Raw genomic sequence first — 282618 nt, 5'->3', positions numbered from 1 at the left:
ACAAAGGTGTTGAGTTGATGCCAAAGAAAAGGAAAAGACTCAGCATTGCTTCAGAAGTCAGCTGAGATAAAAATTCCCAAATGAAATATTTATATGCTTGGTTATAGTATACCACTTACTAAAGTCGTTAAAATGCCTTTCTGTTGTATGTCTAAGTTGGCTTTGGTGCACAGGGAAAGGTACCTATGGGCAGCTTTACACAGTACATGTCCTTTATGGACATCACCAAATTTAATAGTTTTCACTTAGGATAGCATGAAACAGCACAATTATCTATAAGAAATTATGTTGCATAATAACTATAAATTCTATCTGTAGTAAAAATATTACAGTCCACATACCTCTAAGAATGACAAAATTAACAAATGCTGTTAAACCTTAAGAGACTCTCCAGTTTTCTTATTACTTAATTATTTGCTACTGGAAATGAGTAGTACTTAAGTGTCTGGTGGTTACTGATCCAAAAATGTTGTAATATGTTTGGAAGGTGTAGGTGACTTTTTAAACTCTTGAAGATTCATGTAGTCACCTAAAATAAAACACTAGAGGTCAGAGCCAGCACAATATAAAGTCAGAATATTACCACCCAGTGAAGTATAGGACATTCAAAGCTCTTTCAGACCAAAACCATCTTCCCTAGTCATTCACTAATTGAGGGTAGATTTTCCACCATTAAAGTCCTCCCTGTGGATTAAGACATTGGAGTCCTTAAGAAGGCAGCAAGGTACCTACGGGCAATTTAACAAAAATTAATTTACCATTGTAACTTATAAAGATAGCTTTAAAAATCTGGGAATATAAATTTGGGAATGCAAATGGGAATAAGCAGTCAAGGGATCTGCAAACCGCACAACTTTTATGTTCTTTTTGGCATATAATTAGTGACCATCACAAAAGATTGAGGTGTATTAAGGCTACTCCCCCTGACATTAGTGCCATATTAAAATATATTAAAATATAAGCTTTTAGACCAAATTCAGCCTCACATTTAGGTACTCATTTAATAAGCACTTAGTAATAAGGAGGCACTAAACATTTTGTATAAATTGCTTTGTATTCTCTACGAAGTCCCAACTTTGTTCTTTGTAGGTGCTGAGACCCCCCACTCCACATGAAAAGAAATGACAATATTCCAGAAACAGCACTCATATTGTAATAGAAAGACTTGCCCACCAGATATCCTCCAAACCAATGACTAGACACAGAACAAAGGGTCAAGTAACTAGTTTCTTATATCCTGTTCATGCAAAATTATAGCCATATATCAAATGTAGCCATGTACATATGTTGAATACCACTAATTTCACCAAGAAGAGCCTATTTCTAACATTAATTTAGCTGATTAACAAACCACTAATTTTGCTATTGAAAATCCATATCTGACATTTGGGATGCTAATTAACAAATGTCTGGTATGTTTCAAGGACATGGGTACAGAAGCACTAGTAGTTATCTCTGAGGTGGCCTTTCTGACGTGTATTTGCCACCCACCCTTAGACCCTGAATTCTTGATTAAGTATCCAGATTCTACATGTAACTTCGACCAACCAATGCACACATTTATAGCACTGTGTCTTTGCTGAAGTTTCAAAAAGTGAATCATGAAACAGGGAAAGTATGCATTCCCTATCCAGTACAATTTAGTATACTAGCAAATGGAATTAGCGTTTGGATTCCTGGTGGTAACAGGGTAAGAGAAAGCCGGGAGTTGAAAGGAGATACCAGAAGAACTAGAGGATATTAAGAACACATAGGGATATTGTAACAATTTTACATTTGAATGGCCCCATCTCAAGAAGTTATATATTTACTTCTAAAAAAGGCATGGATATTTTAAATGCTTTTAGCTTAAAGTTAACATGTGTTCTTAATACTCTGTAATACTTGTATTTGCTTTCATAAGTAACTTGAATCCTATATCACGTAAGGTCTAGATTTACTCCTTCATGTTTCCCACTGACCTTCTCTATCCCACACCCCTGCCATTTTCTTGACTCTGGATCACTCATTTTGAAATATTAGTAGGCAGGTTGTTATTACCTGACTTATGATCTTGCAAACAGCAGAGACAGCTGATATTTTGATACTCCTGACAGTCTTGTTTTACAAAATTGCTAGTCAAAATAGTAGACTCGATATATTTGGAAGGTTCAGGTGATTTTTCAATCTATTATAAATTCATGCAGTATGAAGTGGAATTCATTTCAGTATCAATTTCCCTTCCATAATTTTAGTAATTCTTTTCATTCTTGAATAAAACACCAATGGTTTTTAAAAATTGAAATTTAAAATATTAAGGCATGGAAAGTGGAAGAAATCAAGTTATAATTATTCTGGGTAATGGAGCAATTTTAAAAACATTCTGAAGCTTTAAGAGAGGGAATAGATGTACTTCAGTGATGTAATTCCTGTTCCATGGATTTGTATATAAAGATTTTCAGTGACTTGGCTTCTTTGAAATAGTTTAGCCAGTAGGAAAAAGACTACAGAGTTGTGAATTGGACCTTTTGATTATACTCATCCATAAAAAGATAGCATATTGTGTGTTTAGATAAATGCTAAAATACAGCCAGCTTTAACAGATATTTTTAATGAATTGACCACTAAACCAGATAAGACATAAAATCAATCTTTATTTGAGACCTTAATTAGGCAATGAACACTGCAATTTTGGATTCAGATTCAGGAAACAGTTATAGAAAACCTATTATGTCTTCAGTATTTTTGTGGTTTTATCTGAAAGCAATACTGATAAGTCAGATGCATTTAGAAGGGCTTCCAATATCCTTAACTATGAAGACATGCTTAAGCCAGATTATAAAATGCTTAGTATAGTTTAATATTTAAATTAACTAGTTAATAATTTTAATATAAAACTCCACAAAGCTATATAATTTGCCATTCATATCACAAATTGCGGGATATATTTAAAACAATAGAAAATTGTCTAATAATTCATCATGAGGCAAGATGAGCCCATCATGTTTAAAGGCTTTTGATTAATATATTCTTCTTTTCATATGTCAGGTTATCTAACTATATGTATAATCTTATTTGGAAATGATATCAAAACTCCACAGCTGAGGCCTTTCCTGAAGAGAAGACCCAGACCAAATGGCCCTTCTGATAATGGCCTTTCTGGTTAACCCCTGTTCTGTGCTCTGGCCTCTTAGTAAAAGGATCTGTATTCCAGGCTGGAAGTTGGAGTTTCTCCTTTGCCGTTTTATTTGCTGGTCACTTTTGCTTTCAATAATTCCCTGACTCTTTTCTACCAACTTTTGGATGTGTAACATACCTACAGAAGAGTGAACATATCCTAAATGTATCATTTGAAAGACTTTTACAAATCAGATACATCTGTTTAAACAGCAATCCTACCAAGAAATGGAAAATTACATCAGCATCAACCCCGTAACTTTCATTGAAACTCCTTTCTTTGATTACTTCCCCCAAAAGGGTAATCACTGTCTTATTTTCCTATTTTTCCCCCTTCTCTTTAATTAAGTGGAGTCTTAAAGAATGTGCTTTTTTGTTGTCTGGATTCTTCTGGTACATCTATATTGCTGTAGACAGTTACAGGTCATTTATTATTATTGATCAGTTATATAGTCTTGTATGAAATACCACAGTTTATTTTTTCTGCCTTTAATGGACTTTTGGATATTTTCCGATTTTTGGATTTTACAAATAAAAATCCTCTGAACATGTCTTTCAGGTTTTATGTCATTTTTTACTTATTTGTAGGAGTCCTTTATTTATTTAATGAATCTGTTATCGGTAAGTATATTGTGAAAATCTTTTCTTCCTCTGGTTGCCTTTTTACTTTCTTCATGGTTTCTCTTGATTAAAAAAAAATCTAGATTTAATATACTGTTAATTTTTTCTTTAGGATCTTTTGTAATCTTTTAAAGAAATCTTTTCCTATACCAACTAAAATCAAGAAGATATTCTCCTATGTTTCCTTTTAAAAGTTTTATTGTTTTACCTTTCCCCTTTAGATCTGCAATACCTGTGAAATTGACTTTGTGCATGGCATAAAGTAGGGGTCAAATTACATTTTTGTCCATATAGAAATTTAGTTTATGCAACATCATTTATTAAAAAGACCATCTTTTGGGTGCCTGAATGGCTCAGTTAGTTAAGCATCTGCCTTTGGGTCAGGTCATGATCTCAGGGTCCTAGGATTGAAACCTGCCAAGCAGGGAGCCTGCTTCTCCCTCTCCCTCTGCCCTTCTCCCTGCTTATGTTCTCTCTCAACCTCTCTCAAATAAATAAATAAATAAATAAATAAATAAATAAATAAAATCTTAAGGAAAAAAAAGACCATCCTTTTTCCATTATACTGTAGTGTTCTCTCAGTTGTAAATCAGCTGACTATATATGTTTGGGTCTATTTCTGAAAACCCTTCATTCTGTTCCATTGGTCAGTTTGTCTATCTTTGTACCAATAACATGTTCTCCTAGTAACTAAACTTCTATGAACGATCTTGATATATGGTAGTATAAGTACTGCAGCTTCATTCTACTTTTTCAGATGGTGTTGGCTGTACTTGGCCTGCATTTTCATATGATTTTTAAAAAAACCATCTTAGTTTTCACATACATACAAAAGAAAAGGTAAATAAGAAAAAAATATTTTGGGATTTTTATTGTGAGGCATTAGGATGATTCTATGGATTTTTTATTCTTTATTTTGCTTTCATTTTCAAGGATATTTTCACTGGATATAGAATTTGGGGTTGATAGGGTTTTCTTGGTAAGCGCTTACATGCATCATGTTCCACTCTTTCCTAGCTTCATAGTATCTGAGAAATGAGCTATTAAATAGATTGTTATTATTCTTGTATATGTAAAGTCATTTTTTTCTTGATCCTCACAGATTGCTCTTTGTCTTTGGTTTTCAACTGCAAAACTATTGTAACTGAAAATTTCTGTCTTTCATCAGATTTGGAAATTGGGGGCCATTACATCTTTAATTGAAAAAAAAGGTGTTTTTTCTGCTACACTCTCATTCTCATGTTTGTTTTGGACTATGGTGTATATAGAAATAAGTACTATCATCTAACAGGTCCCTGAGGCTTTGTTCATTTTTTCTCCTTATTTTCATAATAGGTTATTTTTTTTGATCTATCTTTAAGTTCATTTGCTTTTTTGCTTGTCATCGCCATTCTGCTGAGTCTACCCACTGATTATTTTTTAGCTTATGTTATATATTTTTTTGGTTCTAAAATTTCTATTTGTTTTTTCTTTTATCATTTTTATTCTTCTGCTGAGATTTCATGTCTTTTTATTCAATTGTGAACATATTTTATTTTACTTCACTGAAGTTAATTAAAATAGCCACTTAAAAGCTCTTAACTTCTAGTGCTAACACTTGGGACATCTTTGGGCTGCTCTTAGTTGATTTTCTTCTCTATTGCAGTATGTTCCATTTATCTGGTTTTTCATGTCAGGCAATTTTAAATTATACCCTAGAAATGATAAATGTTAACTTGTTGAGATTCTGGATTTTGCTATTTTTCTCTGTTGTGTGTTATTTCTTTTGTTTTATTTTATTTATTTATTTTTTAAATATTACATTTTTAAAAAATTTTTATTTATTTATGATAGTCACAGAGAGAGAGAGAGAGAGAAAGAGAGGCAGAGACACAGGCAGAGGGAGAAGCAGGCTCCATGCACTGGGAGTCCGACGTGGGATTCGATCCCGGGTCCCCAAGATCGCGCCCTGGACCAAAGGCAGGCACCAAACAGCTGCGCCACCCAGGGATCCCCCTCTTTTGCTTTAGCCAGCAGTTATTTTATTGGAATTTTTGTAGATAAAATTATTTTACAGCTTAACTGGGACAGCTCTATGTTTATCTTTGGGACATTTGGAAGTCTCACCTAATCTTGGCCAAGAAAATCAGTCAGCTAACTAATGATTTATAATATGTTGTTTTAAGTTCAAAACTCCACTGGAGGCACCCGAGATTGGCTTGTTTGTGGATGAATTATACCTGGCATGACCAGTTAAACTTTTGGGCTTGGCTCTTATACCTAGAAGAACATTAAAGGGCTCACTGAAAATTTTTGGGCAGGTCTCCTAAAACCAAAACTTATGAGAGAAGTCTTGGCAATTCAATCCCAAAGTGAAACACATACTCATTTTGTGAGATGACAGTCTGGGGAGCTGTGCCTGGAGGTTTCAGACATCCTTAGTGCTTTTTGGGTGGGGGTTGGATTTTTTTGTTTTATTTTGTTTTTTGCTTCCCGCCCCCTCCCTTCTTTGTGCCATATCCTTTGCGTTCAATAAATGTCTTACATGAGGGTTCTCTGTGGATTCTTGTAAATCCTTTCAGTTATCTAATCTATTGTAATCCATCCAAAATTGCACTGCTAACTGTTCTTGGGTGGCAGCATTCAATTACTATTGGCCAAGATCCTTCCAACTATTCCACACATGTGTGATTAGATGTCAAAGATATGGGCAGGATGAATTTGAGCAACCCTTTCTGATTCTTTTCCTTCCAAAATTTACCTACTCTCTTTAATGGTCAGTTTTCTGAGCTTCAGTTTTATAGTTCACCAGGCCATTTTCCATCACAGCCCCAGTGCTTCCAGCATCATCTGTACTTGGCCTCCAGCTGAAAGTTGCAAAAAATGGGAACTCATTTCATGGGACTCCATTTTTCTAGACAAGTACATAGTTGATCTTATTCTGTTTACTTTCCAGTGCTATAAGTAGTTGCTATTTGTATTAAGTCCAGATTTTATGGTTGTTTTCTGGGAAGGATTCAGGCTGGTTTGATCTTACTTTATCATTATTGGAAGTGGAACTGCTCTTATGAGATTTTTAAACTATTGCCTTTAATAAAAAAAAAAGTTGTTTTAAGATGGAAAAAAAAGTGCTACATTTAATTTGTTTGATGTACAAATTTTACTGCAAACCTTTGAGCAAATGGAATGTTTAGAATCAGAGCATAAAAGGAGAGGCTGTCTTATCTATGCTAAGAATAATTATGAATCCATTTTGTCAGAAAAAATATTTTTACCAAAAAATAAAAGTTTCATCAGTTGTCTGCTAATTCTAAGTGTTCTAATGATGTGTTTGATTTACTACAGTTAGCATTATTGGATAATGACTCATAGATGCCAGTAATATCTAGGGGAAAAAAGCTTGTTATATATAATACATGAATATAATCCCTTCTTCTTTCTCACTATGTTAATATACAATTTCATCTTAATCCAGTGAGGTGGGTATTATATACCTATTTAATAGATGATCAAACAGATGTTCTGAGAAATTAAGTAACCTGTCCAAAGTCACTGTGCTAAATAATAAGGCCTGTTTTTTTTTTTATTTCTACGTCTGAGCTCTTAGTTATATATAACACATGATTACCTACTGTGAGTCAATTTGTATTTATAAGGATGTGTGTGTGTGTGTGTGTGTGTGTGTGCGTCTAAGTATGCTTTTAGTATATTCTTAGTAAGTGATATTCCTGGCAGAGGGAAAAAGAGCATTACTGAAGGAAAGTACACAAATGCTAACTTTATAAATTTCTTGTGCATAATGGTATTACATTTATCAGCAAATGAATATGGTTTTTATGAGGCATATAAACAAGTCTATATTAAACCATAATTATTCAGTTTTCTTTAGTATATTTAAAATAATTATGTCCTACAGTTAATATCTCTGGAAGCACAAATATATTTCATAATATTGTAGGAAGATCTATAAGGCTGATTGGCAAACTGTGATCCGTGGGCCAAATCCTGCTCACCATTTATTTTTGCAAGTAAAATTTTATGTCGTTATTTTATTGGAATATAATCATGATTATGTTTGTACTTATGGTCTATGCCTTCTTTTGAGCTATAATGGTGGAAGTGAGTAGTTGTAGTCAATACACTATGACCCCCAAACCTAAAATATTCACTCTCTGACTTTTTTTAAAAAAAAATTATTTATTTATTCATGAGAGACACAGAGAGAGACAGAGACTAAGGCAGATGGAGAAGCAGGCTCCCTGTGGGGAGTCTGATGAAGAACTTGATCCTAGAACCCCGGGGTCACGACCTGAGCCTAAGGCAGATGCTCAACCACTGAGTCACCCAAGGTGCCCCCACTCTCTGACTCTTAACAGAGACAATTTGCCAACCTCTATTCTTAAAGTATCCTTGGCGTTCTCTAATTTTTCTTTCTCTCTCATCTTCCACCTTCCCATTTTATTCATAAGGTATTTGAGATCCAAAGAGGCCTAGTAAACAAATTAGCTGTATATCTAGGACTAGAACTCAGGTCTCTTATTTCCCAATTTGGAACTTTGAATTAAGTCTTTCCCTCTTTGTTTTTTTTTTTTTTTTTTTTTTTTTGGTTCATGTTTATAGAAAGACATGGTTCTCTGATCTCTGAGTGGATTTTATTCCGGCCTTTCTCTAAATTATTTCCCACATGATGAATTAGGTCTATAAGCTAGGGAGGTATTTCCTTCAGGTTCACAAACACAGAATAAAATCAAAGAACAACCTGTTTTAAAGGGCTATATTTTCACACAAACAGTACATGATTTGGCAGACTAATATTTAGAAGACCAATGTCAGTGGGTAGAAACAGTTTGTTCACTTTATAACCTGCTTTTCTTAATTTACCTAACCTTCATATTTGCTGAAATTTTCAGATGTGTAATTGACCTGTCTAAAGGCAGTTGCTGGTTATCATGCTAATTTCTGAAGCCTTAAGACAGATAGCAAAATATTTCAGAAAGTTAACAATCATAGACTTAAGAAGAAAAATACTGCTATTACAGGTGTCATTCTAATGTAGTATGTGCATGCATTTGCCCTTTTGGTTTCCAAAGTGTAAAGTCTTACTCTTAACATTGATTACTTCTAAAAAACCAGATGAAGATTTGGACAGAAGACTTCCAGCCCACAAGTTTATTTGTGTATATATGCTAAACCCTCCATCTTTAAGCACAGATCATGATAATGGGACAGCAGATGCTACTGCACAATGAAAAGCATTTTTATCATTAAAATCTTATAAACATTATTCACAAAGGCTTTTACTTATATCATTGGAACCCCTCTAACTTTAAATAGGTTCTAGAATAGTGGTGCAACATTTGTAGAATATGATATTTAGGTGGTAAACTTTATTAAATGCAAATGATTGGCATCCACTAGAGCTATAGTGACTCTGAACCTTTGGGTGGGAGAAGTTAGGGATGTATGTTTTTAAAGATTTTATTTTATTTGTTTATTCATGAGAGACACACAGAGGGAAGCAGAGACATAGGCAGAGGGAGAAGCAGGATCTCCCCAGGGAGCCTAATGCAGGACTTGATCCCAGGACCCTGGGATCACGACCTGAGCCAAAGGCATCCCATGGGATGTATGTTTTTAAAAAGATCAGGGGATCCCTGGGTGGCTCAGCGGTTTGGCGCCTGCCTTTGGCCCAGGGCACGATCCTGGAGTCCCGCATCAGGCTCCCGGCATGGAGCCTGCTTCTCCCTCCTCCTGAGTCTCTGCCTCTCTCTCTCTCTCTCTCTCTCATAAATAAATAAATAAATAAATAAATAAATAAATAAATAAATAAATAATATATATATATTTTTTTAAAGATCTGCATATGACTCTGAAGCACAGCAAAGTCCCTCTGGTAATGAGGAAACTGTTTTTATCTGATAATCTAGGAAACTGGGGTCTAATCCTGGATTTCCTGTTAAATTATAATGTGGCCTTGGACAAGTCACTTAAGTAGCAAACAAATAAACAGGGAGGAAGAACTCCTTTTGAGAGTTCTTGCCTTTCTTGTAGTTGTTCAGTTTTCTCGTCTGTGAGATCAGGATTCATCTTGGAATTCTTATAAGAATTAAGATGATGCAGATCAAGTATTTAATGTAGTGCCTGGCACATAATAAGAGCTCAGTAAAAGTTAATTCATTAGACTTATTATGATCATTATTAGTACTGATATCAAAATGACTTAGAACTATGATTTAGTATAACAGACATACTATTTGGCCCCTACAAAACCAAGGAAGAGCTGGCCCTGTTGACTTGCTCATTTATTCATCCATTTATCACAACAAATAATCATTGTGGCCTTCCAGGGTACAGGCACTGCACTACTCACTACCCTGCATGCACTGAGGATATGATGTTAAATATTATGGAGTCTCTGATGTCAAGAGATTTATATCCTAGTGGAAGATACAGACCAAAAGACCAACTCAATATTCCTATATTTTTCCATTTGAAGTACAATCATTTCACTGAAAAAATAAAATGACAATACTGTGGGGCATCTCTAGGATTCTGTTCTTTCCTAATGAAACACACAGTGCATTGCTCATGCTTAAATACTCAACAAGTGAGAGAGATAATGGCTCTTTTCAACAATTTGCAGTGTCATTTTGGCATTATCATAGAATTTATATCTGCCTTGTTAAAAGACATTAGTCAAGAAACAAGCTGCTGCTTTTATTAAAAAAAAAAAAGGCCTAAACACTTGGTAAAAAGCTATTCCATCCACTTCCAGAAAGACAATAATAATTTCCATTAAATAGCTTCATCTCTCTTGTTGAGTAGTGTGGTATATGCATATTAAACAAGTCTGCATTTTTGAAGAATTTGTTGCTATGAGAGTAGTTTAGATAAAATGAGCTAAAAGCATTCAGTCAAGCTCCCCTCGGTCTGAAGGCACTCACTGTCTTTGACATCTAGAAGAGGTTTTATAATCTTTGTTTGCTATAATTTTAAAGACTTAATAAAATTGGTAGTAATAGCCTTTTCATCATTTAAACTGTATTCCCTTGCGTATTCCATTATTGCTTCTGATAAATTCCTTATAAGAGTTGGAGAATTGGGAAAGAGGATAGGAAATGTTTAGATGATCATGAACATATACAATACCAAAGTTTACTTTATTAGAAATAACACTAAGAATATTGAAAAAGAGCCAGTAAAGAGATGCTATGCTTATTGTTCTATAAACTAAAACTTGTGTGTGTGTGTGTGTGTTTAAGAGTTTGTTTATTTATAAGAAACACACAGAGAGAGACAAGAGACATAGGTGGAGGGAGAAGCAGGTTCCCTGCTGGGATCCCAATGTGGGACTCGATCCCAGGACCCCAGGATCATGCCCTGAGCCAAAGGCAGACACTCAACCGCTGAGCCAGCAGCACCAACTCAACCAGGGACCCAGGGATCCCTAAAACTTATGTTTTCTACTAGGTAAGTTAAGTGAGACTGTAGATTGAACATGCTTGCTTTTCCTATCTGATCTTTCTTCCTCAAGTTTGAATTAGAGAAATTTCCCTAGGGGGGAAAAATAGATCCTACACACATAAAAGTGAAGCAATAGATTAAAAAATATATTTGTAACACACATAGAAATAAAAGTTAGAAAAACCTAGAAAAAGACTAATTTGGATTGCATAAAACAACATCTACAGGAGTAATAGATACATAGGTAAAATTATTAACTGAGAAGTCAAAATGGTTAATACATTAAAAAAATTACCACCACTAGTATTTTAAGAAATATAGATTAAAATAAAATAGTATTTTCTCTATAGAATTAGTAAAGATAAAAAAAGAATTAGTAAAGATTATAAAATAGCAATATGAAACACTGATAACAGGGTGTAATGACACCACTATTCAATGCTACCATGTGCATAACTTAACAATTTTTAAAAAGTAATTTAGGGGCATCTTGGTGGCTCTGTCGGTTGAGCAACTGACTCTTGATTTTGGCTTAGGTCATGATCTCAGGGTCATGAGATGGAAGCTCTGCACTGGGCTCTGTGCTCAGCACCGAGTCTGTGCTGAGCGGGGAGTCGGCTTGAGGTTCTTTCCTTCTGCCCCTCCCCCAACTCTAACGCACACTACCTCTGTCTCTCCCTCTCTTTCAAATAAAAAAAGCTTTTAAAAAAGGTAATTTAGCGATAAAACATCAGTCTTACGCATGTTATGCTTTTGTATTAGTCTGGTCTTTGAAGATTGCAAGCTATAGAAACCCCCACATGATACTTCCTTAGGTCAACAGGGAAATCACATCCTAGTTTCAGGATGGAATCTGCTACTGAAATTATGTTATTAGGAATCTCTAATCTCTTAAAACTAATTTCTGGCTTCTCTCTTTCCTCTGAGTTTCATACCAAGGCAAGCTCTCTCCAGTGGTTAATAGAAAATTGGGCTTATATCACACCTGGTTAGCAATCCCTAATGAAAGGGAATGACGAAGAAGTTTGGAAGGACCTCAAACACGTGGAGGTTAAGGACCATCCTGCTAAAAGATAAAAGGGTCAACCAGGAAATTAAGGAAGAATTAAAAAGATTCATGGAAACTAATGAGAATGAAGATACAACTGTTCAAAATCTTTGGGATGCAGCAAAAGCAGTCCTGAGGGGGAAATACATCGCAATACAAGCATCCATTCAAAAACTGGAAAGAACTCAAATACAAAAGCTAACCTTACACATAAAGGAGCTAGAGAAGAAGCAGCAAATCGACCCGACGCCCAGCAGAAGAAGAGAGTTAATTAAAATTCGAGCAGAACTCAACGAAATTGAGACCAGAAGAACTGTGGAACAGATCAATAGAACCAGGAGTTGGTTCTTTGAAAGAATTAATAAGATAGATAAACCATTAGCCAACCTTATTAAAAAGAAGAGAGAGAAGACTCAAATTAATAAAATCATGAATGAGAAAGGAGAGATCACTACCAACACCAAGGAAATACAAACGATTTTAAAAACATATTATGAACAGCTCTACGCCAATAAATTAGGCAATCTAGAAGAAATGGACACATTCCTGGAAAGCCACAAACTACCAAAACTGGAGCAGGAAGAAATAGAAAACCTGAACAGGCCAATAACCAGGGAGGAAATTGAAGAAGTCATCAAAAACCTCCCAAGACACAAGAGTCCAGGGCCAGATGGCTTCCCAGGGGAATTCTATCAAACGTTTAAAGAAGAAATCATACCTATTCTACTAAAGCTGTTTGGAAAGATAGAAAGAGATGGAGTACTTCCAAATTCATTCTATGAGGCCAGCATCACCTTAATTCCAAAACCAGACAAAGACCCCACCAAAAAGGAGAATTACAGACCAATATCCCTGATGAACATGGATGCAAAAATTCTCAACAAGATACTAGCCAATAGGATCCAACAACACATTAAGAAAATTATTCACCATGACCAAGTAGGATTTATCCCCGGGATGCAAGGCTGGTTCAACACTCGTAAAACAATCAATGTGATTCATCATATCAGCAAGAGAAAAACCAAGAACCATATGATCCTCTCATTAGATGCAGAGAAGCATTTGACAAAATACAGCATCCATTCCTGATCAAAACTCTTCAGAGTGTAGGGATAGAGGGAACTTTCCTCGATATCTTAAAAGCCATCTACAAAAAGCCCACAGCAAATATCATTCTCAATGGGGAAGCACTGGGAGCCTTTCCCCTAAGATCAGGAACCAGACAGGGATGTCCACTCTCACCACTGCTATTCAACATAGTATTGGAAGTCCTAGCCTCAGCAATCAGACAACAAAAAGACATTAAAGGCATTCAAATTGGCAAAGAAGAAGTCAAACTCTCCCTCTTCGCCGATGACATGATACTCTACATAGAAAACCCAAAAGCCTCCACCCCAAGATTGCTAGAACTCATACAGCAATTTGGTAGCGTGGCAGGATACAAAATCAATGCCCAGAAATCAATGGCATTCCTATACACTAACAATGAGACTGAAGAAAGAGAAATTAAGGAGTCAATCCCATTTACAATTGCACCCAAAAGCATAAGATACCTAGGAATAAACCTAACCAAAGAGGTAAAGGATCTATACCCTAAAAACTATAGAACACTTCTGAAAGAAATTGAGGAAGACACAAAGAGATGGAAAAATATTCCATGCTCATGGATTGGCAGAATTAATATTGTGAAAATGTCAATGCTACCCAGGGCAATTTACACGTTCAATGCAATCCCTATCAAAATACCATGGACTTTCTTCAGAGACTTAGAACAAATTATTTTAAGATTTGTGTGGAATCAGAAAAGACCCCGAATAGCCAGGGGAATTTTAAAAAAGAAAACCATAGCTGGGGGCATCACAATGCCAGATTTCAGGTTGTACTACAAAGCTGTGGTCATCAAGACAGTGTGCTACTGGCACAAAAACAGACACATAGACCAATGGAACAGAATAGAGAACCCAGAAATGGACCCTGAACTTTATGGTCAACTAATATTCGACAAAGGAGGAAAGACGATCCACTGGAAGAAAGACAGTCTCTTCAATAAATGGTGCTGGGAAAATTGGTCATCCACATGCAGAAGAATGAAACTAGACCACTCTCTTGCACCATACACAAAGATAAACTCAAAATGGATGAAAGATTTAAATGTGAGACAAGACTCCATCAAAATCCTAGAGGAGAACACAGGCAACACCCTTTTTGAACTTGGCCACAGTAACTTCTTGCAAGATACATCCACGAAAACAAAAGAAACAAAAGCAAAAATGAACTATTGGGACTTCATCAAGATAAGAAGCTTTTGCACAGCAAAGGATACAGTCAACAAAACTCAAAGACAACCTACAGAATGGGAGAAGATATTTGCAAATAACATATCAGATAAAGGGCTAGTTTCCAAAATCTATAAAGAACTTATTAAACTCAACACCAAAGAAACAAACAATCCAATCATGAAATGGGCAAAAGACATGAAGAGAAATCTCACAGAGGAAAACATAGACATGGCCAACATGCACATGAGAAAATGCTCTGCATCACTTGCCATCAGGGAAATACAAATCAAAACCACAATGAGATACCACCTCACACCAGTGAGAATGGGGAAAATTAATAAGGCAGGAAACAACAAATGTTGGAGAGGATGCGGAGAAAAGGGAACCCTCTTACACTGTTGGTGGGAATGTGAACTGGTGCAGCCACTCTGGAAAACTGTGTGGAGGTTCCTCAAAGAATTAAAAATAGACCTGCCCTACGACCCAGCAATTGCACTGTTAGGGATTTACCCCGAAGATTCAGATGCAATGAAACGCCGGGGCACCTGCACCCCGATGTTTCTAGCAGCCATGTCCACAATAGCCAAACTGTGGAAGGAGCCTCGGTGCCCATCGAAAGATGAATGGATAAAGAAGATGTGGTTTATGTATACAATGGAATATTACTCAGCCATTAGAAACGACAAATACCCACCATTTGCTTCAACGTGGATGGAACTGGAGGGTATTATGCTGAGTGAAGTAAGTCAATCGGAGGACAAACAGTGTATGTTCTCACTCATTTGGGGAATATGAATAATAGTGAAGGGGAATATAAGGGAGGGGAGAAGAAATGTGTGGGAGATATCAGAAAGGGACACAGAACATAAAGACTTCTAACTCTGGGAAATGAACTAGGGGTGGTGGAAGGGGAGGAGGGCGGGGGGTGGGGGTGAATGGGTGACGGGCACGGAGCGGGACACTTGACGGGATGAGCACTGGGTGTTATTCTGTATGTTGGTAAATTGAACACCAATAAAAATTAATTTATAATAAAAAAAAAAAAGAAAGGGAATGACTTTTCCACAGTCAATCCTGGAAGAACCCAAGACTGAGTCTCCCTTGTCTGACTTGGGCCTCGCTGCTGAGCCTGTCACTGCAGCCAGGGGAGTACTTGCCCTAATTCCCAGGCTTGGGTCCTGCACACCACCTTTGGAGCTAGAAATGGAGTTGGCTTTAACCCAAACCTCTTTGGATACAGTTATTCTCCAAGGGGAAGGACTGTCACCAAAAGGAGAGGAAATTAAGGCCAGTCAGGAAAAATAAATAGTTACTCCAGTACAGTTTCACCCTTTAATAACACTCCTGTGAATCAATGCTGAGAAATAGTAGATGTAGATTTACATTTATTGAAGCTTTAGTTATAAAGCTTTAGCAAAAACAGAAAACAACAACAACAAAAAAACCTTGAGCAATCCTGTTGCCCAACAAGAGAGGATTGGTAAATTAAGAAATACAAAATGTTTTAGAGAGTCATTAAAATTATATTTTCAAATGATTTTTAGTGCTTATGGGGAAATGACTTTTTATAATAAAAAGCCATAAAGGCAGAATATAAGATAAAACATACAGTACAATTCCACTTTGTAAAAAGTGCACAGGGAAAAAACTTTGGAAAACCTATTAAATAATAATGAGCTAAAAAAACTGTTGGAATTAACTTATTCATAAAACAAATATTTTTGAAATGCATATTTTATGGCAGGAATTTTTATTCTGAATATTATTGCCTGTATAATTTTCATATTTTTACATATGTTACAATAAGCAACTGAGAGGTACACCGCATGTAAACTGAAATTCTAATACCCCTACTGAAATTCTTATGATGTTCCAAACATCATTGTATGGTGCTCTCAGGTACACTGTCTCATTCAATGTGTCTCTTATGAAATCAGTTGTCAGTTCTATTTGCTCCATGTGAGTATTGTTCTTCTGCAGAAGCCATAAATAAAATTTGTTGATTGACAGAGTGATTCATTTGTTCATTCATCCAACCACCTATGAATTGTTGGCGGGATTAAAAAATAACCCCTAAAGGAATTTCCTAAAATTGAGTAGGTAAGAAAGCTTTTAAATTATCATGGGTCAGTGAACAGGTTTTCTCCATGATTACAATATGTTAATTATACTTCGCTTTAAATAAATGAAGAGCTAAATGAACGTCAGCAATTCTCTCAAAGCCATTGTATGTGAAGAGGTTATGCTCATATACAGTAGCATTCAACTGCAATCATAAAAATAATTTATGTAAATGGTCATTCTGAACAATTTTGGAATTACTGTATCTTATTGTGGATGTTTAAAAATATTACTGGCGTTAAATATACTATAGGTACTTTACATATATTCAGAGTTCATTTATTTTCCGCACATTCATTTATGAATAAGTTTTATTCATTCTGCTGGCTTAGGTGGAATAAACAGTTACAACGTTTTCTGGCCAAGGGATTTTCTGGCAAGAATTTGTGGCTGCCATCCCCTGAAACTTCAGCTCATGAGAGAACATTACTGGGGGAGGTCATGCCTCCAAGACTCAGAGGTGATTGCTGTGGCCAACTTTCATGAGAAAAAAAAAATGTAAGGCAGTTGTTTCCAAAGAAAATTCTCCTAAAAAAAAAAAAAGAAAGAAAATTCTCCTAGGAGAGAATGCAGAATGGCCTTCAAAGTCAGCTGGAGGCAGTAATCTTGACTGTATAAGGCTGACTGGGACAGTATGTAAGGGTACCAGGTGATGGTAAAGAGATTCAACAGCCACAAGAGAAGTTTTCTCTCATTTTTACTCTAACTCTATCCTTTTTTTAAAATTAGTATTTACTATTTTATTTATTATTAACTTGGAATATTTATTTTATATTTATTGGAATAATTACTTTAGAGTTAATACATATTTTTATCATATGTCACTCCTAGGCATGTCCCAAAGGAAATATAAACAAAATATGCTGATTAAAATATTATTAAAAACTCATATTTAGTGTCCAACTCTTTTTTTTAAGATTTTATTTATTTATCTGAGAGAGAGAGAAGTCAAGATAGTGACAGAGATAGTAAGAGAGAGCAGGAACAAGGAGGAAGGGAGAAGCAGGCTCCCTAATGAGCAGAAAGCCTGATGCGGGACTTGGTCCCAGGACTCCAGGATCATGACCTGAGCCAAAGGCAGGTGCTTAACCTAGAAAGCGACCCAGGTGTCCCAAGAGTCCAACTCTTTTGAGGGATTCAGAGTCACTGATACCCAGTTTTTCCTTACAATATCACTCTGTGCCATTAGAATATTTGTGAATTAGCATATTTAACTTTTAATTGTGAAGTATAACATATCTAGAAGAGATTATAACATTTATCAGTATAGTTCAACAATTAAAAAATGACTTCCTATGTCAAAGGAATGAGTATCCAAGAAGTTTAGCATGCACTCTCTCTTACTCCTTTAGAGTAACTATATTCTGTTTTGATGATAAACATTTACTTGCTTTTCTTACAGCTTTTACCAACTGCATTTGCATCTGCAGCTCCTACCCCTACCCATCCCCACCTCGCCCCCAACCTTTCTGAATTAGATCTCAAGTACCTGGATGTCTCCTTGAGTGATATAGAGGGAGGAGGAGCAGTTAGTGGTAGATGGTCCCAGTGAAGTCAAACCCATCCAGAGCTGCTGGGGTGGGGGTGAGGGGGTTATGGTTCCTTCTAGATCACTGGTTTATGTGATGGGCTCTTCCTAGACTTGAGATCAAGAGCTAGTCAGTCCATTCAATCTCCTGGTTAGGAGTCAGAATGGTTTATAAAGGGTCACAAAGCAGGCAGATTTGTGCTGCAAAGTCGTGGGGTAGTTTTTGAACAAGTCAGAAGAGAGGCATTGTGCACTTCTTACTTTGGACACTTAATGTAAAGCCAAGAAAGTGACAGAAGGCTCCTTGCCTAAACCCAGAGCTTAGTGTGTCCAGATAACATAATAGTCATATCTGCCATTTATTGAATGCCAAATACCATTCTTCATAATTTAAACACAACAGTTCGCTCCCCACTAAACTCCATAGGATAGGTACTATTAAACAGATGAAGGAACTTTTATTTTATTTTTATTTTAGCATATGAAGGAACTAAGGCTTCAAAAATTTACTTGTACAAGATCACACAGTTAGTAAATATCTGAGCTCAAATTCATGTTTAGACTCTCCTGAGTGGGTCCTAAAATGCTGAAGGAACATAGATAAACTACACTTGATAGTGGTAGGTTTTCATTTCCATCTTCAGGAAAAGCGTGTAATTTTCATACTGTAACTGAATAAATAAAATCCCTTTCAAGATGACCTCATGTATTTTCCAAAATCTCTATTATGGTTCCAAGATATGTTTGATTTTGGAGGTTAGGTGGATAGGGGATTGATAATCTGTTGAATACTGTACTCTAGTTCCCATTAACCACCATCCTTCTGTTGCAGAATAGGGAACTCAGTCCTTGAGGCTGCGTTTGCTATGTTTCCCACTAGAGGGAGGGATCAGACCATGGAGAGCAGCAGCAAGTCAGCTAAGGACCACCTTGGCCACTTCATTGTTGCTGCTACTCATCGGCAGCTAGAAGTAGAATGAGCATGAAATTGGAGAGGCATTTGTTAATAAGAACAGATGTATTCTTGTTATCTGGAGGAGATGATTTCACAAGCCCAGTAAAGAGAAGAGTCAATTTGTGGAGTCTCAAAGTGAGAAAGGCTAACATGCTTAGTATTCTAGATTTGAGGATCCCCAGTACTACTCTAGACACCAGTAGCACTCTTCCCCCCAAACTGTGACAATCAAAAATGTCTCCAGAAACTGTCAAATGTCCCCAGGGACAAAACAGCACCTGATTGAGAACCACTATCTTAGAGATCCAAAATGTCCTGAAGACTTGAGGCCAAAAGGATAATAAAAGATCCTCCCTTCCTGGTGAGTGAGGAATCTGGGGCTCTTCTTCGTCAATTCAAGATTATGAATAGAAAGAATAAGGCTAGTCCTAGTTCATAGAAGAAGTATGGACAAAGGACAACATATCACAATGTCAGGGAAAGTGGCTAAGAAAGCAAGAAACAGTTTGCGATTTTTCAATTATAGGAGGAAAAGGGTAAGAACTGACACTAAAGGAATGAACTAGAGATGATGTTAGGCGAGAAGGAATTATCAAGCTTAAGAAACAAAACCTTCCACAAGAGGAGACCTCTTATGAGATATCTGCATGGGCGGGGAAGAGTTGTTAAATTCTTAGGCCCAGTTCTAATACGTGTCTTCAAAGCCTCCTCTTTGAATATTTTCTTTCTCGCTTACTGGTACTTTCATCCCGTATTCAATCATGCCAGAAACTTTGGAGTTATCCTTTGATTTAAATATGAATTTTCCCATCTATGAGAGACATCCATGACCCCTAAGACCTAGGTTACATCGAGGGTTGTAGTGAACACTCTCCACATATCCCATCAGGCTGACAACTTCTTATTTCAGACGTGGTGACCACAAACAACCCAAAAGACATTTAATGAAAAGGAAAAATCAAATTCATCACATACAACTTACAGAGCACATGAATTCAATGTGCCATGTGTTCTGTAATGCCATAGAGAGGCTCTTACACTGCCAAGACCTATGTTTTTGACAAAAGTAATATCCATGGTTCCTGGGTCTTGACACTAACAGGTTACTGATTGGTGGTTCTGGTAGGTTCAGGTCTACCCTCTGGTACATGTAGCTCAGTCAAATCTATCCATTCACTTCTTCAGAGGTCTTTTGCATGAAGGATGGTATATGGATCCATCCTACCTCAGGATGCACTCTTCTGTTGAAAAGTGTGGTGTCTTACACTAAACTAATAAAAACCATTAGACTTACATTCAAGGGCATCTGACTTGAACACAGATGCACTGTTTGCTGGAGTGGGTCATTTTAAACAGGACTCAAGAAATGTTATTAATTGAGTATATGAAGAAACAAATGAATAAATGCATGGCTCCGCTCACAACTCAGAATATTCTACTATTTAAACTTTTCCTCAAACATGGAAATACTTCTACTTTTTTGGTATTTGCTTCTGCTCTGGGAAGCAAAGGGATTTTAATCAGAGAATGGTGTTGGTACCTGCTTAGATTCATTTTATTAGCTGAAGCACCCATCCTACCACGGGCTCTGAGTATTGACTACTAACAACTCAAAGCTTCCCTTTTCTCTTTCCAGAGACTTGCCTTAGGTCAAGCAGTAGCCAGGAACCACTTCATCCATCTTGGAGCTTATGCCCTCCCAACCTTGGCCAATGACAAAGGAATCCAAAGGTCAACCCTCTTGCCACCAGGTGAGTCCAATTTGTGGTGTAATTCACGTTCCAGAGCTTCTCCGTGGGATCAGACTGAAACTGTTGTTCAACATCTCTGCTGAGCTTCATTTTCCCCTGCCTTATTCTTCTGCTGTCACTTTGCTTCTCCTGAGGACACTCCCCCAATAAATCATTTGAATAGGAATTTCCCCTTCTGGCTCTCCTTCTATGGACCCTGAGCTAAAGCATTCAGGTATGGTATACCAAGACCACATGCCAACATTGGTGTCTTTCCCAAACTTTTCAGAAAAAAAATGGAATGGCACAGCATCCTATTCCACATATAATTCTCCAGTTGTTTGAAGTCACCACCCTCATCTTACTTTAAACTTTCATTTAAACTCAGTGTTGTTAGTGCAAGTCCTTAGGTGAAAGTACTGTAATGGTGAGATCTCAGGATTGGTATTTGTAGAATGGTAGACTATTACAAGCTGAAAAAGAAATCAAGTAGCTTAAGTTCTTATTTAACAAATGGGTTCATTGCAGCCCAAAGACCTGATTTTCTTAAGGTGATGCAGTCAATGAGTAGCAAAGCTGGGACAGAATCAGATTTCCAATCTCCCATTTTAGTACTTTCACCAAACATCTCTTCTTGTTAGTCACTGTGCTTACATGAGGGAATCTTATAAGTTGGGTGCTATGCAGGCAAATTGGAAAAAATGGTGTAAGCTCTCAATATCCTTGAAATATTATTTTAAATAAATATTAAGAACAATATGACTGTAGGATAATTACTACATAGTTTTTTTTAAGAATTTCTTTATTTATTCACGAGAGACACACAGAGAGAGGCAGAGACATAGGCAGAGGGAGAAGCAGGCTCCATGCAAAGAGCCCAATGGAGGACTCGATCCCAGGACTCTGGGATGACACCCTGAGCCAAAGGCAGATGCTCAATTACTGAGCCATCCAGGTGTCCCACTACATACATATTTATACTTTTAATCTTCTATAAATATTTACTGAATTTTCTTGCTAGGGCTAAATAAGTTAGTAAGACAGATTTCATCTTCAAGAAGTTTTGTAGGGGAGACTGTCAAATGAACATGGGGGTTACACTAGTGTTACAAGCAAGCTGTGGAGCCAGAGAGGCAGTAATTAATCTCATCTAGCAGAAGAAAGGAAAGGCCTTCCAGAGGAGATAATATTTGAGATGGTTTGTGAAGCGTGAAGAGAACTTTGCTAGGTAAAGAAGAGAAGGGGGCATATAGATAAAAACAATGGAATCTGCAACAGCACAGATAGGAAAGTTTGGGCCATGGAAAGCCTTCCTATGCGGCTGAAGTAGGTACTTCTTGGGACGAGAGGCTAAGAGTTTGGCTGCGTGCGTGGAATTACTGTGAAGAGTCTGGGATGCCACACATAATGTTTTATCTCCTAATTATAATGCCTCTCCACTCCTTCCCCAAATTTTCACCTCCATAAATTTTTTTATTTTTCTTTAGTTCTCATGGGGTATGGCACCATGATGAATGCTTCCTGGTATGCCCTTATATTAAATTAGAGAAGGGAAGAGGAGAGGAAGTCTGCAGCTTTCATCTTCATCTTTTTTCTTGGGCATTAATGAAGAGAAATAAGATATACAATTGGGAGATAAAACGGTAGCTTCAGCAGAAAGATTAAACTGTCAATCCCTTAACTAATCAAGAAAAGAAACTAACATACTGAGCATCTAGGACGACTACTAAATTTGTTAAGCACTTTAGAATTGCCTAATTTAATTCCAACAAATTACTGCATCAGATCTATAGCTGTAATTATCTCAAGTATAAAGATAAGAAACCTCAGGCATAGGCTTAGTCACATGGCCAAGGTCACAAACTACCTTGAGTGGAAATGCTCTGCCTGGATAGTTTCATCTGTGTCACAGGCTTCCTGGGGGTGCACGCGAGTGGTTGGAAGTACAGCATCTGAGTGCCAGCCCCTGGAATCCTGAGAGTTCCTTTTGTAAAAGAAATCATTGAGAAGTTAAAAGAGGAAAAAGAGGAAGGCAAGACAGAAAGACGAATAGAGCTAGGAAAGGGAGAAAGAAAAAGGAACAATGAAGATATGCTTTAAAAACATTGGGTTGATTATACTTCTCTACCAAGATATTAAATATACAACTGCATCACATTTTTCAATATATAGTGAGGAAAAAATCAAAGGGAAACATTTGGTAGTTTAAAACATTTTGGTAGTTTAAAGATATACATATATGTGTATACCTATTTTGATATTTGTTTTACATAGTTTTAAATTATGAACTAAAGCTCAACAAAAATAAGATCTTGAAAGGAATGATCATAACCTTTGGTAATGACGTAAGTGCCTTTTAAAAATTCACCATCTGGGCAGCCCTGGTGGCTCAGCAGTTTAGCGCCGCCTGCAACCCATGGCAGGATCCTGGAGATCTAGGATCAAGTCCCACATCGGGCTCCCTGCATGGAGCCTGCTTCTCCCTCTGCCTGTGTCTCTGCCTCTTTCTGTGTCTCTCATGAATAAATAAATAAAAATCTTTAAAGAAAAATTCACCATATAAAATGCTTTAAAGATATTCCCCCTAAAATATCATTTACATTTCAGATCTATTAAAATCCTTTATTTTTCTTAAAAAAATATATTGAGTTATTTTGAAATGCTCTCATCCATATGTATAATAATGATAAATAATTTATTTCTTAAAACATTAGTTTTTTCCCTGTGGATTAGCATTGCTAAGTTCAACTTGGCTCTGGAATGCAATAGGAAATATTAGATTTCAGACACTCAGAGGAAATTTTCTGCCCATGCATGGTGGATAAACACACATTATACTATTTACATATATTGTATTTCTTCTCTCTCCCACTTGGGAAAACAAAGCCTATAAATTGTATTTATATTGTTAGCAATAGAGTCTTTGTTTAGTGAACCTTATAGAGCATCAGGTGTTTTTCTCCTTGGGTCCTTAAACTGAAATTTAATTGTCCCATGTCACATCTGTTCACATCAATCACATTACATTATTTTCTTTACAATGTGTTCTTCGAGGTAGTATGATTGATGTGACTAAATGTGATGGATCAAAAAGGTCTGTTAGGCACTACAAAAAAATTTCAAAATCTTAAGCCTGCAGGCCAAGGAATCTCACTCTATGCATAATTTGGTATAGAGTCAAATTTGGAAGGCAATACAGTTCATCAGATTAAGAATTTTTGACAGTGATTCTTGACAAACTACTTTTTGATGATAAAGAAAAGTATGAATAATTTGCTAGGGCAGAGTCAAGGTTAGGGAGTCATTACCTTGCTGTAAATCACATAAATTCAGGAATGAATCCATGTGGAAAAGGATTTGCAGTTAGAAGCCTCTGTTTTGAATCCCAGCTCCTCGTGTTCCAGCTATGGGACCTTGGAGAAATCACTTAATTCTCTGAACCACAGTTTCTCATCTGTATCATCTGTCACAGAGAGTATTGTGAGAATAACAGGAAAGAATGTATCTAACAGAAGGCTATAAGTTATTCAGTATCATCTCAAAGACCGCCCAGTTTTGTTCAGGGCTGCATTGAGTAGGAATCAAATTATTTTAAAACACAGAAAGAGTAACAATTAAAGTAATTAGGTCTTTGATGCCCAGAAGCACCTCTGAAGAGGTGGAAGGAGAAGGGAATGCCTTATGGTCAGAATTCTCATATGTCTAATAACTACTTTTCTGTTTTGACCACCCATACATTGAGGCAGTTGTCAAAAGTCTGAGGGATCATTCTTGGTGGAAATATTCTGTCAGCTGATATATTCTCCACTTACATTTTCACCAGAGTTGTACTGTCATCATAAACCTTAAGCTAATAAACTGTGTCCTATTAATACAATTCTTCCAAGTGGGACTGTGGCTTGGAGTTTTCTTTCCTACATTCCATTCTTGCCAGAGACATCTGATCAGAATCTGTCAGTGACTGTGGGTTCCTCCTTGACTTGCTTTCACAGGTGGCCTGCTATAAAATAATCTTTTAGCTATCTGTAACTGTAATGTTTTATTATTTTTTTAAAAGATTATTTTATTTATTTATTTATTTATTTGAGAGTATGGGGAGGGCAGGAGAGAGGCAGAGTGAGATGAAGAAGCAGACTCCCCGCTGAGCAGAGAGCCTGATGTGGGGCTCGATCTCAGGACCCCAGGACCAAGACTTGAGCTGAAGGAATCACTTAATGGACTGAACCACCCAGGAGCTCCATGTAACTGTAATTTTTTAAAGTAAATGATATTTGTAATAAATGTCAGACACATGGACCTGAAAAAAATCCACATGTTGGAATTGTCAAAACTTTTATTTGGGTTGACTATCTTTCCAGTAGCTTCCTGAAAGGATGAATGAGTTAAATTCTTTCTTGGCCAGGTATAAAAGTTTACCTTCCTACTTGAATAGGCATAGAATTGCATATGAGAACGGATTTTCCTTTAAAATGTAAAGAAATTGCTCCATTATTGATGTTTAGAAGTCTGAATCTATTCTTACTTTTTGTGCTTTGTATGTGAACATGTTTTATTCTTAAGAAGCTGTTAGGATCACTTGATAGGATGAGCACCAAGTGTTATAGTATATGTTGGCAAATTGAATTTAAATTTTAAAAAATTAAAAAAAAAAAAGAAGAAGAAGCTGTTAGGATCTTTTCTTTTCTCCAGCACTGTGGAATTTCAAGGGATGTACTTTGGTGTGGTGCCCTCATCGATTCCATTGGCCAGTGTATGAGCCTTTTTAATCTAGAAACTCTTCAGTTCTGGGGGATTTTTCTTGAATTATTTTTTATTTCTTCCTTTCTGCTTCTTTTTTCAGTTTTCTAAACTCCCTGTTTTCAGATACTGGATTCTCTGGATTAGACTTCTATTTTTTTTAAATATTTTCTTCATCAATTAATTTTTTTTGTTGTACCTTATAAGAATGGCTTCAATATTATTTTTCAGTTCTGATGAGATTTTTTAAAAAATTAACTCTTATATTTCTAATTCCCAGAGCTCTTTTTGCTGTCTGAATATTTGTTTAAAATGGAATCCTGTCATGTTTTGTGTCTGCAATATAATCTCCCAAAGGAGATTTATGATAGTATTTGGAGGAAGTTTTTTTCTCTCCGTTTGCTATAAACTGTTTTTTTTTTTCCCCTGTTTGTTTTAGGCCTTTCCTATCGGAAGCATTTCCTATTAGAGGTGTTTCCCAGATCCTTGATCAGGCAAATAAGTGCAGGAGATTAGAAAGCTGACTGGAAACTACATGAACTCTGGAGGCTTATGAACTCTGGAGGCCTATAAACGTTGAGAGATTTGTTGTAGGCATTTGACCTAAATAATTGTGGGAGGAGCTAAAGAAGTAGACTATAAGAGGATCTTGGCAGTGAAGGACTGGAAAATCAATGAAGTCATTAGGAAGTTCTATTTACGTCACTAAGAAACATAAATAAGTGGGAATTTGTAGGGGAATCTAGGAAACCAGGCATGTCTAGCCATCAGAATGGGACTACAGACAAGAGCTCAAGAAGAACCCGTGGGAAACTAATATCTCTGGACTGTTTCTGTAGGTTTGTTGCCAGGTGTCTGGTAGTAAGCCTGGGAATGCTGTTTGTTACCAGGACCTACAGTTGGGAAGAAGTGCTTAGACATGGGGTTAAGTAGAGTGGGAGACAAGATGGACCCTGTAGAGGATGTTTTCAGGCAATAGGCTTGAGCAATGGAAACTTGAGCAAGGCAAAAGAGCCCACAGTGATCACCAAGCTGAATGCAAACAAGCTCATTAAGCAACCCACCTGGAAATAGCCATAGGCCCTAAATGATCAAAGGCTACCTGGCACAGGTAATCTTAGGAACTACCAAACAAAGGAAAACTGCATACATTCCCATCTCCCTCATTCTGTCCTGTAACTGTGGTTGCCTCCTGGCAGTCTCTCCTTTGCTGTCCTGCCTGCTGACCCCTTGTGATATAGTCAATAAACGTCTATCTCTTTTGTTCTGCTTTGGGTGAATTCTTTAACTGCCCATGCTACCAGCCCGCCCCCACCCAATCGGGATGCTCCACATTTGGTGGCCCCCCACCATCAGATCAGAGAGTCCCACAGAACTTATCAGGTTCTTTTCGCTTTCTGACATAATATGTAGCTGTGATTATTTAGAGAGTTATAACCACTGCTTAACTTTTGTCCTCAAATTTCATGCACGTTTTCTCCTGGCCAGTTCTAACTGAGAACCATACAGGGAAGGGGAAATGTAACTCCCAACTTATCCAAGCTGGCAATAGAACAACATAGCATAAGGGCAGTGAATTTAATTATAGGATCTGTCTGAGAAGCTTGATCTCTCTTTTGGGGTGGTCCAGTTCATAGAGAAGACTATCCATTTTTGGCAAAAAGGGTGATTTCCTAGGTGTCTGTATCTGGTTGCTAAGGGAGGAGGAAGCTAAAGGAATGACCTTAGTCTTGAGTATGCAAGTACTTATGTAACATCTTTGTTTTGAGTATGTTTTCCTGCCTCAATATTGGTTTCCAAGTCTAGAGTCCTTTGTTTATTTCTTCAGAGAATATACTCCCATGTTATAGCTGGGACCATCTCCATTTTTGGTGTTATCTGTATTTGCTGATTTGTGAACTTTGGGGCAATTCTGTAACTTAAACCAGGTTATCCTCTCGGCTCTTTGCTTCCTCTCCTGCTAGTTTAAGATTAATTTTTCTCAGGTCTGCTGACTCATTTCCTGCTTAACTATTTGCTTTCTAGGTTATAAAATTATAGAGCTGTTATTTTTCATTTATTTTCCTTTTTGCAAATTTATACTCTTAAAAATTCTTTATCATTTTAGTACAGTTTTAAAAGGAACAGAAATAGAATCATGTCTTTAGTTTGTAATATTTGACTAGGAGTTCACACAAATTTATTTTATCTATTTGTAAGTAAAAGTGATTGTATTAATAAACAAAATTCATATGTTCCATGGTGGGAGTATTCAGATACAAAGTGAAAGTAGCTTGAGCACATATTCTCAAATTTTTTCTTACTACCTACTCTGCCTGTGAAATAGTAGAACAACCAGATCTGTGAATTGACTAAGTCAAAAAGATCTATCTGAGACCACTGTCTGTACCAGAATCTCATTTATCTCTCTATTAAACAACATGAATATTTTAAGCAACTATAATATTTCAGGCACCGTTTTAGGTGATGAGGATATAGCAATATCCTCAATATCCAATGAGGATACAGGAAAAACAGGAAAATTCTTACTCTTCTTTGGTTTATATTCTAGTGAATAGAGATAGATAATAAGAAAAGTAAGTGATTCCTACAAGAAAAACAAAGCAGGTTAAGAGGACAGACGAGTGGGTTTTTGCTATTTTACATAGAGTGAACAGGGATGACCCCTCTGGGAGATCACATTTGATCAGAAAGCTGAAGAAAGTAAGAGAAGTGGGGAAAGAGAATTCCAGGCAGATGCATCAGGGGTGTAGAACACAAAGATGTTAGATTGGTTCAAATTCTCACAGATAAGGAGGGGCAAGACGGCGGAAGAGTAGGGTCCCCAAATCACCTGTCCCCAACAAATTACCTAGATAACCTTCAAATCATCCTGAAAATCTACGAATTCGGCCTGAGATTTAAAGAGAGAACAGCTGGAATGCTACAGTGAGAAGAGTTCGCGCTTCTATCAAGGTAGGAAGACGGGGAAAAAGAAATAAAGAAACAAAAGGCCTCCGAGGGGGAGGGGCCCCGCGAAGAGCCGGGCTGAGGCCGGGGCGAGTGTCCCCAGGACAGGAGAGCCCCGTCCCGGAGAAGCAGGAGCTGCACCAACCTTCCCGGGGGAAAGGGGCCCGCAGGGAGTTAGAGCAGGACCCAGGAGGGCGGGGATGCCCTCGGGCTCCCGGGGACACTAACAGACACCTGCGCCCCGGGAGAGTGCGCCGAGCTCCCTAAGGGCTGCAGCGCGCACCGGAGCAGCTCGGAGGGGCTCGGGAGCGGCTCCAGGGAGGGGGCTGCGGGGCGGGAGCGCGAATCCCACAGCGCAGGCCCCGGAGCACAGGGCGCCGGGACACAGCCCAGGATCCGGCCTCCCCCGGGACAGGCAGAGGCCGGGAGGGATCAATATTTGTTCATTAACTGTAATAAGTATACCATACTGAATTAAGATGTTGATAATAGGGGAAACTGGGTGAAAAAGTATTGTAATTCTCTGTACTAACTTTGCAATTTTTCTGTAAATTAATAGTCTCCTTAAAAAATGAAGTTTATTAGGGAAAAAAGTACACATCTCACTGTGTGTGTTTAGTTGAATTTATTTTGCAAGCATTGGCAGCTTTATCTGCTTTAATATATATATTAAAAAAAAGACTAACTTTACAAGAAGCTGGACAAAAAAATACCTCAGCCAGGCAATCAAGTTTAACATCAATAGTCTTGTTGACAGTATGTTCCCTTGATATGAGGCAATGAAACAACACTTTCCCTCTGTAGTTTTCCTCTTAAAACCCATAATGCCATTCTAAAAGGTGAGAAAAATATCAAAAAACCACAACCGAGAGACTCCTACAAAATACGTAACCAAAACTCTTCAAGACATTCACAGCTAAATATAAAGTGGTATTCTTAATGAGACCCTGGAATAGTTAAAGGACATTTGGTAAATGCTAAGAAAATCTAAATGAAGAAATTGTTCATTTTATAGAGTTTAGTTGATAGTAATCTATCAATAGAAATATAATATAACTTTTTTTATTTGTTTATTATATTACTTTATATCTACATTTGCATGGGGTCAACATTTGAAAAATTTCAGTTAGAAGTTGGGTGGTTTCTGTAGAGTTCTAGGGCTTGTCAAAAATAGAGATACTTCTCATTTTGGGGTTGGTCTGCTTGTTTAGACTGTTATATCATAAAGAGAAAAATAATAAGTCTTCAAAATACAGTCATCAGGCAAAAAGTTTCATTGTTCCTCTTTTCTGTCTCAGACATAGTGACAAGCAGTATCCAGATATTACCAGCACTGTTCCTGCCCTCTGCTTGAAGGTGGGATTATTTATCTTCCATGGTTTGGAGTTCCAGAGATAGGAGTGAATGACAAAAGGCTTTCTCACACCAATTGCAGAGTCTCTACCAGCAGGTTTAGGTTAATGTCAGAAAGGGTAAAGGTGTTCCAACCTCTTTAATTACCTTCCCCCAAGAAGAAAGCATGGGCCCATGGTGAGACCTTCTCATAATCTTCATCCCTCATTTGGGGGCACTGAAGCTAAGCTTCTCCTTATCCTTCATAGAATCAGAAAAAAACTGAACTGATGCCTAAAGAAAGTTGCTTTGAGCTGAAGCATATAGCAATAAACTTCCCCAGCAGAGTTAGTGCCTTATTTTCTAGGAAGGAACTGTGGATCTTGACTATCCTTTGAGTAAGAACAACAGACAAAAATCATAGTCCATTAATGTCACCTATATCTCATATGGAGGGAATGGCAGATATTTTGAGTTCCCCAAATGAGATTTTTCTGAAGGTCTCTCATAAGGCATTCATCTCTCCACACTAAAAAGTTCATTTCCTGAAAAACGCTACAAATTATTATCAGAATCACAAACAGGTTTGTAGATGAACTCATCCACATGTTGAAAAGTTCCTGGATTTTAAATTCCACATTTAGGGAGTCTCGTAGAACTGCACAATAGGATAGTTTGGAAATCAGCCTAGCCTATCTAGGTAATTCTGGGAATACTGTGTTAGAATGGTTACTAATGCTCACATCATTCTCAAAATAGTCCTGTAAGTACCATATTTTGCAATGACTTAGACTCTTCCATGGGAAAGTCATTTTCTAGGCAATCCCCCATGGAAGTGGTAATTTTATTTCAACACCTACAGAGATAATCTTGGTAAAGCCTCAGTATAGGTCATCCCCAGGAGAATTATTTTTCCAGATAATGAATGAAAGATTAGTCCATGTGTGACCCATCAGGGTTGTTACCATGGTGATCACTGGATATATTTGTTCACAGACTGACCCTATTAGTGCCCTACTGTGACCATGTCCACATTTCTGTGGCGTGCATGTCTCTTTAGGATGACCATGAATTTTAACTGATAGTCTGTACTTCTAGGGTCTACATCCATCACTCTATTATGCCCCAAAAGCAGTAATGAAGAAATATGATACAACTTTCTTAGAAAGCATCCAAGATTCAACAGTAGGGTTTGTATTTATCAGCTTTGTCAAATGTATATGTGTTAAGTAATAAATTACAATATATAATACATAATTTATCTATCATCTCTCTTTCCAAATAGATTCCATCCTTTTGTACTGTACATGGGCAGACACTACACGTTCCTAGAAGCCCTTAGTCAAATTTTCTCTTTATAAATCTGAAACAACCTGACACACTATTTTTTCTCTTACTTAAGAAAAACATGTAGAAAAAAGTGACTTGCTTTTTTTTTTCTTAAGTTAATCACACCAGGATTTATGTGTGCATTAGTTGGTAGTGGTAACAATGACAGCTCTAGCCAGAAAGCTAGGGAAGTACATGGTTTAGGGTATGACATAAGCAAAATACAGTACAAAGTATATTATTTCTATTATTGAGAATAAGACTGTTTTAAAATTCATAGTGTGAAAATTGATTTCTTTATATATCTTTGTTATTAATTATGAAATGTGTTTATATTTCATTTTTCCCTATCTGGGTGATTACCAGAAATATAACGTTTTACAGTTTATAGATTAAATATGAGGCTTGATTAAAGAGATACTATAATACAGAGGTTAAGAAGGCAAGTTCTGGAACCAGACTGGTTTTGAACCCAGCTCCACTACCCCCCAGCTGGTGCTGTGTGACTTTGAGCATGTTATTTATCTTTTTCCTGCCTTAGTTTCTTCTTTGGAAAAATAGGGGAAAACCTAGTTCTATATCATAGAGCTGTAGTGAGTATATCAAATCAACTAATGCATGTCAGGTGCTTAGAACAAAACCTGGCACAGAGTAAGCATTTAATAAATGTTAATTATGCATTATTGTGGCTTTATCATACCACAATTTGTTTTGTTTATGTGATTTTAAATATTTACTCATAAACTATCCGGTACTTGTAACCAAATAGGAACTACAGAATATATCTCAGCTTCCTAATCATCTGGTTTAATATGTTACAGTTCATAGCAAAACTTGGGAGAAATGAAAAAATGAGACTAATTTTCTCTGAAATAACAGATTAAATATCCACCACTAGTGGAGCAATAATGCATAATCTATATCATAATTCATTTAAAGCTGGACCTGATTGTTCTCACTCTGAAACTAACCTAAACATGGTATATAATTAGATAACAAACACACAGATAAAAAACATAATACAGCATCCCGAAGAACTTAAAAAGTTACTTAATTGTCTTCCCCCAAAACACCAGTTTCAGCAATAATGATACACAACAGAATTTTTTAAGGTTTTATTTATTTATTCATGACACACACACACACACACACACAGAGGCAGAGACACAGGCAGAGGGAGAAGCAGGCTCCTTGCAGGGAGCCTGATGTGGGACCCCAGGATCATGCCCTGAGCTAAAGGCAGATGCTAAACCCCTGAGCCACCCAGGCATCCCCCATAATAGAATTTCTTTAAATCCTTCTTTCCACTTACCTTCTTAGAGTCCTGAACCACAAGGTAGAGCAGATCACCCTAGCCTGTGATCCTCAGAGTCCTCCAGATATCCCCTAAAGCCAGATGGACTGATCTTTAACTTTTTTACCCTTCTTTTCTTTATTTTTCATTCCTTGCCATATTTTTCTTCTTTAAGCAACTGTGTCATTTCCAATTTAAAGCCATCTAACTAGCTCAAACTCCTTTCAGTTCTAGTAGCCTGACAGACTACTATCTACACAACAAAAATCCAGGAATTTAAGAGGTAAAAGAAAATTATTCATAGTGGGGCAAGGAAAGAAAGAGGATACGAAAATATTTTAATATTTTTTTCTGCAACAAATGTAGTTCTAAAACAGGAAAATATTAAAATATAGAACAATTAATACATACATTTATACACATCTTTAGAATTTATTTTTCAGCCTTTGCTTATGTTTACTATCCATGTGGCAAAGAAAATATGAAAAAATTGCTATGAGTGTAAATCATGCTTTAGACATATGGGTAGCTTTGTAAGACTTAAAGTCTATTTTTAGAAAAAATGAAGATCAATTGATTTTAGTTAAAAAGTAATAATTCGGGATGCCTGGGTGGCTCAGTGGTTGAGTGTCTGCCTTCAGTTCAGGGCGTGATGCTGGGGTCCCGGGATCGAGTCCCACATCGGGCTCCCTGCATGGAGCCTGCTTCTCCCTCTGTCTGCTTCTCTCCGTGTCTCTCTCATGAATAAATAAATAAATAAAATGTTTTTAAAAAATTTAAAAAATAAAAAGTAATATTTCATTATTACACCTTAAAGGAGGTATATATTAGTGGTGGTATAATTAAACATGCATTTTGTATAGTGTCCTTTGTTTCCAAAAGTTAACAAAAATAATAATAAAATTCTGTTTCATCAAAATAGTTGAGTTACTCTTTATCAATCTTTGTTTTTTTTTAATTTATTTTTATTTATGATAGTCACACAGAGAGATGAGAGAGAGTCAGAGACACAGGCAGAGGGAGAAGCAGGCTCCATGCACCGGGAGCCCAACGTGGGATTCGATCCCGAGTCTCCAGGATCGCGCCCTGGGCCAAAGGCAGGCGCCAAACCGCTGCGCCACCCAGGGATCCCTCTTTATCAATCTCTGAATCACTTTTTGAATTTCTGATCATTTTATATCTCATTTTGTTTAATCAAAAATAAAAGAATGGGGAACTTCATGCCTTGTCAATTGATTTTTTAAATCCAGTAAAGAAAAATTTCTGCTAATTTGAAACATTCTATTGGAACATGGAAGAGAAAAGGAGATCAGAATAGCGACACTGAATATTACTCAGTTCATTAAATCTTATTTATTTTCCAGTTTCTCTGATCTAGCTTATTGCTGATATGTCCTTTCATCATGACAAAGTAGAATCAGAAGTGGATAATTCATACATTAAGTTATAACCAAGTGATACAATCTTTGATTGCTTTATACTAGTTACTACGCGTAAATAACCCCCCAAATCAGTTATTTTTAAGATTGTATTTATTTATTTGAGAGAGAGAGACAGAGAGGGTACAAAAAGGGGGAGGGGAAGAGGAAAGAGGGACAAGCAGACTCCCTGTTGAGTGGGAAGCCTGATGTGGGGCTTGATCCCAGGGCCCTGAGATCATGACCTGAGCTGAAATTAGAGACTTAACTGACTGAGCCATCCAGGCATCTCCCCAAAATCAGTTTTTAGATTAGGAATAGTTTTTGAAATATTATGTTACAGATGTTTTAATCATTTGAAAAATGTTTGAAGTTCAAATGAAATTAAAACAATAGTTGAAAAATATACTTCGTGTAAAAAATCTAGGGATTTCATCCTAGGAATGAAACTGACACTTCATTTGGTTCACATTTACAAAAAATTTAGTGAAGAATCAAGTACAATTCTCTCGAAGCATTCATTTGGATATTTAGAAGAAAGTAATGAGCTGTGTTGTTATTCTCTACCACAAGGAGGCATTTTCCTGAAATACATTGATCTTTTGAAATAAAACAGTACACAGTCACCAACAGACACATGAAAAGATGCTCATTATCACGTATCAGGGAAATACAAATCAAAACTACAATGAGATATCACCTTACACCTGTCAGACTGGGTAAAATCAACAATACAAGAAACAACAGGTTTTGATGAGGATATGGGGGAAGGGGAGACCTCTTGCACTGTTGGTAGGGATGCAAACTGTTACAGCCATTGTGGAAAACAGTATGGAGTTTCCTCAAAAAGTTAAAAATAGAACTATCCGATGATCTAGCAATTAAACTACTGAGTATTTACCCAAAGAATGCAAGAACACCAATTCAGAGGGATATATGCACCTCTATATTTATGGCAGCATTATTTATAATAGCCAAGATAAGGAAGCAGCACAAGTATCCATCAATTAATGAATGGATAAAGATGGTGTGTGTTTGTGTGTGTGTGTGTGTGTGTATATGTGTGTGTAGGAATATTACTCAGCCATAAAAAATAATGAAATTTTGCCATTTGCAATGACATGTATGGAACTGGAGAGTATAATGCTAGGCAAAATAAGTCAGAGAAACACAAATATCATATGATTTCACTCATATGTGGAATTGAAGAAACAAAACAAACAAATGGGAAAAAATTAAGAGAGAGAGACAAATCCAGAAACAGACTCCTAATTATAGAGAACAAACTGATGGTTACCAGAGGAGAGCAGGGTGGGAGTATGGGTTATATAGGTAATGGGGATGAAGGAGTGCACTTGTGATAAGCACCAGGTGATGTACAGAAGGGTTGAATCACCATCTTGTACACCTGAAACTAATGCTGTACATTTAACTGTAATTAAAAATAAAAACTTAAACAATAAAACATTATATAATTAATAGCAAGAATTTTTTAACTTTAGCCTCATATCTGACTTTTTGCTGATTATCACACTTTATTCAAAGCTGTAGCAGCTAGGTATCAAAAAGAATTATTTGTCTTGGCTTTTTAAAAAAAGATTGATTAACCGATTGATTTGAGAGAGAGCATGCACATGAGTGGGAGGGACAGAGGAAGAAAGAATCTTTTTTTTTAATTTTATTTTTAAAGATTTTATTTATTTATTCATGAGAGACACACACACACACACAGAGGCAGAGGCAGAGGCAGAGGGAGAAGCAGGCTCCATGCACGGAGCCTGACGTGGGACTCCATCCTCCCGGGTCTCCAGGATCACACCCTAGGTCCAAGGCAGCGCTAAACCACTGAGCCACCGGGGCTGCCCAGGAACAAAGAATCTTAAGCAGACTCCACATTGAGGGTGGAACCTGAAGTGAATCTCTATCTGAGGACCCTGAGGCCACAATACGAGCAGAAACCAAGAGTCAGATGCTTACTAGTCTATACCACCCAAGAGCCCCTTGTCTTGGCTTTTTACTATATAAAACAATTTAAGGTATATGTAAGAATTAGACCTTTGGGACAATAGTAATCATTTAATTTTTCACTGAATAACATTATTCCCATAATAACTGCATATTATTAACCTTTCTTCCTTTTTATTTTTTCAGAGAGGGAGAAGATGGGAAGGGATCAGAGGGAAAGTGAGAAAGAGAATCCTAAGCAGGCTCCATGTCCAGTGTGGAGCCCAACACGGGGCTCAGCCTCACAACCCTGAGATCATGACTTGAGTCAAAATCGAGAGTTGGATGCTTCACTGAGCCACACAGGTGCCCCTATTAATAATTTTTCATAATGAGTATAAGTAATGCTTTATGTTTAATTGTGAAGTTGGCCCAGCAAAAAAATTAATGTTTTTGATTGAGAAGATAAGTTCTCATTTAAGCACTATTATAAAATCTAAGTGATTTAGAGAAAATTCTGTTACCCTTAGCCTGGTTACAAGATAATATTAAGACACATTCCACAGGGCTATCCTTAATTCTTGTTAGTGACATTTAGCAACTTCTGAAGACAGGCAGACTATAAATTGTGCCATATTATGGTCCTTACCACAGAAATGTACATATGATACAAGTAAAAATTCTTCTATTGGCTATTTTTGGCACCCATGTGATATTATTCTTCAGTAATATTTAAGGCAAAGGGAAACAAAGAGTTCAACATAAGATGACGAGAAGCAGTTATAAGTTTCCAACTTCCAAGATTAATTATGTGTTTTGTTTCTGCAAACAATTATTTTTTAAAAAAGATTTTATTTGTTTCAGAGAGAGAGAGAGAGAGAGAGCATGAGCAGAGAGAGGGGCAGAGGGCCCTCACTCCCCGCTGAGCAGGACTCAATCCTAGGACCCTGAGATCGTGACCTGAGCAGAAGGCAGACGCTTAACCGACTGAGCCACCCAGACACCCCGCTGCAGAAAGTTAACAACAAGATAGGAAGTAAGAGGAGACTGGATCTTGGTTGCCATTTACGGTTTACCCACAGGTCCTTGAGATTGCCTTGTTCTGAACTATGTAGTGAAGTAGCTGATTATAGACTGTTTTCTTCATTGGGATCAACCTAATCCTTCCTTTAGGTCTAATATTGCTGGAGAAGAAATCACTAGCCTTAAAATATTTACCCTGAATAAGCACTACCTATGGGGATATCAAAAAATAGGACCACACTTTTGGTACACATAGGCTAACTAACAAGCAACAGAAGAACATATCAATTATGTCTCTTTTCATTGGTTTGCTAACTTGGAAAGTAAAATATTTCCAGATGACTGGTTATTGGAGAAGGTAGAGAATTTTAAATATCTTATTGAAGATATTATGAATTATTAACATTCTTCCTTAACCTGTCTAGCTAAGAAACACTTATGAAGTATTGGTAGAATAATTTTGCAACAATAGGTGGGACAATTTGAGGGAACTAATTTTATTTCACTTTTTCCTTTTCTTTCTTTCTTTTTTTTTAAAACATTTACAAATACTGAGTTCAGTTATTTTTTTAAGTGCTTTTATGGGAGTTCTTGATTTTTTTACTTAGTAAGTGGATAATACTGTATTTTTGTCTCTTAAAAATCCTTTCTTTCTATCCACATGCATGCCTTGTAAGCTTTCTTTAATGCAAACACTTATAATACCACGCTATCATTTTTTTCTCTATGTCCACTGCAGGCAGTCGAAGTTATGGTGAGAATCAATGAACATCACTGATGTATTCTACGTCTTGACATTTGAAGTAAAGTCTAAACACAATTCAGAGAAAACTAAACAGGAAGCCAGTGTGACACTTATGGCATATTAAAGGTACTGAAATTTTGGATTCTATAACTATCTTTATAGTTCATAAAATCCCAAAGTACTAGGTTTATCATAATTTTACTCAAAATACTTCCAAGTCCTTCCTACCATTACTTCCTGGACTAAAAAAAAAAAAAAAAAAAAAAAAAAAAGTTGAGGAACAAAGACTCAATGACATTTCATATTTTACTGCTAATTAAAATTTTCAGGGTTTATATAGTTTTCTTTCCAAAGGAAAAATATTACAGTAGCCTTTTTATTAAAGATATTTTGTTTGGATAAACAAATCCATAAATATTATTGACTCAAGGAGGGTTAGTTAAAGCTGCCCTACTGCCAAGAAACCTCATAAGACAGCACTACCTTGAACATTTACTGCAGTCTAACTTTAGGGTGTGACACAGTATTTCGGGCTTTAAAATTTTTAAAAATATTTTTGTCAATGTGCCACAACTAAAAAACCAGAATTGACTCAAAGTGGATCAGGTAAAAATGTAAATATATCTACAGACTACAGGGGAATCTCATGGGAAGACTTTCGTGATGAGGAGCCAAACCTCAAAAATGGAAAGTCAAGTAATTTTCTAGTTCTCTTTCTTTGTACATACTTCTCATTGTGTATATAAAATTTTTTTCTCTTTGTAGACCTAGGCTGTTTATCTTTTCTCCCTTTGTTTATATTGTTGAAGTCAACTTATTAATTTACAAAGAGAAATACAAGTCCCAAAGTTCAGTGTCTTGGTTTCCCCAGTAGGCAAATTTCAGGTAAATCAAATTATTTAAAGATAGTTTGGTAAGCATGGAATCAGATTGAGTGAATAGGTATGTTTACATAACTTTCCAATAGCAGCCCCTTCTTTGAAATTTTATTCCTCTCAGAGCTCTTGTTGAGGTGATGGGCCTGGGTGATCATGCTTGTGTTGTGATCCCTTGATGGGTAGACAATCTGTACATTGACCTACTCATTCAGTCTCAACATCTAAAATTGGAACCAAGGGACACAGGCACAAACAGTGTTTTGTAAAATGTGTCTCATGGATTCTTCTTGTGAAGTCAGTGCCAGAACTGGCTCCTTGGAGAGCCTGAACAGCCAACAAGCAGAAGTTTTAAGGGAAGAAGAGAGGATGTTAGGAAGAAGAGAAGATATTAAGATCAGTCTGCAAGGAGAAAAATGAAGCAAATACATACATCTAAGGAGAGACAAGGATCTTTGTGGTCCTAAAGAGAAAAATTTACAGTCATGGCCAAATTTTGAAATCTGGCTCTGGGTCCTAAATTTTTTGCTTGAAATTTCCCCATCGCCTATGTGTGGTGTTTTCATTTGATCTACTTTGGGTTCATTTATGTACTTGTAGCAAATATGGCATACACACGTGTATTTTTTATGTTTCAAAGGGAAACACATATACAATTTAAAAGCCATATAGTAATACAGACTTTCTAATGAAAAGTAGCAAGTAGGTTACCTCTTCATTTTCTCCTCACTTCCAAATAACTTCTCTCCTGAACAAGCCACTTGCAACTCTTAGTTTCTTTTAGAATTTACTTCTATAGTTCTAAGACTTTTTTCAAATTCCTATTTCTCATTCTATAAATTTTAGCATTGTAAATTGATTTTCTACTGTGAAAGCAGAGGATTTAACTGCCTTTTACTAATTGCCATCCATTCATCCAGTATATTTACATTATAATTTTTGGTGAAATCAACTTTTAGTTTTACATCATTTTCACTATAGTTATGTATTATTACTGTGTACATATTGCTCACTGCTGAGACATAAATTGTACAATAGTTACATTTCCTTTTGGAGTTAATAACTGCCTCATTTTGTGGAAGTTTAGATTTTTATGTAACTGTCATTAATGCTTCCTCAAACTCTATAATAAAAATCTCCAAAAGGCTAAAAGAAAGTTTGATATAGTTTTAAAAGTCAGGAAATCTGTCACGTTCCTTTAGATCTTAGAAATTACTGTATTTTTTTCCGACATCGTTTTTTGAAGAGACTTTTTTTTTCCCCCATTAGTGTTCTTGGTTCCTTTGCCAAATACTAGTTGACTGCATTGTAAGGGCTTATTTCCAGGCTTTTGATTCGGCTTCGCTGGTCTATGTTGCCTATTTTTATGCCAGTACCATATTATTTTCATTAATGTATCTCTGTAACATAATTTGAAATCAGGAAGTATTATGCCTTCAGCTTTGTTCTTCTTTTATGAGTCCTTTGGCCGTTCTTCTGATCCATGAACATGGAATATCTTTCCATTTGCTTGTATCTTCTTCAATTTTTTTTCAACAAAGTCTTAAAGTTTTCATGAACAGATCTTTTACCTCTTTGCTTAAATTTATCCCTATTTGTTTTTGATGATATTGTAAAAGTGGGATTTTTAAATTTCTTTTTCAGATGTTTTATTATAAGCATACAGAAACACAACTGACTTCTATATACTGATTTTGTAGCTTGCAACTTTATTAGTTCGAATAGTTTTTTTTTTTTTTTGGTGTAGTCTTTAGAGTTTTCTATATATAAAAGATCATATCATCACCAAAAAAGACAATTTTACTTCTTTCTTTCCAATTTGGATGCCTTCTATTTCTTTTTGCCTGATTGATCCAGTTAGAATTTCCAGTAGTATGCTGAATAAGAGTGGTGAGAGTAGGCATTGAAGCACAGTGATGCAGGACAGTGAGAGAAGACAGGGCCTGATCTGGGCCCAGAAGCAGTGGTGGGACCCTGACTGTTGGAATGCTCTCTCATGTCCATACAGTCTCCTCGGGGCATGTGCACTATAGTGTATGCTAATGACAGGTGTCAGGTTGGTAATGTGCAAGTACACAGCTGCATGGGCTAGCCACAAAAGTGTATATATGATGGTAGGAGTCAGCTGCAGCAGTCTGGGCTGTCATCGTGCAGTAGGGCAGCTGTAGAGGCCGCAGTTGGCTGTCAGTGTGGTTCCCAGGCTCCAGTTCTGGGCTTGGCATCTGTGAATACAAATGCCTGTGGGACAAAAGCTAATAAAAACCGCAGAGGTTTCTCCATGAGAGCAGTGCTATTAGTTTCTTCAGTAGTGAAATCTGCTGTTAGCCTGCAGAGCAGGTCACTGTGAACCACATTCTCTCCCAATATGTGGTTGCTGTTGGTAACACTGCTTTTTTTTCTTGTCACTAGATGTGTCTATTGTTTCTATACATCTCAGCTTTGTGAGTCTGGGAGAGGTGAAACCTAAATAGGACATTGGTGTTCCTAGAGGCTGAGGAAGTTAGATGCTTACTTTTACTTTCCTGGTAAGGGGAACTCTTACTAGCTGGGAAATTGCCTCTTAGCACTGAGAAATGCTACCTTGCGGGGATGGGATGATGCTGGCCAAATGAGGCTGTCTTCCTTCTCTTCTAGTGCAGTTATTCTCAGGGTTTTTGCTTTGTTTTGCTTTGTTCCACTATGTTGCTAAAGTGGGCGCCAGAACTCTCTTACAGCCAGCTGTTCTTGTTTGTGGATATCTAATTGTTGATCTCTTGAAGGATGGAGGTTGGGATCTCACTCTGGTCTATCAGTTCTGCCATTCTGATATTTCTTTTTTACCATTATTCAGATTACTCCCTCATCTTCCTTCTGTGTTCATTCATTCATTTATCCATTGAACAAATATTCTAGAAAGCTATGTGCCAGGCAGTATTATGGATACTGCAGTTCTATCTATGAAAAAGATGAAGTCTTTGCCTCAATAAGAGCTAATGTTCTAGTGAGAGAAACATAAGAAAAAATGTAGTAGGATGCTAAACTGGAAGTTTTTATTCAGGTATCTATGTATAATAGATATGACATTCCAAAGTGAAGAAAAAAATAAAAAAGTTTTTAGAGAATTTAAAAGTTTTTAAAAATTCTATGTATTTGAGAGAGAGAGAGAGAGAGTGCACAAGAGAGAGCAGGAGCAGGAGAAGGGAGGTGGAGGGGAGGGAAAGAGGCAGAGGGAGAAGCAGGGTCTGGCCAAGCAGGGAGCCTCATGTGGGGTTTGATTCCAGAACCCCTAGAATCATGAACTAAGCCAAAGGCAGTCGCTCAACCAACCGAGCCACCCAGGCACCCCAAGAGTTGAAAAATTTTTGTATGATCCTTCACTGCTCAGGAAATAATGAGGCTGTGTGAAGACTAGAGAGAACTTTGTGAAAAATGATTGTGAAAGGGCATTAAATTTATTTTTGAAATATAAGGTAGGCAGTAAAAGATCTCTCTTTACTGATCTCTATTTGTTTTATTGATATTTGGGCAGAGAGCTAAAAGAAGTGAAAGAATCAGCTACATGTATATTTGAAAGGAAGAGACCCTTCACAATGGTCTAAAGATAAGAGAATGCTTAGTATGCTTTTTTTAAATTAAAAATGTTCATTTTATTTAAATTCTATTAACATGTTATGTATTATTGGTTGCAGAGGTAGATGTCAGTGATTCATCAGTGTTATATAACACCCAGTACTCATTACATCATGTGCCCTCTTTAATGTCCATCACTCAGTTACCCCATCCCCTGAACTCCCTCCCTAGTAGCAACCCTCAGTTTGTTTCTATGATTACTGTGTTTTAAGAATAGCAAGGAAGCCTGTAAGTATCAGAGTGAGTAGGGGAGGGTGGAGGAAGACTACTAGATGGAGATGAAATCAGAGAGGGAATTGATGGTGTCTTGACCTGGGGTGGTGTCACTGGATGTGGTAAGAAATGGACAGATGCTGGATATGTTTGATAGTGGAGTGGGCAAAATTTCCTGATAGTCTGGGTATGGAATATAATGGAAGAAAGAAATTTTGCAAGGATGATTGCAAAATTTTAGGCTGAGCAATTGGAAATGTAGGTGGGTCATTCACTCGGATGGGATAGAGATTCAGGAAGTAAGAGGAGGCAAGCATTTTGAAAAGTTGGCTTTGGAAACGTTAAATCGTGAGAGTCCTATCATCTATCCAAATAGAAATGTTCACAGGCAGTTGTGTTTAAATCTTACAGTACAAGTGAAATGTTAGGGCTGAAGATAAAAGCTAGAGTCATCACAGTGTATTTGCTATTTTAAAATCACAGATCATTAAGTCTTTATGGGGTGTAGCTGCCTGAGTTTGGTAAGGTCTATCTTCTCACTCACTTCACTCTTCTAAAACAAATAGGGATTCTCTCTCTCAAGTCAGTTTGCCCTTGACATCTCAGTAAACTCATGCTTATATTCCTTGTACATAAAGACTTTTCCTCTGAGTATATCAGCTTGTGTCTGATGAGGTCTGATTATAAGGATAAATCCTTATAGAGGACACAGAAATTTTTCTCCTGTCTCTTGGTGTATAAGGAAGCTTGACTTATCAACAAAATCCATATCAGTAAACTCACTGAGAACACACATAAGGCCTTCACCCAACTCTGTCTTCTTTTATGATATAGCTTGACTTCTGGAAAATTCTTATCTACAGGAACCATAGTATTCTTTCTAAAATATGCATGGGATGAGGTTAGATTTCAAGCTAAATCTGCACCCACAACTGGTAACAAGTCTTTCCAGAACTGTTAGCCCATCTAAGTAGGTAAACCCTCACCTACAATCTCCACATTTGAAAGCAACAAATTCTGTTACTTCCTCTCAACAGTCTCTTTGTCCTTGTGGGTTTATGGCTCTTGTATTTCATCATCATTTTAGTAGGGTTTCTGGATAGAGTAGAAATAAACACATGTGTTCAAGTTGCCATATTTAACAGGTCAAATAATTTTACCTAATAAAAATTCATAATTTTTTTCATAAAATGTTTCTTATAGGATGTTTCCAGTTATAGCAGATGTACATCATCCAGGTGACCTGGCTTAATAGCAAAATAAGTTTCCTGAAATGATGAGAAAAAGGCATTAAAAATTACTCAGTGCTTACTGTTGGTCGTCTAACAGTACCTTGACATTTTATTATAGTTTTGTAATTCACTAGAATATCGCGAGTATTATTGGGTTATATTAGCACTTTTTTATATGTGTATTAGAAAAAAAGATTACTAAACTTTCACAGAAAACCTCAAGTTGCCAAATTCTATTAAATAGAGTATTTCTTGGGGAGCCTGGGTAGCTCAGTTGGTTAAACATCTGCCTTCAGCTCAGGTCATGGTCTCTGGGTCCTGGGATTGAGGTCCATAACAGGCTCCCTGCTCAGTGGGGAGTCTGCTGCTCTCTCTCCCTCTTTCCCTCCCCCTTGCTTGTGCTCTCTTGTCTCTCTCAAAAAAAAAATAAATAAAATCTTAAAAAAAAAAGATTACATCTTCTAATTCAAATGTTATTTTAGGGCCTTGATATCTTTAAACACATTATCCTAATGCCTATATTTAGCATCAACAGGAAAACACCTAGGAAATGAAAGAATATGATTAATTTTATTGCTGAGAGACTTATATCAATAAATTTGAAAACTGCCACTAAAATATTAAATATTATAGAACACAAAGGCTATTCAAATCTATGTACAAAGAAACTGGCCTGGAAAACAGACTTCAAAAGTAGTAAAAGGATTAAAAATAGTAATAGAGGGATAAATACAGGCATCTGAAGAATTTAAATTAGACTATTACAACTGGGATCCCTGGGTGGCACAGCGGTTTAGTGCCTGCCTTTGGCCCAGGGCGTGATCCTGGAGACCCAGGATTGAATCCCACGTTGGGCTCCTGGTGCATGGAGCCTGCTTCTCCCTCTGCCTATGTCTCTGCCTCTCTCTCTCACTGTGTGCCTATCATAAATAAATAAAAATAAAAAAAATAAAGTTGTTAGACTATTACAACTTTACTTGCATAATGCAAGTATTATATGCCAAGATTAAACGAAAATCAACAAAACTACTGTCTTTATATGGATAAATAATTGATGAACAGAAAGATCTCAAACACAGATTTTTAGAACTGGAAAGAATCATTAAAGGTAATATGTAGTACTTTGTCAATTATTTGTATACATGTCTCCCTTACATGCTACGTGTCTCTCTCACCAGGTTATGAGGATTATCAGCTTGTCTCACCAATTTTATTGTTCACTAGTTTTAGCATAGCATGTAGCAAAGTACTTTGCACATGGCAGATATATATGTTTGATTAGCGGATGGCTAGTGAGTGATTTTCAGAAATGATCAGTGACTCTAAAAGAAGGAATCAAGTGCATTTCCTCAATTCCCTCCTCCTTTTGTTTTGTAGTCTTAGCCTATGTGTAGGATGCATGCACTCTTCTCTCTGCTTTCCTCCATGGGGGTGGCCTGCTATTTTATAGCTATGCAAGTGATTGGGTAGGTAAAGGAAAATTTAGTGATGAAATATTAGCAAGTCTGTTTTGACACATACATAAGTTACATCTTCAATTAATATTTTTTCCCTAAAGATTTTAAGTAATTTCTACACCCAGCATGGGGCTTGAACTCACAACCCAGAGACCAGAGTCACATGTTCCACCAAATAAGCCAGCTAGATGCCCCCTGCTTCTCCCTCTGCCTATGTCTCTGCCTCTGTCTCTCATGAATAAATAAAATCTTAAAAAAGGATACAAATAACCTGTCTGTAAATATACTTATAATAAATTAATTAACTGTGTTTCTGATCCTTGGAGTGCATTTCTAGAAATGCAATTATTGAATCAAAAGTTCTCGATACATACTGCCAATCTCCTTTCCAAGAAGATTTTGCCTATTTATACCTCTAATAAAAGAGATTACTATAAAGGATTACTATAAAAGAGTATTTGTTTTGTTACATACTATTCAGTGCTAAATACGTACATGCTCTAAAACTATGCTAATTTTGTAAATTTAAAATGATTACCTTGTTTTAGCTTGCATTTTTTTTTTGTTTTTGATTACCAGTGTGTGTGGCTGAAGATTACTTCTTGTGGCCTATTATTCATTATTACATAGCATTTTAATTTCTTCAGTTTAATATTTCACTATATCACTAATTTGAATTTTTTAATATTCAGAGAAGTACTTTATACATTACTTCTTGGGTTAACATTATTGGTTATTCTTTACACTTAAAAAAATTCCACAGGAAATAACGTTCAGGATTAAAAATCTTATTAAAAGTTTACAGTGATATAAAATTTAGCTGCATGGTTAGTTATATTTATTTTGCATTTCATTATATACTGTGGGTCATGGAATTTCAATAAAACTTTTGTTATTGAAATTTGTGCAGTAGTCATTGCATATGATTGCCATCTTCAGGTGAGATGGTTGTTATAAGTTAGAAGGCCACTGGCAATGTTTATTGTACTTAATGCATTTGATGCTTTATGATCATTGTTTTAATCTCCATCTTTCCCATGGTTTTCTCATTTACTTTTTGTCATTTGAGTGGTGTGGTTTGTGATATGTGTATTTTGCATAATTTGAAAAAAAAATCCCTGTAGTAACCTATGATTAGGAGAGGTAAGCAGAGAAGATAGCATTCCTTTCCACTGTATTACCAACAAAATGCACACGTGGTAGCAATGATTAGCTCAGGCTGTGTCACCTGCCTATGTCTTGTTTGTCTGGGATTGAGAGAAATTGCATCTTTCTAATATGGATTCAGAAATGAGAGTCACCTAAAATGAATAAAGTATTATGTGCCAATTATACATCAGTTTAAAAAGAGGAAAAAAATTTTAAAAACGAGGCTATTTCCTGCAAATCGGTGACAGTATAGAGGATCGTAGACAGTAAAAAAAAAAAAAGTAATGACCTTATTTTTGCTAAAAAAGTTTCAATAGAACCATTGTCTGCATGATAAAGTCTAACTTTTGTGATATACTACATAGTCTTGGTCTCTAATAATCTATATGACCAATGTTTTTGAGAATTACTACACAAAGATTCCTCGAACTTGTTTCCCAACTGAGCACTAGTATACTTGGGCCAATCAGGAAATGCATGCACCTTGAAATTAATTACTAGTTCAAGTTGGGTATCAATTAACACCATTTTTCTCCTGGTGGGGTGAAGGGAATCCTGGACCAATTATCATTTTATAACTCTTCTGGTTTGAGCTTTGTTACACTATATAAACACACCAATTAAATATTGTTTGAATGATTTAAAATAGAGTTTGGTATAACACAAAGCACCTTAGAAATATGTAATAGCTCTTCATTATTATCATTATATAAAGCCATAAATAGTACTATGTAGTAATATGTCACATTTCATTTTTTTTTAAGATTTTTATTTATATGTTCATGAGAGACACACACACACACACAGGCAGAGACATAGGCAGAGGGGAGAAGCAGGCTCCATGCAGGGAGCCCGACTTGGGACTTGATCCCAGGTCTCCAGGATCACACCCTGGGCTGAAGGTGGCATTAAACTGCTGGGCCACTGGGGCTGCCCTTCATTTGGTTTTGAATATCATTCTTTCTCTTAGGATTATCTGTTTACTTAAAAGAAACGCTTTTATTGACAGAATGGTATCAGTCAGAACTGGCTGACTTGATTTTCATTCCATTAGCTTATTTTTTCTTAGTTTTAAACATGTCTAGAAATATGAAAGCATATGCTGAGCTCTAAAACCAATAAAAGCAAAGGAATATTATGCAAAAATTATGAATGATATGATTTACTATGTTTAGCATACTCAATTTTTAAAATAGGTAGTTATAGGTATGTAGAAGATGAGAGATCATGTCAAAGGTGAAAGCTATCACTAATAGGTAGAATCTGACTAGTTGAAGAAGTACAAACATATTCAGTCAGTTGTAGGAGTTTAAATTGGGTTCTTGCAGAGCAGTGTTCATGGATGATCAATTTCTTTTCCAGAATATATGGTGCTATTTGCCACAGTGTTGGATACTGTAGATTGACTTGCTCATCTTCAAATCCACACTCCTGCTGTGCCTTTCTTTCTATAAAAGCTGTTAGACTATCAATGGGATTTTTAGACTTCTTTGCAGCTTGTTCTGGATATGCCTTAGTTTCTGCAAATAAAGTACACTTGCACAATTTGGAATGTAACCTAAATGTTTTATGTCTTTTCTTGGTTGTGTATATGTTGGTAAACACAATCATGAAAATGTGACATTTTCTGTAGTAGCATTTCATAACCCTATCTCCAGCTTCCTATGGTGTTTGAAACAATTTCAGCGGAGATGGTGGCCATACTTCAGTGCCCAGTAAATGGCTTTGCGGTATTTGATGGGCATTTGTGCTGATCATAGAGGCTTCCAGATCCAGGTATCTTATCCCTGAAGTTGGCTGTTGCTCTGTTTTCACAAATTCAAAAGTTTCATGGTAGGACAGAAATACTATTTCTACTGCAGGGTAAGTTCTGTAGTGCTCTAAGAATAATTTCTGGAGTCTCAGATTAAAGCCTTCCTCTCTTGCCTTCCTAGTAATTTTCTTGACTCCTAAATATCTGTATGTCTTAAAATACCTAGAGTGGTTTTTGTTTCCTGACCTGAACTGCAACTGATTTAATCCTTTACTAAAAATGTATATGACTGGCAAAGTCAGGATGGTATTACCACAGGGATATGTGGCAGAGACCAATATCCATTCTTCTTTCTCTTAGTAACTGAAGATCCTAGTTTTTCTTAGCCAGGCTAAGACTTCACTTCTTAGCTCTGCCGCAGCTACCAGTGCTCATATAACTACATCTTAGCTAATGAGAGGTAAACAGAACTGATGTATGTCACTTTCTGGTGATGTCCTTGCCTGTTTCTCTTCTCTATTGACTGAGAAACAGATGTAGTCATGGAAAGTGGAGAAGTCACCTTGGGCCCAAAGATGAAAAATTCTTGTTGATGATGGCAAAGCTGCCCTGCCAGCCTGAGATTTACTACATTTGGATGGCAACATTAAGATATAAAATAAGCCTCTTTCTGCCTTAACCATATTTTTGCTCCTCCTCCCCCCTTTCATTTACAGTGGCTTATACTGTGACCTAAACTAATACAAGAAATACATGAACTCTGAAGTTTAAGGTCAAGTCAGAAAATGACTGCATGTTACTCTATTAACAGGTACTCTTCCTATAAACATATACCATATATTTATAGGAATGACTTAGAGTAGCTTATCTACAATTCTTATATTAAGAGTTGAGTAAAGTACCTAAATACACAGAGTTGAGTAAAGTACTTAAAAACTGCGGTAAGTCAAATATTCAAAAACAAAGTTCAGTTATACTTTAGAATGAATGTATTAAAACCTTGCTTTCAAAGAGTGAGCTTCTTGTCTTACTTGCATACTGTTAGAAGAATCGATAGACAAGATAGGACTGTAGCTCATAGGCTAATTCAGAATATTCTTTAGGCTAAGTTAGGTGAGATCACTACACGAACTCTGTACATAAAGAAAAACAGACATCAATACTAATTCAAATTCTTTATCCAGGACATTGGAGCATGCTGAACACTAATATTCTAGGTAAATGGTCAAAGCTATGTGAGACATTTAGAAGAATTTTTCATCAGAAAGATTTTGGTTTTCATACCAAATGACAATATCCCTCTGGGAAAAAGCACAGTCCATTCTGAATAGGGAAATCTTAGATATAAAGAAGGTTTTAATATCAGTGTTTGAGGTTTATATTCTCATTTCACTCTGATTTATTGTATATTAAAAAAGAACCAGTTTCAAAACTTTGAAAATTTGAAATGCTTTACTACTCTCTTATTAGATTTTGTAAGTCAGACTTGACCAAGTTCTATTAAATATTCAATTCAAAGCTGTAGAAATGAGCAACAACTTCCCCAAATTTAAGGCCTTTGTTAGTCTTTTACATGCATTATCTCATCACAAGTTAATGAGTCCCAAGCACCTTTTATGCCCACAGTCTAGTTTCTGTTTTTAGTTAAAGCAAACATATAAAACCATGTTTTAGGTAACTGACCTTGCTACTGCAGCCATGTATGTTAGGAACAAAAATCAGTTCCTTGGCAAAAGTCCACGGACATAAGGAAGACCAGCAGTTTATGCCATCATCAGAAACTCATCCTATCAGGAACAATAGGTATCGGATAATGGGATGATATCTAATTGATCCAGAGTCTGTAGCATATAGCATTCCTTTGGAAACAGACTCCAAGAATCTGAGATTTGTATGCAGACTTATTGTGTGTTCTTGGAGACAGTATCTGGTAGACCTTTGGGAAGTAAAATTAGGAATAAGAAGTTCAGCTGTAATGCCCTTGCAGCAGAGGCTTCAGGAATCACATGAGGAGTTCTGAAACTGGGATGCTTTAGAATTGTTCCAACCGAGACACAAAAGATGGCCTATTAGATACCGATTACATAGACCAGTCATCAGACATGAGCCTTCCTGAGGGAGGAGGGTAACTTTGAGCATGACCACTTCCTTCTTCCAAGGCAATTCCTGAAGAGGGACTCAGCTTTAAAATATCAGCAGCCAAAATCCCAAGGAGAGGGGGGAATAAGTGCTTTGTCCTGAAGAGATATGGTCTATGTATCAAGGCATCCTCTATAGAGTATTAGGGAGTTTATTTATTTATTTATTTATTTATTTATTTATTTATTTATTTAAAATTCAAGTTTGTTAACATACAGTGTATCACTGGTTTCTGGAGCAGGATCCAGGGATTCATCACCCACAGATCACATCCAGTGCTCATCCCAACAAGTGCCCTCCTTAATGTCCATCACTCATTTAACCAATCCCTTTACCCACCTCCCCTCCAGCAACCCTGTTTGTTCTCTATGGTTTGCCTTAGGGTGTTTAAATGCAGGTGGGATTAAGAAAAAACAGTCAGAAGCAATAGAAGCAGAGATGATAAAGACAAATTGTATGATGAAACTGAGAGAATCATTATAATATGGACAACAAAGTAATTAAGTTGCTAAAACAGTTTTGGGATATCTTGAGAGGTCTTTAATGAGGATGATATTTCAGTTCTTCATAAACACTAACTTTGCTGAGGCAATTGTGTTTCCCCTTTTCTTACAATCTGAAAAAGCAAATCTAAAAAATAGATCTTAGGTATTCAACTTTGAAGTACATTTTATTCAAGAATATTTTATAAGAACATGCACAGAAACTTTCTCTGAAAAATATTAAAGACTTTTGGAGAGGTTAGAATTTTGCTTATTTACCTTAAGTTACAAATTTTATCTTCCTGTTGAATTAAATAGTGTTCTAAAAATTATGAAGTGGCATGCTATGTCCCTATCTTTTTTCCTTAAGTTTTATTTTTGCTGACAAAAATATAACTTCCACAGCTTTCTTTTGGATAATATTCATCTGGTTTATCTTTCCCCATCTTTTTAGTCCTAATTTTTCTGTTTTTAGGGTTTTGGTAAATAGCATATAGTTGGTTTTTTAATTATTTTTTTAAAAGATTTATTTACTTGAGAGTGCATGCACATGTGTGCACATGCAGGCAGGGTAAGGGGCAGAGGGAAAGAAACTCAAGCAAACTTCCTTTAGCAGGGAGCCCACTGCTCAATCCCACAGATCATGACCTGAGCCAAAACCAAGAGTTGAACACTTAACTGAGCCACCCAGGCATCCTATAGTTGGTTATTTTTTTTTTTTAAATTTTTTATTTATTTATGATAGTCACAGAGAGAGAAAGAGAGGCAGAGACATAGGCAGAGGAAGAAGCAGGCTCCATGCACCGGGAGCCTGACGTGGGATTTGATCCCGGGTCTCCAGGATCGCGCCCTGGGCCAAAGGCAGGCGCCAAACCGCTGCGCCACCCAGGGATCCCAGTTGGTTATTTTAATATCCAGTCTGATAATTCTTATAGGAGGACGACTGAATTTATTTATATTTATCAGTATTTTAGACTTTGTCTATCATGTATCTTTGTATATTTCAATTTTTCCTATTTTTCTTATGCTTCTGTTTTATCTTTTTTTTTCTTAAAATATTATTTATTTATTTGAGAGAGAGAGAGCGAGTGGAAGAGTGCACACAAGCAGTAGGAGGGAAGCAGAATGAGAGGCAGAAGCAGATTTCCTGCTGAGCAGGGAGCCTGACATGGGGCTTGATCCCAGGACCCCGGGATCCTGACCTGAGCTGAAAGTAGATGTTTAACCAACCAAGCCACCCAGGCATCCCTCTTTCTTTACTTTTTAAAAAAATGATTGGGACTTTTTGCTTTTCTCTCATTTTTTTGCTTCCGTTTTTTGAATCTAAATTCTCTAATTTTGTAATGGTTATATTTGAAATTTTACTATGCCTACCTAACCAATATCTTAAAACTTCATTTAGAAAAATACAAGAATTGAATACTTCAACCTATTATTAGGCTTCCTACTTACACATGATTATTCATTGTATTTTAGTGCTATGCATTTTTATCTTCACAAATTAGAATATTATAGGTTATTATTATTTTATACAGACAATATTCATTGCGATTTACTTAAATGCATTACCACCCTCACTTGCTGTTCAACTATCTTCCCTTGCGTCTCAGACACTCTATTAAGGTTGTTTTTCTTCTTCCTAAGTTATATCCTTTAGAACGATGGTTCTCAATCTGTGCAGTTCAAATCATCCATGCTTCCCAAGATGATATTTTATAAATACGGGGGGGACATTTTGTTAGCACAATGAACAGATGGCAGTTACCGGCATTTATAGTGTGACCTAGGGATGTTGAACATCTTGAATCACACGCCCGACAATCTCCCACACAAAAGAATTGTTTTGGTTGCTACACGACTCCCAATGATTCTGTTGGACACATTCAAGTATGTGAAAAAGTCTTGATAAGTGTTTGAGTATAGGAATGCGTTCCACCTTATATAAAAATATTTTAACACACTGAATTTTCCAGGAATGCAAACACTACATAAATCAAGGAAAGACTGATTTTATTTTGTTCTGGATTTTCACCATAATGGCTTGCTAATTCAGAAGAATCACATCACTCATAGCTATGCTCATCTTGGATGTCTGAGGTGCCAACATAAATCCTCTGTCTTAATCTACACATGTAGCTGTCACATGCTGGGGATTCTATGCACGTGCACACACACGCTTACATACTGAGTTTTATACAAATGAAGTTACAAGTGTGCCTACCCTGGTAGTATGTTTCTTCTTTTTCTTTTTTAATTTTTATTTATTTATGATAGTCACAGAGAGAGAGAGAGAGAATGAGAGAGAGAGAGAGAGAGGCAGAGACACAGGCGGAGGGAGAAGCAGGCTCCATGCACCGGGAGCCCCATGTGGGATTCGATCCCGGGTCTCCAGGATCGCGCCCTGGGCCAAAGGCAGGCGCTTAACCGTTGCACCACCCAGGGATCCCCTGTTTTTTCTTAATGTAGTAGTGAGACCATCAAGATTAAGCATACTTTTTTTTTTTTTTTAACCAAGAAACATGCTGCCACAGTTGGCAAGGACATAGTATACTTTTACCCTTGAAGTAACAGCACAGGTATCAAGGGAATCGCTGATCCTGGCTAACACGTGAAGCGTACCAGCTGTTATTGAAGGAGAAGTATACACTGCAAGCTAGGTAAAGGAGAATTCATTGGCATTAAAGCACTCTTCAGCGGCTCGGGACTATTCATTCCATGGACACCAGGATCGGATCCCAATGTTACCTTGGACATGACCAGGGTCTGGGGATTTATCTAGATAGGGGGCTGGATGAAGGTCTATCGGTATCCACTGCAGCTTCTTGCACAGGCTCCCCACAGCGTCACTAGGGAATCCACTTGTGAGTCCATGCAAGCTTCATCTCTAACTCGTAAACGTGTCAAATGCGGCCCTTTCCGTTGTGGCCTATTTGCTTCTGCAGCCTCCTCTGCTCCTCTTTCTAACCGTACTGGCTCCAGGACCGGCATAGGTGATGCTTCTCTCTTCGCTTCTTTCCTGGACTCCTTCACTGGGTTAAAAGAGGGCTCTGCATTTCCGCAACACACCTACCTGGCGCATTTCTTTCTCTAACATCACACTGAACTGCGCTGTGGTGAAAACGCGGACATCTTTTTGTGCCTGACTACGAGCGCGTCTTCTCCACAGCTCCTGGCAAGGCGCTCGGTAAGGGGAACGGGTCACTAGATGTTGGCTGTGAAAATAAAAACGACAGCAACGTCACATTTCGGTGCCGCTCACGTGATTAAAACGTTTCGGCTCCTCTTCCGTTTCCCAACTCTTTCCCTTCGTTCTCGGTTCCCTCCCACCTACGAACCCGAGGCCAAGGACAGGCAAGCGCACCTGACGCCTCCCTCAGGAGCCCAGCAGCTCTCCCAAGCGGCACTCCCTCCCGCCTAGGAAGCCACGTCAACGCGCTGACGTCACGCGCGCCGCTGGCGTCCCGCCGTCAGGCCCGCCCATCAAAGCTTTCCGGGATCTCTCTCTCTCTTTTTTTTTTCTTGCGGTCAGCGGGGACAGCTTGAACTGCGGTCGCACGGAAGGCCGGCAACGACGAGTTCCAAAGGCGGGTCCTTGGGGACTCCTGCTTCCTCAGAGTAAGGCGGCTTGTTTCCCAGAGACGCACGGGCGGCCGAGGGCCCGCCCCCAAGCGCCGGCCGCGGTCTCCCGGGGAACGACGCGGCGCGCGGGCCGGAGCTGGGTGGGGGCGCGCGTGCGCAGTGCGCGTGCGCAGTGCCGCGGCTTTTGCGCAGATCGGGAGGGACGGGCGTGTGCGCTGCTTTCTTGCAGGGAGGATGGCCCAGTCCTCGGGCGAGGACGCCGTGGTGCTGCAGGCGATGCTGAGGCAGCTGTTCCAGAGCGTGAAGGAGAAGATCACGGGGGCTCCCTCCCTCGAGTGCGCCGAGGAAATCCTCGTACACCTGGAGGAAACTGATGAAAACTTTCACAAGTAAAAAAAGCTTTTTGCTGTCTTCAGCCGACAAACCTTCCCCGCCCGATCCAGAGAAGGGCCAAGTGTAGTTAGAGGATGTTCGATTATTGTCGTTAAAATAGCGCCCGAGCCGGAGGTTCTTTTTGGTTCGTTTACACAAATGCCGAATTTAATGTTTTATTTATTCTTTACCTACTCTTCCAAAGCTGCTGCCGCCCCAGTGTGTGTAGTGCCACAGCCCGCCTGTCCTAATTCTTCATTTTTCCTCATGGGCAGTTCAGTAGCGCTCGTGGCGAAGCGTTCACGTTCTTCCAAGAGCGTTCAGTCAGTCCCCGAGATCTCCCTTGCTGTGCCCTGAGGTCTTCCAGGGGTTGCACCGGTTGCCCATTCTGAGCACGGCAGGGAATACTGAAGTGAGTTTTTTTTTTTTTTTTTTTTTTTTTTTTAGGAAAAGATTTTATTTATTTATTCATGAGAGTCACTGAGAACAGCAGAGACATAGGCGGAGGGAGAAGCAGGCTCCTCACGGGGAGCCCCATGCGGGACTCATCCCAGGACCCCGGGGTCAGGCCCTGAGCGGAAGGCAGACGCTCAACCGCTGAGCCCTCCAGGCGCCCCTGAGGTGACATAATTTCTTTCCTGTGGAAAAGCTTGAGTTCTTACAAAGGGAGAAGCCGCATACTCAAGTGTCCTGGTACAGGCAGAAATACAAGTGCTGCAGAAGGTCTACAGAGTGCTCGATGTGGGAGCAGTAGAGTTTTGAGTTTGAAGGAGAGACGTGCCCTTTTGAGATTTTTCTGGAAGGTTATTTTTCTTTAGATACGTTTTTTCCCTTTGTTTTGGTTTAATTTAAGTTAATCATCTCCTTTGAAAAGTCTTGTTGCAGGTACCTCAATTATCACTGGCAGAAGTATTTTTTTTTTTTTATAAATTAATTTTTATTGGTGTTCAATTTACCAACATACAGAATAACACCCAGTGCTCATCCCGTCAAGTGTCCCCCTCCGTGCCCGTCACCCATTCACCCCCACCCCCCGCCCTCCTCCCCTTCCACCACCCCTAGTTCATTTCCCAGAGTTAGAAGTCTTTATGTTCTGTGTCCCTTTCTGATATCTCCCACACATTTCTTCTCCCTTCCCCTCTATTCCCCTTCACTATTATTCATATTCCCCAAATGAGTGAGAACATACACTGTTTGTCCTTCTCCGATTGACTTACTTCACTCAGCATAATACCCTCCAGTTCCATCCACGTTGAAGCAAATGGTGGGTATTTGTCGTTTCTAATGGCTGAGTAATATCCATTGTATACATAACCCACATCTTCTTTATCCATTCATCTTTCGATGGGCACCGAGGCTCCTTCCACAGTTTGGCTATTGTGGACATGGCTGCTAGAAACATCGGGGTGCAGGTGCCCCGGCGTTTCATTGCATCTGAATCTTCGGGGTAAATCCCTAACAGTGCAATTGCTGGGTCGTAGGGCAGGTCTATTTTTAATTCTTTGAGGAACCTCCACACAGTTTTCCAGAGTGGCTGCACCAGTTCACATTCCCACCAACAGTGTAAGAGGGTTCCCTTTTCTCCGCATCCTCTCCAACATTTGTTGTTTCCTGCCTTATTAATTTTCCCCATTCTCACTGGTGTGAGGTGGTATCTCATTGTGGTTTTGATTTGTATTTCCCTGATGGCAAGTGATGCAGAGCATTTTCTCATGTGCATGTTGGCCATGTCTATGTCTTCCTCTGTGAGATTTCTCTTCATGTCTTTTGCCCATTTCATGATTGGATTGTTTGTTTCTTTGGTGTTGAGTTTAATAAGTTCTTTATAGATTTTGGAAACTAGCCCTTTATCTGATATGTTATTTGCAAATATCTTCTCCCATTCTGTAGGTTGTCTTTGAGTTTTGTTGACTGTATCCTTTGCTGTGCAAAAGCTTCTTATCTTGATGAAGTCCCAATAGTTCATTTTTGCTTTTGTTTCTTTTGTTTTCGTGGATGTATCTTGCAAGAAGTTACTGTGGCCAAGTTCAAAAAGGGTGTTGCCTGTGTTCTCCTCTAGGATTTTGATGGAGTCTTGTCTCACATTTAAATCTTTCATCCATTTTGAGTTTATCTTTGTGTATGGTGCAAGAGAGTGGTCTAGTTTCATTCTTCTGCATGTGGATGACCAATTTTCCCAGCACCATTTATTGAAGAGACTGTCTTTCTTCCAGTGGATCGTCTTTCCTCCTTTGTCGAATATTAGTTGACCATAAAGTTCAGGGTCCATTTCCGGATTCTCTATTCTGTTCCATTGGTCTATGTGTCTGTTTTTGTGCCAGTACCACACTGTCTTGATGACCACAGCTTTGTAGTACAACCTGAAATCTGGCATTGTGATGCCCCCAGCTATGGTTTTCTTTTTTAAAATTCCCCTGGCTATTCGGGGTCTTTTCTGATTCCACACAAATCTTAAAATAATTTGTTCTAAGTCTCTGAAAAAAGTCCATGGTATTTTGATAGGGATTGCATTGAACGTGTAAATTGCCCTGGGTAGCATTGACATTTTCACAATATTAATTCTGCCAATCCATGAGCATGGAATATTTTTCCATCTCTTTGTGTCTTCCTCAATTTCTTTCAGAAGTGTTCTATAGTTTTTAGGGTATAGATCCTTTACCTCTTTGGTTAGGTTTATTCCTAGGTATCTTATGCTTTTGGGTGCAATTGTAAATGGGATTGACTCCTTAATTTCTCTTTCTTCAGTCTCATTGTTAGTGTATAGGAATGCCATTGATTTCTGGGCATTGATTTTGTATCCTGCCACGCTACCAAATTGCTGTATGAGTTCTAGCAATCTTGGGGTGGAGGCTTTTGGGTTTTCTATGTAGAGTATCATGTCATCGGCGAAGAGGGAGAGTTTGACTTCTTCTTTGCCAATTTGAATGCCTTTAATGTCTTTTTGTTGTCTGATTGCTGAGGCTAGGACTTCCAATACTATGTTGAATAGCAGTGGTGAGAGTGGACATCCCTGTCTGGTTCCTGATCTTAGGGGAAAGGCTCCCAGTGCTTCCCCATTGAGAATGATATTTGCTGTGGGCTTTTTGTAGATGGCTTTTAAGATATCGAGGAAAGTTCCCTCTATCCCTACACTCTGAAGAGTTTTGATCAGGAATGGATGCTGTATTTTGTCAAATGCTTCTCTGCATCTAATGAGAGGATCATATGGTTCTTGGTTTTTCTCTTGCTGATATGATGAATCACATTGATTGTTTTACGAGTGTTGAACCAGCCTTGTGTCCCGGGGATAAATCCTACTTGGTCATGGTGAATAATTTTCTTAATGTGTTGTTGGATCCTATTGGCTAGTATCTTGTTGAGAATTTTTGCATCCATGTTCATCAGGGATATTGGTCTGTAATTCTCCTTTTTGGTGGGGTCTTTGTCTGGTTTTGGAATTAAGGTGATGCTGGCCTCATAGAATGAATTTGGAAGTACTCCATCTCTTTCTATCTTTCCAAACAGCTTTAGTAGAATAGGTATGATTTCTTCTTTAAACGTTTGATAGAATTCCCCTGGGAAGCCATCTGGCCCTGGACTCTTGTGTCTTGGGAGGTTTTTGATGACTTCTTCAATTTCCTCCCTGGTTATTGGCCTGTTCAGGTTTTCTATTTCTTCCTGCTCTAGTTTTGGTAGTTTGTGGCTTTCCAGGAATGCGTCCATTTCTTCTAGATTGCCTAATTTATTGGCGTAGAGCTGTTCATAATATGTTTTTAAAATCGTTTGTATTTCCTTGGTGTTGGTAGTGATCTCTCCTTTCTCATTCATGATTTTATTAATTTGAGTCTTCTCTCTCTTCTTTTTAATAAGGTTGGCTAATGGTTTATCTATCTTATTAATTCTTTCAAAGAACCAACTCCTGGTTCTATTGATCTGTTCCACAGTTCTTCTGGTCTCAATTTCGTTGAGTTCTGCTCGAATTTTAATTAACTCTCTTCTTCTGCTGGGCGTCGGGTCGATTTGCTGCTTCTTCTCTAGCTCCTTTATGTGTAAGGTTAGCTTTTGTATTTGAGTTCTTTCCAGTTTTTGAATGGATGCTTGTATTGCGATGTATTTCCCCCTCAGGACTGCTTTTGCTGCATCCCAAAGATTTTGAACAGTTGTATCTTCATTCTCATTAGTTTCCATGAATCTTTTTAATTCTTCCTTAATTTCCTGGTTGACCCTTTTATCTTTTAGCAGGATGGTCCTTAACCTCCACGTGTTTGAGGTCCTTCCAAACTTCTTCTTGTGATTGAGTTCTAATTTCAAGGCGTTATGGTCTGAGAATATGCAGGGGACGATCCCAATCTTTTGGTATCGGTTCAGACCCGATTTGTGACCCAGTATGTGGTCTATTCTGGAAAAAGTTCCATGTGCACTTGAGAAGAATGTGTATTCAGTTGAGTTTGGATGTAAAGTTCTGTAGATATCTGTGAAATCTATCTGGTCCAGTGTATCATTTAAAGCTCTCGTTTCTTTGGAGATGTTGTGTTTAGAAGACCTATCAAGGGTAGAGAGAGCTAGATTGAAGTCACCAAGTATAAGTGTATTATTATCTAAGTATTTCTTTACTTTGGTTAATAATTCGTTTAAGTATTTGGCAGCTCCCACATTCGGGGCATATATATTGAGGATTGTTAAGTCCTCTTGTTGGATAGATCCTTTAAGTATGATATAGTGTCCCTCTTCGTCTCTCACTACTGTCTTCGGAGTGAATTTTAGTTTATCTGATATAAGGATGGCTACCCCTGCTTTCTTTTGAGAACCATTTGAATGTTAAATGGTTCTCCAACCTTTTATTTTCAGGTTGTAGGTGTCCTTCTGTCTAAAATGAGTCTCTTGTAGACAGCAAATAGATGGGTCCTGCTTTTTTATCCAGTCTGAAACCCTGCGCCTTTTGATGGGGTCATTAAGCCCATTCACGTTCAGAGTTACTATTGACAGATATGAGTTTAGTGTCATCATGATATCTATTTAGTCCTTGTTTTTGTGGATTGTTCCACTGAACTTCTTCTTAAAGGGGAATTTTAAGAGTCCCCCTTAAAATTTCTTGCAGAGCTGGTTTGGAGGTCACATATTCTTTCAGTTCCTGCCTGTCTTGGAAGCTCTTTATCTCTCCTTCCATTTTGAATGAGAGCCTTGCTGGATAAAGTATTCTTGGTTGCATGTTCTTCTCATTTAGGACCCTGAATATATCCTGCCAGCCCTTTCTGGCCTGCCACGTCTCTGTGGAGAGGTCTGCTGTTACCCTAATATTCCTCCCCATGAAAGTCAGGGACTTCTTGTCTCTTGCTGCTTTAAGGATCTTCTCTTTATCTTTGGAATTTGCAAGCTTCACTATTAGATGTCGAGGTGTTGAACGGTTTTTATTGATTTTAGGGGGGGATCTCTCTATTTCCTGGATCTGAATGCCTGTTTCCCTTCCCAGATTGGGAAAGTTTTCAGCTAGGATTTGTTCAAATACATATTCTGGCCCTCTGTCCCTTTCGGCGCCCTCGGGTACCCCAATTAAACGTAGGTTTTTCTTCCTTAGAGTGTCATTTATTTCCCTTAATCTGTCTTCATGGTTCTTTAATTGTTTATCTCTTTTTTCCTCAGTTTCCCTCTTTGCCATTAACTTGTCTTCTATGTCACTCACTCGTTCTTCCACCTCGTTAACCCTCGTCGTTAGGACTTCTAGTTTGGATTGCATCTCATTCAGTTGATTTTTAATTTCTGCCTGATTGGATCTAAATTCTGCAGTCATGAAGTCTCGTGAGTCCTTAATGCTTTTTTCTAGAGCCACCAGTAGCTGTATAATAGTGCTTCTGAATTGGCTTTCTGACATTGAATTGTAATCCAGATTTTGTAGCTCTGTGGGAGAGAGGGCTGTTTCTGATTCTTTCTTTTGAGGTGAGGTTTTCCTTCTAGTCATTTTGCTCAGTGCGGAGTGGCCAAAAACAAGTTGTATTGGGAAAAGGAGAGAAAGAGAGAGAAGGAAAGAAAAGAGAAAAAGAAAAAAGAAAAAGAAAAGAAAAAGGAAAGAAGAGAAGAAAAAGGGAAAGAAAAAGAAAGAAAGGTGAAAAAAAAAGGGGGGTGGGGGAAGCAATCAGAAATCAAAAAGAAAAGAAAAAAGAAAAGGAAAAAAAAAAACACGGGGGAGTATTTCTGTAGACTTTAAGTCCCTTGACTTCCCCTGGAACTGGTCCGTCCAGCTGGTCTTCTGGGGGAGGGGCCTGTTGCGCTGATTTTCAGGTGTTAGCACTTGGGGGAGCTGCTCTGCCCCTGCCTGCTGCAGGGCTCAGCCGGGGTTGTTTACCCCGTGAGGTCTCAGGAGGAACAGTTGCAGTTGCTATGGCAACTCTGGAAGCCTGGATTCAGCCTCCGCAGGAACTACGGGGCTCGGGGCTCTCGGCTTTCCATCTGCAGGGCCTGGAGGCTCCGGGGCGGGGCAGCTGATCTGCTCAGTTCGGGGCAGGAGCGTCCTTGCTGTCCTGGGCCGTCCCGGCCTCTGCCTGTCCCGGGGGGAGGCCGGATCCTGGGCTGTGTCCCGGCGCCCTGTGCTCCGGGGCCTGCGTTGTTGGATTTGCGCTCCCGCCCCGCAGCCCCCTCCCTGGAGCCGCTCCCGAGCCCCTCCGAGCTGCTCCGGTGCACGCTGCAGCCCTTAGGGAGCTCGGAGCACTCCCCTGCGCTCGCAGGTGTCTGTTAGTGTCCCCGGGAGCCCGAGGGCATCCCCGCCCTCCTGGGTCCTGCTCTAACTCCCTGCGGGCCCCTTTCCCCCGGGAAGGTTGGTGCAGCTCCTGCTTCTCCGGGACGGGGCTTTCCTGTCCTGGGGACACTCGCCCCGGCCTCAGCCCGGCTCCTCCGGGGCCCCTCCCCCTCGGAGGCCTTTTGTTTCTTTATTTCTTTTTCCCCGTCTTCCTACCTTGATAGAAGCGTGAACTCTTCTCACTGTAGCATTCCAGCTGGTCTCTCTTTACATCTCAGGCCGAATTCGTAGATTTTCAGGATGGTTTGAAGGTTATCTAGGTAATTTGTTGGGGACAGGTGATTTGGGGACCCTGCTCTTCCGCCATCTTGCCCCTCCTCTGGCAGAAGTATTTTAAATTCAGTGTTTGTATTTCATTTTGATCTCACGGAGATAAAATTTGAAATGATGAAATTTTCATGATGAAAATTTTTCTCATGTTACCTTTTTATTTTTTTAATATTTTGTTTATTCGTGAGAGACACAGCGAGAGAGAGAGAAAGAATGAAAGAAAAAGAAAGAAAGAGAAAGAAAGAAAGAAAGAAAGAAAGAAAGAAAGAAAAAAAAGTGGGTTCCATGCAGGGAGCCCAATATGGGAATCGATCCTGGCTCTCCAGGATCACGCTCTGGGCTGAAGGCAGGCACCCAACTGCTGAGCCACCCAGGCGTCCCTTTTATTTTTATTTTTATTTTTTTATTATTATTTTTTTCATGTTTCCTTTAAACTGACTCTTGGGTGCCCTGAGGTTGTATTTATGGGGAACTCCTACCCATTTCTTACATGGGCATAAAGGGATCCTTGAGCCCTTTAATGTAAAAGTCTGTACTTGCAGTTTTATAGGTTGTATTTACGGTTTTCACCAGATTCTCAAGGGAGTTTTCAAAAGTGTGGAATTCTTGTTAATATAGAGTTCCCAATTTCATTAATATTTCTGGTGATGCATATAGTCTCTTTGTATTTCCATGATTTTCTTGTTTATTTCTTCATTAAATCCCCTAAGAGCTGTATAGCAGACTATAGAATAATTGCAACTTCCTCAAGTTAGGGTTTAATAATGTTTTGTAAACTCATATAATGCGAATTTATCTCACACAGAATCCACTTAAACATCAAGTTTGGGGTTTCATTTCTGGTTTTTATTTCATATGCAAGCAGTTTAAATGATTTGTAAATTAGTATGTCACTTTTTGCTAGATTCATATTTTGAGCATTTTTTGATTTCATCTAGATTTTCAAGTTTATTGCTATAAAGTTTTTCATTAATATCCTGTTACCTTTTTAATATTTTTTAGTATCTATTTATATATCCCCTCCTTTTTAAAAAAGATTTTATTTATTTATTAATGAGAGACATACAGAGAGGCAGAGGCACATGCAGAGGGAGAAGCAGGCTCCATGCAGGGATCCGGATGTGGGACTCGATCCCAGGTCTCCAGGATCACACCCTGGGCTGAAGATGGCACTAAACCGCTGAGCTACCCGAGCCGCCCGTTCCCCCTTTTTTCTTTTCTTTTCTTTTCTTTCTTCTTTCTTTCTTTCTTTCTTTCTTCTTTTTCTTTCTTCTTTCTTTCTTTTTTTTTTCTTTCTTTCTTTCTTTCTTCTTTCTTTCTTTCTTTCTTCTTCTTTCTTTCTTTCTTTCTTTCTTTCTTTCTTTCTTTCTTTCTTTCATTCATTCATCATTATTTGTGCCTTCCCTCTTTTGTTCTGCTAGGGGTTTATTTTGTTAGTCTTTTAAAAGAATCATCTCTTGGCTTAGTTTTTCCTTTCTCTTAGGTGTATATTTTATGGTTTTTACGTTTCTGCTCTTTATTTTTTTTTCTTCTTGGAAAATTTTAAAACTTTTGTGATTAGTGGTTAACTCATTAATTTGCAGCTTTTCTTTTTAGTATAAGTGTTTAAGGCTACATACAACCCTGTATTGTTTTCGCTGCTCCAATTTTAAAATGCTTTTCAAATTAAAGTTAGGTCATTGTTGTTCCTCTCAGCAGTCTAATGACTGTTGTAATAAAGTAATTTACTCTTCAACAGTGCATTAGATTAAGTGCCTGCTGATTAGCATAGTTAATGTTCACTGTTTACTGCAGAGATGTAGTTTTGGCCTGCCTAAAAAATCCAAACACTCTCAAGTTAGAACTACTTTGTAGTGTTTAAGATTTATGATCCTAAAGTAGTTTAAGTGGTTTGTAATCTTAAAAGCATAGATGGTAAAATTTACATATTGGTTCACTAAGCTGAGATCTGTGTCTTAGGAGGAAGGAACTCTTTGTATAGGAGAGGAAAGGAGAAGATGCTTGTCTTTGGTGTTTTTGTAGACTCTTAGAATTCAGAGTTGGATGATATATTAAAGGCCAGTTAAGTCCAGGTCCTCATATTTTGTCTTTGTTTTCATTGACCTGACTCTTCTTGAACATTGTATGTTCTTGGGTCACTTAAAGTATATATGGCTTCCCAAAGTGTTTTCTACCTCATAATTATCTATCTTCCCATCTCCACTATCAGAACATTGGTTTTTTAAATCCACTCAATGTTGTCCTGGTATTGGCAAGAACAATTTTATTAAACGACTTATAGTGGAAACTGGTATCTTTAGACTATTGTATTTTTGTAAGAAGATGGTTAGGACAATTGAATCCATACATGATGGGATTTCAGGTAGTATAATAAACTAAAGTGGGGGAAAATGCAGTCATATTTGGGGAGAAACCGTAGTGTAGGTAGTAGTAGCCCTATCTGGGGCTTTGGCCCAATGGGCAGTTTCCCTGAACTATCTCTGCTTTCCAGAGCCTCTTCTATTTTTTTTTTTTTTTGCCTTGAACTGTACATATTCTCTAAAAGATCCAAGCTTTCCTCTTTGTCTCTGAAAGTGGCAGCTGGGATTTGAAACTTGTGGAAAGGGAGAGAAGAAGGGATGAGGACATTGCTTTCATTATGTGCGTATGTGTCCTGTAGATTTTGACACTTAAACTGGCCCCCAGAAAACGACTGGCCCTGGTTTTCAGTGCTGGCTACACCAGAATCTGTTTGTCTCCATCTATAAAAATACTGATGCTTGGGCCTCTGCATAAATGAATCAGAATTTCCTGGGGGGCTTAGGAGAGGGTGCATCGTAGGGGTTGGGCCTTGTTTTTGAAAAAACTCTCTAGGTGATTCTAACATGTAGCCAGGGTTGAGAACCACATAGAACATATTTGCTTAGATTTATGCAAGAATTTCATGTGTGTATTTTAGTAGTTATCAACCCTGATGATTGTAAAAGTCTCTAATGCAGATGTTCATGTTTGTAGCCCTCACATCCAATATACTTTTGGTTTGATACAGATGGAACACAATATTTATTGATTTGGGTTTATCTTTTGTTTTGCAGAAGAATCTACCAGTGATTTTTTTAAATTAGTGAACTCTAGGGTGTTTAAGTGGTAACTTCAAGAAAACATCCATTGTGTAAAGTGATATCCATGTATAGTAAATTACTAAGAATTATATATGTGCTTCCATAATTAATGTATTTTTAATAATTGTTTATTATGATCCAGAAGTCTGTTCTTTGACCTCAAAGGTTGTAGGTAATGTTAAATACCCATTCTTTCTATTACATAACCTTTTTTTATATGCTGATATGATATATAAAGTTAGGTTGGTCATATAATAAGTCTTTTGATTCTGAAATAAGAATTCCACATATCAGCATTATAATTCATGACTTACTCTAATAAAGTCTCTTTTTAAAGAGTATCATTACTGATAATTTTTTTCTATATATGATTGAAAAATTTGTTTAAATAGCTAACAGAATGATTTGAAACAAACTTGTACTAGATTTTTTATGTTTTTCTGTCATTAATAGTATTCTGTATCTGCATATTTTGGTATGTTTTGAACATGTCATAAGTTCATCATGAAAAATCAATTTTCTTGGAAAAAATCTAGGTAATAAAGCTGGAGAAAAAATTGAAAAAAGTGAATGTTCTTTTACTCAACTTTGTAAAATTTTCCTATGTAAATGTGAAAAATTCCATATTCATCAGTAGTAAAGCCAAGTAGATGAGGCACATTGTGCCAGTATTTCATTTGAGCTGCTTCTGAAATGTGGTGAGGTGAACATTTTTCCTTAGTAGCAAACAACTATACTTTTGGGTTTTAATGTTCCTCATTGAGGAATATTTAGAAAAAGATATTTCGCATTCATTTGGTAATAGTGTATTTGAAACCAAATTTTTGCTTTTTCTCATTAAATTACTTTTTTTTTTTCACTAAATTACTTTTAAGGTACCGTAAGGTTAGTTAAATATATGTATAATGTATTTGGTTTGAGAAGTGTCAAAGTATAGCTATGTGTAGTAACAGTTTTTGCATTAGGATTACCATTATTGTTACAACTGGAATTTAGTAAGGTCAGGTATTTTGTCTAAGGTTACAAGATTGACCAGTGTAAGATTTAGAACTTAAACCTGAAGCAGAGAGATTCATAGATTTCTAAAGGTATAACATTTATTCATTATGTAGATCATGTTCTTTAAAAAATAAGAAACTTTGTTATTAGAAAATTTTAAGATGAACAAGGAAGAAATATTAATAGACTTCAGTTAAAATACAAAAGAATGGAAGTTGTATTTATTGTAATCAATGGCAAAGATGTATTATTCCCTATATTTCCAGTACAGTTAGAGTATGTTAATCTGAAAATGTTAACACGGGGCATCTGCTAAATTAAATCTGAAAGTTATCTAAATTGTAGCAGAACTAACTTCATTAAGCCTATGAAGGATAGTCTATAATAAGTTATTAATAATTAAATTTTTTTGAGGAAAGTTTTACATTTCTTAAATTTTAAGCATGGAGGTGATCCGCCAATATCTTTAGTGGTCAGGGTTTTTTTTTTTTTTTAAGGTTTTATTTATTTATTCATGATAGACACACAGAGAGAGAGAGAGGCAGAGGGAGAGGCAGGCTCCATGCAGGGAGCCCAACACAGGACTCAATCCCAGGACTCCAGGATCACGCCCTGGGCCAAAGGCAGGTGCCAAACCCTGGGCCACCCAGGGATCCCTAGTGGTCAGGGTTTTATAATGCTTGGAGTGAGTGGATGTTGAAAGGTCAAACTGGCATTCTGCAGGCCATATTTGGTCTGTGGTTGTGTGTGTGTTTTTTTTAAAGCAACATTTAAAAATTGGGAGACAGCACATAAAATAGTTTCCTAGTTTTTCTTAAAACATTGAAAAATCAACAGTAGGCTAATATTCCTAAATGGCAACAATTGGCTAAAGCCATGTAGAAGCTCTTCTTTTAACTGAGATACCCTTTTATTTCACCACTGCCTCTTCCTTTTCTCTTTTACTTGTGGATGGCTTTACCTGTCTACCCTGGTAACATCTGAGTTTGCAAACCCTGGAATAAGTATGGGACCATTTGAAAGTCTTTTTTTATGCATCAAGGGCTCTTTTATCCAAAATATTACCATACCGCCAGAATAATTTCTAAAAATGATTCAATGAGTTCATTTAAAAAAGCTGTGGTTATCATCAGTCTTTTGGATTAGTTGTAGACTGATAAGATCAGTACTATGAGGATTACAATGAAGGCAACACGATACATAATTTTCTAGAAGTGTTTCTACCAGCCTATAGCAACAGTAATTTTCTAACCGGGGCACCACTATAGAAAACAGCATTCCTTGTAGGATTTTATGGGGTATTGCCATGAATTCAGATGGTAAAAGAACCGACACAAAATGAATTGTCAGATGAGAATATGAAGCCTTGGATTTTTCTGACCCAAAGAGAAGAGTCCACTTGCAGAAATGAATGTTTACTAATTTGAGTCTTCCAATGATCAGTGACTCAGTAGAGCATCCAAAGGACCTTTGGCAGCCTGGTAATCCTCACAATGATAGAGGGCTTTATCCTCCCTGGAGATCTTTTTTTCTTAAAAGAGCAGTAACTTATTAGGCAGTATTCAATTTTGGGGGTCTTGGGTTCTTTTAATTTGGAAGATAAACCAAAACCTTGAAGTATTTTGACTGGGGTCTTCTGGAGGTATTACTATGGTCATAGATAAAAATGGTATCATTACAAAAAAGTATATGGTTATTCAAGTTTCCAAAGAGGAGAGGTTTGAACTTTTTCTCAGCATATTTTTTTTGTTTGCTATTTATAAATGAAGCTAAATAGTGGGGAGGTTTTTTTATGTGTCTTTTATTTTATAATGATATTCTATTAGCTTTCTTGAATACATTTTGTTAATGGACTTCCGTTATATTTCCTCACTGCCTTAGTTATGAAAATATCATTTCTGTTGCTTACAGTTTGGGTTTTAAACAAAGCAAACACAAAGTTGTATTTTTCAGTTAAATACTATTTTCTCCTAATTGCTTGATTTGTGGCACACAGAAATGGGGCTGATAAAACCAAGGAATAATTCATCTTTCCGTTGTTGATGATGAGATTTAGAATTCATCTTTAGAGTGGCTTCCCTTTAGTTTCAGAGAATTAACATAGGCTTGCCCATGTTTTGTTTCCCACTGAGTATCTCAGAGAGGTGAAGGAAAATTGGTGTGTCTGTTTGACTAGCCTAGGGCAGGATTGTGAGGAGGATCGAGATTGTTTTTAGGGACTTTTCATCTCTTTGCACTTTCTTCCAATCACACTTTTTCCCTTTTCCAGTGGTATGATGCTGGCTGTGAGGTCTTACTGATTGGGCTGAAAGGGTATCTATTCCTGGATCCTTTTTCATTTACAAGGACATTTTAAAGAAAGCAGTGATACATTTATGGTACTGGAATTTCAGATATTTTGATTCTTTAGAGGGTTTCTGGTTTTGGTGGGATAATTGTGGTGGGGAACACACATTTTTTGGAGTCTTCAGACCTCATCACACATATCTGCCAGCTCTAATCTCAGAGCCAGCTGTGTCTCGATGAAGGCAGTATAGGGACTGTCAAATGTTAAAAAATTAACATCTTTAAAAGATTCTCTTGAAACCTTAACCTTTGAATTACTCTTGCCTGTGTAAGTTTTTGCCATTTTGTATGGAATATGCGAAGATTTGGTTTGTAATTACAAATATACAAACTAAAAAATAAGTTAGCATTTAAAATGGATGGAAGTTATGCTTGTATAAGGGAAGATCTTTAAGTAATATAAGGCAATGATGAATCACCAGAAGAAGCAAAAACTGCAAAACTGCTTAAATGATGGTTAGAGGCTTTTTTCTATGATATATGATTCAGGAGGTTTTGAGTTTTGTTTTTCTTGGAGTATTTCTGAAAATTAGCATTCATCGTTTTGATCTAATATTGCCGGTCATTAAGTTTACAAAATAATGTTTTATACTTCTGCCTTTAATAGATAGCTATTTTCTTAAAGCTTAGAAGTTACTAGCTACATGTTGAATATAAATATTAAACATTTAAATGTAAATTCAATGAATAGCTCAAAACAAATTTTTAAGTAAATTATACTTTTAAATTTAATGTGCCAGTTATAATTTTGAAAAAATAAGATCTAATAGACATACCTCCCTAAATGCAAGAAATTTAAATAATGTGCAGTTGGTAAAAATGAGTATTACATTTATTTATTTCCCTTTTCAATCTCCGTTGAGCATTACAGAACATCTTACTTTATTTCTTAAACGTTTTTGGAGAGTGTGGGGTTGTGGGAATGATGAGTTTTGGATTAAGGTAGACCTGAATTAATAGCTTGTGAATTTTTTAAAAAAGATTTATTTATTTGAGAGAGAGAGAAAGAGATGGCACAGCTGCTGGTGGAAGGGGAGGGGGAGAGAGAGAAAGAATCCTGTAGAGCAGACTCCCCACTGAGTACAGACCCTGACCCTGATGCTTGGCTTAATCCCAGGACCCTGAGATCACAACCTGAAGCAGAAATCACCAGTGGGCCACTTAGTAGCCTGAGCCACCCAATCTCCCCTGAATTGATAGCTTGTGAAATTGAGGAGGCTTTTTAACTTTTCAATTTGTGTCCTCATCTATTTTACCTATTTCATGTGGTAAGGCAATAAAGTGCTTAGCGCAGTGTCTAATATGTAGTATTCACTTCAGAGTCCCTCCTTGTTTATATGCAAATCAACATATTTGGTTGTTTGTGGAGAAAGTTGAGGTGGCCTCATCTAAGTGGAGATGCGGTAATGAAGGGGCTTGATTGATTAGGTATTTAAATGCCAAGCCAGGGAAGTTGTATTTAAAGATAATAGCCAATAATTAGTTTTAAATACAACAAATATTTATTGAGACATTGTGTGATGTCTTATGAGGTATTGGTATGAATAAAATGGCTCTAACTCATAAATAATGAAGTCCATGATTTTTGAGGACCAGGGTGACTACAGTGTTCAGGATAACTATGAGAGGGAAGAGGGGGTGAAAGAAGATGAGCAAGAAGGCTGCAGTAATAATTTCTGTGTAAGGTGATACGGTTTTGCACTGACCAATAGAAATGGAGAAAAAGGAGGAAGTGATGAAGCCAAGGGATGTGTAGACAATGTTAACAGATGTTGATGACTAGGTGAATTGATGGAGTGAGTGGGCATGGGATGCAGAAAATGCTAATGTCCCAGAAAAAAACAATAAAATTCTAGATTAGCTTGGTGATTTGGAACAAAAAATTTAATCCTAGTTTAAGGTAAGAAACCTGAGTATTTTATAAATCTTTCTGTGCTAATATTTTTTTTCTGGGTATGGTTAATAAGTGAGTTCTTGATATTTACTGCATTTGTTTTTTAAATATTTGTTTTAGCTATGAATTTGTGAAATATCTTCGACAGCATATATGTAACACTTTGGGGTCTATGATTGAAGAAGAAATGGAAAAATGGACATCTGATCAGAATCAGGCTGAGGAATCTGGCTATGACACAGTTGTACAGCATGTTACTAAAAGAACTCAGGAATCTAAAGAGTGAGTATGTCCACAATAATATTTTAAAGGAATTTTCTCTCAGCAGGGCTTCTTGAAGGCACCCCTACCATGTCCCTTATAGATGGTGAGGATGATTTTTTATTTTTTTAAAGATTTTATTTATTTATTCATAGAGACACAGGCAGAGGGAGAAGCGGGATCCATGCAGAGGGCCCGACATGGGACTCGATCCTGGGTCTCCAGGATCACACCCTGGGCTGCAGGTGGTGCTAAACCGCTGCACCACTGGGGCTGCCCAGGATGATTCTTTCAAACAATGAGTCAGATTGTGCTACTTGAGTCCACTTAACACTGTGAAAGCTGCTCATCTCATTCAGAGTAAAATTCAGAGTAGCTTCTGTAACCTAGAAGACCCACCGTGAGCCTTCTGTGCCCTCTCCCTCATTTCTTAGCATATTTCCTTTCATACTGCTCCAGCCACACTGGTCTTGTTCTTTTTCAAACAGCCAAGCAAAGCCCTCCCTTAGGGATTTGCAACATATTATTTCTGCTGCCTTAGAATGCCCTTTCCCTAAATATTTGCATGACTTACTCCTTCATTTTTTTTTAATAGACTTTATTTTTTTTAGAGCAGTTTTGGGTTTCACATCAGAATTGAGCAGAGTGTACAGAAATTCCTTTCCCACATATCCCTTGTTCCTACACATGCATAGACTTCCCCATTATCAACATTCTCCACCAGACTGGTACATTTGCTTCAACTGAGGAACCTATGGTTACACGTCATTATTACAGAGAGTTCGTAGTTTACATAGGGCTTACTCTTAGTGTTGTGCATTCTGTGGAATTGTACAAATGTATAATGACATGTATCCACAATGATAGTATTACACAAAGTAGTTTTACTGCTCTAAAAATCCTCTGTGCTCTGCCCATTCATTCCTCCCTTAATCTCTGGTAACCACTAATTCTTTTATTGTCTGTATAGTTTTGCCTTTTCCAGAATATTATATAGTTCGAACCACACAATATGTAACCTTTCACATTGTTTTTTTTTTTTTTTTTGCTTAATAATATGCATTTAAGTTTCCTTCTTGTCTTTTTATGACTTGATAACTCATTTCTTTCTAGTACTAAGTAATAGTCAATTGTCTGGATGTGTCACACATCTTGGTTGCTTTCAAATGGTGGCAGTTATGAATAAAGCTGCCATAAGCATTGTGGGCCAGTTTTTGTGTGGACATATGTTTTCAACTCCTTTGGTAAATAGCAAGGAGCATGATTACTGGATCATATGGTAAGTTTAGTTTTGTAAGAAACTACCAAATTGTCTTCCAAAGTTGCCGTACCAGTGCTCGCTTCGGCAGCACATATACAAAGTTGCTGTACCATTTTGTATTCCCACCAATATTGTATGAGGTTCCTTGTTGCTCTACTTACTTACCAGCATTTGATGTCAGTATTCCAGATTTTGGTTGTTGTGTTAGTAGTAATATCTAATAGTAGTGTAGTGGTATCTCATTGTTGTTTCACTTTGTATTTCCCTGATGACATGATGTGGAGCTTCTTTTCATATGCTTGTCATCTTTATATCTTCTTTGGTGAAATATCTGTTAAGATCTTTGGCCCATTTTTTAATCACGTTGTTTTCTTATTGTTGAGTTTTAACAGTGTGTATATTTTGGATAATAGTCCTTTATCAGATAAGTCTTTTGCAAATATTTTTTCCTTTTCTCCCAGTCTATAGCTTGTCTTTGTATTCTCTTGACAATGTCTTTTGCAGAGCAGAAATTAATTTTCATTTTAATTAAGTCTAGCTTATCAATTACTTATTTCATGAATCGTGCTCTGATGACATATCTAAAATGCCATCACCCAAACCAGGGTCTTCGAGATTTCCTCCTATGTTATCTTCTAAGAACTTTATAGTTTTGCATTATATTCATAGTTAGGTCTGTGATTCATTTGAGTTAATTTTTATGTGGGGTTTAAAGCACATGTCTAAATTGGTTTTTTGGCACGTGGATATCCAGTTGTTCACCACTATTTATTAAAAAGACCGTCTTAAAAAAAAAAGACCATCTTTATTTTACTGTGTTGCTTTTACTCCTTTGTTCCACATATTTGTCTATCCTTTTGTGAATATTTCACAATTTAGCTATAAAGCTAAAACTTTAGCTTTATAGTTTCGAAGTCAGGATTTATTATTTATTTATTTATTTATTTATTTATTTATTTATTTATTTATTTATTTATGATAGTCACGCAGAGAGAGAGAGAGAGAGAGAGAGAGAGAGAGAGGCAGAGACACAGGCAGAGGGAGAAGCAGGCTCCATGCACCGGGAGCCTGACGTAGGATTCGATCCCGGGTCTCCAGGATCACGCCCCGGGCCAAAGGCAGGCACCAAACCGCTGCGCCACCCAGGGATCCCTCGAAGTCAGGTTTTGATGTTGAGGAATGGTATTAGTTTTCCAGCTTCATTCTTCTTAAATATTGTACTAGCTTTGCTTTTTTCTTTTTTCTTTTTTTTTTTTTTTTTTGCCTCTTTGTATATGCTTTGGAATCAGCTAGTTTATATTCACAAAATAATTTCCTGGGATTTTATTTGGGATTGCATTGGATTCACAGATGAAGTTGAGAAGAGTTTACATCTGGACAATATTGAGTATTCTTAATCCATGAACATGGAATGGAATATTTTTCCATTTTTTTAGTTCTGTTTTGATTTCCTTCAATTGAGTTTTACAGTTTTGTTTATACTGATCTCTCTTTTTTTTTTAACATTTTTTTTTATGTATTCATGAGAGACATGGAGAGAGAGGCAGAGACATAGGAGAGGGAGAAGCAGGCTCTGCAGGGAGCCCAATGCGGGACTTGATCCCAGGACCCCAGGATCATGACCTGTGCCAAAGGCAGACGCTCAACTACTGAGCCACCCAGGTGCTCCTGTACTGATCTTATATGTATTTTGTTGGATTTATACCGAAGTGTTTCATTTTGCTAATGTAAATAGTATTATGGTTTTAATTCCCAATTCTAAGTAGAATTCTAAGTTCATTGCTGGTGTATAGGAAAGTGATTGATTTTTGGGTATTAAGCTTGTATCCTGCAACTTTGCTATAATTGCTTGTTAATTCTAGGAGTTTTATTATCATTTTGTTTTTCAGATTTTTAGCATAGACGATGTCATTTATGAACAAGGACTTGCTTTTTCCTATCCAATTTGCTTGCTTTTTACTTCCTTTTCTTGTCTTATTACATCAGTTAGGACTTCCAGTAGGATGTTGTAAATCAGTGGTGGGAGGGAATGTCCTTGAGTTGTTCCTGGTGTTCCTTTACTTTTTCTAGGTCTCAGTTCAATGTCACCTTATCAGAGAGACCTTCTCTGACCTTTGTATGTAGAACAGTAGCCTGTCCCTTTTACTTTTTCTCTTTTTTCCTTGGTTTATTTTTCCTCTTCATGTTTTGTTATTGATTAATATGAGATGATATATGTATTTGCTTATTTTCTGCTTATTTTCATTATTTCCCCACTAGAATGTAAGCTCTATAAAAGTAGATAATTTTATTTTTTCCATTTCTGTGCCCTTAATGGCTTGAAAAATGCCTGGCACATTTTAGGTACTTAATAGGTATTTGTTGGATGCATTAATGATACTGTCTCTTGCCAGTATAATCAAATTTATTTTACTGATGTTTGACATGATTTCGACTTTAGCAATAAATAGTTTTTTCTTTTCCCTCATCGTATAGTAATCACCTATTTAATAGAAATTACTATATGTTAGGTTTTAGGTCTTGGGGCTCTAATGTTAAATAAGATGCTTCCTACCCTTGAATAATTTAATCCATAGTGTTTTTAGGAGTTTGACATTACACTGAAAAATAAATTCAAAATAGATAACTTCAATATAGTATAAATGTCATGATATATGCAAAAGATCACATGGAAATATACAGGAAGATGTTAGAATATATACTAAACAGCTATAACAAAGAAACAACAATGTAGTGGCTCAAAGAAAGCACATTTTTTTTCCCTGCTTATACAATACTTCAGAAGTACGTGAGTGCAGGATAGGTAGGTGGATCTGTCCAGTGAATTTATCTAGGGACCCCAGGTTCTTTGTACTTCATTGTTCCATTGTATCCTGGGGCAGAAGCTAGTCAACTTTTTCTTTAAAGCGCTATGTAATAAATATTTTAGGCTTTGCAAGCTGTTGTAGTAATAATACAGCCATATACAATATGTGAGTGAGAATGTACCTGTGTTCTGATTAACCTTTACAAAAACAAAGGATAGGTTAGGTCCCGAATATGGATTTTACCAACCTCTCTTCTTGATTATTCCCTTCACCTGCATAGTTGTAGCAGCTATACTAACTCTACAACTAGGTTTCAACATGGACAAGAGAAGGGAGAATAGGAAAGCAAGATTCTTTATTCACTGACTTTCCATTGGCTAAAACTTGGTCACATGCTTATCTACAATGGAGACTGAGAGGTTTAATGCTGAGCTGATGACTGTGTCCTCACAGTGATAACTTTGGGTAGGAGTATTAACCTAACATTAGGTGGAAGAGGGGGGAGGATGGATACTGGAGACGAACCCTCTCATTAGGGCTCATTCAGCACAGTTGGACAGTAATTAGAAAACTAAAAAAAAATAAGTATGTTATTTGTGAGCTCAGTTTTTGTTAAATTAATTTTAAGTCCATAAAATTTTCAGATATCAGTACTAGAAAATACTTTGGCAATAATTTGTTCTAAGGTCCTTAATTTACAGGCTCAGAGAGGCAAATAAAGGGATTTTCCTGGAGTGATACAGTTGTTTGATACTGGAATCCAGCGTAGAGCCTGTCTTTCTCTGAGTTCCCTTTTGGGGGTACTTTCAGTGAATGTTGCCCCATAAGAATTCTTATATTGTTTTTTTCTGCAGTTGCTTTTTATAGTTACTTGTGTTTTTGACTCCCTGCTAATCTATGTGGATTCCTAAGGGCAGGAGCTGTGTGCCTATACATGTATGACTTTCAACCCTTTACAAGTGCTCTCCATGTATATTGCTTATTGCTTGGCTGCCTTTCTGGCCTTACAGAAGATGAGAACAATATAGCTTCTGTTTGATTTGATGTTTTAAAAACTGCCTTTTAACTAAAGAGGTCATGAGGCTCAAAGTTGGCCAGGTGAATGGAAACCCTTAAATGGAAGCCAAGTGGATATCATAGACATTAGGGAGGTACTTTGGGTTCTTGAACAGTGGGACAGCATGACAGAAAATACCTGTCACTCAAAGTATAATTTAACACAGAACAGTAACTGAGAAGAAAGAAATTTGAAAGCTTCCTTTTCACATTTAAGCTCAGCTACTTGGATATTCCATGTTTTATTGTTTCAATCCTTGGCATAATTGATAATTTGAAGGTCTGTTTTTTTTTTTTTTTCTTTACCTGTAGCATGAAATGTGACACAACAGAAGACTTGAGGGCTATAAGGGGCAGGATTGGGGGGAGTAATTTTCGAGTTTCTCTTGAATTCATACTTATTCTTGGGGGTACCTGGGTAGCTCAGTTGCTTAGGCGTCTGCCTTTGGCTCAGGTCTCAATTCTAGGATCCTGGGATTCAGCCCCACATTGGGCTCTCTGCTCAGTGGGGAGCCTGCTCCTCCCTCTCCCTATGCCTGCCACTCTGCCTACTTGTGCTCCCTCTGTCAAATAAATAAATAAAATCTTAAAAAAAAAATCCTGCTTATTCTTGTAGCTCCGTTCTTTAGCTTCCAATTCTTAGAGTAACTAGTGTATTAAGTAACATTAAAAATTACTATCTGAAGCTAAGTGGCAATAACTTTTTTTACTCTAATAAAAATTTTACAGACTTTTTATTCATAGTAAAGTCTTTTAAATTTGGATCCCACAAATTTAATTTTGGTAATGATTTGGGTATATGACATTTCCTTCATTCTATTCTCTGGACTTGGATATATGTGATGTGTCTAGGGACCTTTGGCATCGTGTTTTTCCATGCTGTGTCATCATGATTGCCTTTTACTGCAGTTCGAAGGCAGGTATTGAAGCTTGGAATATGGCTCATCTTTCCAGTATTACAAAAATTGGATTATGTACTTGAACTTATGTTACCTATTGTATTTCAAAACATTAAGTCTGATTTATTTTTATTTTATTTTATTTTTAAAAAAGATTTTTATTTATTTATTTGAGAGAGAATAGGAGAGGAAGAGATCATGAGCAGGGGGGAAGGGTAGAGGGAGAAGCAAACTCCCTGCTGAGCAGGCAGGCCGATGCAGAACTTGATTCCAGGACCTTGGGATTATAACCTAAGCTGAAGGCAGATGCCCAATGGACTGAGCCACCCACGTGCCCAAATCTGATTTATTTTTAAGTGCTTAAACTCTTTATGACTGGACAGGATCACTTTCCTTTTGTGACAAGTTACTGTATTATTTAAATAAATATGTTATTGAACAATGCAGTAGTGTACACCTATTAAAAAATTAATAAAGTTCAAACCACTAAGATATATTAAGTAAAAGCCATGCAGATTAGGATTTCTTATTTCTTGATTTTAAGGAAAAAAGCTAACATCATATTCATCTTTGGATAATTACAAGTAATCTATTTCTGGTAGTACTCTTAAATTTATTCTAAAAGGAGTATTAAAATATTTTATTAATGAGAAAATGAAAGCATTTTCATGCTAAGAGCAAAGTTTTCTATGGGACTGTTAGGATTTTTTTTTTTTTTAATCTCTGGGCAAGCCATTTAATTTTCTTGTGTTTTAGTTCATCCACATGTAAAAATTAAAGCAATAATAATTACCTCACAAAGCTGTTAAATGTCTTAATGAGTGTTTGTCTTCTGCTTTGTGAGTCGTAGATGAAAGATTGTAAGTTGTGCAGTTTTTTTTTCCTTTTGTGTGTGTGTGATGCTTAGAAATTAGTATTGATGATTAGGCATTAGTACCTCTATTAACAGTATTTAAATCATAATTAGAAATTATTTTCTTAATTAAACATTTTAATTTTTTAAAAGATTTTATTAACTTATTTGAGAGAGAGAGAGAGAGAGAGAGAGAGAGAGAGACACAACATGAGCAGGGTGAGGGGCACGCTGACTTCCACCGCGCAGAGAGCTAGACGTGGGGCTCTATCCCAGGATCCTGAGATCATGATTCCAGCCTAAATCAAGAATCAGATGCTCAACCTACTGGGCCACCACGTCTCCCCTTTTTGATATTTCTTAAAATAAAGGTTTACTGGTGGAAGAATTCATTTGTAGGGTTTGTCATCTATTCCTCGTATATGTAACTACTCACCATGTAGATTTTCATTATTAATTGATGTGGCTTTTATTCACTACCTCTTAGAACTTTTTCTTATTTTCACTTGGAATATTGAGTAAGTCTTAATGGTCTTCATGCTTTTGTTTTTTTTCCAAACTGCAGTAGCTATTTTGAGGTCTAGTTCATTTGACTCTTGATATTGGGGGTTTGGCTTTTTTGTTTTTCAAATTTTAAAACTTATTGTTGGGGCACCCCCTGCTCAGTGGAGCATGCAAATCTTGATTTTGGGTTTGTGAGTTTGGGCCCCTCATTGGGTGGAGAAATTACTCCTTTAAAAAAGATAGAAGTAAAAATTATTATTCTTATCTCTTTCTGTGGACAGTTTGCTGATACTTTTTGTGGAAGAATTCATGTTGGTGTTTTCAAAAAGTCAGGAGGAAACATGTCTGAAATGGAATGTACAGATTTTCTGTGAATTTTAATTACCCTTAATCTAACCCTATATACATCATTGAGATTTTACCTTTATATTCATTATTTAATTACTGTATTGTCAATTTTTTTCCTGAGATCTTTTTTAAAGATTATTTATTTATATATTCATGAAAGACACATAGAGAGGCAGAGACATAGGCAGAGAGAGAAACGGGCTCCCTGTGAGGATGGGGGACTTGATCCCCAGATCCAGGATCACGCCCTGAGCTAAAGGCAGATAGATGCTCAACTGCTGAGCCACCCAGGCATCCTGACCATATGGTCAATTTTAAGAGGAAAGGACTTTATGTTGTTTACATGGCTATACGTAACTGCAAAGGAATCTGGGGAATATAGTTTAGGCCTGTCCAGCTATAATCCAATTACTGTCGAAGAAGAGAACAGGTTTTGACGGTTAGCTCTTGATTGCTACCAGGGCATTGTTATGCTTCCCTGTTTCTTGCTACTGTGAATGTGTAGAGGAGAAAGCTAGAGTCCTCCGTCTCAGTTATCCTATCTCCTTCGCCATTTAGTCTGATGAGTGACCTAGGGTTCCTTCTTGCTCTTTATATCCTCTTACCTTAAACTTGGATCTTCCCTGGACTTTTTCTCACTTCTATAGAAGTTCTCTTCTGTATATGTTTTCCTCCTGTATTGATTCTATTACCATCTTCTTGTAATATTTAGTGTTTTCTCACAATTTCTGGTGCTTTAAAAATACATACATAAATTATGTATTAAACTTGCTTCTAGATACATGTTGCACAAATTATATATTGCTAAATCATATTAAATATATGAGAATATATTTTAAGTCATAAAGAATTATATATATTTAATAATATATAATGTGTAACATATAATTTAAAATATATTTTAAAATGCCTTTAAACTTTAAAATCTCAGTCTCCTATTTCTATCCAAATCCTCAAGCATGGTTTTGTTGTTTTTATGATAGTAACTTACCTATCCTTCCTTTTATTTATGGAGTTAAAATGACCCATTTACCAAAATATAAAGAAAGGGAATTTTCTGTGCTTTATTTTCCTGATGTATTTTTATTACAACATGATAATAAATATATGTATTATGCTTTATATTTACAAAGAACTTTCAGATACCTACTCTTGCTGTGGCTATGTGAAATAGGTTAGCTAGATTATATTTTTTTATCTCATTTTATAATTGAGGAAAATTAAACTTATTTATGGTGACAAAGCTGGTAGGTAGTCAGGATTTTAATACAACTTTTCTGATTCCAAATTTAATACTTTATTCTAGTATGTTTATTTAAATATAGAAATTTCAATGGTCCACAGGTCACCTAGTCCTTATTTGTAAAACAAAAGAGTACATTAGATTTTTTTTTTATAGTTTCATTTAGCTCTAAAATTCTATTTCTAAGGTTAATATGGATGCTTGAGAGTTTGCACTTAATAAGTGGAGAACTTTATAAGTTCTTTTTGAGACTTTTATTTATTACTTTTATTTATTATTTTTTAAGATTTTATTTATTTTAGACAGAGGGAGTATGCTCACATACACACACATAGGTGAATTGGAGAGGAGTGAAGGGAAAGAGAGAGAATCTTAAGCAGGCTCGAAGGATTTGATCTCAGGACCTGGAGATTATGACCTGAGCCAAAATCAAGAGTTGGATGTGTAACCAACTGAGTCACCCAGGCACCTCTCTTTCTAAGACTTAGATCCATGGAAGTAAAAGGGATTTAGAAGCTGTCTGGTTCAAATTCTTACCAATTTCAAGAATCCCTTCTTAACATCTCTGACAATGGGTTCTTTAGCCTCTCTTTTAAAGGGCTCACTGATAGCTTAACTCTTATTTAGGTCTTATAGGTGCCTATAGAGATAAAGTATAGGCAGAGGAGAAACGAAGGAAAGGAATAGAGGAAGGGAGGAGAATAGAGAAGGAAGTAGAAATAAAACAAGGACTAAAGGATTTACCAGACAGACTATTCTGGTTAAATATGATATTAGCAGTTGGCTGTTGCTGAGTACTGGTGTCCATGCCATTGGAACATCTTGCTTTATACTGTGTTAATTTTACTACTTTGGTTCATGTAATCAGATGAAGAAGCCTGGGAAATCACACACATTTTAGAATCCTAATTAATTTTTATTCCTCTTGTATGAATTCCATTGTGCCATTGTTTTTTAAGAAAACCTGACATAGGAACAGCTGGGTGGCTCAGTGGTTGAGCATTTGCCTTCCTGAGCAGGGAGCTTGCCTCTCCCTCTGCTTATGTCTCTGCCTTTCTCTCTGTGTCTCTCATGAAAAATTAAAAAGAAAGCCCAAAACTGACATATTTTTTTCTCTTTGGAATTGTGCTCTTAAAGGAACTTCACAGAAAAAAAATGAGGTAGTTTAATTTAGCTGAGTGTTTTAATTTGTGCTAATATTCTTACTCTTACCAAGACTGCTTTGAATTTAAAGATACAAAGAAATGATGCATTCCCTGAAGAATATCATGATGGTAGTGGTGGAATCTATGATTAACAAGTTTGAAGAAGATGAGATACGAAATCAAGAGAGGCAAAAAACAATTCAGAAGGAGAAAAGCAACAACAGTTACTGCACAGATAATTGCTCTGATAGTGATTCATCATTCAATCAGGTGTGTTTCGTTTTAATTTATGTCATTTAATAATCAGTAACTTCAATACATTCTTTGTTAGCCAGATTTTTTCTGCTTTCCAGTTTTAAGATTCAGAAGAAAAATAATAAAATTACCTAATCTTAAAAATTGAGCACATGAAATAGTATCTTCTAGAATCATGTTTAGTGAATGATTACATTATATCTGAGACCAATCTTAATGAGGTATGAAAATAAACTAATTGATTTTTTTAATAATGCTTGAAACATCTGCTTAAGCTTTAAACAAAGCATCTTATTCCTGATTGATTTTTATTAATCAAAGTTTATATTACAGATGAAATATGGAATAAAACATTTTCCTTATCTTCTAAGATGAAAGTCACTGTGAATTGTTAGTGTTAAAACATTAAGCTTCTTTGTAATATCAAAGATTTGAGGTTTTACATTTTTTCTTTCCAGGTTATTGGAATCCTTGTCATTTGGCTAGAGCAGAGCTAGCAGAAAGGCCACTGGTTTGATTAGTCCCAGTAGAAGACAAAAGAGACTAGTTAGACTAGAGCCTTAAATGCATGTACCATCAACTTCCCCACAGAAACTTCCAGGCCAAGTGGAGTCTCTCTGACCTTTGTGTGAATCCTACCTGATATTTTTAATGAAATATTTTCATCTAATTAATGCTAACGTGAGGACATAGCTGTAAGAGATGCCAAATACTAAAAAGGGATTTGGGGAGTTTGGGTGAAATGTGAAAAAGTTACACATACTGATCATAGTTGAGACTGCACTTTTGAAGGAAATATGTTTAGAAGTTGTTAAAGCAGAACTTAAAATTTGCTCTGCTCAGGAGAGATTGTGCTAAGTTTTGAATTTTACAAGTCAGGTTTATTTTCTACCCTTGATCTTAGCCAAAAGGCTGAGAGCGATTGAGGTTTATTTTCTGATGTGATGGGGAGGAAATGGGAAAGACTGAATTTCTTTCACCTTGTGGACCTTAATATTTCCTATTGGATGCACTCTTTAGAAGAAGCTGGGTTACAGAGATTTTAGTTTAGTTTTATTCAATAGGTTTATGGAACTGCTTCAGATCAAAGAAGGCCTGGAAAAACAGACTGTAGGACTCCGGGTACTTACAGGATTATACTTTATTTATTTGATGAACCATCCATTTACATTGAAATTGAACAATAAGAGGAAAAAACTGGAGCATTGTTACTTGTTTTAAAAAGTCCCAAGTATTCAGACCAAAAACATTTTAGATTTTCACTCAATTCTATTTCTTGGTATTTCTCCTTGGAATGTGCTCAGAAATTATTTGCTTATCTTTTAACATAAGTAAGTATGTTTTAAAAAACTTCCTTTGGAAGTATCTGCCTGTATTGATATCACCAGCAGATTTGTCTTGTGTTACTTTACAAATAAAGTTGGCAAATACTACTCCCCTCAGGAATTTTCAATCTAAGAAATATCTAGAACAGTTGAAAAATCTTAACAAATATCTATTACATGGAAAACACTATCTACTTTTTCCAATTAAAGAAGTTATTAGTTGGTTGCTATGGAAATTTATGTCAGTCCACTGATGCACAGTAACACACAAAAAGACCTTAAAAAAATAGGTAGCCTTTGGGGAAGACATTAGGTTCATTCTGATGTCTACTGTAACAAAAAATTTTCATTGCTTGAATAACATTTTTAAAAATAGTATATACTATGTTTAAGAAGATACTGAATATAATTAATAATTAAATGATAAATAATTAAAGGGTAGTAGATTAATGAGGCTACTCCAGTCAGATACCTATTAAGAGCTATGCTTTTTTTAAAAAAATAATTTATTTTAGAGAGAAAGAGCACATGAACACAAGTGGGAGGGGCAGATGGAGAGGGAGCCCGACTGCGGCTCAGTGTCACAACCCTGAGATCATAAACTGAGCCTAACCCAAGATTTGGACACCCCCAGGCTATGCTTTTCTAATATGTATTTTAATCTGGGAGAAAAGGCAAATATGAATTTGAGGAATTTCGACTCTTTGTCTATTTACCTAATATATATGTACTGGGTATATACTATGTGTAATAGTTTATGATAGGCACTGCCAAAGTGAAAAGATTAATCAGGTATACATTCTTCAAGGAGCTTACTTGAGATTGTGAAGATGTTATGTACATAAATAACAGAGTTGTAAGGTAGAAATAATGCATCCTGGGAAATCTAAAGAAGAGTCTTTATAACTAAGAATATCAAAGAGCTATAGAGGAAAGTATTTCAAACAAGGAATAAAGCAGCGAGGAATGTGGCCTATTGGGTAACCTGAATAGTTTGTTTATGTGAAGGGTTAGAACAAAGAGTTGGTGGGGAGTAAATTGGAAGGGTAGGTTAAGGCCAAATTATGGGGCAGAGATTAGACCTTAGTTATTGTTCCTAGCTATAAAATTTTAGTGCCTGGTACATTAATTACATAATAGGTATCTGAAAGACAGTATGATGCCAAATAAATATATGAGAAATAAATTAATGCATTTAAAAGCTAAATTGGATTGTTTTGCAAGAAAAGAGCAATCATTTTAGGTTTCTGAACAGAAAAAGTGTGTTGAGGAGTTTTAACTGATAATTGTGTACAGAGGGCAGGAGCATGTGAGAAAGCAGTTGTAGGGAGAGAACTTAGAAGGCTATTTTAATAGTTGAAGTAAGAAGAAAGCCTGAACAAGGAGGCTTTGTAGGAATAAAAAGAGACTAATGTGAGAATTACTACAGAGGTATGACATTAAACTTGAGTATTGAAGTTTTTTGGGGTGAGTAGAGCAGAGGGGAATAGAGTCAGAAGTCTAGCAGTGGTTTCAAGCTGAGATGGTAGGAAGACCATGGTGTCATAAGCCATGCCTGGGATTAGGGAGGAAGGTTAGGCGTGGAGAAGAATATGGAGAGGTCCTTTTTTTTTTTTTTTTTTAAAGATTTTGAATATCAGCTACCAGTAAGGTATTCCAGTGGTGTAAAAAGTGGTTTCAAATGCAGGATTCACTTGGTAGAAAGGTTAGGACCACCAAAGTAGGTGAGACCTTAGGAAATACATTTTCAGAGGGCCAGGAGAGACTAAAGGCTGGATCAGAAAAGAAGGTACCAAACCACAATGCACTGGGTAGGAACTTAAGACGGGGATGAATTTCAAGGTGGAAGTGATGGTTAACTAGCTGTAATGAAGGATAGAGAGAAGTCAATCCTGAAGACTAAGAAAAGATCTTTTAATTTGATTAAGAGTTTACCAGGATAATATTGGGGGGGAGGGAAGAGGAGGTAAGTTGAAGGATCATCATGTTGATTAGCCTTAATCATTTTTGTGAAATAAAAGGTAAAACCATTTTTAGAGAGTAAGAGTTGCTTGCCTAGAGTATTGCACATGAGATTAGAGAACAAAGGCTTTTGTCACAGTGAATGTTTAAGTAAATGAATGTTGTTAAAAGTTATGTAATACTTTTTTTTTTTTTTTTGCGGGGTCAGATCATTTTAATCATCTCATGGTACTTAGAAATCTAAATGTGTTCAATGCAAAACAACCTAAACAGCAACAGTATATATAAAACTCACATTAAGAATAGCAATTTACAGGGGTACCTGGGTGGCTCAGTCAGTTAAGCATCCAATTCTTTTTTTTTTTTTTAGCATTCATTTTTTTTTTTTTTTAGCATCCGATTCTTTTTTTTTTTTTATAAATTTATTTTTTTATTGGTGTTCAATTTGCCAACATATAGAATAACACCCAGTGCTCATCCCGTCAAGTTTTTTTGACGGGTGCTTTTGACATCATATTAGTTGCTTCACCAAATATGAACTTGCTGTAGTTGATAATGTTCAAATAATGTCTGGCTCCCCATTTATCAGAGTTGTTATAGAGTATGCCTCAGTATTGGAAAAGAGGCTGGATTAGAATGGAATCTATAGAAATCAATGAATTACATCTTTAAATTGCTTGATTTTGAATAGTTAGTTGGTAGGTAGAGTCAGTTATTTTATATTTTCTCATAAAAAATTTCCTGAGAAACAGGAAATTTACTTCAAACTTAAAGATTTTATAACAACAAAGCAAAAGGCTTTATAATTTTCCCCATTTAATTCTTACCCATTTAATCCTTCCCAGTGACACTGGGAGGTAGATGTGAAAACTGAGGATGAGGTTAAAGACTCCAGGGCCACATAACTAGTTAAGATTGACTCGGGGATTGAAACTTTATCTATCCAATTAAGATTCATGTCCTTGACACTATACTTATTTTTTAGTAAGTTGGATGGCAAGACATTTTAGACCTAGATAATGATCTGGTAAATGTCATGATAGCAGTGGAAGGATCAGAAGAAATCAAGTTTATAAGAGAGGCAAAAGGGCCAGGCTAAAGGGGGGAGAAAAAGCTTGTCTAGCAATGGTGCCTCGGTTTAAGGTTTCATCAGTGAAGTATGGGGTAGTTGGAGTTAAAATATGTGGAACTTGAGGATTCTTATATGTGACTTACTGATGTTGGGTATAGGAAATAAGGGAAAGTAAAGAACCAAGATTCTCATATGTGACTTACTGATGTTGGGTATAGGAAATAAGGGAAAGTAAAAACCAAGATTGACTCCTATTTTTGATCTTAGTAAACAATCTGGATGTGGAGTAGTGTCATTTAGGAGGATGGGGAAGTTTGAGGGAGGAGCAGGTTTGGAATAAAATCAAGAATTCTGTCTTGGACATATTAAGTTTGAGATGCCTACTAGACATCCAAATGGAAATGTTGAAAGGATAATTATATATAACTTTGGAGATGAAGTGGCTGATGGAGATTTGAGTCATCATGATGTACTTAAAGAACTAGATGAGAACACCTCAGGAAAGAGTATAGGTAGTAAAGATGTGGATGGGAATCTTAGTTCTGATAGCTGGGTGACTTGGAGCAGTTATTTAACCTCAGTTTTCATATTTCCATATTTCAGCCCTTGTGAATAAAGATCATATAGGGGTTGTTACATAAAAGGAATAAATGACAGCTATTATTTTAATGGAAGTTTTATTTTTAGATGATTATTTTAGATATTAGTCGTATTTAAATTGCCTTCAGCAAGAAAAAGACCGTTTCCTTTTCCAAAGTAGCTTATGGTGTGCTATAAACTTTTTTCTAGATGGAAGCTTTTATCTCGGGAGTTTTTCACCAAAAAGGAGGCATGGAGAAAGACTAAGGAAAAGTACAGAAAAGAAAAAGGGACACAAATGTTCAAGCAGCATCATAGCCATGCCTACCTAGGGTACCTAGGTGCTTTCTTATTTTATCTTACTGTTTCATTCAGCTCACATTTCTGGGTATAAAACATCTTGGCTTTACATCTTTTGAATCTTATAGTGTACTACACATTGCAGTTGCTCAGCAAATAATAATCATTTTCATATACATGAAGTATGCTGTTCTCTTGAGACATTCAGCTCCCATATAAATGCCTTGGGAAACAAATTCTAAGTTTTCTGCCAAATCAGAATAGATTGCTCCCTTTTCTTGCTCCGAATGCATTTTGCGCTTGGAATTATATTAAAAAATAATTTATAGCAGTACTTCTAAAAAAGTCTTCTAAATGAATGTTCTGTCAATTATGTTACAGAGTTACAAATTTTGTCAAGGAAAATTACAATTGATTTTGGACCAGTTGGATCCCGGGCAACCTAAAGAGGTGGGTTTAGAGGATAGCTGTCAAGTTCAGTCACGTGCATATATTTATAATATATTAGGTTCTCATCAGTAGCAGCTGACTGTTTCTCTTGAAGATCGGCCTTTATTATCGTGGTGCTCCTAGACTGGCATCCCTGCTAGACTTTCCAGTCTTGAAAGGTCACAGAGTAAGGGAGGCTGTCAGAGCATTCTTCTGGTGTGTAGGAGAAAATTTTATGTCTAGTTTCAGTTTTGAAGGGATAAAGTTTATTTATTTATTTATTTATTTAATTTTTATTTATTTATGATAGTCACACAGAGAGAGAGAGAGAGAGAGGCAGAGACATAGGCAGAGGGAGAAGCAGGCTCCATGCACTGGGAGCCCGACGTGAGATTCGATCCCGGGTCTCCAGGATTGTGCCCTGGGCCAAAGGCAGGCGCCAAACCGCTGTGCCACCCAGGGATCCCCCTTTTTTTTTTTTTTTAAGATTTTATTTATTTATTCATGAAAGACAAGAGAGAGAGACAGAGACCTAGGCAGAGGGAGAAGCAGGGTCCCAGCAGGAGACTGATGCAGGACTCGATCCCAGGACCCCGGGATCACGACCTGAGCCAAAGGCAGACGCTCAACCACTGAGCCACCCAGGTGCCCCTGAAGGGATAAAGTTATAAACAGTTGTCCCCCATACTGTTCTTTGACTGTTGCTTTAGTGATTTCCTTGAAGAAAAACGGTCTTCATTTAATGTTCTTTCTGCTTCTGGAAAATGTGAGCAACTTCGACATGTGTGTTTATTTATTAGAAAAAGATTTTACGGATCCCTGGGTGGCGCAGCGGTTTAGCGCCTGCCTTTGGCCCAGGGCACAATCCTGGAGACCCGGGATCAAATCCCACGTCAGGCTCCCGGTGCATGGAGCCTGTTTCTCCCTCTGCCTATGTCTCTGCCTCTCTCTCTCTCTCTCTCTGTGTGTGTGTGTGACTATCATAAATAAAAAAAAAAAAAAAAAAAGAAAAAGATTTTAAAGAAGCACTTCTATTGAATCATGCCTGTTTATATTTTAAGATTATGTAAATTACTGATTATCAAGTTCTTATTTCATTAAGTGAGTCTGAAATAGAAAATAGGATTTTAAGTACCTAAGACTTTGTGCCTATTTTGCCAATTAGTTTCAGTTTTTGAAATGATTTTTGACTTTTCATTTTAAACTAAATGAATAGTTATGATACACTCCCACAGGTTTGTTTTTGTCAAAGAATAACTTTTAGCATTTCACATTCTGATTTATTTTCTAGGTTCTTAGTAAATATTTCAAAAGATATTAGAAATGGGACTTGACTTTTATATGATGACAATCTTACTGTCTTCAGTTTAGGTGGATTACTTGGAAATCTATACTTGCTCAGAAACCTAAATTCTTTTTTTTTTTTTTTTTTTTTTAAGATTTTATTTATTTATTCATGAGAGACAGAGAGGCAGAGACACAGGCGGAGGGAGAAGCAGGCTCCATGCAGGGAGTCTGTTGTGGGACTTGATCCTGGGACTCCAGGATCATGCTCTGGGCCAAAGGCAGGTGCTCAAGCACTGAGCCACACAGGCGTCCCAGAAACCTAAATTGTTACTGGGATTTGTCTTAAAAATTAACTGAGAAGGAGAAATTACTTAATGTTTCGGAAATCTCTCCATAGTCCCCCAGTCCCTATCACAAATATAGTTATATTTAGAAGTTCTTCTTTCATATGAATATATAGACACTTTCAAGTGCATGTGTATTCTTTTTCACCTGAAACTTGATACCCTGATTTAGAAGGTCTCGTTTCCTAAGGTCTTATCTTCTCCTGTGTCTCCTCTCCTCTCCTGTCCCCCACCTCTTGCCCTTTTTAAACCACTAGGTTTCAGTTATTTCAACTGGAGAAACAACCAGATTTTGAGAAACAGGTTGGAATCAGTGTTATTACTGACTAGTCAGAGAGTGGTGGGGGAGAAGCCTTGTTCCATTGATGATTGGAATAGAGCTATTTTTCACTGCCTTTGGGTCATACTATTTTAAGTGAATTCTGATTCGATCTTGCAAAGAATGATTAAGAAGTAAGCTTTCTGTGAAAATAAAGACATTCAATTTTACATCGCACTGTTAACTTTTTCTACTTCAGTGATTAGAAGGTCAGAAAATATGGTGTAACATCAAAAACTAGTCCAAATTAATTATTTTGTTAGAATTGTTCCTATATTCTGGAATGGGAATCCTTCACCAGGGGCTGTTTTAAAAATTAAGGCTCTCAAACTATAGGACCACCTATAGGTGCTTGCTTAAATAGGAAAGATGTGTGGGACAAAGCCATTGGAAAACCTTGCCCGGTGATTTGGATTTGGCCACCATCCTTCCTCTTTCACTTAGACATGTGACCTAGAATCTCCAACAGTGAGGTTTTAGTTTTTGCTTTATGTAAAATAACAACGTATTTTTTTTCTGGGTAACATTTAGTTTAAAAAAATGAGTTCTCAAAAATTGTTTTATAAAAGGACTTCTGATTTTTGTCAGTTGGCTCTTTAGAGCAATCATCTAGACTGTTTTCATTGTTTAATATTTGGGGTATTTTTGGTATTCTAGTGGCTGAGTATTAATAAATTTTTTTTAAATTATAGGTGAGATATGAAGCCTTGCAAACCTTATGTTCAGCTCCGCCATCTGATGTTTTGAACTGTGAAAATTGGACTACACTCTGTGAAAAATTGACAATGTCTCTTTCAGATCCTGATCCTGTGTTTAGTGTAAGGAAAATGCTTAAAGAAATATATTTTTTTAAAAAAAATTTTTCCCACCATTCTATAAGAAACAATGATTTTCTTTAATAGTAGCTCTAATATTCGTGGAATTTCAATCTTAGCTTTTGACTTGTGAAGCTTTTCTTTAAAGGTATTAACTTGTTATTTCATGGTTAGATTCCCAGTGTCACACTTCACTGGCCAAATAAGAGTAGACTGTTACATTTTACCTTGTTTTATCTTGTAAAGGGATATCCAAGTATTTGTGTCTTGTTTTTGAATTGAAAAATATTTTAAAAGACTATTTAAAGCATTTTAGAAGAATTCATGATATATGAAAATTTGAACTTAAAATGATTAGAATTTATTCTAACTGAATCATAAGCATTTTCTTAAAGGTTTTTTTTTTTTTTAAAGTTTATTTATTCATAGAGACACAGCTAGAGAGAGAGGCAGAGACACAGGCAGAGGGAGAAGCAGGCACCATGCGGGGAGCCCGATGTGGGGACTCGATCCCGGGTCTCCAGGATCACCCCCTGGGCTGCAGGTGGTGCTAAACCGCTGCGCCACGGGGGCTGCCCAGCATTTTCTTTATATGCATTTAAGTATTTATTTAGAGATTGTTTAATTGCTTAAAAAGAGAAGAAAACTAAAGCTAAGTTTAGAAGATAATTGGGATGAATCATGAAGCAAATGTAGAAAATTCCAAAAATTACGAAGTAAGTAGAGAAATGATTGTAAAAAATGATTCTCCTGTAACTTCTCTGGAATACTATTACATGAGTAAGATTATATTAAAAAGTATATTGATCACTGATATTGGCAATCACTGATGTGAATTAAAAATCCATAAATTAAAAATAGTTTTAAAAAATCCTATTATATCCTATATTCATATTTAAATGAAAATCTAGGTTTAGAGTGTCTTTTTCTTTATTGATGTGTCAATGAAGAAAAATTTGGCAGTAAAATTGTTACAGTGTTTTGTACAGAATTTAAGATATTAATACTACAGTTAAATTTTGCTATCTGTTCAGCAAATATGTATTGATTACTAACAATGTGTAGCATTCTAGTTTAGATTTTGGAAACAAACTGAGCAAGACAGAAGTCTTTGCCTTTGTAGAACTTACATTCTAGTAGGAAAAAATATTAATACATTAAAAAAATTAAATACATTTATTGTTAAAAATGACATTCTTCCATCAATGAAGATATAATTATACTGGTAAACAGAGGTGGTTTGGAAACAAGTGGTTTATTGTTTTTATAAGGGGAGAAAATGTATTCAATTACCTAATACCTGGTATGCACTTCAACCTTACACCAGAAGATTATGCAGACCTCTGTAAAAACTCAATAATCCAAGAACTTCAGAAGGGAAAAAGATATTTCAGGGTTACTTTTAACATTTTAAGGCTTTCTAAAAGGGAATGCAACTGTAAATTTCTCTTTATTTTTTTCTTAACAAAGACAGAATAAGTGGTCAGGTAGGTTTCCTTTCATTATTTAAAAAATTATGCAATAACTTTATAAATAGTAAATATCCTAATATAAGTCAATATTAGGTCAATGTAAGTGGCTTTGTTGAGCCATTATAGATTATTCAGCAAAAGTATTGTCAATGCTTAATAAAATTGGAAGAAGTTGTTGTAGAGGGGAAATGGTAATAGAACCAGTCATTTTGGAGTAGAAAACAAAGTGTGGCATTCTTTTCATTTTGAATTTATGCATGATCCAAATTCTTGAGGTTGATTCTGTTTCTTCATTTCCTACTCTAAAGGACTCTTGCATGTAACTGAGTGAAGCATATAGTATTTGAAAAGTGTGACAGATACTTACCAATTGCTGCAACTATAAAAATTAACTTTCCAAAATATTTAATATCCTGTGTTCAGTAGGAATTCCTTTGGGTTATTAGAAATTTTTAGTTATTTGTGTAACCACTTTTTCTAAGAAAATTATGCTAACATTTGATATAGGCAAGATTAATTCCCCCCGACCACTCCCTCATCCCCCACCCTGTCTTGCCCAGAATAAAACACTTGAGGAAATCTTAGGTTTTTCTTTAATGAGATGTTAAATTTCACTGTTAGGATTAATTTCATCCAATATTAGAGTTGGTATAATTAAAATGATAGCTACCATTTGTAAGTATCTACTTAGGGCCAACGATTTTTTCTAGCTATGTCTATTAACATTTAATTCATTTACCTTGTGATAGTTTCTATTTTAGATTTTAATCATGTAAATTTGGAAAATGTGTTAAATAATATTTTTCTTGGGAATAGGCAAAATATTAGAGTCCTGAATGTCAAATTACTGAAACTACCCTTGTAAGCAATTTAAAAAAGCAGTGAATGCTGGATTTGGAAAGGAATGGAGTATATATTTTTTTGTTTTTGTTTTTTTAAAAGATTTTATTTATTATTTATTTATTTATTTATTTATTCATTCATTCATTCATTCATGAGCGACAGAGAGAGAGAGAGAGAAAGAGAGAGAGAGAGAGAGAGAGGCAGAGACACAGGCAGAGGGAGAAGCAGGCTCCATGCAGGGAGCTAGATGTGGGACTTGATCCTGGCTCCCCAGGATCAGGCCCTGGGCTGAAGGCAGCGCTCAATGGCTGAGCCACCCAGGCTGTTTTTTTTTTTTTTTTTTTTAACCATATAGGACTCCTACTTTTCTCTTCATACCTTCATATTGTTATTGTAGCTTACTCATCAAACCTCACTCTTTCCCCTCCCATGTGGTTTTGGTCAATTTTACTTTTTATTGCTCAATACAAGATTGTTCTCTTATTTATAAGTACATTCCCCCTCATGTTTCTGAATGGTTTATTTTGTTTATTTTCTAAGTTTTTCACTATGTGAAATTTTTTTTTAATCTCTATCTTTGTAAGAATCTCTGATGCAAATCTTTTCATTTCCATAGGACCGGATTTTAAAATTCTATGCACAGACATTTACTCTTTCACCATTACATATGACTAAGGAAATTTATACAAGCTTAGGTATGTTTATTACATTTTTTTTGTGCTTAAGAAAACAGATAGGAAACTACTTCTCAGAAAATACTGTAAATAATATAATATTTTTAATTTTTCTTTTCAGCTAAATATTTGAAGTTATACTTTCTTTCTAGAGAAAATCATATTCCTACTCTTTCGACTGGTATAGATATAAGTAATCCTAATGTGATCTGCTTACTTAAAAAGGTATTCACTTGCTATATGCTTTTTTAAAAAATTTAAATAGTTCTATATTTAAGAATCCTGATTTTTGAGACCTGTTACACACTGCTTTTCAGGTTCGTCTTCTAAATGAATATCAGAAAGAGGCTCCATCTTTCTGGATTCGTCATCCAGAAAAGTAAGTTTCCTAATTTATGCAAATATGAAATATAGGGGTGTTGCTGTCCTATGTACATCACAAGGAAAAATAATAAAGACAGTCTTAATTGACTTGTGTGGTGGGGAAGGAATTAAGTTTACTTAGCTTTTCATATTTGTGCTTAGCTATATGAATGGCTCTATGCAAATATCATTCTATACCCTATATTTATCACAACAAAGCAAAATGAGGTTGTTGTAGTCTTGCCTCCAGTTCTTCTATTATTGGTCTTTGCTAGTTTGGGTAAGTTCCTTAAGTGTTCTTTAAACTTTTTCTTTCAGTTCTAAAATTTTTTAATAAGGTTGTATGTGCAATTGTAAGTCTAAAACAGAAAGTTAAGTTTGTAGAGCTAGTGGTGAAGTAGAAAGTACATGAATTTTTTAAAAAGCAGGAAAAAAATTGGGTGTGAATCCCATTTCTACCATTTGCTTGAAACATAAAAAAAGTTGTTTCTAAAAATTTTTACTTTATTATTTTATAAATATAAATTATATCACTGATGCTGTTGTATGTGTAATGGCATTCGTTTTTTTCTAAAACTGTTTTGTTCCCAAACTTTAAGGTATATGGAAGAAATTGTGGAGAATACCTTGTCCTTATTATCAGTTAAACATGACCAGAGCCATCTTGTCTCACAAACGAATTTGGATCCGATTTACTTTTTTGCATTGGTTGATACCAAGGCTGTGTGGTTCAAAAAGTGGATGGTAAGGAAAAATGGAATGTTTTCATACTTTTCAGTGCATTGCTGTATTGTTTCAAAAAATAGCTAAAATTCCAGTTTTTACTGTGTGCTAAGGGTTCTAATCACTTCTATACGTTAGTCCTTTAAATCTTGTGACAGTCTATAAGATAGATGGTATTAGTACCCCATTTACTGACGTGTTAGTTTTGTTTACCTCATAAGCGACAGAGTTAGAATGGGATTTTAAATGATAATTCATTTGAATCTATTAAGCTGAATGACCTACCCAAAATCTAGTCTTTTTTAGTTTAAAAGCTTCAAATTTTTAAGGTACGTACGGTAGAACATGAGTTCAATCTTCATTTTTTTCCTCAGACTTAGGAAGTCTGTCAAAAAATATCCTTCCATTTGCTTCCTCCTGAACCTCCAGTTTGGAAAATGTTTAATGCCTAAATGCTGGTGATTTCCAGTGGACCTCATTACTGTTCTGGAACTGAAACTAATTTAGGAGTTAAGAAAGACCCTTAGGCTGTCACCTCCCTCATCTGCTGTGGAATAAGAGTGGTCTGTGTGATAGTAGCTGCAGCACTGTTGGCTTATTATTCTCACATCTCTGTTCCTCTAAACTGGTCTGCCAGGCATTATGTATTTGTTGCTATGGAGAAGGGAGGAGGGTGGGGCCATGACTGGCCACGCAAAGCAGCAACATGTGTATTTATTGCTTGATAGAGTTTGGACATTACCTCATTGATGGCTTATTTTTATTTTTATTTTTGTTTTGCCTTTTGTTATCTAAGCTGTATAACAATGCCCAATTAACCAAAACACAGTTAGGTCTAGGGCTTAGCCCTTACTGACCTCTATTGTATACCTTTGATAAGTGTTTGCTCAATTTAATTAACTTGAACCCTTTGTTTCTTACATCTGATACTTTCTTCTTAATTTTTAGTTATCAAATTGTACCTTTATTGTAGAAAACATGCAATATATGTAAAAGCACAAATTAAATTTCTACAACAGAGGCATAACTATCAAGATTTTGGTTTATGTAGGTACATTATATACACTTTTATCGGTTTTGCTCTTTAACAAATCCTATTCTGTTTATAATTTTTTCACTTAACATTTTTTATTGTCAGTACTTGATTCTCAAGAGTATGCAGCAGATATCAGAAAACTAACCAATAGAAAATTCTTAAAAAAAAATCAACTCCTGAGTGTTAATGAAAATTCATTACATTATCCTATTCTCCTTTAAGTCAGAGGTTAGCAGACTTTCTGCCAGCTGGTAAATTTTTGGTTTTATGGGCTGTACTGTCTTTTTTTTAAATTTTTTAAAAATATGATTTATTTATTTATTCATAGAGACAGAGAGAGAGAGAGGGGCAGAGACACAGGCTGAGGGAGAAAAAGGCTCCACTCAGGGAGCCCAACATGGGACTTGATCCATGGTCTCCAGGATCAGAACCCGGGCTGAAGGTGGCGCTAAACCGCTGCACCACCGGGGCTGCCCTGTACTGTCTTTGTACCTACTCAATTCTATTGTAACCCAAAAGCATCCATAGACAATATATAACTGAATGTATGTAACTATTACCATATAACTTTATATACCAGGTCAGGTGACAGCTGAACTTGGCCTGAGGGATGTAGTATAGTGACTGGTCTAGTTGAAAAAAGGATTACTAGTTTTTGAAAACATTTTAAGCCACAAGGGTTAAAACACAAAGGGGTTTTTATTAACCCTCAGTTAACTGCTACCCCATTTAATTAACTCTATTTCCCAGAATTCTGATAGTTTTTACCAAGTTTAATACTGTTTAATAATTTGTGTTACATAAAATGAAGAAACTACATTGAAAACAAGTGATATCTAATATAATTTAGTAATATTTATGTATAATCTCCCCTTTGTGCAGTGCATAAAAAGCCTGTTTTAATCCTACTATATTCAGCTCTAAGGAGGGAATTATTTTTGGCACTTTGAATCACTTAAAATATATGATTGACAGAAAATGATTAAGATACTGTTCCATTAGAATATTTCATGCTGGGCAAACTTCTGCATATGTAGACAGCAGAGGGTCCTCCTCATTGTGAGGGTTGTGATCTCCCTGCCTCCACTTTTTTATCTTTCCTTCAGATATGTTTGTTGATAATGGTTTTAAAATAACTTAGCACAGAAACTGGTTGCAATTGAGGGAAAGAGTATTTTTCTACTGTTAATAAATGATCCATAGTTTTTTCATATCATTTGCATTCTTGTGATTGCTATGCTCATAATCCATTGTACATAGAAAAACCTGTTTGTACTGATTACAATAATTTAAAACTTGGTAATTTATGTTATTGGAAATGATGCAGGAAAAATAGACTTTGAATGGGATGGCTTGAATATTAAATTAAATATCGTTTTCTCCTAATTTTAGCATGCATATTATAGCAGAACTGCAGTACTAAGACTTCTAGAAAAGAAATATAAATCTCTGGTAAGTCTGTTTCTGTCCTTATGTTGAGAAATAATATCACAAAATACGATGTAAAAAGTTGAATGTGCAAAGTTGAATGATGATTATCTTGGTTGATGATACAATCCTCTTTTTATGTGATTTTTTAAAACTTCCATTCTGTGAGACATAAAAGGATAAAAATAGAAATTTAAATTATAGTCAGGATAACAATTAGGAAATCCATAATTACATAGTAAATTGGGATGCTAACAAGCTAGTTTGAGATAGGCCCTATTTTAAGTATTGTAACTTAATTCAGGTCAGGTGTTTATAGGATAGTTGGTTTTATAAAATATACCCATGCTTTTGACTGAAAGTTGTATGAAAAACTCAGAATGATAAATGCATTTACAAAAATTAATTCAAGTTATACACAATATAAACTAATACTGTAAAATATATTAGCATAATTTTCTGCATTTATTGCTATTAGTGTGTAAAGGCATCGAAAGAAATTGAAAAGAAATTGTCTAATAACAATTGACAAACATGACGTGAGATTTTTAAGAATATTTTTAAAAGTTCTAATATGACTTTGAAATGATAAATATGATTTATGTAGTTAGAATCTTGAGTTTAAAAGGAGAAGGGAAATATTCCTAGAGTAATGAACTTCTAAGTGAGTGCAGTAGAACATAAAATGGAAGAATAATATATTTTTTTGTGTTTGAGAATCGAGAGCATTGAGTTTCAGGAAGGAGAAGAGAGGGATATTGAAGAATAGAGTGGGAATTTCTTAGTAGATGTAGTAAGTATTTGGGGTGCCTGGGTGGCTCAGCCAGTTAATCAACTAATTCTTGGTTTCAGCTCAGGTCATGATCTCAGGGTTGTAAGATTCTGAGATGGAGCCTGAGTTGGGCACCAAGCTCAGTGGGGAGTCTGCTGGCGATTCTCTCTCTCCCTCTGCCCCTCCCTTTACTTACATGGGTCCATGCGTGTTCCCTCTCTCTTTCTCTGTCTCTCAAGTAAATGTATTTTTAAAAAACCTAATGTTTAAAATTTTTATGACATGAAGTCCTTCCACATCTCATTTCTCTCCCATTCCTATTTGAACTGAAGATTTAGGCCATATGAACATAGATTGATCTTGTCAGAATACAGAAAGTAGGAGGAAAAATCCTGATGACTCACCCTCCCATGGTTTGTCATGCATATAACTCACTGTTGCTATTACAGGGGCCCAGGTGGAAGTATTGCAGATGTTTCTGATAGATTAACTTTTTAAATAAGGAACACATTTTTAATAATTATATCATAATCAGTGTTTAGTTTGAAAAATAGTTACTTTCTTATAAACAACTTTTATATTTTACAACTGGATCAGATATTTCCTGTGCATAATGGGCCAGACTTGCGTGAGGTTTCAACTCAAACCTCATTTTCTCTTAAAGAGCTTTCCTAAACTTAAAAATATCAAAAGATTTGTGTATGTGTGTTTGTGTATGTATAAATTTTAAAGTAATCTTGGCCCAGCCTTTGAAAAGAAAGATTGAGGAAAATGGATACAAACTCTGTTCCCCCCACTTTTCAGAATTGAAGATCAGATTTTGTGCATGGACAGTGGAAACTTTAAAACCATTGCATGCATTTGTCTTTTGCTTTGTAACTGTTCCTTGCATAAGGACTTTAATCATAGCGGGGTGTTTGGCAGGATGACCTGCTAAAGCAGTTCCTACAGCTTCTCCTGCATACTTTCTGATAGCACTTTTCTGCTGTCAGTTTTTAAGAGCTGAGAAAGTTGAGAGCTTTATTTCCATTGCATCATAAAGTCATGAACTAGTTGAAAGGCATTTTGGCTATTAGCATAAATATTTAACCTTTTATTTTTAACAACTTCATTCTTTGCCCAATCTACCCTTAAGGGAATGGTTTCTGAAATAGCTTTATGTAGTGTATTTTCTCTTTTTCTTGCCTTCTCAAAGTCATTTAAAAAATATTGACAACTAGAGTTTAAATTCTCTCTTGGTTTTTCACATACCCTATTTTTAAAGTTTTCTCCCCTGCCTTTCCTCTATCTTAGGGGTTAGCAATTAAATATACTGGCTGATATGTGTTTGATAGGGCAGGAGAATAAATATCAAATAAAATCCTGAATTTTACAGCAAATTTCTGTTTTCTTGGGGTTGAGGAAAATCATTCTTTAACCTTCAGTTTGATTCTTTAGACTGTTGTTTAAATTTTTCTATTATACTTTTGCTTCCTGACCCAGTTTAAAGGGGATATCATATGTGATTTTTCCTCTCCTGAGTGTGTCCCTTTTCCTGTGATTGTTATCCTTTTCTAAATAAAAGGTAGCAATATTTAAGAAGCAAAGGAGAGGAGGAAGGAATAGAAGTGAGTGAAGATAAAGCTGGTTGGGGATGGGTGTAAGGAAAATGGGTTTCTGAAGGTTTGAATGGAAGTGAAATAAATAGTCTTTCAAAGAAACCATCTTGATATAATGTTTTGAATTCTCAGAGAAGCTGACTATTCTTTGTTCTTTTGTCTCTTAATTTAGAGCTTCTGTTAAGCATTATTTTGTTATGTCAGAAGTTCCCCATAATGGTAATTGTTCTAAGTCATTTTTGGTTATCTTGCTTACCAATTAACCGTGTGTGTAAGCACTAGGATTGTAAGAATAAATTCATCCAGGAAGTAGAATTTCTATCAGGAAGAGGTTGCAGCTTAGATTTAGAAAAACTCATGACAAATATCAAATATATCACTATACTTTTGGGCAAAAATATGAGCTTCTGAATGATGTCTCAGGTTTTGACCATGCAGAAGCTAGGGAGGGACTGTATATGATCAGTGACATGAACTGACTAATCGGAGTAGCCTTGTGGAATTTTTGTAGGGCTTGCAAGGCAGTTTGACTAGTTACTTTTACATGAATTTGTTGCTAGTAGCCAAGAATCTCAGGGCTGACTAGGATTTGATTGACTAGGTTAGACACTTCTTAGACTGTGCTTCTTAATGCTATTTATGGAGCTCTCCTTTATATATTCAGTAGATGCAAGATAAACCAAAATAAAACAGGAGTTGAGACTGTATAGATAACAAAAGCAAAACAAACACAGAAGAATAAGCTGATTAATAGCAAAAATGCTTACCAAATAGTGCCCCTCCAAAACAAAAGGCTACTTTCTGTAAAGACTTATTTTATTACAAATCTTAATATACTAAAATTAATTTAGCAGTGAGGGGATCCCTGGGTGGCGCAGCGGTTTTGCCTTTGGCCCAGGGCGCGATCCTGGAGACCCGGGATCGAATCCCACGTCGGGCTCCCGGTGCATGGAGCCTGCTTCTCCCTCCGCCTGTGTCTCTGCCTCTCTCTCTCTCTCTGTGTGTGACTATCATAAATAAATAAAAATTTAAAAAGTTTAGCAGTGAATAGTCAATGAAGCAGGTCCAAGCTCAGATCACTGAGACCAACTTATGGTGGCAGATCTGAAGGACCATCAGAGTTTGGGACTCAGGGAGGCCTAGTTAATGCTCTTCTTTGAGGATCCTATGGAATACTACCAAGTGGGAGTCTTCAGAGTCATCTTTATGGAAGCACTAGACTTGTCCAGGATTAAGACCACTGTTGAATATCTGAAACAACATATAGAGCTGAATTTATTGCTTAAGTTAGGCAAAGCAGATTTTTAATCTTACAGGGTTTTGGGGAAGCTTAGAACTCAGAAACTGGTGGGGCTTCAGAGGCAAGAGGGGGTTCATATCAATTGTGGAAGGATGGCAACTCAGGTGAGATTCTTGCTGACTGGCTTTTACAAATATATTTACTGGAGTGTGTCTATTCTTGGCTTATTTTCAGAAGCACGGAGCTAACACTGGTGGTTGGCTTTCAGGAATATATTGTTGAGATCCACTGACATATATTGATTTACAGGGTTTTAAACTTGTTATTCCAGATACCTGTGATTGTGGTTATGTAGATTTGTCATTGATTTATTAAGTAAATCTAAATCTGGTTATGACCTTTATTATTTATAGAACAATCACTCTTTAATGAGGATTGTGTGGAATTTTTTTTATTATTAATGAGCAGGTGTTCTCCTGGAAAAGAGAAGTGGTGTGGTTAAGGTTGTAGCAGAAAAATATGTCAGGGGAGTGGAATAGGATGTTCAAAGGCTTAGCGATTGTAAAACACAAAGCATGTTTAGAAACTACATATTTTATGACTCGACACAGGAAATTTCCTGAGAATTAGTTCTCTGAATGCTAATACTAAGTAGATGGGATGGTGTTTTCTGAAAATTACTTGGATACTTTAAATTGGGACTATGACAGTTGGCCTGCTTATAATAAAAATAGGCCTATTTAAGGGAAATATTTAGTCCTTTTCCTTTTATAACTAAAAATGTTCAGTTTGTTGTAAATGTCAGTTCCAAGTGTGTTTCAGATTTAACTGTGTTGGTTTAGTGAGATTTTGAGTGAATTTGCTTTTGATGAATTGGATATTTGGTCATGTGTTGAATTGGCTTTTGGTGACTGATTTTTACATGGGTTGATCTGTTTCTCTGTGTTTGTGCATATGTGTATGGCTGTGGATGGAGGTATCTAAGAGGAATAACACATATATAATATGTCAAATTTAGGAGATAGGCTTTTATCCTAGAGATACGGTGAGCTACTGATTAGTGGCCATATTTGGGCTTTGGAAAATTTAGAAAATGGCTTAAAGGTGCTAGGTGGAGATAGGGGAGAAGTGTTGAAGCAAAAATATGAAGAGTATTTCAAGTAATCCAAGCAAAAGGTGATGGAAGCATTAATTTAGGCTGTGACAGCATGAATTGGGATAAATATATGGACTCAGGAGTACCTTTATTTTTAGAATATAGGGTGTAGAAGACTTGGTTTTTTAAATGGGGGATGTATGAGGACTTAATTGAGTGATTAATGTAATTCATCGAGATAAGTAACACAGTAGGAGGAAAATAGGAAGAAGTTGGGAAGGGTAATAACTTTAGATTTGGTAGGTTTGGTCTTAGAAGTTTGAGATCAAGTTATTCAAGAGGCAGTTTCATACTGATCTGGATCTCTAAAGTTTAATTTAGATAAGATCTATAGATATGGGAGGATATCCCGAAAACCACCCCTCAGATTTGATGATTTGCAGGAGAGAAAGAGGAGAGTTGACAGAAAAAAGTGTCCAAGAAGCTTATGTGGAATGTCCTCCAGGGAAGCTCATTAAAGACTCTGTCCCTTCCCCTTTTTAATTGGGGATTGATCATGTAGGTATCTTCTGCGTAGCGCATACCAGAATTTCAGACTCCCAGAAGGAAAGCAGGCGTTCAGTATAAACCACCTTGTTTGTATACATTACTTAGGTACTGAGCCCTTCGTATCAGTTCTTGGAATTTCCCCTTGAAATAAGCTCCCAGTTGGTAGTCAGTGTCCAACCTTGTAAGCAGGCCTTTGTTATGATGTGCCTGCCATAGTAACTTTTTTCGGTATGACACTGAGGCCATTCAAATAAACTATGAACTTTCTTTTCTCCACACAATCTTCATCTTTTTCCAATAACATCTAAACATGATCATCTCCTTCCAACCTGAGAAAGAATTCAGTGTTGTCTCTAAGATTCCTATACCAGCTGTTGCCATTTTTTTCCCCCACATCCAGCTTTCCTGAAAATGAAAGTTATACTAGCTGCCTCTACTTTCTCAGTTCCTATTTCTTTTCATTACAGTTTGGTTTTATTCCCAGACTCCCCTGAAACTGATATTTTCAGGGTCACCAACAACCTCTTTATTGCCAGTCTTAACAATTATCAATCTTTCTGTCACTGGTGGCTTCTATTTTGAGAATTAGAATGAGAGGACATATACAGGAAGTAAGTGCAGAGGAAAGGGGAGAAGATTTGAAGTCTGCTTGGAAGAATGGGAGGAGGTAGAATGGAGACTCTTAGGGGAATGACTCGGTACAGTAGCAGTTGGAGATCATTTTCTATTGTCACTGTTCTTTGCATTATGAGATTTTTATCAGTTTTCAGCAATTCTGGTATCTGAGATGGAAATGAAGGCTTGATCTAGTTTATATTTTGCTGGCTAGATAAGAAGAAAAGACTCTAAGGCAAAGGAAAAGGAACTGAGGATATTGGCAAGGGAGTTCTTAAAGTTGTGGTCACGGAATTTTTGCTTCTTTCATTATAAAGTATGAAGTATGTATTTATTTTTATCCATTGACCTGGACGTTATAGCAATATTGTTGGTCCACAAGTATTTTTGGTGTTTCCCAGAATGATGCCATAGTTAAAATGTAACTGAGGAAGCTGAGCTTCAGTGGTCTAGAAAGGTATTATTTTAAATATTTTAAAAATATTTTTCCAGCATAATTTTAGAACTTTATTATTTTTTTTTTACTGCTTGAACTTGGGGGCTGTAAATTTTTAGAATTAATAAGTTATTATTTTATTAGATAACTACAGCAGTTCAGCAGTGTTTTCAGTACTTTGAGTTGTGTGAAGCCATGAAAGTCAATGAGATTTTGAATCATTCAAAGCATTGTGGTAAGTATTGTTTTCTTTGTTGCATACTTTTAAATATGATACCTTTTACTAATAGCTTAGTAACTTGTTTTTTAACGGTCAGTAGCATGGTAAATTAGATCACTTCCGCTAACTTAAAATATTTTCACAAATTTAAAAGACACACCACAGTGATGACTTTAATAACAACTGTACATTTGAAATTAATGTATTAGCATATGGATCCCTACATATGTAGCTTTTCAATTTATGCTAGAGTATATGTCCTAGTCTGTTATTTTACAATAATATACTGCTCATTCTTTCCTCTAGTGTATTTAGTCATTAAATTGTCCTTTATACATTTTAAGAGGAGGAACATTTCTGTAAAATACTGTTTTATTTCTGGATGCCCCACCCTGTGATTCCTATCTGCTTATCCTGTCTGAGCTAAAATATCCTAGATGTTTCATAATCTAGCCTTAGTCACTCTATTGAATCTCAGGAATAATTAAAGTAAATCTTCTCTTATAGTCCAGATTCTTCTGCATACCAATGTCTGTACACTTTGCTAATCTTTTATCATTCTCTTATGTCACTTTAAGCAAATAGTAAGTTCTCTGAGAATATGAAGATCTTATATTTTTATCCTTAGGTAAATTCTTTATCTAACTCAAGCAAGAAAAATAGTCAAAGACCAATAATTAGTGGGTTTCAAAACTAGTATTTTGTAGTAGAGGGTGATGTACAGAAGCCAGAATTTATTTAAGATGAAAAGGCTAAATTTACATAAGGATAAGTTTGTATATCCTTTGTAAATTATGGATTTTTAAAACTTCTTGATATTAAAATGTCATATCTAGTGCTTTTTTTCTCTATCTTTCTACTAGGGCATCATGGCTTTGCTCTCTTCCCTGTCTAGTGAAGACCTGGAGTGCTTCATGCTTTTTTTTTTTCTTTTTTTCTTTTTTCTTTTTTGCCATTTCTTTCAAAAATCCTTGTTCTTTCTTTTTCATTTCAGAGTTTCCTGTCTGCAGTGTCTTTTCTTTAGATCAATTCAGTCTCTCATCCTCTCTGGTCTTCGGGAAATTGAGTAGGGAGCATGTGTAAGGCAATTAGTGCTCATACCTACTTTTCTAAAAATAGCAGCTGTGTTACATCCTCTTAGATAGTCTTTCTTCAGTGTCCACAACAGCTATTGCAAGCTTTCACCTGGCCTACCAAGGGCCTTGCTTTACCCTGGCCCACTTTTCTCTCAAGAGGAGAACTTGCATCCTACTGTACTAAGAAAAGTGGAACTTTGCAGATATGAATTCCCCAAATGTCCTGTTTCTGAGCATGCAGATGCTTGTTTTTATGCGTTTATCAATATCCCTTTTCTGTGGGCTGCACTAAAGAGGTATTCTCTTCCAGATTGATTTTCTTTTTTTTTTTTATTTTTCATTTATTTACGATAGTCACAGAGAGAGAGAGGCAGAGACATAGGCAGAGGGAGAAGCAGGCTCCATGCACCGGGAGCCCGACGTGGGACTCGATCCCGGGTCTCCAGGATCGCGCCCTGGGCCAAAGGCAGGCGCCAAACCACTGCACCACCAAGGAATCCCTTCCAGATTGATTTTTGTTCTTGATTTTGTTCACCTCTGGCATTCTTTGGGTTTTGTTTCCATTTTAGAACTAGGACATGGCTTCACTTGCTATTGTGTCTCCCTTTCTGTTGGTACTTCTCCTGCATCCTCTGAACCTCCTTGTGTATCTTTCAAAGAAAGACCTGAACCAGTACACATGTATTTTACCTCTTTGCTTTCCTGCAGAGAAAACTCTTCTAAGCATCCTAAATACACCCAGGCCCCATTTCTTTACTACTTATTCACTATTCAACAACAGAAATGAGGCATTTTCTAGTGCTCCATGATCTTCCCATTATCAACTTCGCCTCTTTCTTGTCCTAATATTACAGTCTTTGTCTCTGTTGATCCTTCCTCTCATCTTCATTGTACCATTCTTTTTTTGGATTCTCTCATTCGAATGAGGAATCCTCCTTTTGTTGGAAAAGCTCTTTTCTATGTATGTATGTACTCACAAGGGTTGTGACCTTTTTTTCTTACCTTAGTCTACCTGTTGTCTCTTGGGGGAATCCATTTACTTTCATGGTTTAAAATTATATATATGTGTATGGTGACTGAAATTCTTAAGTCTGCCACTTTTCAGTATTCCCGATCCATATACCCATATCATACTTATTAGACTATTTGACTGAGTTGCTCCATGGGCACTTGAATATCTCTTTGTTCTTCTCCATTCTTGTTGCTGTGCTTTTGCTCGTGATTTTTTTTTTTAAGATTTTATTTATTTATTCATGAGAAACACAGAGGGGAAAGAGAGGCAGAGACACAGGCAGAGGGAGAAGCAGGCTCCATGCAGTCGATCCGGGGTCTCCAGAATCATACCCTGGGCTGAAGGAGGTGCTAAACCGCTGAGCCACCTGGGCTCCCCTGCTTGTGATCTTTTTAGTCTTATTTCAGGCCTTTACCTTCTTCCATGCTACCATCAAGGTTAGTTTTTCACATGCATATTTGATTACTTTCGTGCTTACAACCCTTTAATATCATTTCAGTCACCTCTACAATAAAATCCATATTCCTTCTGCAGCTTAGTCCTCTGTGGTCTGCCCCTGCTACCCTCTACCCTCTTGTCTTTGCCACTTGTCTTCCTCCAGTTTTAGTCATACCAGACTAATTGCCATACTCTGAATTGGAAGCCCAGTTTCATGCTTCTTACTGGTTTTTGACACCAGCAAATAGTTCATGGTCTTATATAAAACAGGTTCTCAGTAGATCTTGAATGTATGGATGAATGGTATATATTAGGTGTGTATATACTTTACAGATTCTAATTTCATTTGCTAACATGGTTATAAATACAGTCTTTTATAGTATTGACTTTTAATGGGTAGAATTAAACAGTAATATTTTCTATTGACTTCCTCCCTTATTTTTGAAGTTCCTCTTAATAACAAATACTTCTGACAATCTTACATTGTTTTAGAACGAATACTTAGTTTTGTGATGAATGCTTTTCCCTGAGCTTAAATTTTGTGATGAATGCTTTTCCCCAGAGATTTATTTAGGTGTTACAGGATCTTAGGAAAGATAATTAACTTCTTTTTTTTTTTTTCCCCAACACCAACAGAGTCTTCATTACAGACTGTAGCGTTGTTTAATATTCAGAAGGAAATGAAGATAGGTACTATCTAAACTATAGTAACATTAAGATAAATGTATTTGTTTGCTTCTCTTTTAAGGGAATAAACAGAAAACCTTCTTCTATTCAGGACAAGAATTACAATATATTTATTTCATTCACTCACTGTGCCTTTTAGGAAGATTATTGATTTATACACAGGGCAGACGGCTATTTCCCGTAAAATTGAAGAATAGAAAAGGTAAGTACAATTAGGAGAAATGAGTATGTTCAGTTTGGTAAGATTTGTGTGCTATGAATTACTAAACTTTGGAGGTTTTGCATGATCTCTTCTAAGATATTTAGTTGACATACCTTTTAGTCTACTGATGGCTTGTACACATTGAAGTATTATATTTGCTTTTATCAGTATGTGCTTTTTTCCTGTATGTTTTCTATTCATCCAGCCTTTAATGCTTTCCTTATTTTTCCATATCTCAAAATCCTAGACATACTAAACAATCTGGATCTGGATTCAGAACTAGAAGACCTTATTTAAATTATAGTTCCCTTATAAACTGACTGTGACCTTTTAGGCAAATCACTTAACTGTTTTTTTTTTTTAATCTACAAAAATGGAATAATATCACTGATACTGAGCTCATACAGTTTTTGTGGTGATCAGAGATAAAGTGTCAGAATACTGTTTTATAAACTGCCAAGCCTTGTACCATTTGATATATTATTGTTATCCTAAGTCCTATTTTTTAGAGTTTCCCCCATCAAATTTCAGCATATAGTATTATTTTTTTTGCCTCCCTTAAAACTTTAAATTTATACTAGAAATACAGTCTAGGGATCAGCAAACTTTTTCCATAGTAAGTGTTTTTGGTTTTGTGGGCCACACACTGTCTCTGTTGCATATCCTTTGTATTTGTGTATTCATGTGAGCAAAAGAGTTATCACAGCAGGCATGATGAGACTGTTATCCTTAGGAAGGCCTGCTTGCAAGGTTACGTTTAGCTGGCATCTGGAAACTTGGATTTCTCGCTCCTCCTAGAACTGATAAGAGTGGTTCACTAGGCCTACCAAAGTTGTACACACAGCGTAGTTTACATTGAATACTTGCTTTCCTTCTGGGAGCCTGAAATCTTGATATATGGTAGGCAGAAAGTGCTTATGTCATCAGCCCCCAGTAAAAATCTTGGGCACAGAGTCTCTAAGGAGCTTCTTGGTAGCCAGTATTTCACATGTGTTGTCACAGTTTGTTGCTAGAAGAATTAAGTGTATTTTGTGTGACTCACCGGGAAAGGACCCTTGGACACTTGTACCTGGTTTGTTCTGGATTTCACCAGTCGTTGTGTCTGGGTATGGTTTGGGGGACCCTTGACACTCTTTACACACCTTTAAAAATGTAAAACAAAACACTTTTATTTTGCAGTCCTTCCATAATTAGGCCGTAATTGCTATAGTTTGCCAATCATGTTATGGAGTGTCTTCATTTTGAACACTTGTGCTATTTCCTAGTTGTCTTACTTAAGTCTTTCTCCTCATTTATGCTGTGACTTCCGTAACAAAAACTGTTTTATGTACTTGTATATCCTGTGATTGTGTAATTCTAGGCATAATGAGCATTTAGAGTAGACTTTCAAGAAAAGAGCTGCCATTTTATAAGATATTGTTGACCTTTACAGAAATAGATTAATAAATATTTGTGATGTTATTGCAGGTATTGAATTGAAGTTTATATGTCTGTCATCTGTAATTTAGCACTTTATGTTGACTTTTAACATCAACTTTTTGGCCTATTGAATGTCACGGGTCATCTCGAAACTCAGTTTTGGGAGCCGTATTCTATGGTATTAACATAAGTCAACACTTACCTCTAAGTTTCACGTGTTTTCACCAGAATCTTGATGTAAAGATTCTGCAGCAGGGGTTTGTAAATTAAAACCAATGGGTCAAATCTGGTACTGTTTGTGTGGCTTGTGAGTTAATTGCTGGAAAAAATTACAAAGCTATTTTGTGACATGTGGAATAAGATTAAAATTTTGGTGTATGTAAAGTCTTATTGAAAGACTGCCATACTTGTTCATTTGTAAATTGCCTATAGTTACTTTAGTAACTGTTACTAAAGTTAGTTTTGTAACTTTATGACATCAGAGTTAAGTATTTGTAACAGAAACAAATAATTTGGCTACTAAGCCTAAAATATTTCTTAGAAGAAATTTGACACCTCTTGTACATTTCCATTTAGATAAATTGGCTGGAACAGCATATAAGCCTGAATTTTATCGTTTCTAATAAGCTCACAGCCCTGATGACATTCTTAGATCTTCCTGTCATAGGTTTATATCAACTGATGGGTCCACCATAAGTGGTAAAGTTACACCTGTGTGTAACATCTGCTGACATTACTGTCCTTGCCACCTTTTAACTTCCCATGTCTAATTTGTTTTCATGGGGTCCTCTGTCTGGGGTTCCAGCCCCCTTCACCCTAATTTTACCACAGTGTTTAAAAAATCGGGAGAATGGGAAGCTCAGTTAAATTTTTCTAAGTTTTAAGTATATACTAGAAAATAATCTTCTTTTTTCCTTTTCGAAGATTTAGTATCCCTTACAGATCTTCTGGTTCTGTTTACCCAACTTATCTATTACTCACCAAGTTGTCCAAAGATGACATCAGCTGCACATTTAGGTAATTTTGCTTCTATTTTAAATAGTGTAATAGAAAACATCTAAAAATACTTAATATTCCATTGTCTAGATGTTTTGAGTGACTGACCTAGTTTGGTAAAGAGGATTCCTAAGATGCAATATTATTCATAACAAATTACATTGGTCCTAGAAGTAAACCATGAAATTTATTTTTGTTCATTGATGTTTTAAGATGTTCCCAATTTACTAGCTTTTATGTAGAATCAATTTTGCTGAGAATTTTAATGTTCTTAAGATCAAGATATTCTTAAGAAATGCTATTAAGGGAAATTTGAATGATAGGTAGTAATATGTTCTTTCTTGCAGTTTTATGCTTTATACTTGCCTGATGTTTTGATCAGCCTGCTTATTTTAGCTCACATCCAAAACTTCAGATCCTCTCTCATTAAAGAATAAGGCAAAAACAAAAGCTTCATGTTTTTCAGTATAATGACTTTTAGTCTTTAGCAGTTGGCTAGCTTATAAAAAATAGTTTAAAATATTAACATTTAAAAGATAACTTATACTTTTCCCTCTGAATATTAATGAAAGTTTACAAAGTAAAACATTTTAATAACAAACACTCCCATATTCTATAGATTCATAGTGTTCTAAAACTGGAAGTTATCTTAGAAATGCTGGCAAAATTCTGAGAAGAATTCAAGTGAATTAAAGAAAAAAAGTAGTTTGGCCATAAATAGTAGTGATATATCCATCTGTCAATCGGCATGTTTTATTTATGTAATTATAACAGCTTATTAGTCTTAACAATGGCTGTTAAACTTCTTTCTGCCTTTATAGCATTTCCATGTATAAATATGTAGTTTAGGTCCTCTTGCTATATGCTCCGATAACATACTATGCTTCCTTTGTAAAAAATGTTCCCTCTTATAATTGTGTGTCAGTGTCTTGGTTTACCATCTAGTGGACTGTTTTTTAATTTTCTTTGTCTTAGTTACTTCTATTATAGTACTAGTGCAGTGTCTGGCACATAGTAGGTACTCAAAAGTAGATAAAAAAATGGGTGAATGAATGAATGGACATATGCTCATTGGTAGTATCTCTCATTGCAAAGAGGGTCTGGAACTGGTTGAAGAGATCACTTTTTTCTCCATTTTCTTTTTGTCAAGTATTGACTTAAAGTCTTAGTGTGTTCTTGGAGTATAGAATAATGTAAGCTAAATTAAGAACTTTGGTATTACTCTTAATATTATATTTTACGACCATAAGCTGCTAACTTTTTTGATTCCTTACTTTCTTGTAAAACACTATTTTGTGAGTGTATTAGGTCAAATAACCTGAAAATATGTCAATTTATGAAACCAAAAATATCACACTGATTTTAGTGACTATTCCGTGTTACATTTATTTATATTTGTGTTTTCCTATATATATTTTAAAAGAAAGTCTTTACAATGCTCATTCATTTCACCAGTTTTATGGTAATACAAAAAATGGTATATTAGTCTTAAAGGAGCTTTCATCTTTTCTGCCTTTTTGGCCATCATTTATTTTACTTTCATTTTCTACCAGGCCGAACACTTGAATACATATATATTTTTTAAAGATTTATTTATTTATTATAGAGTGTGTGTGCCTGCGTGTATATGCAATTGCTGGGGGCGGGGCACAAGGAGAAGAAGAGAGAAACACATGCAGACTCACTGTTGAGTGTGGAGCCCAATGTGGGGCTCCATCTCATGACCCCAAGGTTGTGACCTGAGCTGAAATCAAGAGTCAGATGCCCAACTGAGACACCTGGGTGCCCCAAATACATATTTTAAGAAAAGGAAAAAGTGAATACGAGTAAGTGTTTCTGGGAGGAGAAAAGTTATAAATTTGCTTCAAATTGTATCTTCACTGTTAAGCAGTGACTTAATGTCAAACAGTGAATGATCTGTTGTTTCTCAGCATTCAGATTTGTCATTTACTTTTTTAAAAAATTGACTTGAGTATATTTTAAGCTTGATTGATTTCCCCGTAAATTTCAGGTTATTATTTAACAATACCTCATCTTTTGGGCAATGTGTTGTATGATTTTTTTTTTTTACCTATTTAACCTTAATATTGAGCTTTTTTAGAACAACAATGGCTAACTCATAAATATATTGAGGATATATTGAGTTCTTAATGTTTAACATTTTAATTTCTAAAAGTACTTATTTATCAGATAATTACTCTCCTGCAAGTATGGTGACTGAAGTTCTTCAGATACTCTGTGATCAAAAAGAGTGTGCAGTCGAATGCCTATATAATAATACTGTGATTGAGGCACTTCTTCAGCCTATTCATAATTTAATGAAAGAAACCAAGGTTGGTATTTACTAAAGAGAGTTTCTTAATTGGGTATTAGAGAATATTCATGGGGACTTTGTTTCTAAATTTGATGTATTTGAAATAGTTATTATACTATCTTTCCATGTATGAATGTATTTTATGCCGACATAGATTTTTATTTACCGTTAGATCATAGTTTATGTAGTCAATTGATTTGTTATTGACAATGTAGGGGGACAATACATAAAATTTTTTTCCTATGATTTTGAGGATTGAGAGAAGTTATTAAGATATTTGTCTTGCACATCTAATAAATCCTGTGAATTTTCTTATTTGTTTTAATAGTAATTTTATAGCCTTTACATTATTTTTCTGAAGTCAACTCTGTTTTGTATGAAGAACTAGTTTTTTAGAAAAAAACTTATACGTATGTTCAGAACTGGGATGTTTATGTCTCTTTACAGTTTGTATGGCCTGTTTCTTTATATTATATAATTTAATCCTTACAAATGAGGCTGAAAGAAGTGGATTTCTCAAGGGCAGAAGATATTTAATAGGTGGCAGAGTTGATAACACTACTTGCACTGCTGTCTGTTCATTTCTACGACTTAAGCTTTGGGGAATGACTTAAATCTTAATAGGCTAAAGGTTTTGCCTTTCCATGTGTGTGTTTTGTAGTATTTTTACTGTTTTCATCTCCACTTAATGGGCTGGGCAGCTGTTCACACCATCATATGGTCATTATTCATTGCTCATTCAGAAAACAGCGTTTATCTGAATGTGGTACAAAGTATGGAATTCTAGGAAATTAAGGGGAGATAATTTTGATTTCATGGTTAACCTTAGGAAGATAATAGAGAAGAACCAACAGAATTCCTAATACAGTTTAATATAATAGAATGCCATGATGTCAATAGTAATATGAAATATGAACCATTTACCATGTTTGAGAAATGTGCTCTTGGACTTTGTTTCAGAGTTGTTTATTTTTGCTTTCATATATATTTAACTTTTTATCTTCTTGTGGCTTCTTTCCTTTATCTATAAATATACCTGAATCTGTCTCATAGTTGGGATAAAAGAAGCTCTTGATCATCCAATGCACATCTTTAGTTACCACCTAATACCTGATCTTTTTAATGATAAGCTTTTAATTATGCATGACTGCCGTAGTTGTCCTGGGTCCCTCTATAGTTGTCCTGGCTCCCTCTATTCTGTCATGTTTCAAAACATTGCATTATCATCTTACTTCCATTACATCCTTGATGCTGCTTTGATTGCTGTTGCTTGTAACTTGCTACACCTGTAACTAGTAACCACTTTAGAGACCATTATCGTAACACCGTAGACAACTTCTAAAATTGTTTACCTGGCTTTCCTGAATTCCTATATATTTTGTACCTTCCCTTTCTTTTTTTTTTTAAAGATTTATTTATTTATATATTCATTATATATATATATATATATATATATATATATATATATATATATATATATATAGAGAGAGAGAGAGAGAGAGAGAGAGAGAGAGAGAGAGAGAGACAGGAGGAGGGAGAAGCAGGCTCCACACCAGGAGACCGATGCGGGACTCGATCCTGGGACTCCAGGTTCGCACCCTGGGCCAAAGGCAGGCGCTAAACCGCTGAGCCACCCAGGGATCCCTGTACCTTCCCTTTCTAAGCATTCTTTTTCTCTCACCTATGAGGGCTCCCCTTTGAGTCACAACTTGGTTCACTCTTCTCTCAGTATGCATTTCCTAGGTGACTTCCTCCAGTTCTGAAAATTAGATGTGTAGTTAACTTCTAAATTTAGATCTCTTTAGCTCCAGATTTGTCATTAGATGCTTGCTGAACACCTTTTTGAGTTATTCCACGAACAAATCAAACTCAGTTTTTAAAACAATAGTTTTTGATTTGTCACTTTTCAAATCTTTTCTTTTCTTTTCTCTCCCTCTCTCTCTTTTTTTTTTTTTTTTTTTTTTTTTTTGCTCCTGCTCTGCTTCTTCATCACATTTCCCTGTGTGATGAGTAGGAATGCTGTTCATCTAGGCTTCTTCCTCATTTTCTTTATTCTGTTTATAATTAAGCCCTATAGATTTGTTAAGTCCTATAAACTTATTCTCCTGTGCCTCTCTTAGATCCATGTATGTCTTTTAATCCCGTTTGCTACTGATTTTATTTAAGCTCTAATAATTCCTTGCTTGGAATATTGAAATAATTTTATTTTTTTAGTCTTTCACTTTTCTGGCCTGTCTGCTGTCTCGTCACTAAGGCTTTCACAGTACTTTCTGCTTGTTGCCTGCTATATGAAAATGTCTAGTTAAAAAGTCTGAAATTTATCAACTTTTCTGTTATATTCTACATATTTTTCCTATTTTACCCCATGTATTTCATTTATAACAGATTCTTTGCATTTTTTGAACAAGGTTATAAGATCTCCCTATGTTTGCATACTTTTCCCACCCTGGAAAGTCTTGGTCTAAGTGAAAAATTCCTTTCTTCAGGCCATAGTTTTATTTTTTCTTCGAAAATTTGTCCTAGTCCTCCTGGAAAAGTTATGTTTATTTCACTATATTTCCATGTTATCTACTTCTCTAATTATGCTGGAATTATTCTTGAGTGAAAGAAACAGCCCTCTAGCACATAATAGGCATTCCGTATTTAATCTTAAAGCATTGAGTATCACCCATTGAGTCACTACTGTATCATTGGCTCTTTGCTAGGTTTGAAATATAGAAGAACTTAAGACTTATACTTTGCTCTAAAGGAACCTATTCTAATAGGAAAGGCAGACTATTAAAATACTGGATGAGGAATAGAAAGGTTTAAAAAAGTGAATGTATGAGAGAAGGAAAGTATTCCAGGCAGAGAAGTTGTTTTAAGGAAGGTATTCAATGTGAAAGTAATACACTGTATAATAAAGCCTCATATAATAAGGAAATATTCAGGTAAGTATGCCTGACTCATTAGTTAACTCACTGAATTTCTTAGGACGTATTGGTTGCAAAGCATAGATACTTAGATTTCTTATAGAGCATATGTGTATTGGCAGCTGTGCAGGTATAGACAGATAAGTAGGCCTCAGAAAGAACAGAAACTCTAGTAGAGTTAGGCTTCTAGATGGGCGCCAGTATTAATATCACTCTAGTTTTTTAGTATTTGCTTGTACTAATTTGCTAAATACTGGCAAGGCTATTTTATAGTATTGCCACTTAAAATTAAAAGTGAAGAAATATGATTGGTTCAGCCCCCATTAGATGACATCATTTGCTATTGGCTATCTCATGAATTGGTTGTCTTTACTCAGACCTATAACTCATGACCCAACCAATTGCAGGAAGGGATAGTGTTCCTTAGAAATGATGGCAGTGTGTTAGAAACCATGTATAATAAAATTGGGGTGGATACTCAGGAACCAGTGAATGGAAAGTAAAGGGCAAACTGGAAATAGAGGAGCATTTGTCAAACAGAACTATATATAAAACTGTAATGGGAACAGCAGTTCTCTCTGCTGTGTTATAAACAGTAACTGGTTTGAGTAAAAAATCTGTACGCATCTGCCTCATCAACTGTGCTGGTAAGTGAATATAACATAATGACACATATCATTCAGATGTACTTTGCAGCCAAACAATCATTAACTTTTTTTGTTGTTGTGGTAATATAGCTTTATTAGACTACACTACAACCCTAAAATTTTAGTCTGTGAAATGTTAGCATGTCATAAAATTATATGATTTGTTATCTTTTTAATGTACAGGCTGCTCCAAATTGCTCTGAAACAGCTTTAATTCACATAGCTGATATTTTGGCAAGGATTGCCTCTGTAGAAGAAGGACTTACCTTGCTACTTTATGGAGAAAATATGAACTCTTCTGAAGAAAAAAGGTAGTGTCCATGCTTTAAACTTGTGGAATTTTTAGCATATTTCCTCGATCTGATTCAAAGATTCTAAAATGTCATTCAGCATGTTAATAATGAAAATCAAGATAGCTATTCTAGATAGTTAGGTTCCTGATCAGCCTCTAACAATGTATTAGGTGATTCAGGTTGAAGTAGTAACGAGGATTATGGATTATGCAGGCAGAGTAGGCCTTGATGTGAGCAACTTCAAAGTAAAAATAGGAGGGTTCACTCTAGATAGGATGTTTTTGCTTCTTGGACTCCTTCAGACTTCTAAAGCCATCCAGAATTGATTTGAGTTTAATCACACAAAGGTGCACAAAGGAAAAGCTAACTTGTCTATCTTCCATCTTTACCTGGCTAAGTTCTATTTCCTGACTGTTACCAATGATAACATTTTGGTTATACTTGTAGACTTTCTCTGCATCATAATGATGTATCAAACATATATTCATAACCACAGAATTTTTGTTTCCTCTTTATAGAAATAGCATATACAATATTCAATTTTATTATGTGTAATCATCAGCATCTTCCTAGATGAGTGCAGAATTAAACACTTTTTAATAGCTCAGTAGTACTTTGATATGATTTTGCCATAATATTTTCAAACTTTTCTCCTATTAATGGATATCAGGTTGTATCTAGGATTTTGCCTCCATAAATAATGCTGCAATAAGTGTTTTTTAAAAATCCTGTTGAGGGATCCCTGGGTGGCGCAGCCGTTTAGCGCCTGCCTTTGGCCTGGGGTGCGATCCTGGGGACCTAGGATCGAGTCCCACGTCGGGCTCCCGGTGCATGGAGCCTGCTTCTCCCTCTGCCTGTGTCTCTGCCTCTCTCTCTCTCTCTCTCTCTCTCTCTCTCTGTGGCTATCATAAATAAATAAAAATTTTGAAAAAAAATAAAGATAAAAATCCTGTTGATTGTGGTAGGTTATATTAATCTTTGAATATTGAACTCCGCATGGCATAGCTAAAGTAAATCCCATTTTGTTATGGCATATAATTCTTTTTATACATTCTTAGATTTGATTTGCTATTCTTTGTTGAGGATTTTTATGTCTATGCTCATGAGAGATATCAGTCTGTATATTTTGTAATATCATTGTCTGATCTTGATTTAGTGGATATAGATTGTTCATAATATTCCTTGATTCCTTTTAATTGTCCATGAGATTAGTAATGATTCTCTCTCTGAATTCTGATACTAGTAATTTTTTTTTCTTTAACCTGCCTAGAAGCTTATCAATTTTATTGATGTTTTTAAAAGAACAACTTTTTTTCCTCTGTTGATTTTATTTTTGTTTTTTACTTAATTGATTTCTGTTTTTATTTTTTATTTCATTTGGTTTTAGTTCTTTTCCTAATTTCCTATGTGGGAGCCTTGATTATTGATTTTTAGACCTATTTTCTGATCATATACATTCAATGCTATAAATTTTCTTCTAATTACTGCTTTTGCTGCATCCTACAGATTTTGATAAGTTGTATTTTTGTTTTCACTTCAAATTATTTTTAAACTTCTCTAAAATCTTCTTTGACCTATGTACTTATGGGTCTGAGAGTACATTTTGTATGATATATATTCTTTTTAATATAAGGGTCTTATGGCTCAGAATGTAGCTTTACTCAGTTGAGACTGAAAATATGGTTACACTGTCTTCCCACATCTAGTATTGCCAAGTCCTATGTCTAAGTTTCTTTTTTGCCTCTAAAAGTTTCTAGAACCTGATGTTTCATGAGGGTGTAACTTATTCTAGGAACTTTTAAGGCATTAGTTAGGCAATTTTATGCTGAAGACTTGCATCCTTTGGCACAGGGGTTTTTGCTTCTGTTGTGTATTTGATCATATTTCTTCTTCTGCTTTCTCTTTCTGGTGCATCTGTGAATGAGATGTTGCATTTAGAGGAGTGACCATCCCTTAGCTTTTCCATTTTAATCTTTGTTTTGCTCAAAGAAGCTGTTCTTAAATTTATCTTGGCAGTCATTTTTAATTTTTAAGAATTTTTGGCCTTGGTTTGGTACTTTTTTCAAACTTGTCAAGTGGACTGGGTTTTCCTGCCTAGGGAATAAAAGCCTAGGTGCTAGATCCTATGGCTCAGTGAGGGAGGGGCCCTTCTGGTCCAGACTGCTGACTTCAGTAACTTTGGCCACCTGTCTGATTGGATACTACATGGCTGTTCTTAGTCATATCTGGCTTCCACCTCCAGGCCTAGCCTCTCAGGATTCCCTTCTCCAGAATAGTTCCATACAGTAGAGCTTTATGGGATGATGAAATGTTCTACATCTGCATGGTCAGGTTACCACTAGCTACTCGTGGCTCTTAAGAGCTTGAAATATGGCTAGTTTGACCAAACTGAGCTGTAGGTTTTATTTGATTGAAATTTTTGAAAGCTTTTTGTGAAATCTGTTCTAACCAGTATCAGGTGATGGAATGTTTTGGTAACCTAATAGGTGAAAGATCTTGTTTTGATCCATACTGACCTGACTCTAGTTGAATTTGAGCATCTTATTGCTCTTATGGAGATATGGTTATTGTCTGTGTTCATTTTATGATAGCAGAGTTTCTTTCCATATCATTTGTCCATTTGTTTCATTTTTTCAATCAACCTGAAAATCTGTGCACACAGTAAACATGCAAGGCTTAATAGCAAAAGTAGTAGTTCCTTCTTGTTCTCTAAGGCAATTACTTTTGACTGCTTTAGATGATCATTAGATAATATTCTTCTAACACTTGATTTTAATTTAAGGCATAATCCCTTGATTTCTCTCTCCTATCCCTCTCAACCACCCACATAAACACACCTGGATCCCCTCCCAGCCCCCTGCTGCCCATCAATGCAATATAGTTGAACAGTATCCTTCATTAGGGTCATACTGTATCTACCTACAATCTTTACAGCCCAGCTATGTGATTACTCTTTTTTCCCTACAGCTTCTTATTTTCTCGAGAGCTAATAATTTTCTTTAGCATATTTTTAAATATACTTAAATTCTACTTCATTGTTAAATCCTCCACATGGTCTTTCCTATTAAATCTTTCTGTATATTCAAATATTGAGCAAATTCCATTGATTTTAATTTTATTAAAAAAATCTTTTTGGGATACCTGAGTGGCTCAGTGGTTGAGCATCTGCCTTTGGCTCAAGTTGTGATCCCAGGGTCCTGGGATTGAGTTCTGCATCAGACTCCCTGCAGGGAATCTGCTGCTCCCTCTACCTATGTCCTTGCCCCTCTCTCTGTGTCTCTCATGAATAAATAAAATCTTTAAGAAAAAAAATTTTTAAAGCTTTCTTGAGTTTATTGAAGACCTGGTGTTGTGGGTGCTGGGTGACTCAGCTGTTAAGTATCTGACTTCAGCTCAGGTCATGATCTTAGGGTCCTGGGATCGAGCCCTTTATCAGACTTGGTGCTTATTAGGGAGTCTGCTTGTCCCTCTTCCCCTGCTTGTGTGCACTCTCTCAAATAATTAAAATCTTAAAAAAAAAAAAACTGGTGCTACCTTGGTCTGGTATATAGCTTTTATCATGGTAATAACCTTTATAATTGCTGTTTGTCCTAGTTCTGTGGAAAAATGCCACTGAAATTTTGATAGGAATTGCCTTCACTCTCTACCATATGTAGTTTTAACATTTTAATAAGTTTCCAGTTTATAAGCACAGAATATCTTGTCATTTATTTGTATCTTCAGCTTCTTTTATCAATGTTTTATAGTTTTTAGTTTATGTGTCTTTACCTCCATGGTTAAATTTATTTCTGGGTTTTTATTTTTGATGTGACTGATTGCCTTTTGGATTTTTCTTGTTCCTTATTAATATATAGATTTGCAAAAGGTTTTTCCATATTTTGTATCCTGTAGCTTTATATAACTTATTTTATTCCAATAATTTTTTGATAGTCTTTAGGGTTTTCCATATGTAGCAGCATGTCACCTGCAGGTAGTGATAGTCTTACTACTTTTCATTTGAATACCTTTTATTTCTATTTCTTGTCTAATTGCTGTGGCTAAATTTCCAATACTATGTTGAATATAAGTGATGAGAGTGGACGTCCTTGTCAGCGTTCAGCTATTACCATTGAGTATGATACTTACTGCAGGTTTATCATTTTTGGCCTTTATTATGTTGAGATATGTTCCCTTTTTACCTGCTTAATTGATGGTTTTTATCACAAATGGATATTGAATTTTGTCAGATGCTTTTACTGCATCTCTCAAGATGATCATATATCCTTCATTTTGTTAATGTGTATCATGTTGATTTGTGGATGTTGAACCATCTTTGCATTCCTAGAATAAATCTCACTTGATCATGGTATATGATACATTTAAAGTATTGTTGAATTCAATTTGCTAATATTGAGAGTATTTGCATCTATGTTCATTAGGGATATTGGCCCTTAATTTTCTTTTTTTTTGTGGTGTCTTTGTCTGGTTTTGGTATTAGGGTAGTTCTGGTTCATAAAATGAATTTGGAAGCTTTCCTTTCTCTTCATCTTTTGGGAATAATTTAGAAGGAATAGTTGTTAAATCTTTGAATGTTTGGTAGAATTCACCAGTGAAGCCTTCTTGTCTGGGTTTTTGATCCTGATTCAATCTTCTCAGCAATCATTTTGTTCAGATTTTCTGTTTCATGATTCAGTCTTGGAATATTGTTTCTAGGAGTTTATCCAATATATTGGTGTATAATTGTTTGCAGTAGTCTCTTATGATCCTATTATACTTTTGTGGTATCATTTTTGACTTCTTTTATTTCTGACTATTCATTTGTGCCCTCTTTCTCTTGGTGAGTCTAGCTCTAATAGCTTATCAGTTTTATCTTTCAAAGAACCAACTCTTAGCTTTGTTGATCTTTCCTGTTACCTTTTTGTCTCGATTTATTTTTGACCTGATCTTTATTACTTTCTTCCAACTTTGGGCTTTATTTTTTCCCGCTAGTTCCTTTAGGTGTAAAGTTAAATTCTTTGATAGTTCCTGTTTCTTGATACAGATCTGTATTGCTAGAACTTCCTTCTTAGGACCACTTTTACTGCATCCCAGATTTGGGTATGTTGTATTTCTGTTTTCATTTGTCTTTAGGTATTTTTTTCGTCTTTGATTTCTTCTATAACCCGGTAGTTCAGTAACATGTTAATCTCTACATATTTATAGTTTTTCCAGTTTCCCTTTGTGATTCATTTCTAGTTTTATAATATTGTGGTTGGAAAAGATGCTTGAAATTTCAGTTTTTTTTTTCAGTTTTTTTTTTAAGATTTTATTTATTTATTCATGAGAGACATAGAGAGAGGCAGAGACACAGGCAGAAGGAGGAGCAGGCTCCATGCAGGGAGCCCGACATGGGACTCCATCCTGGGTCTCCAGGATCACATCCTGGGCTGAAGGCAGTGCTAAACCGCTGAACCACCCGGACTGCCCTGTTTCAGTTTTCTATATTGAGACTTGCTTTGTGGCCCAACATGTGATCTGTCTTGGAGAATGTTCTATGTACACTTGAGAAGAATGTATTTTCTGAATTTTGGACGAATGTTCTGTGTGTGTAGATAGATCTGTTATGTCCAACTGGTCTAATGCATTATTTAATCCAATTATTTCCTTACTGCTTTTCTGTCTTGCAGAATGTTCTATGTACACTTGAGAAGAATGTATTTTCTGAATTTTGGACGAATGTTCTGTGTGTGTAGATAGATCTGTTATGTCCAACCGGTCTAATGCATTATTTAATCCAATTATTTCCTTACTGCTTTTCTGTCTGGATGATCGTTAAAATCCCCTATTACTGTATTGCTGTCAGTTTCTCCCCTTCGATCTCTTAATATTTACTTTATATGCTTTGGTGCTCCTATGTTGGGTTATATATTTAAATTATATCTTTCTGTTAGATTGATCCCTTTATCATTACGTAGTACCTCTCTTTGTCATTTATTACAGACTCCGTGGTTATTGTAAGGTTCACATGTATCATCCTATATACATGGCTATCTATTTTAAATTGCTGGAAACTTAAATTTGAACATATTCCAAAACTACATTTTTACTTCCCTACCATGATGTTTTATGTTTCTGATGTCAACTTTTTAGGGAAAGAAAAAATAATGCCTTTTTTTAAAAAAAAAAATTTTAAGTAGGCTCCATGCCCAGCATGGAGCCCAATATAGGACTTGAACTCATGACCCTGAGATCAAGATCTGAGCTGAAATAATGTTTTCTGAGGCTTGCCAAGGCCTATGAGTGATCCAAGGGGAGGAAGCTCATTTAGCATCTAGTTCAGCTGATTAGAAGCCAGGTCATGAGGCAGCAGCTTTGACAGTGTGCAAATATGTTTAGTCCTGTGGGAGGTGTGAGTTGCAAAAATCTGAGTTCCAGATGAATGTATAATATATTCTCTGGGAGGTCTTATCAAGCTGTAGTGAGGCTGGGGTGGGGGTATACAAGGATGGTGTTTCCCTGTTTTTGTTTCCTTGGAGTGCCTCCTTAGCCCCTTGATGTGTGGGAAACCTGAAACCTATACCTTAGGCAAAAGCTGTAGGCTAAGTAAATAGACCTTTTTCATAGGAAGATTGGGATTATTTCAGTTTGCTGGTTTTGTAGGGCTCTGGGATTGACGTCCTGCCAAGCATGGTCTTTCCTGTTGTTATAATCTGATGGAGCTCTGGAGCCCTCATGGCCATCAGGGCCTGGTGATCAAGCTGTGTCCCCTGTGTGGTTTGTGTGCATCTGTTGGCTTGAGAAAGGCAGGTAGAAGGTGTAGAGAACAAGGCATACTCACTAGCTTTAGAAAGACAACAGGAAAATGTCTTGAGTATATGTATCCACGGGCTTCCTTAATGGAGCAGGAGAGTACCTTGTGTACTGGCTTTAGGTTGGGAACAGGAGACTGCCCTGACAGCTTGGGCTCATGCTCTAGCGTTGGAGTTGGGAGTGCTACAACTCTTCACCAGCCTCAGCAAGTGCCATGAAAGCTCACCCCTGCTGTGCCAGCAAGGTGGTAGTAGCCCTGCTAGCTGACTATGTGGAGAGTGCATCTGTGGCATCTGTCATCCTCATCTGTCTCTGAGGAGAATCTCAACTGTCCTCTTCCCTTCCAACCAATGTCCCCATATTAGCAAATGAGTCTCCCTTATATACAGTCTAGCAGCCTTTCTAGACTACAGTTTCTTTCGTGGATTGTGGAGTGAAACTACAAGCAAGCCCTTTAAGAGGGTCATCTGTTTCCTTATAGCACTTTAAGACCCCTCTGGTTGTTAGCCTTTTTGGTTTTCCAAGTTAGGTGTTCTGTGGGTTTATTTCTCTGTGGTAGATCCCAGGAGTGGGGGCCTTGATATGGGGTACCAACTTTTTACTCCTCTGAGAAAAGCACCTGTCTGGTGAGATCCCTTCTTCTTGTGTGTTACCACATCATGAGTTGGGTGTTTTTTGGGAGACTATATCTCTACTTCTTCTACCTGTTTTGATCTGGTCCTTTTATCCTTTGTTGTGGGAAGTTATCAGATCTTTTTCACAGGGAAATGAGCATATGTAGCTGTAGATTGGGTGTGTCCCCAGGAGGAGGATTTTCTTACCACTCTCTTGGACCATCCTCCAGGAACTTGCTTTTTAAATTTTTTACTGTCTAGGAAATTTCCTCAGCTTTATTTTCTAGCCCTTATATTCAGAAGATTTACATTTCTTAAGCTTTCTCTAAGAGAACATTCTTACTCTACTATCTTATTCTTGTTTCATGAGTTTAAGTTCTCTTACATCAGTGGAGATACGAAGTTTCATTTCTCATTTTCTTTTTCTCCTTCCACATTGCCTTTTCTGTATATTGTCTTGGCTTCAGATTTTATATTAGAGATTTCTTCAAATACTTAAAAGTCAGTAAATAGCTGTTTGAAAACTGTGTGGGAATGTGGGACCTTGTCACTTGTGGCCTTTGCTGTGGGGGGATCTTGTCATGGATTTGTTTGGGGGAATCTCTAATAGCGGCATCTTTAATCTTTGTTCTGGTCAGATTCCGTAGAAAAGGCTCTATAGTTAGCTGCCTGCAGAGAGTGTAAGCCTAGCGGGAGAGGATGACTGGGTGGGGGAAGTGGTTTCTAAGTTTTCCTGCATAAGCTTTGATTAATTTCTGTGGTACTCTACTGTTCTTAATGTTTGCCTGCCTTCCAAAAGAAAGCATGGGGCTGACTATGTGGAATATGGAAGGGAAGCTGATCAGACTTCTTTTAAGCTGACTTTCAGGCAGCCCTTCTGTTTTCAGTCCCACTTCTGCCCCTAATTCCAGAGATACTTGAAACCATCAATTTGAATTTTTTGAGAGTTTCTATGAAATAAATTCTGTCCTGTGTTCTGCATTGTGGCTGATCATTAAGTTTTTCCAGGTCCTGAATTGCTGCTGCTTTCTTTCCACTTTCTAGATTCCAAAACATTGTTACTGTCACATCCTTTCTTTTCTCCTTGACAGCTATGAAAGCCTTCTGAAAATTCCCTTTACATCTGCATTTTAGTGTTTTAAGAGAGTGCAGTTGTGAATGTGTGTGTTCAATCTGTCATACTCAACTGGAAGTCTTTTTCTATATAGATAACAATCCTTTTGTAATATGAAGAAGACCAACCTTTTGTTTCTTTTTATTCCCTATTTGAGGTTTATCTGAAAAATTTTTCCTATATAGACATTTAATTATGTAGTCAATTTCCCCCCATCATGAAGATTTCTAAGTTTTTTAGACAAAGTTTACCTTACATTGAAGTTAAATAGTTAAGACATTAAATATCAATTTCTTCTGAATCCCTATTGTGCTGTGGTTGTTTCTGATTTTATTATTTATATTGACAAAAGACTGGAATCCTCCCAAATGCCCCAAAACAAGAAGCTGATTAACTTGTGTTTGCACAAAGGAGTACTTGGCAACAGTGCAATGGGAACATGGAATTTTTTTTATGTATTCCTATGGAGTTATTGTCAGGATATTTGTGAACAAATACCGCAAAATGTTTTAGAATGCTACCTTTAAATAATAGAAGGGAATATGAATTAACAAAATCATATTTATATTTTTCAAAAAGAGTGATAAAAGGGTAAACTAAAAAGTAATAGTTTTAGAAGAAGGGAGAAAACCATGTGGGTAGGGTGGTATAGATATAAGATATACAGGGCTATGCCTTGATTTTATCTAGATTTGACTTTGGAGTCCTGTAGCTCTTTCACATGCTAAATGTAAAAGTAAAATCAAAAAGAAAAATTCAAATTTAAAAGAAATTCAAACAAATGTAAATAAGTGAATTTAACTACCAAGTAAGTAACCTGCCTATGCAGAGGAAAAAAAATTACTTCAAGTGATCTGATTTGAACATTTCTAGTGGATATATCTTATGTTTGAAAAAAAGAATTCTCAGAGTGATCTAAAACTGTGTTCAATGTATTTTGAAACTATTAGCGCGTATTCCAAAATGAAGCAAGTGATTAGCATCATAAGGAACTAGAATATAGAATTAAAGAAGTGAAACTTGAATTTTAAATTTATAATGGAAATAAAAGTATTAACTCATTTTACTTATACTTTTCTTAGAACTGCTGCTGAACAGGCCTAGAAGTAAAGACAATCTCTTAGCATTGAGTTGGCACCCAGATTGTGGTCTCTAAATATCTAATTTTTTGTTGTGGTTGTTGTTTCCTACAAAAGGAGGAAGGGATCCTTGAAGGTAGTTGTTTCTGAACTGGGCCAGGAAATGTATAAGGTGATCCTGAGATATCTTACCATTCTAGAAAGTGAGGAAGTTATCTAAGACTAAAATCATAGTGTCAGAAGTATCCCAGGCTACCAGAAGGGGCCTCTTACTGGTTTAAGATGGATAATTTGAGGATTAAAAAATGACTGTAGGGGCACTTGGGTGGCTCAGTGTTTGAGTATCTACCTTTGGCTCAGGTTGTGATCCTGAGGTCCTGGGATCAAGTCCCGCATCAGGCTGTCTTCAGGGAGCCTGCTTCTCCCTCTGCCTGTGTCTCTGCCTCTCTCTCTCTGTGTCTCATGAATAAATAAATAAAATCTTTTTTAAAAAATGACTTTAGTGATTGACATACATAAAGCATACAAAAATGGTTTTAAAAACACTAAAATTTAAAAAAGAAAATCTTGTCAATTATCCACTAAGGTTGTGAGGATACCAACTCATCATTTCGCAAATTAATGAAAAATGTTCAAATTCTTTTTTTTCTATTTCCTATACAAACAATTAAAAAAAAACATTTATTGATTAGAGAGTGTACAAGTATGAGCATGAGTGGGAGGGACAGGAGAGAGAGAGAGAATCTCAAGCAGACTCCCTGCTGAGCATGGAGCCCAATGTGGGGCTCTGTCTCCTGACCCTGAGATCATGACCTGAGCTGAAACCAAGAATAGAACACTTAACCTACTGTGCTGCCCAGGCACCCCTGTACAAACTGTATTTTAAACAAAAAATTTTTTTAACGACTTTATTCATTCATGAGAGACACACACACATACACACACACACACAGAGAGAGAGAGAGAGAGAGAGAGAGAGAGAGAGAGAGAGGCAGAGACACAGGCAGAAGGGGAAGGAGAAGCAGGCTCCATGCAGGGATCCCAGTGTGGGACTCGATCCCAGGTCTCCAGGATCACGCCCTGGGCTGAAGGCGGCGCTAAACCAGTGAGCCACCCAGGCTGCCCCGCAAACTGTATTTTAATGTAACTATTAAGTTACTGAGGATAAAGTTCTTCATAGAAAAACTTTAGTTAATGTAGAATAACTAGAAAATCATCATTTGGTAACTCCTAATAAAATAATTGATGTAGGAGATTATGATGAATTGATGCTAAAACCATTAAGTAAAAGGCTTGATGGGGGAGGACTTCCCACAGGAAAATTCAGGCTCATACCATCTGACCAGTTGATTTTTAGCACCATTAAAATTGGGAAAACCAGATATGTATCTAATGATATGATATAGCACAAGGTACACAACAGCAACTACCAATGAAGTTATTTTGTCTTTGTCAAGAAAAAATAAATTGAACTTTAAGCCCCTATATATAATTATCAATTTATAGGAAATATGGAGAAGTAGAGGAACACAAATGACACCATGGTGAAGCAATTATCCACATAAAGAATGGCATGGGTAAAAAAGAAAGGAGAGAGCCTAAATGATCACAATAACTTAAAGCACTCTATGAAACTTGTTTGAATTTTGATTTATACATATCTATTATAAGGAACACCTTAAGACAGGAGAATCTTCATATGGGTGGATTATCAGATAATATTAAAAATTATACTTTTGTTAGTTATACCTAGTATACATCTAGGTAAGATGATGTCTGCGGTTTAGCATTTAATATTCCAGTAGAGGTGGACAGAAGGATATCTGGGATTTAGCATATAATATTTCAATATAGGTGGGCAGAGGGGGAGGTGAGAGAATCAGTAAAACAAGACTGGCAAAATGTTAGTAACTGTTGCAATTGGATGGAGGGGTATGTGGATAGTTAAGTGTGCCCTCATTATTTATCTGTACATGTGCGGGAACAGGAATATTGACATGTCAGAGAAAAGCTAGAGAACTAAAGGGGAGCCAAGCAAATGCAAAGTTTGTGATACGGCTAGACTTTTTGGTAGTACTTTAAGAGGTTGTGATTTTTAACCTTGGAGTCACTTTCAGTCTATCATGTTTTAGTCCTACAGGTGCTCATATAATTGCCCAGTTTTCGAAAAAGCTTCTTGATGAAGATATCTCTATTTTTTCTGGATTGGAAATGTTGCCTGTGGTTAAAGGAGCTTTTATTTCTGTGTGTCGTCAAATATATGGTACATGTGAAGGCCTGCAGGTGTTAATTCCTTATAGTTTGCATGAGTCTATAGCAAAGGCATGGAAGAAGGTAAGAATTTTCAAGCTTTTTATCCTCCCTGCAAATATTTATTTCAAAGATAGTCACTGTTGTAATGCAGTTAGAGTCTCTTACTGGGGCAAATATGATTTTTTTAGCATCACAGTACTCTAGGGAACATAATGCTTTTTAATTTGGTACAGGGTGACTTCACCTCATCTCCTACCAGGACAAAGTTCTAGGACAAACTGAGCACTTCAAAGTCTTTTCTTCTGGTAGGAGAGGCTTTAGATAGATTATCTTTGCATAAACTGACTTTGTTCTTTCGAAGCTATTTCTAAGCATTTTTACAGACAGCTAGAGTTTTGTTATGTATTAGAAAAAAAAACTGTAGCAGTAGTCAAATAGTATGTATCAGTGAACTAATAAGCCTTTCCCCCATACTTATATACTTCCCTTATAAAATATTTTATGTGATATTTAATTAAAAACAAAATAACTTAAAATTTGAAGGTAATTTAATTTTAATCATATTAAGGATCAACTGTAAAAATGTATCATGAGATCTTATGAATAATGCTATCAATGAAAAATAATGTAATCTGTTATATTTTAGACAAGTTTGCTATCAGAAAGAATTCCTACTCCAGTAAAAGGCTCGGATTCTGTTTCTTCGATAAGCCAGGAATCCCAAAACATGTAAGCACAGTTGGACTAAACTTATCTTTTTCTCTACATTTACTGAAATAATTTAAAAATAAGAATGTAATTGAATAGTGTAGCAAAAATACACCTGAAACTATTATATCAAATGTTAATTAACTGGGATTGGAATAAAATCTGAAAAAAAGAATATACAGGAAGGTAACTGTATACATATAGGATTAAGAAAAATTACATTTAGGGGTGATGTTAGAGATTATGTCACATTTGTACCTTTAATCTAGCATTATTTTTTATATGTGCTTTATCCTGTGTTTATATTTTGGGTTAAGAAATTGGATCTGTGTAGTGTTTCCGAAAATGTGGAGAATTATCAACTACTAAATTTGGAAAGCTAACTAGGGAATTCCTGTAGTAATAAAGTGTTTTCAAATGCCAATGAAGTCTATTTATATTTAAATTATGATTTTTCAAAATGTGTGGGAATGGATTTTAATTATATTTTGGCATTGGAAAATAATTTAAATCAGTATTTACACAGTTTTTAATTTAGATGTCTCCATATATTTTCACAAATACCAATAGGACATGGGATCAGATTAATAAGGGAAAAACAATATTTAAAAAAAATTAAGATCTGGTGATTTTTGTACCAGGATTCCCTTCTTAGTTGTTGGCATACTCTAAGCAGATAATAGAACTTTAAGGGATATTCTTAAGAAAAATTTAAATATCAACATTTCAGGTAGGCATGGTTTAAAGAGGTCCAACAAAAAGCCTTTTTCATTTCGTTAACAGTGTAATAGTTCAACAAATAGTTAATTCTCCTCTAAAAAATCAGCTGTAACTTTTTTCTGATAGTTGTCATGAATTTAAATCTATTACCATTTGTGTGTGTGTGGGGAGGGAGGGGAGACAATTTCTGCAATTTTTGAGGTAATTTTTAGATCTATTTTTTCTTTTTTCTTTTTTTTTAAGATTTTATTTATGTATTTGAGAGTGAGACAGAGCACACGGGAGGGCAGCAGAGGGATAAGTAGACTTCCCGCTGAGCAGGGACCCTGAGGTGGCTGGATCCCAAGACCCTTAACCAGCTGAGCCACCCAGGCACCCCTAGATCTGTTTTCTTTGAGGTGTTTTGTGATTTGTTATTTTTCATTTTGCATGCATTCATTTTCTAATTCATTCAGCTGTATATTGGACCAAGTGCTTTGACTTCTGAGGATAACTGTATGCCTTAAGAGCTTATTGTGTAGTTTAGAATACAAATAAATACAACGTGGCAATATAGTATGCTAAGTTTATATGATGGGGCTATGATGGGTCCATTGGGAAAGCAACTTGTGGGGGAAATCTTTCCATAAGAAGTTGTTACGCTAAGTTAAACAGAACAGTTGTTAACTGACTAAAAACTGAACATTATTTTAGATGGAAGAAATAGTATGGTCAATAGGCTTGAAGAGGGAACATGATTAATGTAGTTAATACACTTTACTCTCAGTAATATTTTTAGATTCTGAAGTTAGAGTGTGAAGAAGCTAATAAATTACATGCCACTTATTCCCTCCTGAGTTGTGAACCAAGTAACAGTGATAAAGAAATAAAAAAATCAAAACACTGAATAATACAGGCCTCTTGAGATCTCAAGAATTAGATTTACCCTCCTGTCATAATTGGCAGTGGATGGCCATAGGCTTCCCTCTAAGGCAGAGTTTACAAAGATCAAACTTAACTACATAGTAAAAGAAAGCAGAGTGTGTGCTTCCTACAGGTAGCTGGATCACAAACAAGTAGACTAAGAGAGAGGTATTACTTAGGCAGGCATGCTTAAGTCTTCCTCAGGTCTCTGGAGTCCTTTCTTCCAGGAGGAGTAAGTGAGTAGGTGGTAGGTGGGGAGGGGCAAGCAGTGTGAAACTGGGGAATGTGCTCCATGTAGAATCTTGATTCTGGGGGAAAGAGGAGTTTCCCTCAATGCATGATAGTAATGTCTTAGAAGCAAAAGATTTAATAGAGTTTTTGATAATATAGAGTCAGAACTGTTGATTTCATTTTCATCATTGAAATTAAATTAGCTCATAGAGCGATGAATGTCTTTTGTTCTTCTGTGTTGAGAAGTTGGTATGAGATAGACATTTGTTCCTTTGTAATTTGGTAAAATTGAGTGTAAAACCATCTGGGTCAGTTAACTAGACTATCTTAATGCCAGTACATAGGAGATTACTTTTTTTTTTTTAAAATTCCAGTATAATTAACATATAGTGAGTGTTATATTACTTTTAGATATACAGTATAGTGATTCAACAATTTCATACATACATACATTTCTTAGTGCTCATGGCAATAAGTGTACTCTTAAACCCCTTTACCTATTTCACCTGTAACCCCACCTGCCTCCCCTCTGGTAACCATTTGTTTTTATTAAGAGTCTGCTTTTTGAATTGTCATTTTTTGTTGCTCTTGTTATGTTTCTTAAATTCCACATATGTGTGCAATTACATGGTATTTGTCTTTTTCCAGCTGACATATTTCACTTAAGCATTATATTTTGTAGCTCCATCCATGTTATGCCAAGAGTGTGGTTTCATTCTCTTTTGTGGCTAAGTACTATTCCAGTGGAATTACTGGATCATATGGTAGATCTATTCTTAATTTTTTGAGGAACCTCCATACCATTTTCCATAGTGGCTGCTCCAGTTTGCACCAAAAGTGCACAGGGATTCCTTTTTCTCCACATCCTTGCCAATACTTGTTGTTTCTTATGTTTTTCATTTTAGCCATTAAGACAGGTGTGAGATGATATCCCCTTGTGGTTTTGAGTTGCATTTCCTGATGATTGATGTTGAACATCTCATCGTGTGTCTGTTGGCCATTTGTATGTCTTCTTTTATGTCTAGTCTTGTCATCTAATGCCCATTATTTAATTGGAATATTTTGGGAGGGGGTTTATTGAGTTGTATAAATTCTTACATATTTTGAACACTAGCCCTTTATCAGATATATTATTTGCAAATATCTTCTCCCATTCCTGATACCTTTCTTGAATAAGTGAATAAATTAATAACACTTCTCCTACCTCTAGACACTAGTTTCTAAATAATGACACCAACAGTAAGACTAAGACTGAAATGATAAAGGTAAAATTAGGTTGCTAAAATTCATATTTTTGAGCCTCTGATAGACTGTTAGGTATTTTGAGCTTTTATTTTCTGATAGCATATGTTAAAAATTCCCCCCCCCCCTTCCATTTATTGATGCTTTACTATATTACAGAGAAGATAGAAGTTTTTATGTAGTCATCCATAGGGGTTTGGTGTCTTTTAAATCTAGACCTAAAATTGTAGCCCCAACTGAAATTTCTACCATGCTGGTTTGGTTGATTAATAGTGATGACAAACCATGTGGGATCATCATTAGGGTGACCAAAGAGAAGAATATAATCAGTGGGAAAACAATGTGCCCAATCTGCCCCAACCAATCAAGGGGCCTTTAGAAAACTAGAGGGTAAAGCTGGGGGTCAGGAGGAGTCTTTGACCAGTTCTCATAAGCTAACAAAACTGTGTACTTGTTGCCAATACCCTTATCCCAGCACCAATAAACAAATTTAATGGCTTGGATTTTCCATTTTGAAACAGTGTCTTTTCTATAATTGAAACAATTAAATGCTAAGATCATGGCAGAGGAGATAAAGTAAATTATGTCAATTCTGTATAATTTTTCAGAATTGTGGGATGCAACCTGTAAGTTTTTTTTGCCTGTGTTGTTTTATTTTGGGGGATGGGAATCAAGGTAGACTTGAAAATGCACTTTCTTTAATGGCTAATTTTTTTTAAAAGATTTTATTTATTTATTCATGAGAGACGCACACAGAGAGAAAGGCAGAGACACAGACAGAGGGAGAAGCAGGTTCCATGCAGGGAGCCCCCATGTGTGGGACTTGATCCTGGGACTCTGGGATTATGCCCTGAGCCAAAGCAGATGCTCAACCACTGAGCCACCCAGGTGTCCCAGTGGCTAATGGTTATTCTGGTTTTTTAATTGTGTTTGAGAGACTTGATTGTATTTTCTAAAAAGACTACATTTTTCAATCTAAACATTTTTTTGTTAATGTGTTCAAAATATTCTTTAAGATTAAAAATTCTTTACAATAATTATTTTTTGTGTCTTAGTATTTTTTTTGGCCCTTTTCCCTTTTTAGCTACTTTTTTGCATTAGTTTATGCAAAGACCAGGTTTTGGATTTGCTAATGCTCTTTTCATCTTTCTCTCCTTTTCATCTTTTCTCCTTCCCTAGCTTCTGTAGTACAAGAAAGTAAATGAAAAGGGGAATGAGGGCAGCCCCGGTGGCTCAGTGGATTAGTGCCGCCTTCAGCCCGGGGTGGGATCCTGGAGCCCTGGGATCGAGTCCCACGTCGGGCTCCCTGCGTGGAGCCTGCTTCTCTCTCTGCCTGTGGCTCTGCCTCTCTCTCTCTCTTTCATGCATAAGTAAATAAAATCTTAAAAAAAAGGTGGGGGGGATGAGAATGGATATTGAGAGAAGCAAACTATAACAGCCATACTAATTTTATTATATTTTGATATGTAGCACTTTCATATTAAGCTCTTTTAAATATTTTAAGAGCTTCCTATTTGATTTTACTCTAATCCATGAAGTATTTGCAATACACTCATTTAAAACAGTTATTTTTGCTATTATCTTTTTATAAAACTGTTGACTTATAATTAATTTATATTTTTAGAGAATCTGGATTGCATTATATATATCCTTTTATGTTGGTTGAGATTTGTGATGTATTATAGGGTCATTTAAACCCCAAATCTGTCTTTGCTTGAAAAACCTTATTTTATGTTCTTTATTGGAAGGACCTAATTTTTCTTTTCAGTCAGTTATTAAATTTGTAGACATTTATTATTTTTGCCATTTGTTAAAACATATAGTCCATTCTTTCTCATAGTCTCACCCCCCCCGATAAAGTATATTTTTAAGTTTCCAAATAGTATTCCTTTGTTTTTTAAGGATTTGAAGAGCATTTAACTGATATTCCCTCTATATCTGAAAATGACTATTTTTCTCCCAGCCCACAAACCCACCCTTCAATGTGGTATTTGTTCTTTCTCTCCATCCATTCCCTCACCCTCTATCTCACCCTCCCCCCCTCTTTTTTTTTTAATATTTTATTTAGAGAGAGAGAGAAGACAGAGGGAGAGGGAGAGAGGGAGTCCAAGCCGACTTATGTTGAGCAGAGTCCAATGCAGGGCTTTATCCCATGACCCTGACATGACCCTAGCTGAAAACAAGAGTCCGGTGCTTAACTGACTGAGTCACCCAGGCTCAGTGGTTGTTGATAGTTTCACTTATCATAAGTAGTAGTTGATAGTTTATCTGGGGATAAAAGTTTTGCTAGATAATTATTTCTCATTAGTGTTTGAAGCTATTATTCCATTTTCTTCTGGAATAAATAGTAACTGACAAATCTGTTAGTATAATCACCTTTCTCTCATAGGTCATATCCTTTCTCACAGCTTATAATTTAGCTGTGATATCTTTCCTTAAATCTAGAAAATTCTTATTATCTTTTTAAATATTCCTTTCATTCTCTTTTACTGCTTTTATTTGATATATGTTGAGACTTTTCAGTCTGTGCTCCATGTCTCATTTGTTAAACATTTATTTTTTTTTACCTTTCTTCTATCTAGTAATTCTTTGTGTTTAATTGACTGTGTTTTTTTATTTCCAAATTTCCAGTGTTTCTTTAAAAAAAAAAAGTACCTGTTTTTATTTCCCTTTTGCTTTTTTACTTCAGTTTTAATAGAAAAGTTTTAAAAATCTTCCTTTGAATATCATAAATTTATTTTATTCATAAATTCTGGAAATTATTTCAGCTGGAATAGATTGATAAGTGTTGATTCTGCTAGCTCTTAACTTTAGATATCTTTTAAAGTTTGGGAGTTCATTTTTGAGAGTCTTTTTATTTGTTTGCTTCTTTCCCTACTTTTCTCATTCTTCCCTTACTGTTTCTCCCTATTTATGTTTTTATGTTCATTTCTCCCTGCTCAGTTTTATTGTTTTTCTCTTTTATGGTTGTGTTTTAAATAAATATCGTTTTGGCATTTTGAGGCTCCTGTCAGTAATGATGTAGATATCATCACAGATACAACTGAAGAACTAGAAAATAAATTGATAATGTACTCATTTCAAGAAATGAGGATCTGTGTCTTCCTGTTCCCCTAGCCTTGTGGCTTGTCAAAGCCCTACTTTTAGAGACTGTGTTATACATATATAAGTATTTTGTTAAATGTGATTTTTTAATATATAAATTTTATTTTAATTCAGCTAAATGTATATTATTTTTATTAGTCTTGCTCAGACCTAGGTCTTAAGCAGTGAGCCTAGCACTGGTCTTGTGTCTCATTTGTAATTCTGTTAGTCATTTGTACCCTACTGGAACTAAATTTGGTTTCATCGCCTGCATTTGCCTTAAAAGTAGAGCCCATTTCTGTGTTTCTGTTCTCTGTCTATGGTAGAATTTGTTACTTAAACATGGTTATATCTTTGGCCATTGCTTTGTTATTGGTATAGAGGGATATATGTGTCAAAACCTGTACTAATAGTTCTTTTTTTGATCCAGAAAAGTCCTGGGTTTCAAATTTCTTTACAATCATTTCCAAAACAGATTTCTATGACTTCCTTAGGGAGAAAATGCACACTTCTACATATTCACAGTTTCACTATATGTGTAGATATTGATTTTTGGCATAATTTTATATCTAAAGTTTCTTTCCAGACAGGAGCATCCAGTTGGGTAGTACATTTTCTCCTTTTGGTACTTCTGAATGAAGTGCTTATCTACATATGATTCCATATTTCTAGCTCTGACTTTCCTATTAACTGTGTCTTCTGAATGTTTCAGAGTTTTTCTCTGGAGAATATTACTGGCCTTCCTTTAAAAAAGTGTTTTGAGGAAAGAAATATCATTCTCCAAAAGTGAAATTAAAAGCCTATGAAAATAAAGATATTGTGCCTGATATCCTTTAGAATGTTGGAAGATAAATACTCTGTAGTGAAAAGAAAGTATAGAAATAATGGAGAGTTGGGGCTTGGAGACTCCAGGCCCAGCAGAATTAATAGTAGGAGAAGAGAATGAAATTAAAGCACAGATGAGAGAACCTAGATGTAATAAAAAATGCTGATACCTGTAGTTAATATTTGATTAAAGTGAAAGAAACTTACTGAGATAGAAAATATAATAATAAAAACTCACTATCAAGGAAATGATACTTGTAATCTTATTTTTTTAAACTGAATATTTTGCAATCAGTGTGTCCTCTATAAGTTTATCACCAGTATTAAGCTGTAATATTTTCTTTTCAGTTTTGAGTGTAATAAAGGAATGAATACTTTTCTTTTACCTGTTTCAGTATGGCTTGGGAAGAGAATTTGTTAGATGATTTACTAAATTTTGCTGCCACTCCCAAAGGACTACTATTTCTTCAAAGAACAGGTGCCATCAACGAATGTGTGACATTTATGTTCAACCGATATGCAAAAAAATTACAGGTATGAGTTACCATCTGCTGCAGGCAAAAAGAATTTTTGTTGCTGTAAAAGCTATAAAGAACATTATTCTGTCTTCTCTGTGTGAAGAGGTTATTAAACTTCAATTAAAAAGCCATATAACATTGTAATATTTAACTTGATATTTTTTCAGGAAAGCATTAGATTTGATGTTGCTATCTATGGATATGTTTACAGGATGGGAAGTAACCAGATGGAATTGAAAAATATATTTAACCATCCAGATGTGTTATAAGAAACATCTGGTTATGCTAAAACTGGGTGGAATTTCAGGAAGGGGAGAAACCTCATCGGTGTAAATGTTAATAAGAATTTAGTCCTCACATTTAAAAAACCTACTTGCCGACGGATTTTACTAATACTATTAAGTAAAATGTACAGTATAATTTAGCCTTTTCTCAGAAGTTCAGTGAAGTGTATTCAGCTTTTTGCTGTGATAGTATAAACATCTCTGAACTTGGCTTTATAGGATCATATGTATGCTTTTAAACGTGTCTTCTTTGTTTCTGGCAGCTGTTGTATATTGATGTTACCAGGTTACCAGGTGGTAAATACCATTTTATTTGTTCTTCAGTTCTAATTTCCTACTTTTACCTAACCCTGTGAATAACTGAGAGTTTTTGGCTGTGAAGAGTAAGTAGTGTATGCGGGAGGGCTCCGACCATCTCTTCACAAAAAAAACATATGAACATTAGTTTATGGATTTATGATAATTAGGTTTGTATGTGCAGATGTGTTTTTATTATTCTGATTTAAATGGACCTCAAGTATAGAGAACTTATTTACATGCCTCACTTTATGGCATACTGTCCTTATCTGTCCATGTAAGATGTCTGTCTTGATTAATTTTATTCCGATGTCATTTCTGACTCACAGTTCCGTTTTACCCTACATGCACCCTCTACTCCAGGCTTCCATACTAATGTGTTTAATATGTGTAATATTCCTGGGCATGTATATTTCTTGTTGAATATTGTATTCGCCTATTTGGGCTGTTAAAATTCCATAAATTGAGTGGTTTATAAACAGCAGAAATTTATTGCTCACAGTTCTGGAGGCTGGAAGTCCATGATCAAGATGCCAGAGTGGTCAGGTGAGGTCCCTCTTCTGGTCATAGATGTTTCCTGTCCTCACATGGATAAGAGTTAGGGAGCTCTCTGGGATCTTTTTGTAAGAGTACTAATCCGGTTCATGAGGACTCTCCACCTCATGATCTAATCAAAGTCCCACTTACTACATCACCTTTGGTGGTCAGGATTCCAACACGTGAGTTTTGAGGGGACACAAACATTCGGACTATACTAAATATTGAAGTTTCTCAGGGGTTTTAAGTTTACATAAATGAATTTGTCATTTTAATTTGAATTTCTCTGCTGGTGAGTTTGACTCTCCTTGTGTCCTTAACCATTTGTGTTTTTATTTTTTTATTTTTTTTACATATTTGAAAATATTCAAGCAATTCAAAGAAATTTTTTTTCTCATCAAATGCTCGAGGCAATGCATACACAACTTTTAATATTGTGTTGATATACCTAGGAGTAGATACCATTGTTTTAACATTTATGAATGTAAACAAAAATCTAGTCTTCCTTTATACCAGCCTGGTGATTATAATAGAAGATTCGGTTCCCTAAATCTCAGTAACTCACAACCTTATAATATTATACAATACTTTAATGGTGCTTTATGCTATTCAGGACATTTTTTGAAAATTTAGATTCTCTGGTATCTTGTAAGAAAACCAGTAGGCCATTTCCTTTATTTTGCTGAAGAGAAAGTAGAGACCCCAGCTTGTTAAGTGATCTGTGAATGCTCACACACCTAGTTACTGAAAGCAGTAAGACTAAAGCTCAGATTTGTCTTTAACAGTATTAATGAAGGCTAAGTCTCCCTTTAGTAAAGCATCTCTTCTCTTCAGAGAAGTTACTCTGAAGTTTTTCTTTGCCTCTTCCTTTTCAGTACTTACTGTGAATTTGTGAGGCCCCTTGGCTGCTAGTATTTAAATCAGCTGGGTCAATGGGGATGACTGATGAATACTGTGTTTTCTCAATTATTATGGAGGAGGGCAAGCGGGAAAACGACATTCATATTTCTGGACCCCTGTGTCATCTAACTACAGAACTGATGTTGGTAAATTAAGGAAGGTGGAAGATACGAGTAATAAAATTGGAAAAGAAAGGCAAACTTATGAAGACATTAATAGCAGAAAATTGAAGAAATCTAATTCTTTCTCATGGTCTTTTAGTTACTTTTTACTTTTATTGCCTTCAAAACTGAATGTACAGTTTATATTTTAAAAATTTGATCAAAAAATTTGATCAAAACAGATCCTTTTAACAAAATGTTGAAAAAATATAAATTGTGAATGGCTACTTAGCTTTGTTTAGAAGTCAACCATTTTATTAGCCAGCCTGGTCATAACTAAGATCTGAAAAGGAGGAGGTTTTTTTATGTCTATTATTTCCATATTGTTTTCTGCCAAGAGTGATATTTCTGTACTTTGCATGAATCTTTGTGACACAATAAATTATCCAAGGTCTTCTACAACACTGTTTAGAAACCTGTGTGTTAATGAGAAGATTGTGTGTGTGTGTGTGTGTGTGTGTGTGTGTGTGTAATATATATATATAATTACCTTAGGGAAAAAATACCACATTTCCTCTAAAAATAATTACCATTGAGAAGATATTATTTTTTTAAAGTTTTTTATTATTTACAAGTATAGTTCAACTGGCAATCGATACTGATTTATTAATGAGGAAATTTATTATTGAATAACTAACCTAAGGAATAAAAAAATAGAATTTAAAGTTGGAAGGCATGTTAATCTTCTTCTGGTCAAAGTTCCTTCTATTATGTATGAAGAGACTTAGATCTAAAAAGAGAAGTGACTTGTTCGAGGTGAAAAAAATACTTAATTTTAAGGCTGGGGCCAGAACCTGTATCTGAAATAAGATAGTCAAAAATATTAACTCATTGATAGAGTGTCTGAGTTTGTTTTGCTGCTCATTATCTTTACCTGAAAGAATGTTTAGTATTCTGATAGGAAGAATCAGTAACTCTACATGTAACATGTAAATGAAATATTAGCATTTTATATTTTCCTGCTTTTCATTGTTCCTTCTTTACTTATATTGCTAGATCAGCAGGCATAAAAAGTTTGGCTATGGAGTTTTGGTAACCCAAGTGGCCTCAACAGCAGCAGGTGCAATAGCACTACAAAGTTCAGGTAAGTTTTTCCTTTTAATTAGAATTCTAATAATTTTAAATAAAATGAGAAAACCAATAGAAAATTTAACTGGCACAACCAGCTCTCAGATTTACTCCAAAGTTCTTTTTCCCAAGTTAGGCCTTATGTAAGGGAGAGTTATAGGATTTCTTTTATCTTTTCTCTTCCATGATATTGCAATGGATTTTTTTTCCCTTGAAAATATATGTGTACACACACACACAGCCTTGTTCTCTTTTTTGAGAATAATGGAATATAATGAAATAAACTGAGATGTTCGTGATGTTTTAGGGAGTTGTTTTCATCTTATAAATCAAAAAGATACCCTCTAAGTACAGTTCAATCTTTTAGGATTTCTTTTTCTTTTCTTTTCTTTTCTTTTCTTTTTTTTTTTTTTGAATCTTATGGGATTTCTTAATGCTCAGTTTTAGTGACCTGAATATACTTTTATACTTCAAGATTTGCAACCCCAATAGTTACTATACACACATACCAACCATTTCCTTATTTCTCTTCTTCCTCTTTTGCTTTTTGAACGCTTTCTTCTCACCAGTTAGCTTTGACCACTGTCTTTGCAGTCAGTGTGTATTATCTACTATGGATTAGATTTTTAAGAAATTTAAACATTGCTAACTTAATATATCTTAAGGTTATCTGAACCCTGAACTGGAGACAAAACATACCTCTAATAGAGATGCTATGGTTATGTTTTTCAAAGCTTAGGGTTGATAAATTATAACTTCACTGATCAAGACAGATTCTCTCTTTAATGAAAATACTTTACTATAATGTATCTTAAAAACTTTTTGGCTAAACTAATTTTGAGTACTTGTATTATGAAACATGTTTCTTTAGCAGAAGTTGTCCTAAACTGAATCACTTATTTTTTTCTTTTTAGCATAAAATCTAACATTGCCACACTCAGGGGCACATTATTGGAAGCATTTGGAGACTAGATTTAATTTCAGATTTACTTGTTGGTAAAGTCATTAAACTTCAAAGCCTCATAGTATCAAGTTTCTCATGAGAGGATTAAATGCAATATTTTTATAGACAATGGAAGGAAGACCAACACTGCTTGAGTTCCTATGATATTTTAGGGTACTATATTAGTAACTTTACATATATCATCCCATTTATACTTCATGGCAACCCTTGAATATAGTACTATTTCAGTTTTCAAAAGGGAGAACTGGCGCTCTAAGAAGTCAAGGGATTTGTATAAGGACATATAACTACTGAGCTGGCAGGTTTATAATTTTAACCCTGATATTCTTGATTTCAAATCCTGCATTTTTTCTCTTACACCAGAGAAACCTTTCTGCTCTACTGTTATTATGAACTTACTGATTTTATGATTAGATGTTCTGTTTTACACTTTTTTAAAAATGTAATTTGATTCTTCATAAAAGAATATAATGGTCAGCCTTAATAATTATTTTCATTTAGATATATAGTATCTGACTCACGAGAATATAAACTGTATTGAGCCAAAAGTTGTGTGAAATGAATTGTCTTAAGTATAAGAATTATAAAAAAAGTTATATTAGAATAGGAACACACACTCTTTAAGTGCATACCGTCCTTCCTGATATCTCCTACACATGCACACACACACAAGCACACACATGCATGCACATATATACCACCTTTCAGCTGCCTTTCATTGTTGGCCCATTTGCAGAGTAAAGTGTAAACCTTTTTTTTTTTTTTTTTTCCAGAAAAACATACTCAGAAGTTGTTGGCCAGGGGATAAATACTACTAAGACTCAAAATTCAGTTCTCCAGGGAAATAGTGTCTTAGAATTTAATCATACAGTTTTATGACAGGGAGGTATCATGAAGGAATAATGAACCACAGGAGATATAATTTCTATCAAGGTTAGAGGTTGTTTCTTACACAAGATATAAGTATGTGTCTTTTGTCACTGTGGACTAATTTTGTCAGAGGGATAATTATGTCTCTTCCATAATCCCCAGAAAAAGTATACTGTAAATATGATGTAAAATAATTCTCCTTAGGATTTATTAATGCACTTATAACTGAACTATGGGCCAATCTGGAATGTGGAAGAGATGATGTTAGAGTAACTCATCCCAGATCTACTCCAGTGGATCCTATTGACCGGAGCTGTCAGAAGGTAAGGAATGATTTGAGTATCTCTCTCAGAAGTTCATCCAGGGACGCCTGGGTGGCTCAGCAGTTGAGCGTCTGTCTTTGGATCAGGGCATGATCCTGGGATCCTGGATCAAGTCCCACATTGTGCTCCCTATGGGGAGCCTGCTTCTCCCTCTGCCTTTGTCTCTTGACTCTCACTCTGCGTCTCTCATGAATAAATAAATAAAATCTTAAAAATAAATAAATAAATAAATAAATAAATAAATAAATAAATAAATAAAATTAAAAAAAAAAAGAAATTACTTCATCCAGACTTTATCTGTATGTAGTTGCAACCAGCAGCTTTTCCTAAGTTTCTCTTCTCTCCTTTATTTCATTTCTACATTTTTTATTTTTCTAAAACAAGTGGCCAGCACTACCAGTGTTCCATGAGAATTGCATTTTGCAAGAATATTTTCCTTTCACAATACCTTTACTGTAATTTTTCTCTTAATATACAGTAGACTTACTATGAAAAAACATCCCCCCCCCACCAAAACTCTAAATCAAAAGTCAGGGGGCCAAAGGGGGGAAAATATATATGGAAGCTTTTTGCCCTTGGATTTAAATTTAGTATAAAATTATCAGGATGGGCAGCCCTGGTAGCGCAGCAGTTTAGCGCCACCTGCAGCCCAGGGCGTGATTCTGGAGACCCTGGATCGAGTCCCACATCAGGCTCTCTGTATGATGCCTGCTTCTTCCTCTGCCTGTGTCTCTGCCTCTCTCTCTGTCTCTATGAATAAATAAATAAAATCTTTTAAAAAAAAAGTTATCAGGATTATTTGAGGAGCAGTGGGCAGAGATAAGATGCTATCATTTAGAGTAATGTGCCAAAGAAAGAAAAATTCCGAAGTACTTCTTTAAGTAGTTTATTATAACTACTTAACTCAGTGGCTTTTATGTATTTGATATATTTCCCAAATTTCACTAAAGTTAAATGATACAGTGATTCCTGACTTTGGCTTTATGGCAGCCTGGGATAGTTTCAAAGGATGTCATAAAATCTTAAAAAATGAAATTCTGCTTTCTATAATGGTAGACTAGTTCCCTCCAGTAGAAAACACAAACTCTGGAAAAACACTTATAAAACCAACTTGTTAAAACCACTGGAATGGCTAAAAAGAGACAAAAAAATGGAAGGGAATCAGTATGCATACGAAGATTGGTATTGCTTGAGATTTTGGATTTAACAGACTTTTGCCTGAGGGCAAGTACCAGTTGGTGCTCCACAGACAAATACCCATACTCTAACAACATTGAAAAAGCAGAAAAGTTTCAGGGCTACACAGGGGCTGGAAGATGGAAGAAGATCTCTGAAAAGATGTACTTATACTTAGGGGACACTTAAACTCTTTGTGTACACTATGCCAATATAAGACCCTCCCCTGAACTTGGACTGAACAAATGTCAGATGCTCTTTACCACAGAGGTCAGAGTTTAGAGTTTGAATTTGACATGTTAGCTATTAAAGTCAGCATTGGGGATGATATCTTTTACAATATATTGGACATAATCCATAATTACTAGACATATGAAGAATAAGATGTGATTTGAACAGATAAAGGCAACTATTAGATGAGATTGAAATAATGAAGAAATTGGGATAATCTATAAGAATTTTGAAGGAGTTTTTATAACTAGAATGCAAAGGAAAATATGCTTGTAATGAATGAACAAATTGGAAGTTGTAGTAGAGAAGTAGAAACCGCATCAAAGAACTAGATAGAAATTCTAGAACTAAACACTTTATCTGAAATAATTTTCTAGATGAGCTTAACAGAATATTTAAATATGACAGAACAACAAGTCATGAACTTGAGATAGATCAGTAGAAATTATATAATCTGAAGAGCAGAGAGAAAAACTAGAGAGTACTTCTATGATTTGTGAGACCTTATCAAAAGCTTTAATATGTTCGATTAGTATATCAGAAATAGAAGAGAAAGAGAATGGGACAGAAAGATACTGAACAAAAGCTAAATTTCCAAATATCTTGGAAAATGTAAATTTATAGATGAAGAAACTTAGTGAATCCCAAAGAAGACTATGCAAAGAATGCAAATACAAAGGAAACTGCAGCAAATCTCATTATAGACATAAAAACTGCTGAAACCTAAAGATAAAGAAAAGAATCAGGAAAGAAGCCATATAAAATCACACATACAGGGGAACAGCAGAAAAGTTTGCTGAAGTCTCATTGGAAACTATGGAGGCCAGAAGAGAATAGAATATCTTTCGTGTGCCAAAAGGGGAAAGCCCAGTCAACCTAGAATTCTGTATCTAGCAAAAATAACCAAAGATAAAAGTACAATAAAAGTCTAAGAAAATATTTTACAGCAGACCTGCATTTTATTTAACACTAAAGGAATTTCTTCAGGTTGAAGGACAATGATACCAGATGGGTATTTGGATTTTCAGACTGAACAGAAATTGCAAGAGGTGAGTGAGTATAAAAGTCTGTTGGGGTACCTAGGTGGCTCAGTCTGTTAAGCGTCCAGCTCTTGATTTCGGCTCAAGTCATGATCTCAGGTATATGAAATTGAGCCTTGTGTTAGGCTTGTGCTTAGTGCAGATACTGCTTGAGATTCTGTGTCTCGCTATCCCTTTGCTCTTACCCCTTGCTCAGGAGTGCTCATGTGCTCTCTCTTTCAAATAAATAAATAAACAAACAAATAAATAAATAAATAATCTTTAAGAAAACCCTGTTGTTTTTCTCTTAATGTCTTGTAAATACGTAAGACTCTTTATTTATTTTAAAGATTTTATTTATTCATGAGAGACACAGAGAAAGAGAGGCAGAGAAACAGCCAGAGGGAGAAGCAGGCTCCATGCAGGGAGCCTGACGTGGGACTTGATTCCGGGTCTCCAGGATCAGACCCTGGGCTGAAGGCAGCGCTAAATCGCTGAGCCACCTGGGCTTCCCAAGACTCTTTAAAAGAAAACTATGACATATAGTGGGATTTATTTTATACTTAGTGGTAATATACATGACAGGTCTACTACACAGGTTAAGCAAATATATAATGGTATGCAGATCTATGTGGTTTCAAGATTCTTAAATTTTACATTAAGTAGAACAATAATAATTTTTAATCCCTAGAAAATATTTTTATCTTAAAGTTGGGATTTTATTTAACTTCTTTGTCTTTGAATTAGAAATGTCTGTATAAACTAATGGTTAATTTCTGTTAAAAAATGTGTATTCTTCTAAACTGAATTATCTAGAAATAACTCATAGCAAACATTCTTATTGTCCAACTTACAGTTCTAAATATTGCTCTGTAATGACTTGGGATTTAATTTTACTTTTGAGATTTAATTTTACTGTCTTTTAAATTATAGAAACAATAATGTGGCCTCAGTATATAGTGAGGTACACTAAATTTATATCCAGTCCAGCCTCCTCTTATTTCTCATAGCTGAGTTTTGGAATATGATAGACAATATGGCTATATTTATTTATAGCCTTTACATATATTTATATTTATTTATAGCCATGTGGCTATATAAACCTACTTAAAACCAAAATTAAAAATTCAGTCCCTCAGGTCCATTTAATCATATCTTAAGTGTTCAGTAGCCACATGTAGTTAGTGATTGTTGCATAGTTCAAATAATAAAACATTTCCAACACCACAGAGAGGCCTATTGGACAGCTGACCTGGAAAAACCACTAAATAAGATGCAAAAAGATAGAACTAGAATAAAAATTTAAAAATAACCCCAGAATACAGAGAGGGAAGAGTAAGGGAAGAGAAGAGGGGTGGGGAAAAAAGCCAAATAGTAAAATAGTAGTGCTAATCAATAACTGCATTACATGTAAGAGACTAAATAATTAAAATGCAGATTTTCAGAATAAGACCCAAATATATACTATTTCTAAGAAATTCACTTTAATGAAAAAGACACTAATAAATTGAAAGTCAATGAATAAAAAAAGAGGAAAAATATATATTAGGAAACTGCAGTAGCCTTATTTAATGTCAGAGAAAATAAAATAATGTCAGATTAAGAAACATTTGAACATAATATGTAAACGTATCAGGAAGATATAATAATAATAAATTACTTATGATCCTAGAAATGAGATTAAAAATATATGAAGTATTAAAATAACTTAAGGAAGAAATAGGCAAATGTAACAGTTGAAGATGTTAACATTCCTCTTTCAGCAATTGATGTAACATCTTTCTGGCTGTTCTCAGGCACATGATACCAATATCACTAGTTATCACTTGATCTAATTGTTCTTTATAGAATACTATATTCAGTGACTGCAGAACACATATTCTTTTCAAGAGTACTTAGCATGCTTACCAAGAGACTTGCTGAGTTAGAGTGTAAAGTCTACATAAATTTAAAATAATTGGAGTAATACAAATTATGTTCTGTGACCACAGTGAATTTAAGTATCATAAGCTAGAAACTATAAAAGCCCAAGTATTTGGAAATACACCTCTAAATAAACACACAGCTCGAAGAAGTTATAAGGGAAATTAGGAAATATTTTAAAGCAGGAAATAAAAATAAAATAGAAAATTTGCAAATGTAGCTGAAGTAGTGTTAAGAGGCATATTTATAATATTTATATTAGAAATATCTAAAATCAGTGAGTCAAGTTTTCACTCTAAGATACTAGAAAAAAAATAAATTCTACCCAAAGCACATGGAAGAAAGAAAATAATAAACATTAGAGCAGAAATCAATGAAACAGAGAAAAAGACAAATGAGAAAAGTAACAAACCAAAAGTCGATACTTGGAAATGATTATTAAAAAAATAATAAGCCCCTGGCTAGACTGATCAAGAAAATGAGAGACCCAAAGTTAATCAAGAATAAAAGAAGAGTTTCACTGAAGATCCCGTAGTTATTAAGGAATAATAAAGGAATATTATAAGCTTTATGCTATAATTTAAATAAGATAAAATTGGCAAACTTCTTAAATATGCTTACCCAGACTCACCCAGTATAAAATAGAAAATCTGAATAGCTATGTATTTGTTCAGGAAATCAAATTCATTTACCAAAATACATAGCGCCGCATGGTTTCCCTGGTGAATTCTATGAAACTCTTATAGGAGAAAGAACACCACTACATTGGGGATGCCTGGGTGTCTCAGCAGTTGAGCATCTCATCTGCCTTTGGCTCAGGGCATGATCCCAGGGTTCGGGATCGAGTCCCTCATTAGGCTTCTTGTGGGGAGCCTGCTTCTCCCCCTGCCTGTGTCTCTGCCTCTCTCTCTCTCTCTCTCTTTGTCTCTCATGAATAAATAAATAAAATCTCAGAAAAACCCCCCCACTAATCTCATACAGGCTTTTTCACAAACAGAGGTGAAAGAATCAGTTACTAACTTATGTGATGAGGCCAGCGTAATATTGATATGGATGAGACTAAACTGTTACCAAAAAAAAAAAAAGACAAATATATCTGAGTATAAACTTAAATATTTAACAATATATTATCAAAATATATATAGTAATATATTAAAGGACCATCTTTTTTTTTTTAAGATTTATTTATGATAGACATAGAGAGAAAGAGAGGCAGAGATACAGGAGGAGGGAGAAGCAGGCTCCATGCCGGGAGCCCGATGCAGGACTCGATCCTGGGACTCCAGGATTGTGCCCTGGGCCAAAGGCAGGCGCCAAACTGCTGAGCCACCCAGGGATCCCCGGACCTATCATTGTTTATGATTGAGTGGGATTTATCCCAAACAACAGAAAGTTGGTTTCTCAGTCTGAAATGAGACTATAATTCTTTTTATTAACAAAATAATAAAGATTCATATAATGATTTCAGTAGACATGGACACATGATTTGCCAAAATTAATGCCAATTTATGACATAAAAACTTGGCAGATTTTATTCAATCTGATAAATACTATCCATCAAAAACATGAATCTCATATTTAATGGTGAAATACTGGACCTAAAATGGATTCACTCTTACTAATTTAACATTGTATTAGGTCTTAGTGCTGTAAGGCAAGAAAAAAAAATAGGAAGGCTTAGACTGGAAAGTTGTAAAATTAATTTAAAATGGTTTGATTTTCATATCTCAAACTTTCCTTTTTTTATAATAACTTTCTGATTTCTGCATTAGACACTTAAAAATACATTTTTAGTGTATTAAGTATAATTGATACCATTCTTAGAACCCCAAATCTTAATTTCTTTACCCCGAGTATTGTCTACTCTCAAAACCCTTTTCCTTTATAGCTTTCTATCTGTAAGGTAAAATGAAATTCCCATTACTATTTCAGAAAAACCTTGTTCTTTTTCCTAGAGGATAAAGGTAGTACTCATTAACATTAGCACATCTCCTGTCTACCTGCCTGCTACTTTGCAGTCATAGCTCTCACCTCCCCTGCTTTGCCTTAGTATCATCCTCCAGTCCATCCTCTCCATAGTGTGATACCATCAGGTCATTTAGAGAACCATTTTAAATGCTCTAATAGTGTATTTGTCCTATATTACAGTATGAGTCCTTGAGGGCAGGGACCATTTCTTTACTCATTCATATTTTTATTCTTAGCATCTGGCATAATTGCTGATAAGCAGCTGGTGTTAAAGTATTTTGAATTAATAAGTGAATCGATGATCATTATCAACCTGAAGGAGTTTTAATTCATAAAAAAGTGTTTGATTTTGGTTAATTTTAAAATGCTTTATTCTCAAAATACATCAAATATTTGACCTTTAATTAATTTTCTTACTATTATCTTACAAAACTTTATTTTCTTCAAGACATGGAAGTGAAATGTTTTGTGCTGATATAAAGTTTAGGATAATTAATGTTTAATATTAGCAATATCTTATGTTTCTATGGGAACTCATATTTTCTTGAGTTATGTAAGTATTAAGACATCACAGTTTTACAAAAAGTATGCTAATATTTTTTAAAAATGCTTATTATATGAAAAGTGGATTTTTCTCCTAGAGACAAGCTGCTGAAATCTTCTCAAGTTTCTTTAAAATTGTTTAGTTTGTTTTGTTTCAATATAATTACTGAATTATTTTTACCTTAAGTACCATATCAGAAGTTTTCACAAATCTATGTGCTCTAGATCGTTTTATTCCTTAGATGGAGGTAGGGGGGGGGTTTCATGTTTACCCATGGAAATAATATAAAAACTCTCAGTATGGTATTGATACAGATTTGTAAAAACCAAGTACCTTTATGGACAGTGTCAGATGTCCAGATGAACATTTATTGAAAGTTTTTTTTTGTAATCTGTCATGTCTACAGTAGATGGGAAGGATATTTTAAATAAGACTCATTTATAACTCTCTAAATTTCGGTTAATATTAAACATTTATTAAATATTTACATGTTTAAATTATAAAGCATTTCCTATTTATTTTTAACTTATCTTATTTTTTCATAGAATATATGAATAATAAAAATATAAACCTATCTTAATTATCTTTGTAGTAACACCTTAATGATTGGTGAATTTTTCCTAGGTGGCTTCCTAAGTGGCCATGAACTCTCTAGTTTCCCTGCTGTTCATTTTATGTATAATTAATTGACATAGTTCTTAAACATCCTTTCCTTGATACCGGTTTGTGATGTTTTTATTTTCTCTTTGAACAGTTCTGAACTTATAGAGATAAGCATTCAGTAAGTGGCAACTAGGTTATTACATTTGGACATTCTGCTTTCTGATAACTATTATCCAAATGATACTAGGTTTAAATCGGGAGTATGTGAATTAGTTCCTTCTTAGAAGTAGTTAGAAGTTCCATCTTCACTTTTGGAATATTCATGGGAAGAAATGGAAGCTTTTAAAGAATTCATTTTTCATTCTACAACAACATTTGTTAAAACCATCTGTTAAATATATTCATTCTAACCACTGTTACTTGTTAAGGAATATTGCATTTGGTATAATAAGAGTAGAGGTGGGGATAAAATAGACTATACCTTACAAGTCCTCAAACAAGGACTGTGTAGCACAGGTGACATTGTTAAATAGTGTCTGAAGAGTATACTGGGATTTGTAATGAGTAACCTAGCCTGAAAATAAGAAAATGCCAATTAGTTCTGCTGCCAAGTGTCTGATTGCGTGTCTGGCGGAATCACTTAACTTCTCTGGTCTCTGGTTTTTTCAGCTATTACGTGAGAGATTGGATTAACTTTTAAATTTTATCGTGTTCTGATTATAGTGAGAATTCTTAATTTGATTATGAAATTTTCTTAATCCACTTAAAACATTTTTTAAATGACAAGCAGAAAACTTAATAGTTATAAGCAGAAAGCTTAAATAAATACAATTAACAACAATAACGTGAAACCTATACAAGTATTAGCAGAATACAGGATTTCTAGAGTGAATAGAGTTCATTAGAAAGCCTTCTAGAAAAAAAATGTGGCAAGTTTATGAAGCAGGATACTTAGTAAGTGGGAAGGCAGGAGTATGTTGGTAGGGTAAAAAGGTTTGCATTTGTGGCAGTTATTTGAAGGAGACTACAGGCAGATTGAATTGACTGAAGTAGTGACTTCCTGCTGAGGAATAATGGAAAACAAGGCTTTTGACACTGTGAAGAGAAGAAAGATGTTAATTAGTAGAAGTGCTTTGAAAGAGTTTAGGCTTGATAGTGATAAGTAACCACTGCATGCATTTGTGCAGGGGATCCAGAGTGAACTGTGCCTGAGAAAAAAATGTTCAAGCTGCTTTTAGTAAGATGAAATGAGAGTGAGAGCTTAAAAACTTCCTGGAGAGATTAACTTGTTAAGATTGCACCAGAAAATGATCTGGTGTTGATAGGGAAATCTATGGCTTTTTTTTTTTTCCAATGGCTTTTTAAAATGAATGATAATATTTGGGTTAGTTGGATTTCCAGTGAATGTAGTTTAAGGGATAAAGATAGCCTGTCACCTGAGAGTGAGAATATATAGAATTTATTATCTATTGCTTCAGAGCCCCACAGTGTTATTCTCTTGTATTTCTTACACAATGCCAATAATGAGAAAGATGGATCATTTAATTTTTTTCTCAAAACCACATTTTTCAAGAGATAGAAGACATTTTAAAACATTTTCCAACTCCTATATATTCTAATTGTTACGCATTGTCAGCTCACAGATTATTGTTGATGTTAGCTGTTTGGTATTTAACATCTATATATTTCACATTTATGTAGGTTAATGAGGCTTATTTTAAAAAATTAACCCTCATTACAGTATGATGTAAAACTACATTGTAGATATGGTTTAAAAAAGAATGCACCATTTAAATGACAGTGTTTTCTTTCTCCCCTGCCTAGTCTTTTCTAGGACTGGTGAACTTGTTACCTTATCCTGCTGTTTATGAGCTGGTGGGCAATCAAGATCTTCCTAACAAAGCAGAATATTCTCTTCGTGAAGTTCCAACATGTGTTCTTGTAAGTCATTTTTTTTTAATCTTTACCTTTTATAAATGATACTTGAGATCTGTAGTACAATGAAGTTTGACAGAAAGAACATTATTTAATGGTATTCAAAGGCTAATTTATTTACCCATGGAATATCAGCTCTGAATTATTTGTGCATGGGATTTTTGGTCCAGGTCACCTAGAAGTTACAACACCTCTTGGAACACAAGGTCAGTGCTCCCCCATCAGGAAAGAAACTTGGCATAAACAGAAATATGTATATGAATGATTTTTAGATGGTTTATGTCACTACTTACACCAGTATTGCTTCTTCACTGGCTAGGATAATTAGGATTAAACCATATCCAAGGAGTCCACCTCATTTCCCGCCTATACTTTAATGAACTACATGTTATTGCCCCATGAGGGCAGTATATACATATTTATATGAGACTTTTTCCATAATCATACTCCCAAATGGGTAACTTGTTTTAATCATTTAAGGATATTTAGTTTCTCATCTTTGGGTAAGTTTAGGAATTAAACACATAAAATAATGTGCATTTACACATTCATAAAGAATTATTTAATTAACAGTGAAATTCTCTTGATGATTCTTATTTTCTGGTCACTTTGTCCTGTGTGTTACTGTTTTTTTCTATAGTTTTGCCCAGTTGAATATTTTTAATTCTTGTTAATTCTAAACATTTACATTTTTAAAAAGATTTTATTTTTTTATTTGAGAGAGAGAGAGTGAGAGAACACCAGCAGAGGGAGGGTACAAGGGGCGGGAGAAAGCAAGCTCTCCACTGAGCAGGGAGCTGGAGGCGGGACTCCCTCCCAGGACCCTGGGATCAGGACCTGAGCCTAAGGCATGTGCTTAACTGACTGAGCCACTCAGGTCCCCCTAAACATTGTAATTCTCTAAAACTTTCTCTACTTTGGAAATATTTTGATAATTTTATGAATGAAATATAAAGATAGGTACTTATGTTGAATTTTTGGTTTATATTCTCTTTTCCTTGAAGTGTTTCAATTTTACTTTATGCTTACTTATATCTTGGCATTTCTTAAGTAGTTTTATGTTTAGCCATTTATGTGTCTGTCTCCCCTGCTATGCTGTGAGTCCCTGAGAGCAAGTAGGATATCTTAGTCGTTCTTAGCATCTAGCACGTACCAGATGTCCAGTGAATGGTTTTTTAAAAATATTCCTGAAATTATTGCCTTTGTTGAAATTAGTTATGGGAAATGGATATTAATTAGTTGGTTATTTAATCTAGAACAGTGGCTTAGATGTTTGTTCTCAAGTTTTCATGGATATTATAGTACCTATTTAAAGATTATCTTTTTACTTAGGGAAGGATTGGTCTTTTAGTCTTAAAACACTTAAACGACTTCCTTGACGTGTTGTATCTTCTTTTAGCTACCATCCTATGGTTTTGTTTGGTTTTCTTTTGTTTTGGGGATTTTTTTGGCCCTCCCTCCCTACCCATCACCAAAAAAATTTTCTTCCCTCAGGAAGTCATTACTTACACTTGAAATCTCTATTTCTTTCTCTTCTGTCAACTCTGGAAGCCACTTTAATCTGGCCTTTTGCTCAACTACCAAACTGAAATTGTTCTGCCCAAACTCACTGATAAATACATAATTTCCTAATCCAGTGGATCCCCCAACCCCCTGGTTCCTTTGACCGCATTTACCGCCTTGGAGCAGTGGGCACAGCTGATGAACTGCAACATGTCACTCTCCTGTGTCTGTGGTTCTGGTTCTGGTTCTCTTCCAGCTCCTGTGGTCTCTCCTGTGTGATCTCCTTTGTGGACTCTTCTCTGCCTTCTGTCTTCCAGATTGATCTCATCCATTATATCTTCCAGATCTCATCCATTACTGTAGCTGTAGTTGTATCCTGATAATTCTGAACTATATTGCTCACCTAACTATCAAATCTATACTCAGATTTCTACCAGATAGTGGACATCTGGGACACTTGTCTTACACTTAGTCTTACACTTCTAGAACTGAATATAATGTTTTTTTTTCTATTTTATTTTATTATTTTTATTTTAAAGATTTATTTATTTATTTATTTATTTATTATTTATTTATTTATTTATTTATTTATTTATTTATGATACACATGGAGGGGAGGGACAGAGACACAGGAGGAGGGAGAAGCAGGCTCCATGTTGGGAGCCTGACGTGGGACTAGATCCCGAACTCCAGGATCGCGCCCTGGGCCAAAGGCAGGCGCCAAACCGCTGAGCCACCCAGAGATCCCGTTTTTCTATTTTAAATCAATTCCATCTCCTATTTTCCTGTCTCAGAATATGGGATCATCATCCACACAGTTGAATGAGCTAGAAACCTGGAAGTCATTGTTGACTTTTCTTTCTGTATATGCAATTAATCACCATGTATAGATTTTTGTCTCCTAATAGCTACATCTTGCTTACTTTTTAAAATTCCTATCAAGATCACCTTAGCTCAGACCCTCATTTGTTGTCTAGATTACTTCAGTGAGACCCTGCTTTTTTTTTTTTCTCACAGTCTCAGCTTGTAATTTATCCTCACACTGATTAATTCTCAAAGTGGTCCTTTAGAAATGAAAACGTGATGTAGTAGTTCTACTTAAAATCTTTGCTGATTTCCCTTTGTTTCCATGTGTAGCCATACTCCTTTGCAGGACACACAGCTTCTCCTTGTTTCTCACTGCCCTTTTTTTTCTCTTGTCACCTTTCACTCTCAGACTTTCAGGGTCTTTGGACAACTTTCTTCCTTTCTCTGGGGTCTGGAAGCTATGTAACTGTGCCTTTTGGTTAGATACTGTCTCCTCATTTTTCATGCTTTACCCTTTCTATGAAGTCCTCTCATACTACACATTATTGAATAATTATTTTTGCATTTGTCTCTCCTAATAGACTATAAAATCTGAGAGGAGAGGAACTATGTTGTGTCTTTTGCCTGGAAAGTCTAGCAAGTTGTTTTGTTTTTCTTTAGCTACTGTGAGCATGGTACATTCTCAGTAACTGTTTTATTAATTATTTGATAGGCTTTTAATGAGGTTGCCCCTTCTTAGACTTTATTCAAAAGAATTTAAATTCAATATCTTTCTGTTTTCTTTGGGAGTCCTGTGGCAGGAACCCTAGAAATTAAACTGAGGAGCCGTGCGCGCGCGTGCGCGTGTGTGTGTGTGGTTGACAACACACATTCATGTGTGGGCTTTGTTTTGGGGATGCTTTTAAATTTGCATTTAAAAAATGGTATAATGAACTCCTATATACCCCATGCTGAACTCTAGCTTTCAACTGCATTGTCAGTGTTCTTCCATCTATTCCTCTACTCTTATCCAGTTTCCTCTCCTTTACTTCTACATTTTTCTCTCCTGGAGAATTATAAAGCTTATTTTAAGCATAATGTCAATTTATCTGTAAATAATTTATTATGCGTCTCTAATACAGCCCTCTGGATTTTGTTTTGTTTTTTGCTTTTGTTTGAATTACCATCTTGTAAACCATTGTGGCTTTAATCATATCTAAAATGTTAACTATAATCCCTTAATATTATGTGGTCTATATTGAAGTTTCTTTTTTCTTGAAGATGTTTTCTTTTTTTTTTTTTTTAATAATTGGTCAAGTTATGATTCAGGCAAGGTCCATACATTGCAGTCATTATATATTTTTGATCTTTTACATCTTTTTTTCTAAGACAATTCTCTTTGTTTCCGTGTCCTTGATTTATTGGAAAAACTGGGTTATTTGTCCTGGGTTGCATTGATTCACTGCTTCACTAGGAGATGTGAAATGGTGATTCTAGTTTTCCATTCTTTTTGTATTTAACTGGAATTATTTAATAAGGGAAATCCTGAAAAAAGGTTTTTTTTTTTTTTTTGGAATAGCATAAATGCTTGACGATTTATAAATTCTCAGAGTAGTGAATTGGTCTAATAATCCCTAAAAGGGATGTCTTTATTTTTTTATTTTTTTAAAGATTTTGCATATTTATTCATAGAGACACAGAGACAGAGAGGCAGAGACACAGGCCGAGGGAGAAGCACGCCCTCTACGGGAAGCCTGACGTGGGACTCGATCCCAGGTCTCCAGGATCACACCCCAGACTGCAGGCGGCGCTAAATTGCTGTGCCACTGGGGCTGCCTGTCTTTATTATTATCATTATAAGCTTCTAGTTTTTATAGGTGTGTGATTCTAATCCAGTGCTGTTAGTCATTCTTACTTTTTTTTTGTCATTATTACTTTTGATAATCAAAATGTTCTTTTGGCTATTGAGTCCTTTTGACATGCAGTTATTCCTGTTTGATATATTTCTTTCTCATGTAAGATGTTCCAGGGTCATTGTATATTTACTGGCCCAGTCCTGGAATAGGCCATCTTCAAAGAGTTGTTCCTTTTACTAGGAATTGCTATTTAGAAACTATAACCTGGACACTAGAAATGTTCATTGTTTAGGGTTGTCACTATTTCTAGTCCTTTCAGTGGACAGCTGAGGAGAATAAGTATTTTTTTAATTAATTAATTTATTTATTATTTTTTTTTAGTATTTTTTTTAAAGATAAATGATCATGAGCATATATTGATAGTTTTTCTTACATTTTTCTCTTTTACTAAAAAGCTGGGTTACTAATGACATGAACAAAACTACTTATTTTCTTCTATAGTACAATGTACATATAATAGTTTCGGAATAAAATAAGATTAGTGCGTGCATATTGACATTTCATTTCTGTTAGTTTTGTTCTTAGAATGTATGCTACCAGAGATTTATAATCAAAATACTGTATTTTAAAGTCATTTGAATTAAGTTAAATCTCTATTTTACCTGTTTATGCCAGTAATTTGATAGGTTTGTTTTAGAGTGTTCTAAATTGAGAGATTGTTTTACCTTGTATTAATTTTGTCTTTTCAATTATTACATGATTAAACATTTTTTTATAATAAATTTATTTTTTATTGGTGTTCAGTTTGCCAACATACAGAATAACACCCAGTGCTCATCCCATCAAGTGCCCCCCTCAGTGCCCGTCACCCATTCACCCCCACCCCCCGCCCTCCTCCTCTTCCACCACCCCTAGTTCATTTCCCAGAGTTAGGAGTCTTTATGTTCTGTCTCCCTTTCTGATATTTCCCACACATTTCTTCTCTCTTCCCTTATATTCCCTGTCACTATTATTTATATTCCCCAAATGAATGAGACCATATAATGTTTGTCCTTCTTCGATTGACTTATTTCACTCAGCATAATACCCTCCAGTTCCATTCTTTTAAAACATGTGACTCCAGTATATAACAAAGTATATTAACAGAATGTGCTTACATAATTAATCCCCTTTGTCCTTTCTCCCCATATGTTTTGATCTTCAATATAATAGCCACTAGCTCCATGTGGCTATTTAAATTTAAATTAGTTGCAACTAAATAAAGTTTGAAGTTTCTTTCCTTTAGGTACTATCCACATTTCAAGGTTCCAATTGCCATTAGCCATAGGTGGCCAATGGCTACCACATTGGATAGCTCACACAACATTTCCATTGTTGCAGAATGTTCTGCTTTATAGCACTGCCTTATACCTAACACTTTTTGTTAGTTTTTGGTTTATCCTTCAGCTGTTACTTTATAGCTGTTACTTTAAAAAAACAATGTATGGGGTGCCTGGGTGGCTCAGTCCATTAAGCCTCTGCCTTCAGCTCAGGTTATGATTCCAGGGTCCTGGGATCAAGCCCTACATTGGGCTCCCTCCCTGTTCAGTGGAGAGCTTGCTTCTCCTTCTCCCTCTGCCTGCGGCTTCCACTCCCCCTGCTTGTTTTCTCTTTCTCTTTCTGTGTCAAATAAATAAAATCTTTAAAAAATGTATTTTCTTTTCCTCTAGACTTAAGCAAAAGAGAGTATGCTCTAAACACTGGCCTGTCTCTGCGTTTTTCTTTTAATTTTGTTAACTTTGAGATTAGTGCATACCAGTATTTGGGCTCTTCCTTTATCCCCCCCCCTTTTTTTTTAATGAACGCATGGTCCACTGTTGTGGATGTGCTACAGTTTATTCATCCAGTCATCTATTGGTGGACCCTGGATTCTTTAAGGTTTTTGCTATTATAAGGTATGCCAAAATCAATAGCTTGGTTCATACTTGTTGTATATTCCATTGTACCTATATATTTTTTCTATTGTTGCATAACAGATTGCTACAAACTTAGCAAATTAAAACCACCGATTTATGAGCTCACTGTTTTGTACATCAGAAGTCTGGCACTGTGTACCTGGATTTTCTGCTCTGAGTATCATAAGCCGAAATCAAAGATGTTGGCCAGGCTAAGTGCTCATCTGAGGCCTTGGGGAAAAATGCAATTCCAAATTAATTCTTGGCAGAATTCAGTTTCTTAGGTTGTAGGACTAAAGTGCCTGGTTTTCTGCTGGCTGTCAGCCAGGAGTTGCTCCTGGGTCTTTGTCCTGTGGCCCCCTCCATTTCAACCGTGAACAGCCTCCCTCATGTCAAATCCTTTTCATGCTTTGAATCTCTTGATTTCCTCTTCTGTGAGCAGCCTGAGAAAATTCTTTGCTTTTAAATGGCTCTTGTGATGATATCAGAGCCTCTCAGATAATCTCCTATTTTAAAATCAATTAAGGACTTTTACAAAAATCTCTTCACAGCAATATATGCATTAGTGTTTAAGGCCTGAGAATCTTGGGGGCTCTTAAATTCTGTCTACTATAGTATTTTTGGGCTAGATTTCTAGAAGTGGGATCACTGGGTTGAAAGGTAAATTCGTATATAATTTTAGTATATATTACTAGATTTCTTTTTTTTCTAAAGATTTTATTTATTTGAGAGAGAGAGCATGAATGGGGGAGGAGGAGCAGAGGGAAAAGGAGAAGCAGACTCTCTGCTGAGCAGGAAGCCAGACCTGGGGCTCTGTCCCAGGACCTGGAGATCATGACCTAACCTGAAGATGATTTTAACCAACTGAGCCACCCAGGTGTTCCTGTCGTTAGATTCTTATTTACAGGGACTAATCTTTATGTTTTCCCATCAATGAAATATAGTAGTCACTACTTTCTAGCAATCTCATTAAGAAGTTTATGTGATCAGAGGTAGTGACTACTTTCTAGTAATCTCATTAAGAAGTTTATGTGATCAGAGGTTTATTTATTTAAATTTTTTGTTGTTAAAGATTTTATTTATTCATGGGAGATACAGAAAGAAAGAGAGGCAGAGAGACAGGCAGAGGGAGAAGCAGGCTCCATGCAGGGAGCCTGATGTGGGACTCAATCTGGGTCTCCAGGGTCACGCCCTGGGCCAAGGGCAGTGCTAAACCGCAGAGCCACCTGGCTGCCCCCCAATTTTTTTTATCGGAGGTTTAGATATCTGTCTGACAGGAGAAGAGTATTAAGGTATGTTTTTCTTGTGAACAGCACATTGTTTTTTTTTTATGTGCGTCATGACCTTCGACTTCTCAGTGGTGTTTCAATTTATTTTTATTACTTTTCTATTTGTGTTCTTTTTCGTAGTTTTGAGGAATTCTTTGTTGTTTAGAGGTGTTAGACTTTAACTTCTCATGATTTCATATCAAGCATCTACCAAAACCTGGGCTGCAAACAGCTCTCAAGTTTTACTTTAGTGAGTTAAAGGTCAAGGACACAAAATATTCTCTCTTTCTGACACATACAATCTTTGATTGGCTTTCAGTTCCTATCACTTAATTTGCAGTTACATAAGTGATTGTATTAGGTAGGACCCCTTTGATTGTTGGAGAAACTCAGTTTGAATTAGTTTCAGCAGAAGAGGAAGTTTATTGACCTACATTAAGAAAATTTGTTGGCTCTAATAAACATCTGCAGCTTGTGCAGAGTCATGAGGTGGGAGATAACTGGGAAACTGTGGATGCCTGTAGCAAAGACAGGAGTAATCCATGTTCTTAATAAGAAGTGATAGCGGATTATCGTTCCCTTAGCATAATGGAGGAGTATAAACAGTGAATTAACCTAAGGGAGAACTTGCTTATTATCAGAGCTGACTACCTTGGAATTCTGTGAGTTCCTCGTCCTGAGTTCTTGGTTGAGATGCTACAGATCAGATCCAAGAACCTGTTGGATGGGAATAGTATCCAACCTTTCAGCTCTTTTTCAACCCTGAGAGTATGGTTACAGTATTTAGCATAGTGCCTGGCACACAGTAGATGTGCAGTATATGCTAAATAAAATATTTGTGGACTTCATTATGCCACAGGAGCAAAGAACAAAACCAAAAGCAGGGACAAGTGGAAGTAGAACTTCAAATGTGGTCAGGTTCACATCTGTCTGTGTGTCTGTCATCTTTCCTGTTACTGCCCTCTGTCTTGGCTTTATTGAAAGCTGTGCATAGTGTAGTGGTTAGGAGTTTGTATTCTGAAGCCAGACTGCCTGGATTAGATACCATCTGCCATCTACAAACTATGTGACTTCAGGCAAGATAAACATTAATTTTCTGTTAAGAGAGAAAATAACATTCCTTTCCCAGGGTTATGAGAATTAAATGAAATATAAAAGTTCAAGTCACTGCTTGGCAGTTAATAAGCACAATAGAATTGTCTGCTATAATTATCACTAAGTATTTTCTTTTCCAGGTGGTGTTCTCTGTAGGAGGGTACCCAGGACTACCTGTTACTCTATACTGACATCTTCGCCATTTCCCCTTGTCTTTGTATCCTATGGCTGGTCATAACAAATGACCACAAACTGGGTAGTTGGTGACAATAGAAATGTCTTCTCTTACAGCTCTAGAGACCAGATGTCTAAAATCAAGGTGTTAAGAGGGCCACATTCCCTCTAGGGACTCCAGGGGATAACCCTTCCTTTCCTCCTCCAGCTTCTGGTTGTTCCAGGCATTTATGTCTTGTTGGTACATAACTCCAGTTTCCGCTCTCCATCTTCACAGGCTTTCTCTTTCTCCCTCATCTGCCCTAAATCTCCGTTTCTCTCATAAGGACACTTGTCACAGCCTTAGGGCCCACTTGGGTTAATCCAGGATGGTCTTATCTCAGAATTCTTAATTACCTCTTCAAACACTCATTTTTTTCCAAATAGGGTAACAATCTTAAGTTCTGGAGACCAGGATGTGGACATATCTTTTCTTAGGATCACAATTAAACTCACTATGCCACAAACAGGAGAGTGACCTTTTCTTATACTTCCCTCCTATACAGTGAATGTATACCCCCAAAATTCATGCGTTGAAACCTAATCCCCAATATGATATTTGGAGGTGGGCCTTCAGGAAGAGATTAGTATCTTTAAGAAAAATAGACTCCAGCTTTGCACAATGGCAGTATTGTAGCCATTGAGGTTTATCGAGGTGCATTTGTTGCTAATTGAAAAAAATAGACTCCAGAGAAGTCTCTTACCCCTTCTGCTATGTGAGGGCACAGTGAAAAGATGACTCCCTATGAACTAGTAAGTGAGTCCTTGCCAGACACAAAAACTTATGGTGCCTTGATTTTGGATATATATACATATACATATGTATATATATCCAAAATCAATACATATAATATAAAATATATATATATATTTTAAGATTTTATTTATTTATTCGAGAGAGAGAGAGAGAGAGAGAGAGAGAGAGAGAGGCAGGCTCCGTGTGGGGAGCCCAATGTGGAACTCAGTCCTGGAACTCCAGGATCACGCCCTGAGCCAAAGGCAGGTGCTCAATCACTGAGCCACACAGGTGGTGTCCCAGAAACACAATTTCTGTTGTTTATTTTTTTTTTTAAGATTTATTCATGAGAGACACACAGAGAGAGGCAGAGACACAGGCAGAGGGAGAAGCAGGCTCCATGCAGGGAGCCTGATACGGGACTCAATCCTGGGACTTCAGGATCCTGCCCTGAACCGAAGGCAGGCACTAAACCACTGAGCCATCCAGACATCTCAGTTTCTGTTGTTTATAAGCCACCCAGCCTATGCTACTCTGTTACAGCAGCCAGAATAGACTAAGACCCACTTGAACAATCCCAAGGAAAAACCTTAAAGGTTGAGTGTTGTTTGCAGATGTTTATGTGATACCCAGTCACAAGCCACCCCTAGTGATGCAAGTGTAGGAGGATTGACATTATGATCAACCTACCTATCCCCTATCTTTTACTTATCCCTTTCTGAAGTAAAAAGGGTCAAATAACACATACATGGCCATTGGGACACTTGTAAACAGCAGGCACTCAGGCAGGTATGTATTTATGTGAATGGATATTCCTTTGTTTTTCTAGTTTTGGTCTCCTGCTGGCATTCTTGATCATTGAATGTATTCTCCAGCAGGACGGTATCCTTTAAAAAGAATTTCAGACTTGTTTTTGTTTTTGTTTTTTTGAGTCTTAGGCCTTACTTGCCACTAGCTTGTTGTTAGGAAGATGCTGCTCGATTTAGAAAACTGATTGCCTTATTGACACATGTTCCAGTGCTTAGGAACTGAAGTTCTCCATAAGGCAGGCTTCCCAGGAGGTTCGTTTTCTTCCCTAAGTGGTGATCCATCAATGTAATCCTCCTTAAAGAACAAATTATTTACCGTAACATTTGTTCTCTGAAAATGCATTATCATTGATAGATCACTGCAATCTACTCTTCCATTAGCTTGCTAGTAATACATTCTCTCTTTTATTCTTAAAGTATCTAGTACTTAGATTTGGAACTAGAACTTATAGAGTTCCAAAGTGTTACTGGCTGTCACAGTGTGAGCTTAGAGTTCAGATAATTGGATGGATTTCAGTCACATTATGCTAGTATCCTACTAATGAAGAGAAATCTATAGTAATCCTTCCAGAAGCTACTGTGCACAGAACTGACAGGCAGATTCTTTTTTCTCAGATAAGAGAAGGCCAGTGATACATAATTCTAGATTAATCTGTGGAGATTTTGGTAAAAACAGTGATAATTTATTAAATTATTTTAAGCAGTAAAAAGTATTTACCTATTTTAAGAAACACCTAGAAAATAAGTTTCTCCATATATATACCACAAAGATTACTTAATAGTACCCAGGTACCTGGACAAGTCAAGGAGACCTCCATGGCTCTGTCGTTGTAGCTAATCAGGACTGTCAGAAAAGAAATTAGGAAAAAGAAGAGAGTCGGTAAATAATTGTGAATCTGAATGTGAAGCTGGGAATATGAATGAGTTACTTAGCTCATGTTTTATCATAATGTTTGAAACAAGGAGTGCCCAGTTAAGAAGCAGACAAAATGACAGATTTTAAGATAGCAATCTTTTTATTCTTCATTATTAGGCAGTTTATTTAATGTTTGCTGATTAGAGACTCTTGTGCTAAGGATTTGCACATTTTTACAAGGTATGTGTAGAATAATAAATGCATTCCTAAGTGTTAGGTATAAACTTTTATTGTACAAGTTGACTCAAAATTCAGTTTTTACTATATTTCAATTAGTATTTTTCAGAAGTTTTTCAATTAGTATTTTCAAATTTTGCAAGATTCATTATTTCCTCAACCTTGCAAAGTCATTTCCATGCTTCTTATTCATTTGATGATATGACATATGTACTATCATCCACGTAGACATCTGTAAATATTACATGACTTCACTGCCTAACAAAACTTTCCTTTTGACTTACTGGTCATAGAAATGTCTTCAGTTTGAGCTTACTGGATGATAGCAAGTTTCTTGGTCAGGAAAATGAACGAGAGAAACAAGTATTCATCTATGAATAAATTTCTTAGGCCTAAGCTCAAAGATACACACAAAGCAGGGCATTATAAAAAGACTTGTAGAGAATGCTTGAAGTTGTATGGCAGGCTTACATTATTAGGACATGGAATGGCTGGTGGCACCTGGGTAATCAGGTTCTCCCTGTACGTGCATCATGATACTTAATAAAAGCCTGGCTACACATTGCAACAACTTGGTGAATCTTTTAAGAGGATATTAATATCAGAATCTTACCCCAAGGATAGTGACTTAATTGGTCTAAGATAGAGCCTAGGCATTGTTTATATATATATGTGTATGTATATATATATATATATTTAAAGTTTTCTAGGTGATTCCAATGTGTTCAACCAGGGTTGGAAACCACTGATTTACATGAGCAGATACCATCAACAACAAAATCTCAGCTAAATCTCAGCTGCCAGATAAAACTTTTCAAATCCACTGTTCATGCTTCACATTTGTGGATTTCATATTGGTTTTTCAAAGTAGTTTACATTTTTAGCAGTTTGATCACTATTTAGCTGGTTGCATGAGTTGTGCACACAGTACCAGAATGGGGTATAAGTTAGTGATTCTCTACTTTAGCTAAACATGAGATGGCTCATTTCAAGAACTCTGATAAATCTTAATGCTCAGACACACCTAGACCAATAAATTCAAAATCTCTAAGAATGAGGCATGGGATTAGTAATTTTTTTTTTTAACTACCTTCTAGGTGATCAATTGTAAAGCCAAGGTTGAGAACTAAATCTAAACAAATCTTTGATTTGGTCTTTACATTGTATGTAGTCTTACTCAAGTCTTTCTTTTTCAGGATATTCTAGATAGACTTATAATTTTGAATTCAGAAGCTAAGATTCGTTCTTTATTCAACTATGAACAATCACACATCTTTGGTCTAAGGTAAGGTGCTAAATTTTACCTGAGGTACATTTTCTATTCTGTAGAGATAGTTAAGGATATGTTCTATATGCTTTCAAAAAGCATTTAAAATGAACTAATTTTTAAAGCATGTTTAAAGGTAAGTTGTAACTTTATAGACAAAGTAAATATCTATTAGGGTTTATATAATGACTTTTGTCTATTTTGTCTACATTTAGATTCTGTATTATGACCATGTCTCCCACTTTTGTTTAATTTACAGACAAAATGCCTTTGCATTTTGCAGACTCTTCAGCTTAAGAGTCAGCTGGTTCTTTCCAGTATTTCATGGGACTTGGACTCCTTCTATAATAGACACTTGAAAGAGGCCTGAAAATGCATGATTTGTCTTTTTTTTTTTTTAAGATTTATTTATTCATGAGAGACAGAGAATGAGAGAGAAGCAGAGACACAGGCAGAGGGAGAAGCAGGCTCCTCACAGGGAGCCCGATGTGGGACTTGATCCTGGATCCTGAGATCAGGCCCTGAGCCAAAGGCAGACGCTCAACTGCTGAGCCAGGCGTCCCATGCAGGATTTATCTTGAGGCTCAAATTTTGCTCCTTGATGTTAACCATGACTCCTTAACCTCAGTTTTCCCAAGGTTTAAATATTTTTGGTCATATATAGATCTATAATTTGTTTTTCTATGAATTGCCACTTTTATAAACAGCTGAATTAAAGAGATTTCCAGTTTTCATAGGGTTTGTGATTCTTCTCCCTTCCCTTGCCCCCCACTTTCTACTGGCAAAATAACTTTTTTAGGCAACAGGGAGGGAATCCCTGAGAATACTCTACCTAAGAAATAAAGCAATCACTTTTCTAAAATTAGAGTCTTTGGTGGTAGTGTATATTATACTCAAACTTTTTTTTTTTTACCATTAATAGCTGAGTTTCATTTTTGGACTTTTTAGTTCAAAGAAGGTAGGAAAAACTATAGCTATCTTATTTCTTTGAATGGTGTGCCCTTTATCTTAAAATGTATTTTCACATTACATTTTAACTTTCCATGTATAGCATCAGATACATCATATACCAAGCAGTGATGAAGAATACTAGGAAAAAAAATCTATTCAGTAGAACTTCTTTCTGCATAGCAAGTATATTTCTGAGTTTTGTAGTTATAGAATATAGATTCTGGCCTCTTCACTGATACAGTGAGTGAATGTCTTTCTGTTTTTTTGTTTTGTTTTGTTTTTTTCCTTGCATAAAGGATGGCATTTTTCTCTAGTAATCTTGTTAAAGAATAATAATAGGATTTTAAGTCATGTAAAAAGCTATCTAAGAAGTAAAATGCTCCTGGGAATAAAATATATTAATTTGCATAGCATGTGATTTTTTCGAATGGAGTGCAATATCCAAATGGAGTCATTCTGTTCTACATGAGAAAACTTGACCTTGCATTGTCGATACATGTAATAGAGTTGTGTAGTATGGTGGTTTAGATTAGCAACATAGACTATGGAGCCAAGACTAATTGCTCTTTACTAGTTGTGCGAGTTGAGATCTCAGTTACCATCTGTAAAATGGAGGAAAATTATATTATTTTCTTCAGTTATGAGAATTGCCTAGGATAAATTAAAAGAACTTACTAACAGTGCTGGCTGTAGCAAGCGCTATAAAAATGTTCGTAATTGATGTAGTAGCAATAGTACTTCAATTGTTTTTTTATATCTGCTTGCTCTATATGACTTTTTTGTTTGACTAGGAAGTAAATTTTGTCTTAATTCTTTCAGTACCCCAGTAGTCTTCTACATGCTGCCAAGTAATTTGCTATGTTACAGCATCAGCAATAAGAGAAAGAAAAAGACCAAATCAGTTTCTGAGGAAAAGTTTGTATTTTATTTTTTGTGCTTTTTAATATTTTTTGACAATATGCTTATTTCATTGTGTTTCAAAATTTATGCTCATAATATTCAGTTGTATTTTTAAGTCATACATTTGAGGTTAGCTAATTTACTTTCTTCTACTAATTTCAGTCTAGCATTAGTCATTGGGGCCCAATAGTGATAATTTATATCATAGCTTTGTATTCTGTAAATCTCATGTTTCTCTGTGTTTGGATTCTTACCTGTTTCTTTACTTTCTACAGTTGTTTTGTTTCTAATTGTAGCTTTATTGTGCTGTTCCTTTAGTAGATCATCTCATGAGTGTATTTGCCTTCTACATTTAGCATTGCTTGTTCCATTCACTTTTTCCCCTAGTGAATAAGGGTAAGTTTAAGACAGTTTCTGTAGGTTTGCCGCAGCACTTAGATGAGGCTAATTCAGGACTTAATGAATGAAATGTAGATTTTCACTTTTAAATAGCATCATAGTCTATATAAATTTTTGAATTTTAATTTGTTCAGATAGAAATCTTGTATGGTAAATGACTAATATATGAGAAGGTTGCTCCTTTGACTAGCCCTCCTATCTTCTTTGTTTCCACTTCTAGCCTATCCTTTTCTAATTTTGGTATTTGGGTGCAGACATGCCTTCATGTTTTATATCTTACAGTGAAGCACACTAAAAAAGAAATTTCCCTTGACCTCCCATCTCTGAAGTCACTGTCCTGTTTCTCTTCCTCTCACGATAACAAGTAATCTGTACAAACTGTCCCCACTCGCTCACCCCTCTTTACTTCTCAGCCCACTTAGACTTGATATTGACCCTCTACTCTCAGAGTTGCACATCCTGCTCAAGTTTCTTGTAGCTTCTATGGTAATGAATGTAATGAAGTCTTCTCTTTTTTATTCTCCTCTTATTATAACTATCAACATTTGATATAGTGGACCATTTCTTTCTGAGTGAAAGTTCTCTTTGCTTCTGTGACACTTCCATGGCTGCTGTTTTTTCTCTTTTGCATTCTCTAAGCAGTCTCTGGAATTTGGAGTACTCAGGACTTTGTCCCGGTTGCATTTTTTTCCTTTTTGTTCTGCCTCACATTCATCCACTGACACCTTTGCCTTTAAGTATCCTGTATGTCTGTGGGTGCCCCCCAAATTATATCCCTAAGCTAAATCATTATTCGGAGCTACCAAATTCAAAAAGACAACTCTCTCGTGACATCTCAATTCATACATTTCTCAGACATCACAAACTTAACATGTCTAAAACTGAACTCTTGGAGCTCCTCCCACAAAAACAAACAGAACAGAAACAAATTGTCTCTTTCCATCTCATTAAGTGGCCCAACCAACTATTCAGTTGCTCAGTCTTGAAAGTCATCTTAACTTTTTTTCTTTGCTTTTCAAACAGCGATTTATCTTTATTATAAAGAAATTAAACAACACAGGAGACTAAATTATAATACATGAAGTGACATTCTTCTTAACTCTGAAAGTAACATTTTTCAAAAAATTTAATTTCAGTATAGCTAACATACAGTGTTACATATTTGTTTCCGGTGTGCAATATACTGATCCAGCAGTTCTATAGTTAATGCTTTTTGAGTAAGTATAGTCCTAATCCCTTGCACCTATCTGAAAGTAACACTAACATTGAGGAAAATTATTCTGGACATCTTTCTGTATGTATACAGACAGAAGAATAGATATATGGAGATTATTTTATAAAAATGGAATTGTAATATAGTTTCCATTTTAAATTCTAACTGAATTTTATAGAAAAGGAAACTAGTGAGACAGAAGAAATTGCTGAATTTCAAATAACTATTTTTTTTACTCCAGGGATTATTATTTCCACAGAGATTCTTCTAGGTTACGAAGAAAAGAGTATGGAAAACATTTCAAGTGGTTTGAACATTATATTTCACTTTTAGACAGTCTTGATTGACTCTCTACTATGAAGGATGAGGACATTAATGCTCTCATTGGCCTCCCACCTTCCCTGTTTCCGCCTGCGTTGGAAGGATGTTCTTCTGCCATTTCCTAACCTGCTTCCTGAGTCCTCAATGTTATTTTCTTCTGTACCCAGGAGGGAGATTAAACTAATCTAGGTTTCTTAGTATAGTGACATGAGATATGCAGTACTTCTTTAATATGACTGCAGATTAATATTTATAATTTGTTAGTTTACTCTTCTCTGCTTCATTTACTCTGCCAATATTTATTGAGCGCTTGTTATGCACTGTGTTAGATGTAGGGGATGTAATGATGAGTAAATAATATGTGATGCTCATTCTCTTTAACCTTACTACCTAATGAGGAATAGGTATTAAGATAATAAAAAAGTGAGGTAATTAATGCAAAAAAGAAACACATCCTTATAAAGTTCCTCACCTTCCTATATTTTAAGTAACTGGCAGTTCCAGACTTCTTTATGTGGCTTTCAGGAAGCTCCATAATATATCTACACCTTTCCTGTATACACTCTTTTCCACCTTGCCTCAGCCTGAACTAACACTGAGTAGGTTAGACTTCTTATCTCCTCAAATTCAGTGTTTATTTTTGCCTCTATATCTATTTTTTTGGTCTTGAATATTGCTTTCACTTTTGTCATCTTATAAAAATTTGACTCATCCTTCAAGACAAGGCTTGCTTTATGAATTACTTCCTCCATAACTTATTATAACACACTTTGATCTTGTCCTTTTACTGCATATCTTTTGCCTTTATGGCCATTCCCACAAATTTAATACTTATTTATCTCCCTGACTAAAACTTAAACTTCCTGAGGGAATATCATTTTCTTTGCCTTCATGTCCATCAGATTGCTAGGTATTTTTTGGTTATTTGGTTAATATTTATTTGCTAAATCTGTTGGTTTTGTAGTTTGTTTAAGAAAGCTATACATTTATTAAAAAGTTTGCATGCAAATTATTTCCTTGAACATTGTCTTTTACAGACAGTGGTTAAGGTACCTTGGGGTTCATATCCTCTCTAATTTATTTTTTTTCCAAAGTTGAGGCTTAATTGAGGTATATAATGGATATATATCCACTTCAGGTTACAACATGATTCAGTATTTGTATAGATTGTGAAATGGTCACCACATGAATCTACTATTTGCCACCATATATAGTTACAGAATTCTTTTTCTTGTGATGAGAACTTTTAAGATTTACTCTCTTAGCAACTTGCAAATATGCAATACAGTATTAACTGTAGTCACCATACTATACATTATGTCCCCATGATGGATTTATTTTATAACTGGAAGTATGTTTTTTACTCTCTTTACACATTGTCTCCACCCCCCACCCCCCACCTCTTGCAATTACCAGTCTATTCTCTGTATTTATGAGTTTGGTTGTTCTGGGAGTCCACATGTTAGTGAGAACATACAGTATTTCTTTATCTGCCTGACTTATTTTACTTACCTTCAAGGTCCATCCATGTTGTTGCAAATGGCAAGATTTCTTTTTTTTTTTTTTTTTTGTGGCCGAACAGTATTCCATTGTATATATACTACATTTTCTTTAGCCATTCATCCATTGGTGTACGTTTAGGTTGTTTGCTTATGTTGGCTATCGTACGTAATGCTGCAATGAACATGGGGTGCATAAATCTTTCCAAATTCGTGTTTTTGTTTTCAGGTAAATATCCAGAAATGGAATTGCTGGATCATATGGTAGTTCTATTTTTAATTCTTTAAGGAACCTCCATACTGTTTTCCCTAGAGATGGCACCAGTCACCATTCCCACCAACAGCACAGCCATTCTGATAAGTGTGAGGTTGATATTATTCTGGATTTAATTTGCATTTCTCTGATAATTGGGATGTTGAGCATCGTTTTATGTAACTGTTGGTCATCTGTATGTCATCTTTAGAAAGATGTCTATTCAGATCCCCTACCCATTTTTTGAATTAGATTTTTTTTTTTTTTGGTGTTGAGTTGTATGAGTTCTTCAAATATTTTGAATACTATTAACCCCTTATGACATATGATTGGCATATATTTTCTCTTATTCTGTAGGTCGTTTTCTCATTTTGTTGATGATTTCCTTTGCTGTGCAAGTTTTTGAATTTAATATATTCCCACTTGTTTAATTTTGCTTTTATTGCCTTTGCTTTCAGTGTCACATACCCTGGAAACTTTTGGTCCTGCTCATCATGGCTTAGCAGTTTAAGATATTCTTAACCATCCTTAGGTTAGAGGAATGTTATGCTCATGCCTATATTATTTCAATATAAAAACTGTATTTCATGGAGAAAGAATTATATCATTCAATACTGAAAGTTTTCTATATATGAAACTACAAATTGATTTTTAATTACAGACTCTAGAATTGCATATTTTTAGCAACATACACAAGCAAGATAAACTCATTTGGGGTGCCAAATTGGCATTTAAATCTTTTTTTCCTAACTTCTTTATCCAAAACATTTTTATGTATGGCAAAAATTAGATCATATTGAGTTTCATTACATTAGAGATAAATATTAATAAGGTAAAAAGAACTTTTTAAAAACAATTTAGAGCTTAGAAAACAAATATATTTGTTTTTGTTTTATCTATTTGAGCAAAACTAAAGGACTGCTTAAAGGACGAGATTCTGTGTGGCTTAAAATTACTTTCTACTTCTAGCACAGAATCTATGTTTATCTTTTTTGGCAGAGCAGCTAGAAAAGATATTAGTTCATGGTCTATGTCACATCTACCAAACACTATTTTTTATTTATTGTTAATAAAGTAATAATGGTATATAGTCTAAAAAGCCAAATTGTATGGAAAAGCATTTAAGAATGTATAGTTTTGGGCAGCCCAGGTGGCTCTGTGGTTTAGTGCCGCCTTCAGTCCAGGGTGTGATCCTGGAGACCCGGGATCAAGTCCCATATCGGGCTCCCTGCATGGAGCTTGCTTCTCCCTCTGCCTGTGTCTCTGTCTCTCTCTTCTCTCTGTGTATTCTCATGGATAAATAAATAAAATCTTAAAAAAAAAAAAGAATGAATAGTCATCCTCTACCCATCCTTCTCTACTCCCAAGTACTAGTCCTCAGATGCTACCACTTTCAACTTCTTGAATTGCTGCTGCTTCTTTTTTTTTTTTTTTTGGTATTCATTTCTGGATTTTTGAGTAACATGTTTATACTATGTTTTGATTTTTTAAACTTTAGATTTCATTTTGTCTTTAGAGATTTAGAAGCTTAGGATTTAGATGTCCTCTGCTTTCTGTCTCTCCCTACTCTATAGTTTTATCACAAACCTGATTCACCATTAAGAGGTTATATTTTTATGTCTATATAAATATTATTTCTTTATGGGCCGAGTAGTATTCTATGACTATATTTTATTTTTCCTAGTACTTTATTTTTCTTGAAATTAATAATTGCATGATTTTACGCTTCCTTCATTTTTTATATATCTAGTAATGTATGCCTAGACTATCATTAAAAAATATACTGCTGCCTCTGCCACAGTATAGCCTAGCACTTATATAGTTCTTATTATGTCCTAGGTACTGATATTGGTTTCACATTTAAACTATTTCAGAATAACCCTGTGGTATAGGTACTCTTGTCTCCCATTTTTACAAATGACTCAACTGAGCTATAGAAAAGTTAAGCCATTTGCTTAAGGTGACACAGCTAGTAATTAGTATAGCTGGTATTGAACCCAAATAGTCTGGTTCCAGAGAATGTAATACCTGACCTATAACATTGTAGTGCTTTACAACATAAATGTCAAGGTGCCTTATAGTCATTCTTTCTAATTATGTTTTTATAGTCTCAAGATTTTCACATTCATGTCCTATTCACGTTTGGGAAACATACAATAAGCTAAAAGACATCAGGTAATATATTAGCTCTTTTCCTCGTATCACATCCCTTTGTTTCATTTTGTACTGCAGGATCTTTTGATTCTGTGTGTTAGCCCTCTGGGATTTCTCTTCATCATTCAGGGAACTGCTTTTTATTTCTCTTCTGAGCTGTATCCCTTTTTACCCTAGGATCCAATTTCCTGTTTCTTGGTTTACTCTTTTTTTTTTTTTTTTTTTTTTTTATGGAGACACTTTCTTAGTAAGAAAGGATGGTGTGGAAGTTTTTCAAGACTCATAAGGGATGGAAAATTCCATAAAATAACTTGAGTTACAAAACAAATGAATAGTTGTAAATGAGTAGGCCAGAGAAGCTAAAACCCAGGGTGACAAGGGGAGACCCAGAAGCAACTTGTCATGTATCAGAACATTCTAGAAGTACTGGGAACCAGAGTTACCAATGAGGATATAAATGGAAGTAGAGGACTAGGTAAAAATCTAAGACTTTCAATAATAGGGTTGAAATTAAAAGGTTCAGGTATGTCCTCACATTCTTTCTATTCCTACCCCATCCAGCTGGGTGATGGTTCTTTCTTTTTGGCAGAACATTGGGGGTTTACTTTCTGGAAATCATGAGTCAGGGGTAATTAGTGCAATTGAGAGGAAAGGGTATCATCCTGAAAGGGTTAACTGTTACTCTCTGCCAATTCAAGAGCTATTATTCCATTCTATTTTTCCTTTCCTATTCCTATTATCTCTCTTCTATTCTATTACTCCTTTCCTCCCCAAATTTACTTTTCTTAGCATTTAAGAAGACCTATTTTTTCCATTTGCTTAGTTTTCCCTGTATATCTAGCAGTCATATATCTCAAGATGTTCCTATAAAATATAACAATGTCAGATATTTACAGCTTACTGTGGGCCACTTAAAATATTTTGAGTCATTTAAGCCTCAGAGCATTAAAGCTCCAAACAACAGTGATAACAATAAATGTTCTTTCAGTAGCACATTATAATTTCCCTCCCACAAACAAAAGTGACCTGGTTCTCTTCCCTAACAGGGAGATCTGGAGTCTCTTCAGTGTTAGCATAAATTTCTTGATGATTTTCATTCCCTGTTAGTTCATTTACAGTCACTTTTATTCATATCCTTTAGCCTATAGACTAAATTACAAATCAACACCCTATGTAAAATTGGTGGTGAAGGAAATGAAAAAGGAAATCGGTTAATACACAAGTATTTGCTTAAACCAGAGCAAGGTTGAAAATATGGTTAGCTGCTATAGTCCTTGTCTCTACAAGTGGATATGAGGCTCTAGTTCATATTTATAATTTCTTTCCTCTGTAACTCATTCTGTTTTCCCTTGATACCCAACCACACTGAGCTGGTTAGGGTTTTTTTTTTTTTTTTTTTAATCTAGTAGGACAACCCCGAGCTTCCTTGGGTTCTTGAGCTTTCTAGTGGTTCTTGAGCCTTTAATGGTCTTATCTATATTGAGCTGCATTCGTTTTCCTTAACTTTTACGGCTAGTTATGGCAGTATTAGGAGGTACTACAAAGTGCTCTGTGAACACTATACTTGACTTTCCTGTGTCTCAGTTGCACAGTAGTAGGGTTTTGTTTGTGTGTTTGGCTGTTTATGATCATGGTGAATCCCTCTAGCATACAAAGTTACTTTATTTTACTTATTGGTCTAGGGTTTTGAGGAGCCTCAAAATGTTAGAGGAATATTGTGGTAGAAGTATAGAAGTATTCTTTTTTTGGAACAGTATCTCAAAACTATAGTCCTCTACCCTCATGCTGCATCCTATAGAGTTGAGAGGGTGAGAAAACCACAGAAAAATGATCATTTCTACTTCTCCCCCTTAGCTCCTAGACCCATATTACAGTTCTGAGAGAGACAGCACTATATATTGGTTGGTAGTTCAGAGTATATTGTAGGATAGCACATCAGTTTTGCAAGGTATTGTGTCCTTCACGAGGCCATACTGAGTTTTCAGCACGCCATTTCACTGCTATCTAAGATAAGCCACTTCAGGGAGGTGAGAGTACATTATAAGATCAGTGAATATTGTGTGTTGTTAGTTTCTTGGTCAGAAGTGGTGTTTATGGGTACCGTGACCTTCAGTAAGACATCACTATGTACAGAGTTGGTGAGATCTAGATTTGGTAGAGACTCATGGTGACCGTGGATGTCAAATTTCATATCAGGTTTAAGAAGTCATTTAATGTAATTAGCCTGCCACCAGGTAGCTGATTGGTCTCTCCAGACCATGTGCTATATTTTGAGTCCCATGTTGGTCTTTCTCTATTGCAACTTGGGCAGTCTATGGTAACTAGCTAGATCGTCCCTGACGAGAGAATTCATGTTGTTTAGATCATGGATATTTCCTATGTAAGTTTGGCTATTGTGCTAAATTAAGCCATGGAATCTATAAAACAGCACTTTTTACCAAGAAACTAACAACAAAAGAAGCACTGACCAAATGTCCACAATATTCACTAGTATTAAAATGTACCTTTATCTTGCTATCTTACAAGATACTCTGAATATGGTGTTTTTTAGGTATTGGGTATATGATTTTCCAAAACAAAGTTTTATATGCATATAACTCTACCTCCAGATGCAAGTGGTATTTATAAAGGATCAAACTGGCTCTGAGAACATAAGTAAGTTGTATGAACATGTGGCTCACACATTCATGACTCTACTTATGGCTCCTGGGAAGCTTTCTCTAAGTAGGTGACAAGGGAGTAAGAAAAAACTAAATCTGGTGCTGCATGATATGCTACCTGCTAGAATTGGGCTACTATAGCTTTATAGCTTTTCAGAGGGAAAATTTTGAAGTAGCATGTCTACCTATTTATTTAGTCTGGACAGAGATACGACTTCAGATATTGATATAAACTTATAGAACATGCCTAATGGCTATCCTGGATGGTCAGGGGCTCAGAGTAAAAAAAGATTGGAAGATTGGTTTAAGAAGATTGGTAGAAGAGGTATATAGATGCTCCTCTGATAATATATCCAGACTGAGATAATATTTTTGACTCATATCAAAGCCCTTGAAGGGGACTCTCTCCTTCTATAAAGGAGGTAAAATAATTCCTTTTGTTGATGGGTCAGTCTCTTTCCTTAGCTACCCTAGTGCTTGCTCAGATGGGCTTCCGAACCAAGTGGCCGTGATGACCAGTGTTGGAGATTATGTTCCTTAAACAAGAATATTTAACAAAGAGAACATGGATTCTCAAAATCATAGGAGATCTTGTGTAAATCTTGTAATGCTCTTATCAGCCATTACTGAGACTTTCATCAACATTGAATTGCTGGACTAAGGGCTCAAGTGATAGATTTTCCTGACTTGGAGCCTGCCTAGGTTTCAGAGCTTATTCCAGCCTTTGGGTCACATAAAGTTGAGGGTTAAGGGTTACTTGATAGGTAGTTCCGAGCAGCACACCCAAATGTGGCAGATACTGCTTCCAGAATTCAGAGAGGCTAAAATTATGCATTATGTTACTTTCTTCTTAATAAACAGAAGATTCAGTAATGCACTGTGCACATTGCATGTGATGTCTTAACATTCTAGGCTACAACAACTTAAGCGACTTAAACTTCACGGAGGTGGCAAACCTCTCAATTTGTTGTTTTTTTTTAATGGCTTTTTGTTTTTTTCTAATTTTTAAGTAAATTCTGTTTAGTTAACATACAGTGCAATATTGGTTTCAGGAGTAGAATTCAGTGACTCATCACTTAAATACAACACCCAGTGCTCATCACACAAGTGCCCTCCTTAACGCTCATCTCCTGTCTAGCCCATCCCCCGCCCACCTCCTTCCATCACCCCTCGGTTTGTTCTCTGTCTTTAAGAGTTTCTTAGGGTTGGGGCGCCTCGGTGGCTTAGTTGGTTAAGTGTCTGACTCTTGGTTTCAGCTCAGGTCATGATCTCAGGGTGGTGGGGTCAAGGCCTGGGTCTGGGTGGAGCCATGAGCCTCTGCTCAGCGTGAAGACATGTATTAAATACACATACTATTCTGAAATTTTTGCCTGTGTAACTTGCTGTTGATATTTTAATATAAACTAACTAAATTATTTTTAATACTTTTTGTCTGTTCATAAAAAATGGACAATTGGTTATATACATACTCATATTTACATTTTGAGATATGTTTTTCTGGTCATTTTTCTAGATCAATGGCTATAAAATAATAATCTGCACACTTCTATTTACTCTGTAAACTTGGCTTTAATATTATCTTTGGGCTAAAAAAAATTAGGCTTTTCCTTCCATGTTTAGTCTGACTGCTAGCTTATATAAATATGCTGGTATAATTAATGAGCCATTAAGATCTGTTTATTAGATGATTACATAATTGAGTAGCAAATAGTATTATTTGTTATTGAGTCTTACAAGAATCTTTTTGCATAATTATTAGAGCATGCATTTTTTATAAATGTTCTAGATTTATTTGTTGCATACATGTTTATACTTATGGATGTAATGACTGGTTTTTTCCATTGCATCCGTAGATAATAGTTGTTTTTTTCTGAAATATTAAAAATATAAATATTACATAAAATATAAACCTATAACTTAACAAATTGTTGTAAAATAAATGTCCACATAATCCCCATTGAGTAAACATATTAAGAGAACTTATTAGTTCTCTTTTTATTTGATTTTGTTTGATCATGAGTCCCTTCATTCCCCCTTATGGTAACCACTATTCTGACTTTCATGGCTAAATTTACTTCTTTGGTTTACTTTATATTTTTTCTACATAGGCATGTATTCCTAAACAATGTATTTTAATTTTGCTGCTTTTGGAGCTTTATATTAATGGTAGCATAGACCGTATATTCTATCATGCCTGACCTTTTCTGTGTAGCATTATTTCTAAGATTAATGTTGCATGTATTTCAGTTAATTTATTTTCATTGCTGCATAATCCATTGTATGAATATATTGTGTTTTGTTTATATATTATGCTGTTGGTGGACATTTGGGTTATTTCCAGTTTTCTACTTTGGGCTATTATAAACAACTCTATTACATGTGAAATGTCAGCTACATATTTATTTGCATACATACATATATGCATAATTTTTCATTGTGTTGCAAAACAGGTATCTGAATATGCAGAAGTCTGTTTCTGAATTTCCTAATGTGTTCAATTGGATCTTTTTCATACTATACAAGTATCACATTGTTTTAATTAGTATAGCTTTGTAATAAATTACAACTGATAGAACAATTCTTTCTACTTTTTTTTTCAAAAAATATCTTGGCTACTTTTACTTTTTTCCTTTACATATAATTTTTTAAAAAAGATTTTATTTATTTTAAAGAGAGAGAGCAGGGAGAGGGGCAGAGGGATAGTGAAAGAATCTCAAGCAGACTCTCCACTGAGCCCAGAGCCCAGAGCCCAGTACAGGGCTCGATCTCACAACCCTGAGATCATGACCTGAGTCAAAGCCAAGAGTTGAACACTTAACCAACTGAGTCACCTACGCACCCCTCCATATAAATTTTACAGTCAGTCTGTTACACAAACCAGCCCACTGGGATTTTAATTATTATTGGAGTGACTCTTTAGATCAATAGTGAGTTCATTGACATCTCTATAATACTGAGTTTTCCAATTTGTAAACATGATATGTATCTCTATTTAAGTGTTCTTTACTCTCATTAAATGGTTTTTTTTTTCCAATGAGGCCTTCTATATCTTTTGTGAATTTAATATTTGTAGCTTAATATTATGGTCCTCAGTATGTATTATAGTATGTGGCAGTATCAATCTGTGGTTAAGAACATGGGCTCTGGAATCACATTGCCAGAGTAATATTAGACTTAGAGTTTTGACCTCTCTATGCTTCTATTTCCTCATATGTGAAATAGAGACAGAAATTCCTCATAGAATTTTTGTGAGACTAAATATGTTATACTTCTCCCAAATTTAGAACATGAAAAAGCATCTGATAAACATTTAATGTGTATATACAAATTATTCATTCATTTATATTACTCTCTTTTAAAACATTCCTTTTAGATTATTAGTGGATGCATTTTGTTGAACTCTTATAAGAAGCTTAAACCTTAAATTATTACATAATGTACATTTAAACTAACTTCCTAACTGAATCAAATATACTTCATAATATTTATATACTATATAATATTTAAATTTTTTTAAATTTTTATTTATTTTATGATAGTCACACACAGAGAGAGAAAGAGGCAGAGACATAGGCAGAGGGAGAAGCAGGCTCCATGTACCGGGAGCCCGACGCGGGACTCGATCCGGGGTCTCCAGAATCGCGCCCTGGGCCAAAGGCAGGCGCCAAACCACTGTGCCACCCAGGGATCCCTATACTATATAATATTTAATATTCTAATCTAGATAGGCACTATGTCTAGTAAAATTTTTTACATCCTATAGTGATATGTTTTAGCACTCTACATATAGGCCTATGCATTTCTCATTGTTATCTTCTATGTTATTATTTTTGCTATTGTGAACACAATTTCATTTTCCATGGTAATGTTTTAAATGGTTATTACTGGTATGTTATATGTAAATTATTTTTTGTATTTTGTTACTGGTTACATAATTCTCATATACATGTATCTCATATATATTTACATACACATGCTTTTTTCCTCTTGTTTCTAGTTGTTTTCTCCATATCAACCAAATGATACATACTTATAGTTTCTTAGATATAAATGTTGGAGCTTTTTTCTATTTGTCTATAAGGTATTACCACAAACCATGTGGCTTGAAACAACACTTATCTATTATGCCAGTTCCTGTCTTGGTACACCTTAGCTGGGTCCTTTGTCCACAGTGTCACAAGGCTACATCAAGATGCCACCTGGGGCAGTGGTCTCATGTGAAGTTCAGTTAGGTAACTTTCAAACTTACACAAACTTTTTCAAACTTACACAAACTGTTGGTGGAATGTAGTTCCTCATGATCTTAGGAATGAGGGTCTTATTTACTTGCTATCTATAGGCTAGAGGCCTCTGTAGATTGTCAGCTGAAGGTTATCCCCAACTCCTAGAGGCCATCTGCAGTTCCTTGCTATGTGTCTTCCCCCAAATGACTGCTTTGTTCCTTCAGAGCCAGCAGAGAAGAGAGACTTCAAGCAGGACACATAATCTTATGTAACTTAATCATATAATCCTATCTCTTTCCTCACCTTTAACATTCTCTGATTAGAGGCAAGTGAGGTCCTGCTTATACTTAAGGGAATCACAGGAAGGCATGAGTGCCAGGAGGGTGGGCATCTTGGGGATCCTAGAGTCTGTTTATTACAGAGCCATTTTTCTGATCAATAGATTCTTTACAAACAAAACCCTGTTTTAAGCCACTATCTTATCTAAATTATGGCTATAGCTTTTTAAAACTGGTGTATCTTTTTCAGTCCCTGTCTAATTTCAGTCTGTTTTATATATAGCCACCAGAGTTATCCCATTAAAACACAAATCAGATCACGTCGATTCTATACTCACAAGGTTTCTCTCATCAGGATAAAACCATACTCCAGTGGTTTCTCATGTCGTCAAAGAAAAATCTGGAGTTATTGCAATGGCCTTAGAGAGTCCTGTGTGATCTGGACCCCTCATATTACTTTGACCTCATCTCCTAATACTTCTCCCTTGTTTATTCCTCTTCACTTTTACTGGGCACCTCACTTTTCAAACATGCCAGACACGCTCTCACCTTAGGTTCTTTGTTCAAGCTGTTCTGCCTGAAACACTTTTCCTTCTGATGGCTCCATGGCTTGCTTCCTCATTTCTAACAGGTCTTCATGAAGTGTTTGTCACCTTCTTGGTGAGGTCTTCCATAACCACCTTATTTAAAATTGCGTTTAGTTATCCATCCCTATCACCTCCTTCTTAAAACTCTCTATTCACTTTCTTTCCTGCTTTAGTTGTATCCATACTGTGTTTTGTTAACTTTTTATATTGTCTTTCCCTTTAGTATTTTGCATTCCATGAGGCCTGGGATTTTCATGCAGTTGTGTTCAGTGATGTATCCTGGGTGCTTAAACAGTGGTTGGCACTTAGTAGGTATTCAACCAATATTTCTTAGAATTAAGTAAATTGAATTTTGTGTCATGGAAGAGTGGTTTCCAAATAAACAGCCTTATCATCTTCTAAAGGAACATTATTACCTCTTTTCATAATGGCTTTTTTTTTCAACTTTTTTTTTTTTTTTTACATTCGGCTTAAACTTCTAGAAAATGTTAAAAAATAATAGGCAATTTTGCCTTCCTCATGACCTTAGTGGGAATGTATTTCCTGTTTATGCTTTTAGCTCTTGCATGGAGATAAATTTGTTTTTAAAATCAAATTAAAGAAGTAACCTTTCTTTAATTTACTTAGAATTTCTTTGAGGGCAGGGGATAGAGAGTGGATGTTGAATCTTAAGTAGCTTTTAAGCATCTGATCTGATGATTATATGGTTCTTTTCTATTACATACTGATGTTATGAATTACATCAGGAGATGTTTTAATATTAAACTATTCTTCCTGGAATGAACTGTACTTGGTCACAGTCTGCTGTTTTTTAATTTATTGCAGGACCAAATTTGCTAAGCTTTACATCATTCCTATTACTTGTAGGATCTTAAAAGTCGTACATGATTTGTTAAAGTTTCTGTTTACTCATTCTCTAATGAGGAGAATCCAGTCTGGCATATATTTGCTTTCAGAGTTGCTCCAGTTCACCTTGGACCATCTCATTGTACTCTAGATCCTATAGACTCCTTCTTTTGAGCATAAACCAGAGGACACTTAGGGTCAGTTTCACCTCCTGTTCACTGATAAGTAGCCTAGAGAAAGCAGAAAGACCACTAGGTCTCCCTATACCTTCATAACGTAAAGCCTTTTTACTTAGTTGATCCTTCCTATTTTTCTAACAAAATATCTATATAAAGTCATCCTTGACATCTTTCTTCATTGGCTCCATATATTCAGGATATTTTGTCAGTTCTTGATGTAATTAAAAATCCCTCTAGGTAACTGAGTCTATGTCTGGATTTTCTTTCTTTTTTTTTTTTTATTCACATATCATTACTACACTTTAAAGATTACTGCAGCTTTGTAATGTGTTCTTTTTTTTTAAGTTTTTATTTATTTATGATAGTCACACAGAGAGAGAGAGAGAGAGGCAGAGACATAGGCAGAGGGAGAAGCAGGCTCCATGCACCGGGAGCCCGATGTGGGATTCGATCCCGGGTCTCCAGGATTGCGCCCTGGGCCAAAGGCAGGCGCCAAACTGCTGCGCCACCCAGGGATCCCTGTGCTTTAATTTTTATAACAGTTTTATTCTTTTTTTTTCCTTAGCTTTGCCAGTTGATGTTTTAAATTGTTTTCTTTTTCTCCTTTTTTTTCCCCTGAGCTTGTACAGCTCTACTTTGTGAAGAGCTTATTGGAGACCATTGCTTTTATTAAATATTTTTGACATAACATTCTATAAGTAGTACAATGTATTTTGATACATTGATACAACTTAATTCATGGAAAATTATTTGGTCATAGTTTTCAAGTGTTTAATGGCAACTCTTTGTGTGTGTATTTGTATTTAGCATCTGTTCATCCTGTTATTTTCCTCCTTTTTCTTGGAGCACCTTTGTACATATCCCATGGTATTTGAAGAGATGTTAATCTCTTCATTATCAGCTGTTTGTAGGAGGCTCTTGTTGAAGAGAAAACAGGATCATGTTTCCCGTTAGCTGGAATTTTTCTATAGGCCTGAGTTGTGTGTGTGTGTGACCCTTTTTTGTGCTGTCCCACCCATCTGACTATGGAGGTAGTCAGTTTTGTTATTAAAAATTATCTCTATAACCAATAATGAATTATTGTCTGTCTGACTCCTTGTTCCACATTTCCTCTTCCTACTAAGAAACATAGTAGGACCAGGGATACTTCTGCTGCCTTTTTCCACTGTTGCAAACAGACCATAAAGTTTTTCCTCTACATTCTATGTCTCAATTTTGAGAAATTTGTTGTTTTTACTTAGGAGTTTATTCTTTGGGGAGGTGGTGGTGGTGGTGGTGGTGGTATTTTGTTGTGTTTTATTGTCATGGGCAGCCATGACATTTTTTTCTCAATTTCTACCCCTCCCCTATCAGTGTTCTATTTTTGCTACACTTGACTGCCTTCAACTTATTTTATGGCTAAAAATTTTTATGTTATGCTATTTTCTTTTCCCCTCAATCCATGAAGTTATTTCTAGGATAAGAAAGGGGAAATGCCAAATTAACACTGTAATCCTCAAAGAACTCTGAGTCTTTTGGTTTTATTGTATTTTATCTAGCAGAAATTGTTTTTAGATTTATAAACTAAGTATGGACCATTTCTCTAAATTGATGACAGATTTTTCCCTTAGTTTCATATATATTTAGTTATTTTGCCAGATTCCTAGGGAGTGACATTGAATTACCATATTTGATTCTTCTTTAATCCAAATTTTAATTTAAAATCTAGTTAGTTAACATATGTAGTACAATGTTGGTTTCGGGAGTAGAATTTAATTCATCACTTAAGATAACACCCAGTTCTCAACATAATAAGTGTGCTCCTTAATGTCCATAATCCATTTAGGCCATCCCCTGCCCACCTCCCCTCCATCAACTGTCAGTTTGTTCTCTATAGTTTAAGAGGCTGTGATTTGCTTCCATCTTTTTTCCCCCCTTACCCTGTGTTCATCTGTTTTGTTTCTTAAATTCTACATATGAATGATATCATACAGTATTTATCTTTCTCTGACTTACTTTGCTTAGCACATAATGCACTCTAGCTCCATCCACAGTGTTGCAAATGACAAGATTTCATTCTTTTAGATAGTTGAGTAATATTCCTTTGTATATTCCTTTTCTTATGTGATTGTTGAAGTTAGGACTTCCAATTCTATGTTAAATAACAGTGGTAAGAGTGGACATCCTTATCTTGTCCTGACGGCAGAGGAAAAGCTCTCCATTTTTCCCCATAGAGGATGATATTAGCTGTGGGTGTTTCATAAATAGGCTTTATGATGTTGAAGTATGTTCCCTCTAAACCTGTTTTGTGAGGATTTTTATCAAGAATAGATTATGTATTATGTCAGATGCTTTTTCTGCATCCTTTGAGTATATCATGTAGTTCTTACCTTTTATTAATGTGGTGTATCACACTGATTTGTGAATATTGAATCAGCCTACAGTTCAAGAATAAATACCTCTTGATTGTGGTGAATAGTCCTTTTAATGTACTGTTAGATTCAATTTTCTCATATCTTGTTGAGAATTTTTGCACCCATGTTCATCAGGAATATTGGCTTATAATTGTCCTTTTTAGTGGGGTCTTTGTCTGATTTTAGAATCAGGGTAATGCTGTCCTCATAGAATGAGTTTGGAAGTTTTCCTTCCATTTCTACTTTTTGGAACAGTTTGAGAAGAAGAGAGATGAATTCTTTTCTTTCTTTCTTTTTTTTAAAGATTTATTTATTTTAGAGAGGTGATACCTATATTGCTATGTACTTCTCTCTTATGACCACCTTTGCTGCATCCCAAAAGTTCTGGACTGTCATGTTTTCATTTTCATTTGCTTTCATGTATTTTTAATTTCTTCTTTAATTTCCTGGTTAATCCATTCATTCTTTAGTAGGATGTTCTTTAACCTTCACGTGTTTTTGGTCTTTCCAAATTTTTTCCTGTGGTTGACTTCAGGTTTTATAGAATTGCGGTCAGAAAAGATGCATGGTGTAATCTTAGTCCTTTTATACTTGTGAAGGCCTGATTTGTGACCCAGAATGTGATCTATAATGAAGGATGTTCCATGTGCACTGGAAAAGAATGTGTATTATGCTGCTCTAGGATGAAAAGTTCTGCATAGGTCTGTTAAGTCCATCTGGTCTAGTGAGTCATTCAAAGCCATTGTTCCCTTGTTGATTTTCTACTTAAATTATCTATCCATTGCTGTAAGTGGGGTGTTAAAGTTCTCTACTATTATTGTATTGTTATCAGTGAGTTTCTTTATGTTATTAATTGATGTATATGTTTGGGTGCTCCCAAGTTGGGGGGCACAAATATTTATAATTGTTAGATATTCTTAGTTGACAGACCCCTTTATTATGATATAGTGCCTGTCTTCATCTCTTGTTACAGTCCTTGGTTTAAAAAGTGACTTTGTCTATATTAAGTATGGCTATTATCTCTTTTGATGTCCATTAGCATGGTAAATGGATTTCTATCCTCTCACTTTCAATCTGGAGGTGTCATTAGCTCTAAAAGGAGTCTCTTGGAGGCAGTATACAGATGGGTCTTGGTTTTTTTGTTTGTTTTTATCCATTCTGATACCCTGTGTCTTTTGATTGGAGCATTTATTACATTTACATTCAGAGTGATTATTCATAGATATGCATTTAGTGACATTGTAATTACCCGTGAAGTAGTTGTTTCTGGAGATTCTGCCTGTTTCTTTCTGGTCTTTGTTGCTCTTGGTTTTTCTTTCCCTCTCAAAGAGTCTGCTTTAATATTTCTTGCATGGCTGGTTTAGTGTTTATGAAGTTTCCATTAGTTTTTGTTTGTCTGGGAAACTCTTTATTTCTCCTTCTATTCTGAATGGCATCCTTGCTGGATAAAGTATTCTTTGCTGCAGATTTTTCCCATTTAGCATGTTGAATATATCATGCTACTCTCTTTTGGTCTGCCAAGTTTCTGTGGATAGATCTGCTGCTAACCTGATTTGTCTTCCCTTGTAGGTTAGGGGATTTCTTTCCCCTTGCAACTTTCAGTATTCTTTTCTTATCTCTGTATTTTGCAAATTTTACTAAGATATGTCTTGGTGTTGGCAGGCTTCTGTTTATTTTGATGGGAGTTCTCTGTGCGTTCTTGATTTGGATGTCTCTTTCTTTCCTCAGATTAGGAAGTTTTCAGCTATGATTCGCTCAGATAAACTTCCGGCCCCTTTCCTCTCTCTTATTCTTCTGGGACTCTTATAATACGAATGCTATTATATTTTATGGAGTCATTAAGTTTCCTAAATATGAATTTGTGATCCAAATTTTTCTTTCCCTCTTCAGGTTTATTATTTTACATAATTCTATTTTTTTAATCACTTATTCATTCTTCTTCGTCTGTCCTTGTGGTCATCACAAATCCCATCTGTTTTGCATCTTGGTTATAGCATTTTTTATTTCTGACTGACTAGTATTTGGGTCATTTATCTTTGTGCTAAGGGTTTCTCTGGTTTCTTCTATGCTTTTCTCAAGGCCAGCTAGTTATACTTATGATTTTGTTTTAAATTCTGGTTAAGACATATTACTTATATCTATTTCGATTGCCTCCCTGCCTGTGACCTCTTCTTGTTTTCTCTTTTAGGATGAATTCCTCCATCTTGGCATTTCGTCTAGGTCTCTGTCTTTTATGTGTTAGGAAAGCCTGTTCCTGGGCCTATTTCCACTAGAGCTGAAGCTTTGTAGCACTCTGATGAGTAGACCTAGAGCATGCAGCTGGTCTTCTGGGGGAGGGACCTGCTGCTGCTCTCTCAATTATATTTGCCCTATTAAAAAGACAGGTGGAGAGCACAGAGGGGCAGGGTGTGGTGTAAGCTGCTCCAGCCTCCACTGTATGCAGTCTCTCCCTCCCTGAAGGTCTGTGCTGATGCGAGTGGTGAAAAATGATGCCAGCCTGCTCTCGTTTCTGGACAGGGGAGTTCACACCTACACAGTTCAAGAGGTCTTCACAGAAGAGCAAACAGTTTCCTCTCTTGTATCTCTGACTTCCGTGAAATCCCTGCCTTCACCCTGTCTGTGTCTAAGGCTTCTGCCTACCTGGTGGCCTAGTGCTCCTTTGTTTTATCTTAGACTTGCAGCTGGGTTTCAAAACTACAAATTTTAGGAACCTGGTGCAGATCCTTTGGGGGAAGGTCTCACCAAGCTCTGGCTAGTACTAGTTTGTTCCAGAAAAGCAGTTGTAGGACCGTGCAGGGGTTTGGAGTTTATGATAAAGTGTAGCAAAAAGCCAGTATCCAGGTTAGCTGCCCTCAGTAGTCATCTCTGCTCATAAGCTAATGAATGGGGCAGCTCAATGGCACCCACAGCTCTTTTGTCCCTTGAGAGGCAGTGCTGCCTCTCTCAAATGCACTCCAAGAAGGGGAACTCACCCAGCATGATCCAGGGGATCCTCAGAGCATGCAGTCAGCTCCAGGGCCTCTGCGCTTTTTCTCTACAGGAGCACGCTGTGCCCACCAGGCTTACCCTGGGAGTGGTATGGACTTCTAAAACTTCAGACTTTCAGCTCTACTGTTTATAAAACTTATGATAATCAGCTCCTCTTATTTTCTCAGTGTTTTTGAGAAAGTGTCTTTCTTGTGCAGTCCCGTGTTCTGCTTTCTCTTTTTCTCTCTCTCTCTCTTTCTCATCTCTCCATGATCAGGGCTTCCTCCTCTCTGCAGCACCCAAGATTCTTTTCTTCCCTGAATCACATCACCATACGTCTTACCTTCCATGATGTGGCCTCTTTTCTCCCTCTGGTTATGCAGTTTGTTCTCCCAGTCCTCAGATTGATCTCCTGGGTATTCAGAATGATTTGACAATTATCTAGCTGTCGTCAAGGGATGAGGCAAGCATAAGGGCTTCCTACTACTCCATGATCTTCACTCCTCTCACTATTTTTGACTCTTAAAGGCATCTGTCAAACATTTTTTCTCTTTATGGATGCCACTGAATAGGTAAAACATGCAATTGCACCAAGTTCAAAAACTATAAAAGATACTCAGAAGTATGTTCCTCCTCACCCCCAAAGCTAACAGTTCTTACCAGTTGTTTTGTCCTTGTAGAGATTCTATGTAAAAACAAATACATATTTAGTATGCCTGGGTGGCACACTTGGTTAAGCATCTGACTTTTGATTTTGGCTCAGGTCATGAACTCAGGGTCATGGGATCGAGGGCCATGCTGGGCTCCATGGTTAAGATGCTCTTTTTCTCCCTCTCCCTCTGTCCCTTACCCCACGGAGTGCACTCTCTCTCTCCCAAAATAATTAAATAAAATGTTTTAAAAACAAACAAAACAAAAAAACAAGTATGTATTTATGAATATATTCAAGTGGTTTTCCATTTTTATTCAAATGATACTGCTATATACAGTGCTTTGTGCTGCTCTGTTTTCACTTAACATAACTTGGAGATAATTCTTTATCTAAACATATGTAGTTGCTATGTTGAATATCTGCGTAGTATACCACTATAAAATCCTCTTCAAACATTTGAACTCCGTTCTATGACTGGACTCTTAAAATTTTTTATTTGCTCTTATGACCACTCTGCAATAAGTTTTCTTATAAATATGACTTTGTGCTCATCTTTGAATATAACTCTAAGATAAATCAGGAAGTGCGTGATTAGAAGGCTGGTTGCTTCTTGAATCTTCTGTTTCCTCAAATGCCACCTTTCACAGAAACTGTCCCTAACCACTCAATCTACCATAGCCACCTAATTGATGTTGTCTTCATATTATCTTTTTAATATACTTTTTTATCATAGAATTTTTAAACATATGAGAAGTAGAATGAGCAATAATATAATGGAAGTTCTATGTACCTGTCTTACTTTTATCAGTTATTAGTATTTTCCAGTCTTGTTTTATCTCTCTCCCCTGCTCCCATAAACATTTTCCTATGTGACTAAAAAATGCACTTAATAGGTTTTGCTTAAATCACAATCAGAACAGAATCTTCACATCTGATTGATATTTTGCTTTTAATTTATAAGTTACCTTATCCCTTTTTCATATTCTTTCCCTCAAAAAATAATATATAACAATGTTTGGGATTTTCCAAATTCTGGGCGTGGTTACTGTTTTCCTCCTTGTGGTCATCTTTCATCATATTTCTCTGATTTTTGTATTTCCTAAGCTGATAGTGTAATGTGTAATAACTTGCTGGCTAGTTTCAGGTTTAATTTTCTTGGCAAGAATATTTCATAGATTGTGCAGTGTACATGCTTTTGCATCGCAGCAGGAGCCGCATGGTTTCCACTTGTCTCTCTTTTATCAATGTTGAGAGACAAGTGGAAATCATGCATGTTTAAAGATAGATCAGTGTGTTTGGGTGTTCTCAGCTTTATCTGGCAATTATAAAGTTAGCCATTGACATTTTACCTAATGAACATTTCCTGGATGGGTAGAAAAATTAGTCTGTCATTCCTTATGTAATTAATTGCTGATACAAGTGGTGGCAGTTTGCAGTTTTTATGAATTTGCTAATGTTCTCTAATTTCTAAATTAGTAGTTGAGAATTTACTATTCCTACATTTAGATAATTAAAAAACTAGATTAGAAAATGCCCATGATCTTTAAATAATGTTCCAATGAGAAGAACTTTTGAAGTCTATAACTAATCAAAAAGATTACAAATGTGTTTGAAGAAACTGTGATCTTTTTCATAAAATTTGTATTCCCATGTGGAGGTATTCTTTTGAGACACCAAGAAAGTTTCTTAAACTTTTAGGATATATTTTATAAAATCTGCTTTTATTGTCTCTTTTTATATAGGTTATTAAGTGTGGTGTGCTGTGATCTAGACACTCTTCTCCTGCTAGAGGCTCAGTATCAAGTATCTGAAACGTTACTAAATGCTCAAGAAGAAAATATCTTAGAAACCTCTGAAAGCCACAGGTAAAACCAACAAACAAAAAACTATTAAGACACAATATTAGTAACAATAGTCTTTTTTTACAGATGCTCTGTTAAGACAGTAATTTTGTGCATTTACTTTCATGTTTTTCCCCAGATTTAAATAACAAAGTAAAAAGCAATTAACATAAATGTCACCATTAGAAATTTTATGATAAATGGTCATGGGGAGGGCTTGAACAGTACTACTTTCTAAGTTTTTGTTTAATTGAGCTTTTTCTTAAAGATCTGATTTTATTGATGGTTCCATGAAGTTGTATCACCTTCAAATTCAGGCTGCATGTGTAAGATGACTTATTAAACAAAATGTTTGATTTCATGTCCCTTGTAGAGTTACTCTTTATCTTTACTTCATTCTCTTAATTATGTCAGTTCATATTCATAAATTCTGATTATTATGAAATGAAGTTATGGTAATATCTTGATTTTTTTTTCTGTTATACTTGTCATTGCCTCAATTTGGCTGACATTCATTGAATACACATTCAAAAACTGGTATTATTTTCATGTCTGTAATTAAATAACAAAATATATGTATATATATTATAAATATATAAATATATAATATATAAATATTTTTATATATTTAATATAGAAATATATAAATATTATTTATATGTATAAATCTATATATATATTTTGTATATATATATATATATTTCCATTCTAGCTGGTTTGGAAAAAATAGAAGACCAGGCATATTACTGGATTCTCTTGATTTGATATAGAAGGATGGTATTAACAGCTGCAGGAAGTATAGAATCTACTTCAAAAGCAACATTTAGATTTTGAATTTAGGGTACTAGGCCTAGAATCTGAGGGAACCTTTACTAAAAATGTGAAAAAGTCATTGTGGAAATAATGTAGGTCTTAATTCCATTTCTTTAAATGCAGTAATATTTGACAAAATATTATTTTATTAATATTTATCTCATATTAGTTACATCTCTATCAGTCCTTTGTTTTCTGACAAAGAAAGCTGTAAGATAAAATGAATTTAGCACTTTTAAGTAATACATTGTTAATCATTTTCCTGATTTTTCTATAGAAAATTTTCTTTTTTCTTATACTGTACTGAATCTAAGTTAAGATTTATATTCATATTCAATTTAGATGACAAAATTGATATGTCTGTTTTTCAGGCATTTCATAATTGATGGCTTATCAGTAGAAAGAAATCACGTTCTTGTTAGAATAAATTTTATTGGTGGGCCCATGGAACGAATTTTGCCTCCAAGGGTACTAGAAAAGGTAAGTGGGGTAAAGAAGAATCTTGGTTACTAGAAAAGCCATAGGATACAAAGAAACACTTTTCCAATGAAAATAGTATTCTTCCTGACAGAGGGCTCCTGAGTGCTAGTTTGTATTGCAGAGTAGGCTATTGTTTCACTAAAAAGTTGCCTTTTTTTTTGCTGTGTTGTTTATTTTGGATGTCTTTGTCTTTTGTGATACCCAATTTTTATTAGATGAACATATTTTTTTGCGTTTAATTAACAATATTGAGTATTTCTCCTTCCATCAGTATTTGTAGACTTTGGCTTTCTCTTGAAGGAATTTTTTTTTATTAAGTACATTTTTGCTCTATCAGTCTGGGAAAGATGAGATAGAAATGATTGACACTGCAAGATAAACAGTTTGGTTTTTTTAATTTGTTTTCTATTTCGATATAGGAAATACAGGTTCTTTTGAAGCTATAATTTTCCTTTCATGGAAAAAGATAGTAAGGCCATCATTATCAGTCTTAGTTACTACAACAAGTTACCATATATTTGTCTTCAGGGCTTGTGCAATGTCATTTCTATTACATTTCATTTTGGTTATTATCCTTTGGAGAACTGAATTGTAATTGTCAAATAGCTTTTAGTTAGGCTACAACTCTAGTATCTATGAAATGAAAGCCAGTTTATTTTTTTTAATTTTTAAAGGATTTTTAATATTTATCTATTCATGAGAGACACAGAGAGAGGCGCAGAGACATAGGCAGAGGCTTCTCACAGAGAACCCAATGTGGAACTGGATCCCCAGACCCCGGGATCATGCGTTGAGCTGAAGGCATACGCTCAACCACTGCACCACCCAGGGGTCCCTGAAAGCCAGTTTAAATTAGTATTTCAGAAAGCCTTAAAATTCAGTATTTTATCTTACTTCCTAAACTCATTTGTCTTCTTTTTTAGGGTGATGATCCATATCCTTGGCCAATGTTTTCATCCTATCCTTTACCAACCTGCTATCTGTCAGAAGTTACAAGAAATGCTGATCTAAAACAAGGTGAGATATTTACCATAAACTGCGATGTTATTTTTGTGCTTTTGTGGTTATAATTTGAAAAAAGATAAAGTATTATTATGGGAAATTAGTACAATTTTTCATTCAGCTTATGTATGTGAATACATTTATGCCTTTTGGTTTGTAAGTTTTTTAAATTATTTGTTATGATACTGAATGATTCTTATCAGAACCCTTTTTGGTTTAAAAAAGGAATTATGATTTTTAATGAATTCTAGATACATAGGACTTTATTCAGAGTAATATTTTTTAGTATGCATGCCATCCATAAGTTCTGTGTCCTCAAGACTTGAAATATAAACATAATAATAAAAGTTCAGATATCTACTTTAGAGGAGTTTATAAACTTTTGGAGAATACATTCAAGTAATTAGATAGCTGTATGATAGTGCAGTTTGTGATAGGAACTAAATAGACAAATGTGTAGCCTGCTAGTAGCATACATGCAGGACACTTTCAAAGGAAGTTGGTGTTTGAAGCAAGGCTTGAAATATGTGTTTTTTTGGGTAATAGAAGAGCATTTTTGATAAAGGAAAACAGAAGCTTGAAAGGAGCAAATTATATTCAGAGAACTGTGAGTAGTTCAGGATGTCTGGGATTTGGAACGTGAGGACAAGAGAGACCAGAAGTAAGATAACTGGTGGTAAGCCACATTTAGCCATAAGGGCAGTGTAGCTCAAGACTTTATTGTGAGAGCAATGAAAATGCAAACAGTTTTTATTTATTTATTTCAAAGTTTTTATTTATTTATTCATGAGAGACACAGAGAGGCAGAGACATAGGCAGAGGGAGAAGCAGGCTCCCTGCAAGGAGCCTGATGTGGGAGTCAGTCCCAGGACTATAGGATCGCAACCTGAGCCAAAGGCAGACACTCAACTGCTGAGCCACCCAGGCATTCCGCGAACAGTTATTAGATTAAGGAATTCTAAGATGAAATATGAAGATATATTATCAAACTATTTATTAATTTGAGAAGTTAAAGCTTCTATCAGGGTAATCTTTAATAATATCAAGGTTGCACTGGAAAAAATAGCATGTATAAGATTCATTTAATATGTTGTTTTTGTTTCTAGTTAGTGTTTGAGATTTTTTTATTACATTTCTCACAATTGCATAGAAACAAAAATTGTGCTTTGTTTTTTTATTTCTATCTACTTAGAGGTTAGGGAAAGAGAAAGAAAGAACATGAGGAAGCTTTTTAAAGTTTTTTTTTTTTTTTAAGATTTTATTTATTTGAGAGAGAGCATGAGCAGGGGGAGGGAGAGTGGGAAGGGCAGAGGGGGAGGGAGAAGCAGACTCCCTGCTGAGCAGGGAGCCCAGCATGGAGCCCAATTCCAGGCCCCCAGGACTGTGACCTGTGCTGAAGGCAGATGCTCAACCAATTAAGCCCCCCAGATGTCCCTAAGGTTTTTAATATTTGTCTTTATAATGCACTAAAATTTTTGCTTTTGTTTTCCTCTTGCAATTCTATTGCTTTCAGAGATGTGTGAGTGGATAGGAAGTATTTTTCAAGAAGAAACTCTTGAGAGAGTATCGTTTTGGACACTTTACCCCACTGACTCACTTCTTGCAGTGAACCCAAACCTTTCTCAATATGTTACTGTCATGCTTTCCTATCCTACTTTCAGTGTTCTTAATGCCTTTATATTTTGTCATTCTTGTTGTAGGTTTCATCATTTATTTGCCCCCTCATTCCTTTATTTAACATTTTTCTCAAGTGCTAATTATCAGGTGCTTCACTAGGCACTGGAAATAAAATGATGTACCTTTTCCTGATCTTTTCCTTGTTACAATAAAGCATTGTTCTTTGCTAAGTTTCACTTGGAAACACATGTTAATTTTTTGAACAAATTCATTCATTATCAGTTTTATTATATATGACTGCCATATTTGGTAATTTGATTCTTCAAAATAGTTTGATTAAAAAAATATTCCCTGGGACACCTGGGTGGCTCAGTGGTTGAGTGTCTGTTTGTGGCTCAGTTCGTGATTCCGGAGTCCTGGGATTGAGTCTTCCATCCAGCTCCCCATAGGGAGCCTGCTATTTCCCTCTGCCTCTGTCTCTGCCTCCTCTCTCTGTGTCTTTCATGAATAAATAAATAAAATCTTAAAAAATAATCCTTATCTTTTTAAATAAAACAAGGCAGACAGAAATAAGAAAAATAAGATTAAATGGACACTTCCTAAAAAGGAAGGATATATCATCAATTCCTAGGAATTATTGCTCAGAGGAATATAATTTTACTCCTTGCTCTACTCTTGAGAGCTGCTTAGGAAAAGAAGTAATAATAGCATCTCTGTCCCGCCCAGAAGATCACTGCAGATGGTTATTGACGTCAAGCGGGTCCATCATACTGTCGGGCAGTCCTGTACTGCGTCCCCACATCTGAATTCTCCCACTCTCCTCTTCTCTCTCATCAAACCTTCTTCACCTCATCCCCATTCATCCTGTCAGATGATAATTTTGTTTTCCAGGTTGCCAAGGAAATAGAAACAGAAACGGCTTCCATGTGTTGCTGATAAACACCAGCTTACTCAGCTGCATCTATTCCCATTTCATGTTTTTGTTACTATGAATAAGCTGCCAGTGCTACTTAGGAAGGCCAACTTCTCCAGCCGTGCACTACCTTCCGTCCTTTTCTCAAAGATACTGCTTCTAACAGTTCCTCCTTTTCCTTTATTACTGCTTTTTGGGGGTATTGGGGGCAGGTCTCCATTGTAGCTTTTTTGTGAACTAACAAGCAATACTATTAATTCTTCCATATTTAAAACATCTTCCTTTGAACCTACTTTCACTTCTGTCCTTTTTTGGCAAAATTCTTTGAAAGCTTGTCTAATCTTGGTGTTCCAGTAACTCCTTCCATTCTCCCTTGAACCCACAGAGCTAGCTAGGCTCTCACCTCTACCATTTACACTATGATTAAATCCACTGAGTAGATCAGTCCTCATCCTACTAGACTTAACATTATTATTCAGCATGTTCACTCCTCCCCTTTCTTTTGAAAAACTTTCTCACTTGGCTTTTAGAAAATGCATGATGTGATTTTCCTTCTGTTTATTCTGGCAAAATTCTTTTGTCTCCTTTGTTTGATCTTTCACTTTTGTCTAACCTCTAAACTTTGGAGTGCTCCAGGGCTCAGTTATTAGTTGCCTGTTTTTCTAGCTTTACTTACTCTTGAGAACATCTCATCTTATGACTAAAATACAGTCCAATAGGCTGTTGGCTGTCAAATTTATATCTTTAACCCCTACCTCTCCCCTGAACTCTGCATTCATATCTAATTGCCTACTTGGCACCTCTGCCAGGAGGGTTAATAAGCACATCAAACCTAAAGTCTGAGCTAAACTTCTCATACTCCCTGAAAATCTATTCCTTTGGTATTCCTACTCATTTCAGAAATGACAATTTTGGCTTCCAGTTCTTTAGGCAATAAAACTGAAAGCATTCTATGACTTCTGTTTGTCTTCATACTCACATCTAATCTATCAGCAAATGCTCTTGACTCTGCCTATCTGAAATCACTTTCACTCATGCACTACAGCCCTCATCTCTCACCTGTATTATTGCAGTAATCTGCCAAGTAGTCAGTGTGTTCTCAGTACAACCACCAGAGTAATGCTGTTGTAATGTGGATTGCATCACATTACTCCTCGCACTGAAATCCTCCAGTGGCTTCCCATAGCTAACAGGGCCCAGTACATTTGTGACTTCATTCCTGTCAATGCTGTGTTTTAACTTCAGTACCATTTCAAACCTTTTTATTTAATTCCACATTTCCCCACCATATTGGACAGTTCTCTTTCTGTTTGCCCTAAAATGCAGGTGTTTGAGACATTATTCTCAATTTAATAACAGTACCTAATACTTTCTCCTAATAATAGGGTCCTGGTTTTTGTTAAGCAGGAGAAAATGATGTAGGCACCAGTGGATAGGCCAGGATGTACATCACAGAGCTATCTTTGTGAACTCAATGAGAAAAATGGAGCCAAATGCATTTCTAACAGGTATAAAGCTAAATTAAAAGTATGTTTCTGGTTAAATACAGGTCAATAAATTAAACATTGTACAATTTTAAACACATTGTGTTTAAGCTTTCCATTTACTTTTTTGATTTGAAAGTAATGATTCATTGATTCTGATAGGTGTTATTTTAGTTGTCATTGGCACTGCAAAATTTTGGGATATCATTTCATTGTTGTGGGGAAAAAAAATCACTCTGGTTGTGTGCACATGGTGACATCCTCTCATTTGTCTCCTAGCTTCTACATTTATTCTTCTTGCTACAGTTAGCATCTCCTCATCTGTTAAATTGCCTCTTGTTAGCTCATTGGCATTAGTGTTAGCTATTAGATAATTTATCTTCATCTGTAAATAAGAATCTTGAGACATCATCTGGTTCAGTTATTTTTCTTTGTGCACTATTTTAGAGTCATCATGCTAAAATGTAAAAGCCTTGTAAAAACTAGTGATTACCATTATCTATTTGTGTACATATATGTAATTATGTTTATACATGTATAAGCGTGTTGTGTATATATGTGTACATGTGCATCTGTGTATATATTTGTGATATATAAATAATCTTAGACACATGAAAACATTCTCTTCCATGTGGTAGAAATGACTTGGGATATCATCTTTCTGTTACCCTAGAGTTTAAATAAATAGGTAGAAGGTTGTGAATGTAGTAACTTACTATTACCTGTGTAGCAGGTAAAAGGAAAGGGAATAGGAAAGGAGATTTGTACTGTGTTTAAAAGCCAGTACAGGTTTGTGCAATCAGGAGCTGCTAAAGTGAACTACTGGAGATTGACTCAATGTCTTTTGTATATGAAACAGATCATGAGATAAACAAAACCGGATTGGTTTCCTGTGCTAGACTTAGATCTCCCAGGAGTTACTGTTGCACCCCTACTTGGCCAGTCTCCTCTACTGCATTCCATTTTTGTGTGTTCAGGACAAGACTTCTTTAAAGAGGAACAGAAATCCAGTCCTTTCATACTGAGAAATAAAAATGGCTTGAGGGATTAAATAGCATGCTCTGGTTATTGGAAGCATTAGGGAGACATCTGAATGTGAGAAATGTTCTGTCCTTTCTAGCATCCTGTATTCATTTCATTTTTAAATTACTTTTATAATGTTTATTCAGACTGAATTATAAAATCATCAGCAATCTAGATTACATCCATATTCTATATACTGTACTACTGTGTAATACCTATCCTTATCAGGAAATCTTTGGATCTGTATTCACTCAGCGGGGGCTGGTATCTTCAAAGTAGAGAGTAAGTTTTTTGTGTCATGGCTTGTATGTTTCTAGTATTCCAAGCACAACACTGACTCCAGGGCCACTGGCAGCATGGCTACATGGCACTGGTTCTCTTTGATCTTAGAAATTTGAATGGCTACTCATTGAGAGCCTCAAATAAATTAGCAAATCCTAATGCAAGTGAACTTCTGCATGTTCCTTGCAAGTCCTGCATCCTCACTCTTTACCTATATATCCCTTCAAAGGCCTTTCCTTAAAAAACAAAAAACAAAACAAGAAAAGTTTACCCCCTTTGGGCTTTCTAAGAAGTAAACAAAGGAACAGCTAATGTGAGCCAGCTGTATAAACAGATGTGTCACTTTCTGATTCTTTTCTCTCCCTTGCCCTTGACTTTATCTCATGACCTTGCTCTCTATTAATTGTCCTACATACTGTGGGTCTTATTGTTTTGTTTTGTTAACCATGTGGGTCTTACTGTTTTGTCTTGTTAAAAACTTTATTGAAATGTAATTAACATACTATGTAATTCATCCATTTAAAGTGTACAATTCAGTGATCTTTTTAAAGTATATTAATAGATGCACAGCCATCACCACAAACAACTTTAGAACATTTTTACCACTTCAAAAAGAAAACCACTATTCCCTCTTCCCCCGCTTCCCTCACCAGCCCTAAGCAACCACTAATCTACTTTCTGTCTCTAGAGCTTTCTCGAGTTTGGACTTTTCATATGAATGGAATAGGTTAGTGTGTAGTATTTCTTGACTGACTTTTTAACTTTGCATGATGTTTTCAAGGTTCATCTCTAAGGTTCATTCGTGTTGTAGCATAGGAAAGTACTTCAGTCCTATTTATGATTAAATAATATTCCATTATGTGCATATACCACAATTTATTTATCTTCTGATGGACACTTGGATTGTTTCCACCTTTTGGCTATTATAAATAATGCTGCTATAAACACGTACAACTTTCTACATGAATATGTTTTTATTTCTCTAGAGTATATACCTGGAAGTAGAATTGCTAAGTTATATGGTAATTCTATGTTTAATAGTTTGAGGAACTGGCTCACTGTTTTCTAAAGCAACTGCATCACTTTACCTTTTCACCAACAGTATTATAAGATTCTCGTTTGTCCACATCATCATGATCATGATCATGTGTTATGATCTGGCCATCCTACTGGGTGTGAAGTGCTACTTCATTGTGGTTTTGATTTGCATTTCCCTGATGATTAGTAATGCTGAGCATCTCTTCATGTTATATATCTTCCTTGGAGAAATGACTATTCACATCCTTTGCCTATTTTATAAATTATTTGTCTTTTTGTTATTGAGTTGTAAGAGTTCTTTATGTGTTCTAGATATAAACCCCTTATGGGATATATGATTAGGGATCTTCTTTCGAATCTTAGAATACATAATAGTTTATGCCTCTGGGCCTTTGCTCTTGATGTTTCCTTTTCCTATAGTACTACCTCCTCCTCTTTACCCAAGTAGTGCCTTCTTAACCTTTTATGCTAAGTCTGAATGTTACTTCTTCGTAGAAATTATCTCCACCATGTCTAAAATATACTTCTTTTTTTTAAGATTTTATTTATTTATTCATGAGAGACACACACACATACACACAGAGAGGCAGAGACACAGGCAGAGTGACAAGCAGGCTCCATACAGAAGCCCGATGCGGGACTCAATCCAGGAACCCTGGGATCACGCCCCGAGCTGAAGGCAGACTCTCAACCACTGAGCCACCCAGGCATCCCTAAAATATACTTCTTCCTTTACTTCTGTCTCTCTTGCTTCCTATGGGTTCCTCTAACAGCACTGTACTTTACTGAGTTTGTATTTGTTTACTGTCTGCTGCCCTATAGTGTAAGTTCCATGAGACAAAAATGCCATCTGCTTTAGGCAGTAGACAACAATAAATGTCTATTGAATGAATGGATGAATTAACATTGAATTTCTTCTCCCTTTGTATTTCCCATCATCAGACTCTATCTTCCAAATCTTTGTCAGTGGACATTGGGAATTCCTTTTGGGCTAATACATAAATTTAGAAATTTTTACTCATACCTAGAATAATCTCTGATCTGACTCATTTTTTAGAGCATCAATAGCTCTGCAGTTAGAAAGCCCCTTGAGCTAGACTTCTGTGTATATCATTCTTGAAATAGACACCTTTATTATAGTTATTTTATCATTTACAAAGTGGTACTTTACGTTTTTATAGCACATAAAAGGTATACATTGTTAGTGTTACGTGTCATTTTTTTCCACAGTTGAAAAAAATAAGCAAAAAAAAAAATTTACAGCCTTTATCCTGTGATTACTTCAAATTTAATCTTTTGTAGCTTTAGTATCTTTACTGCTTCCTCTGCTGCATTTTTACTTACCTGATAAGAAATTGATTTTCTGCCTGGCAAAACATTCTTTTTCAAATACTATATGAAGGAGTAAGTTTCATGGTGAAAATCATTCCTTTTAATGGAATGCACCACATAATGTTAAAATCTTTATAGTCCGATTGTTCAGATATTTTTAATTGGATATTTTTAGATGGCATTATGCCTATATGAGAAAACAGATCATTTTAAGGTTCATAATATGTGAAACATAACTATCTGTGATATCTTCCCCCCACCCCAACATGAAGTAATTTTTCTTTCTTCAAGTTAAAGAAAGAAGGAGGGAGGATATTGAAGTGAATTCAAGTTAAAACTTGCTTTTCAGTTTGTACATTTTCAGCTCTGAATGAATTCAGTATAAAATATATGTTGAATCATTAGGTTCCATGTACTGGTCAAATGCCTGTGAGGATCATATTCTGTTCTTAGTGAAAAACATGAATCTAATCCACTGTATTAAATCTATATTATTCACATAGATTTGGTATAAAAGCATAAATGAAAATGCAAACCATTGGCAATATTTAATAGTATATTGGGGGGTAGAAAAGGCTTTTTGATAAGTATATATAATTTATTGTAGACTATTTATAAAATAATCTTTGCAATGTATTTTGTTCAATAGAAAGAAACAAATATTAATAGAGAAGGTTTCTAATGAGAAATGGAACGAAGCACTAGAGTACCATGCCATATTCTCTTCCTCTGGAGTTAGGCCTTGTGCAGTGAGTGAGCAATAATGTTTATTGGTTTTGTAGTTCTATTCTTATGATGCCAACATACTTGATCCTAGCTCTCAAGACATGCTGGTATTTAAAATCATTTGGATACTGTTTGTTCTGATTTTAAAAGCTTTTTAAATTATGTCTTGTACATATGGTTAGTCTACAAATATTTTTAGTGATGAATTCTCTCTTTTGTCAACTACTTATTTAGGCCTTTATGTCAAATCAGACATTTTCTTATTCTATTTTCTAATTGTTTTTAACCTTTATGAACATTTATTTTCTGCAGATAAAGGTAAATGACTTTTTTTGATATTATTCTGTTAAATTATGGGACTTTTATATTCTGTTAAATTATGGGACTGGGAGTATGAGATTATGGTTTCTTTTCAGTGTAGTAAATCTTGAGCTGCAGCTGTTGAGATACTTAGTTTACAAATCAGAATAAGTTATTTCTTTTGAATAATAAAACTTATTTCTTCATGTTTGAAACACATGTATCTATGACAACCAAGGGAAACAGATAACCTACTAGTTTAAGTGCAGGTGATAAGGGAAAGCGAATTCTTCATTTCTTGAAAATGTGACTCATTTATTTTATAGTAAATGATTATCACTTACGTTAAAAAAGGAAAAGGGATATAATTCTACAATAAGGAATAACCTGTATAAAATGTAGATATCATGTGTTAAGAGCCCATGTAGTTCAAATAAAATGTGTAATGAATTTAGATGCTCCCAAATTTAGAGATGTACAGAGAACTAATACAGAGAATTTAGGCATCTTATCAATTGCTTCTCACAGACCACTCCAGTCTTTCCTTGTTTATTGTAATAAGAGTAGATTGAAATGACTATCTTAAGCTACATGGAAGAAGATAAGCAGAAATGCAAATGAAAAGCAAATATTGCACAAATAAGGTTCAGAATAAGACAAAGGTGATTAAATTAAGCCCAGTAATCTGTTGCTGATTAGTTAATGAAATCTTTGCTTATTTTGCTTCTTTTGCAGAATCTGTTATGATATTCTATATAAAATGGGTATTCACAATCGCATTTGGGAAAGAAGTACTAGGATTTTCTGTGTAAATAGCAGGCTTTTACTGCATTTATATTGAGCTTACTTTTTTCCTCCCTTTGAAACTGAGATTCTTTTTATATTATCCATAATAATCTTATAATCAACATAACATTCTATGTAATAATCTTTTGAGAAAAAATTATACAGTATCCTCAAGTATGAAAAGATTATAGTGCTTACTATAACAAAGAATTTCAGAATTTAGATATGAAATATTGTTACCTATGATTGGTGAACATGAAACTTGATGTTTCCCTTTTTTCCCCACATTTTCCTCAGTGGTATTAAGGAATGAGTTTAAAACAGTTTTTTTTTTTTTTTACTTTCTTTTCCAACTTTGCACTGTCTGTAAATCTTAGTGGTCTGAAGGAGCAAAGAGGAGAAGAGCATTTACTCACTAGACACACCAAACCTTTTTTTGGAAAATAAAACAGTCGTTCACCATGGTAACTTCATAACTAGATGTATAATTAATATAGTGAAACTAAATTATAATATGGTACTTTCTCTAAAAATAATACTGTAGGATAAGAATTATATAAAAACAATTGATATAAAAATGTGAGTTAAGAAAGAAATTGTGTTCAATGTATAGAAGAATATAAACCTGGATTCTCCCTGGTGAAATAGATTGTTTTCTTATTTAACCCTAAGAAGTGAATATTCATTTTATTATAGGAGACTGGATTGTACCCAGAAAGGAGCCAAAACCTCATAAGATATACAATGAGGAGTTAAAAAATCTATACTTTAAAACACTTACTATAATATTGTGATTAAGGTTGTTTCAAGTGAATAATTTTATACATGCCTATACTTTTACTTATAGTTTATTGAGTTCTTATATAGACTTTATACCAAATTAGGAACTATAATCGCTCTTATTTTAGTGACACTTATATGCTTAGAAGCTTTTAGTCACTGTCACTTTCAGTTATAACTCATGTTTACATAACATGTATATATATAAGCAATTTTTATGTACAACAGAATACATCCATTTTAAGAATAGTTTGAATTTTGACATGTCTGTGCACACAGAAGCACCACCATAATCAAATACATAACATTTTCATGACCCCACAAAAGTTCCCCTTGTCCCTTATAGTCAACCTCTCTCTACTTCCAGCCTTAGGCAATTACTGATTCCCCGCCGCCACTACTATTAGATTAGGATTTCTCAACCTCAGCACTATCAATATTTTGATCTGGGTAATTGCTTGTTGCCAGAGGATGCGGTCCTGTGCCTTGTAGGATTTTTAGCAGCATCCCTGGTCTATATCCACTAGATGCTAGTAGAACTGTATTGTGCTCCCACTCCCAGGTATGACAATCAGAAATGTCTGTAAGGAATGTTAATGTAACTCCTGGAGAGCAAAACATAGTCCATTTGAGAATAGCTACCAAAGATTAGTTTTTCCTATACTAGTGGTTCATACAAGTAGAATCAATAGAATACTTTCTTTGTGCCTCGTTTCTTTCTCCTAGCATAATGATTTTGAGATTCATCCAGTTTGTTACATGTACCCTTTGCTCTCTCTTTTTACTGAGTGAGATTTTAGTATTGATAAGCTGCAGTTTGGTTAAATTTTTCCAAAACTTTTGGTTTTGTTCACATATTCTTTAAATACTTAAAATACTTAAAAATATATGCTTTTAAATCTTTGCTATTCACATTGCTCTAGTCCTTTAATGCATCTATTAGTTGATTTTTGTACTGGTTATGAGCCACGTTTTCTCCTTTTCTCATGTTAGTGATTTGTTTATTGAATATCAGACATTATTCATTTTACATTGTTGAATGTGGATTTTGTTTTTCTTTAGATAGTAATGGACATTTTTTTTGAAGTGTTGCCAAGTTATTCATGGATCAGTATGATCCTTCAAGGCTTTCATTTTTTTGGTTACAGTGTGTGTAGATTTGCCTTTATTGCTAATTTAACCCTATTACTAAGTTGTTATTTTTCTGGCACCTTTAAGCACTCACTACCCTGGTAGTTAAAGGACTCTTCACCCTGGAATTTTGACATCTGCTAGCACATAGTATATTGTTCATTTTACATCTCCCAAGTGTTTTTTGCCAAACCTTGTGGAGTTTCAGTCTTAATTTGCATAGTTGTTTGTTTTGCAATCAGCTTAACAAAGACACAGATTTTTTTTTAAAATTAATTTTTATTGGTGTTCAATTTACCAACATACAGAATAACACCCAGTGCTCATCCCGTCAAGTGTCCCCCTCAGTGCCCGTCACCCATTCACCCCCACCCCCCGCCCTCCTCCCCCTCCACTACCCCTAGTTCATTTCCCAGAGTTAGAAGTCTTTATGTTCTGTCTCCCTTTCTGATATTTCTCACACATTTCTTCTCCCTTCCCTTATATTCCCTTTCACTATTATTCATATTCCCCAAATGAATGAGAACATACACTGTTTGTCCTTCTCCGATTCACTTACTTCACTCAGCATAATACCCTCCCGTTCCATCCACGTTGAAGCAAATGGTGGGTATTTGTCGTTTCTAATGGCTGAGTAATATTCCATTGTATACATAAACCACATCTTTATCCATTCATCCTTCGATGGACACCGAGGCTCCCTCCACAGTTTGGCTATTGTGGACATGGCTGCTAGAAACATCGGGGTGCAGGTGTCCCGGCGTTTCATTGCATCTGAATCTTTGGGGTAAATCCCTAACAGTGCAATTGCTGGGTCGTAGGGCAGGTCTATTTTTAATTCTTTGAGGAACCTCCACACAGTTTTCCAGAGTGGCTGCACCAGTTCACATTCCCACCAACAGCGTAAGAGGGTTCCCTTTTCTCCACATCCTCTCCAACATTTGTTGTTTCCTGCCTTGTTAATTTTCCCCATTCTCACTGGTGTGAGGTGGTATCTCATTGTGGTTTTGATCTGTATTTCCCTGATGGCAAGTGATGCAGAGCATTTTCTCATGTGCATGTTGGCCATGTCTATGTCTTCCTCTGTGAGATTTCTCTTCATGTCTTTTGCCCATTTCATGATTGGATTGTTTGTTTCTTTGCTGTTGAGTTTAATTAGTTCTTTATAGATTTTGGAAACTAGCCCTTTATCTCATGTTATTTGCAAATATCTTCTCCCATTCTGTAGGTTGTCTTTTAGTTTTGTTGACTGTATCCTTTGCTGTGAAAAAGCTTCTTATCTTGATGAAGTCCCAATAGTTCATTTTTGCTTTTGTTTCTTTTGCTTTCGTGGATGTATCTTGCAAGAAGTTACTGTGGCCAAGTTCAAAAAGGGTGTTGCCTGAGTTCTCCTCTAGGATTTTGATGGAATCTTGTCTCACATTTAGATCTTTCATCCATTTTGAGTTTATCTTTGTGTATGGTGCAAGAGAGTGGACTAGTTTCATTCTTCTGCATGTGGATGTCCAATTTTCTCAGCACCATTTATTGAAGAGACTGTCTTTCTTCCAGTGGATCGTCTTTCCTCCTTTATCGAATATTAGTTGACCATAAAGTTCAGGGTACACTTCTGGGTTATCTATTCTATTCCATTGATCTATGTGTCTGTTTTTGTGCCAGTACCACACTGTCTTGACCACAGCTTTGTAGTACAACCTGAAATCTGGCATTGTGATGCCCCCAGCTATGGTTTTCTTTTTTAAAATTCCCCTGGCTGTTCGGGGTCTTTTCTGATTCCACACAAATCTTAAAATAATTTGTTCTAAGTCTCTGAAGAAAGTCCATGGTATTTTGATAGGGATTGCATTATACGTGTAAATTGCCCTGGGTAACATTGACATTTTCACAATATTAATTCTGCCAATCCATGAGCATGGAATATTTTTCCATCTCTTTGTGTCTTCCTCAATTTCTTTCAGAAGTGTTCTATAGTTTTTAGGGTATATTTTGAGCACCATTTGAATGGTAAATGGTTCTCCAACCTTTTATTTTCAGGTTGTAGGTGTCCTTCTGTCTAAAATGAGTCTCTTGTAGACAGCAAATAGATGGGTCCTGCTTTTTTATCCAGTCTGAAACCCTGCGCCTTTTGATGGGGTCATTAAGCCCGTTCACGTTCAGAGTTACTATTGACAGATATGAGTTTAGTGTCATCATGATATCTATTTAGTTCTTGTTTTTGTGGATTGTTCCACTGAACTTCTTCTTAAAGGGGAATTTTAAGAGTCCCCCTTAAAATTTCTTGCAGAGCTGGTTTGGAGGTCACATATTCTTTCAGTTCCTGCCTGTCTTGGAAGCTCTTTATCTCTCCTTCCATTTTGAATGAGAGCCTTGCTGGATAAAGTATTCTTGGTTGCATATTCTTCTCATTTAAGACCCTGAATATATCCTGCCAGCCCTTTCTGGCCTGCCACGTCTCTGTGGAGAGGTCTGCTGTTACCCTAATATTCCTCCCCATGAAAGTCAGGGACTTCTTGTCTCTTGCTGCTTTAAGGATCTTCTCTTTATCTTTGGAATTTGGAAGCTTCACTATTAAATGTCAAGGTGTTGAACGGTTTTTATTGATTTTAGGGGGGGATCTCTCTATTTCCTGGATCTGAATGCCTGTTTCCCTTCCCAGATTGGGAAAGTTTTCAGCTAGGATTTGTTCAAATACATATTCTGGCCCTCTGGCCCTTTCGGCACCCTTGGGAACCCCAATTAAATGTAGGTTTTACTTCCTTAGGCTGTCATTTATTTCCCTTAATCTGTCTTCATGGTTCTTTAATTGTCTGTCTCTTTTTTCCTCAGTTTCCCTCTTTGCCATTAACTTGTCTTCTATGTCACTCACTCGTTCTTCCACCTCGTTAACCCTCGTCGTTAGGACTTCTAGTTTGGATTGCATCTCATCCAATTGTTTTTTAATTTCTGCCTGATTGGATCTAAATTCTGCAGTCATGAAGTCTCGTGAGTCCTTAATGCTTTTTTCTAGAGCCACCAGTAGCTGTATAATAGTGCTTCTGAATTGGCTTTCTGACATTGAATTGTAATCCAGATTTTGTAACTCTGTGGGAGAGAGGACTGTTTCTGATTCTTTCTTTTGAGGTGAGGTTTTCCTTCTAGTCATTTTGCTCAGTGCAGAGTGGCCAAAAACAAGTTGTATTGGAACACGGGGGAGTATCTTCTGAATCTGTAGACTTTAAGTCCCTTGACTTCCCCTGGAACTGGTCCGTCTAGCTGGTCTTCTGGGGGAGGGGCCCGTTGTGCTGATTTTCAGGTGTTAGCGCTTGGGGGAGCTGCTCTGTCCCTGCCTGCTGCAGGGCTCAGTGGGGGTTGTTTACCCCGTGAGGCCCCAGGAGGAACAGCCGCAGTTGCTATGGCAACTCTGGAAGCCTGGATTCAGCCTCCGCAGGAACTACGGGGCTCTCCGTCCGCAGGGCCTGGAGGCTCCGGGGCGGGGCCGCTGATCTGCTCAGCTCGGGGCAGGAGCGTCCTTGCTGTCCTGGGCCCTCCCGGCCTCTGCCTGTCCTGGGGGAGGCCGGATCCTGGGCTGAAGACATGGATTTCTCTAGCTATTTGCTCTGCTCTTCTTTTTCGGTACTGACCCAAAAATTTTAGCCTCCTCAGTCTCTGCAGTTTGGCTTCTGTCCATTCAACTTTGCAAGTCCTGCATGGCATCCACACTTCGTGCATAGTGATCTTGAGATTGCCTTCAAGAATGAAAGCCAGTTGTAAAGCTCACCACATTAGTTTCCCTTTTCACAAGTAAATCAGTCTTGTACTGCCTGTTGTCCAATGTTTGAAAACCGTTGTTTGTTGTATTTTATTCAGTTTTCAGGTTTTTTTACAGCAGGACAGCCACTCTATTCTTCGTATCTCCATCATGGGCAGAAGCAAAACTCTGGGTTTTAATTTTTTGTGTTGTTATACACATAGAAAATTTGGGACAACATCAGATTCATATTTGTTCTACTCATATAATCACTAATTTAAAGTTACTGTTTTCCTGTAGTACCGTTCCTGTGATTCTGTTTCCTCTTGCCTTATTCTCTATCCAAGGGCCTTTGCTGGTATAACACCATTGGCCTCTCTCTGGACTTCCCACTTACTCTGCATAAAGATAGGAAGAATGTTTCCTAGGGGAACTTGGGAGAAGGTTGCAAAATCTTGGATTTTGTTTATGGTGTACTTTCAAGTTAGCCTATCTTTAGGTTATATTGGTACCTTTTAGTTAGCAGAGGCCTTTGGTTGTCTGTCATTGTCTGTGATTGAATAGGTCAGTTCAATTCAGGGGAGACATTTTGAAGTCCTTGTGGCAGCAGACCCAAGTGATGGTGTCTATGTTAGCTGATTCAGTCCTAACAGATTTCTTGGACTCCATTTATCTACTCCTATCTACTACTCTGTTAGTCCCAAATTTGGAGGGGAGAATAGAGGAATCACTATTCCCCTCAAACATGAATATTACAGATTATATATATATATATTTTTTTTTCAGTTAACATTGTATCAAATCACTAAATATTTTTAACTATGAGGAATGCAAGTTGAAAGGCTTACTCTCTCATTGATTGGAGAAATGTAACCAGATGTATATAAAGGTTACCAAGTTGTCTATAGGAGTCTTTGTAGTCACTCTGTCTTTGGCTCAGCCTAAATTCCAATTTCCAGGTAAACTGGACCCTTTAGTTCTTCCACCAACTGATAGACTTACATGTGTCTCACATCTGCTGCTTCAGTACTGTTTACAATTGTGGTGCCTTGTGTCCTTTTTCTCAGAATGAGATGAAAAAACAAAACAATAACAAAAGTGTGAAAGGATGGGAGGGCAAGAGGAGCGTGCAGGGCAGGAGGGAAGAGGAAAAGGATAATGTAGGATTTTTAAATAGCAGGTAATTTATGAAAGAGCTACATGGGCATCTTCTACTTGAAGGAGGAGATAGTTATAAAGGACAGGTTACATAAAGATATAAAAGATGATATAGAGGAAGATACAGATGAAAAACTGCATTTGTCTTTGCAACCATGTGCCACTAGTGATTCTTATTAGGCTTTAAGTAATTTGTTCTTGGGAGAATAAGTAATGTAGATATTCTAAATGATAAACTATAAGAAAATTATTTTAATGCTGTTGAATTAAGTCTTTACCTAATTCATATTAAGATACATTTAACGTTATAACTTTGTTATTAGTAACATAATTTTCAACAAAGTTATCAGCTTTGGTATTTCTTGAGTTTAGGTTAAAGGTTTTGAGAGTTTTTATTAAAAAGAACCATTTTTTCCTTTGACTTAATAACTTTAATTTTTCTCTAGTTACTGCTTCTGATTGAGGCTATTTATGAAATGTTACAGGATCATTTTGTTCTTAATATTCAAAGAGAATAGATTAGTACTAAATATCTGAATTACATATTCTTTCAACAAAACCATTCTTGTTCATATATTTGTGTGAGTATGCATATGTTTAGTATATTTATTCATATATTCATGTGTTTGTATAAAATAATATGTAGCTTTGATATGCGAAGGCTTTTTGGTATCTACATGTCAAATAGGGTCCTATTTACATGAATTATGATTTATATATTTAAACATTATTTTTAGATATAACCATGAAGGTCTGGGTAATATGTTGTTGCTTTTTTAAGGTTAAATAAGACCAATTTTTAAACAAGATTTTATTAATTATCTCTTTAAACAGAGAGAGAGAGGCAGAGACATAGGCAGAGGGAGAAGCAGGCTCCCTGTGGGGAGCCCGATGTGGGACTTGATCCCAGGACTCCGGGATCACGCCCTGAGCCAAAGGCAGAGGCTCAAGTGCTGAGCCACCCAGGTGTCCCTAAAAAAAAACAATTTAGATCATAGGAATGATAAATGTGTCTTAATTGCACTACAATAATGTGTGTGTGTGTGTGTGTGTGTGTGTGTATATATATACACACACACACTCATATACACACATACATATATGTGTATATATACATATATATATAAGCATATGTTTTCTGAGGACAAGTGACTTTGTCTTGATTGTTGTAGCCAAGTTGGAAAAACTCCATACATATTTATTGATTATTGAATATTTATTGAATATTGAATCTTTTTACAAAGATTGGATGGAAAATGAAAATAGTTTGGTCTGATAGGTTAATTTTTTAAATCTGTAAGAGAAAGGACTTGCTTTATATTTTTATTCATTTCTTTTAAGAAGGTAGAAGTTGGTTGAAATTCTTCCCAGTAATAGATTGACCACTGTTATCTTCCTGGTGGTATTTATCAGCCCAAAAAGAACTTTGGCAGATATATTTTGTAGTATAAGTATGTCTAGACACATTTGGACAGAGGCAGTCTGGCCTTTGACTCTGTTTTCAAAAGGTTCTTACTCCTTTTTGGTCCCCAAAACTCTTTCAAGAAAAGTGTTAAAAGATAGGAGTTTATGTGACTGCCTATTCCCCCATGATCTTCTAGAAAATAAGAGAACATTATTGCTTCTTTTTCTCCCCCTTGACTTTATCAACATGTGTGAGAAGATAGTATATATGTTTGCTTGAATAAATATTTGTATATCCTTTTTTTAAGGACACTTACATCCTTTATTTATAGATGTTTTCTAATACAAAATCTCATGGGAATGATATTAGAATGGAGGATGGAAAAATCTCATGGGAATAAAATTAAAGTTAAAATGGAAAAATAAAATTAGATGGAAGTTGGCTGTGTATTCATGAAACTGCTTAGAAAGAAGTTATAGTTTAACCCTACATACTCTTTCAGCACCAATCACATTTGGTATAATTTTTTGCAGGTGGAAATAAATGGCTAGAAATTCTCTGTGCTTATTTTTTTTTTTTTGCTCTTAAAGAAATGAATAACGTATCTGAATGTGCATGAGAAAAGAGTATAATGTTCATGTCAATCTATGTAGTGAAATCTTCTATATATCACATCTATTATTTGATGTGTGTTGCTTCAGATACTCAGTAATGAATCATATTCATATAAGAAAAAGCATTCAAGAATTATGGTTATGAATCATTCCATTTTGTGAGCTTTTAATAAATTCATTTTATAGGCTTTAAATAAGTATAATTGATGGTGTAAGATGTAATTACAGAAAAATGTCTGTTTTCTTCTGACAGCCATGTAGTACTTCTGGAATATGTAACTATTTACATATTTAACAGCAATACTTATATTTTTGGTGTTTCTAGCATCTCCTTATAATGATATAACATGCTGTATTTCTTATTAGACAATGATCTTGGCAAGCTTTTATTACACTTCAAAATGTCTGATAAACAAGCTGAGTGGATAGAAAACTGCCGAAGACAATTTTGCAAAATGATGAAGGCCAAACCTGATATAATTAGTGGAAGTGGTGAGTATATTGTTTAATTTTTGTGGTGTTTTTTGGTATGAAAATTATATTAATGATAGCTGTGTTTCCTAAAGATTAGTGTTGACATGTCTCGAATATATAATACTGGTTCCAGAAGTCCATTGACTTATGAGAAATTTACAATCCTGGAAAGCAAAAATTACAATCTGAAATGCAGGGAAGCTGGGAGCCAGAGCAAAGGTAGAGGAAAAGGCCCATCAGCCCTCAACCCCTAATAAGAATAAAATTGTAGGCAGCACATAAACTTCCAGAGAAATATTAAAATCTGAGAAACTACTAAACTCTCTTAAACTAAGAGGTATTGGTAAGCAAGGTTGGAACACTGAGCTGCCTATTACCAGGTAATCATTTCCTCGGTTTCACCAATTATCACCTGAATATATTGTACTGCTGTATTTCTTGAATCTTTGTTGACTTTTTTATTGACACATATCTGGAAACTCTGCTGCATCCAGCCAAGTAAATTTAGTCACTCTCAAGGCAGTTGGAAATTTTATTTTGAGGAAATGGCTACATTTCCTAAACTAGCAAATACATTGTTTTATATTCAAATATTTACATGTGCATTTATTTTCTAAAAATCATTTTATAATTAGCATTATTTTGAATAAAGTTCTGAGAAAAAGGTTTTATTTATTTATTTATTTTTAAAGATTTTATTTATTCATGAGAGACACACAAAGAGGCAGAGACACAGGCAGAGGGAGAAGCAGACTCCCTTCGGGGAGGCTGATGTGGGACTCGATCCCAGGACCCCAGGATCACGCCCTGAGCCAAAGGCAGATGCTCAACCACTGAGCCACCCAGGGATCCTCGAGAAAAAGGTTTTAATGTAAACATAAGGTAGATTTTTTTTGAAAGATATAATTTAAAATTGTTCACTTTATTAGCCATGCTTTATGGTTTTCATATTTGTATGATTTGTTATAAAATTAAAAATGGGAAGGGATGCCTGGGAGGCTCAGCTGTTGAGCATCTGCCTTCAGCTCAGGGCATGATCCCGGTCCCAGGATCAAGTCCCACGTCAGGCTCCCCTCAAGGAGCCTGCTTCTCCCTCTGCCTGTGTCTCTGCCTTTCTCTCTATGTCTCTCATGAATAAATAAATAAAATCTTTAAAAAAATGGTAAATAAAAAATGTTTTTATTTTGCTGTTGGAAAAATTATATTTTCAGAGACTTTTGATGTTTATCTATGGGCAATTCAGAGTTGAACTTGTTAAATATTCTTTTTGCCTCATCTATCCTAGAATCATTGATTGAGAATGCCATCAGATGCAGGATAAAAAGATGAGGTCAATAAATGCCTACTCTACAGCAAAAGGAACCAGAAAGGGGTAGACTATAGAGACACTTTTTTATAGAAAGTGACCACTTTAATCTAGCCAAATACTACAGAAAATCCTGCAGGCAAGGCTTGGCCCCAGCCTGGACTTCTTTCCTTACCTGCCAGTAATGGGGCACCCTTGCTAGGACTGTATCAGAGGAGACTTAGAGTGTTAAAGATTTTCACCATCACTCAGTGGTAACAGGGTCAAATCACCTCCTTCCCCTCCAGACATGTGTTTCACACATGCAACCAATTTAAAATTAGTATCAGCAAAAAAATAAATAAAACCCAAAAGGCAATTTTAGAAGTGAAAATACTATAACCAAAATAAAACACTGAATGAATTGGTTCAACAATAAAATGGACAGAGGGAAGAATTGGTGACTTGAAAATATCAACAGAGAGGAAATAGACTTTTGGAGAAAAAGAATTAACAGCCTCAGAAACCTGTGAACCATAACAAAGGTCTAATATTTGTGTCATTGGAGATCTGGGAAGAGGTTAGAACTATAAATGTATTTGAAGAAATATAGCTAAAAAAATTTCCAAATATACCTAAATCTGTGGATTCAAGAACCACAAAAAGGGTAAACCCAAAGAAATCCACACCAAGATACAATATAGTCAAACCTCTGAAAACTAAAGACAAAAACCTCTAAAAACTAAAGACAAAAAAATCTTGAAAGCAAAGAAGGAGAAACAACATCTTACCTACAGGGGAGAATCCATACCACTGACTGTGGACTTCTCACCTGAAAAGATGGAGGACAGAGGGAGTAGCATGACATTCAAGCGATGTAAGAAAGAACGGTTAACCTGAATTCCACATGCATTGAAAATAGTCTTCAGGAATAGACTATCAGGAAATTCTCAAATGAAGAATTCGTCAACAGCAGACCTATGCTAAATGAAGGGATAAGGAAGTTCTCTGCTTCTGTACCATCCTGGCAGCTTCCTGAGAATCTATAATTATCCAAAATAATTTTTTCTTAAAATATAGAGAAAAGAATGAATACAAACTACTTGAGAACATTGAGGAAAAAACAGTTTTTCTGTGGTTACAATTTGTATGAAAAGCGGATATGGTTGGATGCAGTTAAGACTGCAAAGTACCTGAAACCCATGAGTTTAGTTTTAACTTCATGGGATAGGGAGATGGGAGCCATGATTTAATTCTTGAAGAAGCAACTGTTCAAGGAACCAACATCTGGTGGTTACATGCAAGATGGATTCATTGGGAAAAAATTGGGTCTCTGGTGTAATTTATCTTATGATCTGATGATATGCTAGCAGTGATAAAAGATTAAAAAAATAATTAAAAAATAATAAATCCAGGAGAAGTTTTGCATGTTTGTAAACACTAAACTGCCTTAGTTTGGGGACCAGCTTTTGTTGTGACAGGAGTGCCAAGGGAGAAAGCAGAGTCAATACCCAACTATCCCTGAACAATTCGTCCTCAGGTTTTCCTCATTAGGTAAATCCATGTCCCTTTGTAGTGTATGTATGTATGTATGTATGTATGTATGTATCTATGTTATAAATTTTGGTTTTATAGTCTGTGTCATATAAATTTTGGTTTTATTGTCCGTGTCATAGGTCCAACTCCATGGATAAATATGTTTAAAGTAGGAGTCTTGGGCAGCCCTGGTGGCTCAGCGGTTTAGCGCTTTCTTCAGCCTAGGGCAGGATCCTGGAGACCTGGGATCGAGTCCTGCATCAGGCTTCCTACATGGAGCCTACTCCTCCCTCTGCCTGTGTCTCTGCCTCTCTCTCGCTGTGTGTCTCTCATGAATAAATAAATAAAATCTTAAAAAAAAATAAAGTAGGAGGTTTATAATCTAAAATTATAGATTATAAGATTTTCTAGAAATTCCAGACCTGTCATTTGAAATAAAAAGGTCCATTTAAGATGAAAAGAATATTTTATAGTTAACTTTCTGGACAGTAATATTCTAGAGTTAATTTATGTTTAAAATTAAGTGTTTCATGATATAAAGTAACTTCTGTGAGTTATAGATCATGGAATTTTCAGTGGATTGACAACAAGTGAAGTGGTCAGTCATACAGATAAATAGCCACTCTCATAATTAGTTAGATGTGTCAATGAGATTTTAGCCATGGGTTCAACTATCATATATAGATCAGTTTTTGATATTATTCCATGATTATAGCCTATTCCTAAAATTATTTAGAAGTGCATAGTGCTGTTCATAAGGGTTGCTGGGCAAAATGAATTTATTAATTCAGAATGATTTTCTAAAATTCATCAAGATATTCTTAAAAGATTATAATCTCAATAGTCACTATTAAATAACTTATAAGCAAACACATGGAAGTTGAAAGCTCTCACCAAAGGTTATTATGTATAGATTCATAGAAAAATACTTTGAAAGATTTTTTTATGAGTGAGAGAATTTATCCTTGGGCCTGTGAAGATAGAACTATTAAACTACTGTAAATTTAAATAATTGACAATACTGGTGCCCTTTCTGATCCTCAACTACTATATTTTCATACTTTTTAATACTTATTTTAATTTGAAATCAGAATATGAATAGAATTCAATGATTAAAAATTTTGTTTATCATAAGCCATTAAAATACTGTGATATGTAGCTTGTCAGAGCTACAGTTGTTGGAAAGCCCAGGTTATTCCTGTTTGATTTTACATTTTTCACATGTCGAACACTACTTTCGTAGTGTTATGTGCTTAAAATGCACTTGGATATGATAAAGGGTCCATTTAGTTAATATAGGTCAGAGTCAATATCCTGAATGTAACACAGTTTTAGAAGGTGACTTAAGCTTACTTGCTATATTTATATAGTATATGCATATCATTTATTTTATACATATATTTGTTTCCAGAAAAATAATTCTGGATTCTATATTAGTATAATTCAACTGATTATATACATTTTGAAGGTAGTAAATGCAAACATAGTGGGATTATCTATATGGCACTATCAATTAGTCCAGTCCAGGAAAGAGTCATTTGTCGCCTCTAAACTAGATAGAAAAAAGCTTACTTTTTTTTTTTTTGATGCAGTTCTTTACTGTTTCACTGATAGAAAGGAATCTTTTCCAACTTATTTTAAATCAGTGAACTTTATTTTTTAGAGCAGTTTTAGATATGCAGCAAAATTGAGGAGAAAGTACAGAGTTCCCATATACATCCTATGCCTTACACATGCACAACCTCCCCCACTATAAACACTTCACATCAGACTGATAAACTTGTTACTATCAGTGACCCTATAGTGACACATCATTATCATCCAAAGTCCATAGTTTACAGTAGGGTTCACTTTTGGTGTTTGCACATTCTATGAATTTTAACAAATATATAATGGAGAAATTTATCTGCTATTTTGGGTCATACGTTACCGCCCTAAAAATCCTGTGTTCTGCCCATGCATCTTTCCCTCTTCCCAACTGCTGGCAAGCTTACTTTTGATCCTTTTGTCTTGAACAGTTATAAAGTTGCAAAGTGTATAAAACAAAAAAATATGTCCTAATGTTGAAAGGGAAGGAAGCTATGCCTTGATTGTTGTCTTGGAGTTCAGATCATTTTTTTTCTGTATGTGTGAATAATGATGATAAGATATTATAGCCTAATTAGTGATGATTTTCTTTCTGTATCGAAATCATTTGGCAAATTCTGAAGTAATCCTTAGAGAATCTAAAGATAACAGATGATTCTTTTCCAGTTTTACATTGAATAGTTTCTCAGTGAAGCAATTAAAATTTAATTTACATCGGAGACATTGTTATGAATATTAAAGTGGTACGTGTTTTGAATTGGACCCCCTTAAGAGTGTAACTGTGAAGAAGTTCAGATGACTTTTATCTCCTAGTCTGTGACTTTTGAGATGCATTATCATGTATTATTCTTGACCTTTAATATCCTAATTATTCTCTTGTTTATTACAGCTTTACTAGAATTGCTTGAAAAATTTGTGCTTTATCTCTCTGAAAATCCATCTGAGTGCTACTTCCCCTCAGTGGAATATACAGGTACATTTTAAGCATCTTGAATTTTGAAAAGTACTTAGTTATATAAAAAAATAGATAATATTTCACAGAGCTATCTAATTAGATTAAAAATATGCACGTTTTCTCATTTTAAAAATCAAATGATGCTCTATGTACAGTGTAGATATGTTTCAATCTCTTCTCTGCAAATGTCTGGATTTTCTTGTAACTTTCTAACTCCTTTTTGAGCTCTTTTTTTTTCTTTCTTTCTACCCATCAGAAGTTGTTTTTCCTTAAGACATGTCTTTCTTCTGATTCTATCCACTATCCCCTAGTGATATCATTTGTTTGTACTGTTTTACCTACTTCATATATTGATAACTTCAAAATTCCCATCTTCTATTAAAAAATCTACTATAAGATCCATTGTAGTATACCTAGCTGCTTACTAGGTAAATATCACCTGTTCGTACTACAGAAACCCTCAGACTCGAAATGTCAGCAGGGCCCTCACCTCATCATACCTTATTAATAAATACCCTTTTTCTATATTGTCTGTTTTGGTGGGCAATACAATCATCAACTGTTCATCTGAACTAGAAACCAAATAATTTAAGTCTGTATTTTCTTCTAAGTTACCAAACTATGTTAATTCTATGTTCTTAATAGATCTCAAATTTATTTACTTAATTCATCTCTTCTTTGTTCAGGCCACCATTGCTTCTTGCCTAGGGCATTATAATAGGCCCTTTTCCTGGTGTCCCTGATTAGAATCTGATTTCCTTTCAAAGGTATTCTTTTATGCTGCTCTCAGAATCTAACATTTGAAGTGCAAATCTGACCCATTCATTCCTCTACCTCTTAGAAGATCACCATTGACCATTAAGTAAAGTCTAGGCTTCTTACCATGACTCCCAAAGTCTTACATTTTCCTTCCCTTCTCTTCCTCTCTGGCATTGTCTTTCTCTCTATGCCTTATATTTGTTTTTCATGAACACTAAACTATTAGCACTGCCAAGTTCTCCCTTCCCCCATCCAAATACACATTCATTTATTAAATGCATATTGTTCTCTATTATTTAATAGAATTTTTATAAGTATTTAGACACAGCAGTAAACAAAAGAGGGGAAAAAATCTTGCCTTCAGTGGGAAGATAGAATAAATAAATGCTTTACTATATCAAATAGTACGGTGGCTACTGAGAAATACATAGCAGGGAAGAGGGCTAGAGAGTGCTACCTGGGGGTGGGGTTACATTATTAAATCAGGTTCAGACTAGCAAAGCTAGGAGCAAGTTATGTAGATATTTTCAGGGGAGGAGAATTCCTGCTAGTGACCAGGAAAGAGAGAAGTATGACTGAATGGGATTACAGGAGAAGCATTGTTGGTATTGAAGTCAGAGGGGGAAGGACAGTAGATGGTTTTTGGAAGTCCCTACAGGGTCTTGAATGTAGGAACACGTGTTCAGATTTACATTTTTACAAGATTGCTGTGGCGGCTGTGTTGAGAAAAGACAGAAGGGAGGACAGAGGACTAACACAAGGAAATGAAGTAGGAGACTGTTGAGAAGATCCAGATGAAAAATGATAATGGCTTGGATGAGATTGTCAGTGGGAGATAGTGAGAAGTATTTGGATTCTAGGTATATTTTGATGATAGAGTCAGCAGAAATGAGTGACAGATTGATAATGGAATGTGAGAGAAAGGAAGGAAGCAAAGAAGACTCTAGATTATTGACTCATGCCAATGGAAAGATGAGATTATCATACACCAAGATGGAGAAGAATGGAGGAGAAATAGGTTTGAGAGAGGAGGAGAAGAGCTTACTTTTATGTTATGTTTTAAATACTTGTTACATTTAAATAGATGTATTTTTTACGCATTGGTTATTTGAATCTGGAATTTAGAGGAAAGATGTGGGCTGGAAATTTATATTGCCAAATCATAAGCTTAGTATATAAAGCCAGTATGTATCTCTGTCATGTCTTTCTCATACACTGACTTAATATCTAATTCTTCATGTGACAGTAACTCCTGGAGGGTAGTTTCCATGTCTTGTCTGTAATACCCTCTGCAACTAGAATGACCATGTTAAGACATACTTGACAAATAAAATAAAGAATGGCTAAAAAAATGAAGGAGGGCTGTGTCAGTCAGTTTGTCTTCATTTTAATAGTAGATTAAACCCTTTAAGATTTCTGAGCAGAAGCTTTACTTGACTCATCTGTACTTTAGGAAGATTATTTTAGTGACTGTGTAAACCATGAACTAGAGTGCAGAACTGAAATATGCCAAAGGTGAATCGCCAGTGTGAGGGTCAGTAAAGAGATTGTGAAGAAAGCAGAGAAGTAGCAGAGAGACTCATGAAAATAGATAATCAAGGGATATTGCTCTCCGTCCTTAGAAGGATAACATGACTTCTCTGTTTGCTGAAGAAACCATCATTTAAATATTTACGCAAGTTAGACACTGTATGTCGTATTTCCTTAAAAAGAAAAATATATGCTTCCAGTCTGTCCCAGCCTATCCTCCTGGCCCTGTTACCCACTGCTGCTCAAAGATTTTCTGTGCATTCATGTCACTGAACCTTTGTTCCTACTGTTCCTTCTGGATGAGCTTTCCTCTCCCCATATGGTAATGCCCTACTTAACTGTAAAGTTGCAGCTAAAATGTTCCCTCCCTCTTACTCCTAAATAGATGTTCTGTTTCTGTGCTCACTATATTCACCTTAAACTACCATTTTGATAATTATTATATTGCATGTGGTATTTAAATTATTCCATTATGTCTCAAGCTCCTTTTTATCTTTAATATAGTATTGGCTATATCTTTATTTTTTTATTTTTTATTTTTTGGCTATATCTTTATTAACTAAATATATATACATAACCTTAGCATCTGTATTCACACAAATAAAGTTGTGTAACAATTCTAAATATATTGATATTTACAAATACACATGTGAACATATGCCTCATTATTTTTTTTTCTTTATTTATTTATGATAGTCACACAGGGAGAGAGAGAGGCAGAGACACAGGCAGAGGGAGAAGCAGGCTCCATGCACCCTTGATCCCTTGTTCTCATTTTCTTAATCCCTTTTGCCTTTTTTATCCCTTTGCCAAATTTGCATTAAAGGTCACTGTGTAAATAATGAGGCATATGGGGATCCCTGGGTGGCGCAGCGGTTTGGCGCCTGCCTTTGGCCCAGGGCGTGATCCTGGAGACCCGGGATCAAATCCCACGTCAGGCTCCCGGTGGATGGAGCCTGCTTCTCCCTCTGCCTGTGTCTCTGCCTCTCTCTCTCTCTCTCTCTCTGTGACTATCATAAATAAATAAAAAAAAAATAAAAAAAAATGAGAACAAAGAAATGAGAGGAAAATATAAGGTAGCATTAGATAGAGATTAAGGTGGGTGAAGGGAATTGATACTATTGAGCACCTCTTGTGAGCTAAATAGTATGCTGAAGTACTACTACATGTGTGTTATGTTATTGAACCCGTAACTAGTCTTTGCAGTAGGCATAATCATCACATGTAAAATCAGAAAACTGAGGTACAGAGGAAAGAAAATAGAAATTATGAAGAGAATTTTGAAGAAAAGCATTTGTGAAGAAAATTATAACTTTATGAATAAACCTAAAAATGTATGTGAAAACATAAAGGGATTAATGGTCAAATCTATGAGTAAGCAAGGAATAAGTAGTGGTAATTATGGAGATCTGCATGGCCAGAGTGGGTTCCCTAGGCTTCCCTATAATCTCCAATTTCTACATCTCTCCTTGGCACATTGTTCTATTGGATCATATTTTCTGTAGATAATTTAAAATTAACATTATGTTGTATTCATTGTCTAAATGCTCAATGAGACTAATTGCTCAGTGTGTGCAGATTCACTGCCCTCTGTTAAATTTCTAAATTACGATGAGAGAGATCTCAGATGTTGGCTCTTTTGAATGTATTACCTAGGAAGATGAACCCCAAATGTGAAATTAAATTCTTTAAAGGCTCCAACTGAACAGCTATCTTTTGGAGTTTTACAGTACAACCAAATGTAAGTTGGCTTCCTGTTTACTGAATGTATAATATTATGTTGTTATGATATAGTAAGCTTGTTACTAATACCATTTTCTTCCCATGGCTCACCCTTCATCATTTATTTCTTTTGGGTGGTGGAACAATGGTTTTCCATGATAAAATTTCACTGTATTTACTTTAAATAAATAAAAACCATGTTTTGATATAAAAAAGAAAATGCTAAATATATATATTCAGTGTGTTTTCATGTTTCTTGAAATGAGAAATTGATTGTCTTTTTAAAAATGACAGCTTGCTTAAACCCTAAGGTAGCTGAAATTAGAATAACACAATCATCCATCTGTTGTTAGTTCCCTCAGGATTCCAGTCAATTATATAATTTTCAGAAAAATCAAATCAGTTTAGCTGTTTATCCCCTTAAAGAAAGAGGAATGAACAAAGTTCTGCACATTTTCAGTTTGTAAATCTATACAGGTATCTTTCCAAATCCTAACCAAATTTAATTTTTTGTTGGTTCATTTCCCTGGAATGAGTTGGGGCTTTTTTTTTTTTTCCTAAATGTATTTGCTTCTTTAAATGGTATATTAAGTATTCCTTTAAAGGTAGGAAATACTTTTAATGTTATGTCTTTACTCTTTACGTTGTTAATCAAAAGGCTGAAAAGAAATCAGAAAATTTTGCATTGTTTCACTTTTTGACTATTAAAATACTTTTAAATTTAATATATATTGTTAAAACACCTTTTATGCTTTTTATGCACATTCAGCAAATACGCTCTTTTCCACTTTACGTTTATGGAGCATATTTGTGAGTATGTTGGATAATTGCAAGGAGGAATAAAATATGGATAACACTATCCTCAAATAGTGCATGCATCTAAAATGATGAATTAAATAAATTGGAACAATTAGTAGAAAAAATAAAGGAAATGGACATTTTCTAGCTGGCTACTTTATTTCAGGTAGTGTGCCTTTAAGTATGGTATTTGATATGGGTTATTGTCAAATGAAGGTTTTTGTTTTAAGTGCTATATGTCTTCTGCATCACTGCAAAGAGTGATGTTTGACTAGTGCCATCATGAAAGATAAGAGGAAGAAGTGATAATGGAGCAGGAGTGGCACTAGTACGGCAAAAACAAAAAACAAAAAAAAAACAAACAAACCCAAAAACACAAAAAAAGAAGAAAATGTAGAAGGGGAGTTTTGCAGGAAAGGGTTAAATAGCATAAAAACATGGAAAGAAATCCTTTTTCCCCAAACAATGCTCACTATCCAATTAGGAGACTGATACCCTTAAAATAACTTGGCCGCAAGAAATTGAGTTTTATGTCCATATGAATTGAATAAAATGGATAGTTATAACGCTGTGTTAAAAGGGAAGCAACAGAATCTGCAGACTGGCTCTGTGAAAGGAAGGAGGTAGGTGAGAGTGTGCTGACCTGTTGACTTCATCGCGGGGTCAGATTCTTTGGCTTTATAACACTTACCGCCAGGGCTTCAGAAGAATCCGTAAACAGCCAAGCAGTAACTGCTTCTCTAACCATGGAAATGTATTCCGGTGGAGAAATTCTTTACTCTTCCGAAGATTAATTTCTTTCCACACCATTAGCCAAGTGCCAGGCGGAATAGATTTCGTTTCTTCTACTGTGCTTCTACTTTGCTAGCTTTGCAAACCAAAAATAGAATTCATTACCAGAGTGAGCAATTTCAGTCAATATTAAGTCAATTTTTCCAACTCATTTCGTTCTGAGACTATTATATTTACAATTAAATAGGTTGGTTATTTCAAATACTTAATGCTTTGATTAAATTAGACATTAAGTAGAGTAAGTATGATGCTACAGGTGTCACTGTTTGGTTGACTTTTTATCAGCAACTTGTTATGCTTTTCATAATGACTCCAGGGAGTAGGAGTTCTATCATCCCCATTTTTTGCTTTATTTCAATATACAGAAAATATTTTTAAGTCCACATCTATTTCATCTCCAACTTGCTCCATTTGATATGAAGAACAATTTCTTGTTCATTCATTTACTCATTATCTACTCACTCAGTGTTTAAGCTCCTTCCTATTATGTATCTCCCACATCAAGGTGTACGTGTCAATTAGTCACTGATTACCAGTGATACATCAGAGTCCCCTGAAGACATCCATTTTTGTCATTGAATTTATTTATTTTATCCCATCAATTTTGTCTTATTTATGAAGATTTTAGTTCCTGCTTCATAAGTTGTATTTATTCCTGGTTGTACGTAACAAAAGATTATTTCACTGAACTTTTGTAGTCCAAGATCTGTTTCTGTTTGTCAAGTTGTCATATAGCAAGCACAAATTTGAAATTAAAATGCCTCTTCTTAAAATATTTAGTAAATAGAAAACTATTTTCTGATTTCTTCATTCTTGCTTATTTTTTCTTTTTAAAATTTTTTATTTAAATTCACTTTGCCAAGTATAGTATAACACCCAGTGCCCATCTCATCGTGTGCCCTCCTTAATACCCATCACCTGGCCTTATACCCCCACCTGCCTCCCCTTCTGCACGCCTTTGTTTCTTTTCCAGAGTTAGGAGTCTCTCATGGTTTGTCTTCCTCTCTAATTTCTTCGCAGTCAGTTTCTCCCCCTTCCCTTTTGGTCCTTTCATTATTTCTTATGTTCCACATATGAGGGAAACCATATAGTAATTGTCTTTCTCCGATTGACTTATTTCAAACAGCATAATACCTTTCAGTTCCATCCATGTCACTGTAAATGTAAGTATTCATCCTTTTTTTGATAGCTGAGCAATATTCCTGTGTGTGTGTGTGTGTGTGTGTGTGTATGTGAGTGTGTGATGTTTTCTTTATCCATTCATCTGTTGAAAGACCTCTCAACTCCTTCTGTAGTTTGGCTGTTGTGGACATTGCAGCTGGGAACATTGGGGTGCAGGTGTCCTGTCATTTCACTATATCTGTATTTTGGGGAAAAAAACCCAGTAGTGCAATTGCTGGATCATAGGGTAGCTCTATTTTTAACTTCTTGAGGAACCTCCATGCTGTTTTCCAGAGTGGCGTACCAGTTTGCATTCCCACCAACAGTGCAAGAAGGTTCCCCTTTGTCCACATCCTCTCCAACATTTGTTGTTTCCTATCTTGTTAATTTTAGCCATTCTCACTGGTGTAAAGTAGTATCTCATTGTGGTTTTGATTTGTATTTCCTTGATGGCAAGTGTTGAGGAGCACCTTTTCATGTGCTTGTTGGCCATGTGAAGGTCTTCTTTTGACAAATGTCTGTTCATGTCTTCTGCCCATTTCTTGACTGGATTATTTGTTTCTTGGGGGTTGAGTTTGATAAGTTTTTTATGGATCTTGGATACTAGCCCTTTATCTGATACATCATTTGCAAATATCTTCTCCCATTCTGTAGGTTGCCTTTTAGTTTTGTTGACAGTTTCCTTTGCTGTGCAGAAGCTTTTTATCCTGATTAATTCCCAATAGTTCATTTTTGCTTTTGTTTCCCTTGCCTTCATAGATGTATCTTGTAAGAAGTTGCTGTGGCCAAGTTCAAAAAGGTTGCTGCCTGTGTTCTCTAAGATTTTGACAGATTCTTGTCTCATATTTAGATCTTTCAACCATTTTGAATTTATCTTTGTATATGGTATAAGAGAACAGTTCAGTTTCATTTTTCTGTGTGTGACTGTCCAATTTTCCCAACACCATTTATTGAAGAGACTGTCTTTTTTCCATTGGATATTCTTTCCTGCTTTGTCGAAATGAATTGACCATAGAGTTGAGGGTTCATTTCTGGGTTCTCTATTCGTTCCATTGATCTGTCTGTTTTCGTGCCAATACCATACTGTCTTGATGATCACGGCTTTGTAATACAGCTTGATGTGAGGCATTGTGATGCCCCCAGCATTGGTTTTCTTTTTCAGCATTCTTCTGGCTCATTGGGGTCTTTTCTGGTTCTCTACAAATCCTAGGATTATTTGTTCCAACTTTGTGAAGAAAGTCCAGGATAGTTTTTTTAGATTTATATTTATTTATTTATTCATTCATTCATCTATTATTCATGAGACACAGAGAGAGAGGCAGAGAAGACATAGGCAGAGGGAGAAGCAGTCTTCTCATAGGGAGCCTGATGCGGGACTGGATCCCAGAACCCCGGGATCATGTCCTGAATCAAAGACAGACACTCAACGGCTAAGCCACCCAAGTATCCCTCCAGGGTATTTTGATAGGGACTGCATTGAATGTGTAAATTACTCTGGTTAGCATAGACATTTTTTCAAAATCGTTATTCTTCTAATCTGTGAGCATGGAATGTTTTTTCATCTCTTGTGTCTTCTTTAGTTTGTTTCATAAGTGTTCTATAGTTTTCAGAGTACAGATCCTTTATCTCTTTGGTTATGTTTATTCCTAGGTATCTTATGGTTTTGGGTGTAATTGTAAATGGGATTGATTCCTTAATTTCTCTTTCTTCAATCTCATTGTTAGTGTATAGAAATGCAACTGATTTCTGTGCATTGATCCTGCCAGATTGTATGCTGCCACATTGCTGAATTGCTGTATGAATTCTAGCAATTTTGGGTGGAGGCTTTTGGGTTTTGGGAAACTTTTGGGTTTTCTATATACAGTATTATGTCATCTTCAGAGTGAGAGTTTGACTTCTTCCCTGCTGATTTGGATGCCTTTTATTTCTTTTTGTTGTCTGATTGCTGAGGCTAGGACTTCTTCTACTATGTTGAACAAAAGTGGTGAGAGTGGGCATCCCTGTCATGTTCCTGACCTTAGGGGAAAAGCTCTCAGAGAATGATATTGAGAATGATATTTGCTATGGGTTTTTCATAGATGGATTTTATGGTATTGAGATATGTTCCCTCTATCCCTACACTTTGAATTTAATCAGGAAAGGAGGCTGTATTTTGTCAGATGCTTTCTCTGTACCTATTGAGAAGATCATATGGTTCTTGTCTTTTCTTTTATTAATGTGATCTATTGTATTGATTGATTTATGAATGTTGAATCACCCTTGCATCCTATATATAAATCCCACTTTATTGTGGTGACTCATCCTCTTAATGTACTGTTGGATCTTATTAGCTAGTATGTTGGTGAGAATTTTTATATCCATGTTCATCAGGGATATTGGTCTGCAATTCTCCTTTTTGGTGAATTGGAAAATCTCTGGTTTTGAGATCAAGGTAATGCTGGCCTTATAGAATGAGTTTGGAAGTTTTCTTTCCATTTCTATCCTTTGAAACAGCTTTAGTAGACTAGGTATTATTTCTTCTTTAGATGTTTGGTAGAATTCCCCTGGAAAGCTATCTGGCCCTGGACTTTTGTTTGTTGGGAGGTTTGTGATGACTGCTTCAATTTGCTTGCTGGTTATTACTCTGTTCAGGTTACCTGTTTCTTTCTGTTTCAGTTTTGGTAATTTATGTTTCCAGAAGCACATCCATTTCTTCCAGACAGATTGCCTAATTTGTTGGCATATTTCTCATGATACGTTCTTAAAATCATTTGTATTTCCTTGGTGTTGGTTATGATCTCTCCTTTTTCATTTATGATTTTATTAATTTGAGTCTTTTTTCTTTTTAATAAGTCTGGCTGGGGGTTTATCTATCTTATTAATTCTTTCAGAGAACCAGCTCCTGGTTTCATTGATCTGTTCTCCAGTTCTTCTGGTCTCTATTTCATTGAGTTCTGCCCTAATCTTTATTATTTCTCTCCTCCTGCTTTGTGTATGCTTTATTTGCTGTTCTTTCCCTAGTTCTGTAGGTGTAAGGTTAGCTTGTGTATTTGACATTTTTCCAGTTTTTTGAGAGAGGCTTGTATATTGAAATGTATTTCCCTCTTAGGCATGCTTTTGCTGTATCCCAAAGATTTTGAACAGTTGTGCCTTCATTTTCATTAGTTTCCATGAATCTGTATAATTTTTCTCTAATTTCCTGGTTGGCCCATTCATTTTTTAAGAGGATGCTCTTTAACTTCCAAGTGTTTGAGTTCCTTCCACATTTCTTCTTGTGTTTGAGTTCTAGTTTCAAAGCATCATGATCTGAAAATATACAGGGAATAATCCCAATCTTTAAGTATCGTTTGAGACCTGATTTGTGACCCAGTATGTGGTCTATTCTGAAGAAAGTTCCATGTTGCCGTTGAGAAGAATGTGTATTCAGTTGCATTAAGATGGAATGTTCTGAATATATCTATGAAGTCCGTCTGGTCCAGTGGGCTTATTAAAAGCTCTTGGTTTCTTTGGTGATCTTCTGCTTAGAAGATCTGTCCTTTGCTGAGAGTAGAGTGTTGAAGTCTCATACTATTAATGTATTATTATCTAAGTATGTCTTTACTTTGGTTATTAATTGGTTGATATAATTGGCTGCTCCCACATTAGGGGCATAAATATCCATAAATGTTATGTCTTGATAGATCCTTAAGTATGTAAGTAAAGAGATATTATATCATGTCCCTCTTCATCTCTTAGTATAGCCATTGGTTTAAAATCTAATTTATTTTATATGAGGATCACAACCCTAGCCTTCTTTTGAAGTCCATTTGCATGGTAAACTGTTCTCCACCACTTCATTTTCAGTCTGAAGGTGTCCTTAGATCCAAAATGAGTCTCTTGTAGTCAGTGTATAGATGGGTCTTGCTTTTTAATCCAGTCTGATACCCTGTGTCTTTTGACTGAATCATTGCACTCATTCATTCATGTTCAGAGTCACTATTGAAAGATATGAATTTAGTGTCATAGTATTACCTACACAGTCCCTGTTTCTGAAGATTGTTTCCTTGGACTCCCTCTTTGCTTACAGGATCCCCTATAATATTTCTAGTAGGGCTGGTTTGGTGGTCACATATTCTTTCAATTTCTATCTGTCCTGGAAGCTTTTTTATCTCTCCATCTATTTGAAATGACAACCTTGTTGGATAAAGTATTCTTGGCTGCATTTTTTTCACATTTAGTACCCTGATATATCTTGCCAGTGCTTTCTGGCCTGCCAGGTCTCTGTGGAGAGGTCTACTGTTAATCTGATATTTCTCCCCCTATATGTTAGTAATTTCCTGCTCAAGCTGCTTTTCATAATTTCTATTTATCCATGAAATTTACAAGCCTCACCATTATATGCTGGAATGTGGATTGGCTTTTGTTGATTTATGGGGGAGTCCTCTCTGTCTCTTGGACATGAATTTCCTTCTCCAGATTAGGGAAGTTTTCAGCTATGATTTGTTCAAACATACCTTCTGGTTCTCTCTCTTTCTCTCTCTCTCTCACTCTCTTTCTCTCATTCTCTCTCTTTTTCCTCTGGAATCCCAATAATATGGATGTTATTCTTTTTCAAACTATCACTTATTCTTGGGAATCTCTCCTTGTGGGCTTTTAGTTGTTTTTCTCTCTTTTCCTCAGCTTCCTTCATTTCCATCACTTGTCTTACTCTCTCTTCTGCCTCACCTACCCTATCTGTTAGAGCTCCAGTTTAAACTGCATCTCAGAGTATTTTTAATTTAGGCCTGATTAGATCTCATTTCTGCAATAAGAGATTCTCTAGAGTCTTTAATGTTTTTCAAGTCTCACTAGTAATTTTATAATTGTAATCCTGAATTCTATCTCCGACATCTTATTTAAATACATATCCATTAGATCTGTGACAGAGAGTATTATCTCTTGTTCTTTCTTTTGTGGTAAATTCTTCCTTATAGTCATTTTATCTAGTGTAGAATGGCTTGCAAGAGGTGGTCATTTTCCTATTTGTAGAGTTCCAGCTGTTCTTTCTTTACATCTCAGGTTGAATTCATAGGTTGTTTAGGATGGTTTGAAAGTTATATATCTAGCTCTATTTGGGGGGCCAGATGAAACAAGGACCCCTACTCTCCCACCATCTTACCTTTCTCCCTGCTTAATGTTTTCAAAAGGGTTTTATTCACATTAATGTCACCTATATCTATTTAATATAAGTATTTTTTAGAGTATTTGATGTTTTAGTATGCTTAATACCTCCCATATTCTAACTTAAAAGCCTTTTGAAGATTTAACTGCTACATTCTTTAAAGTGATATTTATATAAAAATTAATATCCAATTTTTAAAAAGATTTTATTTATTTGTGGGAGAGACAGAGAGAGAGAGAGAGAGAGAGAGAGAGAGAGGCAGAGACACAGGCAGAGGGAGAAGCAGGCTCCATGTAGGGAGCCTGATGTGGGACTCGATCCTGGAACTCCAGGATCATGCTCTGGGCTGAAGGTAGGTGCTAAACCGCTGAGCCACCCACGGATCCCTTAATGTCCAATTTTAACTATATCCAAACTTCACTTTTATTTCTTTAAAGGTGGATCTCAAGTTCAGTGCACAGGAAATAAGCTGTAGAGGTCTTTAAAAATACAAATGACTGGACATTCACCCTCAGCAATCTCAGTCAATGGTCTGGAGTGGAATCTGTTTATCTTTACTTCTAAAAATACAGAGAATTTTAATGTATAGCCATAATTGGGAACCATTATCTGTTGAAATGTGTAGAATTAAGTTACTACTCTGAATATTCAGAAACATAAACTTTTAGAGAAGGAATAGATCTGGGAAATTATTTGTACACCCCAGAAAACTTAAAAGGACTCCTCAGGCAGACAGCTAGACCATTCTGGAAGGACTATTTCCTTCCATTGGGAAAAAGTAAGAACCTAGAACATGAATCGTATAACATTGAATGTCATAGTCCTTTTGGGCATCTCCTCTCACCTTGATCTTAACTATTCCATTCTTCACATACAGAGGTCAGCATCTTCTCCTAGAAGCCACCCTGATCTATAGCATACAATGTCATCAGGAATGTTCATCATTAGCACCCTTTGCCCACTGCACATTCCTCCTACTGTTAAGATATTTAGCTGTATTATACATTCCAAAAGAGAAATATTAGTATTACATGCACACAGATTTATATATTAATGAAGATAAATATTTCTCATGTTTAAAAATCCAGTTTTATAGGGACTAGAATTCTAAGTGTTAGCATCTAGTCTAAGTTAAAATTGTTCTGCTGATAGGTTATAAAAATCAATTTTTATATTAATACAGAGAAGTGTAATTCATGGATTAGAGAGTAGAAGTATGTTTAACTTTATGAAGAATTGCCAAACCATTTTCCAAAATAGTTGTGCCATTTTACACTCTCACCAACAATGTATGACAGTTCCAGTTGCTCCTTAGTCTTACCAACACTCAGTATTTTCAGTCTTTAATTTTAGCCATTTCAGTGGATGTGCAGTACTATCTCCATGTTTTTTAATTTGCATTTTCCTAATGACAGGTGATGTTGAACACTTCTTTTGAGATGTCTATTCAGATATTTTGCTTCTCACTCACCCCCATCATTTCCATAAGGGTTTCATAACTTTTTATATTTTAAGGTATAGATAATGGTTATAGATTATGGATACAATGTCTTGTCCAATTTATACTGCAAATATTTTCTTCCATTATGTAGCTTGTCTAGTCATTTTCCTAATAGTGTCTTCTGATGAATAGAAGATCAATTTTGATGAAGTCCAATTTGTCAGTTTTTTTTTTTCCTTTTACAGTCCGTACTTTCAGGGTTCTGCTCTGACAATCTTTGCTTCCATCAAGGCATTAAAGACAGTCTTTTATGCTTTGTAGTTTATCTCTTACCTGCAGGTCTATAATCGATTTTGAGTTATTGTTTGTGTATGGTGTGAGGTAAGGGTTTACATATTTTTTGCCTGATAGCTAGTTGTTCCAGCACAATTGATTGAAAAGCTTTCTTTTATCACAAAATTGCTTTGTATAGTTTGTCTAGACCTAATTGAGTGTATAAGAAGGAATATACAATTTGCTTGTTCTTACTCTTAGGGGAAAAGTTTTACATTGATTTTTGAATGATAATTCAACTTTGCATTTCTCTGGTGAATTCTTCTTAATCATGGTATGTTATCCTTTTACATTACTGAATTTGAATGGCTAATATTTTAAAAATATTTTTTCTTTTATATTCGGGTACAATATTGGTCACTAGTTTGCTTTTAATGTTTTTGAATTGTTTGGGGATCATGGTTATACCGTGCTTATAAATGTGGAAGATTATTATTATTTTACGTATTTGATAGAATCCACTGGTGATAACATGTTCGTCTGAGTATTCTTCATGTTATGCTTTTTAAAATACTAATTGAATTTCATTAATAAATGTAAGAATCTTTAGATTTTCTGTTTCTTCTTGGGTCTGTAGGATCGATCTATGGTGATATTTCCTCTTTTATTCTTATTATTGATAATTTGTGTTTTCTCTTTCTCTTTTTTCTTTATACGCCAAGTAGAGATTTGTTAATATTATTGATCTTTTCAAAGAACTAACATTTGGTTTTACTGATATCCTCTTTCTTCTTTATTTTTTATTTTATTGGTTTCTGTTACATTTTATTTCTTCTTTCTGTTGACTTTAGGTTTAAATTCCTCTTCTTTCTGTAGCTTCTGTGATGGAAGTTTAGATCATTGACTTAAACCTTTATTCTTTTCTAATAAAATATATGGAGCTATAAAGTTTCCCGTAAGCAATGCTTGAGTTGCCTCCCAGTGCATGTTTAGAAATGTCTTAGTAGGCAGCCCCAGTGGCACAGCGGTTTGGCGCCGCCTGCAGCCTGGGGTGTGATCCTGGAGACCCGGGATCAAGTCCCACATTGGGCTCCCTATGCGGAGCCTGCTTCTTCTTTTGTCTGTGTCTCTGCCTCTCGCTCTCTGTGTCTATGAATAAATAAAATAAAATTAAAAAAAAAGAAATGTCTTAGTAATCATTCCATTGAAAATATTTTCTAATTTAGCTTGCTAGTTCTTCTTTGACCTTGACTAATTTGCAGTGTGTTTCTTAACTTTCAAGAATTTGGAGATTTTCCAGAAATCTTTTTGTTACTCGTTTTTATTTTAATTCTATTGTGTTTATGGAATATTCTGCATATAATTTAATTTCTTAAATTTTTTTGAAACTTTGTATGGCCTAATAAATGTTCTGTTTTAGTAAATGTTCCATTGACAAGTAAAAAGGACATATTTATTAGAGTCGATGGTTGTAGTGTTCTATAAATAACCAATAAGGGCAATTTAGTTGGTCATGCTGTTCAGATTTTCTAGAAAATTTCTTTTTTTTTGTCTCCTTTTGGTACCAAATGCTGATAGAGTAGTAGTGTTGAGCTCTCTCCCAAATGCTGATAGAGTAGTTGTGTTGAGCTCTCTCCCTTTATTATTTTATGTTTATTGACTTTTCCCTTTAATTCTTAGTTTTTGTTCATGTATTGTAAAGTTTTCCAATTTGGTAAATATATATGTAGTATTGCTTTTTCTTCTTGATGAATTGACCATGTTATCATTTAAAAAAGTCTTTTATCTCTAATACTCCTTGACCTAGAGTATATTTTGTCTGATAATAATATAGACATTCAGTTCTCTTATGATTAGTGTTGGTATAATATGTTTTCCCATCCTTATTTTATTTTTAAAAATATTTTATTTATTTATTCACGAGAGACAAAAAAAGGAGAGGCAGAGATACAGGCAGAGGGAGAAGCAGGCTCCATGCAGGGAGCCTGATGTGGGACTCGGTCCTGGGTCTCCAGGATCAGGCCCTGGGCTGAAGGCAGCGCTAAACCACTGAGCCACCTGGGCTGCCCATCCCATCTTTCAGTTTAAAGGGCATTTAAAGATACATAGCATATAGTTGCATCTTGCATTCTGTTTTTAATTCAGTCTGAAAAGTTCTGCCATTGATTGTTGTTTTTAGACTATTTACATGATTACTGATATTTTAAAATTTTATCTATGATTTTGATATTTTTATCTACTGTGAATTAATACCATGTCTTTCACATAAGAACCTTACAAAGTTTATTTCCATTTGTCCTTCCTATGTGCTAATCTTTCTATGCATTTTACTTTTACACTTTATTTTTCCTGTGAGTCAATTAGTTTTAAGTAAAGAAACGAGAAAATTATTTTGTATTTACAATTTCGAGTATCTCTGTATATGTGTCAGTTGTGTGTGTGTGTGTGTGTGTGTGTGTGTGTTCATCTGGTCTATTTCTCTTCAGCCTGAAGGACTTTACTATTTTTTGTTTTGTTTTGTTTTTGAGTATAGTTGAGAAGCAATGTTGCATTAATTTCATAATATACAACATAATGATTCGGTAAGTTTACACATTATGCTGTGTTCACTACAAGTGTAGCTGCCATCTCTTCCCATGCATTGCTATTATAATATCAGTGACTATATTCCTTATACTGTAGCTTTTATCCCCATTACTTATGCAATCCTTATGCAATCCATAACTGAAACCCTTCACCCATTTTGCCTAACCCTCCACTCACTCTCCTGTGGCAACCATCAGTTTGTTCTCTGTATTTATGGGTCTGATTCTGTTATTTGTTTGTTCTTTTTTTTTTTCCCTATAGGAGTGAAACCATATGGTATTTGTCTTTCTCAGTCTGACTTATTTCACTTACCATAATACCTTCTAGGTCCATACATGTTGTTACAAGTGGCATGATCACATCTTTTTTTATGGCTGAGTAATAACTTGTGTGTGCACACACATGTGCACATAAATATACCACATCTTCCTTATCCACTCATCTATCAATGGACACTTAGATTGCTTCCTTATCTTGGCTACTGTAAATAATGCTGCAGTAAACATAGGGATGTGTGTATCTTTTTGAATTAGTGTTTTCATTTTCTTTTGGGTGGATACCCAATAGTGGAATTAGTGGATCACATGACATTTCTATTTTTTAATTTTTTAGGAACTCCATACTGTTTTTCACAGTAAAAGTACCAATTTATATTCCCACCAACAGTGTACAAGTTGTCCTTTTCTTTACATTTTCACTAACACTTGTTATTTCTTATCTTTTTGGTTTTAGCCATTCTGAGATGTGAGGTGATAGCTCATCTTTGATATTTGCACAAGAATGTTCAGAGCTCTTTATTCATAAATTCAAAATCTGAAAAAATAAATACAAATGTCCCAGAAAAATAAATTTCAACATATTTATGTAATGGAATACTACTTATAATAAAAAAACTGTCAACACATGCTACAATATGAAATGAATCTCAAAACATTGTATTAAGTGGAAAAAAAAAACACAAAAGGGTACATGCTGTGTGATTCCATTTATATTCTATTCCAGGTAAAGCTAAACCAGTAGTGAAAGAGATTAGATCGGTGGATGGTTTAGGAATTGGCTAGAAGGGAGCATGAGGGAACTTCTAGGAGCTGAAAATATTCTTTATCTTAGAGGAGTGTAAGTTATACAGCTTGTATGCATTTGTCAAAATTAATTGAACTGTACTTTTAAGATCTTTATATTTCTTTGACTATAAAGTTTACCTCAATAAAATAATCTTACTAATTTAAAAAAATCAATCTTATAATACACTTTTAGGATAGTTGATAGGAGATAGATCTGTTTTGTGGCTATAAAAATATATATAAGGCCAAAATATTTACTTTATTGAAACTCCCTAAATTTTGCAAAATCAGCCAGTGTCACCAATACTACAGCACTAAAGTTTTATGTTATTTGAGCTTGGGAAACTGAATTGCAATTAATAATAAAATATAGGATCATCAGGAGTATATTCAGGTACTGACACATTAAGAACCTCCTGGTTGCTACCAAATGAATTTAATCTGATTGTGTTATAGTGGACATTGGAAAAGCTGTTTAAATTATGGCTGATTTTTAAAAATGCTGTTGATAAGACTAAAAACTTGAAATTATGGTGAGCATATGAATTATGATTAATAGTTTTAAAAATTGGCCATTTCTGAGTGTGAGAATAATTTGTGACATATATGTTTTTGGTAGAAAGTAATAGAAACTCTTTTTTTTTTTCCCTAGGAGAAAAATAATGACTCATATAAATGAGCCATATATATAAAACTCTCTTTAGCAATCTGTGCATCTAGAATGTATATCTATTAGTAAAGTTAGAGTCTACAAATAGGAATTCTAAGATATATAAAAAATAACTGCTCATTATAGGTCAAGTGCAACAATAATGCTAAGTTTGTGTTCTGATCTGAATAAGTAAAACTCAGATATAGCTTGTCAAGAAGTGAACTGAGCAGTTAAGTTTATTTTATTTTAATTAACTTATTTTTAAAGAAAATTACCATTCGAGGTGGGTAAAAGACCAGTCTGGTTTGCCTGGGGTTATGGGGGCTTCTTAGGGCATGAGACTTTCAGAGCTAAAACCATGCAAGAGCTGGGCAAACTGGGAGAAACAGGGTAACTTACTTCGAAGAGTGCTAAATGATGGATTGTTGCTGACCCAATGAGTAGATGTTTGATAACAGTGATGTTTAATTTGTGTTCTTCCTTATATCTGTAGATCTCAAGTCTAACCATATTTTAAGGTTCAGTTTAAGTGCCAGTTCTTCGTAATCTCTCTCTTTCTTAATTCACATAGCACTCTATCTGTACCATTCTTGTTCTACTTAGTCCTTTAAAACATCCTTAGCGGAGTTATCTATATATGAATTTTATCTCTGACACTACAGGGAAAGTTCCTTTAGGGCATGATGTATTATTTATCTTCTATCCCCTATAGCTTCTAGCATGGTGCTCCACACTTACTTTATCAGAAAGGATGTATTAACAGAAATGAATGAGTCCACAAGTTAATTAGATTATACTGATAGAATGAGATGCATCAGTGTGTAATGGAAGGAAAAAAGAAAAAAAAAACTGATAGGAGTGTGAGAAATCTACCTTTTAGTCCTCTTTACCACTAGGTAATTATGTAATTTTGGACAATTCCCTTAATAGTGTGTGCATGTTTATGTATGCATGCACATGCATGCTACAGTTTCTTTAGCCAAAAAATGAAAATTTCAACTAGAACCCTCAGTGCCAACTAGTGATGTTTTTGAGCATTCACCGTTAGTTTGGTCATCCAGTCTTCTCCAGAACTAATCCGAATTTTCAGCCTCTCCTATCGTCCTCTGTACAATACAGCCTTCTCACTTTTGGCAGATCATGATTCCTACTTCATAAAGAAAATCCACCTGCTGGAAAAACGTTGTTCACTCTACCCTCATATACTGTTATATATTTTAAGTAGTATATTGATTATCCCTTTTTGACACTCATTTTTAAACCTTTAAGAGGAGGGTGCCTGGGTGGCTCAGTCATTTAAGCATATGTCTTTGGCTCAGGTCAAGATCCCGGAGTCCCAAGATGGAGCCCCACATTGAACCCCAGCCTTTCCTTCTCCCTTATCTCTGCCTCTCCCCCAGGACCTGCTCTCTCTCTCACTTTCCCTCTCTCTCAAATAAACAAAATCTTAAAAAAATCTTTAAGAAGTAAATAGCCATACTTAGACATATTTGTAATTAAAAATATATGCATTGCCTGATGAAAGTACAATATTCTAGATTGTTCTTGGGTTAACAGCTTTTGTGTTGTGATATGGGCTGAGTAAAAATAGATTGCTTTAAAACTACAATTAGTTGTTTTGTATTTAATATGCTTTTAAATGATTGTTATAGGAGAAAAGTTATTTGTAAAAAGTTTCCTGTTAATTTCTTTGAAAATATAACTGACAGCTCTTAAAAGAACAAATTCATCAGTTTTCAAAATTCACATTAAAATATGTAAAAATATGACTTTCATCAATTTTCAATTAAAATGTGATTATTATGCAGACTTTTATACATTTTTATAACTCAGTTTTCTATTGTTTGTAGCTACTGATGCAAATGTGAAGAACGAAAGTCTTTCATCTGTGCAGCAGCTTGGCATTAAAATGACTGTCAGGTATATTATAGGGAAATCTCTCCCTTGCGCATTTCTAGAATTTGTTTCATCTACCTGATATGTGCTTAATGGTATTTAACAACCAACTATTTTGTGTACTTTAAATGCAGAATTTATCATTCAGAAAATAATAACTTTGTTTTGGGGATATTGGCATATGATTATATTACCGCTGCTGGTAAATCAGTTATGGTTCATTATCATTTCAGAGGCTAATTACAGTATGTTTAAGTCTCTATGACTACAGGTTTTTTCCCAAAAAATGCATTGTAAAATTCAGCACATTAGTAGCACAATCATGCCATTTTATAAAATATGATAGATTTTAATTGTCAAGTTATGGTGATGAGTACAAAAGTACCTTAAGGATAGACACAGAAGTTAAAAATGAATAAACCAATTATAGTAGTTTGAATTTTTAGTACTCAAATTGTAATTTTCAAAAGAAATAAGCTAAACAGCCTACTGGGAATTAAGGAGTAAGTCTCTCTCCTGCTTATTAAATGAGGATTTTAATAGTTCCATGGTACTTCAGTGGGTAATCTTTAGAATCAAGTATAAAAAATATGCATATGGAAGCTTTTAAAAAGACTATTTTTATAAATTCATAGCATGATAATGAAAAGTGTGATAGTAATTCTGGCTCTTACCAGGTGGATCATCACATAAAGCATGTATCTCATTGTTTTGTGACCCTATATCTGCCTTTTATTTTGTAATGTCCAATTTCTATTCTGAAATGGAATCCGTAGATAACATGAGCAGATTAGTCACGTATTTTTAAAATTCAATATAGTGGCTTATTGGTAAGAAATAAATGGAAAATGATTTGTAATGAAATGTTTGTACCCAACTACTATATATGACATAACTGTCAACCCCATAGAATCATTGTGACTTTGGCAGCTGCAAATAGAGACTGGTGGTATTTTGATGCTACAAATACTGCTCGAGTTTTGCCACCGGCAAAGTGACTTTCCAAAATGGTGAATGAGTCTCAGGCTTCAAACAACAAAAGTACTGTCTTTTCCTGATTTACACATAGTTGCCTTCAGTGTATAATAAAAAAAAAAAAATAGAGAAAAAATATTCTATGATTTTATATAAAACAGAATTGGTTTCAGATAATTATAAATAGCTTCTTCATCCATGCAAATAACAGGCAGGACATTTGCAAGTAGTTGTGCAGGACTGTCCCACATCTAACCTCCTGACCGACCATCACACACCACCTACTATTAGTAAACCCAGTCACTATGCAATCAAAAACACCCCGCATGAATTTCTCAAGTGGCCACAGGAGGGGAAGTGCCTCCTCTCAGAACCTCCGGACTAAAGATCTAAAATTGCTTCTAGACTTAACATTCAGTCTAATTTGTCAACATTACATGTTTTAGATTAAGTTCAGGAAAAATGATTATATTCTTCTCATCTATAGTGTCTACGTTTTGCTCTCTCATTAGTGTTTTATTTTTCCTTAAAGTTGTCAGTATTTACCAGGTAACTATTGCTAATCCAAATGTAACTATCAGGAACTTACATTGAGTGTTAAGCTTTCCCTATAAGTGTTCTGGATAGCATAGTTATCCTAGAGGTAGAAATTTGAAAACTTAAAAACCTTGGGATCTCAAGAGCACTATGCTTGATGGCTTTTAAAAAGTGAATTTGCAATGCCAGGCCTGATGTTTTTCAATTTTATATGTTTTCGTGGGCTTTTAATGTAGATATGGCAAGTTCCTCAACCTGTTAAAAGACAGTGCAGAAAATGATCTTACCTTGGTTTTAAAGCACTGTGAGAGATTCCTGAAACAGCAGCAAGCTCCCATAAAATCTTCTCTTCATATCCTTTTTGAGTGGATTCACAGTAATAGAACATTATTTATTTTTCATAATTCTTTGATAGGGTACCTTAACACATTTATACTAAATAATACTTTAACCTATATTGCTGATTCATTATGATGCACCTGAAAGTATTCTGTATTTTAAATATTAATTTTATTCAATTCGGTAGTAATTACTAAATTCAGTCTTCTTGAATCTAAAAGTGATTAAAGTTATTAGGCTTTATTTTCAGATATATATATAAGAATTTTAAAAATAGGTTTAGGATATCTAGAATAAGAATTTTCTAGAGTTAGTAAATCTAGAATAACAACAGAACATACAATTTATTTTACTTGAATTAATTATTTTTCAGAAATAGGTTTGACTTGAAGGGGAAAAAATATATACAAACCATTTGCATTACCAAATTCTAAAGATGTATGGATTTTTAAAATATTTGATTATGCTAGTAATTTAGCAGATAACCTAAACCAGAGAAGGAGTCGGTACTATTATTTTAATGACTTGAATAAATGTTGCCACAAAGCAGATCGTTTTTTCTGCATTTGCTAGTGCCATTGGCCTCCATTACTTCTGTAAGTAAACAGCATATTAGCTTGTAAATTGGTTGAAGATAAAATGAGGACTAGGTATCAATATCTCTTTCCTGATAGCAATCCTGGAAGTGAATATTAATGAAGTTCTTATATTTCATCTTGTAAGATAAAATATTGCAGAAGTTCCTTAACTGTGCTGTTCAGTCTGCCTGCAGGGGAGTTATGCTGGCCATGACTGGTTTGTATCTTCTTTGTTCATGATAATGTTGGGAGACAAAGAAAAAACACTTAGATTTCTTCAGCAGTTCTCCAGGCTTCTGACCTCTGCTTTCCTTTGGTTGCCAAGACTACATATTTCTGTAAGACTTTTTATTCTGTCTTTAAATGAGTATGTTAAATGTTAAGGCAAATCCAATTTAAATTTATTGGGATCTTATTTGTAGAGGGCTCTGTAATAATTTATGTTCATTTTGTACCTGAATGCTTTTTGGCTGATTCTCTTTTAAGATACAGATTTGACATTTTCCCAAATACTTGGTGTCTTACACCTAATGGTATCTGAATGGAAGATTAGTGATAATAGACGGATTAATAATTTTAAACTTGCCATTTATGTAAATTATAAAAAGTATATATAAAAAGAACTAATGAATGTTTTTTATTGTTACTTCGTTAGAAAGAATCAGATAAATTACAGTATAAGAAGATCAATCAAAATTTTCAAAATATTCTGCAGAGGGTGAAAACTAGACATTTTGGAAATCTATGATGAGTTCTGATGATGGTATTATAGTGTATTTTAAAGGATTTTACTAGCTTTGTGAGACTTTAGAGTTTAGTGATAAAAGCATCCCTCAATTTACTGACGTTTCTATATTTCATTTTACTTACTGCCATTAAGATCTCCAACATGGGGAAACTGTCTAGTGTACAAGATAGGCCAATATGTCCCAAATCTTTCCTACGACATACTGCGCATGGACAATGCAATCACATGGCACTCAAAGATAAGTTAAGGAGCTGGAGCGTATTGGAGTTCAATGAAAACATATATTACATGTTTCTACAGTATATATTGTGATAAGGAACACAAAAGCCAAGAATCAAGGAGGAATATATTATAAATATTGAGATTCTATAATTTTATGCTTGAAATAGCTGGATGTAATTCCTGAATAAGAATTTCCAGCGCTTGTACTTCAGCATAATGAGAAATTTGCTCACATGAACAAGCAGAAGCAAATGGCAAAAGAGTATATACCAGTTTTTCTCTAATCAATGGAACTACTTTCCTTCTGTTCACCAGAATTTGAAAAAATCTCTAAATTGTACATGAAGATTTTAAAAATCTTAGATATTTCCCTCCTCCATTTATAAATGTAATGTTGAAAAATCTTTTGATAATTTTGATAATGAATATAGATTTTGAATCCAGGCATACATTTTCATGTCAAGCATTTGAGAATGATACCTGCTTTCCACTAGCTTAGCATTCAGATTGTGGCACTGCCAAATATCAACTTTTTAAAAAAATATTTTTATTTGTTCATGAGAGAGAGAAGCAGAGACCTAGAGAGAGAAACAGGCTCCTCGTAGGGAGCCCGATGTGGGACTCCATCCCAGGACTTGGATCACACCCTGAACCAGGGGCAGACGCTCAACTGCTAAGCCACCTGGGCGTCCCAAGAGTCCACTTTTTTTAACCATAATTTTATAAAGTTGGATTTTTTGCTTTGAATCTACAGACTTTTTCATAACATTACTTTTAATGTAACAGTGATGTTGTGCTCTAATAGGTTTTTTTCCCATAAAATTGAATTCAAGCAAGACTCTAGCAACTTGGATTTTATTAGATTTATTTTAATAGCATGATTGAATATGGACTGTAGATCTGTGAATGGAATGGAGTGACATATTACTCAGGGTGTTTAGACAAACTTTTTTTTTTTAAAGATTTTATTTATTTATTCATGAGAGACACAGAGAGAGGTAGAGAAATAGGCAGAGGGAGAAGTAGGCTCCTCATAGGGAGCCCGATGTGGGACTTGATCCCAGGATCAAGGCCTGAGCCAAAAGGGATCATGGCCTGAGCCAAAGGTGGATGCTCAACCACTGACCCACCCAGGCATCCCTATTTAGACAAACTTTTGACATAAAGCCTTGACACTTTTCTGTTGGTGCAACTGTCCTATCCATGAACACTTATGCAGTGCCTTATAGTGTAGTTACTAATGTTTGAACAGTCACAACTGCATGGTATAAATGCTTTTGATTTAATCATCTTATGGATTGGTGCTTTTTCTATGCCACTTAGTGCATTCTGTAATCATCATAATACAGTATTTACTATTTTGTTTGTTCCATTGGTCTCAAACATTGCAGTGACACTTTCTACGCATGTTGATAAAATAAGTTAACCTGCAGTTTTGGTGAGGTACTTTGGCTTTAGCTATTAATAGCACAAACTTGTCCATCATCTTTAGCTCAGTCTCATTATTATAATCAACCTTAAAAAAGCTTCATTCAGCCTGTGCCCCAGACCTACAACCCAGACCTGCATTCTTCAGCCTTATTACCCCATTTCTCTTCTTCTGTAGCCTATGTTAATTCCTATTATGCAACTTCATTTGTGTATGTATTTATACACTTAAATGTGTAAGCACTAGGAGGGGAGCTTTTTCTGTTTTGTTTACCATTGTGTTCCAAGCTATTTCCAATAGTAATTAATTCAACAAATAGGTGTTGAGTGTGTGAATTAGTATTTAAATACAAATATATATAGGACAATAAGCTTTTACTACTTTAAAAAATTATTTAAAAGAGAATAGTCCTTTGCATTAAGAATGTTGTAAGCAGATTGCATCAAAAGGTGTAAAAAATTGGGCTCAGATAAGCAATATAGGAAATAATGAAATATTATTTTGAAGTTCTCAAAATTTTATAGACTATGACTATATACTCATGTGAAATAAAAGTAATTTGAAAAAAATTTTCCTTTGGAGCCATTTAGACCAGACGGATCATTTAATGTATTGACTGTATTAAATTATCTTCTATTATTATTTACTCTTTAAGACCTTCCTAAATAATAATATATTAATTCTTTATGGAATTTCATCAAGAATTAGAATTTGACTAATTTTAACATAAGTTAATAAAATGATAGATTAAAAAAGATTAAAAAAATCTATTATTTCCATGTAAGAATACCTAATCTCAGATAGTAATTTCAATAAAATTAACAATCACATATGCCTTCTGTTAGTAAAACTTATGCAAAAGGAAAACAAAATTCAAATAAAAAACTATTTCACATTCACATACAGACAAAAACTCCATTGATGATAAATCAAGCTAAAGTAATAGTCAAAAAACTAGTATAGTTCTGCAGGAAGATCATGGGACAGTTATTGTATTTTACATATATAAAAATGTGTGTGGATATATACATTTATTCCTTTCTTACTCCTCACAAAATAAAACCAGTTAACAAAGCAAGTTTAGAGTTAACAATTCCTATACCATTCAAATGTACATTTAGATTTAAATATTACAACCATCAGCATGTCCTGGCACACTTGTAACCATTTGCAAGGCATTAACAATAGTTAATCATGTGACCTGTTACTTGTAGGACAGAACTAGTGTCAAAACCCCTTTCTTGTGTATATAACTTAAATCTTAGATCCATATTTAAAGATTTCATTTTCCCATGTGCTTACCCCCCTCCCCAGAGAGGAGAAAGATTTGTTTTTTAGAATTATAGAATCAGAGTTAAAAGAAAAAAAAAGTTTTCTATTCACCTCCTGCATGATGCACGTGATGCACAAATTAACTGCAACATTACCAATAAAGCATGGTCCATTCTCTGCTGAAAGATCCCCAGAGTGGAGGACTGGACTGTACTAGATTGGATCCACTTAAATTGGTTTGGAGAGTTTATCTTTTTCATAGGGTCTTTCTATTTAATTTCCATAAAAACTTGGAACTAGTGTCAGGAATGGAATGACTCATCAGAACTACCTGTAGTGGAAAGGAAAAACCAAAAGACTGCTTACTAAGGTCCATTTTTTAAGACCTGTAGCTTTCATTTTTAATCACTACAGTAAAACATTCTAAAGAGTGTTATTTTATAAAGTCCTTGCTTCATGTTATGATACTTTCTAGTATATATCAACCCAAAAGATTTTACTGATATTCTTTTTCACAATTAAAGCATAGTTTGTATGTTAGTTTTATGTTACTTACATGATATATTAAATGCTGTTTTCCTATATGTGTTGTGCTATATTCTGAATTTTATTTGGAGTTATTACCTTTATTAAAAGTTGCCATCTTTTCAGAGAGTTGTGACTAAGCAAAATACAGCAGAACACTAAAAGTATAACAAACAGACTTCATAATTTGATGATTCAGAAGACTCTGTTGTATTTAGGCGAGTCACAGCTGTCATTATTGATCTGGTTTATGAACACTATTTACCATAAATTAGGGTATGTAATGGCAATTAATAGACCAATTAGTAAAACTTTTATTATAAGTGAGTGTATTATGATTACAATATGCAATCATTAACATCTTTTGTAATTCAATCAATAATTTGTTGCATAGCTACTCTATGCAAGGGTTGGTGTTGGGTGCTGTATTGTTTACAGAAAAGTATGGCATGATTTCTTCCAACAGAGGATAATCTATAAGAGTAGAAAAACTCATGCCTAAGCTTTGGGACTCCATTATATAATAGCTTTTTTTTTTTTTTTTTCTGAGAGTGTAATTAGCCTTTTGTCTCATCTCTGAACACACCTACTCTGAATATATTGTTTTCAATGCAACATAGAAAAGATACATTATAAGAACTGGGGCACCTGAGTGGCACAGTGGGTTGAGCATCTGCCTCTGCTCAGGTTCCTGGGGTCCTGGGATTGAGCCCCATGTTAGGCTCCCTGCTCAGCGGAGAGCCTGCTTCTCTCTCTGTCTCTGCTTGCCACTCCCCCAGCTTGTGCTCTCTCTCTCTTTCTCTTTCCCACTCCCCCTGCTTGTGTGCTTGCTCTCCTCTCTCTCTCTCAAAAAAAGAATTATTTCTTATGCATACATTTCTTACACTACTATTATACATATATTTGGAAACATTACCTAAGCTTACATTGAAAATTAATATATATGTATAAGCTGGGTTTTTTGCTGTTTGTTAGATTTGTTAATTCTACTATGCAAATAGTCATTAGTGAAACATGTATTTCATAAAAGAAGATAAAGGATACTAACTCTGTGTGTGTGTATATATATATACGTATATACATATATATGTGTAAAGATTTACTTTAGAGAGACAGATCATGTGTACATGTACATGTTGAGGGGTAGTGGGCAGAGGGTGAAAGAGGGAGAGAGAATCTCAAGTGAACTCCCCACAGAGTTCCAAGCCTGAATAGGAGCTCAATCTCAGGACCCTGAGATCATGACCTGATCTGAAATCAAGTCGGACACCTAACTGACTGAGCCACCCCAGTGGCTGTCAGTGTATATTATTTATTTATTTATTTATTTATTTATTTATTGTATTTATTTATTTATTTTAAACTTCATTTTTTTAAAAGATATATTTATTCATGAGAGAAACAGAGAGAGAGAGAGATTGGCAGAGACATAGGCAGAGGAAGAAGCAGGCTATTTGCATGGAGCCTGATGCGAGATTTGATCCTGGATCCCGGCAGAATCACGACCTGAGCCAAAGGCAGCTGCCCAACTGCTGAGCCACCCAGGCCTCCCAGTGTATATTATGTTTAACTACTCAAAAGAAAGTTTGTTTTTGTCCTAGACATTCATTTGAGGTTGACTGTCCACTGTCCACTAATATGCTATATAGTTATGTCGGTAGTCCTCAGTATATACAATTATTTTGTGTGTACTATGTGGTATCTCTGAGAGCCTGTCATAATATATATATATTTCTACATACATTCTTATATATGTATGCAATGTGACATGATAAATTGTCTTTTAATGATGATGATTTATAAAACAGGAAAACCACTGATAAATTACCTCACTGGTTTCAGAAATTTTAGTATAGAAGTTAAACCTAAATCCTTAAAAGCACTTTAGCAATAAAGTTTGAAAGAAATCCTTATTTTAACTTGTATACAATTGTTATATATAAATTTAATTTGTTTTAATTTAAAAGCATTAATTTTCTTTGTTACAGTTACCCAGTAAAGGTAAGAACATAAAATGCCTTTCTGGAAGTTTCTGAATTATGTATTCTTCAGAACTAATTTGAATATAAATTTTTAGTACAGGTTTATCAGGTATAGTTGCTAGTGTATCAGTTTTTCTTGACACAAAATGATGCCTCCCAGGTTTATTCTTTGTTTTAAAAATGTTGTGGTTAGATAATTGGATTTATAGAAATACTCATTGAAGTATTATAGAACAATCATGATGACATAAATTGTACCTAAGAGCCAAACTGAAAATATAACCAACTTTATGAAGAAGTTGCTGAAAAGTGCAGGTTTGTAAGATATGCATGTATATGTACATATAAATGGACAAATAAATAAATGTAAATTTTAAAATATATAAATTATATATGTAATTTTTATAAAAATTATTATATAAATATAAATAAAATAGCTGATCTAAAAATGCATTATGCATTTTTTCCCAGTTTTAGCAATACATTTCTTACAGAGTTTCCAATTTCAGTTATTAGTAACTCAAGTTGAGATTTGGGTTATTTAACACTATCTTAGCAAAAGGGGACTATGCAAATATCCTGAAGAGTTGATGAACTCAAACTTTTTAATGTGATGTAATCATTGGCCAAAGCCAAGGATACCAAGCATATAGAAATACACTCAGTATTAAAATGTAAAAGCTTTATTACTTGTGTACTTGTACATTTATATTTTCATGCAACTGCTATCCCTTTCATTCCACAAGGCATTAAATTACAATATTAACTTTACTCCTTTGTCTTGGAAGGTATAAATATTACCTTGATATTTATTCTTTCTACAGTATTTAACATTCTGACTTTTTAACTTATGTAATTAGAATGTTTACAGTAACTTGTTAGGCCACCACATTAATTTTGAAGTAGCAGTTCACAGCTAAAGATTTAGGTAAGTTGGTTTGATTATTTAAATTAGTTGCATATTCATTAATTATCAGTTTCTCCTTTTTTGCAGAGGTATCTACCTACTGACACTATAGAATCTGGCATCCACCCGGTATATTTTTGCAGCACTCACTACATTGAAATGCTCCTGAAGGTGGAGGTGCCACTTGTGTTTTCAGCTTTTCACATGTCTGGTTTTGCACCATCCCAGGTAATCCATAGGAAGTAGTGTTTCTTCAGCTCCCAAATCTGTGTCTTTAAAGAAAATTAAATTCTCATCAAACATAGGAAATATAAGTTAATAAGATCATTTTGTAAGTATTCGTACCTTTGTGTTTAAATTTCTGAACTGAACTGAATTGTTTCCCCTAGGTCTGTTAAAATATATAGACTTCTTTATAGTAGACCCCTGGCATTCATATTTCAAATTCAACTTCAGCTATTCAAAGACATAGACATTCTGGAAGGCTGTGACATGCAGGCAGGCATTCTAATGGAAGTAATACCTACCTCATAAGGTTAATGTAAGGATTAAATGAAGTAACTAGGGTAAGAATTCTTAATGCTGAACATGTGTCTGGTATTTGAGATACTGTATCTTAACCTAACAAGAAAGCCTTGCTCTCTGTTTCTGCTCTTGGGATCTGGGAAGGAGTCATCATTTTTCTTTGGTAACATGCAGTGGTCACAGATAGCTCCCTCTTGTGCATGGGCAGTCCTTCATTGATGGAGGGGTGGATTATTTCTTCACTGTTATAAACACGCTAAAACTTAAAATTTTAGAGCCTAAACCTTTTTCTATTTTTGGAATTAAATTTTTAGGTCAGAGTTCCAGAAGGTGGAAATACTTAACCAAAAGATATGAATACTTTTAAGACTCTTGACACATATTATCAAATTGCTTTGATTTTACTCTTCTAACAGAAATGATACTTCTAAAAGTATCTGTTCTTCAGGTCTGAGTATTTGGATTTTTTTGAAACTAATAGCTAAATTAATAGAAAATTGCATTTTCTCTTTTTAAAATTTTGTGGGTTTTTACACATTAGCAAGGTTGGCTATAATTCCATAGTCTTGATAATAGTTGAATCTTAATTGCTCACTTGTTTTAATGTGTTTCTTATTGATTTGAATGTTCTTTAAAAGTAACCCCACTATCCAGATCTCTTAAATTCCTGTTATCTATTTGATTTACTATTGTAATTTATTGCTTATTTACTATTAGTGTTTATGTCTTTACTATTTTATTATTTATTCCATTTTTCTTATTACTTCCTTATGTCTTCATGCTTGGTAAGAATAAACCTATCATATATTTCCTAGCACCCTCCTAAAAAAAGCTAATTCAGCTATTTCTATTCATTGTGTTTTGTACCTTCTAAAGTGATTTTTCCCAGTTAGAATTGGGCATTTGGATTTAGATAAAATTTAAATTGCTAATATGTTCACTTTTCTCCAATAATTTATAGTTTATGCCCTTATAGTACTCATCCTTCCTCTCTAGGAATGTATTAAGTTTTTCCATTTATTTTCTTTGTATTATATTGTACTAAAGTTGCATAGTTTTTTTTTCTATATAGATGTAATGTATTTTTTATTATAGATATTCTAATTAGAGTAGCTTGAGATCTTTTTTTTTAAGATTTTATTTATTTATTCATGAGAGACCCGAAGAGAGGCAGAGACATAGAGGGAGACGCAGGCTCCCCACGGGAAACCTGATACAGGACTCGATCCCAGGACCCGGGGATCACAACCTGAGCCAAAGGCAGATGCTCAACCACTGAGTCACCCAGGTGTTCTGAGATCTCTTTTTCAATTTTATCTCCTTTGTGGTTACTGTTAATAATTAGTAAAGGCATCAAATTTTGATAATCATGAATTTGTACATTTTTTTCTAGATTTGTGTTTTTTTCCTACTTTTTAATGTGTGTTATTTTTAATTAAACTTTGTAATTTTTCCAGAATCATTCTAAATAGTGGCTTGCTTATTTAGGCTTGAACAATTATTAGGAAATCATCCAGTATTTCACCATTAAGAGAATTATTCCCTGTCATGCTATGAAAGAATCCTTCTACTTTATGTAAAATACTGAATTTTGATTCCTTTCTTTTAATCCAATAAGAATGGTCGATTTTGTCAAGTTCCTTTAGGGTTAAGATGATCTTGATCTTGGAGTTTATTTGACCTATTTATGTGACCATTGATAGATTTCTTCACTGTAAGCCATCCTTGCATTCCCTTGGATTTGTCCTCCTGGCAATCTTTTCCTCTTAACTAAACAATATAGTTTTTGGTAATGTGCCTTTAGACTTATTTTGAAGAGTCCTTATGTCACGTAATTACATTTACTTGCATCTGGTTGCTGTGCCTGTTGAGTTTTAAATTTCCTGAAGTTAATAAGTCTAAATATACAAGGAATTGCATGTAATGGAAAGGAATATTCTTTCTTCGCTAGTTGTGGCTCGCTCTTGTCATGTACCTAAAACACTTCTGGGGATTTTGATTCATAAAATGTTTAATTTTGGTTGGAAGTAGATACTTAAATGTTCACTTATAATAAGCTCAGTAACCTATTCTTTCTACTCTTCTAAAAATCCAAGCTAGGAAACAAAATGTTCCTGAGAACTCTTTTTGTTATTCTAGTCTTGAGTATTATAATGTTTATTGTCTAATGCCCCAATCATTTATTAGGTCCTAGTATATATCCTTTAATTTTAAAATGGACACCACAAACTGTGGGAAAAAAACTTGCAGTACCTCAGGCCTCACAGTATCATTTGATACCTCTTTATCATTTTGGTGTTTATCAATTTGAAATTGCATATATATAGCAGATTTATGTAATAAACCCCAGTACATTATTTCTAAGCAGTAATGTTTTGTTTTGTTTCTTAAATTATCTAATGGAAAAATGCCTTTTTAATGGCTCATGATGTGAGGTAATAATTTTGTGCCTTAAATATGTATCATTGTTTTGTTATTATTTGCCATTTTACTGCTAATTATAAAATATGAAACAACTTTTAAGTAACGAATAAGTATAGGTGCTTAAGTAATCGCTTTCGATACAGATTTTGTATTTCAAAGCTTATTCATTTTGATCTAATTAGGAGCAGTGCTTTTTGAAGTTGTGTATTTACAGACACTAAGGGATTGGTTGATTAATGAAGGATTTGTGAGCAGGTTGCTAAAAAAAATACACATATCTCTAGAGTGAAAATATATGTTTAACTAGAATTTAAAAAATTAAAATAGAAATATATGTTGATTAGAATTTAAGAGTAACTGGGAGTAGAAAATAGAAATTCAAATATATAGTCTTTTTAAATGAACAGAAAAATCACATATTCTAATTCACTTTGTAACCAATTTTATCCTTTGGTAAAGCACTTTCCTTATTGTACCTTATTTAACTTTCCTAGCTTAAGAAGTACCACATATCTTTAATGATTTATCTCTATAATTCCTTGGGGTTATTATTCTGCATATCATTATTGTACTATGTCAGCAAATGGGCTAACACAGATAATCCTCTTATAGAATATATTTTAGATACATCTTATGGTTTTTTTTTATCACTTAAAGGATCCTGGATATCACTCCAACACAATATACAAAGGTATTTTCTGCTTTTACAACTACATGGCATTCCACCAAGGATAAACCATAATTTTTTAACCAAGCCCCTCTTTACAGACACCTGCATTATTTATAGTCTTTTGATACTATGATCAGTGCTATAACAAACATTTAAGTATTTTCAAATTTTTTGTCAAATTATCTCCAGGATAAATTTCTATAAATGTGATTGCTGGCTTAAAGGGTATAAATGCATATATGATTTTGCTAGACACTGCCAGATTCCCTCTTATAAGTCCAAAACTGTACTGCATTTTCAGAACTAAGCAGCTGAGTTCTTATATTCATTGAAAAACTATTAGCAATGAAATGGTTTACAAAGAAAGTGAAACAAACGAATTATGTTTGTTTTTATAGTAAACCAATGTTCCTTAAACCTAATTACATTTTAAAACATTTAAATGGTTTTAGGCCTATAAAGAAAGAAAATCACTTGTATGATATACATCAAAATCTACTACAACCTTCCTAGGAAATGCTGCTTCAACTGTACTCAAGCTGCTAAAAGACATTAAGATACAACACTGAGACAAATATAATTATTTTATCTGAGGTAAATTACTCTCACTTGTGTCTAGATTTTTTAAATGATTGCTTACAGGGAAGGAATGAGCCAAAGAGTCAGGGAATATATTTTTCTTTTGTATTTTTACTTTGGAATCATTTAAATATTTTATATAATGAGACAAATACATGTAACCAAGAAAATAAACAAGTCCTGCCCCTAAGAATATAAAGTCAAACTGAATCAAATGAACCTAACAGTACACATTTGATAGTATAAACTCATGAGAATGACTTTAAAATACAGTAATTTGACTGTAAGTTTCAAGTGATATGTTGTCTAAAGACAAAAAGCAGCAAAAATCCTGTTTTAAGTAATCATATTGCTTGTGTTAATGCTAGTATTCTAAGATTTTTTTGTCTTGTGTGATAGATAAAAAAAATTGATGTAATTGGTAACCGATTTTCTGCATGTTTTAAAGCAAACACAGGTATAATTTATAGCAACTTATGATGTATTTTCTTTTAAAAGTTTAAAGAATGGGACCTTCAGGAGAAAAGGTACTGAAGATCCTTATCACAAGTTTTGAAACTGTGATGGGTCTGGTTCATGTACTGTTTTCCCTTATATATATATATATATATATATATATATATATTTGAAAATATTCATAATAAAAATGCTTTATGAATTTATCATTCTGCTTGGATCCATGCTATCTCCTTTATCCTTTTAGAATTCTAGATTGTTAGCTGATTTGGAAACCTTTTCATTCTATAAAGAGAAGTTATTTGCTTAAGGTTTAAATACTGTGACTCATTGCTCACTTTTCTAAGGGAATACGATTTTAGAATTCTATTATAGTTTAATAATTCTGAATCATCTGGCACACAGAATAGCTGATACAATTTCTGCCAAGTGCAGAGGGACATATATTTAAAAAGTGTACATCTCTCCTTTGAGTGTCAGCTCTTTGAGAGCAGGAACTAAATGTCTTTTGTTCACTTAAGAATTATGTTTGTATATTAGGTATTTGATAAATATTATATGAATAATAAACACCTGTACTTTGTTATCAAACAACATTTATATAGCACCTTATATACTTTCAAAGTGCTTTCAGTTATAATCTCATTTTCCCTTCCTAAATTTCTCATATGTAGACATTAGGCATTATTTCTGTTTAATAGAAGAAAAATAGGCAATGTACAGAAAACAATGCTTGAAGGTATATAAATTCCAGAAAACTGCTTATAGGGAAGCAGTTAATAGTTAACGTAATTAATTAATAACTAGGTATAATGAAGAACCAATTGCAGATTCTGGGGTGATTTTCTTAACCAATAAGGATAAGCATCTCCCTACATATATTTTACCTTCAGATATTTTGTTTGAACCACATAGAGTTGTGAGGTTTCAAGATCAAAATGAGTTGAAGATCAGCAGTTTCACACCATCCAATCTGTAGAACAATAACGCTGCTGAGAAAGAAGATGGACAAAAGCGGAGACCCCCTTCATCTCTCTATGTTGTACTCACCCCTAAAACTGACAGCTGAATGGGAACTGCTTTTTCTGGTTTCGGGGATCATTTGTACTAAAATCTATCCTTCGTTTCCTTCTCAATTCATCTGAGTCTCATTTTTATTAACATAGCATGGCCATAGATGCTTGGCATTAATAGCTATAGCAAAGAGTGGAGACAGAACCCTGGCAGCAGTGCATTAAGGGAATTAAAAGTATTACTGCCAAAGAACTACTGACTGCTTGTCTAGTAAAGAAAGAGTAGAACATATTTTCTCCCCAGTTCAGTAGAGCCATTTTATGTGGGCAGTGGAAGTTTGGTAATGAACTCTGCATGCCAAGCTACCCTTCAGGTCAGGACCTGGGAGAAGAATCCTATTAGTGCTAAGACGAAAGTTGGGACAAAAGGAAATTAAATATATTTTTCCTGTTGATAACATTGGACATTCATAGATAAAATTTAATACTGAGTTAACTCATAGACTCTATGACTAGACTTGGGAGCATGATAGTATTTATAAAGCAAAATCTTGTACCCAAGAATTGAATTATGGTAAAAAACCAGAAATATTAACCACCATTAATATTTGGTGACACTTAGTTGGCATTATCAATAATAGAAAATACAAGTGGAAAATGAGATGAAAAGATATGCCCATAGGAGCTGAAAGTAAAATGTGAATGGTTGACATAAGTAATAACATATGGGAAAACAAAAATTCATTAATAGCATCTGGTATGGGTTGAATTGTGTCACCCCACCCCCAAAATTTATATGTTGAACTCTTCACCACCACTACTCTCAGAATGACTGTATTTGGAGACAAACTCTTTCAAGGAGTAATTAAGTTAAAATGCGACATTAGGGTAAGGCCCTAATCCAATTTGTCTGCTGTCCTTAGAAGAAGAAATTTATGCAGAGATAGCCAGAGGAAGACCATGAGAAAGCATAGAAGACTGCCATCTACAAGGCAAAGAGAGAGGTCCCTGCCAATACCTTGATCTTGGATTTCTGCACTGTAAGGAGATGAATTTCTGTTATTTAAGTCACCTAGTCTGTGATACTTTATTGTGGCAGCTTAAGCAGACTAATACATCATGGTCAAGCCACTTAATGGTAGAATCAGCATCCCCCAAACTGAATCAGATCTAAAAAATAAGTTTTAGAAACTCTTCAATAATATATCTTGAAAAGGACAAAACGATAGAACTAAAAAAGGAAGATTTGTGTATGTTTTTTAGATCTGTAGCAAATGGAGATAAGCCATTATATCTGTTCCCATTCCCTGCTCTTTACCCTCCAAAAACAAAAGTATATGACGAGAAATGCAATAAAGGAAATATTTCCTCAGTGGTAATTTATAAATCATAAATGAAAAACTAGAATACTGGAAAATAATTATCTTAGTTTCCTAGGACTACAGTATCAAAATAGTATGAACTGGGTGGCTTAAAGCAACAGAAACTTACTAACTTACAGTTTTGGGGGATGGCAGCCCAGAATGAAAATGTTAGCAAGGCTGTGTTCCCTCTAAAGGCCCAAGGGAAAGAAAGAACTGTTCGATGACTCTCTCCTAGTTTCTGGTAGCCTTGGATGGTTTTTGGCTTGGAAATGTATCACTCCAGTGCTCTGTCTTCACATGACACTCCCCACATGGGCCTCTTCATCTTCCCTCTGTATATGTGTCTCTCTCTTCATATTGGAATATTCATATTGGAATAGGACTCACTCTAGTGATCTCATTTTATCTTGATTACCTCTGCAAAAACCCTGTTTCCAAATATTGTCACATTCACAGGTACTGTGGGTTAGGACTTGGACATACTTTTGAGGGACAAACACAACTCCACCCGTAACACTAATGTACCAACATGCTAGCAGTGTTAAAACTGTGCCATCGTCACTGTGGGTATTTTTTTTTAACTCTTCTATTTTTTGCTGCAATGGGCATGTATTCCTTTTATAGTCTGAACAATCTGAATGTTATTCAAAAAGTAAGATAAATGATTTTTGTAAAAATCTCACTTTTAAATTATTTTTGCACTAGCTCCCAGTTTTTATGTTATATAATCCTGTTTGGTTTAAATTATTTTCTGATTCAGCAAGAGTCCATTTGCATTAATGTAACATTTAGCAATCTGTCATCTGCATAATTATACATCTGTGATTATAGGTAGGGTAGAAGAAACTTCTCTCTGAATTAAAATGGTCTGTTAACATTTGTTATCTGTAGAGAGCACACTGATATTGGTGGTAAGAGGAGGACTATATGAATAAAGTAGGCATTTAGCAACAGGTATATGAGCAGTGTGAACACCATCAGTTACTTCTAGGTCCTGAGTCCCCAGGCTATGAGGGTTTTCTCACACATTAAGCAAATAGATGAAGCATCTCAATAGGCGGGATGTCATTCTGTCTGCATCAGACACCAACCTCTTCATTGGTTTTGTGTGAGCTAGTGGTTAGTGCCTTTTAAAAGTATGGTTTTACAAGCTTTCTAATGAACTGACTTTTTTTTTTTCTTCTAGATTTGCCTACTTTGGATAACACAGTGCTTTTGGAATTATTTAGATTGGATAGAAATCTGCCATTATATTGCTACTTGTGTTTTCCTTGGTCCTGACTATCAAGTGTACATCTGCATAGCTATTTTCAAACATCTGCAACAAGATATTCTGCAGCACACTCAGACTCAGAATCTGCAGGTTTTCCTGAAAGTAAGTAACTTTAGCGGGAAAATGATGGTCAAGAGTTCATAGCTAACTTTGATGGGAGGCTTGAGTCAGACACTTTTCTCAACAATCATCTAAAAAAAACCTTAAGAGGTGGTACTGTCATTCTCATTTTAGAGATGAGGGAACTGAGGCATCAACTTAAATTGTTCAAGATGGCACACTAGGGAGTGGTGGGACTGGAGCTGTGAAACAGCTAAGCTGTGTGCTAGCCAGTGTGCTCTCCCACAAGATGTATTGTCTGTCTGTCTATCTATATATATTCTTTATATCTTATCTGGTCACTGAAAGTTCAAGTTAATGTGTTAAGACAGAGTTTTAAAACATTTTTTAAAACATTTAATGTAATTTCCTGTACCTTCATATTCTAATTTTTTTAAACTTTCACCTATTTTTATAAAATGTTTCCATGAGGGATCCCTGGGTGGCGCAGCGGTTTGGCGCCTGCCTTTGGCCCAGGGCGCGATCCTGGAGACCCGGGATCGAATCCCACGTCAGGCTCCCGGTGCATGGAGACTACTTCTCCCTCTGCCTGTGTCTCTGCCTCTCTCTCTCTCTCTCTCTCTCTCTGTATGACTATCGTAAATAAATAAAAAATAAAAATAAAAAATAAAATGTTTCCATGAAAGATTATTCTATAATAGCATTCTTTTAAAAAAGTCACTATATTATAGAAGTTAATATTTTAAAACAAGATATAACTTATTTTCTCTCTCATAATAATGTGAGTTTTGAAGCTGTGGACTTTAGGAAATACAGTTATATAAATACATCCTTATGTACAATTCTTGATAGAAATCCAACTCTATTTAAGTTAAAATCTTTCCCTGCATTTGAAGTATGTTTCCCTCCACCTGCTCCCCTCACCATCCCACAGGAACACATAACGCATACATACACTAAAACCAGCATTTGTCCTTTGCTAGGATTTCTCTAGATCCACAAATAATTTCTACATTAATTAGTTTTATCATTCTCCTTTACCGCTAGATACTTGTCAGAGCTATTTTCCCTTTAATAATGATTTTCTATATAAATAAATGTCATTGATTATTCAAGATTGCGAAACTATCCAGCTGAATTCAAAAGATCTCTAACTTTATTGTTTCGTTTCATAAATACTGAATTCAAAAGATCTCTAACTTTTATGTATATCACTAGATTGTGATCTTAGGAAATTTTTATTTTTATTTTTTTTAAGAGAACAAGAAAGAGCATGAGTGGGTGGGGGCAAGGGGCAGAAGGAGAGAGAATGAGAGAGAGAGAGAATCTTAAGCAGGCTGCATGCCCAGCAGGGAGCTTGACACAGGACTCCATCTCAAGGCCCAAGATCATGACCTAAGCCAAAATCAAGAGTTGGGTGCTCGACTAACTGAGCCACCCAAGTGCCCCTTGGGAACATTTTTAATGAAGAAATATTCCAAGACAATGATTGTACATGTAAAAGGAAAACATAGGTAGAAAAAGAAAAAAATTATCTGCAAGAGTTAATCTGTAGAACAGAGGTGGTTAAACAAATGGGGATGATGTTGAGGACAAAATGTTGATTCCTTTTTAGTAAGGAACACTTTCACCACTACTGTGGTCAATTATAGGAATTTCAGAGTTTGAAACTTTCCCAAGCCCTTACACTAACCTGTCATTTTCTAATCTTGTATCCCACTTTAATTTCCCTTACAGTGTTTGTCACTAGCTGAAATTATTTCATATATATTTTTGCCAGTCTACCTCAGTATAATGTATATGTTCCACAAGAATAGTGATCTTGTCCATCTCATTTACTAATGTATTTTCAATGCCTTGAACACTAGGCATTGTTCAAGTGCCTAATACATATTTGTTGAAAGAGTAAACAATACAAATAAAGGGAAAGATGAACTTATTTTTATTCACATTTAATAACAAACATTATTGAATTCTTTAAATCTAATTATTGTTGGTGATCATTGCAGTTTCTTCTCTTTGTTGACTACTTCATGATAATGCTATCTGTTTGAAACTAAAGAATTTTCCAATGAGTGGGAAAAAGATTACTACTCAAGTCCTATTCAAATTACTAAAATTTTAATTGAATTGGTTTAAATCCAAACTAAGAACATGTTGGCAAAGAATTAATTTTAGCACTTGTCCTGGAACTGACCTTACTCCTGTTTGCATTCATCTGAGGGATTAAGAAAAATATCTTTCTGATATTGGACTTCATTTCATATTTTGTTTAATTTTCAGCAGGTAGGTCTCAAGTTCAGTGATCTCTTTTGGTGGACGGTTATTCTTCTTGTGAGATAAACTCCAGTGTGGTTTATTTAAATATGCATTTATATACCCCTTCAACTACTCTATTAAGCTCTCTTATGACCTGTTGTTTTCCATGTATATAAGCATATATAGACTCTTTTCCACTTATTCACATATTAAACAATAATGAAACTTTAATAAAGTGATTTTCATTTTTCCTTCCCTTGGAAGACAGCCTAAGTCAGAAATAGTTATATGATTTGAAAATTTCTCATTCAGCTATGGTTATAAGGATTAAACCTGGGGAATTATGTTTTATACTTTCTAACCCAGAAATCTCAGACTTATACAAAGGGTGAAAAAAACTTAATGATTTTCCATAAAACTATATACTACGGCTGTAATACTATTCCTATATAGTTATTTCCTGAGTATACATATTGAAATATGATTGCTTCTGAAGAGATAAAATAGATCAGAAAACTTTTACTTTTTAGTGTATTTGTTTTTATTTTTGAAGAATGGATCCATACTTCTTTCATAATAAAACTTTTTAAAAGGATATTGAATCATCAAACAAAAAAATAAATAAGCATATATTGTAAGTGTAGTCAAATAATCAGGCCCAGTTGAAGTTTCCAAAATATTGAAAAACCACAAACATGTTTTCAACTATTACCAGCTATCCTGAGAAACTTCGGGTAATGAGATGGCTCTAAAAGATCGAAAATATGCAGTTAAAATTTTCCTGGTTTAAGTTTCATTTATTGACAGAAAGTGACATGATATAAACATTGCCTTAGGAATAATAGTAATCAGTCTGAAGTATATGTAGTATAGAGATAATATTAACCTGTTTGTGTTTATTTGGGTTTAGGCTCAAATTAGGTGTTGGAGGTCTAGACTTGTTGCCCATGTTTCTGATAGCTCACTGAGCAATTCTTTGTGATCTGTGTCTTAAAAAGATTTGGAAAAAAAAAAAAAGATTTGGAACTTCTTAGACCATGTGGTAAATGAATATGAATAGTCTGGCTAAGCTTACTTAAAAAATATTCCCCCCACCAAAAAAAAAAAAAATTCCTCTTTTAACTAAACCACTGAATGATTAAATGAATGGATGGCATGGGCATAAAATGATTATCAGTAAGGTATTTTCTGAGTTTTTCACGGTTATCTTTGTAGATACAACAAGTATGTGGGTTTGCTAATAGAGCAGCCTTATTATATTTTACGTATAATAAGTGCATTATTCCCACACTGTGGTGATTGATAGATCAGTACTGAGCTAAGACAACTTTTGAAGGTACGCTGGAGGGCTTAGTAATTGGACTTAGGGTCCTGGATGTTTTTATCTTGACAGATGATGGTTCAAAAAAAATCTGTGGCCATCACATTTACCAGAAAGAAAAACATCATCCAGAAAAATAAATATAGGACTCTCAAATATACCAGTGAGCTTGAAAGTCAAAAGGTTTTCTTTTTAAGTGGAGTCTCTTTTTCTCTCTTTCTCTCTCTCTGTCTCACACTCACACACTCGTGCAAGCAAGCCAGTTTAGAAGGAGTTTAATAGTATTTTAGAAGAACCACTGTTTTAGCCAACTGGCTATACTGAGTATCTCTCTAGCATGATAATAGGCTGGCAGTGATCTTGGTTTTAGTTTGTGAATTCAATTGAATTCAACTTGGGGGAAACTTCACTGAAATGCCAGGCTAAGAAAAGATTGCCTTACAGTGAAAATCAGGCTGTGAAGGCTCAAAATACTTAATTAAAATGCTTCAACTAAATCCTGCACGTTATGGCAAAATCAATTTATAATTATGAAAAAATCAGATTAATTTCAATCCAATCAGTAAATTGTCAAGAGGACTGTTGTTGTTCCTGCAGCTGTTAGCAGAACATGTTGACAGGGTAAGGAATGGAGATCAGACTGAGAAACATGAATTGCTAAGTTTTCAAAAGACAAAAGTATACACAGTACAAAAGATAATTCACCGTCTGAGGGAATAGATGAAACACGTTCAGTTTTATGTTAACTGTGGTTGGCAAACTGGTGCTTTTCATTGTTCTTGTATCACTTGAGTTTGCCTGCATTCAAATTCTGGCTCTGTCACTCGGTAAACTTGGGCACATTGCTTGCTGAACCTCTCTGTGCCTCAGTTTTCTCATCTGTATAATTGGGTGTGAAATAATACCTATTACATGGAATTATTGAGGAATTAGATGGCATCTTTTTTTCTTCATTTATTTAAATTCAGTTAACCAACATACAGCACATTACCAGACTCAGATGTAAGAGTTCAGCAATTCATTAGCCACATATGACACCCAGTGCTCATCACATCATGTGTCCTCCTTAATGGGTTGCTGGAGGGGAGGTGGATGGGGGGATGGGATAGCTGGAGGATAGCTTTGTGTACAATACTTCTAGAACATTTTCTGGCACATAGAAAGTGCTTTAAAAAAAAGCAGTTATTTGAATATCTACATCTCTGTTGCATCCTTCTCTTGTTATTAACTAAAGAAAAAAACATGTGTAGAGAACATAAGAAAGGAAATAGGCCTTTCTCCTGAGTCCATAGCTATTTACTTTGCTCCCATTTATTCTTCTCCAGCGCCTTAGACATCATAGTATATCGTAGTAATACCTGGCACATAGTTCAGATCTAGGTCAGGATCATTTTTTTTTTTTTTTTTACATTGTATCTGATCAAGGCCTGTTCCCTCATTTACCCAGCCAGGATTGGATCATCTCTATAGTCATCACATACGCCCATATATCCATCCCTCAGCTGAGTTAAAACCTATTTATTTACTTATTTTTAATTTTTTAATTAATTAATTAATTAATTAATTTTTATTTTTTTAAAGATTTTATTTATTTATTCATGATAGTCACACAGAGAGAGAGAGAAAGGCAGAGACACAGGCAGAGGGCGAAGCAGGCTCCACGCAGGGAGCCCGACGTGGGATTCGATCCCGGGTCTCCAGGATCGCGCCCTGTGCCAAAGACAGGCGCTAAACCGCTGCGCCACCCAGGGATCCCTAATTTTTTAATTTAAATTCAATTTAGTTAACATAAAGTATATTATTAATTTCAGGGATAGAATTTAGTGTTTCATCAGTTGCATGTAACACCCAATGCTAATTACATCAAGTGCCCTCCTTAATGCCCATCATCCAGTTACCCCATGCCCCCACTCACCTCCCTTCCAGCGACCCTCAATTTGTTTCCTATAGTTAAGAGTCTTTTACGGTTTGCCTCCCTCTCTGTTTTCATTTTATTTTTCCTTCTCTTCCTCTTTATTCGTCTGTTTTGTTTCTTAAGTTCCACTATGAGTGAAATCACATGGTATTTGTCTTTCTCTGACTGACTGACTTTGCTTAGCATGATATCCTCTAGTTCCATCCACATCGTGGCAAATGGCAAGATTTCATTCTGTTGGATGGCTGAGGAATATTCCATTGTGTGTGTGTGTGTACCACATCTTTATCCATTTATCTGTCAGTAGATATTTGGCTCTTTCCATATTTTGGCCATTGTGGACATCGCTGGTATAAACATTGGAGTGTGTGTTCCCTTTCAAGTCATTATGTTTGTATCCTTTTTATAAATACGTAGTAGTCCAATTGGTGGGTCATAGAGTAGTTATATTTTTAACTTTTTGGGGATCCTCCATACTGTTTTCCAGAGTAGCTGCACCAGTTTTCATTCTCACCAATAGTGCAGGAGGGTTCCCCTTTCTCCACATCCTCACCAACATCCATCGTTTTCTGAGTTATTAATTTTGGCCATTCTGACTGGTGTGAGGTGGTATGAGTTAAATTCTTTTAAGAATCACATACTCTGGGGCGCCTGGGTGGCTCAGTGGTTGAGCATTTGGGTGCTCAGGACATGACCCCCAGGATCTCAGGATCGAGTCCCACATCAGGCTCCCCATGAGGAACTTGCTTCTCCCTCTGCTGTGTCTCTGCTTCTCTATCTCTGTCATAATAAATAAAATCTTAAAAAAAAAAGAATCACATACTCTTCCCTAAATATTTATGAAACTCATATTCTATCCAGAACCACACACACACTATGTAAAGGCCCCTGATCCTGAGGATCATTAGTGTGCCTATTAAAACTGACATATCTAGACTCCTCCCTAGACCTACCAAAACAATTTTCATGACAGGCCTGAATTGGCAGATTTTAGTATAAAATCTCAAATAGCTTGAAACTTTTAGAACATGTAAAAAATGTTACCTTTCAAACTGGAATCCAGAATGCCAACTCCGGAGATTCAAAAGTTTTGGGGCTATGCTAATTATTAGAGCTCTTGTTTAAATGGTGTCATCTCCTATTGTGATTCAGTCAATGAACAATAAGCGTTCTTTTAAAATAATGAATATGCACTAAAACAGTTTTTCTGGCATTGGATTTTTATTTGGTTAGAATAACATATTACTATAATTTCTCTGCAACTGAGATATAGTTTTATTTTTTATTATTTTAAAAAATATTTATTTATTTATTCATGAGAGACACACACAGAAAGAGAGAGAGGTGGAGACATAGGAAGAGGGAGAAGCAGGCTTTTCACAGGAGTCCAATGTGGGACTCCATCCTGGATCCCAGGATCACAACTGGAGCTGAAGGCAGCCGCCCAACCGCTGAGCTACCCAGGCGTCCCTGAGATAGAGTTTTAATGAGGAGTTGATCAGTGCCAAATCACACATAATTTGAATGAAGAGAATGGATAAATTCATAAATAGTTCCATGACTACAGCAGTAACTGTTTAAAGTGAATTTTTGAACAGTAAGAATGGTCTTACTTCAATCCTATTTTTTTCCAAAAGCAAAGTGAAATAATCAAGAATCTATAATGAGAATGAATGAGTTAAGAAATAAAAGAATAAATAGCATTATAGTTATTTTTAAAATTAAGAGTAGAGTTTACATTTTTATGTTGGAAGGTATCAGCTCTAGCCTTAATGGTGTAATGTTATGCATACAACTTAACATCATTTAGTTCTTCTAGCTATGACATCAGATTTATAGATCAGAAATATTTTAATGTACTAACTATTACTCCAAGTTACCCATATTTTAGGTGATACATGGCAAAATAAATATAAGTTCTCCCAAGTTATTTGCAAGCTGTGGACTATTACTTATATGTGAACAGTGACATCCAAGGGAGGCCTTTATAAACATTCATCTTACTGAGAATTGCATAGTGTGATATTTTTCCTAGTTGTATGCATTCATGTGTCTCAACTCTAAACTGATTGTCCCTAACACAGTATCTGGTATAGGATAATTTATTTTTATTATTTTGAATTGCTTTTGGTTTTTGTTAGTAACTTTAACCTTTAAACTGTAATCTCTAGAAAGGCATGAATTGTCCAATTTTTAAATAACCTCCCAAACTCTGAACATAATACTACATTGGATCAGTTCTGATTTTTCTTCAGAATTTTTGTTTTACTTTGAAGGGTATGTACTGCATAGCTAGCATTTGGAAATGCTAAAAAAAATTAGCCGCATAATTTCCTTAAAGTCTCCAAGATTCTAAGTGAGTATTCCTACTGTTCTAATGTATTCTTGAGTGCCTCATTTGGGACACTAACCATTAAATTCAGAATTAGCACAGATATGCATTGTACCAACATTATGAGTTACAGACTATTGAAGGTTTTATGAACCTTCATTGCTGTAAAACAAATATTTCTTGCAACATTATAGGATCCTTTGATAAACTTTAGGGTCTTTACTAATTAAAAATATGACCCACCATTCTGTAGTTGAAACTTTATCCAAAATATTAGGAAGATTTCATTTTCTAAGAGTTTGTCTTTTTTTTAAGTTTATTAGAATTTTTTTAAAGATTTATTTATCTATTCATGAGAGAGAGAGAGAGAGAGAGAGAGAGAGAGAGAGAGAGAGGCAGAGACACAGGCAGAGGCAGAAGCAGGCTCCATGCAGGGAGCCCGACATGGGACTCGATCCCAGGTCTCCAGGATCACGTCCTGGGCTGAAGGCGGCGCTAAACCGCTGAGCCACCTGGGCTGCCCCTAAGAGTTTGTCTTATTTTTTGTTAGCTGTAAAGCAAATTTGGTTTTAAAAGCAGACAACCTTGTTTCAGGGACATGGTTTCACATACATACACAGCCTACTAGATAAAAAGCAATTACACATTTAGTAGCAATGTAAAACCCCACCTATAACTGTAAAAAAAGTCAACTATTTAAAATTCATTAACTTAGAATTGTGTTTCTTTACTCAAGTGAATTAACTGCTCTTGTATTTTTTGACAGGAAGAAGCACTACATGGTTTTCGAGTGAGTGATTACTTTGAATACATGGAGATTTTGGAACAAAACTACAGACCAGTGGTTCTGAGAGACATGCGGAACATTAGGGTGCAGAACACATAAAGGGTGGAGCATGGTTTAACGTCATGTTTCATTTGTTTGTAAAGGAAACAGAGGGACTTGATTGTTTTCTGTGTCTATAACAACATATGCTTTGTGAATACACATATTGTGAATCAATACTGAGACTTTTCCAATATAATAATATATTCAACTAGGTATTATCTCAATTTGTGACATGAAGTAAATTAATTTTTGTTAAGTTCATTGTTTTGTGAGGTTGTTTTAGAATCAAATCTAATTTACTTACAGTTCTTTACATTTAAAAGGTAGTCCCAATCAACACCTCTTTCTTCACCAGAAGATTAAAATATTTTTTTTTCAATGAGTTTTGAAACAAGCATCAATACTGTAAATAATTGTTTGACTAGCCAGGCAGAAAGAGTCCATAGAAACATGGAAGACATTTGTTTTCTTCATGTTTTATCTACACATATAAAGGAAAATAGACAAAACCACAACTACTTATTTTACATGCAGAGGAAATAAGTGATATTTATCACGACAAATGCTAAAAAAAACTATTGTTCTCAGACATAATTGTTTTTAGGAAGTGCTTTTGATACCTGTATCAACTTATAATTTTTCATGGGAAATGTAGGCTCTACATGGTTCATTTAAAAGATAGATTATTTATTTCACACTAATAAGCATTTGACTTTCATTTATTGTGCATTTTTCTTAGTGATAAATTTTATTTGTAGTTAACTTAAAAAATGTTAAGGAGAATAATTTCTAAATTATTTTAAACGACTAACACGATGTTTTATTTAAATAGAAAGCTTTGCTCCAATGACAGAAATACAATATGCTTAAGTCTATTTTCTTTTAACTGTCACGGTTAATACATGAAAAATAATACATAAAAGAATTTTTCAGTTAGCAATTTTAACAAATTTTTTTGAATTCTAGGTAGTAGTCATTTTGTATGTATTACTTATATTTAAATATAAATCAACCATTAAAACCATTCTTAAACCTTTTTTTTTTTTTTTAAACGAAAAATAGCTCATCCACAAACTCCTTTTTCCTTTCAGTATCATGAAACAACTGGCACCATACAGTTTTCAGTTTTCGGATATTTAGGCATTCCAAAATTAGGTTTGATGCTGTAAATGCTAACAGCAGCTGCTCAGTAATGGTATTCTTAAAGGGCATTGGAAAAGTTAAGAAAAGAAAATTGAGCAATTTGACATATTGCTCCCTTTAGCTCTGGTTAAGAGTTAAGTAAGAGAGTCCTGCATTACTCAAAATACCAAGCTTTGTCTACTTTCAAACTTAATTTTGGAAAGCTGTAATACATATTTATGGTTTCATTTCTTCACTTACTGTTATTGATACTAAGAAATTGCAGGTTTATTTCCTTTTTAAAAGCTCTTACATGGTAATTGGAAATACAAATGGAGAAGGAACTATAACTTAGTTTTATAATATTCATTGGTATTTTGATTGGAAACTGAAGTAAGATATAGGTAGTAACAGTTATGTTTTGGAAAAGTGAATTCAGCTGGAACCAGAAGGCAGTTTGTTTTCATTGTTAAATAAATGTCTTACGAACAATGTCCTGGCAATTTGGTGAAATAAAATGTAAAATATGGTAGTTTATGTAGCTACCATTGTAAATAATTTTTGTACCTATTATTTTAAGAAAATTCTTTAGAATAGGAATCAATACAACCTTGCCTAGCCTTTTTTTTTTTTAATTATTTAAAATAGAAGTCCTTAGGACAGAGTTTATTTCTAATTTGTGAACAGGTACCTCATACATTTTATAAGATTCATTATAAGAAACTATTTTATGATAATAATGTAAACAAATTTGTGAAAATGTTTAATTGCTTATATATGAATCTATCAATACCTGTTTTCAAAATATCATCTCTGTTTTATGCCTCCTTATGATGCATAGGCACCTAAGGAATATGTGAAGGTAAAGTAAAACTCAGAAATTAATCTAACCTTAACAGAATTCTACCCAAATTTATGATTATCAAATTATGTCATGCTCTAGTTTGATTTTCCAATTCTAAGATGTTAAAGAAATTTCTTTGGTTATTCATTAAACAGACTTGTTTTCAGGATTGCACATATAATGAAATTTTTAATATTCAGGATATGATAAATGAAATAACAGCACTGCCACTCAGGGAGTCCACAGTCCTTATGGAGAGATGAATAATTTTAAACTGTGAAAATGCAGTTTTAAAGATGACAAGAGTTGGTCTCTGGATTCGGTGCCTTTGATAAAAACAGTTTTGATGGAGTAGTGGTTTATTTGGAGCAGGGCTAATTGATGCTGAGAGGAAAGACTGGAGAGTAGTCCTCCTAGGAGCACTGCTGAACAGGGAAAGAAGGTGGTAGCTAGAGAAGGCCTGGGGTCAAAAGACTTTTTGAAGATGGAAAATGGAAGCATGTTTATATGTGAATAGAAATGATGCAGTAGAGAAAGAAAAACATGCTGAAGAGTGAATGTCATGAGACTCCCTATTGGAAGAATGAAAACTGTTAATAACCATTTTGGAAGTTTGGGTGTTTTTGTTTTTTGTTTCAAATTAAATTAAACACACAGTTCACTACATGATTCAGCAATACTCCTTCTAGCCATTTCCTCCAAAAAAATAAAAAATATGTCCATATAAAGGCATGCATGAATAATACAGTTTTACTCATCATAGTCCCATCTATGGAAACAACTCAAACCTCAACTGGTGAATGGATAAACAAATGTAGTTCATTCCATAAAATGGAATACAGCTCAGCATTAAAAAGTGCACACAAGGGATGCCTGGGTGGCTCAGTGGTTGAGCATCTGAGTTGGCTCTGGGTGTGGTCTCAGAGTCCTGGGATTGAGTCCCACATTGGGCTCCCTGTATAGAGCCTGCTTCTCCTCCCTTTTCCTGTGTCTCTGCCTCTGTCTCTCTGTGTCTCATGAATAAACAAATAAAGTCTTTTTTTAAAAAAAAAGTGCACACAAAAGGATACATATTATAGGGTTCTATTTATAAGAAGCTCTAGAAAAGGCATATCTATAGTGACAGAATGTTAGTGGTCCAGGGCTTAGGGCTGCGGGTGATTGTGAAGAAAGGGAATTTTCTACATAGAGGCAGAGGGGACATCTATATCAAAGTTGTAGTGATGGCTACATGACTGTATTTTTTTAAAGTACTTGAAATGTATGCTTAAAATGGGTGGATTTTAGTTTACATTTCACCTCAATAAGCTGATTACCAAAAGATAAATCCTGCAAAGAGAAATTGACAAACCCATTATAATGGAAGAGTTTCAGCATTAGCAGTTATGTTAGCTGTAGGTTACTTGTGGATGCCTTAAACAAGTTGAGGGTGATCTTTTCTATTCATATTTTGGTGAGAGTTTTAGGAATAGAATTTCTATTGGAAAATGATTTTATGTGAAAGTAATCTTTGCATGAGTTTCCCCTGTTTTTCATCTTATTGATATGGTAACTTCCCAACATTTCCTAATGCTAAACCACCCTTGCATTCCTAAGATTAACTTGCCTTGGTCATAATGTTTTATCAGTTTTACATACTGTTAGATTTGATATATGTTAGGAATTTTAATGTCTATGTTCATAAGGGATATTGATCTGTAGTTTTATTTTTCTGATTTTGATATCATGGTAATGCTGGCTTCGTAAAATGAGAAGTGTTCATCTGTTTTCTAGAAGTTTGTATATAAATGGTGTTATATTTTTTCCTTCAGTGTTTGGTAGAATTACCCAGTGAAGCTTGGAATTTTCTTTGTGATAAGATTTTTGCGAAAAAATTAAATTTCTCTAATAGGTATCTACATGGCTATTCAAGATCTCTATTCTTAAGTGAGCTTTGGTAATCTCTTTTAAGGAATTTCTCCATTTTATCAAATGTCGAATTTATGGCCATTGAGTTGTTCATACATTACTTTGTTACATTTTTAATATGGGTAGAATTTGACATCACTGCTCTCATTTTTGGTATTGTATCATTTGTATCTTTTTTTTTTTTCCATTGATCTGTCTGGCTAGAAGTTCATGAATGTTCTTAACTAGCTTTTAACAATTTCTCTTTTTCTGTTTTCTCTTCCACTGATTTCCATTCAGAACTTTATTATTTCCTTCCACTTACTTTCAGTTTCACTTACTCTTGTTTTTCTATTTCTTAAAGTCATTTAGTTAAGATCTTTCTTTTTGAGTATGGGTATTTAATGCTATGAAATTCCCAATAAATACTGCCTTAGCTGCATCCACAAATTTTGATATATTGTTTATAAATTTTATGTAGTTGTAAATATATTTTACCTTTTGATATATGGGTTATTTAGAGATGTGTAATTTAGTTTCCAAATATTTTGAGATTTTTTGAGATCTAGTTTAATTTCATTGTGGCTAGAACATTCTTTATGTTAATCCTTTTAAATTGATTAAAACTGGTTTTATGTCCCAGATAATCTACCCATAAATGCTTTTCATGTAACTTAAAAGGAATATATATTTTTCTGCTTTTGTGTGGAGTAGTCTCTGAGTCTCAATTAGACTAAATTGTTTGGTATTGTTTGTCTTCTGTATCTTTATTGACCTTTCTGGCTATTTGTTTTAGTTATTGTGAGAGTAATGCTGAAATTAACTGCGATTGTGGATTTGTCTGTTTCTCTATTCAGTTCAATCAGTTTTTCCTTCATGCATTTTGAAGCTCAATTATTAGGTATATAAATTTTATGATTGTTATATACTTTGATGAATTAAGTGCTTTATCTTTATGAAATAAACTGTTTATCCCTAGTAATAGGTTTTCTTTTGAAGTCTACATTCAATATTTAATAGTCTTTGGAACTTGATATAGCTATTCCAAGGTTTTGTTTTTTTGCTTAGGATTTACATGATCTTTTTCCATTATTTTACTTTTACCCTTTTGTATTTTTATATTTAAAGTGATTTTATTGTAGGGAGCATAAAATTGGGTCTGGGTCCACCCCTCCCCCAATCAGGCAAATCATGCCTTCTAATTAGGATGTTTAGGCCACTTACATTCCATGTAATTATTGATGTGTTTGGGTTTATATTTTATGTTTGCATTTATCATCTTGTTTTCTATTATTTCAACTGTTTTTATTCCCATTTTAAATTTTGCCTTCCTTTGTATTGTTTCATTTGATTCCATATTATGCCCTTCATTGGTTTATTATATGGATTTCTTTCTTTATATTGTAGCGCAACTTGCAGGTTTATGGGACACATCTTTATCCACAGTCCACCTTCAAATAATATTATACCATTTTGTCTTTAGTATAAGAACTTTACAACCAATAAACTCCCAAACCTTACTGGATCACTCTAATCCAAAGCATTCTCTCATTTCTCTTAAAATATAAAAGGTTTCTTAACCATCCTCTTATAAATAATTATATAGTCTTATGCTATTTCTTATGTTATTATTTTGAATTTTTTCACTCTCATTATTTAATGCCAGCATTATTATTCAACAAATGTATCAGTAGTAGATATTTTTCTTTGGGAATGTCATCTCCTCAAAATTAAGTATATATTTCAAAAGGACAGAGGCAAAGGTTAATTCCCATTTCCCAGAAATTCTAGCCTAGTGCTACACACACAGCAGAATATCAGATTATTTTCTGAATGCAATATCAAAGTTTTTTTGAATTACAGTAATACAGAAGGAACATAGTTTGCTGCCTTAGACCACAGTTTATTCTCCACTCCTTTTACAGGTAAAGCAGGGAGGAAAAAACCTAGGTCCTTGGTACAAATATGCCTCTTTTCTGCTTATTTGCTGTGGGATGTATTTTCAATAAAAATAACAGCCTACTAAATTCTGTTTAGCAACAGTTATAACTAAAATGTATGTAAGTTTTCCTTCTTTTTGTGTGTATGTGTGCATGTGTGTGTGGATCATTGCCTATGGGTATTATTTCGGCTATAACATGTACCTGATAGGCTTTTGTGACCTAGCTGAGGAATCTAACCATTATTTTGAAATACCTTTTGAAATACATCATGTATGCTTATCTTTTATTTATAAAAATTGACAGATAAATATAGTATTTGAATCTGTATAATCTCTCTTCCTAGAAATCATCAGGTGGACAATCATATGTCCTAAATGATATAGTTATGAAGGCAAAACGCTTGAACATCTCCTGTGTCAAGATCTCTCCTAGTACAATGATGCTGAATATTTCTAAATTTGTTCTTCCTAAACTTGTCCTTACTATTCCTTTATTATAGATGATGGTTTAGACATAGGCCAACAAACTCCTTTATTTACAGCCTCCTTCTGTAAATAAAGTTTTACTGGAACATTGCTTATTTATGTACTGTTTGTTGCCTTTTTACAATGACAGAGTTGGATAGTTGTGACAGCATGTGTTTTCCGCAAAACCTAAAATATTTATTTTCTAACCCTTTACAGGAAATTTTTGCCAGCTCTAATTTAGAGTACGAATTACATGGTAAACCCAAATTCATTTTGGGATAAACTTTTTAGAGATACAGAAGATGCTAGAGGACATCTAATCCAAAACCTTTATTTCACCAGTGAAGTAAAGAGTCAGAAAGTGAAGAGGGGGTCCCAAGATTATAGAAAAGAAATATAATGCAATAGTTAAAATTGACAGCTGAGGAAGCAGACTGCCTGAATTTAGATCCTGGCTCTGTCTCAAGTTATTTAACTCCTATGTACCTCAGTTTACTTGTTGGTAAAATGAGCATAATAGTAGTGCCTACCTCATACAATTCTGATCTAATGCATGTGTTTTTAACAACTCCGTAGCAAGCCTTCAGTAAATTATAGCTATTATTATTTGTTATCATAAGGCTACTTGGGGATTGCAAAGTCTGGAACCTAGCTCTTCTGACTTCAAGGTCAAACTTCTTTCAACTGTATTATTTATTTATTCATTTAATCAGCATTTTTATTAAATTCCTACTGCGGATCAGACACTTCTGGGTATGGTTACAATCTTTTCCTTCATTCAGCCTTTTCCAGGAATAATATATTTCCCTATTCTGTTTTCCTAACTAATTATAAAATGAAAGAAAAGTCCTGTACAATCCAAGGTTAGACATATTTTTGTATTTTATTCAGTTTTTCCATGTTTCCTTCCTGTTTTGAAAGGTTAATTTTTTATACTCTAGATTTTGTGATATAGACAGATCAATGTATAATGGATTAGCAATGTATTTTGAATTGTTTTATATTCTCCAGTGATAAATAAAATGTTTTATGTGACATTTTACTAATATAGTCTTTGTAGCAAAATCGACTTACCTACATTTTTTTCAACAGAATATTAAGAGTTATTACTTAAGTAAATACATTGACACCTACTTATCTGATGAGTTTAAACAGGGTCGGGGCAGTTAGCCTCATATAAACCCTGAATTTCACCACTAGCAATATTTTAGCTTTTAAAATCAGTTAACTTCTTTGGCATGTTTCCCACTCCATATTTTGTTGGCAATAGGCCACCATGAAATGCTAAGCACCATGGAAATAATTGGACTGTCATGTTTGCTAATAGAGTGCATTTGAGATACATTGGGGGAGACAGTTATTAAAATGTTGGCTGTTAAAATTTGATCATATAATCCAAGATTTAGGCTTTGATCTGCTATCAGAATAAGTGTCATTTCTTTACTGAATAACACATTTATACTTAGTCTTTTCCTAAAATGTTAAAGTTCATCCTTTTTAGAGCATTTCTAAAATCCTTTCTAATAACATCACATATAATTTACTACAGTTTCATTGGAAATCATCAGATAATGGAAACCAAAATGTTTCTTTTGGTCAAATGATTTCCATATCATATCAACATAACTGTCTACATACATAATTTAATTTTCCTCAGACTCAGAGCAAATTTCTCAAATTAATGTTTTGCTTACTATCATGAAATTATTTTGGCTTAAAAGAAGTATTTATTAGAATGGATGATGGGTATAGCAGAGACTGGTTAATGTTCTACGATCAGTTTCCTCTTCCTGAGCTAAGTATATTGCATGGCATTTAATCAGCTTCACTGATGTTAAGTGAGCCAGCCAAGGCCTAAAGAGCAGGTGTGCATTCTCTATGAGCTTTCTTTTCTCTTTCCTGGTGCCCTGGAACCTGGATACTTGAATTTGTGAAAAGGAAAATCTCCCTACCAACTCACGTTGGGCTGTGACCTGAGGTAGAAATCAATCTTGCATTAAGTACCCTGTGAGCTTTGAGTTTCCCCATTTCTTTGCCCCTCTCTAAATAATTTTTGATGTGTCTACATAGGCATATTCTTAGTTTCACAGTATTTTATTAGATTTCATATTGAGAATATTGTCTAGCACTAATACAATTAAGAAAATATCTTCATGCACTTCATTGATATTTTTACCAATTAGTAAACAGTTTTGTGGACACAATAGGTACTATTTGACTAGCAGATACGTGTATTAGCAAGGAAGGCTTGTTTCTGTAGATGAAGGCTGGGACATCTAAAGATACCTATTAGGGTATTAATTAATCTCTGCAAGCTCAAGTTTGATCACCATTATGTATTTTGTATATTATTCTATATGATAATTTTTAGCATTTATAACCTAATTTTTGACACTTAGAGTGATGTGTACATTGACAAGTATTCTCAAGGTATTGTATACAATTAATGTAAAACTACTACTGACTGGAAAATTAACAGAAATCAGAAATGTCACTTGAATATGCAAGCTGGCAGAAAGACAACACTAACACACACACACACAAACACAGGTAAGATAAGGTTAGATTAAGTTCCTGGCTTATTTAACCAAGGAAGTAGAAAGTTATCAGAAGTGAAGAGGCCATATAGAACAGGAGCAGATGGGAGCATATTTGGCCCCTAAGTCAATAACAAAGGAAGCTTATCTTCCAAAGATACTGCAAAGTGTGGTGTATGATTTTAAAAACCTCAATTCCTTTTTGTTACCATTATTTTTTCTTGGAGCTTATATCATCATTGTTCAGAAAAAGCTCAGAAAGAGCTTGCTCCCTGGTTCCCCTGTTAAAGAAATGTTTACAAACTGTTTCTACTGGTCCTTTACCCAAACTCCACATCAAAGCTACATCTCCACCCTGGAAAAGAAAGGCGAACCAGGGTTCAGGCATCCTTGAGCAGTTGCTCAGCCTTGGGCTCACCAGAATTTCAGAAACCCCAATTATCTCCAAAGAGCTAAATGCGTAAACAACAATAAAACAAAACATAGAGGACATAGAAGTCACAGGCCTAGCTGAGTACACAGAATATACCTAATATCACTGATAATACAATAACGCCAAGGAAAATTATAAAAAATACTGTCTACTTTTGTATATTGATTTGTTTACAAAGTATTTGTATGTACATTTCATCCTTACAACTTTACTACCCAAATATAATCTATTAACATTCATATATATGATATATATAATCTCTTAACATTCAAATACATATGTGTATATATGTATATCCAGTATTTTTCATGCACTTAAGTGTAATCTTTATATTTAGACAGAACTGTGATCGTATTGTGTAGATTATTTTAAATTCCTTGTTTATTAATAGTACAATAAAAGCGGTGCTCAATCTTTAAACTCAAACATGGTGCTCCTAGAAATTATATTTATTTGCCTAATATGGGATCACTTGGTAGTGAAATAAATTTTAAGCTAATAGCAAATATTTAAGAGTCTACGCTGTTAAGACATCAAATATAAGAAAATCTCTGCCTCCAAGGAACTTATGACTGAAAATGACAAAACTTGTACAAGAAAAGATGAGAGTAAAAGTGCATATTTTATAAAGCCTGAGGAGTATCAAGAACAACTGTGATAGGAAGATTCAGAGGAAGGAGGTATTATCTCAAGATAAGTGACCATGAGGGTAGCAGGATTTTCATGAACAACAATAGGAATAAAGCAAACCAGCAGGAGGAGCAGTAGAGGGCATATTGAGAATAGCCTGAGCAGAGTGAGAGTATAAGAAGCAATGAAGGAGTTTGAGTAAAACCCTGTACGTAGTATGGAGATTTTGTTTAAGGGAAAATACTGGAAGATAAACTGAACTGGCCAAATAATTCAGACCTTCTGTAGGTTGTAATACTGAAGATTTTCCAAGAGAAGAGGAACATTATGTGGTAATTAATACTGAAACTTAAACATCTTTGAATATTCAGGTAACTAACTTAGATCTAATTTGCTTTATTTCAAATTCTCTTTAAAGAATTTCAACTTAGCAATCACCTTTTATTTACTCAACAAACTTTATGATATAAATTTATTAATCTATTTATGACTGAAATGCTATATTGAAAATATAAAATCAAAATTTTCTTTATTCTTTTATCATATACCATATACCTCATAGTTATTTCCTGATAGTGCGCATCTCTAGAACTTTTTAAGCTGTGATTTATGCTAATAAGGAGCATTCTCATTCAAATTGACTTAAAGCAGGATTTTTAAATTTCTCCTTAAAGGGTATTTGAAATACAATTCTATAAGGCACATGAAGGTGAAGAGGTTTGCATTCAGAATAAAAAGAAAATCTTCAGCAATTCTAGAACCAGAATCTATTCAAGAGAGAATGAAAACTGCTAAATTTTTCTAATGAAGTAATTATTTCAAGCTGTTTCTTAAGGAATATTAAGTAATTAAGTTTATGAGTCCTTAATGAGAACAAAGCTAAAATAAAACACTGTACAGAATCCTCTTGACTGTTACAACACAGCCATAGAGAGTAGATGAAAGGATGTAACCTTGAAAGGCCACCATCCGTACTGTTGTTTAAGTTTTTATTTAATGTCCACTGTTTTTGCTTTGTGAGGGGATCCTGACAGTCTTTTTTGTAAAAAGATTTTATTATTTTTTCATGAGAGAGAATGAGGGGGGGGGTGGGGGAAAAGCAGGCTCCATGCAGGGAGCCCGACGTGGGACTCGATCCCAGGACTCCAGGATCACACCCTGGGCCGAAGGCAGGTGCTAAACCACTGAGCCAACTGGGAATTCCTTGACAGTTGTTTTAATGCTGTTCTTTTTTTTTAAGATTTTATTTATTCTTATATATATATATAGAGGGGGGGGGCAGAGACACAGGCAGAAGGAGAAGCAGGCTTCCATGCCAGGAGCCTGACGTGGGACTCGATCCCGGGACTCCAGGATCGCACCCTGGACCAAAGGCAGGCGCCAAACCGCTGAGCCACCCAGGGATCCCACTTTTTTTAAAAACTGTTTTTAAATGCTGTATGGACATTGGCCCTGGACAAAGCTCTTGCTTTGGAAATGTACCTGTTCTCCATCATTCACCCACAGTTCCTTAGGGAACCAACTGCTTTGATTCTTTCTGATCTCCTTCCCATGTATCCCTGTTCAATATTCCAGTCTAGAGTTTTACCTAACTTTAAACTCCTTTCAAACTTAATCATATTGCATAGTGCAGTGAAGAACTTTGGGACAGAATTGTTAATAACATATATTCCAATCTTGGTACCCATGAGCGACTTACCATGTCATCTCAGCACGTGAATGTTTACGGACCTCATTTCATCTGGTGTAAAATAAAGGTACTAACCAACTAACTTCTTGGGATCATCGTAGTCTAAACTTTGGTTCTAATATTTTGTGCCATGTTACTGAAAATTTGGCGATCTCCTTTCCATATCCCATTGGCATTTAATGGGTATTCAGCACTTCAAAAATGATAACCAGGTATTGAGAAAGACTGTCTTAAAAGTTTGCCTTTGGGGATCCCTGGGTGGCGCAGCGGTTTGGCGCCTGCCTTTGGCCCAGGGCGCGATCCTGGAGACCCGGGATCGAATCCCACATCGGGCTCCCGGTGCATGGAGCCTGCTTCTCCCTCTGCCTGTGTCTCTGCCTCTCTCTCTCTGTGTGACTATCATAAATAAATAAAAATTAAAAAAAAAAAGTTTGCCTTTGAATATAAACAGTAAAACACTGCTGCCTATTAGAATTCCTTACATTGAGGATGCATTATGACAGATGTTATTATGTAGCTTCATTTTATTCCCATTCTCTTTAATTTCAGTTTAAACAAAATCCCTAATCAACACTATTTTTAGCATGGAGAGGGAAGAGAGCTAGTTGCTTTCCCTGAATGCTGCAAAGGCAAGATCTGAAACCTTTACAGTAACCTTGGAAGTAAATTGAGTTTTAAGGATATTAAGTGCTCAGAAAGAGTAGGAAAGGCCATCTGTTTAGATTCCTTTGCTGTTATTTTTAATTTGATGGCAACATGGCTAGTGCAGATGAGGTTGGGAAAATAGGCGAGACTATATAGTGCTTGGATTCATAACATTTGTTTTGAACAGTGTTTAGCAATTACCATCAATAATTCATCCTTTTAAAGTATTGAACATTTAAAATTTATTAGGATAGAAATACAAAATTTTGTATTTTAAAAGAAGTAAAACCTCTAAAGCAATACTTTTATGTATAGTTGGCAGAGAAACAAAGTGTTTGAAAGCAATCTGGCAAATCTGTTAAAAATCCATATACCTTCAGACCCGGTAATCCTCCTTGGAGGTGATTCCCCCCACCCCCACCCCCCCCAAAAAGGCATCCATATGAAATACACTGGTTTGAGGATATTCATGGTAGTGTTGCTTCTAATGATGAAAACCCAGGAACAATGTGAAGGCCAATCAGTAAGAAAAGGGTGACTAAATCACGGTACTTCCACACACTGTGCCATTAAAGCAAATGACTTAGAGCTCTCTCAGCTAACCTGAAGGATTTTCTTGAAGTATTTTTAAATGCAAAAAGCAAGATACACAAAAAATACATGTATAAGACTTTTTTGTTAAACAAAATCTCTCTCTGTGTGTGTGTATCTAAACTGTTATTAGCCCAAAGAAAAATATAGTGAAACAGAAACTTAATTGTTAGTTTGAATGTTGTGGAGGGTGCAGGTATACTGACATATGGAAAAAAAAGATGAAAAAACCCTCCACAAGATTTTAGCAGTGGAATTAAAAAATGTAAAAAACACAAATTTTGCATTAACTCTTATTTTCTGACTCAAATTTATCACAGAAATTCTTGCAACTTTTTAAACCATAAAAAATCCCTGTTTTGACTGACCAATGTTAAACCACTGAGAATTATCAGAACATCAATTTGGCTCCACAAATTTAACCTTTGGAACATGATGAAAAAATTAATGCCCATGAGGTCAAGGAAAGTAATGAGAGGTTTGAGGCCAAAATGATATAGTATGGCTAAAAAGAAAGGGGATTGATATCTTCATGTGAATAAACCAGTCTAATAGCATTATATTCATAATACTATATATGGTTGCTTTCCAAGATTGAAAAAAAAAAACTTGGGGTGCTAAAGTAGTTCTAGTGATTGACAAAATAATGTAATTATCATGCTACTCAATTGGAAAACTTCTAACCACCTTGAGTAGACAATGGTAATGATGACTATTTAGCTTACTCTAGAGGGCCATTCATTTCAGGAAACAAATCGAAGAAGCAATTACCATTAATTTATATGGAAAAATTTTTGAGCATTCACAGGCCCCAAAAATAACCTCTCAGGCTTTTCTGATACCTTAGGCCACATCTTACTAACGGATGAACACACACACTCAAAAAACTGAGATAAAGCAGATACAGACACAGTTAAAACTCTGATGGCTGGATGCTGAGTGTAGTTTCCAGGGAAGGAGCATGGAAGTGTCACTCTCACTGCTTGGGGTGCACTGCCTCTGTAACTGCTCTCTACAAAATGAATGCTGAGTGCTGTTTTCTCTATTCATCCTTTTTCATAAATGCAGAAATCCTTTTCAGATTTTTGTTAGTGAAAATGGGTACTAATGTAGGTCTTTGGTAAAAAAGTAGTGACATAATGCAAACTTTTGAAAAGTGGGGGATCCTTGTATTAGGATTAAAGGTCTTGAGTAATAGGGTTTGGCCAAGACCAGAGTAGTTCCATATGGCTCAAGTTTCAATAGACTCTCAAAGGTCTGTGGCCTCTCTCAGGACACAGGGTAATTTTTAATGAGTGAGTCTAAACTTAGGAGGAAGAGGTATGTCACACAAATACCTCCTTAGCCTGGTCCTTGGGGAATGTGACATAACTTACTAAAAATATATATATTTTTTGGGTGGAACAAAAATTTTTAATCACTGAGAAATCGTTATCTTAGGTGACCAAAATCAGCGTTCCACAGAGAGAAATTTCTCTGTTGAGGTGGAAGGAGCTATGACTCCTGGGGGATGCTTGGAGAGGGATGGTAGCACCTACAACACTGAATAGTCAGGTGCAACGGGAGAGGAGTCATAAACTACAATCGCAGTAATGGCTGAGGCTGCAGAGTAGAAGGTTAGGAACATTAGTGAATTGATATTGGGGATTAGGATAGTGTGACTGTCACTGGGGATTTTCTCCTGTTTGTTCTAGTTTAATTTGAGGATTGGTTGAAGTTGAAATTTCTGTAACTGTGAGTCTTAAGTTAGTGGCTTCCAGGATTACAGTTCAGCCCCTTGATTTTCTTCATGGCTGGTAAATAATAGGAGTAATCTTTATGCATACATTTATTAGTTTGTTCAACAAATATGTTTTAAATTCATCCACTGGCAGATTTTATTTTGTACATGTATAAACCAAACAGGTAGACTTAGACTATGCCTCTACCTTCCAACCCCCAATCCTGGAGTCCTAGCTCTTCCTAAATTAATGCTCCATGTTTTCAGAAAGTACTCAATTTTGATTTCTGTCCCAATTCTCTGTCCTAATTCCTTCACCCTCCATGACTGATGACTGTACCAGGAATAGGTTTTTCCGTGGATTCCTCTCTCTTTGTTTATATTCAAGAATTACCTCCAAACCTGGCTTATCTGTCAATACAGTTCCCTTCTTTCCATCTTCAGAAATTTTTTTTTATTCCCAATTTCAAACGTCAAAACTGTTATGGATTAAATATTTTTTTACCTAGTTCCTATTATCTTGATTGGATTTTAGAAGGAGGGATAATAGTGTGACAGGAAGATACCTTATATTGGAAACAAGCAGCTAGCTGGTAATCAAGTGACTAGGGGCAGAATGAGTGTAGGGGAGATTAGATGAGGTTACTCTGATAATCCAAGACAAAAGATTTTGCTTTTATGTTTTTTATTTGAAATCAGAAATTTTCAAAAAAAAAAAAAGAAAGAGAAATTTTCCTCTTAGTATCTCAAGGCAAAATTAGAAGATTTAAAAGTTACAAAGAGTAATAATTTACCAAAACCTTAACAATGTTTCAGAATTTTTAGCATTGGGTTGTTTTTTTCTTTTTTTAAGTAGAATCATTTGTCCTCCTTAGTTGACATGTTACTAGTGAGGCTATACTTTTAATAGCATATTAAATATTTTGAAAATATTTTTAATACCTGAGTTTACATAATTGTCTCACACTCCTACTTTGACATTTTTTTGGCAGTTGCACAAATGCCTGCAATCATATCAAATAGACTCATATTTATATGACTGACAGAAATACATTTTTTAAAAAAATAAAGATGCACCAACTAACAAAATCTAAAAGGAAAACAAAACATAAGCTGAAAATTTCAGAAGTTGGGCTTGAAAACATGGAAATTTAGTTAGGGCTCAGCTGGAAACAGTCACAAGGCCTCATATTTGATCAGAACCTGAACCCTACCTATACGTGCAAAAAGTGTGTGCCTCCTTCTTTTGGCTATTTAGTCCAATTTCATTATACTCACCATAGGTGTTTGAAGGAAGAACAGAAAAGCCCAAACTAATGATTTTTTGTAGAGCCGTAAATCTGTACAATGGCCAAAAGCTATTGCTATGTTGTTTTCTGTAGTGGCACAGACCACTTTTCCTCTGGGCAGTCACTGTTGAAATAATTACTGACATTAATGATGCAAGCTCCTGAATTTAATAGATCTAGGTTTATGTTGTCATCCATCAGTGTGCAAACTTCTTCTATCTTCTCTGCTATTACTAAAAGTTTCCTTAAGTGTTTTAAGATACTTTACTGACCCAGTGATGCATTTTAACTACAAGGAAGCACTGGGCAAAAAGTCTACCTCTCTGAGTTTTATGTATATTACAGTAGTTATATCAGTACATTTTTTTTTGCCAAAACTTCAACACAATTGATGCAAATGAGGTCCATACAACACATCATCTTAGTCTCTCATATATGACTTTATAACACAATACGTTGTCACCAGTTAATAAAGGTCTTGGTGCAATAAGTTTTTCTAGTCTTCATAAAACAGAGAGTTTATATAACCTCTACCCTTTTCTGTTGCTGAAGTAAGTATAAGATGGATTTTCCCGAACTCTTAGTAGGGAAGTGTAGGCCAGGAGACATTCCTAGCTTCAGCTCTAGGGTTCCCTTTTTCAGAGGTTATTTTGAGGTGTACAAAAATATGACCTTTCTATGTCCCTTCTACTCTCCTTCCCCATTTTTATCTGTACGATCTGTCCTGTTTCTTAGTCAGTGTGTCCCTGTCTGGCTCAACTTAGATTCCCTGAGTAAATTCTCTTTTAGGGCTTTATCCTGGAAGAGGGCTTGTATTGGCTAGTTCCAAAAGTTTCTTTGGCTTGTATCACCTAAGCACCACCTGAATTTTGTGTTTCCCCTAACTCTTACCCCTGAATTCTGTCATAGATCTGTCTACTCTTCTCAGATTGGCCTGCTGGGTTTTCTTTTCTTTTTTTTAAAGATTTTATTTATTTATTCATGAGAGACACTGGCAGAGGGAGAAGCAGGCTCCCACAGGGAGCCCGATGTGGGACTGTGTTCTAGGACCCCAGGATCACACCTTGAACCGAAGGCAGCCATTCAACCACTTAGCCACTCAGGTGTTCCAGGCCTACTGAGCTTTCTATGTTGGGAAGAGACTCTGTTTTAGAGTCTGGGATTCAGATTCAGATTCTGGGATTCTTACGTCTTTTTGCTTTACCTTTGCTTCTTGTTGGGCACTTTGATACCACATATATTCTGTTAGTTTGGCCACATCCACTTAGATTTTGGAGTCTTTGGACATCACTTGTCTTTTACTTTGTTGTCGCTTTTGTCTATGGAATTTTTATGTTTGCTATCTTAATTACTTTGATTTTGTAGGGGCTTAGGGAATTTACCCAAGCCTGTAACCTCAGTCTTGCTCCAACTTCCCCTATTATTTCTTCTTGACTCTGTTTTGCTAAATTATGTTTTTCTAGGAATTTGTCCATTCTGTTTTAAATTTTATTTTGTTGAGAAATATAACGTATATATAGAAAGATACACAAACAAAATGTAAAGCTTGTGAATTTTCCTAGTGACACTGTGTAACCATCACTCAGCTCAAGAAGGAGAATTTGCATTTTCTAATTTCTTTTTGACTTCCTCTTTGACCCTTGAGTTAATTAGAAGTATGCTATTTAATTTCCAAATATTTGGAGATTTTCCAGACATATTATGGTTATTAATTTCTAGTTTAAATCTATATGATCAGAGAATACCTTTGATATGATATTAATTTTTTAAAAATCTGTTAAGCCCTTTTAAGGCCTAATATGTGAACTACTTGGTGATTGTTTCATGTATACTTTATAACTGTATATTCTGATGTTGGTAGTGGAATATACTATAAATATTGATTAAATTGGTTCATAGTCCATAATTTTACTAAGAATACTGATTTTCTATCTACTTGTCCTGTAAATTACTGATAGAATGATAAAATCTACAACTCTACTTGTAGATTGTTTATTTCTTCTTCTAATTCTATTAGGTTTTGCTTCATGCATTTTGAAGCTCTGTTGTTAGATGCATATATATTTAGGATTAAGTCTTCTTGGTGAATTAGCCCAATAACATGTAGGTAATATCCCAACTTTATCCCTGGTAACATTCTTTGTTCTCAAGTCTATCTTGTCTTTTATTAATATAGATATACCAGCTCCCTTTTGATACCTGTTTGCAAGGAATATCTTATTCTATCCTTTTAACCTATCTGTGTCTTTGTATTTAAAGTGGGTTTCTTGTAGACAGCATGTGGTTAAGTCTTGTTTTTTTATCCAGTCTTCAATTAGTGTTTAAATCTTTTATGGTTAATGTAATTATTGATAGATGAAAACCTACCATCTTTCTAGTTCTATGTCTTAGTTCTGTTGCTTAACTTACCTATTTTTCTGCTTAACTTTTGGTTAATTGAATATTTTTATTGCCTCATTTTATCTCCACTACTGTCATATTATATCTATCTAAATCTAGATACGTAGTTATATATGCACTTAGACTATGTAACTATAGTTAAATAACTATATAACTATATGCAACTTGACAAGTTATTTACAATACATTTTATCTTTAATCACAACCTACCTTCCGATATATCACACTGCTTCACATGAAGAAGTATAAAAAGTTCACAGTATAAGTTTACAACTGTATATTTCCAATTCCACCCATCCTTTTTGAGACACTCATATATTTTACCACATTGCTACCACTTTTGCTATAGGTGGTCAAGTACTGTTTTTGGTCATGTCACTAGAAGTTTAGGGTTTAATTACCCCCTATGCTGCATAATTTCACAACTGTGCTCACATCTAGGGCCAAGTGCTAGAAAGACAGAGTGAGAAAGCAATGGGGGTTGGTTGGCCTCACCTTCTTAAAACCCTAGCTTCACCAACCAGAGAGGAAGTTTCTCATTATTAAATTTTGTTTCCTGTGGGTTCTCCTTACCAGTCATTGCCACCACCACCACCATCATCATGGATGTGCTTCCCGGGGCTAGGATGACAGACAATGGAGAGAGAAAAGAGAATAACAAAACCCTAAACAAACTGCTGCTCTCTCTGTGAGCAATAAAGTTCCCTTTCCAGTTCCTGGAGCCAGACTTAGAGGGCTTCTCTGACTTTGGGCCATTTTTGCAGTCACCGGTGCTTTGAGTTCAAGTCATGAAATATTGGAAGAACAAAACGTCAAACTCAATGACAATTCAGTGACACTTTTAATTTTGGTCTTCTGTAATCCTCCTCTGATACTTGTCTGTCTTCAAACAGCTGTTCCATGCATTCTGCCAAGGTTTTATAGCTGTATTCATTGAGGGAGATAGGGTGGAATGGGAGTGTTTCATTTTATCCCCAAACTGGAATGGCATACTGTGGTTTTAATTTGTATTTCCCTGGTTATTATTGAGATTGGAAACTTTCTCATAGATTTACTGGCTGTTTGAATATTCTCATTTATAAATTATGCATTAAAGTCTCTTGCCCTATTTTGTTTACAGGTCAGTTGCTTATCTTATTATTGATATATAGAAATTATTGTGCTCTAATGTGACATTTTTGTCAATTTCCTGTTTGAGATCTGAGGTCTGTTCATGGCTTCCCTACTTGATCCTTCTTGTATATTTTGTTTGAGTTCTGTTCCTGGGATCCCTATTTGATTCATTTTTATACCAGTAGCATACTGAGGTAATTATTACATTTTAATAAGCTTGATATACAGCAAGTCATTCTAGCTCATTCTGTTCAAGATTTTCTGGGCTTTTTTTAGTTCTTTGCATTTAGATACAAGTTTCAGGATCAGCTTATCAATTCCTATGCCAAGCCTAAAATGAAAATTGATAAAACTCTGTTTGGCATGCACTGAACGGATAGATTAAATTGGAAAAAATTGACATCTCATTATATTTAGTCTTCAATCAGTCCATTTCCCTAAGATTTATTATTAAAAATAAAGTTTTTAGACACTTGGGTTTTTAACTCTATTCTTAACTCTATTCTTTCGGGTTTTTTTTAATATTTATTTATTCATAGAGACACAGAGAGAAAGAGAGAGAGAGAGAGAGGCAGAGACACAGGCAGAGGGAGAAGCAGGCTCCCTGCAGAGAGCCCGATGTGGGACTTTATCCAGGGTCTCCAGGATCACGCCCTGGGCTGCAGGCAGCGCTAAATCACTGTGCCACCGGGACTGCCCTCTTTCCTTTTGTTTTATTTGGATTTATTCTATTTTTCTGTTATTAAATTCTCAGTGAAGGATTTTATTTATTAATTTTCAGAATTTCTTACTTAACATGTACATTTCAGGCTGAAATGTTTTCTTGCATATCATCTGCCATTGCATCTTTAAAGATTTGGTATGTTAGTATTTCATTATTTACTTCTATGGATTTTAAAAGTCATTACTATAGTCTGATTACTGATTTCTTTAAAAGTTTTTATAATCTTTCAAATATGTAGATTTTTAAAAACTCATCATTTTGTTATTCTACCTCAACTGTCATTAAAGAATGTGATCTACACTTGTGTGTGTATAAAATTGTTAGTAGTTTACAAATGTATTTTTAATTTCCTTTTGTATCTTTTATGACATAACAGTGATATAGAGCTATGTTAAAATCACCTACCTCAATGGTGGATTTGTTAATTTCTCCTACAACTCAACTTTGCTTTATATACTTTGAGGGTATTTTATTCTATGTCTGCATATTTAGAATGGTTTTGTAGCTTCTTGGTGAAGTAAGTCTTCTAAAAAGTATTAGAGACTCTAAAAAAGCTGTTTCATGTGATGTCAGTAGAGCAATATCATTAGGTTCTTTTGTCCCACATACTTTTTCATTGTTTAACATTCAACCTTTGCATATTCTATGTTTTAAAGGTATCTTCTGCGCAGAGCATGTAGCCAGATTTTCAAGAATGACAGTCTGACAGCCTGAGCTTTTTAACTTTGAAACATTGTAAATTCACAATGATTATATATTAGCACATTTTTAATCTTTTAAAAAATTTATCCCGGGATCCCTGGGTGGCGCGGCGGTTTGGCGCCTGCCTTTGGCCCAGGGCGCGATACTGGAGACCCGGGATCGAATCCCACGTCGGGCTCCCGGTGCATGGAGCCTGCTTCTCCCTCTGCCTGTGTCTCTGCCTCTCTCTCTCTCTCTCTGTGACTATCATAAATAAATAAAAAAAAAAATAAATAAAATAAAAAATTTATCCCATTTTCCCTATGTTTTTCTACTTTCTTGCTTATTTGGAAGTTAATATTTATGTTTCCTTTTATATAGAACTCTAACATTTTCCAAATATGTCTAATTTTTCCTTATCCTCTCCCAAATGCTCATGAATTTCTATTAAGTAGGTTTTCCTTAGGGCTCTATCTCAGCCTTGGCATCTTCTGACATTCCTGTGTTATTTAGAATTCTCTTTGCGTTTATTAGCAATACTGTTGCCCTAATCCCCTATAATTAACTATTCTTTATCTCGCCCTATTCAAATGACTATATGGTTGGACTCAAAAAATAATTTAATCCATAACAGGATGCAGTAAAACTAATGTGAGATGCAAGTGAGTCTGAATGTTACAAGAGGTAGATTTAAGGTGCTAATGTCAGTGTTTCACTCAGATCCCCTAGTATTTGGTGGGTTTTCTTTTCAACAGCCAGCACCAGCAGCTCTTTTATAGAAAACAGCTGTTAGATACTGAAGTCCATTGCCTCTAGAGAGCCAGAAGACCTGCAAATTTCCCCTTTCCCTCTCTCTTCTTCCCCATAAACAACGTTAGTATAGAAGTCCCCGCTGCTGGGAGGCATAATCGCTTAAGCATCAGACTCCTGGTTTTGTCTCAGGTTGTGACTGCAGCGTCCTGATCTCAGGGTCATGAGATCCAGCCCCATGTCAGGCTCAGTGTGGAGTCTGTTTGTGACTCTCTCCCTCTCCCTTTGCCCATCTCTCTACTTTCTAAAATAAATATATAAATCTTAAAAAAACAAAAACAAAGGAAAAACTTCTTGCTATTTTTGGCTTGAGTCAGGAGAATGTGGTAACTTTTAAAGGATTAGCCTGAAGCTACCATACAGATAGTACTTTGCCTTCTACAATGCCCTTGTTACTTCCCCAACTGTTCTATCAGTTTCTTCCGGGAATCATTTGCACAAAACTCTTCATCTCAGGTTCTGCTTCTGAGGAAGCTTATTTAAAACAGAGTCCATCTGTTCTACTAGTTCTATTTCAGATAGTGTATGTTTTTCAGATTTTTAATATTTGAGATACTTGCACTCAGCGCAACTTTGGCCTGTGTACTCCCATCTACCTGGAGATGCCGGCCTCTGTATATGACGACATGTACTGGGGAATTATGAAGGTCGGACTCTAATGTATTTCCTCCCTAGTGAAATCAAGGATAAAGGAGGTGAGAAACCTTAGGACAGAAGCACTGGGTTCCCCAGGACAATGGGGAATCTTTTCCACTTATCTTACCAGTAAGCCTCTCCTTAGGTGAGGGCTTTTCTTTGGAATGAATCACACTGAGAGGAGGTTGTCCTTCTAGCTTGTCACGTTTACAGATGGAGGGGCAGAGGATTTAGTGCCCAGGCTGTTAATGCCAATGGTTGTTTCAGTCACTGTTTTAGCCAAGTAGAATTTTTGCACAGCCTTCATGATTCTCGTGGACAGTTTCATCAATATATGATCATTCCCCCTGATTTCTGTAATGAGAATGCAGGCATGACTCCAAACTGACAGCAGGGAGGGACGACACTAAAGTTTGAAAGACGTTTCTCCAATCTCTTTTTCTCATTGGGCCACAGGCCAAACCCCTTGGGGGCTATTCTGACACTTGAAAGGGTTAAATCCACTTTCTCTCTGAATAGTTTTCATGGATTCCACACATCACCCCTCTATTTCTAGATACCTTGTGTTTCCTGTATAGTGTCTCTGTGGCTGATTTCTCGAAAGGATCCAGCATTCAGGGCCCAACTTTAAAATTCTGGACGGGGGGCAGCCCGGGTGGCTCAGCCGTTTAGCCCCTGCTTTTGACCCAGGGCCTGGTCCTGGAGTCCTGGGATCGAGTCCCACGTCGGGCTCCCTGTGTGGAGCCTGCTTCTCCCTCTGCCTGTGTCTCTGCCTCTCTCTCTCTCTCTCTTTCTGTGTCTCTCATGAATAAAAAAAAAAAATTAAAAAAATTGAAAAAAATTAAAAAAATAAAATTCTGGCCAGAACCTAAAGCCTGGCTTTGGCATACAGCCCGTAATTTAACCAGAACAGAAGAATACTTCCTGAGTAAAAATACTATCCCTCTGAGGAAAGGAAAGAACACGCCTCAATATGCCTCAAGCCTCTGGTTCAGCTGTTTCATAACCTTTTGGGGGAGAGTTTGCTTTCTTTTTCTCCCAACATGACTTACAGTTTCTGGTAGAAGCGAGAGAGGGAAGGCAAAAGATGGTGCAGGTGGAGTCTCGGAGGCACGGAGCAGGCAGTGCCCCGAGTGTTGCACGAGCGCTTTCTCTGCCTTGCTTGAGCTCCAGAAGCAAACGGGATGACAGCGAGAGGCTGGGAAGGCTCAAAAGCCAGGAGCGCCCGGCTGTCGCCAACCGGGAGCCAGCAGTCCTCCGGAAGCCGCCTTCCTGGACACCGGAAGTGTGGGGCCACCTGACGTGTGGGCGCAGAGGCTGCTGGGTACCGCGCAGGCGCCTTGGCGTCCCTCAGCGCCGCGCGCGCAGCGTGCTGGAGGGAGAGGCGGCGGGAGAACTGTCGGCAGAGGCGCTGCTCCCGCTCAAACTGAGGGGCCTGCCGAGGGAGAATGGCACCGCTCTCAGGGCGGCCGGTGCTGCTGCCGGGGTGATTGCGCACGCGCCTCAGTCCGGGCTACAGGGCGAGCAGACGACTGTCCGACGACGCCTCAGCCCTGTCACCCTAAGGTGCGGTGTAATAGCTGTCCGGTATCGATTTCAGCGGACGTATTTAAAAAAAAAAAAATTATTTTTTTTTTTTGAGATTCTGTTAGAGCAAGTTGAAAGTGTAATTAGCTTTCCAAGCCGACCAAATGTATGCGTCTGAGTCAAGGATATTTAGGTGTTACTGTGGCTTCAAAGCTATTGATTTCTAAAGTGGTGTGTTTTGAATGACTTTTTTTTTTTTTTTTATAACTGTTTCGGATTTAAGGTACGCTGCAGAAGTCTTAGTAACAAACCTCTGGTTTTGTAGAGCTGTTCTTTCCACTCAAGGCGGACGACCATCATGGGTGTGACTGGCGTTCTCTGTGTTCGTATCCAGGACTGA

The 282618-nt window shown here is 35.5% G+C and overlaps 1 protein-coding gene, 1 long non-coding RNA gene and 1 pseudogene across 3 annotated transcripts; 2 read left to right on the top strand and 1 right to left on the bottom strand.

The window, feature by feature from the left end:
• Window positions 1–52554: 52554 nt before the first annotated feature.
• Window positions 52555–54028, bottom strand: LOC129500233 (uncharacterized). Its single transcript, XR_008662517.1, has 2 exons — window positions 53923–54028; window positions 52555–53773 (listed from the first exon to the last, which is right to left on the bottom strand). It is a non-coding gene; the product is annotated as an uncharacterized LOC129500233 (long non-coding RNA).
• TBC1D32 (TBC1 domain family member 32) lies at window positions 54010–263364 on the top strand. Of its 2 annotated transcripts, XM_055310422.1 has the most exons (34): window positions 54019–54176; window positions 54370–54529; window positions 70012–70173; window positions 80358–80538; window positions 86143–86211; window positions 88833–88958; window positions 91887–91965; window positions 92066–92169; window positions 92262–92323; window positions 92907–93051; window positions 95459–95518; window positions 101945–102035; window positions 105295–105435; window positions 107779–107871; window positions 110041–110183; window positions 113907–114034; window positions 125724–125925; window positions 126491–126573; window positions 133953–134091; window positions 137251–137338; window positions 139361–139479; window positions 148768–148884; window positions 161368–161456; window positions 185656–185778; window positions 186939–187047; window positions 187971–188064; window positions 206732–206857; window positions 212137–212220; window positions 231950–232019; window positions 233744–233859; window positions 234608–234762; window positions 241597–241737; window positions 249727–249915; window positions 258467–263364. In XM_055310422.1, the coding sequence occupies exons 2-34, from the start codon at window positions 54375–54377 to the stop codon at window positions 258584–258586; spliced, it is 3903 nt and encodes a 1300-aa protein (XP_055166397.1). In that variant the 5' UTR covers window positions 54019–54176; window positions 54370–54374; the 3' UTR covers window positions 258587–263364. The 2 variants fall into 2 exon arrangements, 1 of the variants encoding a protein (XP_055166397.1); XR_008662516.1 differs by lacking the exons at window positions 233744–233859; window positions 234608–234762; window positions 258467–263364 and having other exon boundaries at window positions 54010–54176; window positions 249727–249856.
• On the top strand, window positions 158145–158350 carry LOC129501136 (U4 spliceosomal RNA; annotated as a pseudogene).
• Window positions 263365–282618: the final 19254 nt, after the last annotated feature.

The sequence above is a fragment of the Nyctereutes procyonoides genome, unplaced genomic scaffold (genome assembly GCF_905146905.1).
Source record: "Nyctereutes procyonoides isolate TBG_1078 unplaced genomic scaffold, NYPRO_anot_genome, whole genome shotgun sequence".
In the NCBI taxonomy this organism is placed as follows: domain Eukaryota; kingdom Metazoa; phylum Chordata; class Mammalia; order Carnivora; family Canidae; genus Nyctereutes; species Nyctereutes procyonoides.
The sequence above is the reverse complement of the archived record's forward strand: the minus strand, read 5'-3'. Positions and strand labels throughout refer to the sequence as shown.

What these genes read in the sequence shown, in the direction of transcription:
- TBC1D32 (XM_055310422.1), top strand. Translation starts at nt 54,375, where the DNA reads ATGGCCCAGTCCTCGGGCGAGGACGCCGTGGTGCTGCAGGCGATGCTG. An exon ending in AAAATTGAAGAATAGAAAAG is followed by an intron (nt 105,436 to 107,778) that starts GTAAGTACAATT and finishes TCCTTTTCGAAG; the next exon opens with ATTTAGTATCCCTTACAGAT. An exon ending in CCCCTCAGTGGAATATACAG is followed by an intron (nt 212,221 to 231,949) that starts GTACATTTTAAG and finishes TATTGTTTGTAG; the next exon opens with CTACTGATGCAAATGTGAAG.